Below are 272790 nucleotides of genomic sequence, written 5' to 3' on the forward strand. Positions count from 1 at the left end.
GGCGGGGTACGGAGCAGGGAGCCTGGTACCTGCACCCAAGAGCTACTCCTTGTGCAATTCAAAACCGGGCGGGTCGTTATGTACCTTTTCTTCAACGGTACGAGCCATCAGCAAGCAGCACCTTTTAAAAAAAGAAAAAAAAAAATAAGGAGAGAAAGAACAAAACCCTCCCCAAGAGAGAAGGAGACGAGGAAGGGTGACCAAAAAAAAAAAAAAAAAAGGGTCCAGCCCTCTATCCCCATGACTAAAGGGGGGGAAAGGTCACCGCCCAGGTGGTCGTCGTGCATGAAGCTTTTAGGTCTGGATCGTGATATGGAAGAAACCAAACAGGTACATTGTACGGCACACAGCAGAAATCGCCATTGTTGGTGCGTTGGTGCGGTGGCTAATGGAATAAGGTATCTGTTAGTGGTTGGCAGCTGCAACCCGCACCCCAAAATCTGCACTACCACCTGTGCATCCCACTACAAAGAAGGCATGGTCAGGACTGGGGTGTGCGCATGGAGGATTGGATTTAGCCGTACGTAGCCCAAAGGATATTGAAGCCGATGTAAATGGCGAGCGAGCGGAGAGGGGGGGAATTGCGCCGCATCAGAGATATGAAGGGAGTTGAGGGGCGATGAAGTTGTGATGAGAAAGGGGGCCGAATGGGGTTGTTTAGCAAGGTGTCCGTAGACTGGAATCCATCCCGTATCTTTTTCATACATTCATTCCTTCATATTTTCACTCACTTACTCATTCATGGGTAAGTCGCCCACAATTTGCATTTGAGGGTAACAAATCCCTTAACCAGCTGAGAGGCTCTTCCCACGAGTTCGTAGCGTAGAGAAGGAAGTAGCACCCCCCCTGAAGGGGCGGAACCAGAAAAGGGAGGACCAGAACCAGAACCGTTGGGTTGGCTCAAATTTTCAACCACCAACGGCAGAATCACCACAACACTACAACCACCGAAACCACCACCACCACCACCACCAAAAGCCGCGCTTCATCCACCACTAATAATGCCTATTCAAAAGCCCTCACAAACAGGTGATATGCCAGGGTAGTACGCCAACCCAGTCGAGTCGCCGATGAACGCAGTCACACGCCATCCTACCAGGTTCATCGCTTGAACTTCTAGCACACCATACCTTACTCGACATAATCCAACCGGGCTTATCTCCCAGTTTCCATGTGGATGACGGGATCATTACAGCCAATGGGACCATCCCGACCGCTGCTTGTTTGTTTCTTTCTCCAGCTTTTCTTCTTCGTCTTCTTGTCCTTGTTCTTTGCTCCAGACAGGAATACCCGGCGGGCTCGTGTTTGACGGTCTCTCACACTTGTTGTTACAATCATTGCCAACCGGCGGTTGATGAGCAGTGGCTGTCGCAGTTCCCGCCGCCGCCGCCGTCACAGTCGCACCTCGTCGGCCGCTTTTCCGGCGCCATGTCGTGGGGAATGGGCTGGCGGCCACCAATACTAGTTCCAGCCAGTGGGACCACCGTCCCCTCAGTCTTTGCGCTAGTGCTGGAGCATGTCTGACGGAAACATGGGAGCCAGTCGAATTGTCCAGATCATTCATCACCACACCCTCTGTCACGTCCGCAAAACTGGGATCCAGGAACACGACCGATCTCGTCCACCCACCAGCCCACACGGAGCAAAGGCTGTGCTAAATCGAGACGAGTCGTTGAGGACTGGGTGGAGCCCCTGCCGACCCCCTCCATTCTCCCTGTGTCCTAACATTACTAGACGCCAGCAGGGAGAGCGACAGCCAGGAGCTCTCTTCCGGGCTTGTTTCCCTTGACTCCCCTGTTCCGTGACAGTGGGGAATTTGCAACACCGCCGCAGACAGACACAGTACTGTGGTGTAGCCGCCAGGGGGGAGCTTCAGGTGTGGATTGAAGAGGCCAAACCATGGGACACGCAAAGATGAGAGAGAGATAGCTGCGAGCTTCAAAAGCCAAGATTCACCACGCCGCTGCTGATGCTTGGCTTTCAGGGCGACAAGGAACTTCTCGTATCGGAAGCCCATCGCTTTCCAAGGTACTGGACTGCATTGCATCTTTCTCCGGTGAGGTTGAGCTTATTGTAAGCGCATTAGCCTTCTAGCCTCACCTTCCCTATGAGCAGGCTGGGATTGATACTAGGGGGTGGTGGGCTCATGAACCGTCGACCATCATTAAAGATGGAATTACCATCCCTGAGAAATCTGCTCACCCAGTGCGTCCTGGGTATTTGGTAGGTTTAGTGGTCTGCTAACCGCCGCCCAGTGGCCTAGATCGGCCCAGGCCTTGTGGTGCTGGCGACCAGTCCAACACTTGCACTTGCACTTGCACCAGCACCAGCACCAGCACCAGCACCAACACTATTGCCTTTACTACTTACGCAGTAACAAAACTGCCACCTGCCACGGCCACGAGTCGCACCGTCAGAGTAGTAGAGAGGTCAAGTGGTTCCACTTGCGCCCGTGAGGTTGGTTCATCTAGATACATCAACTGCAGCAGGTCAACAGATGCGCAAGCGACTGCCGGACAAGCTGCCCTTTCCTCTGTCGTCTTGGCACTGGTTTCGCTGTATTCGAGCCGGTCTCGCACGCCTGTCTCGCCTCACTTGGCCTCTACTGATGACTTATTCAAGGTAGCCGCCACCAGTCAACACACCGTTTCCAATAGCACATCCTCAAACTCGTACCCAATGGCCAAAGTTAGTTTCCGCCCTAGGCTACTTGACACATGCTGGACGGCTGTCGAAATCCGGGGTTGTCCCCGTTTGCTCGACCACCTGCCATTCAATAGCCATGTCCTTCCGTCTGTTCTACTTCTGTTAGATCTGGCCAGTTGCTGCGGGTGGCTGGAAATCAGCACCAGTTCAACCAGTTCATTTTGATGGCAACGCGGCACATGCCCGAAAAGTGTCACGGTCCGATATCAGGTGCTTTGGTCACAGCAGCCACCCCCGAATGCTTTGAACTCGCTCGTTCATATACTTGTATCCTCACTAATTTTATCCTCCGCTAGTGCCAACGTTGCGACTACCGCGGCCTGCTTCAAGGATCAAGACAGCCATCGCATTCGCGGCTATCCTTACTCCCTGTTTCTTGTGAACCTGATCGCCATAAACAACTGGGAAACGTTCAAACGCCTTTCGGGTCTTGGTGAGTGTACTATGCTATGCGCCGTTTAGCGGCCACCAAATCAGTTTCCAGGTCCTGCGCAACAGCAGCCAGCCAACTCATCGACACTGAAGCACAGATTCGTCCTACACTCGTCGTGCACACCTCATTCGTCGCACGGAGATGCTCCATAGGTAAAAGCTTCCCGCGGCTGCGCCTCGCTCGCTCACCAAATTTGGCCCACATTGCCAGGATCAAGCCGGTCACTTGGCAGCAACTTCAACCCTTTCTCATGCTTTGCCTTTTCTGCCGTTTGAAAGCAGCATAAACACCTCCCTTTCAGAGGTCCATGCAATGCTCTAACCGCGTATCGCCGCACTTTCATTAACCAGCCACTGCCACCGAAACTCTGTACGAGGAAATCGTACCTTTGTACCCGCCTGGCCACGACTGACCACCCACCACTCGGTCGCCTTTGGGGGGTGTCTTAGCCCAGTTTGATGACGACATCGTCCCGTACTCTGAATGGTATTGAAAGTCAAACAATCACAGCCCCCTGATCCCCAAACATCGACATCAACATCGCCATATCACAATTTGCGAAATGACATCACTTGGATTCCCATCCTCTTTTCTCGACCATTGGACTCATACGCTGAAGTCTCACCGAGGAGAACAGCTGGACGATTTACCCAACTACCACGTCTCAGACCCCCAGAGCCTGGTGACGACATGCAATCCCAAATCGCTCACCGTCGGTAACGGCGCATCAATTTACAAGACGGCAATTCTCCCCGGTATTCTTACGGCGCAACAGGAGGTCATCCTCGTAAGTTGCTTCTGGGCACCGTCCGACACTCTCGATGCCCTCCGAGAAACCCTTCAAACTCTCGCCGAGCAGCGACAGGACGCCATTCGTGCAGCCGAAGAAGCCGGCGAAGCCCCCATCGCCCCATTACGCGTACGCATATGCTTCTCTTCTCGCAGTTTCTTCCAAAAGATTTTCCACCCTTGGTCCAGGGATGGCTACGAGTACCCCAACAGCGCGTGGCCAAAGCTCGGGCTGCCCCCAGACGCCACCCTCCGAGCGGCCCGCATCGATCTCTCCGTCAAGAGCCTATTCTTCCTGCCCTTCAGCGTCATGCACCCAAAGTTTGTCATTGTTGATCGCAGGCGAGCCTGGATGCCTAGCTGCAACGTGAGCTGGGAGACGTGGTTTGAGGGGTGCATCGAGTTCGAGGGTCCTGCCGTTGAGCAGCTGGTGAGGTTCTACACGAACGTATGGGAGCCGAACGGCACTGCACGGGAACTTCCAGGCAGCACCGCAGAGATTGCCGGGCAGAGACTGGGGAGTAGAGATGAAGACGCTGGTCAGAATGTGCCCGGCCCACCATCAGACGATCAGACTGCGTATCGCCGACTGAGCCTCGAGAGTCTGCCAGCATGCCCGACGATAATCCTCCCTTCATCTCATCACTGGTATCCCGGCTTCCGCTACGTTCCCCTGTGGCCACGCACCACAGCGCCCGCAACCCCATTGAATGCGGCTCTACTGTCATTGTTTGCCAACGCCCGAACAGACATCGATATCGTGACGCCAAACCTGACCTGCCGGACAGTCGTCGATGCCCTCGTTGACGCTATCTGCCGCGGCGTCAATGTACGCATCAGGACCAGCAAGAATATGATGTTGATCGAGCAGCTCGTGACGGCCTGCACAACGACAGAATGGACCCTGAGGTCGCTCATAAAACAGTACACTCAGGTTTGCGCGCAGTACTCCCGCAAGCACGCCGCAGACGCCGAGTCACAGGCTCAGCGCCCCGGCCGCCTCGACATATTTTACTACCGCCCGAATCTGCAGGCTACGGCGGCGCGAGACCCAGAGGAACCAGTCGTGTCACATCTCAAGATGACTCTCGTCGACAGGGAATTCCTACTTCTCGGCTCGGGCAACCTTGACCGGGCAAGCTGGTATACGAGTCAGGAGTTGGGCGTGCTGCTTCATCTGCCCGGGTTTCAACAGAACATCTGGTCCGACTCTTTGGAGTCCAGGGTCGAGGTCCGGTTCAGTGGGGGTCCTGAAGACGGGATAGGCACGGCAGGCTAGTCATTTGTTTTTTTCGTGTTTTTGTTCTTGTTGGTTTGCGATGTACGGCGTCGCCGTGATGTTTAGATATGATACCCCCCCACCATCCATTACTTGCTTTCGCTCCCTACTACTGAATCATGACCTGAAAAGCTTCCCTTATTCACACGGGCAGTCCAGTAAATAGCCCTGAGAATCTGACCCATGAACCATTCATCCGCGTACGCCTCGTCAAAGTGGCCTAGTGCCGTGTAGAAGGATCTCCCGCCCTCAAACTCCTGGCACCACGCTAGCGGGTGGTCGTCGCCCATTACTCCGCCCGCAAAAGTAGACGGGTCGCCCCGGGCCAGGATGTGGAGGTTGCCGTTGCGTCTGGGGTGCGAGGTGAAGTTGTACCACTCGTCCATCCATGTCCTCTCCGTACAAGCGCACGCATCCGTCTCCCCAGCGGCCGTGATGTAGTGTTTCGCGTCCTCGACGACCACCGTCCCCTCCTCGGGCGCCGGGTGGAAATCAAAGTAGGCGCCAACTAGCTTGCCGTACCACTCGTCGCTCTTCATGCCCGACGAGGCGGCGTGCACCCCCACGAAGCCTCCTCCGCCTCGTATGTAGGCCTTCAGTGCCGACATCTGGTCCTTGTTGAGGAAGTCGATGCCTGTGTTGTGCAGAAACACAATCGTCTTGTACCGGGACAGAGAATCAGCGGTGATGGCTGCCTCGGCGTCCTCCGTGGCGTCGACGTCGAATGAACCCGTACGGACGCCGAGAGCGCGTACGGCTGATACGGCCGTGGGGATGCAGTCGTGGCGGTACCCGGTCGACTTGCTGAAGACCAGGACCCGGAAGGGTTGGTGGGGTGTTTGAAGGTCTGCGGTCGCCATGGTTTCGTCTTGGAGTAGTGGCAAGCTTCTGTTTAGGTGTTGAGGATCAATGAAACGGCGTTTCTATATATGTGCGCGTATATATGTATATATATATGCAAGTAAGACGGGCTGCTCGTGGCCGTGATTTATAATACTGACGACTGCATCCCGCGATTTTGCTACGGAGGAATTGGTGTGCAGGGCCGGGAGATGCTCCGGGGCGAAATGGAAATGCACGTATGACGCCCACATCTGATGCACATTATTTGAAGGAGACTGGATATTTGCAGGCCAGAGATGAGCCATAGTAAACTTGATGTGCTAGTAGAGTAGGTATTTATGACGAAAGGAAAAAAAAAAAAAAAAAAAAACAGGACAGTTGCAGACATGAAAATGAAGCTCGCGACAAAAACGCAAAAAGACAATTTACTGTGACCGTGGCAGGGCTCGAACCTGCGACCTTCTCGGGATCAAGCTCACGCATTGTGAACGAGAAATCATAACCACTAGAACACACAGCCGGTTGTTGAGAAGCAAGGTTAGAATGTGGCTTATCAAGCGTGATGGACAGGGATGGATGGAGGAATGGATGGGTTTGCTCCGCTCCCCCCCACAGCTGGCTGAGGTGAGACTCGCTGGTGATCGTTTTCATCAGTCGCCCGCTTTGGAAAGGGTCTTTCAGGGTCATTAAAGTTACGTCGTCTCATGGCTCTTCGACGGTTAAATTGAATTTCGTTCTGGGGCCATTTTTGCTTTCTTGTCGCATGGGGTTCTGAGTCGTTGTGCATTGAGTTGGTCAAGAAGTGGATCAGGATTCTTGTTATTCAAATTCGTTTGTATTCTTCATTTCACTCTTCCATAGTTTTACATCCCAGCTGACACCAGCTTAGCTCTTTTTGACAAATCAACATCTACTTTACACCTCATTTTGATCACAGTCGTTACCCCCGTTCTTCTACGCCTCATCTTCTCATTACAAACATCGCCTTTAAGCACAGGTAGAAGGCTCGCCGACGCCAATTTCAGACGCCGCAAGAATGTACTCCATGAAGCCAGAGTTCGTCTCGAGCAGGTTCCAGTGGTATTGGTCACGGTTCGGGTAGAATGGGCAGTCCGCCTCGTTGTTGCCGAATCCAAACTCGACGCAGAAACCGTGAATCTTCTTCGCCGAAGGGTCCACGAAGTGACGCGAGAAGACCCAGTCGTCGCTGGCACCCGAAGTCGGGTAGAGGTACGCGCTCTGCTGCACCTCGTGGTGACGGCCGACAGCCGCGTCCATGGCGTTCACCATTCTGGTCGCGGCGAAAACCTTGTCCGACCAGTCCTTGCTCGGCAAGTACTCGCCGTAAATGCCGCCATCGGCGGGGGTGTCCGGCATCAGACCCCTCGCGGCATTGTACGACTCGTTCATGAAGTTCATGTACGGCTTCGACAGCTGGTTCTCGTCACTGCCCCAGTTGTACAGCACCGTGCCGGTGTAGGAGTGCACGTCGAGGAACCACTGCACCTGCTTGTACTCGTCCACCACCCACTTGATGTTCTTCGTCTCGGCCTCGGAAAACGGAGCCGTGCCGTGGAAGGTCTCGGAGATCGGGTCGTCTGAAGCAACGTTGGGGCCCACGGACGGGGCAAAATCCTTCATGTAGTCCCAGAGGAAGTCAAAGTTGCGGTTGAGGTCGATGCCCACCGCATCCGGGTCGCCCTTGGCCGACGCCGGGTTGCGATTCTTGCGCCAACAGCTACCCGTCGCCTGGTCGTATGCCACACCGTCCGGGTTGCTCAGCGGCGTGAAGATGATACCCGTCGCGAGGGCGCGCTTGACGTCAGCGTTGGTGTATGTCCGACCGCCGTACGTCAGCCCCGTGTTGTGCTTGTCGGCGTACAACAGGTCGGAGATGAAGTAGATGATGTTATCGGAAGAACCGCGTTCGCGGGCGTGGATGGCGCCGTTGAGGTAGACGCGGTAGGCGTCGTTGCATTTGCCTCCAGCGCCGCCAACTTTGGCACCAAAGACGGTAGCGTTCTCGTACGTCTTGTACGGCGCCTCAAAGTACTCAATGCCATACTCGTTGACGAGGCCGCGGACAGCGCTCTGGACCTCCTTGACGTTGAGGATGGTCTTGAGGTTGGTGCCGCTGGGTTGGGTGCCGAGGCCGCGGGGAAACTTCTTGCCGCCCTCGAAACGGTCGCCTCTTCCAATAGCCAATCCCGTGTTGTTGCTCGTCGCCTGACGGCGGGTGATCTTGCGGCCGGCAGCCTCATGGGGGAGCAGGCATGCCTCGCCCAGCAGAGCGAGGGACAGGAGGGCGTAGGCACTGGTGGCTTTCATCTTGTCGCGGGAGGGATAGAGACAGAGGCGGGAAAATGGTGTGGCTTCTCGACGGTCAACCTAGGGAACGGGGGGACGGATGAGAACGGGCGAACAATCACAGACCAGCGTTATATACTACGTTCGCCAAGCTATTCTCATTTGCTCTGCTCCGCTCTCATCACACCCTAAAACATGCGCGGCTGCACGATGATGTTTCGACAGGGCGATCCCATGAGGCTTCCCTTGCCCATGCATGTCTTGGAGCTGGCTGTTTGCCTGGGCCGTCTGTCGATGTACATGGGAAGCGGTTGGCTGCAGTTCACTTTGGGAGTGGAGCTATGGAGAGACGGCCTGCCTATTGTGTTCTTCGGTGAAAGCCAGTGGACGGGTTCTCCGAGACGGTCTTTTTGTCAATGGTTGGTGCAACATGTCAGTGGGGATCGGCTGGCTGGTGCACCATGTAGTTGGAGTTGGATATGGATCAATTTTTCCCTGGATGTTTGATAGAAACTTGCGGTATGCTCAATCAGGCAGCTGGCAAGACTTTGGATATGAGTACGGAGTACACGCTTTCGCCTTTTAGTAAAACAGTTTGTCTATTCACCCAATAGCAGCGGTATAGCATGGACCACCCAGCCATGAGGCTTATTTACTACACTCTGCTTTTTTGACTAATGAGCTGATAGCTTTCCGATGCCAAGCACTTCTCGAGGTAGAACACGGGCTGGGCAACTTGTGTTGCTCCAGTGTCAATGTCACCTTGGTTCTTTGATTGCAGGGCCGCCCGCGAAGCCTCCGGCAAATGTGGGGGAATCTCTCCAAATTCGGCAGGTCAAAGTACCCCCGTAATTAGCGGCACTACAGTAACCCGTATTGTGTTTTGTTGCCGCGATTTGCTGTCGGTAGTTGCGATAAGTAAAAGACGAGCAAAGGTCCGGGGACAACATAGCATTACCTGGAGATCTTGAACCAAATGTTGCTAAACCAAGCTCTACAGATCACTTTTACCACGGTGCTGGACAGAGAGGGGAAAATCTCAGCATTGTGTAGACCCAATTTGACTCTAAAACTGGGTATCTCAGATGCACAATCCCGGCGGCTATCCCATCGGATGCGGCATGACAACAGGTGAAAACCAGCCCAATTAAAGGCTCACGTTACCCCAAACACTAAACAGCATATATGCTCGCTATTCGAGTAGAAGTTACGCTCCCCATGTTTGATTGGGTAGTACTTTGCACCCTAACTCCCTTATCACGCCTTACTCTATGGATAATTTCCCCTCGCCTCCAGGCTACCCAAACCTTCGTGACTCGTCCCGGTAGCACCTTCCTGTTCACTGGTGCTTTCTCATTTCAATATTAGGTTCATCTGGGCTGCTATAATAACGTTCTTGCGTAGACTCTGACCGCGACTGATTGGCAAAAGGAATTGGCCTGGACATCATTTCATCACCTAGGTTAGGTTACGGGTTAACGTATTCAATTTGCTAAAGCTAATCATATTCTGCTTCTGCGACGTGTCACTAGGTCTGTAGCGCAAAGCTTGTAGAATTACTTTTGATTGCTGTTATCAAATGTTCGCTACATCTATACATCGTTATCGTTTATCAACCCAAACCAACCATGGCGTTATGCCCAGGTGTTCTAGTACCAAGCTTTTTCACATGCTTGGCAGTCGGATCATGCATTGTTACGGTAGCTCTGCCTGACATTGCGCCATCTCGGTTGATCGGCTGAGTGGAATTCTAAATCCCCGGCCTGGCGGGTCCATTTCCTGATGTCGACTTTCGGATGTTGTCCTATAAAATTAGTAACTTTGAATACGATACTAGTCCAATATTTGCTTGATATTACTACGTCATGTGGCAAGTACAGACGACTGAACACACAACGGCGCCCATGAAACGGTCCGACATAAGACCGTCTATTTATTTCCATCTTCGTCGTTCGTATCAGGACGTATCTTTCGAAGATTACTGATAACCTGCATGATGCAGCGTTCCACTCGTCACGTGGCTGAGTGATGATCAGATCGACAACAACATTCAGCCTCCACCCACCCTTGGAGCGGTACATGTAGACGTGATGCCGTATGGCTTTCGACGGTGATATAATGTGTATGTAGCAGCAAGCCGTGGGATGGACCTTGGATGTTTTCACCAGCAGTAACATTAAAACATCGTTGAGTTGCCTTTGTGTTTTGTGTGATGCAAGGATTCTTTGTATTGAATTCTACTCGCCAGGAACCTTTCAAGCTATCTAAATCGTTCTCATTCTTGCACTGCATTTTGTTACGCTACTAGCGGCGCAGCCGACCACTAACTGAAATATCTACAGCCTCGACCACGCGTAAGTGACATCACCATGACAATTCCATACAATGTTGGCATACGCCCAATGGCTTGGAAGTTTGATTGCAATGAACTCCGAACGTGGCTTCTCACACATCATATACCCACACTCTGACTGCTGCTGAATCATATCGCTCTAGGGTTATTTCGATACAGCATGCTACGCGAATTCATGACATGGTGGCATGGTTTCAGTGCTGGAAGCCACATATTCAATCTTCAGATTGGATCTTTACGAATACACAACCTGCTCCTCACAGTCCCTAATAGTTCAATGTATACCATTTTCAAACAAACACTCTACTTAGTCAGGGCTTTTGTTGGTTTGGATGAAAGTGCTACTTCGTTATGTCATGTTGATTGATACGACCATGTTGGATTGGTAAGCTTCGTACTGCCGCCATCTAGCAATTCTCGATGGCCAAATGTTCCGGGAGCGGACGTGACCTTCCAAGTCGTAATTTCACGCTTCACATAAGAGCATAGTGCTTGTACTTACGGCATTATTGTAGAAAATTGATTCCGTAACACCCCAACTCGTACTGGCTTAGAGACTCGAATCTGATGCCGCGCCTTGTCAAGTCGGTCCACAACCTCCAAGTAGCGTATTAACTAAACTGCTTGTTTCCATCAGAAAATATCACCTGTCCAAGTCATAGACAGCATCCCAGTATGTTAATGCTTCATCAAACACGATAAACAACGCTGGTTGACTGAGCGTCAATGATGCCAATCATGCCCGATTACAGAATTGTCAGCCTCACACTGACTCTCAAAGCGTCGCACTACTTTTTGACCGCTGTGGGTCGTTGTTCAGAAACAAGCTTTGCAAAGAAGCCGACATACTCAACTGTTATATTTTAATAATGTGACGAGTAAAGTTACATCAGGCCGCTATGCTGAGCGTACAACGCCCAAAACGAGAAAGGTGTAATGTCGAGTCTCCTTGAGACAATTGGAACTATGAAGTGTTTCTTTGTCCAAGTTGTGAATGCATAAAGTGATCAACTTCTACACCATTTGTCCCTGTTCCGACTCGTATTTTGCAAGTACTGGAAACGAACGGTAACTGGAACCGAATAACATAACCGCGTACTGAAAATCAGATTCAAGAGACTTTTTGAAGTGGGAGAAGAGGCAGACGTTGTGTTCGAAAATGTGAGACGTTCCAGTGGATGAACACGAACATTCAAATAGTGCAACTGCAGCATTCGATGTTGATATGGAGTACCTAGGAAAAGGGTGTTTTGTCCACTCAAACTAAATTATTACAATAAATTGAAAACGCAAAATGAAACCACCCATAGAATTCCCCGGAATACATTTAATTAGCAAGTTCCACTTCAGCATGATGATTTGTTCGAACAAAAATTGTTCCTAGGTCACTGCTTGAGTTGAACTCTTTGCCTAGGTACTTTGCAATTCTGTGGCAAGAAAATCGATTTTCGAAGTCTTCCATACTCGCGGGGAACTCTTCAAACACACTGGCAAGGCCAAAAAGTGTGGTGACGAATCTTTCCTCAGAGATACTGAATAGGCCACTGAGCTTAACTCGCAAAACATGGAGAATCCTACTATATAGCTCACCACAGTCAGAAGGGTCAAGAAGACAAGTGTGAGTTTAGTTTACGCACGATATCGACAAGGAAACGACCGATCCGCCTAAAATGCCCAATATTCAGCAGCACAGCAATTCATTCAAATCATATCAGATAAGCAAGCATATCAAAAACAAAGGAGCAAACCATGCCGTTCGGAGAACCAATCAGTCAAACATAAGACGCCCCTCTGAATGGATGTTTGATCAACTATTATGTCCTCTTATATAAACTCTATATCGTATAACAGGAGTTAGTTACAGGCTCTTGCGATAATCCTAGTTCGTACGCCTTGCTTCCATTACTTTAGCCCCCAAGAAGTGGGACTAAAGCATATAGTTTGGTGCCTGCTCGTTACATAGCATTGAAATTCAACCGATAAAGTACTAGATATGGTCTAATTAATGAAATATGGCGCCCAGTTTAGTTCGTTTGGATTGAAAGCTGCATTGACGTTCGTGAAACTTTGCTTGCAAATCATTTTTGGTATTGCCATGAAATTGTTGTTGGATCAATTCCAGACAATCCACAAAAGACTAATCTAGTCTCCTACACTTACTTTGTACTTAGGTAGCACCTTCCACTTGTCTAGGAATGCTAGTACAGCGAGACTTTGAGCAGTAGAGAGGCCCCTCATCCAGCACTCTCATTAATGTGTACATACGAGGCTTTAATGTATAAGGCTTCATATCTTGTGGACACGCCCATCCCTCCATGCAAGGTTTGTTCAAGTTGACAGGGCAAAAATCAGGACCGCGGGTTGTTATTAATATCTCCATGTTGCGTTTACGACTCATGCATAACCAAGTTCGCCAACTCACAGGGCTTTGCCAGCTAAATGACGGCTCCCGGGTAAACAATCGCCCCTAGAAACTCACAAACACCATTAATTTATTATTATACGGATCGTCCATTTTCAAAGCTTAAGTTTCGCTGAAAATCCTTCCATTGCAACGTTCGATACGAGTGTTGCATAGGGCGCGTGCTCATTTGCTGTTTTTGGAAGCGAAGCACGCGGTATTCTTCGGGAAATAGAGCCGTGCTCCCACTGGTTTCCCATCGAGTTTTTGTACAAAAGCATTGGCAAGCGCAACGGACTATGTTAGTTTGACTTTCGTCTCTCAATCCTAGGAAAGCAAATCCTAATCTAACCCAATTCAATACGTTTATGACAGCGTTCACTCATTACTTCTTTTAATCGGCGTCGAAGTCAAGTAAGCTTCGTTCTTCCAGCCAACTTAAGTTAACTAGTATTAACACGTGCAGACTTTCTACCATGAGACTCATCAATGCTATTTCCAGCCTGCTATTCTTGCAGCCTCTCGGAGCTCTGGCTTGCGATGGATACCTCCATTGCCACTGCTATAACTCCGATGGCAAGCCCAACGACGTCGCGACGAAAGCTGTTTGCGATCGGTACTCGACTTCAAACGCGAACATGATCGAATCCAACCCGTGGTCTGATGGCGCAAAGGAGTGCAAATACGTGGGTCCAGAGGGAGCATGGAGGGGGGCTGGAAAGACAAGGGGCTGGCATGCGTATGCTTTCAGCAACTGTGACTGGCGTGTGATGTGTCAGAATGCTGGTGCAACTGGCTCAGATTCCAGTTGCAGAGATAAGCCGCCCCTGGGAGGCAAATCTTCCCCCAAGGGAACGCTTGATGTCCCACACAACTGATGGACGACTTGTTGTGGCATGTTTGTATGTAAAAGTTGATTGGGGCAGCTTTTGTTCTACCTTTCTAGCCAAAATTTGTTCAAAAAGTTCAAAAATTGCTTCCAAATGTGTTCAAATGTCCATCCATAAGGCCATTTGACCAAGCTGGCATCTATATCAAGGCTGCTCCTCATGAAAATCTGCTGCATTGGACCATCCGCTCTCACTTATCAAACTTCTATTACAAACACTGATACTTGTAACCTGTGGCCTGGAATGAAAGAAGTCCGTGGCGGAAAGCCTCAGACGAACGATGATTTCGGAGTCAGTTTGTAGCTGTCAATTTCAAATCTGAGGCAAAAAAGCCATAAGTCAACTTTGAAATTAGGAAAATATGAGAAAAGTTTTATTCTACTGCCATTTGGTAAGTGGCAGCTTTGAGTATAGATACCGATTGGCTTGATGAAGGTAATCACAACCTAAAGGTTGTTGATGGCATTCTTGAACCGCACACAATATAAAAGTGCTGTATGACTCAACGCAAATATTTCCGAAACTAATATTTACAACTAAAAAATAACTCGACTATTTCAAAAGACGATGAAATGAATCAATGTAGTAACAAAAAGAGTTACCGCGATGTAACTCATTGGAAAGCCTCTAATTTGTCCCTGTCCGCTAGTACCAACAACTGTGCCAGTTCTAATCGACGAAGGCCCGATGGTAGGTGACCTGGGCAAAGATGATTGTGACGAAGGCAGTTGGCCAGAATTCATATTTACTCCGTCTGCACCAGGGGTTGCCGCTATATTCGCAGGCTGTCTGAGGATATCCGAGGCTGCGTTAGACCCTGCTGGAAGAACCGATGCAGATAGCGGTTGTGGTCCAAACACCGCCGTTGGTTTAGCATCTGAAGAAGCGGTGAGACCGTTCCCTTGCTGACCTGGGTTACCAGCGAAATCGTTAGAATTGACGTAGTCTGCAGCAGTGAAGACGCCATCGGTGCCCGCTGGAATTGTAAGTGTGACAGTGTCTGCGCCGCCATAACCGCATCTATCACAGTCGACCTGGGTAGTAACGAAGTTGATCTTTGGAATAACCTGGGTAGGGCAGCCGCAGTCTACATAGTGTAGCGTCGTACATAGCTGAGTGGGAATAAGAACAGTTGGGTTTGCAGGATTGATAGTCGTGTACGAGATAGTAGTCACAACTGAGTTGAGGGTGATAGTGCTGCCTGCGACAATGGTTGTGACCGCAGATCCCGCAGAAACTCTAGGTGTTGTAGGGGGGTCGTTGTTTGTAAGTGGCCTACTACCAGCACCAGCCCCTGGTGAACCTATCACACCTCCTGAAGGAATACCAGGTAGGTTGCTCCCAGGAACCGACGAAGTAGTCCCATTGGCTCCAGTTGATGTGGTTCCTGGACCTCCAATGACAAATTCATAAAGTGTCAACAGCTGATTTGTAGGAAACGCTCTCTTAGAGAGGGGCTGGCTGCCTCTACATCTGTTGACCAGCTGGGGCGTGTTCTCATTGAGATTTCCCCCGCACAACTGTAAATTATCGCCAGGGCAGCGGGTTGAGCAGCCAGCAAGAGCGATAAAAAATGTTGATTCAAGAGAGTCTGATGCGTAGCAGGTGCTGAACGAAATATCAGGGTAAATTACAACGTAAAAATGAAGATGAAGTTTGTACTTACTCAAAGTAAACTCCTATGAACCGTCGCCCTGGTGCCATGGCGGTGCATCTCTGAGGAGTCATCAATGAATTTTTGCCTACCTCACTAAAGCCTGGATATCCAGATAAAGAGCCTAAACATCTCGAAAAGACAAATGCTCCAATCCTAGGTAGACTAGATGGACTGAGCTGTGTTGATGAAGCTAATATGCTGGTAAGGGGTGAGGAGCTTGTCGTAGGCCTGTTTCCAGGCGTTCAAACTGAGATGGAGGAAGGCGTTGTAAGAGATGATTGAACTGCTTGGGAAGTGACGGATGATATGGACTGCGTGCTAGTAGGTATGAAAGATGTAGGTGTTGTTTGTGTGTTGGAACTGGAAGGTGTGGTGGGTGATGATGCTTCGGACAAGGCTGTTGACCCTAGTGTTGACGATATTATGGAAGTTACGTAAGATGCTGAAGATGATGAAGAAGATGATGAAGTTGTTGTTGAAGTTAATGATGTTATTGTTGATGTTTCTGTACTTGATATTGTTGTCGTGGTTGATGATGGTGACGACGACGATGATGTTGTTGTCGTTGATGAAGGAAGGTCAACTACGTTAAAAAGGACTGCTGAGTCCAAAAGTCCATCAACTTGATCGCACACCGAAAAGGTCAACTCGTGATTGCCTGTAGCGACAAAATCAAATGTCAAGATTTCAGTCGATCGAGCGTATGATAGACCAAAGTCTGCCCCAGTCTTGGATAATAATGCGGTACCAGCGGCAGTCACTCAACCGTTGAGGCCTCTGGAATCAAACCTAAATTCTGCTCCATCTTCATATTGATGGCTGACCATTGCCGTTACGGTTAATCCTAGTTTGATGTCAATATCTCCTAACATTTAGAGTGTTTGTGCTAATGATTTGCTTACTGCTCTTGAGTTGCGTAGAGATAATTGACTCTGATACCTTTCATCTCGGCTGGGATAGTGAACTCTATGTCCAACGGGCTGAATTCTTTAGAAAAGCCAGCAGGATAAGGAAAGTTAACCTGACCATATCCCCAATCGGCACTTGGGGTTGCGCCGCCAACAGGAGCATCAATAAGCCGACCAGTTGTCAAAATTACTCCAGTTTCTAGCCCAGGAGGCCCGTTCGTAAATGATCCTACTGCCTGCGCATTTGGGTAGAAGAAAGCAGGACTCGATATCGAACCAGTAGTTATGCGGTTGTCTTGGAGCATAATACGACCCAACTGTAATGCATCCGAATTTGGAAAAATGCTAATGCCATTAACGAAGCTGACAAGAGCCGCTGATATCAAGGCAAAAGCTTCCCACGAGTCTATCTTCATTATGGGCGATCGTAAAAAGGTCCAATGGTGTGTGTGCCCGCTGATAACTAATAGTTTCTATGTGGGCACTAAGTCACAATGATGTTGGGGAAAAAAAGAAAAAAGGGAAAGAAAAGGGAGAGAAAAGGGTGTCTGCGGGTGGAAGGTTCTCCGTAAGTGATTAAATGAGCATTCCACGGCTTTGGCATCAGCATTGTTTGGAAGATCTTGAGCTTGCATTGTAAGTTGGCTGCTGTGGTGCGAAGAAATGAGGTTGAGTCGCAACCTCCTGGAACATTCCTACAATGTAATGAAGATAAAATTTTGCCCCTAAATTGAGAAATATGGGTACAAGGTCCAGAATGCACATTCCGGGTGGCATTAATCATTCGGATATTGCATATCTTGAATGAGACATCCAGTCTTCATGCGTGTCTCATCTCTGAGAACGATTGAAGGGGTCGTAGGAGATCCCCTATCTGCGAGACTAGCGTTTGAGCATAAAGCAGAAGGGGGGTCTACAGAGTCTCGTGTAGTAGATATCCCCGAGCTTTGGGGTCAGGCTAAGATGTACCATGTTAAATCAGATTGTATGACTATCATAGGACATAGGTATGCTCGGTCGTGTGTTTCCTGTGCCATGTCTATGTGGATGTCCTCAAGACACTGTTTTTCACTCATGGTAGGAGTCTTGGCAGAGTCCGCAGTAGCATTCAAAGTGCTAGCCCAAAATTCCTGACCCCATTACATCTTTGGTCTTTTTCTTTCTTCAGCAACAGGGTGGATATGCAGGGGGAAGTATCGATCAAATTACGCAGAAATAATGCCCATGTAACGCTTGTAGTTGGCTACTTTGACGAGAACGTGTCGTAATCTTTCAGCAAGCTTCAATTGATGTTGCAATGATGTCGCGACAACCTGAATTGCGGAAGAATAAATGCGCAATGAGTGTAAATCAGGGATTTTATGAATGCCGGGTTAGCCCTAGGGATTGCTGTGGCTGAGTCCAGATTATGCCGAATGCTCTGTTCAGTCAAGAGTCGCATCGATTACTAACCCTCCTGATCTTAATGGTTTAAGATACAGTCCGTAATTAGCATACATTTTATCTGACAAACGTGCCAATGCACTGCCTTGTTTGTCGGAATCGTTACGGTAACTCGTAAATCGGTTGATTTTCCTCGGTCAGATGTTTACAAGTATCTCAAGTTTTGAAGAGGGAATGTATCCAACCCAGCTACCACATCATAGGTTGACGAGCTCTCCTTGAAGTTCCGATGCCTTCATGACAAAAGAAGCTGCCATATCACAAACTCCACACCATTTGTTGAATATATTTTGGCTTGGCGGGCAACGACTTTTGTGGAAGCGTTCGAGTAGTAGCGGACGTCATGGCTATGAACCACCGTTCTGTCACACCAATGTCGATATGCTTCTCAGCAGCGGCGTCATACGAATCAGCCAGCGATTTGTTTCGTCGTGTCGTATGGGAGGCGGGAAACACAAGAGAAGCGATGGTCCGGCACGAAGAAGGCGGATGCATTTATATGTCCCCTGGATTGCGCCCGCAAACACGTGAATGAGAGAAGCGCGCACAGATGATGAGAAGCACGCATCGAATGTTTGTACTAGACCGACGGCCAAGACATGGATGGATGACAGAACGCCCGCAAGGACACGGGCCGGTGGAAAGTTACCAGGTTAATGGATCGGCAGAAACAGAAGAAGGTGTGATATAAGAACTATAAACTTCCACCTGCAGCCGTTTTGTGGCTCGGAGTTTATGTTCTTGAGATGCCTATTTCTAGTTTACTCTATTAATGATGTTCAATTGGGGCTTGATAACAACTTCGACAACGAGTCTCATGTCAGCAACGTGTTGTTGCGCTTCTGGGAAGTTTGAAGAAGGAAACAACATCGAATGTGACGGAGGGGGGGCGAGCTTGACCCTGAGAAATTCTGGCAGCCATGGCACTGCTAACTGAATGATAGTGTGCCAAAGGGCGACCAGTAGGACACCAGGCGCATCATGAGAATCAGTGGTTACTTATTTGCGGTATCAGGGATATCGTTTCCGTATCTGTATCAGTAGAATGATTTCCGCTATCCGGCTTGTTCGAGCCGACGGTGCCGAGGCTGGGCGGAGCTAACTGCGCATGTGGACGCGAAGGGGGGCCTGAACATGAGACGATAAGACTTCAATGGTAACCGCAAGATGATGGAGTTGTTGACTTCATAGCAGTGCTCCAATGATAACATTCGCAACGACACGGACGTATGCTTCTAGTTATGAAAGCAATAAATCTCAAATTCACGATGGGATGTGTTGTTCTCTTGATACCCCTTTCTAGAGAAAACCTCGAACATTTCTCGTCGCATTAGTAGACTGCCATCCAAACATCGTAATCTACGGTTGTGTGCAGGTTGCTGGCCACCAACACAGGCTCATTCAAGCCGGGGGGCAGATGCATGGAGACGGGGGGGACCCTTGCATGCTGGTCAGGGATGGGGTTGGTCCCAGGAGTCCCTGCTTCGCCTTATCAGTGCCAAGATGACGCTAAAGAGCTGGCCTCCCTTTTGCTAAAAGATAAGAAGCTTGGGCCAATGGAGAAACACCTTGGCTACAGCTTCTTTTGAGGGATTCGTGGGGTGGAGTCATTCTACTCACCTCTGTCACTTTGAATCCTGCATCGATGTCCACAAGAAGGGGACAATAACGAGCAATGGCCTACCTCCAATTAGCGTTCCTATTCTTTGGGCACAGGCTTCTGTAGAGCCGTTTCCCCGTCTGGATTAACCTCCGATGCCATGCTCCAGTTCACTCTCGGGGCGGCAAATGAGGCCGAGGCCTAAGCGGTAGGCTCTTGTAGTCTAGAAGGTCGGCATTCAGATCGTTTTGAACGGTCAACCGGCGATAATAATTCCTATAAGTTTAAGCCTGTTGAAAAGATGTCAATGCGAGCTCGGCATGGGTTTCCGTGGGTTGGAACATGAGCGTTGGTTGCCCGGAGATCTACCCCTCCGTTATTGTCCCTCCGCACCTCCATAACCCCAACTGACATTGAATCCACCTTAGCCCACAAGATGCAGACAACAAATGACGGGATGGTCCCGCGCCTTGGCTCACCTGTCCGTTGCCCCCTTTAAGGTGACCATGACGACATGTCAAGCTATCCTAAGGTGTAGCAAAGCAATCTACCTACAAAGCCGGGCGCATGATGCACATTCATTCCGTGCCCCCCCTCACGTACCCGGAACTATGAACGCCTAAGACGCCACAGTTACGGAGGTGTCCATCTGTTTGATAAGAGATAACGACTAGGAGCTTAGCATTTGTGCCACGATTTTCAGCTCCCCAGCCCTTGATAAGGCGGTGATAAAGGCAAATGTAAATAGAGATAATCAATTCACTGAAGCAGCTCTCACTGACTGAAGTGACTAGTAGTAATTTGTAGATGGTTGCTTGCGTAAATGGTTGTCGAGATACATGGCTCCCAATCTTGTTCTAGAATGTAATTGGACATTGAACCACCTTGCACAAGGGTCACTTTTACATCCTTTATCTCTTCCAAAATGTTTTCCCTGCCTATTGGTGCATATTGAGGGCTATGGGCATATTCGCCTGCTGCATACTAGCAGGAACAGACCAACAACCACAACTTCTTCTGGCCCTTCGTGAGCCAATGCGGCCCGCAGAACAAACCCCGGCCATGCTCGTCTAAGCATGCCTCGCACATCCTACTTCTTCTGGTGTGCACGGGATAACCCTATATAGCTTGCTCCGATGCTAGCTCAGATTTGCGACCTGGATAAGCCCCTTTAGATTGAAAACACATCTAGAACATGAGAAGAGTCAGTTTGCTCTTTCACATTGATTTGCTTCTCTTAGATACTTGTATAGGCCTAGCATTCCAAGCGGTGTGAGGTCAGTCGACTCAAACGGTAACAACTGGCTAGTAAGGGCTGCAGGCCGCTTCGTAGAGCTGAAATATGTGGTTACGTCAACAAGACGTGAGATTGTGGCGTTTTCAGTCCTGCAAACCATCTCAGCCCTACCCGGAGTCACTTGAAGGTTTAATCATGCAGACTTTTTCAAATCTATAAAAGGGCGCCATGCGAGTGATGATATCGATCAAGTAACTACCGAGCCTACTCCAGGCGAACTCTCGCACACCTTGAATCTAAAGTCTTCCACATCGCCACAACATGCAACCTTGAGTATGTCTCAAGGTCTGCAATATCCTTTTGCTTCATGAGTCTCCTCCCAGTATACAATCCTCGGTCGACCGTGATGCTTCTATCCGAGACTCATTACGCAAGTCAGTGTCGAAGACACTCTTCCGCATCGTATGATAACCTGAATAGCAGGCACTTGACTGTGGGAAGGCAGAGAATAGCAGTAATAATGGACTTGGGCACATGGAAAACCAAGATATGAGACGCCTACCACTGGTTTAGCTTCTCCAGCATCAAGATGCTAACCCCCCCCCCCAAGAGAGTGCCTTCTCATTTCTCTCCTCCGTTTCAATGTCACCTAAGGTACTGGCATAGTAATACCACAGTGCAGCCTCTGCTATGACTGTTCTGATAATTACCTGCGATTTCTAAATTACGCTGCAATGCGGGCGCAAGATGAAAACCTTGACGAGTTCATCTGTGCTAACGGGCGCTAAACCCCGAGGGGCTACCTTGCGCTGCGGTTCAAGGGGCCGAAAGCTTCACCCCTGTACATTTCTACGTATCCATCTGGTAAAATTCAACATGACAGATGATGTAGTATAGGAACCCACGTGTGAGCATAGAGATGTGGTGATTTCTTCTACAGAACATGGGGGGACCAACGGTGCACAAACCGCTCCTGAAACAAGTCTCCCGTCATGTTCAAGGTGTTTAAGCCAGGTCGTTTATGGAGTTAGGAGGTGGTGTGTCTGTCTGTATCCAGGTCAGATAACATCCAATAGCAAATCTCCGAGTGAAGGTTCCGTCGAAGGCCACAACTTACATAGCGCCTCCATTCGAATCCTTTAACCGCACCTTAGACCAACGCCGGCGAACCCCAACCTGTCTCCAAATCCCTTATCAGTACCCACATATTTGACGGCCCACACCCAGACCGTGGTGGAAGCAGGGGGAGAAGCCCATGAGCATGGGTGGACAGGCATGGGATATCGGTACGTATCCGAGGACGTGGGTTGGAGTCTTGGAGCTCTCACAACTAGACATTTCTTGTACCATTACCACGCAGCCACATGGGCAGAGGAACATGCTTGACTTGTCACACGGAGATAAAGAATGATATGGGAAGCTCGTCCCAAAATACCCTTCTCCTCCGCCTGCATGTCGAATGCAGCTTTATGCTTTCGTCTCCACCCCTTGGCTCTACACCACCGGTGTGTTGGTGCTCTCGGCACAGGCCTGTAAGCAATCAGCTTCCTCATTATCCCAGCACTTGACTCCTCCAATCCCCTCCATCACTTTCAACGCACCAGTTCCTTGGGCTGTCTATCCCTATCCTGTTCGGGTTGGCTCCGTATCAAAAGTTACCGTCTTGGCCAGCTTCCCACATGGACCCGAAGTGATCCCCCAACGGGCGTATATTTTCCTCTAGACAAATTAGCCTGTGAAGTCCCCGGCGAAGCTTCATAACTGCGGTCTCCCCCCTTCTTGCTGCTTAATTTCTTCCCTGAAGCTCTCCGTTTCCATTCCTTCGTCTTTTAATTTTTTCTTGTGTTTGACCTTTACTCGCCGCCCACGAGGACAACCGTCCTGGCGAAGTTTGAGACGCTCTAAAGGTTCTACCTAACTCACCCCATCCGAATTTTATCACGTTCTTGCGGGAACAAACCTTGGAGATGTCTCTTTACGCTCTTCCCTACAATGGCACCACAGGAGAGGCTGATGCCGGCTACTCCGCCGATGTCAAGGACCTCAATGTTTTCTACGAGGTTAATATTGTCCTTGATATACCCTAGCCACAAACAACATTGTATCTAACTTTGACTATTTTGCAGTCCGGAGACATTGCTTGGATCATGGTCTGCTCAGCACTTGTGTTGCTCATGATTCCCGGTGTCGGCTTCTTTTACTCGGGTCTTGCTCGCCGCAAGTCGGCCTTGTCGCTCATCCTAATATCCATGATATGCGTCGGAGTGGTGGCCTTCCAATGGTTTTTCTGGGGCTACACGTTGACCTTCTCTCACACCGGGTCCGTCTTCCTTGGAGACATGTCCAACTTTGGCCTCAAGGATGTCGTAGCTCAACCTTCCGTTGGCTCTACTAAGCTTCCGGATATTTTGTTCTGCCTGTACCAAGGCATGTTCGCTGCTATTACGTGAGTCCATCACGCCCCTTTCTCATCTCATCATTGGGCAACTGCGGTGAGAAATTTTTGGTCCGCGCCGCAGGAACGCAGATTTGCGCCCGCTGCGTGATGCGGAGCTGCAGCTACTTTGATTACTTTCATATCTTTGGAGAGTTTAACTGACACCGAAACAGCCCTGCCCTTGCTCTTGGTGCCATCGCCGACCGTGGCCGTATCCTTCCGGCCATGGTATTCGCCTTTATCTGGGCCACCATCGTCTATGACCCCATTGCGTACTGGACTTGGAACGGCAACGGCTGGCTGTTCACCCTTGGTTCGCTCGATTTCGCCGGTGGAACTCCTGTTCACATCTCATCCGGTGCCGCCGCCCTCGCTTACTCCTTGATGCTTGGCAAGCGCACCGGCTACACCAAGCTACATGGCCTCCCGTACCGTCCCCACAACGTCACCCATGTTGTTCTGGGAACCGTTTTCCTCTGGGTCGGTTGGTTCGGCTTCAACGGCGGTTCTGCCCTTGCCTCCAACATCCGAGCTGTCATGGCCTGCTTCAACACCAACCTTGCTGCTGGTGTCGCTGGCGTGACTTGGATGCTCCTCGACTACCGCCTCGAGAAGAAGTGGTCCACCATCGGCTTCTGTTCCGGTGCCATTTCTGGACTTGTTGCCATCACTCCCGGTGCCGGTTTCGTCACCCCTTGGGCTTCGGTCATCTTCGGAATCGTTGGCGCCATCTGCTGCAACTTCGCCACCAAGCTCAAGTTCCTCATCGGTGTCGACGACGGCCTGGACGTTTTCGCTGTCCACGGTGTTGGCGGAATCGTGGGCAACCTTTTGACGGGCATCTTTGCTGCGTAAGTCTGATAACTCCTCCACAGAGGCGCCCCGCTAACAATGAGATACAGCTCGTACATTGCTGCCCTCGACGGTGCCCTCGAAATTGACGGTGGCTGGATTGAACAGAACTACGTCCAGCTCGGATACCAGCTTGCCGGTTCCGTCGCCGGATTCGTCTGGTCCTTCTGCCTGACGTGCCTCATCCTTTTCATTCTGAACTTTATCCCCGGCCTTAGCCTCCGTGTCAACGTAGACGATGAAGATCTCGGCCTTGACGACTGCCAGCTTGGAGAGTTTGCCTACGACTATGTCGAGGTAACCCGCCACGTTTCTGACATTGTCCCCAGCAGCAGTAGCCACGACAATGTTGCCGGCAGCTCCGCTCACGGCTCCCTCCCTGAGAAGACCGTCTAAGAAGGTTAATCAAGGACAATGTGCCCTAACAATAGAAGAGTGGTTTATGTCAATTTTTTGACTACCACTAGTAATCCACAATAAGGAGGCTAAATATCATCTCTAATGCTTTTTTTTATAGTTTTGCTTAGATACCACTTTGGCACTCACTTGCTAAATTTACTTTTGGTCTTCTGCAAATCTTCCCTGATACATTATACCCATGCCTGAAGCGTGGCAGTTGTCCTACTCAGCTGCTTTTGTGAGTGCCTAAACGCAGATGCCACTCTAACGTCGGCGCCCATTTCTGGGCGCCCCCTGTATTTGAGCACCCTATTTATACTAAAAACGCCGTTTTTCAAAATTCCATATGAAACTAACTACTATACTGTGACGATAGTGTCAACGCTCACCGAACATACCGAGGGAGGTGTGTCTACGTAAGCTTAATGAAACGCACACCGCAGACGTGTAAGTATATGCTTTCTCACGCATATGCCCTCTTTCTAAATTAAGTCACTCTTTTATACATTTTCTAGCCTGACTGCTATGTGCCTATTTATCTAACCTATCTTTCTATAATCCACTTATTATCTCTCAGGGTAGTTTAAGAGGGGAGACTTGAAGTGGCCCCGGCACTAAGGTATGTGTCCCGGAAAGGCTTCATAAGACTTGTGTACAGAAGTCCCACCGGTTAAGTCTGATTCACCGTCTACGTTTTCGCCGTCACAAAATAGTTACATAATCAATACACTCTAAGTTATTTATCCATGTGTATATATCTAACCCAGCCTCGACCATATGATACAATTCGCCTGAGACGCGTACCTTGAGGGAGGCCTCTATGAAATGGAAGACCGCGCGGTTGAGCAAGGCCTCTGATCCCGATCCGCCCTCTCGCCTCGTTTGGCAGCGACGACTGCTGCTGCTACCGGCCGGCCTTCCGTGCTTATTATCATCGCTGTTACTGTCGTCGTCTTCGCTCTCGCTCCAGAACCCGCTGTGGTGGGTGTTAGGGCCACCGCTCGGGGTGCCGAGTTCCCAGTTGACTTCCCCGAGGATGCTCTATTGTTTGTCTGTGAACCGGGCTTCTAAGCGCTCTATAGCGTTGTCCCGGTCCGCCCGAAACGCCCGGAGGCAGAAACCTAGGAACCGTTGCCCGACCGACTTGTACTTGCCCATAGACGTCTCCCTGCGGCCTAACACGCGGCTGCTCTGGTCATTAGGCGAGATGCATGCAGCCGCTGGAGCGTCTCGACTGGACGGCCTTCCAGGCGTAAGCAACACCGTAGCGTTGATCCACTCGACCGCCTCGTGGACGGCCGAGAGGTCCCTGGCCCCGAAGTGTCTCGACCACCCCAGCCGGCTGTCAATGTTGTTACGACGCAACTAGCTGAGGTTCTGGCTAGCGTAGCTATATAGTGCAGAACAGGGGGTAATGATACATCTGCGTCATCACCGAAGCTTTTGCTTTGTGGTGCAGCTTGTTAGCCTGAACTGCTAGTAAGATGATGGGTCTTCTTTTGGAAAGTGACGACTCTTTATTACAACTTGGTGCCACGTAGAATGTAGGGGTGCGTGGAATGCAGGTTGTTTGAGTTGTGAGTCACACTTCTGCCAATGGCTAGTTTGTCATGCAAATGAACCTCATATCTTTGGCCCGGGGCAATGCGAAGACTCAGAGCTTCAATCACGCCGGCGCCGGTCAGCCAGTGCACAGCTCGTTTCCACCAATCACCGACTCAAGCTGATGCGAGCTTCCCGTATCTCACAGCTTGTAGTGCCCGAGGATGCATGCTTACGGTCCCGACGGTGCCCACATGATAACGGCGTCGGAACCGAAGGAGGGGCGCGCATGTTGTTCAGCACACAGTCAAGACAATGTTTCTGCTTTTAGCTTCCTGATAGTTAGTAGACTTATAAAACGGACAGGAGTACCCTCAGATTTCCTGCGGGTGAAATCTACTGTGTCAACTGGATAACATTGAACAGTGAGTTCTATAACTTCGTAGCCAGAATGTCGGCGCCATTCGCCTCACTTCCCGCAAATGCTTCTTCTACCATTCAACCATTCACCATCTCCATACCAGAATCCGATCTCAAAGCAATGCTTGACTTAATCTCTCTGTCCAAAATCGGGTCGTCTACTTGGGAGAACTCACAATCATCATTTGGGACAACCCACAGGTGGCTAACAGACGCCAAAACTGCATGGCTTAATCCATCCACCTTCTCGTGGCGTAAGGATGAAGAACGCATCAATTCTTTCCCAAACTTCACCTTGAATATCCCACTTTCGGAGTTGAGCTCAAAGTGGAAATACAGCGGCACTACTTATGACGTACATTTTGTAGCCCTCTTCTCCCAGCATAAAGATGCAACTCCTGTTGTCCTTCTTCATGGCTTCCCGGGCAGTTTTCTGGAGTACCTCCCTATTCTGGATCTTCTGAGGGACAGATTTACGCCCGAAACTCTCCCGTACCATATCGTTGTTCCTTCATTGCCAGGATACGGCTTCTCTAAGTTTTCGCCTGAGCATGGTGAGGAAGATTCGCATACAGAATTCACTCTCAACGACGGAGCGAAGATAATAAATGAACTCATGGTCCTCCTTGGCTTCGGCCATGGATATATTGCCCATGGCGGTGATGTAGGGACGCTCTTAGCCAGATTACTAGCTCAGGACTTCCACGGCTGCAAAGCCTTTCATTGTAAGTGAAGCTAGATCTCCATTAGACCTTCAAAAACTTCCAAAATGGGATTCGAACATTAACAAGTTTCACAGTGAACGGGCTGTTTGCTACAAAAGAGTCTGTGCCGCCCCATATGGACGATTATACTGAAGAGGATAGGCGACGACTAGCGGAGGCGCAGGGCTTCTTCGCAACAGGCTTCGGGTATTCTCTTATGCATCAAACGAAGCCCGGGACCATCGGCCTCGCTATCGCGTCTAATCCTTTAAGCCTGCTAGCTTGGTAAGTCACGGCAAAAGCCTCTAGAACATACCTTCCCTCGCCAGGCTCGCAGGTTTCTAGGCTCTATAATCATTATAAAGAAGCAAAGTTTCAAGGTCCCTAACAAGTGTCTTGGTAGGATAGGCGAAAAACTTCGCGACTGGACTGATGTTCCGCTTCCCCTCTCAACGATTCTCACAAACGTTACGCTCTATTGGCTTACAGACACCTACCCAAGATGCATCTATTCCAATCGCTTTCCTCCAAGTGTGCCCTTACCACAGACCAAGCCCTTCGGCGTATCCAACTTCCCCCTTGAGCTCGTTCCAGCACCAAAAGCGTGGGTCGAGAAAACATTTCCCAGCTTGGTCTTCTACAAAGACTATGAGAGGGTAAGTCACGATAAAAGCCAGGGACACTTGTGATGCTTTTTAGTGTAAGAGCAGGCAGAAGGCTTACGAAAAGGTATAGGGCGGACACTTCCCGGCGTGGGAGGAACCAAAGGCCATGCTAGGCGGGCTTGAAGAGTTCATAGCAAAAGTCAAGCCGGCATTGTGTAACGAGCCCGTCGAAAACGAGTCATGAGCAATCCTGTCGCGAGAAATGCGGCACTCCACATGTTAAACAATCACAATTCGCCTGATTGCGTTAACTACCTAGATAACCACCTTCAGGTTACGGTGTCCTGTGTTCAATGGACCGAATTTAGCAAAGGATTCTTTCAAGGATAAAAAGCAACGTGTAAGCCTTGCAGATAGTTTCCAGATGTGTTTGGATCACCTTGTAGGGGGCATTGCCAACGAAATGTTCTCTGTCGTTCCCGAGATGTACATTCCATGCTCTTTAGTAATATGTAAGACATATTTATCATCGAGTTATTCATATAAGCTCTCTGCCAAGGATGTTAGATAGCTGTTAGAGCTATAAACCTGACTAACCTAGTAGACGTAGGAGCTGTGTTCTCAGTTCGTACCCGGACCGTTGTAAACAGGACAAGGACCTGTTGATCAGAAACGCTCCCAGCTCGTCCCTGGGCCATCCTTGGGTGTGGTTAGCTGTTATAAAACTCTAAACTATTAGCTAGGATAGCTACTGGGTTCAAAAAGATTGCGCCGAGGGGGAATCGAACCCCCGGCTCCCCGACGCTGCTGGATGGCAACGGAGAATTTTACCACTAAACCATCGGCGCAATTTATGATGATGAAGACCCTAGGTGACTAGGTGGATGTCATGGGAGCCGATTCGAGGGACTTTGTTCCAGTTTGTGGGCCGAAGTGGAGTTGTGCGGGAGCATCTATCACGATCAACTTACAGAAGCAAATTGGGGTCGAAACTATTAAATGCTAACTGTATTCGTTGGAGGGATCTAAAAATGCATTCAGGAGCATACGGTATTAGGTGATGTCGATCTATATGTATTTTCTTTACAAATATGATGCCTCAACCAAAAAAGCCACCGTGAAAACCGAGTGGCGGTGAATAGCGTCCCACTGAATCGTGTCATAAGTCTGTTGATGATGTTAAGAAACCAAAAGTGCGGTGTAGATTGGTAGGAGGCAAACTCACATCTCTTGAACTGTGAATATACGGACTAGATGTTTTAATGACCTCATCGCAAACATAAGCCGCAGCTGTGAGCACCAGTCAGTCATAAGATTTCTTGTCGTCAGAACTGCACTTACGAAATCCTTGGTCATATGCGCTCCATTGATCAGAGCAAGCATAGCCGCAGGTGTCTTCCGTGGTCTCTCCAGTATACTCTTCTGCAATAAGTCGGCAGTATGCAGTCAATCCTGAGTCAACGTAGTCGGTGAAGATTGAAATCTTGCCGCTGGGCGAGTAGCCTGCCATATCTTGGTTCACCATCGCCAGAACCGTCTTGTTCTTTGCTTTGTAATCTTTAAAGATATCCCGGGAGCCGAGCAGACCACCTTCTTCCCCAGCGTAAAAATGGAATTCAATGGTGTTCTCGGGCTTATACCTGGCTTGGGCGAAGATTCGGAGGGCTTCCAGAATAACAACTACTCCAGAGCCATTATCATCGGCTCCTGGGCCCCGAGCAGTTGGACTTCCTCCCGTGGAGTCAAAATGTGCGCTAACGATGACTGAAAAGCTGTAAGTGCATGTACATGAACCGCCCTCTGGTTATCGGCATACCGAGATCTGAACTATTACCAGGGATCTTGGCAATGACTGACGGCTGGTCAAAGGCACTGTGCGGGAACTGAGAAACCTCGATAAGGGGATTGGGGCTGCCGATGTCCTTGACCAAGTCAAACACCCACGTCGCCGCAAGCGTGCCGTTGACAGACCGGTAGTGTCGATTCCAGAATCTGACTGTTATTGTCATCACTCATCTTTGGTGGGTGGTCGATTCTAGACTCACTCGGTCATGTTCTTGAGCCAAACCTTGGGACCATCTGTATTCACCCTTGGAAGTAGACATTGTGTTCTGGCCTGATGCGACAGGTGAGTTGGGTAAGTGACTGTCTGTCTCGCAAGTACTGATCTCAGCTCCAGAGAATTGGATACGTCCGAGATATCATCTATTTTCTGCCCAATGTGTCAGTGTTGTTCCCCGGAAGCGTGATTACTACACACGTCAATGTCGGTGATATCGTAAAAGCTGATACCATTAAGCCTCATTCTATCCTTGTCATCCTCTGTGACCCAGGATCCAGGATCAGCCTCGGATGTCTTGACAAGGCGGAGGCCGGACTCGATCGGAGATGGTCTGTCAGCAACCGGAGCAGACGCTGACAGGGTCGCCGATGCAATGAGCGCCACGAGATAAATAACAAAGCGCATGATGAACTCAAGGTAGTGAACATCTATTTGGGCAAAACCTTGGTGTTGGTGATGCAGGAGAGAGGTTGCACTGTTTACGGGGAAATACGTTGCTATTTTTTGACGAACTCGTACCCCCTGGTGACCCTCCCTAGGACATTACGAATTGTGGCCTTAATTGGCGGCCCTTTGCTGCGAGGTGCTGGTAAAAAGCAATATTTGGATCCACGATGTGTTGGTGGCTTGCATAAACCTGCACAGCAGTGTCTTGGACTGGTCTTCCCTTGATGAGGCCTGTTCATGGCCCACAACCCCGCCGATCCCCTGGTCGTGCTTTCTGGACTTCCGAAGTGGGCTAGGTTGTCAACACCGCGAGTTATAACACCAAGCATAGCAACGCGGCTCAAGTATGTTTTCTATAAGGCTGGGCTTACTATTGTAAATAAAAAATACTGCAAGTAGTTCATAGCGTCTCAAGTAACTTGCTAATTTGTGATGCAGCTTAAAAAGAGGAGCAATACTCAGTCACCGCCAGTCTAGCCACCTCTGCTGATTTTCACAGCCACGTTCCTTGACACATGAACGAGTCAAAATGTAATGTGTGAATATGTACAATTTGAGGTTTTGGAAAGTATGTTAACAACGCAAGTACATTGCCTGTGGGATACTGGTACGCTTGAGCTATTTAGGAACAAGACCAGCAAAGGATCCAAGCTGTGTGAGGTACCTGTTGGTAGATGATCAACAAATCTGGTAATTGGTTACCGAGCCCAGGGATGAACAATCAGAAATATCAAAGATTTACAACGGCTTTTATTGTACGAAGCATATGCCAGACACAATATTGAGTATAATAGGATAGCATGAGAAAATGACTATAGATCTTCTGCCTATTTTTTTACAGACTGTGCCCTACCTTACATACCTTACTCCGATACGCCAGGCAGCCATACAGCCCATTTGTTCTGCGGAAGTATCATCTTCCTAGACGCGAACGATTGCAGCTGATATCAATGGTCAGATTCGTTTGATACTGAAGTTGCCCACAATGCTTACTTTGACCAAGTTCCGAAGGCCACTAGCCGAGGGGAACCTCCGTTCATAGGCTGGTGGTGATGCATGTCTGACTAAAGGAGAAGCAGTCCAAACCCCTGCCTCTATTCCAGCCGATTGGTCAATGGTACTTCGAGGTTTCTGAGCTTCCTTTCCTGGACACACCGTAAGTGCTTTTTGTGTACGGTACGAACGGCAGATCACTTAAAAACCCAAACTGTCACTGAAGTACAAATCTTACTTCTTACATTTTCATCCAATTCTGGACCCCGCTTCCCTATTTCCTCAGATCAAAAGATATTTCGAAAATGACGAGGCGCCTAGTAGAAAGACCAGCCCAAATCTTTTCGACAAGCCTCGGCGGGACAATTCGCCCCAAGTACCCCTTTACCAACCTCCAAAATGGGACCCCTGGGCCCGAGAAGAAGATCACCATAACAGTCATCAAGGCAGGCCTCCTAATTCCTGGGGACGGCACCCCGATTCGAGATGCCGCCCTTGTCATAACCGACAAGCTCATTTCCTGGATCGGCCCGCAATCAGATATCCCTTCGCAGTATACCTCGCCCGCTCACAGGTCTTATACTGTGCCATACCTTATGCCGGGTCTGTGGGACTGCCACGCGCATTTCATGATGGGTAGCCCCGACGACGCGGGCAACAATGACCCGTATCTCGGCTTCGTCACCGAACATCCCGCTGCCGCCGGTGCGCGACTCACGCGCGCGTGTTGGTTGGCTTTGCAACGAGGCTACACCTCCATGCGGGATGTGGCGGGCCTGGGGTGTGAGATCAGTCGGGTAATCAACGAAGGGACTATCGTGGGACCGAACGTGTACAGCTCGGGAGCGTGTCTAAGCCAGACGGCGGGACATGGCGACGTGTTCTCGCTGCCCGCCGGTGACGTGCTGCTCAACCTAGGCGTATCGCAGGTCACAGCGGGCCACTTTGGCACAGGCCCGAGTATGCTCGTGGACGGCGTAGATGAGTGCCGGCGGGCGGTGCGACTCCAGATCCGACGTGGGGCTAAATGCATCAAGATCCTCGCATCTGGGGGCGTAATGTCCCGAGACGACAACCCGATGTACGCACAGTTCAGTCCTGAAGAGCTGCAGTGTATCGTCGAAGAGGCAACACGCCAGGGCCGCGCCGTTGCGGCTCATGTGCATGGCAAGCCTGGCATCCTGGCGGCCGTCAAGGCGGGGGTTACCACCGTAGAACACGTGTCGTTTGCGGACCAGGAGTGCATCGACCTGATCCAAGAAAAAGGCACCATTTACGTTGCCACCCGTATGATTATGGATCTTCTCCTTGATAGCGGTGGCGAGGGGATTCCGAAACACGTGTGGGAGAAGGCCAAGCTATGCGCTGAGAACCACCTGGTGGCCTATCAGATGGCCATCAAAGCAGGGATCCCGATTGCGCTAGGCACAGACACTGGGCCAGGATTCAACATGGCAATGGAGCTTGAGGCGGCCGTCAAGGCAGGCATGAGCAACCTAGAGGCCATCAAAGCAGCGACAGCAAACGGGCCGTTGAGCGTGGGTATCCAGGCGCCCAAGACGGGGCAGCTGAAGGTTGGGTACGAGGCGGACGTCATTGGCGTTCTTGAGAATCCGGTGGAAGATGTGAAGGTGCTCCAAAAGATTGACAACATTGGCTGGGTATGGAAGGGTGGCAAGATTTACAAAGGACCAGGAGTTGGGCCCTGGGGTGAGAGTGAGTGGTCAGGAGAGTAAGCTTCTGGAAGGACTGTTTGTTTGTGTGCAGTTCAAATTCGGGCTTCCCATGCATGTTCCCGCGCCAAGGTGGGGGGCATTGCAGAAAGAAATGCTTGACCAATACTGACAAAGAAGCCAAAGTCAGTGATATGCAGGAGATTGGTTCTGGGCCCTGGCTGAATCCAAGCCCCAGCTGATGTCTTCTTGATTCCCTGCCAACACTCCAAATGGCATTGTAACCTGGCAGTCATAGAAAGAGAACGGTTCATCTTATGAATGGATATCTTTGCAAAGAATAAGTCAACAGGTCACGCTGTCTCGTCTCACGTCTCTCAAAGAAATCCCGCCTACATGTACCTGAAGAAAGGCAAGTTGTCTTGGGTTTCATCTCATCTCTTTGACAGACAACTATGATACCTTCGTAGTTCTTCAGGAATGTCTTGGTTGTAGGCAGCGACCACGTCCCCTTTGTATCTATCACCGGCACCTGGGAAGCCTCAGACGCGATGAGAAGGATAGCTTCCGGGCAATTAGCATCATTTCAACGTTTAAAATCCTCATCAATCTCCAGTTCTCTGCCCACCCGCTCATCATCCACAAACCGACACATTCTCACACAATCAACTCATCGGATCACCAAGCAACATTGAGAATGTCCAAAACCAACCACCAAACCCCTGGTCCTATCCCTGAGGATCGTTTGATCCTCAGCCATGGACACGCCTTCACCAACGAATCTCAGAACCTTGTCGATGCCCTCCCCGATAAAGGCTACTATGCCCACGGGGTCCTCGTAGATATTTGTCAAATCTTCCGCAACGAGATCACCAAGCACGCCGGTATTCATTCCCAAGAACGCGAACAGGCAGGATATCTCGTCGGCTGGCACGACGCCTTCCATTCTCTTCGCCACCTCATGTGCGCCCACGAGGACTTCCTCAGGTCAGCGCCGATCAGCGGTATCCCCTGCCAGCCCGCTTTTCCAAACTGGCTTTCTCTACATGAAGCCACAAACCAGGTCATTGAGCGCGGCAACCTCTTCATGATGAAGGGGAAGGACGGCGGTCCGTCCCACGACACACCAGGTCTGTCTTCGCAGCTGCGCGGCGGAAGCGTGGCTGCCAAAGAGCCCATCGCGGGCACGAGCAGCGTCCTGGATATGACCAACGGCGCAACCAAAACACCCATGAACACCCCGTCTACGCTCAACCACAACTCCCCCACCAACGTCCCTTTCAACGACGGCCATCCCCTTCTAAGGGACACCGCCGAGGGCAATCTCTTGAACGCCTTCCCTGTTCTCCGCGAAATGGACACTTCCCAAATCCTCATGCTCTACGAGCGCGAAGCCCGTCTCTCCGAGCACAAGATGGCCGCCGAGCTAGCCAAAACGAACCTCCTGCGCCAGATCATCTTCGAGGACCGCTTCTCCGAGGACGTCCCCTCGTTTTTCAACTCTCCCGGCGTCTCGAAGGGCAAGAACACGAAATTCTACGACTTTGGCACCGAAATCAACCATTCTTTTTTCGGCGAGCAGCAGCAGAACCGCGCCATTCGGGCGGTCAGACGCATTCTCCGGAACTGGCGCCTAAGCGATGTGCCTCTTGAACCCGTCGTCCCAGAGGAGCAACAGGCTCCCGTGGAGGTGTCCGAGCTGGATGCGGGACCACCCCTGGCGAGGCAGATGCCTGGCTGCCGTGAAAAGCCCATGGGTCTTCCGATGCGCGAAGAGACGCTGTATCGAAGCACGCCGACCTTTGGCCCCGTCACGCGCGAGAATGCGCTTCAAGTGCCATCTACCTTGCCCACGGAATCTTCATCCGGCAGTCGGAAAAACGCCATTGATGCTACGTTGGCATTCTCAAAGCTTCAGCGTCTGAGTGAGTACTCGCTCGTTGGTGATCCGGCCTGCGAATCAACTCTTCTCGCAATGCAGGAGGAGCCTGACGACATCTTCATGGCTGGTGGTCGATCATGCTCTGAAACCAGCGACAACGAACCCGGGAGCCCATGTGCCTGGCCCACCAGTGTATCCGTCGTGACGAAGCCTCGCGCTGGCGATGGAAAGTGGACACGATCCAGCAACAATGCTGCATCGGCCTCGATGTCCTCGACGCCGTCCGTCATGTACAAACGCGCCAGCCACCCGGGCTCGAAGCTCGGTCAGGTTTCAGACCATCCCAAGGAGGCCGACCCGTGGAACGAACAAGGGAGAAGTGGCTGGGGCCGAGTTCGCCGGTGCATATCCATAGATGATTTGCTGACGTCCGACGACAAATCGATTTGGTGTGTCGCAGTTGGGGAGAAATCATCTAGCCAGGAAGCGCATCGCCGGGAGAGAACGGCGGAACCGAAGATCCACGAGCCGGGTTATGCCTCACCTCGACAAGCGTCGTCGGACACCCTTTCCGGCGTAAACCGATTCGTAGATGCCAGCAAGTCGCTTCCAAGCGAACCACAGCCGGCAGAGCTGGGCACACTCAGTAGCCAACCCGGCTCTGATGCTGAATTAGCGGAGAGAAAGGATTACCTCCGTCGCTGGGTAAATGGTCCAGCTTCGCCAAAGGCATCGGTGCCGGCTTCGCACAGATCCAACCAGATGCCGAGCAACACGGACTCGGATTCGCGCAATCGCCATTTCAGCCTTCTGCCAGAGTCGTCAGCCAACTGCGAGACCTCCTCTCGAGTTCCACGCGGGGACGATCTGGAGTACACCGCCGTACCTCCACCGAGCCCCCGGCCCGCGTATGCTGCGTCGTCGCACTACTGGGGCCAGCCCTCGACGGCTTCCACCATTCGTATCCCGCCCGTGAGTCGCGTTAACTCGTCTTCGACAAAGTTCTCCTTCGATGACGACGACGGCGGCGGTCAGGCCGTACCTCCTCCAGCTGCGGCGTACCAACCCGGCGACCAAGCACCTCGAGTGTCCATGAACCATCGTCGGACCCAGGTATCGATGGACTCTTACGGACACAACCCTTATCACAACCATGCCGAAGCGGCACCCGCCCTTTCCGGCCCGAATGGCCTCGCTCGAGTAACGCCAAGCTACACCGTTCCCGCACGTAAGCCTCTGCAGAAGCGGCAGTCCGACGCAGACAAACGGTCCTCAGCAGGCGATGCGTACGACTTTCGAGGACACAAATCTTCGGACAGCGACTGGTAAATCAAGGCATATCAAGCGTGTGACATCAAATGGTCTTGGTAATTGGGGGGTATCAATTTCGTTTGTATTTGGGCTTGGGTTCATACGCGCATTGCAGTTCTAGACTTGGGCAGGTTAGCATGATAGATCATCCTTGGAGAGAGAAAAAGGAACAGATAAAAAAAAAAAAGTATACTTACGAAGCATGGCCATATCTGCTCCCCGTGAATCCAATTCCATAAATTTGCCCTCTCGAGTCTTAACCAGTAACCATTCCCTCGCGCCCAAAAAAACACGGCAAATTTACTCAATCTTCTCCACCTCCATATCCTCATCAGCAGCCTTGTCTTCTTCCTCGTCGGCTTCCTCAGCGGCATCTACAAAAAAACTGGTTAGCCCTTTAACCCGTCCTCTCCCAAAGACGTATGAAGGTGGGGAGGGAGGGGAAAAGTGTACCCTCCATTACGATCTCGCCCTCGGCCTCCATCTTCCTCCTGATGGCATGCGCAATCTTCTTCTCGAGCTTCTTGGCCTTCTTCTTGCTCAGAGGCGCATTGGGTCCGCTGGTGGGCAACAGGCCGGGGCGCGCGCCGCGCATGGTGTCGACCTTTGCAATCTTGTGCTTGTTCTCCTCCGACTTCTTCTGGCGCACCTTCTTGGCCTTGCTGGCCTGTGCCGCCAGGCGGTTCTTGCAACGGTGGTTGGGGGTCTTGACGGACGGCATGGTGGCGGTGATCGATCGGGCGACGGAGGTTGAAATGAATGCGTGTCGAGGTGGAAGAAGAGAAGGGGATCGATCGTAGGAAAAGGAATAGGATGGCAAAATCGGCTCTAAATCTCAGAGCGACATTCTGGGATTTTTTTTTAGTGGAGCACCAGGTGGGATGCGCCGCCCGGGGGTCCAGATCTGCCCCGCACCGCAGGTCGGCCCCACATTCAAAGCTCTCACACACCGACCAATATGTGTGTTTCCCCTACACCGAGGCGAGGCATGGGCAGCTCGACTAAGAGACGGGACACGACAGGGAATCACAGGGGAATCACCACGAGTCAATTTTAGATTCTGAATTTCATCCCTTGTGCCTAGTTTGAACTTTCCTATTATTGCTACTTCTACCCAACATGAAAATTTGGCTGTCCGATAGAGTTCGTGTCGTAGTAAGCAGATAAGATCTCAGCAAAACAAGGCTTCACTCCATAGCCCCAAAAAACCAGGAAGATTCTTGTCCGTTTAGACGCTTTCCAATCCATTAAAAAGTATGCGGCAACCGGATCCAAACGCCAACCCCGAATGCATAATGCCGACCCTGTCTATCTATCTCACTGCCGCCGAGCTTCGTTTTTTATGCTCTCTCTCACCGCGCCACCCGATCGCTGTTCTTTCCAACCGTACTGGGGCTGCCCAAAGCTTGCTCGTCATCAGTGTCGTCCCGCAGGGGCTTGCGCGTGTCGTCCTCGTCATCACTCATCAGACCCTCCAGCTCAAACTCTTCGGCATCCCGCACCTGCACGCGGCCATTTGCCACCGGTGCCCCGTTGGACAGATTAACTTTGCCGTCGACATTGGTGTTGCGGTCGAAGAGGTGGATAAGCATGTTGGTGAAGAGGAACACGAGAAAGGCGAAGGAGTAGAGAATGAGAATGTACGAGACGTGATCGAGACCAGAGTTGGCAACAAGGTGCATCTGCTCTTCGGTGGCACCCATAAAGAGGAACCCAGAGGCGTAAAGAAGCTAAAAAGGATTAGAGTCGGAAACATGATTAAAAGTTGGCTAAAACTTACGAAGACGGGAATGTACTGGAAGCTGTTGGTCTTGCGTCCATCCTCAGACATACCGGGGGCGTCCTTAACCACAAATGCAACCTCAATAATTCTCGTCAGACCGGCAGCCATCAGGGTCTTGCCGAACATGGCGTGGGTCATGGCACTGATGGGCAGGTCCTGGGGATGCGCAGACATGGCCCAACCGGTGATGAAGATGACAAAACCGGGGATGAAGTTGCGCTGGGGGTTTCCGTCACGGTCGCGGCTGAGCCAGACTCCAGCCAGACCAGCGCACCACCAAATGATGCCCATAGTAGTGTGTTGCCAGTCGTTCCTGACCCATTCGCTGCCCCAGCGGTGCTCGGTAAAGGTGTTAACGCAACCCCACGCCGCAATGACGATGCTGTCGAAGAACTCCTGGGATCGACCAGAGCGTCGGAGCCACACCTGGCCAACGAGGAGCAGCAGAGTCAGAATGATGCCGTACGCAATGAAGGCGCTACCCATAATGAAATGGGCCAGGCACTGGCCAAGGTGGTCAGCCTGGCAGAAACCCAGCGAGGTGATGCCACCGAAGAGGAACTGAGTCCAACCCAAGACGGGAAAAGCCTTGCCGAGGACGCCGTGGATAGGCTTGATGACTCTGCGGATCTTGCCATTGATGCCCTTCTCGAGGTGCAATTTCAAATAGATGCCAACAACGACCTGGATAATGAGGAGGAACATCAACCAGCCCGCGAAGCCAGAGTGAACATTATTGTGGACGAACTGTCGGCCGCTGTGCATGTGGCCTAGGAAGTAGCCGAGAATGGCGAGGGCGGTACCCAGGACTTGGGTAGGAACATGCCAGCGGTTCTTGGTGATCTACAAACCAACAAAAAAAAAGAGGCATCTTGTTAGCAGATGTTCGAGGCATTATCGAGAACCGTACTGAATTGGAAAGGGTTCGCCACTCACTCCGAGAACCATGCCAACGGGGAAGATGACCCCAAAGGCCAGCATCATGATGAAGATGTGTATCCATAGTATAGTATCCTGTTCGAAGCGCAGTCAGCTTTCCGTATCCATAGGCAAGACTGCCATCGCGGTCGGCTGGCATGACAAGAGGTTGTCAAGAAGAACGGCATCGCTTACAATGGGCTCCTGGGAGACCGTCTCGCCCTCCTGGATGTGGCTGACGCCGTGTTCGTGACCGAGAGCCATGGGGAGAGATGTGAGGATGAATGAGGCTGCGAGAAGAGAAGATGGGATTTTGGACGGCGACAAGGCCGTAGAAAACGTGTCTCGCGCCATGACGGGCTGTTTCGAAAAGTACGACGCTCCCCTGTGCACTTGGAGACTGCTGGAGCCAGACGTGTCACAGACTTGAGCCTGGGGGGCGGGGCGACGTCACGGCGTCGCAACGCAATTGGCGAGGTTCGGACGAGGACTGACGAGAAGGGGTGGTGTCTAGGCGGTCGTCTCGACTCTGCGATCAGGCCAGGTCTGGTCTTGGTATGGTACGGCGGGTGAGATACGGTTACAGTACCGTGGTTTGGGTACGTAACGTAAAGGCGAGAAAAGAAGAAGCGCTTGGGAGGCGAGTAGAGCAAGCGAATGCCTACGTGGGGACCCTCGGTCGCGACGGCAAGGGGGGGTCTGAGGGTTGGCTTGGGTTCGGTCCGCAATCTTTGGACGGGGGGTGGGTAACGGGGGGGCTGCCTCTCGGGTCGGACAAGATGGATATCGATATGCGACGGAGGAGTGAAGAAGAGATGGGGAGGGAGGAAGAAAAAAAACAATAAGAAAATGACAGAAATCGAGAGTGAGGCTCAAAGGAGACGGGGAGGAAAGGAGAAAGAGTAAAAACCTATAATACGCCGGCCGGCCAGAAAACGAACGTGGCCTCGCTGGCGACTCCCCCGGAGACTTCGGTAGCAGCCATATTGCTAGTGGGACATCTTGAGGTATCTCCCATAGGAGTTTGGGTGACGAGATACATTACCGTTGGAAAGTGCCCGCAAATGACCGTCGTGATGTGGAAAGAACGGGATCGCTGGGAAGGGGGGCACTGACTCTGCTGGAGTGCATTACTACGTAGCACGAAAGAGCGGAGGTATCGTTCCCTCCAGATTTAGCAGGGGCGGTACGAGATTGACGAATTGTCCTTACTAACTTTTGGGAGTAGCAGCACCTGCATTGCATTGCACCTTCCACTGTTTCTATCTGCACAGGTACCTGCACCTGCATGCTTATCCTGCTTGCTTACTTTGTCTTAATAAATGTGTGCTAATTGCTTCCTGCCTTCCCTGCTTGCTTCTGGTGCTTCCTTTCCACCTTCCCTCCCATTCCCTCCCAGGCCTCCTTCCCACTAGGCCACCTTCCAATCAAAACCCCACTGTCGCCCCCCCAATTCGGCAACTCCCCCCAGAGAAAGTCCATGCAAACCGGCAGGCTCGGTACGTATCCTTGCTCAAGTTGCCTTCCCATCATGGCAAAACTGCATTGAGTCTATTTTCATTGGCTGGAGGCCGTAAATTCCGTTACCGTTAAAGTGGGTTGCTCAGTAATGCCACGATTTGCCCAGTTGGCGCCCAGCGGAAAACGCAGTTATTTACCCGTTTCTCTAATTAAGCCCAATTCGACCCTCGCGTCAGGAGTCTCGTCCAAGAAATAAATAAAAACACCGCCTCAATGCCAACAATTCCCTTCGACCCCTGCCAAGAGCTCTCATTATACTTTTTATATATGGCTTTCATTTTGCAAACTTAAATCAGACAAGTCTTGGTGCTAAGGTACTGCCAGCTCTGCCTCCCTTTCGAAGTCTGCCAATACTCTTAATAATTCCGACCCGTCCTTGGTGGCAACCCAAGCAGCCCAGAGCTCAATAAAAGACTCGCGTCTTGCCTCAAGCAAGCCGAGTTTGGCTTGCACCGCTTGCTATGACTTGGAAGCAAGGGCAACAGCCGCTCGGTGAGAGACGCGCTTCAATGGTGGTGATACCTGAGTGTTTGCATAAAACCACAGAGCTTGCGCCTACTAACCGCATTACGACTGACGGATATCTTGGTCAACCCCCTTAAAACTTTGATGCGCATTCTGCTTTCACGCCATCAAGGTGGCTGTCTAGGGTCTAGGGTGGTACTGAGCATCGGGAACCGCCAGGAAAATGATGAACCACTCGTGGCATATTCAAAGCATACTCATCTGAAGTTGATGCACGATCTTCGAGCGGGCATGGCAGTTGAGTTGAAACGCCATGAACTACCGAGATACTCACTTACCCATGATCGTTCGTGAACGGTCGTACGTGCTATCAATGCCGCCTCAGATATGAAAACTCTACAATGAAAGAGCCTACCCGGATCACGAGCGGTTCCCACTGTGAGAAACCCTAATTCACTTGATGTTGGCCAAGCAGACATGGCAATGAACTGTTGGCCCTGCGCCGTCGACTCAGTTCATTTCATGAGTTTGGTGTTGGGCCAGAGAAGTTCATTCGTTGCCCGGTATGGCTTTAATGGTACGAAGGTCACGGGCTTCGTGGCTTCGATCCAGGAAACGATAGAGTTCCATCATGTCGGTCAGAGCTGCTGTGAAGCCACATCGCGACCATTGCACTGTCGACTTCATCATGAGTGATTAATTCCCTGCGTCATCGCCCGCCTCTGCCACCGCCTGCCTTCACCAGAAGAATGCTGAAGCGCATTGTTATATGAAAACAAAGTCAGTCGGAGCACATGAGTAAACATCCAGGCCTGCCGCTCCCACCAAGTGTCGGACCCAGATCATCAAACCACTAAACGTGACTGAGAAAGCGCATGTGACAGTCGGTTACCATCAAGCCTCAGGGCGCAAGGGCGCACACTTACGTAGTGTCTCTTATGAACTGCTCGCCTCAACCTCCTAGCCTCCGAATTGGCGTAAACGGCGGAGCGCCCCGGTGTCGAGTGACGAGACCTCGCCAGCCGGCCACGGAGTCATCCATCCAACCAACATGGCCGAACTCGCCGAAACCGCCTAGCGCGGGGGGTTGCCAGACGAGTCTTGCAGCTGCCGCCATGCGCCTCTCGTCTACCCGCGTCCGTCGCATGCCTCGGCATAAAGAACTCGATCACTAAACGGTTCACACACGCTACTCCCACGATGGCCGATCTCATTAAAAATCACGAGGGATGGCACACCGCACATCTTTTTTATGTGTTTCAGCTTCTCTCATTACTCATTTGTCTCACTACGGGTATGTTAAATCAGTCGTTGCCCCCTCAGAACTCTTTCAAAAAAATCCTCAACGTGCTCCCGGTTCCCTCTCATTATTGATATTCATAACATCCTCCTCCCCCCTGTCATTCCCCTAGTAGGTGTACCGGAAACCGGGCTGGGCACCCTCCTGATTATTTCAGTCAGTATTTGCTTCGGATATCATATCGGGACTTCATAACGGGGAAAAACTTACATCTGACGCCTCAAGCTCCTTCTCACCTCTATCCGCCTTGCCGTTCTGACGGCGGAAGTCGAGGCTCAACAGACCGACGAGAATGACGGTCAAGATGCTGCAGGCAATACAAGCGTACATGCCCGGGCGGTAGTGCGGCTTATCCTGCTCGCGGAAGAGCAAGCTGCCCGCAATACCACCGATACCGCCGAACGAGACGAGGGTCGCACTGCAGAACGCGCGCTTCCACTGTCCACGGATGTTGTTGGCCTGGTACGCCATGACGGCAGGAATGTTCGAGTTGGCGCCGGCGGTCGTGAGGAAGACGCCAAAGTAGCGGGCGCCGGTGCTGTTGGCGAAGCCCATAATTGGCAGGCCAACGATGCAGAAGACCATGTTGATAAGAATGACGGGGCCGCGGAACTTGTACTTGTCGCCGAGCCAGGCGGTTCCGAACATGATGATACCGGCGAATGCGTACGGGGGAGCGACTGTGTGAGGCTTGTTAGCTTCCTTCCTCACCAAACCAAACAATTTGGTTTTGGTAATATGAGACTTACCAAGGCATTGAGCGGCACCGACGTCGAAACCCATGTTGACCTGGAGGATGATGGGGAGGAAGTAGGCCAGGGCGTACGAGACGGTGGTGGTGTTGAAGAAAATCATGGCGTACGCCCAAATCTTCCAGTCAAGACCAGCGCTGAGGAACCTCCTGAGGTTGAAGGCGGGCATGTGAGCATCGCCACGGTCACGGTTTACGCGGGCAACAACCCAAGCACGCTCGCGCTCGCCAAGGAAGCTCCATGACTTGCGGCTGGAGTCGGGGAAGTCGACAAGGAGCCAGTATCCTGCAATACCGAGGGCGCAGGTCAGGACTCCCTCAATGATGAAGATCCAGCGCCAGCCGGTGAGACCCTCGCGGCCGTTGAGCTGCATGAGACCGTAGGCGAGAATACCAGCGAATGCAGAAGCAACGCAGCCGAGGAGGTAGAAGACGGAGTATCGCTTTCCGACCTCATCTGATTTTTTTTTTGGTCAGCTCAGCAACACGACATTTAAGGGGGAGGATTTTTTTTCAGGGACGACTCACATCTGGTGTACCACGTGCTAAGAAGGTAGACACAGCTGGGGAAGAAACCGGCCTCGAGGACACCGAGCAGAATTCTGCACGCATACAGGTGGGTGTAGTTTCGTGCGAAGCCCATACCAATCATAACAGCACCCCAAAGCGTAGTTAGACCGCCGAGATGAATACGGGGACCAATCTTACGGACGATGATGGTCGAGGGCGGCTGGAAGATGATGTACGGAATGAAGAAGAGGAGCGAGGCAATGTTCTGTTTCAGTCAACCCGTCAGCAACTTCCACGCCAATCAGCTCATCCCCCCTCCCGACTCACAACGTTGACTTACATATCTGTTGTTGAGGAAAAGTTGCAACTCCTTGGTCATGCCCGCAATGGCCGCGGCAGACAAGTTCGTTCGGTCCATCAGCGAGACACAGTACATGGCGCCAACGGTGACGACGAGACGACGATCGACACGACGGATGATGGCGCGCTGCTCCTCCTTTGTGAAGCCTCCGTCAATGTCGACATCTTGCGAGCCGGTGATGGAGTTGGACCTGACTGTGTCGTCGGCGTGCTCGAAGCCCGCCTTTTCGGGATCCGAAGCGTGATGGCTCATCTTGACAGCTGATTGTCGTATGTTTTCTCACTCAAAAGTCCGACTGGCTGAGTTGAGAGTTGCGGGTGCTTGCAAGGGAGAGAAAAAGGCCTGGGAATCGCAGTCTCAAATACTGTCGAACGAACAAAGAATCGCAGGAAGATAGCTGCAACTACGTGCGTCACCTTTTTTTCCTGGGCGGTCAAGGGGGGTGTGATCGCTCAGAATAAAAGGGCTAGACCTGGGTGATGCGGGTCGCGTAACACGAGACCTGAACCCAGCTGGGCTGTCTGTTTGGTTTTGTATTGGAGCTGTGGGAAGGGGATATCCGTGTTTCGAAGACGGAAGCCAGGGAAAAAAAAAAGGTTTATCAAACCCTAAAAAAGAAGCCGAAGTCTTGGGAAACTGATACGAAGACAACAGAGAGAGGGAGGTAGTATCGGACGACACGACGTTTGTTAAAGATATATACTCCTCTTTTTGTAGGCCCCTCATCCCGTTTACCCCAGTTTCCCCCCAGGTCAAAGTCACACCCCCGACCTCCCTTCCGAAGCTAACGAGAGTCGCACGAAACCATCCAAATCGTTGGCGTCCCTTGTTTTCCTCCTTTCCCCAGAAAAAAACCAAAAAAGAGGACACACACCCGATGCCAGGCGCGAGGGACAAGACATGGACACAAGACCGTCGCCGCCCCAAAATCCTCCCCGCCTTCGTCCGGGGGGGTCTACACTAGAAGGGAGGGGGGAACCACCTTGAATGCTGCCTCTAGGGCATGTCATTGCTGCGGGGGGACCAATCAAACCCAAAACACGACGAGAAGATACCGAGGGTGGCGGTCACATCCAAGATGGGAGCCTGTCACGATGTACGGCGAGGCGTGGGCGCATTAGAGATGATGTGGAAAGGGAAGAAGGATGGCATGCGGCTGCATACAGCTGCCCAGAGACATTCAGGGCCCAGAGAGACAGCAAGACACGCGCAGGATTTCACTCAGCAAAAAAGACACCGCCGCCCACGTTCCCCGGACTTTTCAATTGGCAATCTCCCACCCCTTCCCATGGGCCCATGTTCAGCTCCATCTCGTGCGGTTGGCAGTTGGCAGCCCCATGTTCCCGGACCACCCAGAAACGAACACAGACCAGCGTCAAATCCGGGGTACGAAAGAAAGTGGGTTCGTCCCGACCACTCACTGCGGGGTAGAAGACAATTCGGGATGGGGATAGGGTGTGTGTGTGTGTGTGTGTGTGGTGGAGATGGGATAGCTTGCAGCCGCCGCTCTCCCCTATTTTTTTCCCCCGCCCGCTGACAACCGCAGCTTTCTCCGTATCAAGTGTGTTTGGCGAAAGAGGAATCTCAAAGGAAAAGGTGGGCGGATCAGAGAACAGACAATCGAAAAGCCGGGGTAACGGGACCTACTAACAGCCAAAAGGGGTTCGACTGATCCGAGTGAAATGTCTTGGTTCGGCCGGTCGCCTCGGTACTTTACGCCGGAACGGCTTGGCGAGTTGCGATTGGCCGGCCGGCCGGTTCATTGCCCATTTCGGTATTAGACGCGAAGCTGAGACTAAGGCATGCAAGTCCACGCGATGAAGGCCTGAGAAACGTACCGTACTACGTACTACGGCACCTAACATTCTTCTGTCTTTGCCTGCTTCTACAGCATTGAGGGGGGGGCAGGGCAGAGGGGCAAGCAAGAATGATCGACAAAGCGGGCGGCAGGGCAGGGCACTTGAATGAGAGGGCCACCCAGGGATGGAAGCGCAACACATAATACTCACGCACACACCAGGTAATGATTCACCTACGCCCTCCATGTGATGACAAAACGTGTGAACATCTCTTTGCAGTGGTGACATAACATGTGGAGAGCGAGATGCGTAAGAATGGATCTCTAATCCGAACTGCAAGCTTGGGTAATGCCCCATCAGTCATTCTCTTGACTACCACCTTTTTGTTCTTTTACCTGTCCCTTTTTCTACATGATAGATCGGCAGCGTCTAGGCTGGAATGCTGAAGAAGAACAGTACACCAAAACAATGGGACGGAGTCATGACTGGTGTGTGCGCACTACAACTGGATTCCGCTTCGATCCCCGAGACTAGCCTGTCCGTCAACACTCTCTTCGGGTCTTCAACACTGTTTTGATTCAAGCCCCAAAAACCAACCCGGATAGCTAGTAACAAGACCTCATTAAACCAGTGTCATCCATCAAGAACCCTCGCCTGTCACCGGCGCCAAGATAGCTCCATTGATCTTGGCGTACCCAAGTGTAACCCTCTTTCCGCGCAGGCCGGTCGCCAACAAATCGTCGAATGCATCAAAATGACATGTCGCCGGGGGAGAAGTAATGGCCCATTCCCGACGCAGCGGTCATCGCTTGTGATGTCTCATCCCCCTGATGTAGTAGTCCCTTACCGCCAATCATCACGGAGGAGGCGAAAAAAAATAGAGTCAGAAAATAAAAGAAACACACCAAAAAAAAAAAAAAAAAAAAAAAAAAAGACATCTACATTTCCACTACCATGCCCTTGGCTCAGACATCGCGGTCCAGCCTCCCTTGCGTTGGCACGTTGACAGATTCAGGCCTAGACACAACTTTCTCGCTGCCAGTCTCTTTTTGCGCCTCACATACCACGGCGTATGCAACCATCAATCAAACCGCCGTCATGATTGGCAACGCTCCGCCGCGCATTTCAGATCATGCACCCTTTTTTCTTCCCTCCCTCCCTCCAGGTTTACGAGGATGCATACACACCACCCTCCATCACCAAACAGCCGCCGTCCATCCATTAAAGATCCGACCCAGAGTTGGTGCACGTACATGTGTGATGATCAAAGTCATTCATACCACCAACCAGCCATCCTTACTCCCCTCCCCCCCTCGTCGAACCTCGGTAACGTCGACCATTCTGCGGTATACGATTGGACGATGATCCCATTCTCTGTGTCCGATTGAACGCTGCTTGAAGCTAATTTCAACGACACGAACTCCAATAACTAGAGATGCTCTCGCCCGCCGTGCCGCGCCGTCGGGTCTTGGTAGTGTGTTTTGCTTCCCACCATCTCCTGGCCACGACTACGTGAGCACTCGCAAACCACGCCCAAAACGTACAGCTCGCGTCCAGCCCCCCCGTTGTGATCCTTCGACTTCTTTTCAGGAGAGCCTCTCTGTCGCTGACTGCGTACTCACCGCACGCTGGCGCTTCAGGCCAGGTCCCCAAAAGATAGGGCTGCATGCTTGCGCCGCGCGATGGCCCTGAGAAAAAAAAGCAGGGGGGGAATGACTGAGGCAGCCGAGGAAGGATCATTATATTAAGTGTACGTACCTATTGTATTCAAACCGACGAACCAGAGGTCAAGAAGTGACCGAGCATCCTCGGTTACTCGGAATGGCTTCATTTTGAGGGTTTCGAAGAGCGCCGTTGGTCGTTTGGAGTCCATTGCTTCGTAGTTTCGATTTCTCAGGAAAAAGTCGACTATCGTAAACTATCCCAGACGCTAAAGTGTTGCGGGAAAAAAGCTTTCGAATCTGTTTATTGCAGCAAAAGCTAACGCCTGTAGGCGAGGACATGACCTTGCTTCTGGACACGTTCCCGAAATGACAACTATAAGCTTTGCTAGCACCTTGGAGACTATCCCACGCCACCGAAACTATCGTCTTTCTTTATCAACGTTACGAATAAACGGCTAGTCAAAGTGGCTAAGGTTACCGGTGGGTCACAAGGTTGAGTTTAATAGAGTGAGTTAAACAATATCAAATACTCTGGTGGCTAACCTTGGATCATGGGTACGATAGGGCGCTTGCACCGGACAGAAATCTCGAATTCGCCCATCACAGACATGGTACTTGTGTTATCGATTCATTGCTCGCCTGAAAGTTGCAACCCTTTTCATCTATCGAGTTCACTTTGAGCCATCTACAATATGTGCTCCGCGTGCCGAACCTGGCTCTCAGATCTCCTGAAATAACCTGTCCAGATCAGGCCTCTAGCTACATTACAGGTGCCTAATTTGGCCTTTCAGTCTTAGCCGACTCCTACTATTTTAACCATCATATAACGAAAAGCTCAAACGCCGAGCTACTTATCTTCATACTCAACGAACGATGGTGTGCCAAACAACTCGGCAGATATCTACAACAACCCACATTCTACCAAGCCTGAACGAGACACTCTTGAATAATAATGTACAACAAAGATCCAACTCCTTCACCTTGCGCAGCAGGTCTTTTGGGCATCTGATATTGCAATACAGGGAGCACATGTTTTCCTCCTCTTCTTGAAATGGGTGACTGCCTGGAAGTTTGAGACTGTCTTCGAATGTAACAGTTCTCAGCGATCGGGAGTTGCTACAAACATTCTTTACGTTCGGCACATTTCACTGGCTCCCTCAGTGCCGTAGCAGCTCGGCGTTCTCCCCCATATCTTTTTACTAGTCAAAGTCTTGGGACCATCAGCCACAAGTCTGCCTGACAACCGTTGTGGCGGCGCAAGACTCAGGAAGCTAATTGTACAAGTGTCTACGTTGAAGAGATACTAAAAGCTCCCCTCAAGATCCGGGCGGCATCCACAAGGCGTCGCCCTTCTCTATTGCATAATTTGACATCGTCCCGTAAACACTCTCTGAAAGTCGGAGCGAGTTGCTTGGCAAGAGTGTCTTTAACTGCTGTGTGCTCCAGCAGGTGAACCAGATTTCAGCGATGCGAGATGGTGATTGATGCAGTTTCGATGTACTTGTTTGGTATAATACTGGACAATGCACAGGTCTGAAGCCTGGCGGTATTGCCTTCACTGTGACACGTTTGACTACCTATGTCGTCTTCTTTCGACTCCCCTAATTACTCTCTTCAGTTGCTCTACTCTTAACTTTCGCAGATCTGATATTCATTTTTAGGCTGGTACCCCTTACAAGACTGCGGCTATTTAGCCTCCGGTTGACCATTCGACTCCACAGCACGGGGTTCATCGCTCCCAAGTTCCACCCAAGGCTGATTAGCTTCAAGCTCAGAATGAGCCCCTCCACCACCCAACTCAGCTCTGGGTGCTTCTTCAATATGAGTTTGGCTCTTCTCCTCCTTGAACGTCACATCAACACCCTCTTGACCCATCGGCTGCCCGCCATCCAACTCCGCTATATGGTCCGGGTTGCTTTCAGATACAACAACCGTCTTCTTCTCAGCCACCACACCTTGCCCATCCAACTCTGGCTTCAGGTACTGCCCACCACCTTCGCCATCTGTAACGGTAGCAGCATCTAGTTTCTTCTGCTTCCGTCTTCTCCACCAAACAAAACACAATAATCCGACGAGTCCTAGAAAAACGACGACCCCTACGACAGCAAGCCCGGCTTTGACGGCTGGAGAAATACCACCAGAGTCGGCACCAGACGATGCCGCAGATGTTTCTGAAGGTACGCCGCCTGTTATTGAAACTCCCGGCATTGTTGCAACCGTTACCGTGGCACCTGCACCAGTGGCGCAACAAGCCGTCTTTGCCGTCCCTGACTCTGTAGGGTTGACGGATGGCATTACCGTGAAAGTGTTGCTCTTGCCCGTGGAAGCACTGTTGCCGTTTGTTGCCTCCCGAATCGCAACCACGACGAACTGCTGAGCGTTGTCCGCGGCGGTAATATCTCTGGGGACATTCCCATAACAGGCGATGAGCGTGTTATTGCAAACATCCTCCCGGCTCCTCCACAACCAGTCAGCGCCGTGACCTCCATAGGTGAAGTTCTTCGCTAAAAACGAATTGACGTGTCAGTCGGGCCCAGGAACGCCATCTTCCGGCAGAAAATGACAGACTAACAGCAAACGTTACTTCTGTAGGCTTTTGTGCCCTGTTTGGTCTTTTCCTCGTACTGGGCGTCTTGAAGCCAAATATTCCACAATGCTGTGGTTGAATTGGTGTAATTGTCCGACTTTCCTGCGTACAAGCTAACGGGTAACTGATCTCCCAGGTAGTATTTGTCGTCCTTTTCCGGCCAAAAGACCTCGCCGCTTAGATCTATTCCTTTACAATCGTCCAGCAAGCGGCGAAACAGGGCCTGGAAAAACCACATCGTCAAGCAGTCAAATCAGTCAGTAGATGCTGGCAATCGTGAGGTGATTTGACGTCCAGGAATAAATAGGTATTCAGGTTTGTTTCAGAGAGTATTTAATATTGGGGCGGCAGAGACTTGGCTTTTCTTATGTATACAAAGGCAGACTAGGTGTAGAAAGGTGAAAGCCATCTTACCTTCAGCCGCACATTAGCCTGAGTCTAGATCTTCAGCCATTTCCAGCGGTACACATGCCACATTTCATTTGCCACAGCGGAGCTTCAAGGAAGGTTTATTGTGATGTGTTTAAGTAAATCAAATACTATCTCTCCCAAATCGCTATATGACCTTGGTATTGCTGTAATGTATGGTTTGACGTGCTACCCGTTTCTGATCCCTCTCTCACGAAATACTACGCAGTATTATACCAGGCTTGTTTTACATTACCCCAAATAACTCCACGTAAGTCCGAAACAAGCTCATCCCTTTGGTTAGCATTCCCCGAATTAGCCAGTCATTTTAGCAGTTCCAATCTTCAAAAGGAGTAGCCACAAGCCTCTTCCCACCCGTTTTCCATTTTCGCGCGACCTATAAACTAAAAGAGGCTAGTCTGAAAGCAAATGGTGTTTCTGAGTCAAAAGAGCTTTCTAGCCACAGGTCTCAAGGCTGAGTGGCAGTGGCAGACTGTTTGCGGACATGGCCTTGTGAAACTCCAGTTTCTTTGTTATCGTTAGAAAATAATATCTCTGATAATACCATATGTAAGATCAAATCCATGCTTTAGAGCTGCGTCTTTCAGTCGACAGAGATACTATTGCATGATTACGTGCCTGGGCTGCGACTTACATGCTTGTTACGTTGCTTGAATATTGAAAAAGCTTTCAAGTTCTTCATGTAAGCATATGAGGTTCAATTAGACCGATTTGTCACATATCAAACTGGCAACTCTCTAACGGTACCTTGCCATCTGTATCTTCTGTCGGCGTCACCTTCTACCTCAGAGCGGAGCTATTTCACCGTGCCCCTTGACCCTTTCGCTCTAGTTGTAATACAATGAGAAGAAGAGCAGTGATCAGCACTTTAGATGACTCCAAGTAATCCAATATTGTGTAACGCGTACTGTTGACAATGAAAAATCTCCTGAAAACAGTTTCAGTCTTATCAACTTGGTCGATTTATCATCTTGAACCCTTTCGTGACAAGCTGAGGTAGCCAAAACGTTGACATATTGCCAAAGAAACCCCTTCATAACCCAATAGTAGCCTTTGAGGGCATTTCAGATTTTTTATTACTCTCACATACGAACTTATCATAATAGTCGAGTAGGAATTTTTGACTGGTTGTTCAGCAGTCCGGTATCGTCGAAATACAACGCCGATCTTCTTTTCTATCAGATTGTGCGATTTATAACCTTAACCTTTGTACTCAACCTCCGCATGTTGACTCAAATCGTTTCGAGAAAATAGGTCGAAGCCACGACTTTGACTTCCTATACCAGACAACTATTCACCTCGTCAAATGCACCAAGGTGGGCCTGGTAATTGCTGCCTGCTGTGATAATTGGCTGAGTCAGCGCGACTAACACCTGTTGAGCGTTTATTCGATTTTTGTCTCCCATTGAAATCATCCGGAGAGCAGTACTCACTTACCTTGTGCCCAACGGCAACAAGTTCAAGCAGAGCGGAGTATTAGCACAAGCTTAACTAACCACCGCCATGGAACCACAGACACCCCAGTCGCCTCTCCAGAGACTTCCTTTGCACCTCGTTGCCAATATCCTTGTTCAGCTAGACACGATACAACAACTTGGCCTCTTGGTACTACACCATCGTGTGTTCTACGACGCGCTCACGGACAGCACCCAGACCGTTGCCGGCAGCATCATCACAAGACAGGCCCCGCAGAACGCACTCCCTTTTGCCATCGCATTAGTCGAGTCGACACGAATTGACCCTAGTGACCACGATGCTGTTCGAGAACTCTTGGCACGTCTCGAGGCTGATATTCTCAAGTATCACTCGACAGGTGTTATTTTGTCTGCCAGCCACTATACCATTTCCGAGTTCGCCTATCTAAGCCGCAACCTCTCAGCTTTGGGGATTCTGAGAAATGACATGATCGCCGAAGCACTTCCAATCTTCAACCGCAGGTTCGACGTAGAGCACTCATCAAGCACCACAGAGCAAGAGGATTTCCGGATCAACAGAGCTTTCCTCCGTTATCAGCTCATGTGCAACCTGTTTTGCCTCCCGAGTACAGTTGGCGGGCCGCTAGCAAAAGCGGAGCGGACGCAATTCTTCTTCTCAAAGTATTCCCCTTGGGTCAACACGCAAATGCTCTGCGTATACGCCTACATTGAACGGAAAGTGAGCGAGGGTAAGTAATTTCCCACTTTCTGGCGATATCCTGGACACCATGCTCAAGCCGTACTCAGCATTTGACGACGTTGCCGCTCACAACGTGGAACACGGCGCAATGCGCATACCATGGCAGCGCCACGCGGCCGTCAATCGTCAAATCCAGTGGCATGTAAAGGGATTCCCACTGAACTAGAATCGAGGACGTTGTCAAGCCGCTGACGATAAAATAGGCCTCCCGCGGGCTTCCCTTCTTGGCGTCCATTCTCAGTGCCAAGACGTACGAAGAAAGACTCGAAATCATGCCTATATTCCCGAAAAAGAATCGATTCAGAAAGCTCGACCCCGTCAACCAGCTGATGCTCATGGTGCCGGAGGATGGCCTCAGCAAACCTCTCAGTGTGACTGACCCGTGGCTCGAGTTGGGGTCCTGCTCAGCGGCGATGCTTCACAAATTGGCCGGGCCGCTGGACGGCGAGCAAGACGCGCCCGGCTCAACACCCTACAACTTATGGGTCGACGGGCATAGCCACATCTGGGTTGCCAGACACGCTCTGTTTCCGCAAGAGCGGCACAACATGGACTCAGCGTACGTCATGTGGGACTTGGACGCGCCGGCGTCTGACCTCGAGGGGAAATGCCATGAGGCGTATGGAAGGGTGGCCTCCTACAAACGTGCCAGTACGAAGTGGACAGAGTCCGAATTGACTCGCTCCGAGAAGCAGAGGTCCTACATTTACGACTGCGGAGGAAGAGGGTATTGGCCGCGACGGCAGTCGCAAGAAGAAGAGTTTGACTTTGGCAGGATTTATGGGCTTTCAGACCAGCAGAAGGAGGACCTCGTTGCGAAATTCCGAATGGAAATTGAGATGGGTATTGATGACAGATGGTATTAAGGACGCGATGGCTCATTGTTGCCCGAGACTTGACAGCTCCACTCTGCGGACAAGAGACGCTTTTCATTGTTAGGTATACAGTTGTAAGACGCCTCTACGCGGCCCTTTTCATTATGCTTCCTTCTTTGGTACTGCAACATCCTATTAGTATTATTCTAGTGAATCTGTTAGATCATTCGTCGTATACATGCTTCAGCAGGACTAACCAGTTTTCTACATAATGCTAGAGGGATCTTCGAGGTGGCGTACCAATGCTCACCGTTAGTTATGCATGCCACACGCAGCACACGGGACAACAACGTAAACCTCGTCCGCTGTACGACGCTTGTGTGATTGTGGTGATATCATAATGTTTCTAGTCATCTTGGCCTGTGGAGGTCGACTCGAGACTAGGAAGCTCAGACCAAAAGATTCCCAAGGGCACAACAGATCACGCCGAGGAACTAGCAATTAACTTTCCAGTGGCAGTGCGCCTGTCGCGTCTTGGAATATGAGGGACTTGGGCAAGGGGCGACATGAAAAGAAAAAAAGTGTCAATGGAAACCCAAAGCGGCCCAGACGCGCCAAGCATTCACCGTATACGCCAAGTATCTTGTCAGAATGCCCTGAGCCTAGGCAAGTAAGTATCGCCCAAACCATAACCAGTCGAGGCAGTGTCAACTACACAAGGGAAAGTCGCCTAGATGCCAAGCTGGATACCGAGATGAAGGTGAAGCACTACCACCGCCAAGACATCACACACACATTCACCGCCTATAGACAATGTTGCAACAGCTAGGTTGAACAAAGAAAAAAACTTCTATTCATCGGAACCAAAAAGACACCTAGAAACAATACAACCTCTTTTCGCGAGGTCAAAGTCATGAAGCAGAATATAGCTGCTGCCAGCGAGGACCCAACGCCATTTGATGACAAACACAAAAGAGCCTCTCATGCCATAAAAAAAAGTAGAATCCTGTCGAGCCGTGACTATATTAAACGAGGTACAACTGATGTACCTGATTGGATATCCTACACGCTCGCAAAAAAATGCTAATCGCCCTCTCCTTGGGCGGCCCCAGTCTCATCCTCCTCCTATCATGTAGTTGGCGTCGTTTACAAAGCGACCATGGCGGCACCGACGGCACCAGCGGCGACAAGGTAGGCGCCGATAGCGAAGCTACCGAAGGTGAAGAGGGGCTGGAACTGAGCACCAGCAGCGGCGTTGCCAGAAGCGCTGGAGCTGGGCTTGGAGGTGGAGTCGGGGGCAGAGGTGGCAGTGGCAGCAACGGAGTTCTGGGCGTCGGCGGAGGCGAGAGCAGACTTGCAAGAGCTGTCGGCGCTGGAGGGAGTACCAACCTGGGCCTGACCGTCAAAGTCGCAAGCAGTGCTGGCCTGCTTCTGGTTCTTGTAGTAGGCGTCGAGGACGAAGGCAAGCTTCTGCTCGTCATCGCACATGCTGTAGGCACCGTAGACACCGGTGGTGGTGTTGGCGCTGATGCCAGAGCAGGCGGCGGGGTCGGCACCGCAGATGAAGCCGAACATCTCACCAATGGCGGTAGCCTTCAGGCCAGACTTGGGAGTGCAAGAAAGGCTCTTGACCATGCACTCGCAGAGAGACTTGTTGGGGGTGGGGGGAAGGGACTTGCCGCTGACCTCCCAGCTGTCAGAGGTACCAGGGCACTCAGCAGGCTTGTTGGTGGGGTTGTACGAGTCCATCTGAACAGCGGTGGGGGTGGCGGCCAGGACGCGGGAAGCGAGGACGTCGTAGTTCTTCATGGTGGTGGCCTTGCCGTTGCTGATCTTGACCAGACCGTAGTCGTTGGCCTCCTGGTGGAACATGTAGACGATACCGCCGGAGAAGACGTCAGTCATGTCCTTGGAGTACAGAGCAGTGGTGTCCTGGAAGAGACGGCCCTCGGCACCGTCGGGGATGTTGCAGCCGTACTCAGCAAGGAAGACGGGGACGGAGTAGTTGGCGAAGAAGTCGACCTGGGTCTGGTAGCCGGAGCCCTTCATGTCGTTCTTACCGCACCAGGAGTAGATGTTGTAGCCCCAGAAGTCAATGGCAGTGTCCTGCTCACCGCAGTTGAAGTAGTGGGCGGAGTTGATGCGGATGTCAGCATCATCGTTGGCGGCGTAGCCAACACCCATCCAGCGGTAGCCCTTGTCCTTGATGTGCTTCTTGGAGTCACGGACGGCGGCCTTGACGAAAGCGGAGGCCTCGGTGTTGGTCTTGTTGTTGGAGACCTCGTTACCGGCGAAGAAACCGATGACGTTGTCGAACTTGGCGAGCTCGTCAATGACAGCGGTGTAACGGTCGAAGAGAGCGGTGTTCCACTGCGGGTTGTCACGGTTGATGGAGGTCTTGGGCTCGCCCAAGTCGGAGACGACGTAGATGCCGGCATCGCTCAAGAGCTTCATGCAGGCAGTGTGGTCCTGCTTGGGGTCAATGGCGTAGGTACGGATGGCGTTGGTACCAGCCTTGGCCAGGATGGGGACATCGCGCTTGCAAGCGGTCTCGTCGGCGAGGGGGTCCTTGAACTCTCCAGTCTTGGACTCACCACCAGCAGCGGCGGTGTCCTGCTGGTAGGCAATGCCCTTGATGTAGAACTGGGTACCGTTCTCGTAGAAGAACTTGGAGCCCTGTGAGAGTGGTTAGCAGGTGGGGAGAAAAGTCGACGAGAGGCAACATTGAAAATAGGCTGTACTGTACCTTCATGACGATGGGGTCAAGGGCAGCGGCGTTGCTGGCGAGCAGCAGAGCCGCCGAGACAGCAGTAGCGAGCTTGCCCATTGTGAAGTTTGGTTGATGCTTTGTTTTTTTGTTAAAACGGGTGAAAAGGGTAAAAAAGGGTTTGGCGGATCGAAGTGCGATTGCGATCGAGAGAAAAAGGTCGGAAGAAGCGGCGGGTGGATGACGTTCTGAGACCTATATGGTGTTCTTGACTTGGAATTCGGCGAATATGGCAGACAATTCCTTCTCTTTGCTTTTTTGATCCAAACGGGGGGTTGATGAGAAAATTGGTAGTAGTAGAAATAACGAGTTCTGGTAAAGAGTGTGTGAAGTCGATTGAGTTGGTTTAGATTAAAAGAATAGGGTTTAGAGACAACGACACATTCGGGACGAATATTCTCTTTCTCTCCTGTTCCCCTAAAAAAAGAAAAACGATTGTTGAGTGAGTGACGGTTTAGAGGAAACACACGGGGGGAGAAAAAAGGAGGAAGCAGTAGAACTAGGATAGGAATAGTGACGGGAGGGAGCGACGGTAGAAAAGCAGAAACGGGCCCTGGAATGAGTGGACTTGGCAAAATGTGGATCTCTGGCCACCGTTTGACAGGGGAGAGAGAGAGCGAAGGAGAGCGACGATGCGGTGCAAGTGCCAAATGGGATCGACTGGTGAGGCAGGCTAGACCATCAAGGACGTGGAATTAACAGCGGGTAGCAAGGTGAAGCTGCAGGGTGGCGGCAAGGAAGGAGCCAGGGACATGGACAGGGGCAGGGGCTGGCATGGAGCAGGGGGTGGGGTCAGGGGGCGCCTTCTCGCCTTCTCTCTCTCAGCTGTCATCCATCCAGTACTGGTATTCGTATGGAGAAGCATAGTATGTACGCAGCAAGTACGGTTCTCTTTCCTTCCGCTCCTTTTACTACTACTACTACTACTACTACTACTGCTCACAAGGTAGTCCCCCCTAAGGCAGGCTTAAGGAGAGGTTCCTTCCTGGCACTTCCGCGCTTTCCAGGCGCCTGCTTTCCTTTTACCCGCCCCCATCACACGACTGACCCCATTCCACATCGTGCTTGCCTTCGTTCCCGTATTCACTTTCACTAGGGAGACCAAATCGGTAGCAGCAACCTCGCATGGGGAGGCGCAGCAACAGCCCTAGCTGCCATTTTTTGATTTATTTAGTTGGCAGGAGTTGAGGCGAATGAGACGGTACTTGAAGCCACTGCGCGACACCACTAAACCCACGAGTACCTGCACATCGAGGGCCGTATTTTTACATGGTACATGATTTTATCAAATAACCATCTACCACGGTAGCGAGTGGTAATAGGCTGCTCTGCTTCTCGCCCCCCCGGGGAGCCGCCCAGGCCAGGTTCATCTCGTTTCAAGCCTGTGAGAGACTTTGCACAGTGTGGAAATAACCACTCTCAACGCCGCAATTAGGCAGTTATCTGACCTGCATATACTCCACCACCAGGCAATGTTAGCCGTTCATCTCGACTCTCTACCCTTCGCATCGTCCTCGTTCCTCCCCCGTACCTACACTGTCGGGTCCTGGATCCACCTCCTTACCAAGGCGGTTAGTGAAATGGCGAGAAATAGGGGCAATCTCCACACAGGTGAGCCTTCGGCCTGGAGTAGCGGCTGATTTTCCCAGACCGGGACTTACGGTCGCCGGCTCCCCTTCCCTCCTCTGCTACCCTCCCCCCCCCTCCTCCCCCTCCTCCCCCTACTCCCCATGTCCCCCCTACCCTTCCACCCATTTTCTCGGTCATTTTTGCAGCTATACACACACTACGTAACGCCTATTACGGTCCAATGGAGACCATCATCAATAGGCACACAAACCACCGACTGGTTGCCAAGCACAGATCCCCCATCGCCAGATCAAAAACGAACTGGCCGCCAAGAGATCAAATACCTCAGAGCATTGGCGTTTCTTGTCATCCAGGCCTCTGCGCCTCAAAAACCCTCAACTCCCGCTGTCAAGACTCTTATTCAGATCCAACTACTCACGCACCAAGCAACCTAATGTCAAATTCAATTTCGTATCTCTCTCCGCCCAGCTGCCCAGGCGCCTTGCCCCTCTCCCCCTTCACGCTTCAGGTCTTTTTTATTTTCAGGTCTGCCCGCCCACCACCGCCTCGCCTAGCACCAACCAAGCATCCAAGTCGTGTCCAAGATCTTGGACGAATAACACTGCCCGGCGGGATGTCTTCGGCCCAAAACAAACAGTCGTCGAATGAGAATCGGCTCTAGTGGTGTAGCAAGCCCTCCTTGCAACCATTATTACAATCAACATACGGCGATCGAACATTGCTCCACTATCCTGTTTCCCCCCCTAACTCCCCTTCGGCCTCTCATCTACGAGAACCACCTGCAATGGCAGCATAAGCGCAAAACCAGGAAACCGACTCGTCCAACCCAGACATTGGCTGACCAAAGCAGTAACAGAATGAGCAGTCCAGATCCCCCCCCATCTCAGACTCTCACAGCCACTCCTCCCCATCCACATAGTGTATTAGAGCGGGCCACCCACTAGTGCTAGTGCCGATGTCCACTGTCCATCCATCTCCAAGCATCCAATACTGCCAGCTGCCAGTCGCCAAAACTGCCATCGGCCGGCTAATAACTGGTCCGACCAGAGCGCATTCCAATGAATCCCGTCGTGTCAAGACTCTGATGACGACGCCTTTGCCCGTGCCAAGTTGGCCTAGCTTGCCGAACTTTCGAGTCTCTTGTCTCTTTCGTATTGTGGTGTTGCTAGAAGCTGCAACTTTCGGCCTCATTCTCATTCTTCCAATCAAGCACAGATAAGAGAAGTAGGCCTCGGTCAGAATGACGGTCTCATCGACGCAGCAACGCGTCAGAAATTCTTCTTCAGACAGAGAATACGAGGCATTCTCAAACCACCATCCTGCCTGACTCAACAATGACTACCGTAGTACGTATTTCCTATTTGCCCGATACAGTGTCCCGAATGACGATATTCGTACCGGATACCGGACCGCCCCAGAAAATGCCAAACCAAAAATAAAATAAGAGAGAAAGAAAAGAAAAAACGACAACCAGCAAAAAATAGGACAACAACGGGAATCAATTAACTCTCTTTCTTACGGTCGACCTTAAGTTAATTACTCGCTCTAACCCAAACAAGCGGCCCAGCGGAGTCACATATTGGCCCAGTCGACCCGATTCGACAGCGTGTTCCGGCTCCATTGGCACCATCTGGAATTTGATGTTCATGCTGCTGGACACCGGTGACCAAGGACGTAAGCGGGCCGAATAGATAAAGGAAAAGTGCCAGAATCTCTCTCACTCTCACTCTCACTCTCACTCTCACTCTCTCAATATCCGTAATTGTGGTCGTTTAGTGGGACCAAAGACACTTGTTCATCTGCCGTGTAGCAACAATCGGCGAACAATCTTGCTTCATTCGATGGATTTGCCATGATCCGCTTTGCATAGATAGTAACACTTTGCTTTGCTTGTTTTTTTTTTGGCTTCTACGTAGTATCGTAATAGGGTCCTAAACCCACCGCCCATCTCCATCTCCCTATCAAACCTTGTTGACGCATCATCTTGTCTGTTCATCTCGGGGGATTGAGGTATTGTAGACGACCAAAGGGCACACCGTTGGTGTGTGTCTCTCTGACCTTTGTTTGTTCCCAGGTCCAACACAATCCCCGTCGACCTCGTTATTATTGGCAAATTCGCGTTTCGCCCTCCATCATGGCGTTTCAATCAATCTCAAAAAAATCCCACCGCCATCCGTAATCCATACCCTGAACCTGAAAACATGCCCATAGCCCACCGGCTCGAACAAGCTCCCTCCCCCCCGTATCGCGGCCTCCCGCGGCCTCCCCGGTCGCGAGTGTCCGTTCGCCTCACGTAAACTGCCCCTCCCCGACCGGCACCCCCTGTCTCCATCTGCACCGTAGTCCCCTCAAGTCCGTGTCAAGTTGATGGGGAACAACGCCCATTCCCTCCAGCCGTGAGCTGATCGAGATTTTTCTTGTATCTTGTATTTTTTCGCACGCCCAGCCTCGACGTCATGGGTGGGCAGTGTTCGAGGTCGATGCCAATCTCGTCCGTCAGCCCAAAGCGACCTCGAGGGGTTCCCTGGTTGGGTCCTCGTGGAGCGCGTGAAGCTTTCTCGACATGTTGATCGTCCAGAGGAAGGGAGGGGGGGGGGTTTCGAAATGCTTGATTTCTTTCTTGGTGTAGGACCCTTTCCCCTTACTGTTTATATTTTTACTGTTGTTGCCCTTTTTTGCTCAGCCTCTTCGGCGGATTATTATCTGTCGGCGAATTTTCTGTTTTGGCGGCCGAGATTGATCGTCGTAGGGAGGACCCCGTCGCCGTCGGTCCTATTTCTGGGCTCTCTCTCTGTTCTCACCATTTGCCGGTGATCTTGAAGTAGGCCTTGCCCACGCCGTAGCAGACGCCGTCCCAGACCTCGTACGTCTCGCGCCAGACTGTTTTGATCGGGTTGCGACCCGACGGCCGGCCTTGTCGTCCGTGTCGAAACGTCTGGTTTACGGTTGTCATTTTTTTTTTTTTAACTCTTTTGATGTGTTTTGTAGATTGGCTGGTGTTTTTGTGGTTTTGATGATGGGTGATGGAATTGCTCTCTGTTGAATCTTCTTTTAGAGTTTTGTACCAACGAATATACTTTCCTGACATCCCATCTCACGTATGAGGCCGTTCTTATTTATACATAACCCTTGGGCATGCATTCGATTCCAACAAAATCCCATCTGCAAGTCGCATGTCTGCCTGCCCTCTTGGCGTTAACTCATCCCCGTCTCGCCGCCCGGCGGTGCACACGGCAGTCACGAGCCACCCGCCCGCCTCCCCTCCCCCGTACCGGTCCGCTGCAGCAGCTGCCACCACCGCCGGTGTGTCAATCCGCCTGACAGCGGTTTCCACTATAGCGCACCGCAACCACCACAACACCCGACCGTAGCACACCACCTCTTGTCAGCGGACCGCCTCTGTGCCCGCTGATCAAGTTCCCTTTTCGCTCCCGCAAGCTGACCACCCCCTCTCGTCATTTACACTCATTCATACTGGCTTATGTAGTCTACTAGCACTAGTTATTAGTTCCCCGAGACTTGGCACCGCCTTGTATGTTTCCCGTTCATGTGTGTCGTATCGTGGCAACCCCAAATGCGCTTAATCAGGGTAGGATGGGCGGGTTCCTGGCGACGTGCTCGTTATGCATCCAATTACCGCCGGTCGCTGGTGCTCAGGATTGGACGTTGATGGATGAGCCTTGCTGGTCTATTGAACGACTGCGGTTAGCTGCCTTATGGTCGTTTTTGGTGCCGTTCTTCCACGTGACGGTGTATCCTGCCTGTGATCTTCATCTCGATCTTCCCCGGTCGGGTATTTTCGTATGGTGGTGAATGATTACTTGCCTGGCAAAGCCACGAGGCTCAGATTGTAAATTGTCTCGAATGTCGAAACCCCGTCGGCGGCGGCGATTTGCGTGACTGGATATGTGAGTCTCCTTTTCGTCTGCCTACGATGCTATGACTACGTCTAGAGTAAGCAACGTACGTAAGTGAGGACCTAAACGACACATGTCTCATCACTTATCACGAGACGGTAACTCACCAAGAGGTACGGATGCAGTTTTCGCCACCTTGCTTTGATATCACGTGGATTTGTTCGGACTGAAGCTATGAGGACAACTGAGATCAGGGATTCCGCGACTGTGTGCATGATATTTGTTACTTATTGCCACTGTTTCCTACGCAGTGAAATACATCGTTGTCTTTCTGAAATGCTCTGGTGAGGTCTGCAGCTCACAAATCCGTCACGCAACCCTTCATCGTCCAGTCAACCACGTGAGGTTGTAAAGTAGCTCAGTATCATCCTTGTAGCATGTTTCTCATGGAAGTCTTCTCAAAATATCTTCGTCATGCGCTATGACATCAAGCCAAGTATCAAGCAAATAGTCCCTTGGTCTGTTGGTGAAAAGTCAGCATTTCCGCTGCTGCCTGGCAGGCTGGGACTTACCAGAGCCGTTGAGCAATTCTGTATCTTTCGGTCATATGACCTCGCATCATAGTTTAGGTGCCAGGCAACATGTCTTGTGTGGCTACTCCATTCGCAGTCGCTTTAAGCCTAGTCATGTCAGTGCCAGTCCAGCGCCAGCGGGGACATATTGCCAACTCACTTCGCTCCTCGCCGTTGGCGATCTGAATGACGACTTTGGTATCGCCAGACATGACAGAGATTTCAACGGGCTTGTGGGTGCTCTCCTGCTGGTAAGCCACGGAGTGTGCCTCGTCCTGGGCCGGCTCAAAGTCAAAGACTGTGGTGATAGGCGACAAGCACATGCGACGACGGGGCTTTCGGATCTGCTTGACGGGTGTAGCCGGCGGGCTCGGCAGCCTGCCAAAAACCTCGCTGACCATCACTTTTGCTTGGAAGACTTGCTCGTAGTCCTTGAATGTCTTGCTAGCAACGTAAATGCAGGTGGGGGAGCCCTGCCGGTGTTGTTCGAACGGGTCGTCCTTGGATTCCCATTTCCAAGCCTGCATCTTGCACCAATCACAGCTCACGCTGTCGCAGTTGAGCTTTCCATTTCCCGCGAAACGAAAGCCTGCGCCGGCCATGTCCTCGGGCTGGAGATTCGCGACTGGCCATCTTCCAGGCTCGCCGTTGACGTTGTTGTCGTAGAAAGAGAGAAGACGGTTGCAAAATCCATCCATATTGTCAAAGTTTCAGACAAAAGAGCGAATGGTTTATGGAAAAGAATGAGAGATTCTGGCGACGAAAGAGTGTTTGTGAAGTAATGATGGTACTGCGAGGTTTTGTTTGAGAGAAAGCTGCTGAGAAACGAAGGTTCTGGCGGAAAGAGAGAAGATTAAAAAACCCTTTGCTGAATCAAACACCCAAGGAAAGAGCTCTGAAGGCCTGTTCCTTCTTTCTTTAAAAGAGCTCACGAATCATAAGATGAGTCGGTATTTCCATATCAGCAAGCTAGATGTTGTCGTGACCACCTCTGCGTCAAAACACCAAGGCACCTTTTACGACCTTGCTTTTTAAGTGCTTGTACAGAGACTTGCTAAGAGCTTTAATGGCTCCAGTTGGAAAAGCAAACTTAGACCAAACCGAAAGTGCACTTCACAACCCTTTCATAAAGTATCTTGACTTCTTCACTTGGACACATTTGTCAAAAAGGAACAAAAAATGAAACACAAGATGAAATGAAGGTACTGGAAATCTTTTGTGGTCTCGACTGCCAAGTAGTTAGCTAACCTTCGTAGGCCCAGGCAACACACACCATACAACCTGCCTAAGCCCCAAAGATTGCTTCCAAAAGATCGAGTGTATCTGTTCTCCTAGTCCAGTAATGAATAGACGCCAACCCCGTGACAACCACCATATCAATGTCGATACTCTGCGGAGGCACATACACCTCAAACGTCGGCCCGGTCTCCGATGAGCTGAACCTGCCGTCGGGGTGTTTCTTCCACGTGACCAGCAGCGTCCCTCTCGAATCCTTGAGATGAAGTGTGCTAGTTGACCTTGTGATCACCGACTTCGTCCAGCTGTAGCTCATGCCTCTGTATTCGAACTTGTGTCCCGAGCTCGCCATGTTCCCTTTCATCTTTAGTGGCACACCGCGGAACACAACATCGATTTTGGATGAGAAGCTATGCCGTTTCGCCGTTCCGAAGGCTTGATTTGGAGAAACCTGTGAGCTAGGATTGGCGTAAAGGACGGCAATAGTTTTGTCGTCAGTGTGGAGGACATAGATCGGTGTCGCGTAGCCGGTACGGGGGTCAATGCGGTCAACTGTCGTTTGCGCCCCAGCGAATTGTTTGTTTATACGGAGGATCTCGATGGGGACCTCATTTGCTCCGTGAATTGCGCTGGAGGACATGATGAATATGTGTGAGAGTGTTGACGATGAGGAGAATCACCGATCGAGTCCAACAATATTCAAGTTTGTAGTCACAAGAGGCAGAGCATCTTCAAACATGATGCAAACTTATCATCACGTCCTACGACTTGATAACCTGGCATCTATAGGAAAGAATGCCACTTTATGTTGGACATCAAAATCGGCCATTTTCACATCCTTCCGCGTCACATAGGTACCATACGTCCAGGCGGAACAAGCTTGGCTTTGGTTGCCGTCAAATTTGTCGAGGCACTACTGAATCCGCTTAGACTCTCATGATCATGCTTAACCGAAATGGCCCATCAAGAGATACGCGCAAGCGTTGAACCATCGCAGGGCAGACATGTGCAACGACTTATACTGTTTCTGGATTTCTTGGCCCCCATAGATGACTAAACTGTCTGCTGTCTGCCTTGCAGTTTGCGGTCGCAGACTTGGCATTGGTCAACATTTCTCTAACGGGCCATCTCTGCTGACATGGACGGTGCCTGAATGGTGTATGGCGTACATAAGCAAAGTACTGGTCGGGCGGAGTTTACATACTCAGCTTAGCGCTCGGGGGCTATGCTGGTACTGTGTTGCGCCCGAGAGAGCTGTCTCGCTCAGGGGGGGCAGTACACAAGCTTGCTGTGCCTGGCTGTATTTAGTTAGCAGCCAGCCACTTACGGCCCAGCGGTCTTCTCAATAGGGAAGTTAAACGGCAGTTTCTATACACTGATATGATAGTACGGTCCAAACCGGAGCTAATTCTATGTAATATAATGGTTTTTGATAGCCTAACGAACTTCCTAATTGGAAAATTGTAGAGACTCGTGACCTTCATCTTCCAGGCTCCGAGTGTACTCAAGACTTTGCGCAATTCTGTGTGGGATCATGATAAAACACCACTATTACATACTTATTATTATTCGCAAGGCCGGCATCTATTGCCTTAGTTTATCTGCATCCTATTAGGAGCTGGTCTGCGACTCCGCCGACACACGTTGGTCCATCGCAAGGGTACTGAGGGACTGGACCGAATCTTGTCGGCCAATGTAGCTCATCACACCGACCAATGGTGAGCTGTGCACTGACATTGTAGACACTAATAGAGGATTAGAAAATGGAAATGGTATGAGCAAATCAGAAATCTCAAAAGTTATGTTCTTGTCCCAATTGGGGGTATTATACTCCTCAGTCTGGTCGAACTATGCGATCTCGGCTCGACCTTCCAGCCTTGAATCGCTTCGACATTCCTCCCTGAGCTAGTGAACAACAGCATGCTCATGACAACAATTCAAAGGGGTCATAAGATAAAGTATAAAATAATTGAAAAAGTGCAGTTTTGATCATGTTTTTCTTCCGTTACGTGCACCTCTATTCATCCTTTTCATAAATACTAGTAAGTCGTGTTCTCTTACCTCTAAATCGACGCGACTGCAAGCATCGTTAACTGAACCAAGCCAGCATGTTCTCTGCTAAAAGCCATCATGACAACGCAACAGACCATCAACATCACAGAGGCAACAATCAGCCAACTACAACATGCTCTGTCTACAACAAAGTTTTCAAGCGTCGAGCTTGTGGCACGGTTCCTCCACCGCATTGGGAAATTCGACTATCGCGGTCCTACACTGAACTCCATCTGCATCCTCAACCCTAATGTCTTCGAAGAAGCTCAAGCATCAGACGACTACCGAGCCTCTGGGAACCCTCCACGGCCTTTGGAAGGTATCCCATTTACGGTCAAGGACAGTTTTCAAGCAAAAGGTCTCACAGTCGCCGCGGCCTCCCCGGCATTTGAACACTTGGTAGCGTCATCAGATGCCGCCGTCGTCGAGCTCCTTCGTGGTGCAGGTGCTATACTTTTAGGAAAGACCAACATGCCTCCCATGGCTGACGGCGGAAGCCAGCGAGGTATTTACGGGAGGTCGCTGAGCCCCTACAACCCAGAGTTTCTTTGCACAAGCTTCGCATCCGGCTCTTCATACGGTTCGGGTGTCGCCACCACGGCATCTTTTGCTCCAATCGGACTTGGAAGCGAAACTGTTTCGTCGGGCCGAGCACCAGCTTCTCACAACGCACTCGTTGGTTATTCGCCATCCAGAGGTGTATTTTCTCCCCGCGGACTTTGGCCGTTGTATCCAACCTGCGATGTCGTGGTGCCTCATACCAAGTCGGTTACCGACATGCTATCCTTGCTCAACGTTCTCGTCGCCGATCACCCCCAGCCAGAGGGTGACTTCTGGCACGAGCAAGTGGTAGTGCCTATTCCTCTCGCATCAGAGATACGCCCGCAAGACTACCGAAGCCTGGTGGATGCCAAATCATTGGCAGGCAAAAGAATCGCAGTTCCCAAGTGCTACATTGGAAAACAGACGTCATCTGGGTACTCTGTTGTCTGTACCGAAGCCACTCGTCAGCTTTGGGAGCAAGCGAGAGCGGATTTGGAGGCGCTTGGTGCTGTTATAATCGAGACAGACTTCCCCTTGGTCGAGAACTATTCCAAAAAGAACTTTTCTGGTCAAGCAGCGAGCGTTGTCGGCATGCCAAGCACGTGGATGGACACTGAGCGGTGTCAGATGATCGCCATGGCCTGGGACGACTTTCTGAAGTACAACAACGATCCAAACTATCCTGGCCTGGAAGACGTAGACGGCCGCAAAATCAATCCCGGTTTTGCTCCGATGGACGTCCCGGAAGAGTTCACCGAACAGCAAAACCATGTCCGGTACGGGGAAATGATCAATTTCATCCGCCAAAGACCCGAGAGGCTGCAAGACTTGCCCGGGTACGTTGAAGCACTGGTTGCCCTCGAAGACGCTCGAAAGCGGGACCTCGAAGAGTGGATGTGTGAGAACAACTTTGACGTTGTTGTCTTTCCGACAAATGGAGATATCGGCAGAGCTGATGCAGAAGAGAAGCGAGAGTCCATGGTCCACACGTTGCAGGATGGCGTGAAGTACTCCAACGGCAACCGAGTGATGAAGCATCTAGGCGTACCGGCAATCACAGTTCCAATGGGAACTTTGTCGGATAAGAAAATGCCTGTGGGTCTCACGTTCGCTGGCAAGGCGTGGAGCGACCCCGACCTTTTACGGTATGCATTTGCGTACGAGACTGCAACGAGACGCAGGGAAGACCCTCCTCAAGCACCAAGCCTGATCACTGACACAGTGAGTCTAGTGGAGGGCTCACTGCAAGGTAGCACCAGGCCTGGGCTATTTATCGAAGACATTCATGTGGAAAAAATATCGGAGGGGGGATCTGAGGTTCGCCGTGTCTCAATACAAGGTTCAGTGCAGTTGAACGACTCATCTGTACGTGTCGAGAACATTCAGATTTTTACAAACGGAGATCTCGCAAGCCCGGTCACTTTGAACGGGAGCCACTGGCATTGGGATGCTGAAATAATGCGAGAGCGCCTGGCAGAGAAGTATCCGACCCCAGCAAAAACGCATCGGGAGCAGTTCATGATTGTGGTCGTTGCCAAAGCATCAAACGGTAGATCATCAGCGCAGTTACTTATAGTTGGTTAAGTAAAATGTTACGTGCTTACATATCACTGAGAAGCCTTGTGTTTGGCTCGTTCGCGGTTCGCATCTGGGTTATCGGAGTAGCAAGCCACCACAATGGATAAGTTTCACTCACTAATTATGTTACTCTGCCTTTATTATAAGCATAGTAACTAGTAACCTCAACTGCCTATTCTGGCACTTTGATCAAAGGTTTTGTTTATGTACAAGTAGTCGCATCTGTCTTAAAAAAAGAAAAAAGAATCCAAATTATATCCTTCCCCAGGGTCCCTGATCAGAAACCGTATAGGGATGCTAATCCTTGTTCAGTACTAGCAAGCCATAACTAATTTCATCCTACTGGCTGGTGATCATACCTAGAACTCGAAATATCCCACTCTGCCTGATCTTCACCTCTACCGCGTACCATGTAAGTGCGTTACATCTATGACTCGCCCATAAGTACGTGTTAGTATCTAGACAGAGTGCGGATTCTGTCAGGCGACTAAAGGAGGCGGGGGTGTGAGCATGGATTCCTCTGTTACAAGGAGCTTAAAGTCCTCTTTACCGCTGTCATCCCACCGGCTTCAACTATTACACTAGCCACTAGCATAGAGAAGTAGAGTAGTGAGACACCCGAAATGACTAATGCAGTCATCATATTGATAAGCAAGTCATTGAATTTTAAATTTGTGCCGACGGGATGCTTCGATGTACGAACTTTATCTTCTTTCGTTGGTTTGATTAGTTTAGGCCAAGTTTTACCGACTACCAGGCAACCCCATTTTCGTCAAAGGGCCAAGGGTGGAGGAAAGCCAATCAGGGTTCTCTGCCTGTTGGTATCGCTAGGACATATATTGAGATCTGTAGTACATTTGTTCTCAAAAACTTCTTTTAGGTGGGCCAGATTTACCAGCGGTATCTAACGATATAGAACAATACGGTGCTGATAAAAACACATGGCTGTAAACCTAGATCAGTACAGCGTTGGTGTGGGTGGGACCCTTCTGTGCAAGACATAGCGATAAAAGTTTGGACCGATACCTTAGTATAGCTTGTGTACTGACGATGGTATAAAGCAAAGGTTGGTCTTCAGTGGAAGTTTTCGCCTTGGGATGATATAGTTAGGTATTGAGCAGTCGATGGGATAACAACACTGCGAAGGTTCAAAACCCAAGACGTTATTTTTAGTTACTAGGTTTGTGCTCCATTTAAGCTTCCTCAGTAGTGAAAACCTCATCATTTTACACCCAAGGTGGAGCCGTCGAATGGTGTAAAGATCTAGTGAAATGTAGAACACGCTTTCTCGTAATAATTTGTTTTAACCATAAAGCGTCGTAATTAGGTTAGAGAGGACATATTGCAACCCAGCCGTATTTGGGTCTGGCTCACATAGCCATATAGTATAGAACACGGGATCACAATACAGGCGCATTGTTGCCGAAGCTTTTGCTTTGTGGCTCAATCAGTTGCTCTGACTTACCCGTAACAGCTGCCTATCACGTTCCAGCTACTGTGTGTAAAGAACACTCTAATAAAAACTCGACTAATGCAAAGCATGACTCAAGAGACTTTAGTAATGCTTGTATGAATTACGCTGATCTCATAAAACCTTATTCCCATACGGGCGGATATATAAACTAGCTGAGAGGTAGCGAATTTTAAGACGTGAAAGATTGCTGTGTTGCTTCAAGTGATCTTTTTATTACTTCCAGGTTCTCACATTTGTTACCTTAGTTCCTCACGCTTCCCCCCCCGTTTTATACTCTGGAAAGCACCCATCATGCGTTTCGCAATCATCGCACTCGCTCTTTTCGGAATCGCATCTGCCGCTCCCCAGGATTCCAATGCACCCTCAAAGGTGAAAGCTGCAGTCGCCGATGGAGTTCTATCAGCCAGGCAGGCCTGCTGCTCCTTTTACCCTGACACACGCGAATGTGTAAGTCTTCTTGCAAACCTTAAGATTGGATTGCGAACTGACGCCGGAAAATAGTTTTGCTGGCCCAATGTTTGTTTCTACCGATTATATTGGCGTTCCGCTTGGTATATACTAATGAGATCTTAGCAATCCTGTTGTCTTCAGACAGGTGGTCGTGGGTAATAGTCTCGGGATATCATTACGACCCGTCACGCATGCTTGACAGGGGACGCCAGTCCCACCTGGGTCAGCAGCTACGCCGTGAGACATAGGCAAGGCACATGGAAAAAAAAGGTTACGGAAGATTTAGGGATACGATACTGAGTCACGTAACGATAAGACAAGACTACTAAAACAACTAGGTGCTAGATGGCATATGCGGGCGGCGAGTTGCCAGTTTAGAACCACAGTCCTAGAAACAAAGAAAAAGAGTCTTTTAGTAGCTATTGGTGTTCGCAAGCCTAAACGAAAGAAGAAGCTTATAAGCTAACCAATTCTTTTCCAAGATGAGTATATTAAGTAGTAATCATCTCTACTATCTGTATTATAACTATCTGCTCGTTGTTTATAGACTCCATCCTCACATCTGCATCGCAATCTGTCTCCCGTAATGTTGGCGGAAACCTGGATAGATTGTCTGATTTCGAAACCTCCCGATGTCGGTATGTAGGTAAGAGGATCATCCCCTCGATATCCCACCGGACGTTGCATCATGATATTCTCAAAAAGGAAACCTTCTGTCAGCCTTTCTGCAAAGACCGTGTGGTGTCCAATCGCGGCTTTTAAGCTTTTGGTGTGGACGGGTAAACCCGCGAAGACTAAGCCATCAAAGGCTGCATATACTTCATCTGATGAGATTAGATGAAGAAGATCAGCGGTACTGTTCCATTAGCAGGAAGCTTGGACTTTGAAAAGACGTAAAAGATAAGCGGCTTCAGTACCGGTGGGATTCAATATTATCTATAAATGATGATGTTTTGGAAGTCGTTATCGTTCATACTCACAAGGTTCTACTGCAGCCCAAACCGTCAGATTCGTTCACGCTACACAGACAACCACTCAAAATGCAGTTCTTCGCCTTCACTACGCTCCTGGCTGTCTTAGCCACCGCTTCCTCGGCGATTGCTGCCCCCGCGGTTGAGTCTTTGGAGCAACGTGCCTGCATTGCTGGTGGTAGTAAGTCGTCACGATCACAAAAAGGTTGCATGCATCAGCTGACGATACGTTACACCAGAACCCTGTGTTAACTCTGCTGGGCAATTCGACCCGTCGGTATGCTGCTCTGGGTGCTGTCAAACTACGATTGCTGCCGTCTACTGCGCCAATTGAGCAGTATCAGACCATGTATTACGGCCAAGAAGCAAGTTTGAGGGGTTCAGTGCCATCTATTGGACCAGGAGTTTCAGAATATGGCAGACAGATCGCCCATGGCTGGAATAAAGTTGACGAAGCGAGCAACACCTACCTTCTGATAAAGATAATCAACATTGCGGTGAGCTGGTTCACCAACATGGACATTGGGAATATCTAAACATTTCCATGAATGCGACTACACCGACTTGGGTTTCCCATACGTTGAGCTTCTGAAGATGCCATCTCTTTTCGTTGAAGCCGAGCACCTCGAATTGAGTACCGATCAACACCACGTGAAGCTGCAGCTATTCCGTAACGGCCCGCCAGGCGACTATCGTACCACGAATGCATTTGGTGAAATGCACATTCCGTCCTGAGACATTAGCAACAGCTTCTAAGACAATCAAGTTGGGCAAATCGTCTTGCCCGTCACATTCCATTTGCCATGCCATCCTTACATCCTAACTTTGCTGCCGACGAAAGCTCCTGCATGTGCTGGACTGTTTCTCCCTCATGCGGGGAAGTGAGCTGATCATTCACGAATGCCTCTCAACGCTGCTGCGGCCACAGAGTTTGTTGATGGTGGGAGGGCTTCGAGTACCAACTCATGCTCACCAAGTTGATGACATAATGCCTGTGGGTTCTATCACATGCTTCTGACGGGAGAACTGTGGGCGAAACCAGCACAGAACGCTCAGAATGGGAAAAGTGGTGTTGTTGGTTGGAAGAACTAACTAACTGGCTAGAGGGCTGTGGAGGCTGGCTAAGACCAGTGGTGGCGGCCGTCAGCCCACGTGACGGGCCGGCGAGGCCTGCCACCCACACCCCCTCTCAGACTCCTCAGCGAAAAAGCAGTAGAATAATAGGAAATACAGGAAAAGTCCCAAATCCTCCAAATCCGAGGAGTTCTCAACTATTAGAAAACTCGGTCAATTACCGGTTAAACCTGGCCAATAGGAGGCCGTGAAATCCTCCGAATCCCGAAGTCTCAATATCAATAGTCCCACAGTCTCAAAATCCCCCTCTCAATCCAATCCCTCCGCCATGCCCAACAAACGAACGAATTCCTTGTGTTTGACCGCAACCAGTGGCTTCGTGAGTCCATCGGCGGCCATATCAGCGCCCTTGATGAGTCGGAGTTCGATGCTTTTCGCAGTGTGAACCTCCTGTATGATCCATTTGTATCGGACGTCGATGTGGCGGGTTCGTGCCTCGTTGAGTGGGTTCATGACGTTGTCGTAGCCGTTGGCACTGTCAGTGAACATGATAGTAGGCGTGGTGATGGGTTTGCCGAGCAGTTGGGAGAGGCAACGTCTGATCCACTTCACAGCAATTGCCGTAGGTGTGAGATTGATGAATTCAGCCTCCGTGGTGCTCAAAGTCACGAAAGTCTGTTTCTTTGACTTCCAAGCAATCGGCGCACCAGCGAGGAAGACGACGTAACCACCTGTCGAGACTCGTGATGGCTTGTTGTCAGCGAAAGAGGCATCTGCAGCAGCGTAGAGCCCCAACTCGTTGATCGTGGGGATGCCTCCAAGTACAATACCGAGATAAACGGTGCCCTTGAGGTATCGGAATAAGTGCTTAATAGCACGAAGATGGGCCTTAGAAGGCCCTGAATTCGCCTGTGACAATTTACTGACGGTGTAGGCCATGTCAACGCGAGTTCCAGCCACCAGGAAGTTAAGGCAGCCGGTTTGTTCGATGTAAAGTTGTTGTTCGTCAAGCGAGCACTCGTTCTTGTCCCAGGTGACGGGCAGATCGTCAGTGGTCGCCATAGGCGTCTTGACAGCACTCAAACCATCAAAGTCGAATCGTTGAAGCACTGCTTTTGCGTACTTGGCTTGGGAAACGAAAATCTTACCGGCAGCTCTGTCGCGTTCAATCTGGAAACCGAGAAAATCGGTAGCCTCGCCGAGGTCTTTAAGAGAACAGACCTTCTCGAGGAGACGACGAACTTCCATCATGACTTGCTTGTTGGGAGCGGCGATGGCGTTGTCGTCGACGTACATAAGAACGTACGCTTTAATCTTGTGAGTCTTGCCATCTCAGCAAATCCACTGAACGGATTAGTCGAGACCACCCACTTCCACTTACGAGTATTGGCGATGAAATTCACCTTGATCTCGTTGGTGTTCTTCCCCTATCAACAAAAGGGAACCGTCAGGTTCTACACCTCATGGATAAGTATAGTGGTTACCACTGGGTTGTTTTTCTGCCCAACCACAAGTTTGCCACCATCCTGGCAGCTATCAAGAAATGGGATACTGAATTCTACAGTCTCACCGGCCTCAAGCCCAAGGTTTGGGTTTCTGACAATGCTCCCGAGCTAATCAAGGTTTTCAACGACCCCTACTTCGAGGGTACTCGCCACAACACGACTATTGCCTACACGCCTTCCATGAACGGTACTATTGAGCGTGCTGGTCGTACCATCGTCGAAGGCGCCCGGACACAGCTGATTGACATGTCCCTTCCAGAGGAACTGTGGGATTACAGCATCGATTCGGTGGAGGGCTCAAGTTACCCTTGGAGGGTGTGGGCAAGAGGTTGAGAATCTGAGTCACCGAATCGATGCTGTAATCCCACAGTTCCTCTGGAAGGGACATGTCAATCAGCTGTGTCCGGGCGCCTTCGACGATGGTACGACCAGCACGCTCAATAGTACCGTTCATGGAAGGCGTGTAGGCAATAGTCGTGTTGTGGCGAGTACCCTCGAAGTAGGGGTCGTTGAAAACCTTGATTAGCTCGGGAGCATTGTCAGAAACCCAAACCTTGGGCTTGAGGCCGGTGAGACTGTAGAATTCAGTATCCCATTTCTTGATAGCTGCCAGGATGGTGGCAAACTTGTGGTTGGGCAGAAAAACAACCCAGTGGTAACCACTATACTTATCCATGAGGTGTAGAACCTGACGGTTCCCTTTTGTTGATAGGGGAAGAACACCAACGAGATCAAGGTGAATTTCATCGCCAATACTCGTAAGTGGAAGTGGGTGGTCTCGACTAATCCGTTCAGTGGATTTGCTGAGATGGCAAGACTCACAGAAGAAAGCGTCAATTTCTGACGTTGTGAACCGAATGCCAACACGGCGGCAAGCCTCCACAACACGTGATGGGTGGGCGTGAACCAGCCGGCGGTGCATCAGTTCAAGAGACGGTCGCTGGGTAGCCCGGAAGGCGGCGAGGCTGACAGCAATATCTCGAGGCACGTGATTTCCAGTATCATGAGTCTCAACGACGCAGACGTCAGAAACCCAATGAACTTTGGCAAGGGAAGTGCGCTGTGTCACGTGTATGAGGCTTGAGGTCTGCCAATCATATTCCACGTGATCACGACGAAGTTTTCCAGGGCTCAGTAAGTTGGCTGGGCTGGAAGGGTTGTACTCAACGTTGTGAAGTGTCCAATCGTGAATAACGTCAGGGTTGGTGGGGTCTTGGGTCTGGAAGAAGACGGTGCCCACGCCAAGTGACCGGACTGGGGCGCCGGAGGCAGAAGTGGAAGGTGTCAAATCGCTCTTTTCAGCGTACTTGACGAAATATCGCAAGTTGTTGAAGGTTGAAGTAGTACAACCAGAATCGAGAACGATATCGTCTCGGGTGATGAGGTCATCGCGGGCAGCAGTGAAAACTGCTGGGCTGGCGATGGAGGCAAGGGCAGACTGACCCAAGATGGCAGGTGACGCTCTGACAACAGTCTGGCGGGTGCCATCAACAGAAGTAGGCTGATCCCAGCGGCAGCGATCGCCACACACGTGCTTTCTCGCTTTTTCAATCAACTTATCCCGGTTGACGTAGTGTAGAGGGATGAGATTGGGGTGGGCGACATAGCACTTTGTGGTCTCGTGATCACAGTTGCAGTGGTCGCACTTCTTCTTTTCCTTGGAGGCAGTGACAGTGGAGGTGACGGTGGTGGTGACGGCTGGAGAGGCAGGACCCCCACTGCCAGCAGACTTGCCTCCAGGTGTGTTGCGAATAGTGGCATAACTGCGCTTTTGATCCTCGTCTTGGGCAAGCGTGTAAATCGTATCAGCCACCTCATTCCACGTGGGATGGGTGGCGCCCTTCGATGTGAAATGCTTGTACGTATCGGGAAGTCGGTCCTTAAAGAAGTTAAGGAGGAAAACAGCGAGGAAGGAGTCTGGCAGACGACCGTGAATGGTCTCAATACGCTTTCTGAGGTGGTGACAGCGATTGAGGGCATCGTGAAGAGTCTTGTGATCGTTGGCGGTGGTCTTGGCAAACTCGTCAACAAGGGCAGCTGTGGCGTCTTGTGAGATTCTCGGAATGTGCTTCTCGAGCGCCTGCCACAATTCGTAAGGGTTTCCATCGTCAACCCAACCCGCTGTGCAGAGTCTGTCAAGAACCGATTCGCTGGCGTTCATGAGGAGACCATTCGTGACGTTACGGTTCTTTCTCCATTCCTCTGCAGCGATAGGGTCAGCAGGGCGAGGGACGTCAGTCTCGAGGAATATCTCGAAGTCGTATCCTCGCAGGGTCGCTGTAACAAGCATGCGCCATGTGTTCCAGTTGGATTCACCTTTCAGGCGAGGAAGAGGCGTGAAGACGGTCTTGAAGTCGTTTTGAGACATCTTGAAGTGAAAGTGAGGGTATCACAACAGTGCGGGACAGACTTATAGTCGCACCTCGATCACAGGCGTTTCTCCGAGGCCGCAGCTTTGGAGGCGTGTCTGTACGTTAGATGGCTTACTTTCGCTGCCACCTACGCGTGCTGTTGGATTGTGTAGGAGGGAGAATCTTGCGTAAGAACACGAGAAATGGGTGGAATTGTGAGATCCGACCGTAGAAATACGGTGAATCGAAGGGAAGAATGAATACTCGTAGAAGATACGAGAAACTGATGGGCTGGTTCGAAAAACCGAAGCTGAAATAGTTGAATTCTCGTGAAAAACGAGGAATCGAAGTAAAAGTTGTAGTTGTGACTGAAAAGTCTGTTGTTGACCGTGGTGTTCGTGAAAACCAGTGGGTTGTGGTGGTCGGTCGCGTGCCACGTGATATTCGTGCGCGCCAGGCAGCCAATGTCGCGTCAGAAAGTGAAATTCGTCAGCGAAGAGGAAGGAAAGAAAGCGAGAAAATCGCACAGAAGGGTAAATAAAGCGAATAAAATCGCAAAAATTCGTGAATCAATAGAAAATTGACAGACGAGTAGAATAATGGGTAAAACGACGTTATTCCGAAAGAATAACGCTGGGCTCATAACCTGTGGGCGAAACCAGCACAGAACGCTCAGAATGGGAAAAGTGGTGTTGTTGGTTGGAAGAACTAACTAACTGGCTAGAGGGCTGTGGAGGCTGGCTAAGACCAGTGGTGGCGGCCGTCAGCCCACGTGACGGGCCGGCGAGGCCTGCCACCCACAAGAACAATCTCCCCGACTCAAGCCCTTAACAATTATGACTAAGGTACGGCAGTCCGCAGGGCGCACTGGGTCAAAATTCAAACATTGCTTAATTAGGATGTATAAACGAGATAAGCATATACTACCCGTATAGATAGTTAAGCTTCTTATCTTTACTATATAATTATTATAAATTTAAGTAAATTTGTTAGAAGTATAAGTATATTATACTTCTATTTTACTTATTTATCCTATTTAGTCTTATCTAAGACTTAGTAGGACTTACAAAAGTAACTAGCTAAGAATGGCTGCTTGCTAGTTTAAACATATGACATTCAGATCCCTATGGAATACTCTCTTTAACCTTATCTAAAAGTCTATTTAGTTAAAGAAGATTCTAGTCTGATTTATAAGCTGCTTTATAAGCTAGTTGACGTATATACTTACGTATACTAAACCTAGCTTATAGCTTCCTATATTAGCTATTATAGGCGACGTTATACTACTATATAACTAGCCTAATTCTCTCCCTTAGCTAGCTATTAGTTCCTCAACCAACTCAGCTTCAATATAAGCCTATACATTCTTTACTATTAAAGCCCTACTTCATAAGTACAAGTTCCCTTACTCTAATACCCTGTTATAAGGATATCGTACTATCTACGAGATTCCTACCTACCGTTCCAACAAAATTCTATATTTCGTATACGTATATATATAGAGTTTTACGGGACTATATAGGAGTATATTCTTAATTCTTAATAATAATATTTACTATATTTTATATAAATATGTCTTTAAAGTGCCTTAAGTAAGCTAACCTAGACTACTTCTTAGTAAAACTGCTATAGAAGTAGAAGACGTATGTATTTTGTTTAATCGATTTATCCTAAGTATAAGAACTAGACGAAATCGACCTTATAAATACTAACGACTTCGAAACTCTAACAGCTACGATTTTATTACGTATACGACTTTCTAATACTATAACTAACCTGATCGAATAAGTACTTTATATACTAAATATATAGCTAGATAATAGTCTCCTTACTATTTTTATTAAAGGCTTAAAGGAGCGTATAGCTAGTATCTAGCAAACCTAGAAGAAACTAGTTCTAAACCTAACTATAGATATTATTATTTACTTATAGCTTATATCTTTCTATATTATAAATATAAATAAAATCTCTATTTAAATATATACTTAGGTTTAGTTTATTAAAAAGTTTATTAAGAAGTTATAATTCTTATTAACTTCTAAGTTTACTTTATATATAGATATAATAAGTAAAGTCTTAGTAAAGTTTATGTTTAAGAAGTAATTCCTTAACCGAAACTAGAAGGTAATGCTTATTATTTTAAAAAATCCTATAGATATATATAAGTTTCGTAAGGTAGCGTATAAAGCTAAAGACCTTTTTACTTTTCTTTATAAAGCCTTAATTACCTTTAATAAAGACGTTTATACTATTATACTTATTTTTAAAAGTTAAATAGATTTACTTATTACTAAACTATAAGTATTAAAAAAGTTATAACTAAAATAATATATACTTAATATAATAATAACTAGTATAATACCTTTACTTATTATTAATATATTTATAAAAACGCTTACGCTTAAACTTTTAACTCGAATTTAAACTTAAACTAAACGAAAGCCTTTTCTTAAAGTATAAGAAGTAATAAAGTAGGAAAGAGAAGGAATAAAGTTATATAAGTATACGTATTTATAAGTTAAGTAGTAAGGCTATATAGACGTTATTTAAGAAGATATAACTTTTAAAAGGGGTAGCTAGGAAGATAAGGAAAAGGATAAAATAGTAGTATAATAAGAGGAAATAATCGTTTAGGTATACTTTATATACTTAAGTTTTATCTATTTCTAAACTATTATTATTTCCTAATAATAATATATAAAGTTTATTTATACTAATCCTATAGCTATAAAACTATTCTTTTATTTATTTAATACTTTTATTTTATTTTAATAGTAAGTAAAGTTTTAGTTAAATCCTAGCCTTAATATATTTTTTAAGACGTTACTATAGGAAGTTATATACTTTAATACGTAGATATTATATACCGTAGAAGTTTATAATTAGTAGAAAGGTTTATATAGGCTTTATAATACTTTTATAAATTTAAAAGACTTTATATAGAAGGAATTAATCTAAATTAAGTTCTTTACTTCTAAGTAAGTTTTAAAGTTTTTAAATCTTTATATAATCAATTAGCTAAGCAAAGTCTTATATAGTTTAATAATCTAGATAATAATAAAGTTTCTATAGTTAACTAGAAATAATATATAGGCGACTTTTTTATAAGCAAATACGATAGTTATTCTAAAGTTAAATAAAAGAGGTAAAGTCTTTATAAATAAGTAGTATAAAGATAAATAATAAGGCAATATAGTTAGAAAGCGATTAGTTATAAAATAAACCTAACGCTTATAATCGATAGAAATATACTTAATATTATTAGTAAATAAATAGATATAAAGGTAAATAATATATACTTTCTAAGTTATAAACTATGCTTAACAAAGTTAGTTTTACTAGCTTTTAATCTTAATATTATAAATACTTTTACTAAAGATCTAATAGTTACGGAACTAAATAGGAACGTCTTAGCCTAGCTATAAAAAGGCTTTCTTTATACGGTTTTATAATAGATATTAATAACTATTAATAGTTAAGATAGTTTCTATACTACGGTCTAAACAAATAGTTTATAATATAATACCTCGTAATAGAAGTATAGATAGATATTAAGCTAATATAGAATAAGCTATATATATAGAAAACCTAACGTAAAACTATATAATATAACGGGAGTATATATTAATACTAGTGTTGGAATAACGATAATCACATGACCGTACGACAAGGCTGTCACAGGCAAAGGGGTGTATAGGTGGCATGACTAGCACCTGTAACACCTAAATGTCTGAGGAAGGGATCATGGTTTATTACCTGTCATGCACGACTCGTGTCTAGGTATGGACAGAGATATATCTGTTCGTACGGAAGGCAACATCTAGTTAGGAAAGGTAATCACGGAAAATAGAATCTTTGGTTCACCCTACATTTATGACAGTACGATCGTACAGAGAGCCCATTCAACACTGATCAGTGATTGCTTGGCAGTCACGAGTGATTGCATCGTGCGATCACAGATTAGCAAGAGTGAAGAGACAAGATCGAGGTTTTACGGCCGGGCTACCGGGTAGTCTCGTACGCAAGTACGAGGCGAGAAATTCGAAAGAATACCTAAGGGGTCACGCTAGGAAATCTCTTGTGCTAAGAGCCTTAGCCTAGTTGTTGTCGCTGCGGTGAGTCGTAACCGGACAACTAGCCTGAGAAGACGGTTTGTTATAATATCGTACGAGACAGATTCTTGTTGTCGCTGCGGTGAGTCGTAACCGGACAAGAATCCTATCGTGCAATACTTTAGCAAATAGTGTGCGCAACGGCACATTTCAACAACCATCCAACTAGATACCGTACGATACGAAACGGTTGCCAACATGACGACATCAGGAGAACCTGATATCGTACAGCAAGACCTCCTCCAGGAGGAGGAAAATGACTATGAGGTCACGTACGAAGACATGAGTGCAAAGAGTACTATTCCTATTAGTATATGGAAGAAGTCTACAGATCCGAAATACTGGGGAGACTTAGTCGATATCGAAACAGGACCTTCGGAGAAACAATTAACAACATACGTCGGCTACGTAATGATGGAAATCATACACCTAGACCCTCCACAGGAAGTACTTACTACGAAATTGTACGAGGACTTCCATCAATGGTCGCCATACCAATGGGACTTAGTTAACCGGACGTACAAAACCGAGTTCGCACGACTACTTAAACTAAAAGGCTTTCAACTACCTAAATCAAGGACGGTTTCAGAACAATTAGTCGATATAGTCTCAGACATAGCAAAAGGATTCGATTCTACGGACGACCGGGATAATTCCCAGACAAGAACATCAAGCCGTACGAACATTATTACACGCACACCGGTCCGAACCCCAGAGACAACTACACGTCAGACTTTAGCTGAACCAGCGATAGAGTCAATCGAACCTTCGTACGATACCGAACGAGCAAGCAGGAAGTCAAATACTCGAGATCAATCAAGCACACAGAATCTACCCCCAGGGGCAAGATATACCCAGGAGATCGAGAGCTTCCCACAGATACAGGATCGTACAACAAGTATCTATACAGCAAACAGTATTTACGATCTTCCACCACGACGCATAGTCCAGAATGGACCGTGCGAACCAAGCACGATTGCGGTCTTTCAGAAGGGATGGAAGAAAGAGAGGAACTATACTGGCAAACCGTACGATATCCTGTATGACAAGGCCAAGATTTTCATCAGCTTCTGCAGACGATTGCGAATAACAGAGGACCAATACCATGCCGTGTTTCCAGACATCTTAGCCGATCGTGCGGAGGAATTCTACCTCCACCATATCGGGCCAACAAAGAGGTGGGACGAGATTTACAAGATGCTAGATGCACATTTCAATACAGACATCAACCACAATCTCTACTATACAGATTGGACAACATTATCTTTCGTACGAGTTAAACGTGAGGAACCAGACAAGAAACCGATCGAGGTCCTCGAAGCATTATTTGATAAGTTATCTCTCGTACAACGAGCACTAGGTACAGGATTCCAAGGAGAAATTATGCTTCGCACGCAAGTTATCCAGGCATGCCGAGGCGTACCAGAGCTAGAGAACGCCCTCAGTAATCACAAGTCTGACCAGACATGTGAGGAGCTATTCTCTAACTTACGAGCCTCGCTACAAGTTGCAATCGATAGGAAGACAATATCGTACGACATTAACTTTGTCGATAGGCGGTATAATTCCAACCAGAGAAGCAGACATAAGCAACAACCCTACCGAAGACCTCAAGGACAGACGTACGAAAGACAAGACCAAGGGAACATATCCCAAGGAAAACCTACCCGTACGAACACAAGCAAAAGATGCTTCATCTGTAAGAAGACAGGCTGTTGGTCGACAAACCATTCTGATGAGGAACGCAAATATGCAAGAGACCAATACCTACAAGCATGTTATACACTCCACCAGGAGCCGTACGATGATTTTACAGCATATCTACAAGAAGTAGAGGGAGATAACCCTGTTGAAAATATTTCTGATGGTGACGATGATGATACTGGAGACGAGGAGGTTTCAATTTTCCTTACTTCAGCAGCATTCTTCCACCGTACGACAGGGGAAGACATTTTCTCAGCTCCAAAGACAGTAGAAGCAACTCAATTCGTACTACAAGACCCATATACATCAGTTTACCAAGGGGAACTTTGGGACACAGGTGCAGCGAAAGTTTCTACAGTCGGCAAGTCACAGGTCATAGCATACCTCAGGGAAAACCCACAAGCAAAAGTATCCTGGAAACCAGGGTCGGTCTACGTACGATTCGGAGACGGACGCTTAAACACATCAATCGGGACTATCATCACGGAGAATCCAATCGGACGAGTGAAGTACCATATCTTCGAGTCAGCTACGCCATTCTTATTCTCTTTAAAAGATGCAGATAGACTAAAGGCATACTTCAACAACATTGCGAATGTTATCGTACGACGAGATGGGAAACATATTCCAGTCGTACGCAAATGGGGCCATGCTTTTTTCAATCTCAGCAAAAGAGAGTCAAGTATTTTCTTTACGGAGGTACAACTAAGGCGTTTACATAGACGATTTGGACATCCTCGTACGGAACGACTATACCAACTTCTGAAAAACGCTGGACACGACGATATTAGCTAGTCGATTTTAGAAAAGGTCCAGAAGTTCTGTCACAACTGCCAGTCGCACGATCCAGCTCCAAGGAGATTTAAGTTCTCCCTTAAGGACGAGAGCTATTTCAATTACGAAATCGTGGTAGATGTCGTACGACTGAAGGACAAAAATGCCTTACATGTGATCGATACGGAAACAAGCTTTCAAGGAGCAACATTCCTAAAATCCCTTTCCGCACGAGACACATGGAATGCGTTAACCAAATGTTGGATTAACACCTATGTCGGTCCACCAGACCATATCGTACACGATCCGGGGACAAACTTCGCATCTACTGAATTCCGCAAACATGCCGAAATTATGGGTATTACGTGCGATGAGATGCCAGTAGAAGCACACTGGGCAGTCGGCAAAGTCGAGAGAGCTCACGCTCCCTTAAGGCGAGCGTACGATATCCTTCATACCGAACTCAGTCATAATACAGACGATGAGACAATCCTACAGATGGCTATCAAAGCGTTAAACGATACAGCTGGACCGTACGGAATCGTACCAACACTTCTGGTATTCGGTACTTATCCACGTATTAACAAGGATTCACCACCATCACCAGAAATCGTACAACGGGCAGAAGCCGCCCAGAAGGCAAGGAAGTTACTTCAAGGCATCCGCGCAGAGGTTGAGATCAACCGTGCGATCAATACAAGGAACGGTCCTAATATTCAACAAGTCTTATCCCTCCCTATCCAGAGCGAAGTCATGGTATGGAGAGAAAACAAGGGATGGACCGGACCGTACGAAGTACAGGGGATTGAGGGACATAATGTAACTGTGAACATGATAAACGGACCTACACAGTTTCGGGCGACACACGTCAAACCATACTATAGGGACGATACACAACCCCAGGAAGAGTCTGAACCAGACGTCGCACGGAAAATCCCTCAACCACAACCAAGGAAAAGAGGACGGCCAAAGAAGGGTCAAAGAAGGGCCGTACGACAATCCCCAAGACATTTTCTCACTCAGAAAGAGAAAGACAACTACGAGTTAGCAGTAAAACTCCGACTTGACAACATAATCACAACACCAGGATTACCGTACGAAGAGTCGGATAGGATTGAGATCGACGCGTTAATCAACCAGGGAGTCTTTACCTTTATTCGGTACGACCCAGACAAACACTCCAACATACGGATCTTTCGTACACGAATGGTTAGAGAAATCAAAAACAAAACCACGAAGCCGTACGAAAAGTCAAGACTAGTAATCCAAGGATATGGTGACCAGGAAAAGGAGGAAATCCTTACACAGGCACCAACGATCCAGAGGATGAGTCAGAGACTACTCCTCGCCCTTGGACCTACCCTCGTACGAGACTTCAAGTGTCAAGGAGAACTCAGGGATATTACGCAGGCATATACCCAATCGGACGATCCATTAAAAAGAACAATTATCGCACGACTTCCCAGGGAACTCGAGGGTAAATACCCAGAAAGAACACTCCTACATATCGTGAAGCCGCTCTACGGATTAGCAGAATCAGGTCTTTACTGGTATAAGACGTACGCTATACACTACAAGGAGGACCTTGGAATGATAGAGTCAACGTACGACCTATGCCTCCTTTATACTACGACAGGAGCAGACGACTTTGGTATCACGGCAATGCAAACAGACGATACAATGAGTTTCGCAACAGCAAGTTTCTCCGTACGGGAAGAGGAACAATTGGAGAAGAAGGGCCTTCGTGCGAAGCCGAAAACAATCCTATCACATAACCAAGAAGTAGATTTCAATGGCGGCAGGATTCAGTCGTACGAAGACTACTTTACTTTCTTACAGAAAGGACAAGTTAAGCAGCTCAATACTATAGAGATAGATGCACTTGATGCACGACAACAGTACGTTTCGCAGCGGGCAAGGGGCGCATACCTTGCTTCAATATGCCAGCCAGAGGCATCGTACGATTTAGCAGTCGCAGCTCAGATCAAAGAACCAAGTAAAGAGGACATTGAAGCTCTGAACGTACGACTTCAATGGCAAATAGACAACCCTGATCGAGGTCTTAAATATATTCCACTCGACTTCGTACAAACAAAGATGTATATCTTTACAGACGGATTATTTGCAAATAATACAGACCTTTCATCACAGCTTGGATTTGTTATCGTACTTGCAGAGGAAACAGCTCGTACGACGACAGACTTTGAGATCAATGGAAATATTATCCACTAGAGCTCAACGAAATGCAAACGAGTGACTCGAAGCGTACTAGCTAGCGAACTATACGGAATGACTACAGGCTTTGATAGTAGCATATCGTTAAGCAGTACCTTGAACCGGATTCTTCGTACGCTCAACCTCCCAGGAATTCCAGTCGTGATTTGTACAGACTCAAGATCTCTGTATGAATGCCTCGTACGACTAGGAACTACTGATGAGAAAAGACTTATGATCGATATCATGAGCCTGAGGGAGTCGTACGAGAAGAAAGAAATCTCAGAAGTGAGATGGATCGATGGCAAAGACAATCCAGCAGATGCTTTCACAAAGAAGTCACCAAATTCAGCGCTCGAGCAGTTAATTACGACAAGCAAGCTCAGGATAAGAATCGAAGCGTACGTGGATAGACTTGGGGGAAAAGACGAATGACAATCAACTCGTGCGATTTTACTATCGTACGAAAACCCCAATACCAAGATCCACTACCAGATGTTAGTCTATGAGAGCCGGACCCTTGAGATCATAGATAACCACCGTACGAATGAACCAATCCCCCAATTACTCCTTCTCAATCAGCTGCGGGTTGTGAGAAGAGCCAAGGAAGCTGCCAGAGGTGCCGACACCACGACCAAGCTTGCGACCAGGCGTACGGTCGGGCTGGCGAGCGCCACGGGCGTACGGCTTCCGATAGTTAGAGCGACGGGGAGACTCATCATCATCATCGTTGTCGGAATGGTTGCTACCACCAGACGAATCGGACGAACCATCCTCCTGACCACGGTGAGAGCAACGAGCGCCGTGCGACTGCTAGACGCATTCCGCACACGAGCCATCAGAGAGGGTCCTGAGACGAACACACTCCCGGAATCGAGGAGAGCCAGAGGTCGCACACTTGCTGGCGCAAGCAGGCATCGTACGACCTCGAGACTGAATGATGATCGCGATGAAGTAACTAGAGCGTCGTATGATAGAGGCGACGAACTCTTGAACGCTCATGTTGCTAGTCATACGCACTTCAATGTCGTGCGACGGCAGGGCAAGAGCATTACGTTCATCGTTCTAGACCATGGTTAGAAAACATAAAAGGGAAAAAAAAAAAAAAAAGCGTTGAATGAGAATGATTGTTCAACGTACGAAGAGAAGAGAGAAGAAGTGGTGTACGAAGAGGAGAAAAGGTAAGTAAGAGGAAAAGAAGAAAAGACGCGTTTTTATCATTTCAATACGGAAAGCTCTGCCTAAGTAGGCAGAAAAAAAAAAAAAAAAAAACAAGAAAAAGTGAGGTGAAGCAATAGAGGAAGGCACGTAGGACACGCGACTTACTCAACCGACAAGAGAGGAAGGCGTACGAGACGACTTCCTACATTCACCCTTACGACACATATTAATCAAGTAAAGCTATTACGAACTGGAATAGCGCAACCTAATTGGACAAAGGATAGGCACGTACGGTCATAAAAAGAAAAGTTGTGAGTGTTGGAATAACGATAATCACATGACCGTACGACAAGGCTGTCACAGGCAAAGGGGTGTATAGGTGGCATGACTAGCACCTGTAACACCTAAATGTCTGAGGAAGGGATCATGGTTTATTACCTGTCATGCACGACTCGTGTCTAGGTATGGACAGAGATATATCTGTTCGTACGGAAGGCAACATCTAGTTAGGAAAGGTAATCACGGAAAATAGAATCTTTGGTTCACCCTACATTTATGACAGTACGATCGTACAGAGAGCCCATTCAACAACTAGCATATATCTTAAACCTAAATAGAAGTAGTTTATTATATATATCGAGTAACTATATAAAGTTTAGACTTAGTATAGTCTAACTTTTCCATTAGTATTAGATCTCTTTTAGTTAGTTTATAACTTCCTCGAGAAAAACTATATAATATATTTATATAAGACTAAGTAGCTAATAATATAGCTATGTTAGTATATATATATAAAGAGGAATTCTTAGCTAAAGTCTTATATAACGCATGCTTTATTACTTATTATAAAGGCAAGGAAGTTTATAGCTTAGTAAAATACTGCTTAAAGCTGCTCGGGGGTTTGATAGCGCTATAGTTTATAGCATTTTCGAATATCTTCTAAGCTATGTTGTAAGACTATAAAGCCTTCCGTCTATAAGTATAAAAGAATATCTAAATCAGATAGCTTATAATTAAAGAAAAGCTAGAAGATACGTTATAGTAAGGCGTTAGAAAATTCTATACGGACTTTATAGCAGAGGTTTAAGCTTTATAAGAAACGTTTAAATATTAACGGAAAAACCTAAATTTAGAATAATTTAGAAAGATATATAATTATATTAGAATAAGTCTAGCTATTTTAAAACTTTTAATAATAATAAATTAAAAAAGAGTAAGGTCGATACGTAGCCGGCTAGCTATAGTAAGATATTATAATAGTCTATATAGAGATTTACGAAGGAGAACGGGAAAATATAGATATTAGCAAAGAAATATAAATTAAGTATCTTAAAAAAAACCTAAAAACGCAAAGGTATAGATAGTCTTATACTTCTATATAAGGGTATTAAACCCTATATAAAAGTACCTAACTTATAAACTAAAGTTACTAATCGTAAACGCTTATATCTATCTTCTTATTCTTATAAATATACCTATCGTTTCTATATGCTAGATTCCCGATTTTATACGCCTTAGTAAGTATCTATATGTTACGGCCAGCTATCTGACAGTAGGGTTCTGCTAACAGAAGGTGCAGTAAGAGACTAACACTGGTTCGTAGAGGTCGTTCTGGTAGATCGTAGGGTTAGGGTAAGGTGATCAGTCTTACACTATGGTAACGAGGTTCTTAGTATTCACAATACTGAGAGGTAAGCTGAAAGTCATTCGAGGATGAATCACAAGTTGATTGCTGAAGAACTATCTAGAGGGCTTGAGCAGGTACTCAAGTCCTGGTCTATATAGGAGTCTATCTACACGTATTGTCTGTAGTCGTTGGAGATCATATTGATCGAACATGATCCGTTGGCCCCCAACTCTTCTTGGATCATTCTGACCTAGAATGATTCATCACGTGACTTGTTCCGTTCTATAGTTCTTCCGTTCCGAGAGGTTACCTTTTGTTCCCGTGGCCCTGCATACAAAGTCCTGTCATAACCGCCCAACCGAGTGGGTCCTGTTAGGTGTATCTAACGGGTCGTAACACTATAGTATTATATAAATATATATTTACGTTATTTCTAATTATTATACGGTCGTATAGGATTTTATAAAGTCTTGCTTAGTCGTAATAAAGCTTAATCTCAATATTTTCGTTCTTATCTATATATAACTATAGTTAGTAAAAATATATAGACAATACTAGATATATATAATAATATACTATACTTAATATTAATAAGCTTATCTATAATAGAAACTAACGTATTTCTAATAAGTCGTATATGCTTAAGCTTAACGTTATAGACTATATTAAGAAAGTTATACTCTATATAGGAGATATATAACTTCTTACTATTTAAGGTAGAAGTATAAATCTCTATAGTAAGTTGCTTCGAAGGGGACGAGGCTATATAGAATAGATTAGATTTATATTTAGTTATATATAGGTTAGGACGAAACTTACCGAAGCTATAGTTAGAAGCGCTAGAATTATTTATATAGTTAGTATAGCTAGCATAGCCGTCTAGAATAATATAGGTATTATATAGACTATTGCTTTTAATATAGTTTTTATACTAGTCTTTACCTTTATACGTATTTCCGTATATATATATAAAGAAAGAGTTAGTATTCTATATATACTTATACTTAAGCGTTTTTTTCTATCGTCTTCCGTTCTTAACTATAAAGCAAATATCGATTAAGTTATAAGCTTATATAATATATAAGTAAAAAAGTAAGGTATATATAGGGGTATAAGGAGACTATACCTCTACTTCCTTATTATCTAGAATATTATTAATAAGAGTATTACTAGTATAAGGAATACTATTTATAATAAGTTAGTATAATATTATAAGGGAATTATAAAAGTATATATATAGGTAAGGTAGTAGCTAGTTCCGAAAGCATAAGTATATATAGAGGGTAGCTTAGTAGGCAACTTTATAAGAATCTTTATATCTCCGATCTTATCTAGCATAAGCTTAGCAGCTAGCTTTATATCTTAAGCTATAATATACGGTAGTATAAAGTAATATCGAGTATCGTTCGGGATTATAAGGATGTTATAAGATATTATAAGATATTATAAGATATTATAAGATGTTATAAAGCTTTACTAGAAAACTATATATAATATAACGAAGGCGACGCCTAGCGCCTAGGGATATACGAATCTATATAAAAGCTAATAGTTAGTAAATAATTATATAGAAATATATAAAAGCTTAAAAAATCGGAAAAAAAAATCAAAAATAAAGAAGATAAAAGAAAATAGAAGTATAATAAAAGATAAAAACTAAATCTTTATAAAACAGTATAGAAAGCGTTATAAATTTCTATATAATAAGGGTTATATATCTAAACTCTGCTTAGCATAGGGAAAAGGAAGAAGTTCTAAGCCTTACTAAATTCCTATTTATTTATCGATTTACGCGCATAGACTATATACCTAATCAACCGGAACCGGAAGATTTAACCTCCGACGGATTATTATAAAGCCTCGTAGGGGGCTATAGTTCTATATAGTAAACCCTTATTTCCTAAAAAGGCAAATACCTACTTAGAAATATATAAAAACAAAAATCGTTTTACGCGAGATTACATATATTTACGCTTATAGGGTGTTCCTATCACTACCTTGAATTTTGACCCAGTGCGCCCTGCGGACTGCCGTACTAAGGCTCTCATTGTCAGGCACCTGTGAATACCGAAGTCATTTTGAATCATACTGAGCGAACAAATACGCGGAGGCTTCTCCGCGCATGCATGGTGATGCGAGAAAACGGCCTAGAACACATCGGCGAACGGCAAGGTGCGGGCACAAAATCGCTCAGATTGAAGATCCTTTTCGGACCTTTTGGACCAGGCTACGATTAGTGATGACTGACAAGGCAATTGTCGAGGAGGATTCTTAAGGACCGGCCTTTTACCCGCTGCACAGAGGTCACCATTGTCGAGGAGCGCCACAACAAGGCAATTTTCGTCAACCGAAAGTAGCTGCTACCATTTTGTGGTATTTCAACTTACATTCAAGCCCTCTTCATTGGCGGGCGTCCTCGTCTCTGCTGGATGGGTACTACTGCAAGCACTTTTGGCCAGAACCCCCTCAGCCCCATCAACATTTGCCAACATGACGCCAAAGCGCCGTCAGGTCCCCATCAGTTTTTTCTCCCGCCCACGTCTGACGGCGTGTGAAACTGGGCAGAGGCGGGCAGGACCAACAATGCACTTATGCCGTGTGCCATGACCATAGTGACTTGACTCTGGACCAGAGTGACTTGGTTACTTGGTGACTTGAGAGTGGGAAAAAGCAAGAACATGGCAACATTCAGCCCGGGGCTAAAAGCCTTGTGGGAACCCAGGCAACCAGTAGAAACCAGTTGATGTGAAAAACTAGCATGGATGTACCGTAGTGGAAATCCGCCCTGTCGATCACTCCTCACGCTACGCTGTCATGGCTTGCCTCTAGGTACGAATCCTCCCTTTCCGACTGGCCGGCAGAAACTGTTGGCCCTGCGGATGACCCGCTTACGGTCCCGCGCCGAGTCATCCAGCTGCGTGGCGTTTGGTTCCTTCGTCGTTTTGTCTGCGGGCTTTTCTTCCCTTTTCTTCTGCGTTGTTCCCGTCTGGCGGTACGCTGTACCTGCATCTGCCGTCAGCCCAAGGTGAGGGCCACAATGGCACATCACCCGCCAGCAGATAACTCCCGTGCCGTCCGACCACGAGCCGTAGCCCCCGCTTTGCCGCCCCCTTGGGATCCCCTCGGCCCCTTGGCCGCCCTTTCACAAGAGTCGAAAGTACGTTTGGTTCCTGGCGGTTCCTGTTACTAAGCTATATTCGGCCAGGTTCAGGGACCCATGAGCGATTTTCGATCCCTGACAGCGCGCATCCTCTTTGCCTCGTTGGGCCTTGGCCATGCTTTTTTCATGGTTCCTTTGCCCGAAATGTTCAATTCTGGCCCCCCCCCAAGGTACATTTTTCTGGCATGTACTCCTGGCTTAGTCTGACGGTTTTCCACCCCCTCCTTTAGGGCTCCGGAAACTTTGTTTGGTCACCTTGTTTCTTGATGGATTAACCTCAGTATCGGGGATGTTTCTAATGGTTCCATTGGTTCCACAACCGACTTGTCAGATTCCTGGCAGCCTTTGATTGACCAGCGAGCCCGACTCACGTATGCGGGTCCCACAGCCTCGACCCTCTGACTCTCTCAATCTCACATCCCGAAAGGGGCCCAGAAGCCCTTGTTCCAGCACGGTCACACCGCGGAGAGTGCCTCGTCTGTGGGTTCGTTGAAGCCTGCTACGTGGGCCTTCACAGATGGCTTGGGCGAGCTGGTTCGTTGCGTGTGGGTGACATCTCATCTCCGGAGGGTACAACGCTGCTGCTCCACGTTGCCATCCGTTCTTGTGTAAGATAGGATTTTGTATAAAGCTCCCCCAGTTTCATCTCATCCAGGATGGTCTTGAACGGATCACCAACCAACTCTCTCTTTCCATTCTCCAGTCATTCCCTCGGCCGGACCCGACAGCTCGCAGATCAGGCATCGCTCCTTTGATACGCGCAACCAATACAGTAGCAGCTTCACTCCTTTGCAAGCCTACCTCATCCAATCTTTCTGAGAAAGAATCACCAAGCCTCCAATCTTAGAGAGCTACTCAAACACCGGCAATCCTTCGTTTCGGAAAAAGAGACTCAGTCCTTACAAACACACTTCAACCAACAAAATGTTCGCTTCCACTTTGACCACCTTCCTTGCTGCTTCGGCCAGCTTGGTCTCGGCCGCTTCCATCCCTATCCGGTCCGCCGGCCAGTCCGGCACCGCAAGCGTTACTCCCCATGACGTCTACTCGTCCTCCATTGGTGTCCTCGGTTGCAAGATCGACATCAACCGCGTCGCCTACTGGCCCAACCCCGTCAGCTGCAAGGACATTTGCGTTAAGGTCTCTTACGGGGGACGCAGCCTCAAGCTTCTCCGCATCGACCAGTCCGGCGGCGCTTATGACATTTCTTACGACGCCTGGAACTACCTCAGCACCGGCCAGAGTGCTACCGAGAACCCCACCCAGGGCGGTGGTATCCAGATGGAGTGGGAGGCTCTCGACGCTGAGGAGTGCAAGCCTCTCCTCAAGGATGGCAGGCTGCCCCTCTCTGCTGCCAACAGCATGAACTACCTGTCTTCTTGCCTTGCCGATCCCGATAGCTTCGTTGCCAAGAACCACGCCCTGTACAACATCCAGAACTCCGCCTGCACCTGGGGCGTCGATGAGGAGTGCAACCTTGACTTGACCGTCAGCAACCAGGCCTCTTGCCCCAGCGGTCTCGGCTCTGTCAAGGCCTTGAAGGATCTTCCTGTTGACAACATTGCCTACGGAACCGGAGTTTCCACCACTGCCCTCCAGTAAGCGAGCGCACTTGCACGGGATGCAACACCAGGATACCACCAAATGATGCATACGATATTATGATATTTGTACATAGTTTTATAGAAGAGACCCAAAAGCAGTCCAATCCTTTTGAAAATCTAGCTCCCTTCCTGATCAGAATATTGTGACGACTATGATTCAGTAGAAATCGATGGCCACGAATGAGATCCTCGGCGATCCGCATGGTGGTTTTCGGCATCAGATTGACCTTATAATCGTCCTAATGAAACATGAAATTGTGTGCGAGACAAGCTTGATGACTTTATCGAAGATCTGAGCCTGTTGGTTGGGTCTGAATGTTGAAAGCTTGGCACAAGGTCTTAGTAACAAAGACTGCACCGCGGATTAAAGCGGGATAATACTTTTGTCTCAGTGCTGAATAATGACCTTCGCACATGCTGTTGGCTTTTGATGGCCCCAGTCGCGGGTCTTTTAGTGACAGCCCCCATGTCTCAGTGTTGCATAACCGCCCGATGCCCCCAACCATTCAATTTTGACCTTATGGTTTCTGTGAATAGCAAGAATGTAGATTGTACTTCGCTTTGAGCTTATGGGAGTTTGTGAGCTCGTTATCTGAAGTACACATTAGACTCCAACTTTAGTATCAGTACGACATGGAATTCCTGCGTCAGGGTCTCAAACAACAGTTTCTCTGGCGGTTAAGTAATCTCCACTTTCTCACATCTGTGATGAGGCTCTAGAGAAGAAATGAAAACTTTCTTTTTGAACCTTGCTTATCAAGGCGCGCTGGTGCGGTTCAAGACATGTACGTCACCTCCAGCAGAGCTCGTTCAGGGAACACTCAGCCACGACCCTAATGACATGGCTTGCCTACTGAGAACTTCAAACATTTTATTTGCCAGAGACTTTTATGGCGCCCAACTAGGCCGGCGGTGATTTAATCGTGCTAGCCGCGCCATAATGTTGGTGTATCTCACAGTTGCTCAGTCATACTGACAACTTTATCACAAAAGCCTTATTACATACTCGTGATACTTGCTTACACTGGGGTCGGTACGCTTTAAGAACAAGTGGCTGACTTGTTATCGCTTCAGCATTCCTCCAGTCATGGAAAAAAGCAAAGCAAGCCTTTGGCGTTACAATGACAGTACCAAGATTGCCGTACGAAAAGCAAGTTACTTACTTATCCGTTTCTCTTGGGCATTGAGTAGAGACATCAACAACCAGAACGTTTGTTAGTCCTTTCCCGGAGATTTGATGTTCAAAAAAATGTAAATGTTTGTCCTCCAAGTGTAATGAAACGTTGAATGAGACTCTGTCTATCCAATATTGCGCGGCCATCATACAATTCCCTGGACCAGTCGAATGCTCAGTATTTGGGAACTAACTAGCCATATTCAATTTGCCAGCTGTCGTGGTCGAGGAGCTTTTGTTGCTTTCCAGTCTTATTTTCCATCAAAATGATAACGCTACGATTGGACCCAAACTCGCAACATATTTTTGATTAAGTTGCTGTTTATCCTTCAGTTATCTTTCTTCACAATGCTTCTCTTCGCTTGTGTTCAGTAGTGGCGGAGATGCCTTCCCATTATGTCAATGGAGATGTTGGTCTAACATTCAGCCAGGGCAAACAAGATGCTCGTCCTGAAAATGAATTCCCAACTGTATTCATATCAGGAAGTGATGATTGTCACCATAGCCCCATGTGGTCAGGTTTCATCGTCAGATTCAAAGTGATCCGTCAGTCGAATGATCACGTTAATAGTGACTGCGAGGGATACGACCCCGGTTGCTATGAGATCGTAAACTGTCTGTCTTGTCGGGGACAAGAATTTAGGCTAGATTTTCACATCCAAGCATAAACTTAAACTCAAATGGCTGTACCAGGTCAATCGTCCCAACTTCACCTAGATGTATATTGGCATACGTTGTCGTTTACTACACATCTATGGGATAGCTGCAGATACATTAAGAGCAGCTTATGGACATCAAGGTTCTAAAGAGCAGCAAGAAAAGGTTTGTTAGAATGCATATCTCATGCCGTTTGGTTAGGGTCGGCTATCCTGTATGTTCTGTGCAAGTGGCAAACTGCACACCCTGGCTTTTATGAAGTTGCTCGCTTGTGCTAGCTACCAGTAACCTATGGATGGCCTCCGAAGATAAAGGCTCGTATTCAACCTACTTAAGCCAATGAATTTCAAAATCATGCACGGAGATTACAGCTTGCATGATTGTTTGTGTCTATTTGCAAGTGATACGGTGAAGCAACGGTACAACATCGTCTCCGCAAACAACTCCATTTCGACTGATAGACGCGCCTTTGAAAGAGATTTCAGGAGCTGTACGATAAATTGAAGCTTACTGAAACAAATATAATGGGCAAATGAGTTACTCAAATTTGTTTAACCTCAAGACAGAGCGTCAACCAAGGAGTTCACGGCAGGAGTGCTGAGAGTGATGACAGAGTCATCCCTTAGTGAGTAGTTGAACACTTCTCCCGTGTATTGAATTGTATGCACGTCTTTTCGGTAAACTTAAACCGAGTAATTATCGAGATTTAAGCGTGAGAATTAGAATTTCACAGAGTGAAAATACCAACCGGTTGTGGTCTTCGATGGAGCCTTGGCCAACACGTTTGAAACGGATTTTATTAAGAGTCAGCGCATATTCCGAAGCAAAAACTCACCAAGGAAATTCAAACTAGCACAAAAGAAGGAATGCTTATTTACGATGAAGCCAAGGGTCGGCGCTGGGTCTCGAGAATATAGCGCTGAAGTGAGGCTTAACGAGCGCAGTCAAGCTACGAATAGCACGCACTTGGACAGAAGTTGTCACAGCAACAGAGAACTGGCAGGTCAATTTGGAAACTTGCTTTCTGTTGTCCTATTGCTTTTCTTGGCTGCCTGAGTTCTGGTTTGAGACGGATCACGGATTGGTTTGGTAACTCGAAAGTAGACCACAATCACAGCAGCAAACCTTTCTAAACTGCAACTCTTCAGGAATTAGTAACTGGCTAGAAGCGAAAACCTGTGCTTATTTCGGACCAAAACTATGTTGAGGCTCTTTCATTCTACAGCGTTCCTATGCCGTCCAGGATTGACATCGCCAGCCAGGGAGTTGCGCCTTTTAAAGTAGCCAAAAGTTAAACAAATTCGAGAAGCTACCCTCCGACAAGGTTACACGTTGTCCCCTGGCTAAACTTTCCAGTCACTCACTTCACAGACTGACCTCGATGTCAACCAATACCCGGGTTCATTGCGTAGCTCGTGTTCCGCAGGAAAATTCAATGTCACCTTGTCCATTTTTTAGGTAATTCGACCGCTTAAAAATCGCGTCAATCCCACCATAACTTGCCCCTCCCCAACATCTCATTGGCGCAATTCGACGATCACTGGTGGGGGATGATCAGATAAGATTATCGCATCCATCTCCCTGCATAAGGTATCCCGAGTTATAACAAGCTTTCGGCGCCCGTCCAGCAGCGTTCATCCCATTGAATTCCGAGTCGGGGAGGCAAATGGGGCATGGCTCCCCGCAACGCCGAACAGGGAACGGGTGTGGGTTGAACCAATACGCTATCTGACGCTATCGGTCTCTCTTATGTATGGAAAGGCTCGTCCCGCCATTCTTCAGCGCTTCTTTCCGCCCCCCTTGCACATCCAAATTCCAAAAGATCACCCAGAAAAACATGGATGGCACTCGTCTTCCCGAACTGCCGGTCTTGGCTCTTCAAGAAGGAGTCGACCGGACACAGATCGACGCCGGAAAGATTTCCGCCGACTGGCTCGCAACGCTAGAGCGCCGCTTCACCGAAAAGTCATTCGGTGATCTTTCAGATCTGTTCATTGACAACTGCTGGTGGAGAGACATCGTCGGTCTGTCATGGGATTTCACCTGCAAACAGGGGCAAGAATCAATCAGCAAGTACCTTAATTCAGCAGAGCATGGGCTCTCAGATATTCAAACCAGCAAATTCGGTGGGCTGCAACCGTTGTTGATTGACTTTGGCGGACAGATTTGGATCCAGACGGGCTTCACATTCAAAACTCCGCATGGAGAGGGCAAAGGTCTATTGAAGTTGGTGAATGTTGGGTTGACAGAATGGAAGGCATGGACGATATTCACCCAGCTAGAGAAGCTCGATTTTCAAAAGGAGCTAGAGGCAGAGAGAGACGCTCAATTGCCGGGAACAGAAGCGCCCGCTACTAGTGGTGTTAATGGCCATCAGACTTCTGAGGTAGAAGATGTGCAAGTCTTAATCGTAGGCGCTGGTCAGTTGTCCCAACTCTCGTCTATGTTTATTACTAACGCATCTCGTAGCCCAAGCTGGGCTTATGCTCGGAGCGCGGCTCAAGCATATGGGAATCAAGACACTCCTTGTGGAGAGAAACGCCAGGCTTGGCGACTCATGGCGGCAGCGATACCAGAGCGTCACGCTCCACACGCCAACTTACACGGATCATTGGGCATTCCTCAAGTTCCCGGAGACCTGGCCTAAGTTTCTGGTAGGAGACAAAGTCGCCGAATGGATGGAGCACTACGGACAACTCATGGGCCTCGATATCCTGTACAATACCGAGGTCACAAAGGTCACATACGACGGAGCTGCCAAGAAGTATACCGTTCAAACTCAAACACCGGAGGGGTTACAGACTATCTCAGCACGCCATGTAGTCTTAGCCACTGGTGTCTTCGGAGACCAACCAATTGTCCCTAGTTTCCCTGGTCAGGACTCTTTCAAGGGCCAGATATACCACTCCAAACAACACAAGTCTGCCGCCGAGATCCCAGACGTGGGCAAAAAAAAGGTGGTGGTTATCGGAGCCGCGACCAGTGGCCACGACATCTCTGCGGATTTCGTCACGCACGGGGCCAAGGAGGTGACCATGGTCCAGCGAAACGCGATCTTCTCCATTTCTAGAGAGTCTTGGGAGACCTTCATTCTCTCGTTGTGGAAGATTGACGGACTCAGCACCGAGGAGGCGGACATCGTGGGCAACGCCATTCCTTTGGCGGTCATCAGGACCATGAGCATCGGTCTCACGAAGATGATGGCCGAGCGTGACAAAGAAGTGCACGACGGGCTGAAGAAGGCTGGTCTAGAAATCAAGGAGGGCGAGGACGGTTACGGCCTAGCGGACTTCCAGCTTATCAAAGGAGGGCAGTACTACATTGACCAAGGCGCGAACAAGATGATCATTGACGGCCGAATCAAAATCAGACGATGCGAACAGGGCGTGAAGGAGTTTCAGGAAGATGGGCTCGTTCTCGCTGACGGGAGAAAGATTGAGGCGGATGTTGTGGTTTTCGCGACTGGGTTTCAGAAGGAGACAACCACCATTGAGAAGTTGATGGGCCCGGAAGTTACAAAGAGACTGCGGAAGTTTGGACAGCTGGACGAGGAGCAAGAGAGATCTGGGGTAAGTTGATAAACCTAGTTTTTGTTGGAGAGTACTGACAAGAATCCAGTGGTGGCGATCGACTGGAGTGCCAGGGTTCTGGTACATGACTGGCAGCTTCATGTACTGTCGACAGTTCTCCTTGCCATTGGCTCTGCAGATTGCGGCAGTTGAGAAGGGCCTCAACAAGTCTCATTACGACGAAGTCTGAAGCCAGAAAAGGAGGAATATCTGAACAGGCGCATGGCCAACTAAGCAATGCTGTGCTGTCTTGTTTAGATTTTTAATTTTTCCTATTCCGGTTGTTCATGCTGGCCTACGCGGTTTAGACTTGCCTAATTACAGGCCACAACAACTACCACCATTTTGGAGGTGAATAGCAAGTAAGGAAGCCTGAATTTAGCACGTTGGACCCATTTAGAAGTAGGTTTGTAGTATAAGCCTAGTACCTTAGGTGTAGATTACAGCCACGCTTACTCCTTACAACCAAGGGAGTTTACGTACCTAAGTTTGCAATGTGGATTGGCTTCAGGCAATCCTGACAATCTCACAATTTGCCGCCAAGTATTGATAAATCGTCACAAAGATCCTGAGTAAAGGTGAGTTTGCAACTTAGACAGCAATCGTGCAAGACAGGGTAGCTCCAGATGTCACTCGTCCCGGAGTGTTGAAGAAATCAGCTCTGGAATGTTGTTTGTGCACCCCATATGATGGCTGTAATCAGAAAAAAATACCGAGCATACCGGTAGGTATTCATTCATCGAATGCACTTCGTGGAACAGGTGCAAGACATGTCAAAGTGAGACGTAGGGTAGTGATCACTACCAACGTGGCCAACGATGACAAGAGAGACATCTGCTGGCGATCTTGAAGCAGAGTGAGCAGCGGCATCCCAAACAAGAACCACATGGAAAAGTACAAAAACACCAACGAGGAATGTGAGTCTCTACGGTTTACCCGAAGCCTCGTGGTCATTGGAACGCGAGGTCTCAGTCAGTCATTATCAAAAAGTATCTCAGAGAAGTAAAGCTGTGGAACCCACAACCACGCTATCAGCACGTGACTTCACATGCGCCCAGGCCCGATAAGCATTAACGTTCAGAGAAGTGTCCTCTACCCATGTCCCAAATGGGGGTCCGACTCGGGACGGACCAGCTGGCAACAACCTCACAACCACCAAACCACGATCCCACGTCCTGACGACTCTGCGGTCCGACTTCACCACCTCACGACAAAAAGATACCCGAAGACGACCACACACATACACACACACACACACACCCTACCCTTCTTTTCAAAAGAAAGATCCATAATCCGCAACAAGTAACGCCAAAGGGAAAAATAAAATCAAAGACATCGCCAAAATGTCTGAACTCACTCACTTCGACCTTCTCCCCCTCCAAATAGATCCCCAGTCCAAGGCGATCACGGCTCCGTCATCCTCCTCCCGCGCCTTGGCCAACGAGCTCGCTCAACTAAACGCCCTCCACCGCTCCCTCGTCACCTCCGACACCACAACCCAGCACGGCGTGCCGCCGCCGCCGATGCCCGTCAACCCCAAACGCTCCGCCAACGTCTCCAAGCTCCGCGACAGCGGCAACGCCGAGTTCCACAAGAAGAAGTACGCCGAGGCCGTCAAGTTCTACACCCTGGGTCTCCAGATGGCCCTCACCAGGCCCCTGTGGGAGCCCTCCCAGCTCGTCCGCGAGGAGGTCGCGAGCCTGTACGCCAACCGCGCGCAGGCGCACATGGCGCTGCAGCAGTGGGCGGAGGGCTCCGTGGATGCCGAGGCGAGCGTCGAGGCGCGCAAGGTCGGAAATGCCAAGGCCTGGTGGCGCAGAGGACGCTGCCTCATGGAGATGGGCCGGCTCGAGGAGGCGCGGGAGTGGGTTGGCAAGGCGCTCGAGTACGAGGGCGAGGAGGGTGAGCTTGTTGCGCAGCTCAAGGAGATCGAGGCCAAGATTGAGCAGAAGGAGAACGCTTGAGTTGACAAGACACATGCGAGGCTACGAGAAGACTATCACGGTGAAAAGGATATTAGCAGGTGTCGTCGGCGTCACAACAGCAAAACATGCCTCCGAAGCCAGATACTGAGCACGGTTGACACGGTTGAATATAGAGGAGATAGCGGACAGCGGAGGATTAGCCGTACAGGGAGTGGGAGTACTCGGCTGGCGGAGTCAGCACCATGGATCGGAGGTGGATAGACGAGAGCCATTTGCATGGCAGGGCTCACAGGAGAGCCTGCCATTTTTCTCTGGTAAAAACTCCCAGTCTCACTTCACGGGCGGCGAACCAAGTCTACAGCATACGCGGAATCGGGTCATTCAGCATTTCTAGTATACCACATGTACCAATACCTATGACTATGAACCCCAATTCGTGAGAGGACGTGTACCATGACTCAAGTCGTATCTTGAAAGTAGTGCCTTCAAAGAAAAAGGGAAAAGGTATGTAACACGGCCCGAGCATCGTAGTAAACCATTTAAACACTATGCATGGGATGCCATCATTGCGTACTCGCTCCAACATCCTCTGGATATCCCAACAGACCAAATAGAAAGAAAGCCCATGCGTGAGGGTGCTTGTCTTCGCAGCCGCCCATTTCCATTATCCTCCCATCTCACCGTTTGCAAGCACGTAGACTGTTGATACTCAGATCGGTACCGTTTCGCATGGCCGAACTAGCTGTTGTTCGGAGCGCCCAAGTCAATCATCCAGTGCTCTGGGCCATAAATTCGTCGCTTGCTCTCCATTCAGTTCATCTGCGTCGCTAGTCGGCGGTGTGTAATTCTTTCCCGCCCATCGACAAGTTCGTGTCGTGATTGAGTCTGGCCTCAAGCGGCCATTGTTTGCGTGAAGTGGCGATTAAGAAGGCGGTCCTTAGGCAGCGGTGGTCTTCTCGGTCAAAGTCTTGCCGCGCGGGCGCATGACGGCGTCCTGACTGCTCATTCTGCGATCCAACGCACGCTCCAGCTTGGCACCGAGGGCCAACTTGCTCATGTTTGCAGTCTTCTCCTCGCTCAATGTGACTCTCTGGGAGCTAAGGGCCTTGTTCTCCATGCGGTCGAGTCCGGTCGCGATATCGACAATTTCTGCGTGAGCAGAGTCGGTGGTCTGGACGGTATTGGCGAATGAGGGTGCCATGCTGAATGTACTGTATCGCACAGAGGCTCGCACCTGTGAAGGGGGGGTTTCAGTCAGAACGGTGCTCATACTTGGGTAGTTAGGCGTGTGGGAGTATGTTAAGGAGACAAGAGGATAACGAGAAAGAGGGAAATCGCACGGGAGGAGTAGGTATTAAGGCACAAACAAGATGCAGGGAGCAAGGTAGTGCGTGTCGTGAGGGGCGTTGGGTGGGAGGTGAGTTGTCGAGAGTTGCGGCGTCAAAGAGGCAAAAGGGTTCGAAAAATGAGGCGTGGCACGAGGAGACGGAACCAAACACCAGGTAAAGGAAGCACGGAAAGGCTAGAGCAAAAAAGCCAATATCAGGAGACAAGACAACGTACTGAGGGAGCCATGATGGGACGAGAGGAGTCGAGTGAGGTGGGCATGGTGATTTTTGGGTTTGGCGAGATCCCTGCGGGAAAAAAAGGTTTTGCAGAAAGTGGCCGTCCAGTGTCTTGTCGAGAATGGTTCGAGTTTCCACAGCCCGGGGCTTGCTTCACGACTGTCGGACCAAGCACAAGAGGTACAGGGCAGCTGGGACGACAGGCGAGGATCTAGCAGCTCCTGTAGAGGTACTGTTTTTTCCCTTGCGGCGAACGGCGTGGGTACAGGCGGCAGCGGCAACGGCAGCGATTGACAAGTAACGGTAGCGGCTCCCGGGGGGGCACGCGAGAGCAAGGCAGAGAAGCGGATTGATTTCGTTTATTCGTTTCCTCGTTCTGGGGTGAGGTCACAGGGGACTTTCGATGAGGGTAGGTTGCAGGACCGTTGACGGGGGAGTTGGAAGTGGATTGTTGTAAAGTGGAATGAGATGGATGAGGACACAGGCGAGATTGAGGTTCGGGGAGGGGACGATCGATGGGTCCGAACTGGGGATTGGGTCGTATCGCGCAAAAAGTTCGAAGTGGGCGAGTCCAAGAAAAGGAGGTTCGAGGGCGGAAGAGGGATTGAAATGGAAATAGAGGGAGAGGGAGAGAGAGAGAGAGAGGAGACAAGACGGAGGAGAACTGGAGACTGGAGACAGATGGAGATGGACAGACCAGGGTTCAGGTTCAGGTACAAGAGTGGGTTTCTGGATTTCTCGGGCGGAAGCGAGGCGAGGGAAGAGAGCGAGAAAAAGAGAGAGAGCGGAAAGAGCAATTATCAATTAATCAGGCACCGGTAAGTACGGGTACCTGACGTGGTTGCAAAGGCAGGAACGGAACGGGTGGGTGACAGCTGGCGCAGGCACAGGTACAGGCACTGGTACAGGCACTGGTACAGGTAGGCACAACACAAAGATAAGCAGGAGTATGCAGAGGAAGGAATTACCCAGGTGGGAACACAAGGCAGTGAGGCAGTCAGTCAGACAGTCAGGTGGTAAGGCTAGCGCATCGCGCCTACGTCTGTTCCTTCCTAAATTACCCCCGTAAATGGCGAGTCCCATGTCCCATTTGGAGGCAAGCGTGGCAGGCACAGGTCGGAACGGCATACGGGTTAGAAACAGAGCTATCTCGCAGGAAGGAAAGGGAGTGAGTGCCTGTCTAGGGAAGGCGGCCTTAATCTCAAACAGATCAGGAGAAGGAGTACCTGAGTGGATGAGGATGGGCAGAGCGGGGCCAGGAGAGAGAACCTATCCTGCGTAACGAACGGGCTTGGGAAGGTGCCAAGTGTATTGTGTGGAAAGAGCGACCTGCACCGGCCATCCACTGCCACTGGGCTAAACGGAAAGCAGGTCGCAGGCAAGAGCCATGTGCAGAGCAGGGATGCTGGCGGTAGGGGCTAGACCGGCAGCTCAGGGTCGACCCATGTCGGCCGTTTTTTTCCCTTCCAGCTCCTCTTCACCCACTTTCAAGCCACCACGGAAGTTTGCAAATGCACTGTACTAGAAGCGTAGGGTGCCGTGGATACATGCCTCGTACCAACCATAGTGCGTGAGAGATGGTGACTTGCATGAGCTGGTCTGTCTCACTGAGCTCTATTAGCGCCGTGCCAGCAGCCCAACTACTAGATTAGATTTCCCCGCTAAGACATTACCAGCCTGATTGACTGACCAACTAATAAGCTGACTGCTTGCTTTCCAGCCTATTTCTTTTCTCCTGAGAATGGTAAAATAGGAGGATAAAAAGTCTATCATTGACTCGGGAGTAAAAAACAGCTAGAATTATCTGTAACGATGGCCTGGAATTACTAAATACCTCGTCCCAGCGACCAGTGCTCCAGACTCGGCATCTAGGGGTTCCCCCCCTCCATCCACTGTAGTCGTTCTGCCTTGCCTGCCCTTGCCTGCCTCCTTGTTCGGACATTTCCAGTGGGTGGCATGCGTGTGAGGGTGGTAGGTCCGTTCCTCCCACAGAAAACTTGAAAGGCAGGGCAACTACCTGGACGGCAGCAGTGTACATATGTAGGTAGGTACAGTGCAGTGCAGTGCAGTGCAGTGCAGTGCAGTAAGGCCTCCTTCCCCTACTTCCGCAGTAGTCAGATCCAAACCATGGCAAGAACCGCATTATAAAAACATCAGCAGCGATGGCGGCGGCGGCGGCGGTGTTAGGAGAGAACCGACCCGGAAGGCCAAGCCCAGCCTCCCGGCACCTTCCCTACCATGACACGAAGTCACCAACCTAAATTCTCCCTTCTGGCATGCCCGAACCGGATGCTACCTGCCTTTACAGAGTAGCAACACTCTTTCCAAATTCACAATTGCTTCTTTTCGGCTCGCTCCTTGTGAAAAGCTCCCACATTGTCTCCCTCTCCCGGGTTTCACGCCCAGTTCCCAGTACCGTGGATGTCATGTTTCTCAAATACCCCGGCCGCATGTTCCATGTTTCTTCTACTACAACAATAATACCTAATCCTTTGTTTTTTGCTGCCCCCTCCCCTTCCCCCCGTCCCATGTCGCATGTCCGCGATCGTCGGGGTCCCATTGAAATGCCCCGACCCCATCCTCAGCCCGCCTGCATCTGGATACCCTCGTCATTGTTACTGCTCCGTCCTCGGCCGGATGCGTCAGCTTGCTAGCAAAGCCAACTAGACACCAAAGAGACTTAGAGACACATGGCGAAAGGTTATGAATGCCCTTTCAACTGCCGAATCGCAATCTTCGCCCGTCGACGTTTTCTCACACCCCTCGCTTATTCACTTATTCTTTGCCTTCCACCGGTAGATCCGTTCTATTCCATCATCTTCGACAACCCTGTCGGCCTCTCCCTCGTCCTGAATCCTCATATCCATGACATGATATGACATGACCATGGCAGCAGCGGCAGCAGCAGCAGCAGGTTACGGCAAATACGATGCACTACCCACAAGGGGCTACCGCTCAGACGCAAAGATCATCTGTGGGAAAGGGGGCACAAGGACCACCATTTCGAAAGAGGAATCAAACGAAGGAATGCCCGCCCACATGGGCCGATCATCTATCCAGCCAGCCATTCATTCATCCATCCATCCACTACCAGTCCATCTCAGCCGTGTTTACCATATCAACTCCAACAGTTTTCGACGCATCCAAGAGGTCCGGGAGCCACTCCAGTAAATCACAACAGCACAACGGAGCAGCTTGCGAAGGCCACTCACACCTCCTCATAAACTCCTTTTCGGGAACACATCTCCGAATCCACGTGTCGCGTGCTTCAATTGAGTTCGGGCCCCTCCCCTCCCTACTCTGGCTTATTCTGCTCTCTCCCTAATTCGGTCAGAACCATTTGTTACCCTCAACTTGGTTCCCAATGAGTGGCTTTTCCTTCCGCCCACCGATCGGATCTACACAGCCAAGGCCGCCGGATCCTGCGCAATGAACCAGATTGTCAGACCTCCTCAATGTCCGTACGGAAACAAGCCGATTGACACTGACACCGCTGAACGCGCCTGGTAGTTGTAGTCAGACAGGGTCTCGGCCACTGTCAAACATCCGGTGGCTGTCATTCTGGCCTGAACCTCGTCCGCAATGTGTTTTAGCCCATTGTCGATCATTTTGGCCAAGCAAGCCCCAGAGACCCTGACACTCAGGCCGTAACGGACCCAAGTTCCACCACATTCCTTCTTCGTCGGGTGAGTCTCGTCTATCGCGGCAAACAAGACTTTGAGTACGTCCGAAGGGCCGTTAACGTCAACCCACCTGTCGCTCAGTGAAAGCCACTATGGGCAGTGTCCGTCTGGCTTAACTCTATCGGCCAGAATGACGCCCCTGAAATAAGAGTCCAGCTTCGCCGCTTTGAAAACGGCCCAGTAATGACGACTACCCATCGTAGACGATGAGCTTGTCGATCAGCATATGACGAGACCAGCCACCTACCGGCAATTGTCGAGTCTGTCGAGCACCTCCACCACTTTATCTCGCTAAGGATAGCACGTATTGTATTCCAAGCTATCTGTACACATGGCCCGTCTCAGATCATCGGCGTCTGTCTTTGTGTCTTCCGCTCACACCATCGAGACCACCAGTTGGCCCTCCTCAGACCACTTTCGATGTTACTCTGGCCTGACAGGTACGCCAATGGTTGCTTCCCCTCACTTGCGTCTAGTCCTTTCTAAGCAGTGCGTTCATTGCTGCATGCTTCGCACGTGGCAAACGCACCCATTCCCCAGCCGCTAGGCACTGCTCTGTACTACAAAGTACATGGCCTCGTGGAACCACATAGGGTTTTCAGCGGATGGCACATTCTTATCCTTGGCAGAGACCATCATTATTAGCATTGCCTTTCTGTCGTTGTGCCTGCCGCTTGGTCAAGCTTTGCTATATCTGAACCTCAAACTTAGCATGACGTTGGCTTCCTTTTGAACGAATCGCTGAAGTTGGCTAATTACTATCTCATGATTCACGCTTTAACCTGCTGGAAGGGATGTTCAGCTCAACAGGCAAAACCAATCAATCCCCATCCCGCATCTGCTTTCGTCGCCCCAAAAAGCTGCGGGTACTACCATTCGGCCGCATGTTGCCACCCTGTTGCGCACGAAACTAGTTCTTCAGGTTTCATTGCGGATGTTGACCTGAATAGCCCCGTGTCTCCAGACCTGTACATGTGCAAATGCCTCGGCTTTCATTTGACTTCTTCCGCAATTGTTACGTTGGTATTTCAAAGGCAAGGGACGCTATATTCCGCGACAGCACAAGATTACCACCCTCGAGTCATGCCCCAGTTCGGCTCGGACACGTCCCAGAGCTCATTGGGACAAACGGTTACCCACTCACTCTGGCGCGGCCCAAGTTCAACAGGTCCCACCTCTTCCACGTGGTTTCCCGCATTCTCAAGAAACAGATTCCTGGGAGCCCCATGAGAAATCAACGCTCAGGTCGAGCGAAGTGTTCCAAAAGAACAGCTTGATTCGCTGCAGAGCAACGTATTTTGTAACTGTGCGGTTCTGGCTATTACTGGCACCGTAAATTGCAGATAGCTAGATGCTTCGGACGCGATTTGTGTTTGCCAAGAATCCGCCCCATCCCCAAATCCGGTTGACTGTTCTTCAATGACTTGCTGACCTGAATAGCCAAGCCGTCCCGACTACATGCCCTCGGCATTCGCCTGCAACCCTAGGTTATCATCCTGTGGGCCATGTATACAGTTCAAAACCAATACCACCTGCCGCCGTTGCTCAACTTTGGCCTCATCCAATGTGCTGTCAATCATACATTGACTGCGGCGGTGAATGTTACTATTGCGGACCCAGTACCCCTCGCTTTGATAGATCTTCCATACACGATGGTTAGCAAGAGAACTTGTGCGCTGCCTACGAATCTTGGCAATATGGACGACTGCGTCAGTATATCTCTCCTGATTCAACAACCATGCTGTCAAGCGTCCGAGTTATCCGAGCTTTGGAGGTCTTAGGGTAAACCGCCTCGTGGCCCGCCATCAAGGCCCGCTTGGGCTGGTCACTTGCTGTGGGCTGACGCCAACTGCGCTGTGCAAGTTGTCAAGCTTTGTCAAAACGTCGAACACGTGCACTACCGCGGAGAAACGAAGCAAGGTCGACGCAAATGTAGCCAAGGCTTTTTCGAGGGAGCGGTAAGACCGGAAGTCAAGACAGGCTGCTGCTTCTGATAAGTTTGCCTTCTCCTGATGTGTTCCTTGATGGTGGGGAATGCAGGCAGCTTCTGGACCTCTTCCAGGGTCGTGCTCAAGACAACTAACGAAACAATTTACCTTGACAGCTGCATTGAGACGGCAGTGGCTTTGGGCAGTTAAGCCCAGCAAGTATCAATAGTTTTCAAGTTTGACAAATAACCGTTCGTATTTGGTTGTCTGGGTTGAATTAATGGTACGGGGCTGGGGCTGGCTTCCAAAAGGTTGAGAATACAGCTCACTTGGTGAGAAGATAAATCAACAAATCATAAACAACTCTAATTAAGAGCAGCAGGATGTTTTTTGTTTGTCTGATGCATCCCACAACTATAGACCTTTGAGAACCGCGAGGGTTATTCCCGCATCTATCAATATTCCTGTCCCATTGACATAATTGGACGCAGGACTGCACAAGAAGACCACCACGTCGCCTACCTCGTCCGCCTCAGCCGGACGTCCTTCCGGCGAAACGGCCTGGACAAACTCACGCATTCCGGGTGCACGCGAGGTTTCGTCCTCGTACATGGCCGTGTTGACCCACCCCGGTGCGACCGCGTTGACCCGGATGTGCTTCTCTCTCACATCCTTTGCTGCAAACCTGTCAGATTCATCCCCCTCATCGCCAATGGTACGGCAACGACAGAATTGGCTTACCTGTAGCCCTTGTTATTCCCAACGATGCGTGTTTTGAGGCAGAGTACGCGACCTTGTGCTGCACGGATCCATACGCCAACGCAGAGAGCACGTTGACAATAGACCCCCGCGACAGCTCTCTTTCCGCGCCCAGAACCGTCTTGTACCTGGTTCTCTCCTGCTTCTCCATGATCTTCACAGCAGCCCTCGTGACGACCAACAGTCCTCGAGTATTCACGTTCCAGGTCTCGTCAAAGATGGCCATGTCATTATCCGGCACCTTGGGGTCTCCCAGCCCGCCGACACCGGCGCTGTTGACGAGGTAATCCAGTCTTTCAAAATCTTCGGCGACCTTTTGCAATAAGGTTGTGACGGCCGCCTCGTCCCTGACGTCGAGCTTGTATCCCCGCGCTTGGTAGTCGGGGTTGGTGGCGTACTCTTTGCTCTTGGCAGCAGCGGCTACGGCGCTGTCCTCGTCGATGTCGGCGAAGATGACGGCGCGGGCGCCCGATGCAGCGAAAGTGAAACCCGTCGCGCGGCCGACACCGCTGCCGGCCTTGTTATGTCAGACGAGATTTGACCTGGGCGCTGAAAGCGGAACTTACTCCGGTGATGAAGGCTACGCCTTCGGTCTTGTAAGAGGCTGCCATATTGTGAGGGAGTTTCTGTCGAGGTTCCTTGGGGTCTTGATGGATGCAGGACGCGAGGTGTGAGTGCTTCTTATGTGTCCCTCCCTTTCCTCCCCCCCAATCCCTCTTTCTCTCTCCGGACTGCGTCGGATGTAGAACTGTCCCAATGCTCAGTGACATGCCGATGTAACCAGAAGAGCGATCCATCCAAGCATGCCATCGGCCGCCAGGCATGTGCGTTGACGTGATTCGCCGAACAGTAGTTGCTGACGGCGCAGCATGTAGCATGCAATCTACGCCTCTCGGGTAGCACAGCAGGAAGCTGGTGGAAGAGGGAAATATACCCGATCTGGAATCTTGGCGAGAGTGATTGGCGAGAGCTCACATTTCACGCCGACGGCGATGTGGAGAAAGATTGCTTGCTTTTAGCGTAGGATAGTCGTAGTCCTGCAGATAAGAAAATAGTTGCCTAATTTTGGACGCGCGGGGTTGTCGGCGTGGTTATACGAAGATACAGGGTGATTTGGCAACTTGGGAAAATGGGGAATAGAGGATTACAGGACATATTTCGGATTTTCTTGAATGAGCGCGGATTGAAAGTAGATATCTGGCCGTGGCCCAGACTATCTGAATTTGGGTCTCAACTGTCATCCGAGTTGTACGAAAGATACGTCGTGTCGGTCATGATGATATATAAATGTGCGATGTTACTTGCATAATTTGCTAGATATTTACTCTTCGCAGACCCCGTCGTTTGGATCGGCTCTATGAGGTACGTAGATTAGCATGTTAACCTCACACCCAAAGGAAGCATCCACATGGAGGATCTAAAGGAGCAATCCAGAGGAAACATTCAAAGGAAGATAGCAGCTTACGTGTATTCCCAATTCCAATACGCCGTTCTCCCCCCATACTCGCATGAAATTTCCCTCTGCATACCACACCAGCATTCGAGAGGATGCATGTGACGACTCTGGTGAAAACGGAGTAACTGCACAAAAAAAAAGAATTACTTCCAGACTGGGAAGAAAAGACGTAAGGCGGGGAAGATGGTTGCACTAACCCTGACTTCAAAATCCCATCTTTTGCCCTCGTCGTCGAGAATACAGCGGCGTCTGCTCTCGCGCGGAGCGTAGCCGCCCGAGAAGAAATCTCTACAGAGCGCCGATGCGTGGTTTGCGACGCTTTGGAAAGAACTTTTTCTTCCGGTGGTGTAACAATCTGCTAGACCACCCGAGACGTAGATGAGGGCGGTGACGAGGAGGCTTGAGAGGTGCATTTTGGGGGGTTCTGAATGGATTCTTTCGGGCTGGTTGATTAGTGATTAACATCAATCATAGACATAAACAACAACGAGAGGACTTTGAGCATATGTACTCTGCGGTCTTTCCATTTGAATCAACACCATTCGAAAGCCTGGATTCCAAAACGAAAAGTTTGCGTATCGACTGACACCCTCGTCACTTCGTTATTACGCCGAGGTTTGCTGCTGGATATTTAAAGAAACAAACTGAAAGTCGAGATTGCGTGGTGGGGAGCCTGGGCGAGAGAAATTGTGTGACCAATCCTCAAGTTCCAAGTGAGAAAGCATAGATACTGTGTCTGAATCACCCAAGACCAAGACCTGCTATAATTTTGTTTATGCCGGTAAATCGAAGTGTACCACAGCTAAACTGGTCACAGCAGGGAAACATCCAGGTCTTTTCAAGCAAACAGCCTCTCGGCTGAAATCGTGCTCATACCTGCCACACGGCGGAAGGGTACAAACTTGTGATGATAGACGGGCATCTTTGCGTTAAGTTGCCGTGTTCGTTTAAGCGGTGTTTGCCTACAAACGCGGTATATGATCAAAGCTTCTGTTAGAGCGCCATCTTCTACTTGCTGAGGAAGCAATGTACACATAAGGGAGCCAAAAAAAAAAAAAAAAAGCTGGCTTAGAATGCAAATTCGCTTGAAAACAAGTAAAGACAACGACCTGACGTCGATATCTACGCCCTAAAGAGTTACAATGCCTTTCTCTATGCAAGTGAGTCAATCATATATTCATGCGTTGTTTTGATGACTGATTACCAGAAGTCTAATTGCTATCGCAGTATTTGATCCAAAGAAAAGGCTCTGTCTACAATTTATATAACTTCAATGTTACAAGTCTCAATATACATCGCGTCACAATGTTCTTCAAGGCTACATCATTTGAAGAGGTCCAAACAGCTTATTTCATATCACTTGGTACAATTCGTTCATGGCGAATTTGGAACAGGCATGTCAAGGTTGGGTGTTCACTCGCTTCACGCTCGGCCTAGGTATGTTGCTACACTCATGATACTGGGATAAAGATATATTCTTCTCGGCTGTATGTACAGTTTGCCAAGATAACGTCAACTATATACATGAAGAAATGACGACGGCATCTATATTTGTTTCAGTCGACGCAGAGCCAATATTGGACCAAGAATACCTCCACTTAGAAAGCAGGGTTGGCGTTCTTGAGCAGCTGCTCAAAGTAGGCCTGGAACCAAGTTCCGGCCTCAGGAGCGGGCTTGAGGGCGTCGTTCTTTCCGCAGTTGTGGTCGTAGCGGGCCGCGGTGGTGTCCGAGGTACCGTCACTCTCACCGCCGGGCTTGACCCAGACGAAGGCGTCGACGAGCGAGGAGCCCGTGTTGGTGGAGGGGCGGAGACCGAAACCGGTGCCGATGGCGTTGCACCAGTCACCCCACTGCTCCTGGCCGGTGGGCTGCTTGCCGGAGCGGCCCTGGTCAACGATGAACTGGGCGTCCCAGCCCTGGGCTCTGAGAGCAGGTCCGAGGGCCTCGATGTAGTGCTTCTCATCGTAGTTGGGGTTGCCTTTACGAATGTTAGATGTCATGTAACAGATGTGGGCGGCTAAAAAGAAGACTTACTCTGAGTGTAGGGGGCAGGAGAGCTGGCGCTCCAGGCGTTGTACTTGGTGATGTCAGTCTTGTGGAGTGAGAGTTGTTGGGGGAGAAGATACATACGTTTGCCACGTTGGTCACAAGACCGCGGAGAGCCTTGGGGCTTCCGGCGTCCTTGAACACCTTGGCGTACATCTGAGCAGCGGGAGGGAGGTTGGCGGGCCAGCCGAGCCAGCCAGCGTGGCCACCGTCGAGGTACATGGCGACGTGGGGAAGGTTGAGCTGTCTGATGGCGTAGTCGGTGCACTCGAGGTAAGCCGCTTGGGCGCCAGCGCACTTGGGGACGTTCAAGTTGGTGACGAGGTTGGCAAGGGAGTCGGGCTCTGAAAGTGCGAGTTAGAGGGAAGTGATCACAAAGGAATTTGCGGAAGGGGGGGACACCGACCAATAACGAGCAGGGTGCGGATGTCAGAGTACTTGAGAAGCATGGTGCGGATGGCGTCGATGTACTCCTTGTACTTGGCAACACCACCGTTGGCGATGGCGAACTCTCCGTTGGAGGCAGCGGCAGCACAGTCACGGTCGGGAAGATCATAGACGACAAACTGTCCAGCGTAGTTGCCGCCAGCTTGGTTGGCGCGGCGGATGTCGGCCAGAGTGGACTCAACCAAGGGGACCTTGGCACGAGTGTCCCTAGAGAGGAGGTTTAAGTAACTCAAGGCTCAACACCGTTCGAAAAGGCTAGTTAGACTTACATCCACATGAAGGTGGGAACCTTGGCAACCTTGGCGGCAGCGGTAGCCAGGGCGGGGCTCAGAGACGGAATGGCGAGGGTCGAAATCTCGGAGGCGTAGTAGGAGTTGGCCCAGAGGTCAACACCAGCGAAGGGGTTGCCGGTGTAGGTAGCGCCGCCAGTAGGGCCGGGGGTGGTGCCGGAGCTGGCGCGGCTAGTGGTGGTGACGACGCCGGCGGTGGAAGAGGTCCGGGAAGGGGTGACGACCGCCGCGGACGAGCTGCTGCGAGCAGTCGTGGTAGCAGCAGTGGAAGTGCCAGCAGGAGGGGCAGCGCCGGGAATGCACTGGCTGTACCATTCATTGTTGACGACACAGCTGCTGCCGGAGACACAGCACGTAGGGCCGCTCCAGTTGTTGCCACCGCATTGAGTCCTAAGGGGTACGTTAGTCCATGAACGTAATGCTCATCGCGCGTTCAGTCTTACCAAGCGGCTCCGCAAGACTGTCTCTCCTCGATGGGGACAGCAAAGACAGCGGTACCCAAAAGGGCAGCGGCGAGAAGCGATCGTGAAGCCATTGTTGATGGTTTGATTCCGAGTTTGGTCGGCTTCTTGTCTACTGAAGTTGTCCGTGAGTTGTAGGCCCAAAACCTCAGAGGAACAGCTCGGGCATGAGCCCTTTTATCATGCCCTGAGCCATCAGCAATGGCCAGCTTCCCGCGGTTTCTGGTCTACCCTTTCGGATCGACGGGATGGGTTATTTCTGGGCTTTGGCTAGTGACGAAGGTTTTCGCCCCACGATCTCGGAGCTACATTTCGGCATTCTTAGCTCTTTTACTCCATTTAGAAAAGCGTAGAGGAGACGGACGAAGCCGCTCGGGGTATCCTACTATATTACCCATGGGTTATGGAAAGGACATCCGGAGCTGGGGGTAATTTCTCATAGGACAGCCTAGAGAAAATGGGCATGTCGAGACTGGGAGGACTCTGGGCATTGAGATGGGCTCAGTTGGCGGCACAGTATGCTAAGAAGCATGATATTTGACAACCTTAGTGGGAAAAGACCGCCAACCAAAGTGTGGCCGAGAGCCAGGGTGGATGTAACGCAATCGAAGTCATCTCGGAGGTCACGCTCCATAATAGCCTTGAACGGAAGAGCGTCGTGGTCATGGGGGCGCGTTGGATGTGGGGAACCGCGAGAAGGGTACCAAGAAGGGTCGGAAAGGACATCAACTCATTCCGGTCGAGTCACATTTTGGAGCAAACTTTGGTCGTGAAAACCGGCTGACTCGCCCGACATAAGTTGGAATTCGGGTGGCGTGCTGGGCATGTTTAATCAATAATCGGAGGTTCGCTCCATGAAGGCGTCGCGAGTACGTTGGGCGGAGAATCAGGGCCAGTCAAAGAGGTGGCACGATCGGGTTGGAGAAGCAAAAGCCGTAGCGAAAGCGGTATGGCTCCAGGTACCATCAGAGAGGAGAGAGAGACATAATGCTCTGGTTCCTGTATCGACCTTTTTTTGATGCTGAGCCGCACGCAAGGGACGGGAGGGGGGGAGGACAAGCGAGTTGGAGAAATTTGGGGTTGATGGTGGTAAAGAACCAGGTTTTGGTGGTGCATTTGCACATCGGCCCTGTCTGGAATTGATGAAAACCAGAAAACAAGTAATCAATGCTAATTGCTTGTATAATAAGCATTGATCAACAATCTAGGCACCCAGGTTTGTGGGAGAAACCGATATTGATGTCGCCGCCGACTTTAAGCTTAACGACTTCATGTCATTGTTGCGATATCATGGCTGACAATGGAATGGACAACCTTGCGCAACACATCGATTATAAGAAATTATTTTGCATTCCGAAGCTCTCGTAGGCTGTAGGATTCTAAACAATGACAGCTGTGAGGAGAAAAAGGTGTGTCAGGTAGCATGAGAACTGGATCCATGGGGCGAGGGTCAGATGTGAAGGGTTGGATGTCCGCAAAAGTTATGTACCACGGACTTGTGAGATTGGACGTACAACTTGAAAGAACAATACAATTGTGAATGAGATGGTCGCAAATTTGATCGTTTAAAAGTGCATCCTCATAACAATGTTGCTTGGGTAAAGAGGAGAGACGCTGCCATATACATTGAAAGATCAAGAGATGCTAACACCCACTCTCTGGTAAAGGTAGAGTAAGCTTATGTAATATCGAAGCCGGACGTCGCTAGAAGGTTATTCCGTGGCCTCACCCTGCAGCACGGACCACATAGACTTATTATGTAACCGAGAGACCCACATTGACGCTTAGAGCAACCCCAGCTCCTGTCATGCTTCACCGCCCGAACCCTCGTCCCGGCAGAATTCCCACTAGGCCCGAGCCCGAAACTCTCCCACGATCGTCGAGGCGAAGCTCCCGCTCCCCTGACGGTTGACCGAGATCCCGTCGCGACCGAATCCACCCCGCCCACCCCCCGACGTCCTCCGCCGTGTGACGACCTGTTCAAGGCTCCTCCTGACATCGTGGAGTAGCTTCAACTCCCGCTCAGCGCTTCAATCTCTATCCGCTTCCCCCTCGAGTCGCAGGCCGCCGTCCGTGGGCGCCGACACCCCCGAAATGTTGTCCGGCATCCTTATTTTCAACCAGAAAGGCGAGAACCTCATCTTCCGTGCCTTTCGTAACGACTGCAGACCCCGCCTTGCCGACGTCTTCCGGATTCAAGTGATCTCGAATGCGCAGGTCCGGTCTCCCATCTTGACTCTGGGAAGCACCACCTTCAGCCATGTCAAGCACGAGAATATCTACCTGGTCGCCATTACCAAGAGCAACGCCAATGCAGCTCTAGTATTTGAATTCCTGTACCGTCTGATCGGTCTGGGTAGAGGCTACTTTGGCAAATTTGATGAGGAAGCTGTTAAGAACAACTTCGTCCTTGTCTATGAGCTACTTGACGGTATGCTAGATTCCCTCCCACTGCTTACAAACTGCCCCTGACCCTCTGCTCTCATTAGAAATTATCGACTTCGGCTACCCTCAAAACACCGAGACCGACACTCTTAAAATGTACATCACTACCGAAGGTGTCAAGTCAGAACGTGCTGCCGAGGACTCGGCCAAGATCACAATGCAGGCGACTGGAGCTCTCTCATGGCGCAAGGCCGATGTTAAGTACAGGAAGAACGAGGCGTTTGTCGACGTCATTGAAGATGTCAACCTCCTCATGTCCGCCACCGGAGCCGTCCTGCGCGCCGACGTAACGGGCCAGATTATTATGCGTGCATACCTCTCCGGTACCCCCGAGTGCAAGTTTGGCCTCAACGACCGGCTCCTCCTTGACAACGATGGACTCCTAAGCCTGCCTAGTGGGAACAGGATGGGCACCAAGGCGACCAAGGCGGCGGCGGGCAGCGTCACACTCGAGGACTGCCAGTTCCACCAGTGCGTCAAGCTCGGCAAGTTCGACAGCGACCGCATCATCTCGTTCGTGCCCCCCGACGGTGAGTTCGAGCTCATGCGCTACCGTGCCACTGAGAACGTCAACTTGCCCTTCAAGGTACACGCCATTGTCAACGAGGTTGGCCGGACCAAGGTCGAGTACAGCATTGGCATCAAGGCCAACTTTGGATCCAAGCTTTTCGCCACCAATGTTGTTGTCCGCATCCCGACACCGCTCAACACTGCTAAGATCACGGAGCGTTGCACCCAGGGCAAGGCCAAGTACGAGCCCAGTGAAAACAACATCGTGTGGAAGATTGGCCGCTTCACCGGCCAGAGCGAGTTTGTGCTTAGTGCCGAGGCACTTCTCACCAGCATGACAAACCAACGTGCCTGGTCGCGGCCGCCACTCAGCCTTAACTTCAGCTTGTTGATGTTCACGAGTTCGGGACTGCTGGTGAGGTATCTGAAGGTGTTTGAGAAGAGCAACTATTCGAGCGTCAAGTGGGTGCGGTACATGACGAGGGCGGGTTCCTATGAGATACGGTAAGATTCCTAGTCTTTGCGAACATTTACGAACGACGCTAACATTTGCTTAGATTCTAGCGGGGGTAATTCTATGTGGTTTCAGCTTGTGTGGTATATGCATAGTATGGCGTCAAAAGGTATTCCCAGTCCATAACTGAAGGGCTTCAGCACGTTTTGTCGTTTATTACGGTGGCCACATTGTTATCCGCCTCTTTTTGAGGCTATCTTTAATACAAGGTGTCCCAGACATTCCCAAACCAATGCCTGCGCTTCCTACTGAATGAACTTTGCCAACTCACGTCAGCACAAAAGGTCACGAGAGTGTTGTAAGCTTACACGCTCCCTCTTTCTCTCTCTCTCCCTTTCCAGGACCACCAGCTGCTCACCCCTGCCCGCCCTAGCTCGACCATCGCAAGCTCATCTCCCATACCCTGTCCCTATTTGAGATGTTTTCTGGATTGCAGTCCATCAACGTGGTCGTGTCTAATCCATCCACGTTCTCGTCTTCCACGACCAAGACCCTCACACCCTGGAAAACTTCCGCCTTTGCATCGGCCTGCTGGCTTCTGATCGTCTCTTCCATGGCCCTAGCGAAAACATAACTGGGATGGGCGTCAGACCAGCCGAGACCCTCAAAGTCGAACACCTCGCGATAGGTCTTGCCCACCCCCCATATCACATCCGGTTCTCTCGTCATTGCCTCCTCGGCGGCTGTACTGTGTAGTCGTCGGTACAGATCCCCACGGGACTGAAGCTGCGCCGTTCTTTTATCCTGCCGGTTACAACGCGTACAACGACCGGGACAATGGTCGACCAAGTACAACACCCGCAAATCATGCTGCAGACAGCATCCTAAATATGCCACTTCTTCAAGCATCACAGCTCCAACAGTAGCGGTGGTCCAAGTCTCGGCAACATCAAGCGCAATGTGTTTTGCACCGTGTAATGTCGAAGCCATCTCGGCGCACCAAGGGCCTTCGAGTATCTGACTGAGATTGCTCGGCCCGACGGTATCATATTCCCCAAAGAGTACACCTTGGGTCAACTCTGATAACGCGCCCCCATCCCTAAACCTCAAAAACAACACGTCCTTGTCATTGTCGTATACCACCTTCTCGTCCCGGCCAGGCAGGTAGACGGTATTGGTATTCGGCTGCCGCCGTCTCGCGGGCCCCGCCACAGCTGCCGCCGCCTCTACAGACGTCGAACGCTGCGCCTGACGGAGCCTATATACGCTTGGATCGTGTGCATGCCTGGCGACCTGCGTGCTGCGCGCCAGCTCTGTAGCCCCCGCCTCAAGAGTGTCAAGGAAAGCGCATTGATCGTACTTTTTCCACCGGCTCTGCTTAGGTTCTGGAATGTTGCCATTGGAGTCTTGAAACGCGCGCTTGCTTCGATCACTGCCGCGCCAGGAGTAGAAACAAACGTCAAAGACATGCATCGAGGGACCCGCTAACGCCTCGTTCCAGATCTTTAATCGGAGCTCGGCGGGGAGGTCGGCGAACCTTTCGAAAGTTGGAGGTGCCATGGTCGTTGAGGTTTGAGCGGCGTCTCTACTGGCAGTGTGAAAGTCGAAACTTGACAGGAGTCGTTGAAGACGCCATGGTGTGATTGAGAGTAATATACTTCTTGGAAAGTCATGTTTACTCGACGACTGGACGAGCCATTCGTAATAGTTAGCTGCTATATCGCACAGCTCATCCATATGTGCCTATTTGCGCGCCTAGGAGGGGGGGGGGGCACTTTTTCACTTGCTCAAACCGGAACAGGAAATCAATCGACAAGAAAATCCTCTGGAAATCACCACATCCTTGTATAATCCGAGAGTGCGGCTCAGCACTAATACAAAACGTCATCTCACTTACAGGCCTGCATGCACAGAGAGACAACCACCCACCCCCCTGGGACATTTCCCAGAAGAGCTACGCGTAGTGGTCCAGCGGCTGACGGGCGACCGCCAAGGCTTACGCCCCGGTGGGCGGTCTGGCCATCAGATTGGTCTTTGATAAGCCCCATCCCAAATTGGTGTTGATCCAGCAGCCACGTTCAGCTTACTGTGTCATGAGTTCATTGGTTACAAAAGGAGGTGAAGGAAGCAGTCGGATAATGCGGGTTTGACAGCCCGGCCTGGCCGCAGCTGAGCTGAGGAGCATTGTATGTGGGAAATTAGGCTGGTCGCTTCATTTCAGCCGTATGTTCTAACCGCCACCGTTAAAACTCCGGACTGAACTCCGGCTGCCCCGCCCCGTTTGCGGAACGGCAAGGACAGTGATTGACCGGAGGTACGGAGGTCATTGCTGTCAAAAAAAAGTGGTAGTCACCTGTACCAGGAGAGGGATGGAGGTCAGGTGACTAGATTCTCTGCCAGCCCAACACAACTGTACTCGTTATGAGAACCAGATCAGAGCAGTAAAATGGCTATTCGTGATGCGATATATCACTTTCATTCTCGTTTGGGCCACCATCGTCATCTTCTTACTTACCTTGGACGCTTTGGCTGCACACTCATTTCATCCACTCCACTGTAGTTCCAGTAGTTGAACCCGTCAGGCTGTCCAATCCCGTGATTATCCTACTCTTCTTGGCAGTTGTATCGCGAGATTAAAAGCGTCACGATTCAATGGGGGTCATGAACCGTTCGTTTGTGGTGCTAGATATTTCGCAAAGAATCATTGTTTCTATTAACCCTCGTATGAACCGGACTCATCTAATTTCCTTTGCAGGTGATGTACATAACCCCGCTGTGGTAATACTACATTATTGTCTTCAATTGTTCGTCTCGCCATGCCAATAACGAGGTTTTGCGCTTTTCCAACTTCGAAACCTATAGGTAAAGGAGGTGTAGCTTTTGATGTGCGTTTTGGTTGAGGACCTACAGACACCCAGACTAGTCTAACGATAGCATCGATCTCAGCCCATGAATGGAGTCAGTCTCCTGGTAACTGATCTATTCCATGGCTGTATATGAGCTGGTTGGTGCTGTCGTCGATGTTACCAAAGTATCCGTCGACTACGCGACCCTAATAAACGTTAGACCAAGACGGGATCATGGGATTTGCGAAACGGCAGCCATGGCATGGCTATGAACCATACGATACGTACCGGAGCTGGATTTTACAGGAGCTGACGGCTCACTCGACAGAACTCCGAGTGTGGAGGAAGGCATTTGTTCCTTGAGTGTGGAAGTACCCTTGGAGTCTGTTTCGGGCGTAAACTTGCTCCCATCGCAAGTGATCTTTAACACTTTCTCGGGGTTTATAGGTGGACTTTGAATTTTCATGAATCATAGGTTAGCTGACATCATTATCATACCTAGCTTGTGATGCCAGTAGGAATGACTAACCCAACACAGATCAAATCTGATCGTAAGCTTCCCATGTCATTGCACCTGATGAGAATCATATGATTCCATTCCATCAGTTCCTGTTTTGTTATGTCGTACTTAATGTTGAGCGAATCACATGAGTCTCCAGAGCTGACCATGTGAGTTTTGCATCGTCGAGGTATGCATAAATCTTGGCCAACCTGCAAGCCACGACAGTCACGGCCAAGATCCTCATTTGCCTCGGTGAGGCCGATTGTCGAAACATTTTGAGCAATCGTAATACTCTCACACGTGTCTCCTTCTTTGACGTGATATGTATAATCACAATGCGAGGACATTCGTTGGGCGGACCAATCACGAACAGCGACGGTAGCTTCTAATGTTGGGGCAGATGCCGAGCTGCAAGCAGAAGGTCGAGGGTATGTGTAGTCCGGCTTGCCACAGCTCGAAACAAGTGACTGAAATTCGATAGTCCGGTTTTCGGTGTGCCCGATATTCGAGTTTACCTCGATTTCCATAGGTCCGAGTACGCAATCATCGCATTCATGAGCATCGCCGTTGGACTGGTTTCTCCACCCGCTCAGAACCTCGTCGCAAAACTCCCCAGTCTCCCTATGGCGTGTTAGAGCGTCTATCTTTTGACAAGAGGTAGGGAGCCAAACCTGTTCTTATAACAAGAAATGTTGTAGGTATAGATAAAGTGGTCAAGGATGTATGTGGCTGTCTTGGATTAGAATAACATTTCAAATCATCAGACCTTTTCAAAGAAATTTCAAACCAGGATGTAGCTCCAGATTATGATCCACAAGATCCTTTTCCGCGTCACAGCTCTGGATGATTTTAGATCGGAGTTTGTTCATCGATTCTTTACAATTGTCATTGCAAACAACTGGAATCAGGTCCGGTCGGAGAACGTTAACTTCCGGCGGCCTAAGCCAAGGTCAACATAACTGTAACAGAAACTTTAGGGGCCCAGAATACGGACTGAAATGTCGTAAGCCTTGCCAGTACCGCCGAACAGTCCAACATCGTATTGATAGCCTGAAGACATGGCGAACTTATGTTGAGAGACTCGTAGTCAAATAGAGCGCCTGGAAATTGTTGTGCTGAAGTGTTATGCAACAAAAGGGCGAAGCCGAATGTGCTGAAAACGTTGAAAATTCTTGCCATTATGAAAGTAAACAATGGCGATTGAATGGTCAACTTCCAGACCGAGGCTCAATGAGAAAGCAAAGAGGCTCATACAACCAACCACCTTGAGACTAGGAACCTTCTAAGATATTCACTGCCGTTGTAAATCAAAAGAGAAGTTGGATGGATCCATTCACGGTGAACACGGAAAACCCATACTGTTGCTGGTTGGTGCGGATTTATGGTTTTCTTGCTGTGCCGCCCACTAGCTAGGAAACCTCGTATAACCGGAGAAGACAGGGGTTTTGATTGCAATTTGTTTAATTGTGTTGGAACTAGGGTCTGTTGGAAGTTGTAGAAACAAAATGCTGGCCTAGCTACGGGGTCCATGCTAGCCAAATTGATCTATGGGAACCATGGGCCGTGCCTTTTTTTTTTTTTCTTCTTCTCTTTTTTCCAATGGCACTGCTTAAGGACACAACTGCTTCAGGCTTAGTGCCTCCGCAGACTACCATGCAACTCTTAAGTATTTGGATGTGCTTGGCATGAAATCGTACCATTTGTCGTTGGTGAAATATTTGACTCGTCTGTGGAGGGGCGTATTGTGCAAGACCCACCTGTAATGCTCGACAATTATAATTCAGAAAGAAGAAAGAAAATGAAAATTTGGAGTGGAGGGACAGCTCAACTAGTGCCTCACTTAGTAAATGCGCTCCATCGAAACGGAACTGTCAGCCTTATAGGAGAACATTACAGACTCTGAAATCAAGGTACAACTGTCTGTAAACTACATCCTGGTGGTCGCTTGCCCGAGACATAAGCCTGAATTCACTTGGGCTCCTGACCCTTTGGAGCCACCACCTCGCAACATCATAATTTTGACAAACATGTCTTTTTTCGTTTTGTTTGCGTATGTCGTCCGAACTGGATAACGGTCGTTAAATCAGGTGCAACTCAAACCCCGGAATCATTCTGCAAATTAACTGCATCCTCGCAGGCTGGATAATGCATCTCAACCTCGCGGTCCTTCTTCTTCCCATGCTTCTTTACCTTTTGCTTTTTGGGTACTTGGCCAGGCCAGTAATTCCTACAGTCATACGCCCAGCTATTCCAGTTCGCGCACACTCTATGTGCCTCAGCAAGCGCTTTGGAGTCACCAGCAGGCCATATTTGATTGGCGGCCTGCTGCCGCTCCATGATTTGCAGTGACAGCCCACCTGCAGCATGCGCAGCGATATGGCAGTGCATCAGCCATACCCCGGGATTGTCGGTCTTGAATCCGATAACAACGTAACCGGCCTTAGGAAGTAGCACAACATCACGGCGTGCTGGGTTGTTAAGGTTGTTCTTGCTGGCATTGTAGATCTCCGGGCTCCACTGCTGGTTGTCTACCTCCTGAAGAATTGCGAAATCGTGCCCATGGAGATGAATCTGTATCGCATTAGGTCTCTTGTCTAGTATTTCTTGCAGACAAGAACTTCGACTTACCGGATGAGGTCCTCCGGTGTTGTTGGTTGCACCGAAGAGAACCAGATGGACCTGTTTGGATACATTGGTTAGATAGATTTCCACCTAATGAATGCCATTCCAAAAAGTCCTAGCTGGTTAGGATATACTCACCCAATCATTCTCCGTGTAGTTCTCAGGGACAACTACCCACCCTACCGGCCATTTGTCGCCAACATTTTCGAGGTTCAAGAACGTCGGGTTCCCATAGTTGGTTTGAAAAGGATCTTGAGACTTGCTGCCGGCACGATCGAGGGAAATGAATGCCGTGCCATACTGGCCTTCGCCTTGAAGAAATGACACGTTGAAGTCTTCGCCAGTCTTACCATTGGCAGGCTTACCCACCGTCCATGGGACGATAGGCTGGAGCTTCGAGTTAATCTCTGTGTCAGAACAGGTCATATTGACATTCCACGGCTTGCTGCGAGGCTTCTTCTTGCTGTCCTTGTTATAGCGTAAGATTCCCATCTCCGTGTATTTTGGAGTGGTGCCGGGAACACCACAAGACTCTGGAACAAAAGTGCGAATCCAAAAATTGCCATCCTTGGGAATAGGATTTTGGCGAGAGTCAGAGCAGTTGCGGACCGGGTTAGCCTCCACAATGATGTGATACCGCTGCCCAATCGCAACCAAAACAGAGGTAGTATTAATAGGTGTGACTGGCACAAAGTCGGCTTCGACTATCGTGAGAATGTGGTTGTCAATGGAGAAAATGAAACTTGTGTCGAACGATGTGCTAATGACACGCAGAAGGTACCGTTTGGCCTTGGTAAGAGTATTGGCAGCAATGGGTTCGAAGTGTATCTCATAAGGTTTAGGTATCGGTAGTTCAGCTTGCAAAGCGTGATTGAAGCGGTGAATGTCCCCAACTACATGTCCGGGACCGCCCAAAAGGATATCTCTTTTGTAAGCTGGGGTTACTCCTGTATAAAGTGCTTCGAAGGAACTATTGTGTACTTTTCAAATTCGTTAATTCAAATTCAGCTCCATTATACATCAAAGAGAGAACGGAAATGGGCAAGCAAAGAATTTCCAGAAAATGAAGACACTCACGCCAGTCTGTGATAATGATGGGATCTACCGCCTCATCATATGGGTCTGATGTAGGTCCATGAATAGTCTGGAAGCAAGTTAATGTCTGGTGTAGCGTCTAAAGCCAATGAAAGATTTGTTTCTGGTGACTATTCTACTTACGATGGGTGCCTGCAATCCGTCGGCATATTGCACAGAGTAGTGGCTGTGGTACCATGAGCTACCATACTGTGTGGCATTCCATTTGTATTCAAAGTAGTCTTCCGGGGCAACAGGGCACTGAGTAAGACCGTTGACGCCATCCATGTGCATGGTATCCTTTTGTCTGATACCATGCCAATGGATGCTGGTCCCATTGTGGTTCAAGTAGTTTTCAACTTTGATGTGAACTCTGTCTCCCCAACAAGCTTCGATCAAAGGCCCGGGAAATTGATTGTTAAAAAGTTTCGCCTCAGTGAAGTTCAAGCCATCTGCGTTGATCCAGCCGTCCGTAACGTTGAGGGTATAGTATCGATCAACGCCGATAGGCATCACATCTTCATAGTTGGTGTGGATGTTGAACTCATCTCCGGTCTCAGGGTTGCGTAGCCAGCATGATTGGTTTTCAGAATCACCGCAGTAGTGCCAGCCTTTCAAACTGGGGTACTGGCATTTGAACTTGTGGATGTTGCTGCCAGCAGGAACAAAGTCAGGGTATCCAGGGTAGTCATCGCCAACAGTTATCTCCGTGACTGTGTGGGATGAATCGAATTTGATGGGAATTTGGGACCCTGCTTCAAAGATGGGCGACCCAAATAAGGAGTGAGAAATATCGGTAAAAATAATCCAAATGTGTCTCAATGACAGCATGTTGTCTGCAGCTTAGCAAGAGTGGCGGTTTGTGATTGTTTTCATAAGAAACATAAGATGAGAGTATGCACGATTTTCGCACAAAGATGCGCGGTGGCCGGGAATATGAGTTTTAAAACGTCTCGACGAGTGAAGGAAGTACGACGTACGATTCATCATGAGGGGTTACAAACCTGAACACAAATGGAGACCTGATGAAGTGAGGGCTGTTTATGGCTTTACAAGGGCAAACTCAAAATCGCAATGCTCTAACATGGAACGAAGTGGCGTTGTCTCTCATATTTGCAACCATCATGATCTTGGAGCACTCCACGGAGACTTTAATCTGCCACTCACGCATTGCTCACTGAAGAATGGCAAGGAGACATTGAACTGTTTAAGGTGGACCCAATGAATTAGTATCTTCCAGTTGCAGGCTATACTTTTTTTTTTCTCGAACAAGGCTTCTGTATGGACTAGTTTAGTTGTACATTGACGAGTTGAATAACCTAGTCACTTGGGGGGGTAAACGTGCCAACCGTGCTCCAGGCCGCTTCTAGAGCCTAAGCAGAAAGCTAGAAACTTGAGAAACGGCCCGTTGATTACCCCCTCAATCCCGAGGCACCGGAACGAAAACTCCTGTGGAGCTTTCGTGATGGCTGGTTGCAGAACTGGGACTCGGAGAGGCTGTATTTTGTATGGATATCGAAGGGGATGAAATTCGTTACCGTTGAACAGTAGCTGAGGAGCTGTTTCAGCCAGTTCACCCCAAAATAGGTTGTGCAAGAAATGATGAATGCATAGTATTGGCCTAGGCGACTGCACCCTGAGCTGAAAAATGCAAACGTCTCACTCTGTGTAACTCATTTGTTGCAATTCCATCCCTGTCTTTCCCCTCAAGCTTCTTTCTGCGATTGTCCAATCAATAATCTCGGTTCAAGACGGATGCATACATAAGTGAGACCGGCCTTACCCACCCAGCCTACGCAGCTGTCTGATTTCCTGGCATGGGGACGGCATACACTTAAGCGGATCTTTCTGAGACATAATCCTTGGCAAGGGCATCAGCTCACAATTCTCTGGTTCATCAAGTTCACTAGCTCAAAAATTAAGCTCTGAGGAGTTCAAGTGAACATGAAGCATGTCAATCGTTGGTCTTGGACGAGTGGGTTCAGTATAGAAGCTACCAAGTAGCGTGCATAGCTTTCCGATGGCAAATCCCGAAACATCCTCTGGCCAGTCTTCTTCTCATAGCCGTCGGTCTTATGACTGTCTAAGACCTTCTGTTCCCATTGATGTGAGTTCACCGGCCATGGCATGTAAGCTAGTTCGTAAACACAGATAAATCTGATATCTTTCCACAAAGAATGGCTCTGCATTGGCCATCCTTAGTTTAATAGAGTCAATGAAGCTGGATATCGTCATGAGAGTCTATTATGGGCGTTGCGAATACAGTCAACCTAGGATATGTAGTGCACCACATGTGGCATTTGTAAGCATAAATCAGCCAGTCTTGAGTTTGGCGTGTTCAGATAGCTGCGGCTGCAACCTGCAGGCTTCCAGATGAGTAATTGCCTGAACTGTTGAGCGACCCTTGCAACCTAAACACTTACTATCAAACACGAGGATCACACACAATATGCACATGTCCAGACTCTTTCGGCTTCGATCTCTAGGTGAGATGTAGCAGGTCCACATCACTCAGTTAAAAGGGCGGGTTTGGTATGCAAACGTTAACCGAAATGCTGGTCGCCTTTAACAAGCAAAACATGATGGGCATTTTTCTGCAACAACCCTCAGACTCAATATCAGCGCACCTCTCTAATTTGAATTGAAAGTATAGCCTATAAACGCGGTGCAGCCCTGTACATTTCACGGATAACTACAGCTGCACGGCGGTCCTTGTAAACTGGAGTACATTTGTGTTGTATTTACGGCAAGTATTACCCTTTTGGGTTGACAGTCAGATTTGGCGTATAATAGTTCGCAACGCTAGGAAGACCTATTTGCTCAGGTGGCTGATTAATGTCAACAAAGATTGCCCAAGTCTTTAACTTCATGAGGCTGGAAGATCAGAAACCTACAGAAGAGACAAGAGTATATTGGGGGAATCTTTGCGGGAATACTTCTTTATATTCTGTGTACCAGTCTGGCTGTCCCAGCTTAGCGCACAAAGAAAATCTTGTCTGTTGCGCCTGAAAAGGTTACCGACTTGTTTGGCCGTCATGTTCACTCTTTCCCTTGCACAGATTCCAAAGCAAGGCTTTAAGTTACCGGATTTTTCCTTTTCCGCCGTGCGACGTCTTACAGACAGGCGTCCAGACATGTGAGTTCCTTAACCACTTTTGCCCCCTTTTAGTGGAACAAACAAGGAATATTTGTCAGAAATAAGGGGAGTGCGTTGGCATCTTTGGTGCTTCGTTCGAGGTTAAAGACGGCTGGGCCGGAAGTCAAGTCCACACAGAGTGACAGCTACCAGGCTCCATGCTGCCGACTGAGGATACTCCCAGTTTTGTCCGAATGGGAATCTTCGGATTGCAAAAGCTTTTATGGCTGCCAATAATTCAGCCGAGCCCTTGCACAGTATGTGTTTCTGAATGCCCAGGTGCTCAGTTGTATCCCCAAAATCACCACAATAGTAGAATTAGCGAGGTGTTGCAGATGTGGCGGAGGCTTTTCTGTCCCACTTCCTTCAAAATGTGAGACAACGCCATGAATGGTCACGTTAGACATTCATAACATAACCGACAGATGAAATATTGGCTGAGATTCTCTCTCTTCCTATCAAAAGTACCGGGTATGAGATAAGGATGTGCAAATGTGCATTATTAGTAGGATGAGCTTGAGTGCGGGTGTGTGAGGCAGAGCACTTAATCCCTACAAACTCCAACTCCATATTTTACTGAAAATGTTACTAATAAGTTCACCCAATATTTTAATGATCTACGGAAGGCTATCTCTTTACATAAATCGCTGAAAAGTATACATTTCTGTACGGTGACTGTAAAATAAAGCAGTCTGACGTCAGTTTATCTAGATGAATTTGAAACCAAAATCCTTGTTTTTCAATATACCGAAGCTACTGAAATTCTATGAAGCATGGTATAATGCGGCAAAGCCTGCCCCAGATCGTGTACGCTAGAACTAAAAACAATAGGTTACGTGCTCATGATAATGGGGGGAACACACATTTATGGATGAGCCACCACACTGGGGCTTCTGGCCTCTCACAAGGCCTAAAGCATATGGCGCTTCATGACTATAATGGTAGCTTACCTCAAGTTAAATGGCGCATTGTTACATTTACGTGCAATCATGTCTTACTATTTCCTACCTAAACTCATGTGTGTTTTGAGAATGTCAGCATTACCGAGGCCGGTAAGCACGCGAACGCCACGTGGTCTGCCACGTTTGATGGGACCAAATTAACATACGATCCATGTGCCATGTGTTTGACAATGGCGGCCAATTATTGGAGTTTGATTGTGAGGAAATGCCGTCTCACGCCTAAATTGAAGCGAAAGCTGGCGACTTGTGGCGATGGACATCTGGGAAAGGCGTTGTGAGTGGCTGCAGGTTGATATTAAGATGTATGTTCTCAAATCGGAGGCAGTCGGCCGTACTTGATACTAACTAAGGTTTGAAGACTTTAGCTACGTAGATTCATATAAAGCCAACACCACAGCATTATACCTGAGAACGTTTGCAGAACTTCATTGAATAATCATAGGCTTACATCTTGCAATGAAGCTTTACGTTTTGGCTTCCCCCCATCTGCTCAATCCCAACTAAGGTACGCTATGGAATTTTTGATTGGGCAAGATCTTTGATGTCTAGGTGACTGATGCCACTTGGTGTATCCAGTTGGACTTTCTACTTATTGCCCGAGTCTGCCACTATCTGGTTCGTAACGTCGTCAGATGGTTCTTCAAAAACGAAGAGACAAGAGTCAATGTACAGCACTGCGGTCAAAGCCTTACAGTTTGTGTCACCTCACAGTGCAACCACAACGTGGCCTGGTTTCTTATCGCCCAATACTGCCTATTTCAGTGGTCTTCCGATTTTCCGACCACGGACAATCAAGCTCAAGACCTTTCCCTTCTAGTTCTGAAGTATTGACGACGTTTAACACGACCCATCGCGGCACTATTCGGAGCATACAGCTATGTGCACGTATTCCTATCTTCATCATCATCATGTCTTACCATGCGCTCGTCCAATAGACTATGTTGTACACTACGAGTTCTGCACAGACAGTGGATCGAGTGCTGATGGGAGGACTCAATTCCCGTGCCAGAGGACTTTCTATGATCCTGTTCATTCTATCGACTTCGACAATCCTTGTGCTACAGGAGGCTGCCTCATCTCACCCGACTGCAGTTCAGGAAATTGTCGACTCTGGGAGCTTAATGGGCACTGGATCTGTTGCATATGCAGCAGGGGTAACAATTCACTCCGGTGGTGTCGGCATAAGATGAAAAAAAGTCCAGACACCTTCTGCTACCACCGAGTTTGCGAGACTTGTACTGAGGACACAGACACCTGATAACAACACACAACTGTACTCATGATATATGGCCAAAAATTTTGAGCATAACTTCAAATACGAAGGAACAACAGCGTTGAGGAAACATTAGTAAGACCACTTGTGGGGCGGGTAAACTTGGGAGTTCTCAGGACAGAACCAAGCGGTCACGTACAGCGTTTGGGACTCAAGGAGCACCAATTGCTTAAAGTGCTCCTACGTCTGGGCTGACTGACCGCTGATTGATAGCCGAAGCTGGGTGTTACCAAGCTCGGAATGAGGCCACGGCTGACACAGAGGCATCGGGGCTTGAATAGAGTTGATATGCAATGTCGCTCTCAAGACCAGTTCAATCCTCGTATATTCGTGGGGTTTCATATCCCGCAGAAAGCCGAACATGAAAACAGGGTGACATAGAGCCTGAGCATCAGCTAAAGCAGTTTAACGAGTCGACAATACCTGATCAGAACCGCATGTCTCACACTTATGGCCACCACATTTCAGAAGCCCGAACCGCCTTGCAAATTTTAGGTCTAGTATGTTTGGGAACGAACGAGCCACGGACTTTAAGCCTTTCGAGCGAAAAGCACACAGTGACTACCAATATCAGTAACCTGGCTGCCACGTTTTTTCTTCAATAGTTATCCAAACTATTTACTCTTTTCGATGAATCTTGCGAGCAGGTTTTCTTTTCATTGGGGTGAGAAGGAGGTGGAGGTCTGGGATAGCATCTCAAATTGATAGATGGTTGCCGAAGGAGGAGGAACGTCGAGCTTGCAGCCACCTCCACATCACCCAATATTCTGATTCGATGGGACATTGTGACGAATTCTGTTCTTGTCAGTTTTTTACATCTCAGTTATAAGTATAAATGAATATATTACTTCCTAGGAGCACTTGAGCAATATGAAAGCAGTCAGTACTCAGAACTTTTTCAAGAACTTCAGTTACCCCTAATACCTTGGGCAAAACTCGAGTTGGTTCACATAAGCTCATTTCAATCGTCATATGACCGCAACTTCTTTTTCAATAACATCTTTGCTTCAAATCTTGTGAAAACCCCACAAGAGAACATGTGCAACATAATCGCCTACAAGCTGCGGTGCGAACACATTTTCACTCAAGTCAACTACTGCTCTAGAGCCTCACCTGCATCCAAAAATGACTCCTCCAGTCGAAAGACCTGCAGAGACGTCACTCAGCAAGATACCACTCATTCTCCTCCTCCGGAACATGATCACCAGCCGCGACTGAAGTGCCCGCTCGTCAACTGTCCTTTCGAGGTTCGAAACCGCTGCTGGAATTGTTGCTGGTGTGGGAAAGGCTGGAATAATGGCGGCCGCTGCAGCTGCATCATGATAATCGATGGGAATGAATACCACTGCGAGCATATCTGTTGCAGTACATGTACTGCAGCTAGTGAGTTTTGATGAAGTCGCTGAAGACTCTGTCTTAGGATTAGACGTGGATTTGCTTCTTAGGATGAAATCAAAGAGGAAATCTAGGGTTACTGTGCCGTAAAGATCCTTGATCTATCATTTCGAACACGTATCTAATCATTGAAAAGATTCAAGGTATGAGCAAGTTGTTGATGAGCTAAAAAACTTGGAAGATCGAGGTAATCACTCTTCAAGCTGCACGTAATTACTTCGTCTCTAAATCTCAAGTGGACTTGAAGGTTGCAAAAAGTCCTCGAATGACCTAAACGTTTGACTCTTTTCTATGAAAGTATGTTTTTAAACTCATAATGTTCAACCAAATTTCTTGTGTTTTACCCCAACTTCTTAGGTACTGGGACTTGATCCAGTGATTTGTTCGGCAGGGCGGGCCTCTGGTCCGTAAATTACATTACTACTTGGTTTTCGCGGCCAGGTCTTGTTGTATCCACCATAGACTGATGCGGCTCCCACAACTTACGAAAATCAATTAATTAGTGAGGATGAAAGATCGGGTACTACTCAGATCGCCGCTTACAGCAGCCATTAATGGGGCTTCAGATCCTGCCATTATCCATACCGATCCAGCCACTCGCCTACATCCACCACAGAATAAGATCGGTGCTATGTTAAGTGTTCCAATAATAGTTGAAAGGCCATGGTTCCAGAAAAGCCCTCAGTTTGAATGTCTTGGAGTTATCGGGGATCCCTTCCGGTTTGAAAATGTGAGTCAATTGTTTACAAATCCTGAGCATGAATACCAGGGCCTAGGCACCGGGACACGGATTCGACACTCCTCGTCCAAAACTATTCGTTCGTTAAATTCCAGCCAAGGAAGCATGCATGATTGTACGATGCATCATAATGAGCTGAGGTCACAATCATACAATAGCACTTTGATTAGTGCAACACTATCTGCAATTACCCGTTTGTAACGCCGCATAAAAACCGTAGTCTCTGCTCTTGGGTCTTTTTAACTACATTTGTGGTTGCTTGATTGGCTTTCTATGAGATTCGGGTAACTATCTAGCCATGGCAGTCGTACAATGCCGGGCTCAAAACACCCATCCATCGATATAGACTCCCGAGACATAGGGTTTCGGTGGAGAAGGGTTTGGCCACTTCGATCGAATGATTTTACAACCATCTCTATCGATAAGGCAGCGATGATAGCAGAGACTACCGATGACTTGATTACGCCAAAGTTGTGGCAGTGATCTATGGATTTGCATCAGTGTCGATGAGATAATCGACCAAATGCGGCGTTAATCATCATACGAAGTGGTGATATGCTCGTCTTAGTGACTTTGTCTCGATTATAAGTCATCTTTATAAAGTCTCATAAGGTACTTCAGAGTATATAATATGCGGGGTATAGCCCACGGACAAGTTCATTTTACTTTCCCATAGTTCGGCCTGAATGTCGTTTATCCACTCTTAGTGTTCGGTCTTTTCAAGAGTTTACCCTCTTTCTGCACCCTAAATCACCAAAATGTGTCACGGTCACCCAAGATGGCACCCTTGTTCTCATACTTCTATTAACTGGCACTACTGTCCAGCTGCCCTAATCGACCTTGAGACTGGTGTGGAGACGCCCTGTACTCACCTTAGTTATGCAGCTGCACAGTCTAGCAATTCCGATTGCCCACTTCTCAATTGTCAGTTCAAGGCTATGGGCGGGAACTGGACATGCTGCCAATGCGGCCAAGGGCCGAACACGCAAGGCTGGTGTACCATGCCAAAGCAACCACAAGACATTAATGGGATGTTCACGGAAGAAGTCAAAACGTGCGACCATGGCTGCTGTTCAGAATGTGAACGATATTGTATGATTGCCTGACTTCCACAACTCTCAGTTGCCCAACAAAGCTGACGTATAACATCAATCGCAGCGTGTGTGGAAACCTCTGATATGACTTTCGGCGAACTCCGTAAGGGGACAGCAAGTCGCAAGTTTGGGTACAGTTCAGCGATTCGTTCACACAGGCGAGGTTCGGCCTTGTCCAACATTAGTGGGTTACTCGCCATGGACGAGGAGGCTGAGGCATCATCACCATTGACCTCAGACTCTTCTCCTCAGAGTAGCGTGTCCTACAAATCATCTGCCACTAGCACTACCTCGTACAATTCGACAGTATCATCAACTAGGGATTCGTTGTACAAAACCGGTTTCGAACATAACCCAAAGAGACTCAAGTTGTCCTCTGAGAAGCTCAGGAAACATAAGTCTGCGCTTAGGGCACAATAGTTGTTTTTCGAAGAAAACGAAACTAAACGGCTAGGGAATAGCTTGTCCCAAGCTGAAATGCGTATCTCAATTTCATTTTTTACATTTTAGGGTTCATCGGGGTAATCTTATGTGCACGTGTTGACGGAAAGTATATCTTCAAAGCCATATATATTTCAACTATTTCTGTTTAATTGAGTGTTTGAAGCGATTGTCTGGAGAGAGTCCTCCATACCGAAATGCGAAGAGATAAATCAAAGCCTCATGCCAGGCCACAAATTGGATTGCGAGTAATTCAGTTAAACAAAGCGTCCCTAAGGCAAATGTTGAATCCGCCTGCCGGCGCACCACCTCAAGCGCCCCTGTGACAAGTGATACGCCCTCTCCTGGACGAATTCTCAGCCACATATCATCTGGATATGCCAAATTGTCGGCCTATCACACTTTGCTCCAGCGCAACAGCACTGCAGCTGCAATAACTGGCAAGACACTAGCGAGCTCTCCGAGACCAGCAAATTCGGGCGGGATGCGGGCGTTGACGAATGCGCCTGCTCCAAGAAGGATGGCGAACAAGTTGTAGACGAAGCTCCAGCCAAAATTGAAAGCAATTCGGTGAATTGCCTTCTGGCTTATGGCTATAGTAACAAGGATTCCAGCCAAACTGGGGCGCATCAAGACCACGTCTGCTGCGGATTTGGCGACGTCAGTGCCCTCATTCATGTGGACACCGATTGTAGCTTGAGCCAGTGCAACGGAGTCGTTCGTCCCGTCGCCGCAAAAGATTACGACAGGCTTTTTAGGCTTTTTGTGGGAATGAACAAAAGGGGCGGATAGAAGATTTTGAATGTACGCCTGTTTATCACCAGGATTGCAACGTGATCGTATGTTAGCCTCGGGGATATCCAATTGGGTGGCGATTTTCCGGACGGCTCCATCGTCATCTCCGGAAAGAATGTGGATTTCGATTCCAGAGGCTCGAAGCTTAGAAATGGTTGTCAGAGCATCAGGCCGCACTGAGTCTTCTAGACCAAACACTGCAGCCATTGTACCGTCCACGGTAAAGCAGAACGCAGTGCATCCCTGTGACAGAATGAATTCGACCTTGGGGTCTGATGAGAGACCTAACCACCTTGAGTTGCCAGCACGAAGTATACTTCCACGAACCGTCGCCTCAATTCCTTTTCCAGTCAAGGCTTTGGCGTCAGGGACTTCCGTTTCGGAAATACCTCTCGTCTTGAGATGAGTAGCAACGGCCGCGGATACCGGATGCTTGCTACTGCCAATTAGGCCAAGAAGCAGTGCCTGTGTGCCGTTCTGGTCATTGTTGAGGTAGTATTCATGGACAATGCTCAGCTTTCCTTGAGTAAGGGTTCCAGTCTTGTCGAACACAACGTGCGTGGTTTTGTAGGCCACCTCAATGCTCTCGGCGGATTTGAATATGACACCACGTTCAGCGGCCACACCAGTCGCGATTACAATGACCATCGGAACAGCGAGACCTATGGCGCAGGGACACGAAACGATGAGAACGGTAATCGCATATGTAACAGCCTGAATGGTTGCTTCGGAGCCAGACTGCTTGCGTACGGCGATGCCGATTGCTATCCAGATGGCAAAAGTTATAATTGTCAAGGCAACCACGACAGGGACAAAGTATGATGCGACGCGGTCAGCGATGTCTTGTATCTTGGGCTTGGAAAGCTTGGCTTCATCGACCATGCCGGCGATAGTACTAATGGTATTGTCGCCTGGCAACCGTGTCAAACGGACATCAAGCGACCCAGAGCCATTAATCGAGCCTGCGATGACTGCCGAGCCCGGGTATTTGTCGACGACTTTAGATTCTCCAGTAATCATTGACTCGTCAACCTCAGATGAGCCTGAGATGACGGTGCCGTCGGTGGGAATGCGAGAGTCCGCGACGACCTTGAAGATATCCCCGTATTGAAGTAGACGTGAGTCAATCTCTTTCTGTCCTTGAGAGGGATCAAGTAGAATGGCGTTTGATGTTTGTAGAGACCGGATTGAGATGGATTCCACAGCTTTTTGGCGGGCAAGAGCGCTCACGTATCGGCCCACCATGATCAGGGTAACGAGCAAAGTACTCGTCTCGAAGAACTCCCCCGTCGAAAGCGGCTTGTGTGAGACGAGATAGCCGAACGAAATAACAGAGAAAATGTATGCTGCACTTGTGCTGAGCACGATAAGCAAATCCATCTCGATCATTCTCGAGAAAATCAAGCTCTTCAAGGCCTTTGGATAGAATGGCCCGGCAATCACAACCTGAACAATGGTTGCTAGTGCTAATGAGGCGGAACCATAAGCAATCTCGTTCTTCGGCAAGGGGGCCCAAGCCATTACGAGAACCGGAACAGTGAGAACAATGGAGAGCAAAGTCATCAGTCCAACGTTGCGGACATGTTTTCCACCAGCCTGAAGGGTCGGGTCGGCACGAGGAGGTGCGAGTTCCATGGGAGTTGCCCAGCCCTTCTCGACTAGATCCCGAGCACCAATGATTTCTGCGTCAAATTCGACGTGGAGAAACTTCTTTTCAATTATGCGGATGTCTGTGACGCCTTTTGGCCATGGCTGGTTGATGAAATCCTCAGGCTGGCCAGGACAGAGTAGGTCGAGACTAGCCCCCTCGCTGCTAATCTTTTCGCACTTGAACTCAGTCGTTCGTTCCAGGTGTTTAATAATATCTTCTGGAGAAGCAGCACTCAAGTCCATGTCGAATTCGGCGCGGGCAAGCACCAAGCTGGTTTTAAGATTCTTCACGGCGGAGAGAGTCGCAAGGGTACGTTTGAGCTTAGTCTCACACCCTGTGCATGTCATGCCAGACACGCTGAGAATGACATGCTCTCTTCCATGTAGGCCTTTTTCTAGGTCGGTTTCACGGAGTGATTCTTGAACGACGTGTTTGTTTATCCCAATGGGGACAGGCGATATGTCGTCGTCGCCGCACGCATCGGCACAGGCTCCAGCGTTGTTCAGAGCCTTCGGCTTAGCACAACAGCCATCGGCACATCCGCCTCCCTCTTTCTTTGGGCTAACGGGACGACAGCCTTTCTTTGGTCCTGGCCGTTTCTTCGTTTGAGTTGCTTGTCCGCTTGTTCCAGGCGCGCAGCACGAGTCGACAGATGAGCGAGGACGAGATGGTTTGGACAAGAATTGCTTCCGCTTGAAGGATGAGCGTTCATTGGGCGCGCAGCAAGACTCTTGTCCAAGAGCCAAGAGGGCACGACAAATGCAACCCAAAGCCTCCAGCTTGGCTTGGTAAATTTCACGGACGCTCCGCGCATGACGGCGACATGGCTTTCCATCTCGGCCTCCAGTACAACTGCCCTCTCTAGTCGAACCTGCCAGTATTGTTCAACTAATGGTGAAAGAATGATGAATACGTAGATTGACTTACCTTTCCCTAGGGTGCGGGTAGCTACAGAGCTTTCCTTCGTACACTCCCGTAAAGCAAGACGATCGATACAGCTTGAGTTGCAGCAAGGCGACGTCTTGCCTTCGCAACAACTGGGCGCCTTTTCGACTGTCGGCTTCACAGCAGAGGTAGACGAGCAACCACGTTTTCTAATCTCTCCGCCCGACTCAGAGTGCGGGAAACAGCAATTGTTGTCTGCCGCACGACGATTGACAGCGTCTGTTTCGACTGGCTTGGTCTTTGGGGTAGAACCACAACATCCTTTGTTGCAGTCACCGTCTTCCTCGGCAGCTGCCTCGCTGGCTCTTATTTCTTTGACCGTATCGTCAGTGTTTCCACAGCAGTTCTTCTTGCAATGATCTTCAGTAGCCACAGTCTTGGGGCCACAACAATTGTCGACCTTTTCGCCCGTCTTGTCGCCACAACACCCATCTTCGCACGTCTTCTCAGTCTCAATCTCCGGAACACAAGAAGAATCAACGGTTTCAGTAGGTTTGAGATCGCAGCACCCTTTCTTACTGCTGTCATCCGTCCTGGGCTTCGCTTCGCAGCTGGAGCCTTCGCAACTGTCCTTGTTGCTGGATGGATCAGTCGTATTAGGCGGGCTGGTTGCACCACAACATCCCTTGCCGCAATTGCCCTCAGCTTTGGCAGAATGTTCGTTTTTTTTGACTTCCTCGACTCCTTTGTTGATTTTGATTGGAGTGTCGCACGTATTCTGGCAGCCATTATCGATATCGCTGTAATTCATACGCGCCCTTTCAACAGCTATCAGCGTTGCATCGCTGGGGCCACAGCAGCCATCGGAACAAGTCGCATTGTCCATGTCGCTAGAACTGCAGCTTTCAACAATTTCATCGTTCTCTTTAAGTGGATTAATCGCGTTATCGCTGCAATTGACGCGGTTTGGCACCGTGGGTGAGCCGTCACCTCCAAGGGAGGGCGCCGGGTCCTTGGGCGGGCCACAGCATCCCGATTCACAAGCCATGGCGACAATCCAATGGTTGCAAACCCACCTTGATAACACCAGATTGTCAACTCAATGCAGGATGCGTGTCTGATTGTTGATAGCAAAGTTAGGATGAGGTAAAGAGGTGGTACTGGCGAAGAGGACAGAGCTCTCCCTCCCTCCGTCTTTGTCGCCGGAATAGCGGGGCTGCTCGGAAAGACACGTGAAACCTTGAAGAGCGGGCCAGCTGACTTGATTGGCGAATGCACTAAAATTTGGACGGAAAGGCCCGACAGACTTTGCCCCGTTTATTCAACAATTCCTCGGAATCGGGGTTGTCTCCACCGGTGCCCGACTAGATCCCGGCAGTAATTTTCCCGGAAACCCGCCGGCTGGCCCACGGAGAAACCTCTATCCTATTGTGTGGCAGTGGTTTCGAGCAACGATAGCATGTTGTTTGCTATGAGAGATCCGCGATATTTCGCATGTTTCTAGCCTGTGGATGTAGCAAAATGATCGCCAATTTCGCGAAGCACTGCGACAGGAAGGAGACGTGTTTGGTCTTCATGAATGGAAGCTATGCTGCTCATGAGAAGGACTTCCGTCACAAGGAAAGGTAAGAAAGATACACTTTTTAATTGAGATATTTGTTTTACTACAAGTACATACCAGTATTACCATTGTAAGCACGCTTGTTGAGCAATCTTCATAACAGCTAGCTCGCTGTCATCTTGTCCGGAGTTCCTCTAACACACGATGATGAAAGACAAATGTGCTATAAATGAGTATAATATTCCTAGCAAGTAATCGATTTCTCTCTTGTTGCTAAAAGTTCAACATTACATTTATATTATTTAGATCATTTTGGTCAGGACACTAAGTCTGCGAGACTGTTGGGGATTTCGAGGAGCTTTGGAACAGATATTGTCTCTGCACTTGTAATGCATGTGTTAGGTCTAAACCTGAGTCACGTGATGGAACGGCACGGCAGTGGTAAGTCTGTGAGACATAGACCGTTTGTCTCTTGATGAACTCACGCGGGTACAGCTTCATCACGAGACTTTGATGAGAGAATCTTGTTTGTCTGCACAGCTTCCTATCCAATGCCCCCGCAAACCCCCTCACCCCCACATTTGAAAAGCGTGGGAACCAGCATCCGTCAGCTAACACCGCTCTGAGTCTCAAGCACTCGTTGGACCCCAAAAGGGGTTTCCCATTTCTACCATTCAGGGCGATCATTCTGTATCTTCAACTCATCTATCAGGACATCTATCAATGAAATGGCAGCTCGACAGGACTCTGACAACCTTGCATGGGACCGGAGCGATGACCTCTGGGAGGAGGCGGTGAGGCAGGTTCGGCTGTCATCCCAATGCCAGAAAATCGAATCCTTTGCCAAGAGCATATTAGGAGAGCCCGCAAAGTTCACAACACCATTGGTAATCGGCGGCTTCAATGTCCTATATCCTATTCGACTTGAAGGCATTTCGCCTAGCGTACTTGTTCGCCTGCCTTGCCCCAATCAGGCCATTTTTCCAGAAGAAAAAACAATCTCCGAAGCCGCAACAGCAAGATATATCGCCAAGCATACTCAACTGCTAGTTCCAAAAGTGTTCCACTATGGTAACTACCCAGGTATCGGTCCATTTATGATTATTCAAGATCTGGGGTCCCGAAAAACCATGAGTCAAGCTCTGGACACTTCGCCTAATGATCCTGACGAGACAGCCGTCTTGAATCCGGATATCTCTGACAGCAGACTTACGGACCTCTATATGAAAATGGCACGATGTGTGCTACAACTTGCACAACCTACCTTTCCTCGTATTGGAGCTCTTGTGGAGATAAGGCCCGAATCCCAATGCGTGACGGGACGACCCCTAACTCTGAATATGAATAACATGGCTCGACTCTCCAATATACCTAAATCAGTCTTTCCATCTGAAGGCACTACATACCAGACTGCTGATGAATGGTATGTAGTATTAGCCGAGATGCAAATAGCAACACTCCTCTTTCAGCATAACGACATCATATCCTCAGAAGATGACTGCCGGAATAAATACGTCGCGCGCCAACTATTTCGCAGGTTAGCTAAACAAGGCCAATTATCAAAGTTTGGCTTTGCTGAAGATGATTGGTCTGCTCGCTCCAAGCATGCTGGTACGGCCTTACCGATGCCTCATAGCTCGAGCTCTTTTCGCCTATGGTGTGATGACTTCAGGCCCGGTAATGTTCTTGTTGATGAGAACGATAATGTTCTTGGGGCTGTCGATTGGGAATTCGCGTATGCTGGGCCTGCGCAGTTCCTTTTGGACTCACCCTGGTGGTTGCTACTTGATGTGCCTGAGATGTGGGTCGATGGCATTGAGGATTGGGCTTGCGTCTACGAAAGGCGCCTCCGAATATGGCTTATGGCTTTGGGAGAGGCGGAGAAGGAGATGAGTTCTGAGTCTCTTCTTCTCTCGGCGTATATGCGGGAGAGCTGGGAAACCGGACGTTTCTGGCTGAACTATGCTGCGAGGAAGAGCTGGGCATTCGATACTATTTACTGGAAGTATTTAGACAAATTGTTTTTTGGCGAACGTGGAGAGAATATCCCTATAGACGAGTTATGGAAAACGAGAGTGCATCTCCTCAGTCAGGAGGAGCAAGCTGCAATGGAGATGGTGGTGCAAATCAAAATGGAAGAATCGAAGGAACGGGTTTTGATTGAATGGGACGCTATAGAGGCAAGACAGCGCCTATCCTCCATTTTGTTCGACTAGTTATTTCAGATAGAAACCAGATGAGAAATTTCCACAGATAGATAGCCTTGCGAAATGACAGACGTAGAAAGACATGAAGGCTACTAGTCTTATCAATACTGACAACACCATACCGATGAAAGGGGTAAGGGGAGCGAGCAGACAACTAGCTTCTACGAGAACTTGCCTAATTATGAGTTTGGAATGACTCATGTATGATTCTCTTTTTGCATGTTCAATGAAATAGGTTGTAAGAAACTACCAGGTATTGATCAGCTAGCCAGTCTGCTGCCTCAGATTTACGCGAGGATTCCGAGAAGAGTATAAACTTCAGATACGGCTCTTCAGCCTCGGCTAGCACCATACTTGGAAGTAGTCAGAAGCAGACCATGTTGGAAAAGCGACGGGGACGGCATTGGAGGAAAATGCTGTCGAATCTTAAGACTTCATCCCTGAGTCTCTGGGTAACTTGACTGGCTACTAGAACTCACGTAACTAGGAGCTTTTCGGCCCCATTAGAGATATTTCTTATGTGACGACGATGAATGTCCTAAATAGCCTATTTCATTTTCAAGTAGTATAGTAACAACCATCATAATACTGATATTTTATATCTTCTTTTCCTACTTCATACTCTCTATTATAACAAGATAGTCCCAAAGCTACATGGCTCGCGTATATTTTTTGCCGCAAAACATGCAAGGGCTCATCGTAGAAGGACCCTGAACCCAAGAGTATCCCTGAGCCGTTTTACCTGTCCTGCTTTGCTATGTGAATACATTCCGAGGCGACGCATTCTACTTGACGGGATCTCGCAAATATCGAAGCATTGAAACGAGCGGGAAGTATTAAGCCACACAAGAAACCAAGTTTCTCTTCAGTTATTCGTGGCTTCGATGGTGGCTCTACTTGCGTTGTACTGTCTACAGAGTCGTTACTATTGCGACGTAGCAGAGTGAGGACAACATCAACGCTTGATTATTATTCAATATGTCTTTACCCCAGAAGCTTGTGTCGATGTCAGGCATCTTCGAGATGATTGCAAAGTTCCAAGTACCAAAAAAATTCTACTGATTCCTTTCTTTCGTCTGCCTCTCATGCACAGCCAACGATGAGTGCAAGCCAAGCCAGTCATCAGATCACAATCGTTTACAGTAAAGTACCACACGAGTCATCGCATGTACCTGGGTGATCGAAGTACATACCGCGTAGCTTGGAAGTTTTGCCCAGTCTTATTAAGTGGAAACTGAATGTCTTATTCACTGACAAAGAGGCACATGGATCATAACCTTAGCCGGTCCGTCAGCGACTTGCTCATACTAATGACGTGGAATTCAACCTGAAGGCCCACTTGCGGGTTGGATTTTCCATCGTCACCACAGCCGCCGCCGGAATGCATGCTTTCCTCCGTTAGGTAATAGATATAAACCAGCTCGACGGTGCTGGCCCGGGGTACAACGAAAACACACCGGATGGGATGGCGTGAGAGTTTGGGAGAGAAATTTCGACATCCACATGAGCGACGCCAAGGCCGGTAGCCTATCCGCATGCAAGCTGAAAGTGTCCTGTCCTACTAACCTTAATGATATACTCGCGCATAGAGACCGGCAGTGAGGCTCCTAGACATTGGGTGGAAGTGCCTTGCATGATAACAGCAAGCTCACAAGCAACCGTGTCAAAAGGTTGGTCAGTCGGGACGGGAGGCTGACTTGGGGCTTTCTCAGCCTCCCTTACAATGCCACGAAAAGCAAGGCTGATTCCATTGGAAATTGCACTTTTCGCCGGAAAATAGCCCAGCTACTGCAGCAGACGTGAACGCGTCGCCCCAGGCAGACTGAATGAAGTATGTCTCAATTCACTTTCACATAAGCTGAGGCGGACTTCGACCCGTCTGTTTTTCTCCGCAACATCCGCCCACAACAAAGATCTTGGCTTTCCCCTCTTCCCCTTCCCCTCCCCCGTACCCCATACCCCAGATTGCTTCTACTCGTCTTGCAATGGATTCATTTTTTCGGGTTTTCACGTAATAAATTTCCTCTCAGGCCAGATGGCCCAAATTGTGCTGGGCATTTAATGGCCCGAGCGCCATGTTACAACGTGATGGCGTCAGGATAGTTCGGGTTGGAATTGAACCTGTTACGAGATATTTACCCCATCGATTCCTATGTTACCCCATCGACCGTCCCAATGTACCCCATTTCCCCCAACTGTGCGCTCTTTTTTACCGGGTCAAACGGACGCCACTGGAGATCAGAGGGAAACCGGGTGCAGTAATAGTGTATTATCCAGTCACATTGCACTGCCCGGCCTGGGGTTAAGCTTGGGGGCGGTGACAACTTCAGTAGAGAGAGACAGAGAGGGGGAAAAAGCTGGGCACTGGGGTAAAGGGGCCCACTAGGACAGAACAGTCTGAGAGGGGGGACAGCGCGGGGATACTTTTTGACATTTGACATTCAACTATGTATGGTACCGGCTGCAATATGAGGCGATGGCGGCAACGGGAACGCTAGAAAATGCATGGAAAGACGCTATGCTAGTGGCGGACGGGGTTGAATCGGAAGAAAGCCCTGAGGCGTACGCAGTATGTAGGAGTGAAAAAAAATCTGCAAAGAGACATGACCTGCACCGGGGGTAGCCGAATATGTCCAGGTAAGGGACGAGACAGTGACAGGGGGAGTCCATTCAGCCAAAGATAACTCTGTCAATTTCAAAGATATTAAAAAGAGAAAAAAACGCGGAAACCTTAGATTGCAAATCAAGCTTTTGGTGGAGAATTTCCGCGGTGAAAGGAAGTATTTCAGCGTCCAGGACGTCTAATCTTGACTTGGGGCGCGTGTAGGCGAGTCGAGAAAACAAGTGGGATCATCATCACAATGAGACATACATGCAGGAAACGAGTAAGATGGCAGCAAAGTTAGTGCAGGGCAAGGTCATCTAGTTTGACCAACCTGTCAACCCCCCCCTCTTCTCCGTCTAGCTGAGCCAAGACGGACATGAAATACCTATCCAACTGGTCGTGAACCCGAGTCCGAAGGATATGGGGAAAAAAAAAAAGGAAAAAAGGATTGGCAGTAATACTTTCTATTGCCATCAAAAAAAAAATACCTCATCTCCGACCGTAGGGTGTCTTGGCGACGTTGGCCTGGGTCACGGCGGTGCAACTCCAACAAGTTCAAGAAAGCGCCGGAGCGGAGGTCGTTTATCATTCGGGGGCCCAAGGACGTGGAGCGCGCGTGTTTTTTAGCCTCTGGCCTCCCGTGAACCACCACATTGCGCCCGCGGTTTGGTTGGACAGCATCTCAATTGTTAGTTGCGGTGACTGAATGGAATTCGTCATAAACAGAGTCAAGACCTCAGCAAGGTGGTCCCCAAAGGGTCATCATCCTTGCTCACTGGGGTGGCCCCAAAACAACTCCTGACCCGCTCAAGATCCCAGATCTCTCTCGTACGGTAGTAGCTGGAACCACCTGGCAGACGTCGGGCATTAAAGTCTGGGTCCGTTAAGATGACGAACCGGCGCGCATTGAGTCGACAGTCGGCAAAGGCAGACGTCTGGGACTGGCCCTTGCGCGTTGAATACTGGAGACGGCTGGTGTTGCCCAGAGTCGTGTTGTCTAGTGGGATGGAGTTGGACATCCGGCTCTAAGAGACGCACTGATCGCCAAGCATCACAGGCTACGAACCGTCTGTCTGGCAGGAGGGCTGTGCGCTTGGCAAGCTTCCGAAAGGTCCATTGCGTATTGTTTGGGCAATTGAAGGTGTCTACTACGTACTATATGTGCGGTGAGATGGACTCCCTCGGCCTGCGAACCGACCCTGCTAGCGGGAGGTTATGATCTCTTTTGAGTGAGTGCATATTCGATGGGTCTAGCCACTGTTACATCCCATTCTCACCTCTCCTATTTAGAAAGCAAGAAGGCTGATGCAGGAGTAGCTGGGTTGGAATGATTACCTTTTGGTTAGAGCTATTGGGACAGGGCCAGCGCCCGAGTTCCTGGACAAGCACAAATTGTGCGATGGAACACTCATTTAGAACGGTTCCCGCACGTCAAAAGAGGCTAACTGATTCGTTAGGTGTGTGTGTGTGTGTGTGTGTGTGTGTGTGAAGGGAACAGGGGACTCTCAAATGCGGTGATGTGCCCGGTCGGTGTCTGCACCAGCAAAGCTACCGTCAGTAACCGACCGGATTGTGGCCAATTGATAGTAGCCGTCGAAACATTCCAGCCATTAGTTCTGACAGGGGGGTCACAATCTCTTCTCAAGCCAGCACAAGCCATTCGAAGTGGTCCTTCGGCAGTCTAATCCAAGAGTGGTCAAAGGCAAGGATAAGCTCGGTCAAATGCATGCTGCCAAGTACCCATTAAAAAAGCGACCAGGGGCATGTGGAGGAGATAAGGACCTGCTTATTTAGGTCAAAGATAAACTTCTTGGCGGGGAGATGGGGAATGATTATGAATGGTTGACTCGAGGCTAGGAAATTGGTTCGGGAGGAGGGGGGCAGGGAAGATGATGTTGGGCGCATAGCATCTGCGTGTGGTGGTGGGAGCTGCATAGCGTTTCTAGAACGACAAATAGAACTCGCACAGGAGCTGCCATGGCCAACTTGCCTTAATGTTAATGGATCAGGCTTCGTGATAACTGTCCACCCCCCCACCCCCCCTGGGCCTCCTGGACACCTAACAGATTCATATAATCAGTACGTACGAGGAGATCCTTAGCTGCACCATGTTTGTGTTGTGGGTATACCGCGACTCGCAAGCTGACAAGGCTCATCTCACTGTCTGGGCTGCGATGCGAATGAGCTGAGCTGAGGTTCCTGCGCATTCTTTCGGTGAGACAGCCGGGAGAGGCTGGGAGGGGCGTCTTCTGTGTACTTTGTGGTGTCAGGCGTCTTCACGTCCTGGCTGGCTAAGCAATGCCTAGCGACGGGAGGTTGAGACCACAAGAAAAAACAAGAGATGGACAAGCCTCTTCGGAAAGCCAGTGGCGCCAGGGCATTCTTTGCCCCAAATGCTAGCTAGCTTCTAGTCTAATGCCATCAGCTCAGTGGCACTTTGACAGATAGCCTCAGCCTAGACCCCGAACGGGTTGGCGGCCTTAGCTGGTTGTGTGTCAGTTTACCTTCTGGATTAATGTCACTGGATGAACGGGCACGCCGATGTCTACCGTGTCTCGTGCGCTTCTTAGGGGACACCTCGTAGCTAGGCTCTCCCAGCCATGAGCCCAAGGGGATCGACTCAAGTGGTACGTGAATCAGCGTCAACAGCCTATCCGGGCCAGAACCTCTGGGCATGATTGGCGAGATGGCCTGAATCGTGGCTGAAATTGTCCCCGCAGATTGCCCGAAGGAATCACTCATCGCGTGAGCTCTCTATCTCTTGGCTCCCTTTGAGTCGTTATGTGTATTGGTGTCATCGTGGTTGTCATGGTGGTGGTGGTGGTGGTGGTGGTGGTGTGGCCCTGGTAGAAGCACCCTGAACCGAGTAGGAGGTGCGCCTTATCCGGGGGGCACCCGCATCTTCGGACGGAGACGAGACCTTAATTCTGCCTGCATGGTTTCTGTAAATGTTTACCGTTTCTCTATTCCAGTCTCTTCCAGTGTCTTTCTTGTTCGTCACAGCCTACGCCAGGCTGACGAGATGTCCCGTGTCTGACGGGCAGATTTAACATGGTCGAGTGCGGAAGACCGTCTTGAATGGCGCAATACGACCGGGGTATTTTTCGCTCACAACCACCAAACTCTGCGATAAAGAATGCAATGTAAAGAAAACTTTCACTTTCGACTCTCTGATAAGCATCGTATGTCAATCAAGAGACCCGAGCACCCGATTTCTTCCTCAAAGAGCTTTGGATCAACCTCATCATCCTTATTTTCCAAGTGGAGGGGGGAGCCACTTGGGCTGGATGGCAATCCATCCTGCGGGCGCTCTTCAACAGGGCACCAGAAGATGACAGGGCAGCCTCTGGGCGCAGCAAAGCGTGCAACCAAGAGGGAGCCTTTCGCATTTTGGACATTGTCTTGGTGTTTCTGGGCACACCGATCCAGCCCACCCTAGCACAGGGGGGGGGTCTCGCTTCGCCCAGGTACTTCGGGGCTTGTCCATCTTGCTTGTCCCGTCTAAGCTTTTGCCAACTATCCATACCATCGCTCAGTTGACCCTCGATCAAGACTGGGCAATCTCTGGGCAAAACCAGGCACAAAGACAGCAACGACAACACCATCTTCACACCATGCCCTTGGCGGTTGACGATACTTGGCGTTAGCGAGTGACTTTCGTGTCATGTACCCCATCACTCTGGCCGCCCTCGCTCTCTACTGTCCTCGATAACCATCCATCCCTAAAGTGACCGAATACTCATCATCCCCGCACGAGCGGGATTCTATTCTCTTCCAATCTACCGTTACTTATGCCCGCCAAGGCTGAACGCGTTGGATGAGCATCCCAATGAGGTCTGGGTAGACAAGGCGACACACACATCCACGACCACCTAACCGTTATACCTCTTCTCTCCTTGGTCGCTGTGAAGGCCAACCCCAAATCAAGCCCCCAAAAAACCTTCCTCATCCTTGCCACTATCTCCTCTGTTGCCATCCCTGTTCTGGCACGCCTCTTTTCTCACATACATTTGGGGCTTAGTCTACTACATAGTAGAGTTGAGTACCCCTTCTCTCCACCCCAATGCCAGTGCCATTTCCCCTCATTGCCCTCACTGGTCCACCTCCAACCATCTCCTGGCCATTGCTGACCCTGTTGTGGGCCACAGAGGGATGGAGGAGTTGGAATGAGACACGGACGTACGCACCGGCGGCATTCTGTTCGCTGTGCCTCCAGCCTGCCGCTGCTAATCCCCACACACTTGAGAGAACCACGAGTGTGGTGGGGGGACTTTGAACTCCATAATGGGGAAAACGTATACGACCACTAACCCACATTAGATACCGGACAAGATAGCAGCCACATCACGCTAATTATACGATGGTAATACATCAACGTCAAGACCGTTCGGCATCTCTCCGCCCACCCAGTCAATCCCAACACATCCTAGCCAGCTTCTGCAGGGATTACTCGACGGGTCCATTTTAGCGTACGACGCCAGTCTTTCTTCCTCTCCCCACCCCAGTCAGTCAACTGTCCGGGTTCCATAATCCCCAAGTAAGCTAAGCCAGGTCCAGCCAACGAACCCGTGAGGCAAACATGGAGGCGGGCTGTTACGTGCGGGACGAATGTGCAAGACTGGTGTACGCCTGTCCTATGCCAGTTGACGGGATGTAGCTGTTACGTTCCGTTTTGACTTCTATACGCCCATCTTCTGCTGCTTCCGTCTCACATGCGGCATCCGCTATCGTGCTCGCAAACACACACACACACCCCTACCCCCCAGTCTTCCGTCTATTGGGGTCGGTACACCCAGAAAGAAATTAAAAAGAACCTCCAATCCCCCTCCCTTCAGATCGTGAGCTCTCTTTTTTTCCCTCCCATCCCTCTCTCGCTCCTAGAGCTCTCGTCTGCCAATCCCCCTCTTCTCCTCATCGTGTCTTTGTACACCCCAGACCGAGAGTCTCTTCACGTGTTCAAGGTGTAAATAAGGCAACACTTGTTCACGCAAAAGCAAGCCCGCAATCATGAGTGACGGCCTCGTCAAGCGGACGTCCTCTTCGGAGGGCGCCCACGATGTCGAGAAGTCGGGTTACCAAACCCAGACCTACGACAACCAAGATCTTCACATCCGTGGTTTCGAGACCAGCGCCGAAACATCGTTGCACCGTGGCCTCAAGGCTCGTCACATCACCATGATTGCCATTGGTGGTGCCATCGGTACCGGTCTCATTATCGGAACCGGCAAGGCCCTCGCGCAGGCCGGCCCGGGCTCCGTCTTCATCTCGTACACTCTCGTCGGTTTCATCGTCTTCCTCGTCATGGCTGGTCTTGGTGAGATGGCTGCTTGGTTGCCCATCTCTGCTGGTTTCACTGGTTACGCCTCAAGATTCTGCGACCCCTCTCTCGGTTTTGCGCTCGGCTGGACGTGAGTTTTTCCCCAAATTTCTGATCCCGGCAATTTCTTTTTCATTGTTAGCTAACCGCGTCGCATCACAGTTACTGGTTCAAATACATCATCGTTACTCCCAACCAACTTACTGCCGCTGCCCTCGTCATTCAGTACTGGGTCCCTCGCGAGCGCGTAAACCCCGGTGTCTTCATTGCCATCTTCCTGGTCGTCATCGTCTGCATCAACTACTTCGGTATCAAGTTCTTTGGAGAGTTCGAGTTCTGGCTGTCCAGTTTCAAGGTCATCACCATTGTCGGCATTATCCTGTTCTCCCTCATCCTGGTTTGCGGTGGTGGCCCTAACCGCGATGCCACTGGCTTCCGCTACTGGAAGAACCCTGGGTATGTCTTTTCCTGGTCATAATTCATCTCTTGTCATTTGAGGCTAACAAATATTCCCAGTGCTTTCAAGGAATACATTGACACGGGCGACGCTGGCCGCTTCTTCGGATTCTGGTCTTGCATGGTCAACGCCACCTTTGCTTACCTGGGTACTGAGCTTGTCGGTGTCACCGTCGCCGAGGCCCAGAACCCCCGCAAGACCATTCCTCGCGCCATCAAGCTGACCTTCTACCGCATCCTGTTCTTCTACTGCCTCAGCGTCCTCCTCATCGGCATGCTCGTTCCCTACGACTCCAAGGAGCTCGCTTTCGCCACCAAGGCCCAGGCCGGTGCCTCCGCCTCCCCATTCGTCGTTGCTGCTTCGATCGCTGGTGTCAAGGTCATTCCTCACATCATCAACGCCTGCATCTGCGTCTTCGTCTTCTCCGCCTCCAACTCCGACTTGTACATCGCCAGCAGAACCCTTTACGGCCTGGCCTCTGACGGCTCTGCTCCCGCCATCTTCAAGCGCACCGACAAGCGCGGTGTCCCCATCTACGCCCTCGGTTTCTCCGCCCTCTTCGCCCTTCTCGCCTTCATGAACGTCTCCAGCGACTCGACCAAGGTCTTTGGCTACTTCGTCAACCTGACCACCATCTTCGGTCTCCTGACCTGGATTTCCATCCTCGTCACTCACATCTGGTGGTGCAAGGCCCGCAAGGCCCAGAACATTTCCAACGAGATCCTCCCCTACGCCGCTCCCCTCGGCATCTGGGGCTCCTACGGAGCTCTCTTCCTCTGCTGCATCGTCGCCCTTACCAAGAACTACGACGTCTTCACCGGCGGCGACTTTGGAAAGGAGAAGTACAAGACCTTCATCACCGGTTACCTCGGTATCCCCCTGTACCTCATCCTCATCTTCGGCCACAAGTTCTTCTACAAGACTCGCGGCGTCAAGCCCCACGAGGCCGACTTCTACACCGGCAAGGACATCATCGACCGCGAGGAGGAGGAGTTCCTGGCCCGCCAGGCTGCCGAGAAGGAGGCTCGCGGTGGCAAGGAGAGCCGCGGTGGGTGGTTCTACAGGACCTTCATCTCATGGCTTCTGTAAATGGAAGTGTTGGGAGAGGGAGTGTGTTTTCAAACCCCGTCATTGTTCTACGAATCTCATGTCATTTGCGAATATACCACGGCGCAATTGGTCCGCCTAATCACTACATAGATATCCCAATCTTGACCAAGCATCATTGCTTTTCGCGCAATTTCTCGTCCACTTTTTAAGCGATTCTATGTGATGTTACCAACATTAGCGTGTGTGATACCTACTTTTCGGAAATCATCGGCTTTGACGCCGCAACTTTGCCTCCGTTGGTGGGGCTGCCTTAGTGTGGTGTGAATTAGGCCTACCCACCCACGATGACTCACACGACTGGAGCCTCATTATGTTAAATTGCATGACACCAAGACATCTGCCCATCAGCAATCCTAAGCACGGTAGCTCAGGGGTAGAGCGCTGGGCTCATAACCCAGAGGTCCCTGGATCGAAACCAGGTCGTGCTATCTTTATACTTTTGCTTTTTCATATCACACGTTTTGGTTACAAGAGTAGCGCAACGTCACAGTTTTTCAAAGAGGCCGAAGCTGACAAAATATGGCTGATAATGCTTTGTAGACCTCGAAGCCTCTTGTTCTAACAAATGTTCTTGTTGCTGAGCACACCCAGGGTGAGAGGTCCCTTGCTCTCATCTGGAACTTGTTCAGATTGTCATCGGCCATAAAAATGATGACCTGATCCCCAGTTTGTCAGGCTTTCTAGGCGACAATTGAGCTGCAGGTGGGACTGGGACTGATAAGCCGCAGATGGCGGTGATCCATGTATATACTGACTGCTAGGCTATCTCATCTATGCTCGGAGATAAAAAAGCTTGCAATTATAGGCAGCAACAGTAGTCTAGAGGACGCTTGAAAACCTTAGTCTACTGAAGAGTTGGGTAGAAGCCGAGACGCTGACGTTACGGACATGCCGTATCAGAATAGGCTATCGTATGCGGCGACTCGACAGGTAAAGGGTAACCACCATGGCCGCGAAGCTACATATTTCCCCTTCGGTGAAAGCATAGCCTATCAATACCCGGCGTAATCTCCTATCTCAATGTTGGGCGTGATGTATGGTTGGACCTTGCCCCTGTTCAGCGTCCTTTGCTCATAGGCATAAGCCAACCCAATGAGCTTAGCTTCTTGGAACTTCGCACCAAGGAAGCTGATACCGAAACTGGAAACCGTCAGCAAAGGCGTTCGTCAAAAAGCCCAAGAGCAACTTACGGCACATGCGGTCCGGTGTCCACCAAGTTCCCCCTCCTGTTCTTGACCACTGTCGCATTCGCGGGGTAGAACCCAAGGGGAACCGTCACAACCGGCGCTCCAATGATTGCAGCCCATGTGCTTGAAAAGCTAGTGGGCAAGATGACAGCATCCAGATTGTGCCTCTCTAGCGTCCCGAGCAGCCCTCCCTCTCCGCCGAGATACTCGCTCTCCTGCAGCGCATCCCAGAACCGAGGATCAGTGTTGTTAAAGCCTTGCTCACCCAGAGCGTCGTCCCATATAGCCGTGTTACGGTCCGGGTAGTCTTCCAGGTCAAAAGTCTGCGTAAACTCCCGTACATCGGCAAGAGACGTTAGGTTGTTGGGGTTGAATGTTAGCTCGGCAAGATAAGCCGCTAGATTAGTGATGAAGTCTGCGTTCAGGACGATGGTTTCCGAATTCGACTGTGCTAGTTGCTCCGCAGCGGTGAAATTCGCGTTATCGACAATGATTGCCCCCGCTGATTTGAAAACCTCGAGGGCTTCCTCAAAGGCATCGGTCTCGATACCGGTCGTGTTGTCGGAAAATAGCTCGATGGCGTTACGTGGGATGCCAATACGAGCGCCACGGAGGGCGTACATGTCGCATGCTGCTGGGTAATTCGGGATCTCGCCGTCGTTTGGGATTGCAGAAGTGTAATTGTCATTGGGGTCCGTTCCAGCGATGGCATGGAGGATGTATGCCGCGTCTTTAACCGTTCGAGCCATAGGTCCAATTGTGTCTTGGTGCTCGCTGATTGGGATTACAAGGTGTCTTGATGTAAGACCAACGGTTGGCTTGATCCCGACCAGATTGCTACGTTGAGCGGGTGACAAGATGGAGCCATCGGTCTGATGTTTGTCAGTCTAAACCGAAGAAGCCCAGTATCGTTAGTCAACCTACCTCGGTTCCTAACGATGCAAGGGCAAGTCCCAAATCCGATGCTACTCCACTACCACTCGAGCTCCCGCTGGGGTCCTGTTGAGGATAGTAAGCGGCATAAACCTGGCCACCATAAGCAGACCAGCCGTTGCTGGTGTTGTTACTTCTGTAATTTGCCCATTGGCTCAAGTTCGTCTTGCCCAGGATAATGGCGCCAGCCTCGCGGAGCTTCTTCGCCATGAAGCTATCATTTGGTACTTTGGCCCCCAGAAGTGCCCATGAGCCAGCAGTATTGTTCATCTGATCAGCGGTCGCGATGTTGTTCTTAATAAGGATGGGAACCCCGTGAAGAGGGCCTTTCAATGTGCCATTGGATCTCTGGGCGTCCAGATCGGCTGCGATGGAGAGCGCATCGGGGTTCACCTCCGTCACCACATTCAGTGTGCTGTTGACTTGAGAAATACGACCCAGGTAGGCGTTGACAAGATCGACGCTGGTGAAAAGACCATTTTCCAGACCTTCCGTCAGTTCATCAATCGTGACATCTATGAGACTGGGAAAGGGGATGTTTTTAACTAATTTCAATGTTATTACACATGCAGATGGTAACGGTCGGACGAAGCCAGACCAAGTCATACTTACCAGTCAAACAACTGGCGATGCTAGCAATCCTGAGCCAAATGAGAGCCAGAAACCAGAAGGAGGCTTGAACAGCCATAGCGGACGCTGTGGATTGAGAGCAGACTATTCACGGCCCAGTTTCGACTTGCTCGCCTTTATTTCGGGTGATTCCTACTACCATCGTAACACATCTTCAAAAGCACGGCGAATTGAAGCATGGTCTCATATATGTATGTCTTGACACACCCAGCAAGGTAATTCTAGCCTGCATGCTAAGCACCGTTACCGTTGCATCACGTAGCGCAGTCGCTCACCGCACGGCTCCGAGCACGGCAAAAATGATAACGAGTGCCTGAAATGGCGTATCTTTAGACTAGTAGATTAATGTTGTCTTAAACCCAGACAGGCAGCTCATTCTGACATAAACCCCGTCGATAAGAGTCATGACGTAAGGAAACAGGAACTGGTCTGGTTCTACGCGTCGAAGGCGGAGCAAAGTGACATCCTGTTATGTCTTAACGTTCATTCTACTGGACAGGAAAACCTCGCAGATGCAAGTAGGAGGGCACGGTAAGCGATGTTTGGTCGGACAGAAGGGGGCTGGGACTGGGGATAGTGAAGGATCACGCGGGGACAAAATGCCGATGCGCCGGGGGCAGCGGGGAAGTCCCGTTGGTGGAGGCCGACAAGAGACTCCGAGTGGCAAACCAAAAGCCAAGTCGGCTTACCTCATCATCAGAAAACTCAAGTTTGCCTTGCGGAAAGGGAAAATATTTGACCGCTTGTATTGCCCGCTCCTGGTGCTTTAATGTTAATGCGAGACTCGTCATGCCATGCGCCGGGTGTATGTGAGTGTCAGCGCTCGGATCTACAAGGCCAACTCTTCAGAACCGTACTTCATCGTGGCTTAATTGTATGGCCAGGAAAAGAGCTTATCTATAAGTTGAGGCGAAGAATATGCTCTCTCTATGGCTGTCTTCTTCATGCGACCTCGCTGTCCACTCACCTCTGTCATGCGCAGGTCAGAGCAACTACCTATGGCACACAGCAAATGCTTCAATAATGACGAATCCGCCGTCATACCCCTCTTTGTTCCGCATTGCACAGCTACGTCGGCCAGCACTCAAACTAGTTGCGTCGTAGCAATCTCTCAGGCACGAGGCCTTGAATTATGTCCGGATCCGATTGGCAGATGATAAGCTGAGTCGAGTGGACGGATTGTGTAAAGAAGGCAGCAGCACATACTAGGATGTATCTTGAAGTTGGTACTCTCGTGAAATAACCCATTTTCAGTTACTGAGGCCCAAGCTCACTGCTTGTAACACGGCATTAGTATGGGGTTCCATTATTGCGCGGAGATATCATCGCATGCTGACCACGGCATTGGTGGTCTTAGATGAGAAATGAAAGACTTTCTCTACGGGAGCCGTGATTCCGACTAGAATTCGATGTCACAAGCAGACGACAATGATAAAAGGCAACGGCGTCGGTTACTGAGCAGTCATGAACCTGCATGTCCCCCCAAGAGCGTCCAATCTCCTGATACGCTTGTTCTTTACGCATAAGGCAAGCCTCTTCATCTCAACCAATGACCCTGCGAAAGCCCGCCCCTTACCCAGTCCATGCAAGCTATGCTCGTCCAGACTTTGCCAGGACCTCATTCGAACAGCGGGCGCCTGAAACGATTTTCGCTTGAGCGTCGATCCCCATTAGCCGCCACCAGCGTTTTGGAGATCACTGGACAGAACTACTCTTCAGCCAATGCCTGCATCCACACCTTTCTATTGGCCCTGAGTGGTTATGCCATGTTTTGCTCGTCTCCGCGGACCATCTGTGACCAGAGCTGCTGCTTTGCCATCCAAACTGTCAATTGACCTGCCAGCAACATCAGCATGAGGGCATGAATGACCGCTCGGCCTTGTCATCTGACTGTCTTCTGTCATTTTCAATGCGGTTCGCTACGAGATGCTCCTGTCTTCCTGACACCGTCTGAAAGCCTTTGCCTGCTGCTCAAGACAGCTGTCATAGTTATTGGAATCTTTGACGTTCAAGGAAGGACTGGGAATATTCGTAGGTGTGGGCTTTCGCTTGAGTGTGCTCTGAGAAGACGTCGTTTTTGCCTTGTTAGTGATGCAAGATTGAGTTCTGAGGTCATCGACAAAACTTTGGAGCAGAGCCGCAGGCTGGTCCACCTATGTAAGCCCTGAAATTTCATTTTCCTCACGCGAAAAACGTGGAAACTTGGACGAAATTGCTGTGGTCACATACAATCTTCTTTTGTATGGGATTTGAAGTTTAGTTTCTCGGCTGGTGATGAATAACTTCTCTACCTGCAGGTAGCCAACTATGACACACGCAGCTCGCTCTCAGATTTCCAAAACGAATTCGAAGTGGAGCTAAGACAAACCTACTCGAACTATCGCAAGAATCAAGGCAAGATTAGGACAGCAAGGTTTTGGAAGCCTTCAGCCTGCATCGGGTGAAGTCGAACCGCGAGATAGTGCTGACCAACATTGACAGCCATCCCCTGCTTGAACCACATTGGTGTTTGCATCACCACACCCTAAGTAAGCTTAAGATCAATTCTCCGCTTGGTGGGTTAACAAGATCGCTTCCAATGAGAGGGAGTCTGAAACCATCCAAGATCGGACGATTTCTATGTTCTTCGCGTCTTCCTGCAGGAGTTTGCCCTTGGCCGATATCAGACGAGGGGAGCTCCACCCACGAAACGCTTAATCGAAACACCAACTCGCCTGAATAAGTTGAATTGCTTTGCGGTACAGGGAATGGCCACCTTCAAGATGATCCATGGAAAAATCCAATACAAGGTGCAATCCCTGCCTTCGTAGATCCGGCATCGTGCAGAGGAATGGCCCACGCGGGGTCGGGCACTTCGAGCCGGTGAACTTTGGCATCTGTCGCCTTGTGGTTGTGATCTCAGGTTTCAGAGAGGCCCTAACTGTCCTCCCGGTGAATTCTAACTCAGAATCGCAGACCAGTCACTCAGCCATTTCAATGGCCTGCACGTTGAGAACGGGCAAACGGCCTTGCCTAAGGTTTGGATGAGATTGGACATCCTTGACGGGGCGAAGAGTCGAGGTCATTCAGAGAAAGTACAAAAGGACACAGGACCGTCTCCCATCTGCCAGTCTTGTAGGAAGGGACAGGCAGGTTCCTCAGTTCACGCCCACAACTAGGCATTACAGATACGAGTACAAACCTCCCAGCAAGTCAAAAGCTTGGCTGGTCATATATTCCACCTTTCTTTCACAATTTCGTAACCAACATCTAGCATTCACTACAATGAGGTTCTCCACCCCTCTTCTGTTACTTGCTTCAGTACTCCTTGTTGGCATCAATGGTGCTCCGGCAGGGCCAGGTACCGATGTCCGCACGGGATATGTCAAGTACGTCCTAGTAGTCGCCCAAATTCAAGGGCAAGTAACTAACATGTCTCAGTGAGATTGGCCCCCTAGGCGATGTCCCCCAAGTAGGCGACATTGACGTGGCGGCTGTTGAGCAGCAATATGCCGCATTGGTTGCCAGAGGTGACCGACCAGAGCATGAGAAGCGGCTTCTAGGCTTATTAGGACTGCTCAAGAACAAGAACAAGAACAAGAATAAGAACAAAAACAAGAACAAGGCTAAGACAGCCAACCCCGCCAAAGCGAAGGCTAAAGCCAAGGCCAAGACCACCACGCCTCCAGCGAAGGCTAGCGCGCCTCCTCGCCCTGCTGTTCCACCTGCCAATCCGCCTGCGAATCCGCCTGCGAATCCTCAGAATCCTCAAACTCCTCAGAACCCCCAGAACCCCCAGAACCCACAAAATCCACAAAATCCTCAGAATCCTCAGAATCCTCAGAATCCCCAAACTCCTCAAACTCCCCAGACTCCTCAAAATCCACCTGCTCCTGTGGCGCCCGCGACGCCATCCAAATCTTCAGGCGCTCCAAAGAAAGCGGCTGGAGCTGGTGCTTCTAATGCAGGGGCTATAGCAGCTGGCGCTTCCAAAGGTAAACCGAACAACCAACAACCCGCTCCTGTCCCTGCCGGCGCTCTCGCGGCTGGGGCTCTGGGCGGCGGTGCTGCTGGTGCTGCTGCCGGAGCTAAACCCATGCCGGGTAATGCGCCAGGTACAAATCAGCCATCGTCGTCCGGAGGCTCTCCCAAGGGCCCAGATCCTAATAGCCTCGCCCCGGTTCCCGCTGGAGCCATTGAGGCCGGCGCTCTCATCGGAGGCGCTCAGGGTTCAAAACCCGGAACACCTCCGAAGCCGGCCGGGGCTGCCAATCTCCCCCTTGCCGTTCCCGCAAGAAAAATCGAGTAAACTCTTTGTTGACGAGCAATTTTGTGCAGGGAATTGAGACAGTATACCTTCGGAGAAAGCGATAACACAGGGAAGGGTATTTTGGAGCTAAATCGAACACGGCCATTTCACTTGCCCGACGGTAATCAACCAATATTCTTAACCGAGTAACTCGAACGTGCCGATACATTGCAAGTATGATGGTTGGGGCCTACGGCGCCTCCGATTGGGATTACTATGGCCTGACAGAGCCAATGATGTTGTGTGTACATAGGCTTAGGCTTTAAAATGCTTAAATTCATGATTTATGACTTGCGATCTGTGTTTCATACCACCAGTGCCTCAAAGTGCATGGTTAATCCTTTTCGGTTGATTCCGGTTCCTGGCGTTCCTGGCGTTCCTGGCTAGCGGACTACTCACGAAAGGTTGTTACCGTTAAGCAAAGTTCCTAAGAAATAGCTACGCAAAAAGCCTCAGCTTTGGGGAATAGCGGGAAACTCTGTTTCCAACGCACTTTTGCTTTGGTGTGGGTGTACCCTGGATGGTGATCGGGACCCGCGGCCAAGGGCGTCACTGGTTCTTTACTCTTGGGAGACTAGCTTTTTAATATCGTTTTATGAGGGTTACGTATCATCACGGTAACGAAGGACTCGCTGGGGTTGTGTTCTTGTTTCCGGATATAACATGACCTTCGGGAGGTACAGTGCTCGCCGATTTGCCACTGACACATGGTTTACTCATACAAGGTCCTAAGTTTAATCTCATCACTTGGCCTTCAGTTTTAGATCATTATTGAAAATACTGGGAGTATGAATCTAATCGAGTAGACTCGTTCTTATGTGAAACCCTTGCAAGATGAAGAAAGTGACGCGTAAGTCGATGCAAACTGACGCAGATCGACGGCAAGGCCCATTCCCGACAATTTAGATCACCTCCTTCATGAAGCCAAACCCCTTCTGTAGTCAATTAAAAGAGGCCACAAAAAGGAACACATTCAAATATTTAATGGGGTTGTTTACGTGACGATGTTTCAAAATACTTTGCCTACGACGACATGTAAAGTCCAAGGTCAATCTGATTGAGTACACCTGAGCTTATAGGATAAGCTAGATCCAAAAATTCAGATCATCTGTTTGATTCAACTCTGCTAATGGACTTTCTATGGCGGCTTGGCTTTACCTCTTATCCAGTAGGTGAAGATGCTGAATAACATCCCCTTCTACTTTGAGGAATGTGCTCCAAGAAACATCGGATCAATGTGTTTCAATTTTTGAATGGTATGTGCTACCATGTTGGTGGCTTTGAATTAGTGTAATTGAATCAGTCTCTATTCATTGTGAGTTTTCCTGCTGGCGTAAGACATACACAACAGGCGCACTAGCAATGACAATCCATTGGAGTGAGTGTGAAATGCTTCGAAGTCGTACAAGATTAGCCGAGGATAAGGACCATTCTGAATCAATTTCCTTTTCATCCATCGCCACGCCCTGCAATATTGTGTCACATAAATGATGAAATTCTCTTTGATTCTCTTGCCAATAACGGACATCGTAATTCTACATCCATAGTCCCCTGCGGGCAGTGTGGCTAACATGGACAAAATGTATCATTGCTTTGAGGCACTTGACAGTAAAAAAATGCAGAGTTGGCCTCTGGGGTTGACAGCCACTGGCCTAAAATATAAAAGACTTTGAAGAACCGCTTTTGAGGCTTTACACAGGGAAGAGCAGAGTCGACAATACTGAATTATTCAACTCATTTGATTAGGCCTTGCCAACACCAGTAACTTGGTCTAAGATGGTCAACATCGCAGCTGGAGCTCGAATTTTGGGTTTCCTGTTCGACAAAGACAAATCAATCTTCCCTTTCAGATGGTCTTTCGATGAGGGTATTCCTGAAAAACACATACCCGAAACCTGGGTCACACTTGTGAGCGGTGACGGTGGCAGCATGGGACATGCGAGCGCAATAGAGCCCTATATTACGCTCTGGGACGACGAAGGGAAACGCGTTGGTCAACACTGGGCGGAGAGGACGAGGTTTCTGTGGCAAGGCGGCGACCTCAGCAAATATGTCTACAAAATTCCAAATGTTCATAACAGAGATCCGATGGTCACTGCGAAATATGTTATGATATCGCAGTTCGCGTACGACTCTCTCATTTGCCTGGCAGCAGTTCAGGTTTCCAATGGAAATCTGAGCACCACCTGGTATGGCGACCTTGCGGCCTACTGCGGCGCAAGGTGGTATCTTAGCGAGCGCAGAGTCGGCAGCGCTTATCCAAAGTGTGTATGGCTGAGTGCCGAAGACGAAGCAGAAAATGGAGCAAGAGCTATAAGCTTTCATGCCAACGATATGCTTGGCACCCCTTCCAAGATTCTCCACTACCGCATGGATCAAGAAAAATATCTTTGCAGGAGTACACCACGATTCAACTATTGGAACAATCTTCAACCGGACGGCACTGTGCCATTCTACTTGCCACCGCTTCAATATGAGATTGACCAAGAAACTGGATTGGAGGGAAGGGACAAGGACCCCGAACGCGCGGTTGACCGGTATAAGTGGGACAAGCACGTCTACATAAAGCCATCTGTTAAGGGCTTGCGCTCGTTAGCTCCTCGCGTTGGTAACTCAACTAGAACGAACCCTCAAAGACAGCAAGGATTCAACCGTGATACTAGCCATCTGTTGGTAACGGAATCAGAGGGACATGAAGCATCCCTAGTTTGCAACAGCACGACTTCCTACGGCTGGGATATAGCCTCTCTTAAGGAAAAGAAATATTGCGACATGACTATTAGGAAACTGTACGATCTCTGCAGTTCCGTCTACACCAAAAACTGTTTTGATTTGGAAAGGAAGATCCTTATTGGACACGGTGGTATCAACTCTCGGGGAGAAGTGTCTTCAATTGGAGTTGCGGAAAAAGCCTATAAGAAGACTTCTCACTGGAAATAATGAACTCTACCACAAGTAAGAGTTGGAAGTTTAGGCTTCGGATGCTGGTGGAAGGCCTTTCAATTATCATAATGTCAAACAATTGTTCAATGCTGTTGATTATGTCCCGGTTGGGTTGTCCAACTATATTTACCCCCGACAACAGGTCTTTGAAATACCAAGCCATGTGACAAGGAAGGAAAATTGGCGATACCACTACCGCTAGTACTATTTAGATAGTCGAATGAAGCAGCAAGAGCTAGGCATGTTGAGGAGTTGAGGAAGATTTCATAGTTTAGAAACCATGGTGTATTACTCTGTGCCTTCCTTCTCTCTTATCCAGTGATGTCACACCTAAAGAGTGGCATTTCGTTGCTATTCTGACCGAGAGTGCCATAGCCATCGAAACACGCGTGAACTTCTTAGGTAAAGGCCGGTTTCTGGATGGCTATTAGCTGGAAGTAATGTTGAATTCCCTGTCTCCTTGGCTATCTTCTTTTTCATCTTTTCGACTTAAACTGAGTGTTCTATACCGATCAAGAACTGTCAAGCTTGAACGGGGAAAGGTTACATGACTTCAGAAAATTTGGACTGAAACAATGGCATGAGATTCATTCTTGCCACTAGTTTGAGCTGATGATTTTCTATTGTACTAACAAGTACGAAACTACTGACACCTACAACTGACACCATGTCAGGACGGCATGGCATGTTGCATGCGGTTGCATATCATGTTGAGACTTGGTTACGTCAACGTCTTGCATCCATCCGAAGCTGTCGCGCGTAGCCTTTAACTCCGCATGCTCGTGTGGCTGTGGCTATCAGAAGAAAATGGGTGATGTGCCTCGGCCCGCCACGCAAAAAAGCGAAGGATTATTAAATCAACTACGTATGTTATATTTCCTGTGTCCATGGTTCCAAAACTGGTCGGCGGTCTATGTATGATACTTAGATGGGACTTTCCACTAGGCTAGCAATCGAAACAATTGACGAAAGCTAAGGTAGGAATAATTGGATGGCTGCCTACCGGCAATCGCTCCGGGTTGCAAAAATGACTTTCTTTTCAGACGCATTCCTAGTTCTCCATACAACAGACCAGAATCAAGGAGGGCGGAGCGTGAGGAAATTCTTGATGTAATAAGTCAAGAGTCTGAATTATCTTATGATTATTCTTTTGCGTATAAAAAGCTTTCTTTGGGTAAGAAGGCGTATGGATGAAATATTACCTACGACCAAGCGGCCATGCTTTTTGCACCCCAATTGACCAGAAAGCAAGGCGTCCAGGGGTGCGCAAGGATCTCCCTCGTTAATTAGCTTGGACCCTTCGTGTGTGAACGGGTGATCAACATTGTAGGTTCAAGTAGACTTTCGAAAAAAGAGAGAAAAAAAGAGCCTGTTCGATTTGTGAGAAGTAAGTCCAAACGTTATTTCAGGCAACGAACGGTTTACCCAAACAAAATATTATAGCGAACACGATCTGACTGGAGATAGTTTAACTACTAGATTGAGATCAAAAGTGATGATTGTATCTCACAGCGGTTCGAGCACTTCGAAGCCTTCAGCACTGGCCCTAGCACAATCTGAGGACTGGCTCACTTGGTAATCCTTCCTACTATGACATGAACTGCCGACGCCATCAAATATGACAATGCCAATGAGCCGAGCTGCCATGTGAATGCAGCGTTCGGCGCAATGCACACGCCGCCATCAATGACCGTATGAGGAAAACTATGCGGCGTGCCGACTACCGAAAACGGCCTAGGCCTGTCGGACTGGGATCATGAAGACTCTAAACCCAGCATCTGGGTTTCAGGCTAACACCAGATGACCTGCAACAGACCAGATCGCCCTAGTGTAACCCTAAATCTCTCAAGTGAAGAGAAGAATGATCAGAGAATTTGATTTTCTGAGCGGCATTCCAGATGAATGGCTTTCAGAACCACATACTTGAAAAGCCATGAAGAGTCATAGGGTTTGAACATCACTCATCGGCACTGTTCCAGACCCTGACACTATTAGATGAGGGGAAGCATGGCTATCATCAAAACAAAAATCGTGACATGTCTCCTATACAACCCTTATTTTCACTGACATGAGAAGATTATCTTTGATGACATCTGAATAGGCTAGTTTGTCAAGAAGCTATACTGTTTTCGCTTTTAACAAAAAGCAAGTTCTGTCGTTTGAGGATCATGCTGTTTCACGGCGCCTTTCTAAATCTGATGCGATGCTGAATGAGACCTTTTCAGGCGGATACAATACGCCTAATACGCTATACCAGATATGATTCGCTTGATGCGCTATGTAGAAGAATGGTCCGGTTCGTGTTTTGTTCAGTCAAAAAATCTCTTCAAGCCTTTTGCCGATCTTCTTCGGTCGTGGATGCCTTCAGCCCTCTCTTCTTTAGCCTTTCTGCCCGCCACTTGGGCCCCCAGTATTGGTTGATGACCTGAATGGGCGAAATTGCTATTACTACCATGGCCAAGACCAAAAATGCGGTTCCCGGGCCCACGGCGTTAATCATCTGCTCGGCAAACGCCACGCCGAGGGCAGCGAGGCCGCAGCGCACCAGATTATTGACAGCTGTCGCACTTGCGCCCTGACCGGGGCAGATATCCGAGATGATGGTTTGGTTGAGCGCAAAGATGGCATTAGCCGAGGCAGCAATCAGAAACTGCAGAACGAGTGGAAGGGCAATCCATCCTGGTCTGGAGGTGGCGGTGGGATACGCCAAAGAAAATCCGTAGCCGGTTACAGATGCAGTGAATAGTGCTACTATCCAAGGCAAACGCTGCAATCGAACTTTTTCAAGAGGGAAATCCGGAGGGATGTCTTTGGCAGACAACTCATCGTCCTTTTTCATGTTATGCGTCGCTTTGTAGTTGGTGGCAATGACTTTGTAGTCTCGAGTCAGGAGCTTTCCGGCCAAGACGGAGCCTACAATGGTCCCGAAGCCTGTCCACATGATATGTCAGTCCAGACTGCACACGTGCATCCCTCGGCAGATGTCGCTTGTTCCTGATGTATCACAGGTAATGGAAGAAGAAGAAGACTCCACTTACCATTCGGCAGAAACGCAACTCCCAGGAGAAGCTCGTTCAGGAAGGGGAACCGTGCTTTGAAGACCGGCGTGGTGCTGGTTGTAACCATGTTCCAGATTGCATAAATAAACCCGCCCCATATGAGATTGATGAGAAGGTCTTTTTCCTTGAAGAGCTTGAAGGGGGTCAGAAACGTCCATACAGTGATCTTTTTGCGGTTCAAGGGACCATCTGGGTCTTGCATGTAGCTGGGCTCTTTCGTGACGTATCGAATCAGTGGTTTGTAAGTTGGACCGGTGAGTCTGAGGGACCCATTTCCAGCAATACTCCTCATTGTTTCTGGAAGAAAGGCCACAATTGCAATTAGAATCAGTGATGAGACAATGAGTAAGAAAACAAAGACGGATCGAAAGCCGAGCGAGTTAGCTAAAGCACCGCCAAGTACAGGTCCAATAGCGGTACTAAAGTTCCGTACTACACTTTGTTAGGTCATGGCCAAAGACGAAGCAATGTCTGTGGATTTTTGGCTTACTTGCTTGATAGAAACTAATAAAAGCACCTCTTTCGGAAGTCGGGGAGATATCCTGGATGACTCCATTACCTAGAGAATGTTTTTAGTTGCCATTTATGGCAATTGAAGGGAGATTTGGAGACTCACCAATACTGACAGTCGAGGCACTCCCTGCCGCTTGAATACCTCTGAAAATGAGTAGGACAGCGTAGTTTGGGGAGAAGCTGAGCGCGACGTTGGCAGCGATGTAGACCAAAAACGATGCAATGTAGGTAGGGCGACGACCTAATGTGTCTGACATGGGACCCCAAAGTAGAGGAGACACAGCTTGCATAACTAGATAAGACGTGATTGTGAGAGAAACTTGTGAGGAGTTTACTTTCAGATCCTGCAAGTAACAATCAGCTTCAGAACGATGCATGTGTTCACACACAATGTGGTGTTGTTCATGGGGTTGGGTCTCACCCTCGCAATAGCATCAAGAGACGGGTTGTAAATATTGGACGACAATCCGCTGAAGAGGCCAGCCGTACCGATGATTACAATCACAGCCCACTTGTGCCGCTTCGGAAAGACATGGTATGGCTCTTCGTTGCCGGTTTCATTTGGCTGGTCCTCTACCTCATTTGCATCGTCAAAAGGGTTTCGACCACTTTGTTCTTGGTCGTCAATCTGGTTGCCGTACTGTGATTCCACAAAAGGTTTGTTACGCGCCTCCCCGTTCACATCTCTTTGCCATGTCCTCTTCCGAACAGGCGGCGGTCTGAGTGGGTAGTTGTTGGGGCCGCGAGCTTGGCCAAGTCTGATATCGGATCCCACTCGAGACAGCCGTGTGGGAAAGAATTTGTCGTCATGGTACCGGTCCGGTACATATTCAAAGTCGTGGGCAAGAAAGTTGTAGGTGGCTGCAGATGCTACAGACAAACCCCCCAGGACTCCCTTCTTCAGGCCAGGCCTCTGCTGCTGGGGTGGTTTGCTGGAGTTCATAGCCTCCAGTTACGTCTAAAAACTTGAGCTCTTGTTGGTCTTTCGGTTACCGTTTCTCTCTTGTTCTGCTTGTCTTCGGTTGCCGGTGTCGAACAGAATATGCAAAGGCCAATCTTAGCGGCGGCATTCTGAATTACGCTCGGTTGTTCCGAAGCATATAAGTGTACCGGTGGCGATGGTCAACCGGTATTTTTGGAGCTTCCAAGCATTGTTTCTGCCGTCACTGCAAAATGGTGGGGGAACAGGTTTATCCCCGTTCAGACCTCGATGGTGGCTCGCAACTCGCCGCACGGCCGAGCCGCCCAGTCCCCCACCCCCTCCAAATGTATGGGAAGGCTCGCGGGTTACAGAAAATTGTTTCGAGTAGGACAAAAACTCATTTGGCATCCCATCTTCTTGACCAGTTCTTGGCCTCTCCATGAAACACCGAGGCTGCATCGATGCAGCGTCACAGCCGTTCCAAGCATCGAGGGTGTGGTCGCCTTTCCCATCTCTGGCCCGTCTACACAAATCAGAGGGGCCGAAGCTTGAACTTTGAGTGGAAGATGAGAACGAGGAGATCGAGGGGCGCACGTTCTTCTTACCAGTGCCCCAAATCACACACCCTGTTCTCCTCCAGCGTCCGGGGACATTTGAACTTGACACCCAAACGCCAGCATTTTCACCCAGAAACCTGTCACCCACTTGCTGTTTTAGGAAATGCCACAGCCATTTGACCTGTCTGGAAACCCGAGCGGCGCCTCGGTGCCTTGAGTTTGACACGAGCTGGAAGTTTAATACTCTAACAGACAGAAAATGTCCAAGTGAAGGCCTGGATAAGAAGTGCATGGGTGCCACTTTGCCTACACGCCATGCTTGTTACCCGTTCTTGGCTCTTGTGTTGAAAAGACCATTATTGGAATTTATTGTTTACCGGCAAATCTGTCTCGCGCGGGGCAAACAATCTGTGATATGTTTGCGCGGGTGTGACTTTTCATCCCTTCGTCTACCTAATAAGATACTGGGCGTTCGTCGACAATCGCGCGAAGAATTTGCCTACAAGAAACTTAATATCGTCAGGGTTGGAGGAGACCGAAGTCCAGGATCACAGAAAATGAAGGACATCGTCGACCGCCAAGCGCAAAATGCGCAACCAGATCCCGAAATCGTCAAGGCCGCCGCCGCAGCAGCGGCAGCAAATAGCCCGCCCGATGCTAACCAGCTGCCCATCGATCCGAATCAGCTTTTATCCGTCCTCGGCCTCATTAGACCTCAACCTCAAGCAACGGGGAACCCAGGAGGAGCCCCTGCCAATGGCCTACCGCCGAACAACAACGCCAATGTCCCAACAGTCACCATCTTCGTAACCGTGACGCCTCCTGCTGCGACACAGACGGTAATGATCATGGTTCCGACTACAGTCACGGTAACCGCAACACTGGCGCCACCGCCGCCGTCTGCACCTCCAGGTAATGCACCAGTACCGGTGCCTGCGCCGCCTCCGCCTCCAGTCAATACACCGCCGCCGCCGCCGCCACCGCCGCCGCCTGTGAATAGCCCACCGCCACCTCTACCTCCTATGAGCTCTTCAATAGGACTTCCAATGCCGATACCACCGCCGGCTCCGGGTGCGACTCCTCCTCCAACGGGAGCGAATCCTTTGCCGCCCCCAGCGGCAGCTATCCCACCCGCATCATCAGCGTCAACGTCAGCAGCACCAAAAGGCGCTGGAGGAACTCCCACTGCTGTCGTCTTGCTGGGTGTCTTTGGAGGTGTTGGTAAGTCGTTGATCACACTACCATTTATTAGAACTGCAGCTTACTTCGACTAGCCGGTGTTTCTTTATTGGCGATGGGGTTGTTCATCTTTGGCTTAATGAAGCGTAGGAAAGCTAAGGCCAAATCGGATGTAAGAAATTATATATAACGAGTGGTCATGGGCCAATGACTAACAGTTTTCAGACTGCCAGCGTTAGTAGTTTGCAAATTGGAAGGCCCATGCCTAACTAAAATATTATTCAGGAAACGGAGGAGGTAACGGAGGTTCGTGAGATTATCGAGCGATAGAACCAGATATCAAACATCAATGAGGTCCCAAAACAATCCTCAGTTACCACGACAGCAAGCATAAATATGTGTAAACATAAAATGAGAAAAGCCCCACCAGTTGGCGGCTTTCATGACGGAGTTGGGATCGGGAGAGAAGCTGCAATTTACACCAACCCTTTCTTCGTTGTGTGTGGTACATATAAGCAGCGTTCGAAGTAATAAAATTATTGTCTATTATCTAGTTCTACAAATGCCTTTGTAATCATCTATGGAAGATTTAGGAAGTCTCCTGAGCCAGGTCTTCCCAGAGCTCCTTGAGCCACCCCGCCACTTTATCAGCAACTAGTTCACTGTTCTTCTCGGTGGTACAGAACGCGTGAGGGAGCCCTCTCTCATCAATCTCAACTCGCGCCCACCCATTCTCAATATGCTTCTCACGTGCCCGGATGAAGTGATCCCGGAAGTGGTCCGCAACCCAATGATCCTTCTTGCCGAAGTAGAAAAAGAATCTCGGAGTGGTCCTCTTCCCGCCGCGACCGCCAATGTCACTCTCCTCGACCTCCCACAGTTCCTGGTCCCATTTCTCCTCTGTGATGACTTTCATCTCATCCTTCCCCATGTGGATTGCCTGCCACACGCTATCACGGCTCTTCAAGAATTTGGTGGTAACATCCGCAGCCTTGGCCCCAAAACCGAGCACGTTGCCCACGAACCACCTCAGAGCCCACGCAGGCCACAAGTCGAGAAACCTCTGCGCGACGACATGAGCAGAGTTATTGAGCAGAGGCGTCGTGCGAATAAGCTCTAGCCTTTTCCCACTTGGGGACTGAGCCATGTGCGTGACCGTCGGGAATAGCAAGATGCCCGCATGCAACTTTAGATGCGGTGCACGCGAAGGGTCCTTCATGTGTCTATGAAAGATTTCTAGAGCGATATAGCTTCCAACCGAGTGACCCGCCAGAATGACGAAGTCATAGGGCTCGCCTTTCTTCCCTGGTGCATTCCTTGACGAGTCTGTCCGCCTTAGGCCTGCCAAATGGTCAAACACAGCTTCGACCTGGCGCTCTACGTCGTAAGGAGGGTTATCATTGTTGAACGGCTCATGGCTCTCATCGCGGAACCCAAAGAGATCACGGCAGTGAACGTGGATGTGGCCGTCTGCCCATCCGATGCGGGTCTTCAGCGAGTCAAAGAAGTCGGTGTAGTAATCGGCCAGCCCTGGATTGCCCGGAATGAAGAATAGAAGACCGTGACCTGGCATGTTTTTTTCTTCTTCTTCTTCTTCTTCTGCCTGCACGCTATGAAGAAAAGCGAGTCGCGATACACAGCACGGTCCGCACAGATGGTTTCGGCTCTGTGCCGAAGACTGATGTCGTCTGAAGTTGGAGAAAGGAGTCAAGTTGGTTGAAGGGAGGCTGACGTGGGGTCCACTGTGGAATCGAAATTGTTTTTGTTTTAGCGTCATGACAAACCGCTAGACGAATTGACGGTGCGGAGATATCAGCATTTATCGGCGTTTAGCGGGTAAAGTGGGGCCTACAGTACCACTATGTGGATGGGGATCGTTACAATGAGAAGATTCGAATTTGCCTTTAGATATGTGGAATGAAAAAGAATGAGATATTTTATTTATCGATATTAGACGGCTAAATATGGTCTAATGGAAAAGTTAATGATACAGCCAAGGGCAGATAAAATGCTTCTCAGGGCTTAAGATCTGCGAATGATACATGTATTTTGGTAGCAAATGACTCCAGGCCAGCGGAGAGATTCATCCAATTCTGTAGATTACATTTGATAGAAATTTCCAAGTTATTTTCTTTTCTAACAAAACCAAAACACATCATCAAGGCTTCAGATTTCGTTTTCAAAAGGCACAATTTAGTATACCGTGGCTAGATCTTGAATCGAAAACTCGGATGCATCCAACCAAGTCTGAACTCATGTTCATCTTTCGTCAGTCCATGTCAAGAATCCTCGCTTGGTTTGTAGTTCCGTTCACCTCTCTCATGCTCCCAATTCTCCCAACTCATATACAGAGGAAGGTTAAGGCTGACGATAAAAAGACCGACCAAACACCCAAAGTTGATTGAATGACCTTTCAGGTACCTTTATAGAGTTGTTACATCTGATAATTCAACCACGGGTAATTACTTACACAGGCTCTTTGGTTTTAACAAAGGTAAAAGAAGCAAGGAAAGCCGCGGTGTTCCCTATTGACAAGACGAAACCTAGGGCTATGGCGCGGACGTAATGTGGGGATGCATTGATGCTTAGCCAGGTGAAAGCCAAAAGGGGGGGGGTTGCATTGACGGACATTGCGACAAGAAACGGGCCGACATATTGGACTTTGGTGTTCATGAATACCGGTGGTGGACCAACCTTTGTCCCAACTATGAGAAGCGTGCATCCCAAGACCCTGAATTCGAAGGATGAGCTGGCCGGGAGTGTAGAAGAAAACAAGATCAAACAGCACTCTCCCGAGGAAGGAGCTCTCAGTTAAACCAAGGAAATCATTATAGAACTCCATAGAATAAAACATACTTTCCATCTGTAACCTATAATACTACCGATGAAGCATCTCTTTGAATTATAACCTCAACGACGTATTACTATGTAAAACTCTACGGTCTACTACTAAAACTTCTCTAACAGATTTCTCTCGAACTTTTTCCTATAGCTATTATCAAGTAGCCTTTTGTTTCTTCGCTTATAGTGGCTTCTGTCTGCGAGTGACTTATTGAGGTCGTATATAAACAGACATGGCGGGAATCGGGTGCCCGCATCTAACAACTATGAACTAGGACCGATAAAAACAAGGAAACAACTCATTCTTTATCATCGTACTCTGTCTTCGGCCTGCAGTTCAGCAACAGCCCTGGACTGCTGATATGGGTGACAAAGACATCCTTCTTCTTCCCGAGCTTCGCACCTGGGGGCAAGCTTAGGTCCCATCTGCGGAACAGCACAGCCAACGTCATTCTAACCTCGGCAGTAGCCAAGCTGTGGCACAAGGGGTTAGTGGTGCCATGCTCAGACAAGGGAGTTGATACTTTCCTTTTGCCCTATGCACGCCCTTGAGCCTTTGGAAAATGGAGCAAGCCACTGGTCGAGCCTCTCTTCGTTTTGGTTGAGCCAGCGTTCGGGGTTGAAGTCCAGTACATCAGAACCCCATAGCTTTTCGTCGAAATGCAGGTTGTATATAGACATTCCTACGATGGACTACGACCAGGTTAGCACTAAAGTCATTCATTTTATGTGTTTCAAGGGAAACTATACACCAGGAGGGATTATCGTATCATCGACAACCAGTGGCTTGCCGTCAGGCACGACCCGCGGCAGTCTTCCCGGAACCGGACATGCCAGCCGAAGGGACTCGTTTACGCAGCCGGTCTATTGTCGCTGTTCGTCAGCAGTTCTATTCCAAGGTCCGCCAGAGGATCTTACGAGATAAGGAATCTTTTCCAGCTGGAGCAAAGTCGGGGCTGTGTCGATGGAAGGGAGGGCCTCCTCAAGCTCACGAGTGAGCCTATCCCTAATCTTTGGGTTGGACAATATGTGATAGATTCCGTACGTGACCGTAAGAGCACTTGTGTCGGAGCCAGCCACGAGAAACTCGGTTGCTAGAGACCTCTTGCCCTCGTCTCCTATATCTTCAAGGCTGTCGAAGAAGACCAGGTGCTCATCTCCCAGCTGCTTTTCTTTCAACTTGGCCTTATGCCTGTCCAGACATTCTTTCGCCCACTAAGGCCAAAGTTCAGCTGACCGCCAACGACAGGATTTTGGCGGGCATAATAGGGTTGCTCACCTCGTCTAACTGTACTAATTTCCCCATCCCCTTGTCGACTTTCAGCAGCAGAGGTTTTGGCAAAAGAAACTTAAGGCGGGACAACGTTGGGTGGAAGAGCAAGTCCACGAAATTGCTTAGTGTGAGATTAAGGATATCCAAAAACTCGGCTTCAAATGTGTCTGAGGCTTCGATTAAGTTCGAGTCACTGCCAAATGCGTAATCCGAGATAGCGTCGACTGTCATGCAACTAGTAGAACAGATTGTCAGCTGGATATAAAGTGTCCAGGGTCCGCTTCTGGCAGGGCCGCACGGGTCCTTACTGGATGGCTTTGTGCACGTCAAAGGTCTTATCCATACGACGTAGCTGATTTTCGAGCCTAGTGATCTTGTCCAGGACCAGCGGGCTCAAGTTTTCGACTGCTCGTTTAGAGAAATACTGGTTGAGAGTGCGGCGACGACCGCGGTGGGCTTGTGGGTCGATCTCGGTCGTCAGGCTGTGCGGCATGTGAAAAGACTGGTAGAAAGACCACGGCTTTTTGTAGGGCGTGCCCTGGCTGTAGATGACTTTGTACAGCTCGGGTTCGATGATGTGGACTTCATTGGGAGCGATGCGAATGACCTTGCTTCCTGCAGGCTTTAGTTAAAGAACTGAAACTTTGAGTCCGTTTCTAATTTCTCAATCTGACGCGGGGGGAGATACTCACTGTACTTGCGATGTAGGCTCTCCAGGTACGGCTCGACAAATTTGCCCTTGGATGCTCTGTACAGCCAATCTTCCGACACCGCTGCCAACTTCGGGCCTGGAATTGATGCCAGAGGATGAAACCACAAACGATAGATGGCAACCGAGGCGAGAGTGACGAGACCAAAGACGGCGATTCCGGCGAGGAGGTGAATATTATCGCCGACTGCCATCTGCAGCGTCTCCAGTGATAGATCGAAAGAGGTCATACTGTACATCCGCAGGTCGCTTTCCAATGCCTCAGCTTGAATGCTAACACTTCCTTTAGAGAAGTGTACAAGCTGTGGTATTTATACCCACAACTCGGCGTCTAAAATTCTTTCATTGGTGTACAGACCAGGAATTTCAGTTCGTATTGCCAACCCGTTAACCGATTAACTAAGCGGCGTGTAAACTGTTGCTACCGTTGTCACGTTACTGGACAACTGGGTCTCATACGCATACATAGTAAGGTAGTATAAGCGTGTGGTATTGGCCCCGCTACGGGTTCCGATCAAGCGTCTTTATGCATGCCAGTAGACACAACCAGAGCCCTCCGAGTGAGAGGAGTTTTCATCATTTCATCCTAAGCAGTTTAGCGCATGGCCACCTCATTGTAACTGACTCACGAAACAGAGTTCAATAGAATGATGATATGGAACTAACTGTCATGGAATACAGTTTTGGATAGCGAATCAAAGGCGATTTTATTAGGGTTACCCTGGCTCTTGACGTAGATGTACTGTTCTACACGACAATGTATAAGTGCCAAGATACGGCCCGAGCTAGCTCACCCGATTTAGCCGCCTAGAGGATTCGCAACGGTTCGCTGTCCGCTAAAGTGACCGAATCATTGTCATCTCTTGCTAAATCAAGGTAAATGTTTAGATTATCAGGGTTCCAGGTGGATAGCTAGGGGGCTCCCGTGCGGGATCGACCGGTAGTCGGCACAAGGCTTGATTCCTCGCTGAAGCATTTAGACGGAGTCCGCCGGACATTTCTTGAATAAGCGGCATATGGAATGCCTCTACCGACCGAACGCCGCTTACGTAAGAATTCACTTGGATGTTGTGGCCTCCGGTGAGCACACTGCATGCTGCTCGAAAGAGCCGTAGGACGATGTAACAGACCTTCTCGTGGTGTCCGGTGTTAGTAGGAACAGCGGGTACAGCGCGGTGCGTTGCGCGCAGTCGATAAGTCGCGGTTGTGCGGTGGTGTAAAAGGGGTAGGGTCAGAATGCCAAAACATGCATTACAGGAACTAGGTGGGAATTAAACTTCTAAAGGAGTAAATTATAAAGCTTTCCTATAGTAATTATGTTTTCTTAAAAGTAGTTAGAATTATACTTCATTCACTAGGGGGGTAGCTAATTTCAACACTCTGATTCTAACGTAAGCTACCTAGTAGGGATTGAGACAGGACTACAGGATGTGGTTACTGAAGGGCTTGAAAGCGCAGATCACATGGGCTGCCTCACTACTCAAGTTGCGTCTTACTTCTTCAATACCAAAATGTTGAATTTTTCCTCATGCAGTTAGCCTAGGTAAATCAGGTAGACATTTCTGCCACCACCATGAGCTCCTTACTCTTAGCCTACATCAGGAAGCCAGTAAATGCTGCCAGATAGGAATCATGAATAGTTTCAGAAACGTTCCACAGCATTCCCACACATCACTCGGAGAGCGTTTGCCAATTTTAAGGTCGACACAGAATTCGGTAGTAGAGGACTCGGTACCACAGTGCCGAATTGATATTGCATCTAACTGATTGTAGTACAGTGTGGTACTGTCCATAAAAATCTTCACTTTGATGTCTTGGGAGTAGTAAATGGTAAAGGGACCATTTTGGGTAGCTTACCGAAGCAGAAAAAGTGAAAATGGATGGTTATTGGTCGAGCGCTTACTCGGATTGAAAGTCAAACCCATGTTGGCGGCGATGATATTCAGGAGACCGTAAGATCTCTCAAACACATAGAGAATGCTTCAAAGTGTTGTTTCAAACTCGATTATCAGGATTTTCTGCTCTCTCACAGCATTGCTCTTGTATGCAGATACCGAATTGGTACGCCAGGCAATTTGGTGGATGTCCCGAACTTCGCGATGAAGCATCAAAAATTCAATTCTACACGCAGTATCGTGCTTTTTGATATTTCGAAGCCTTCACAAAGGTTCAAGTCACACTATTCATCGTTCTAAGGTTCACAAAGTTGTTCCAGCACCCGGGCCAAATGGCTTTACTCTTACCAATTCTTCAAAGTGCTACGAGCATCTTTATAAAGCACAGCTATGGAAACAAATTGAGCAGCGTCTAGTCAGCAAATACATAAATTAGGTTTTGGAGTGGGGTCAGTATGCCTTCGGTCAATTGTAGCTAACGTCTGTCAAACCTATCTCCAAGTGATTTAAGTTTCTCTACTAAATCAACTGGCCCTTTGAACTCATCTGCAGAATATTCTTTTTATTCAACCTTTGAATAGCCAATCAACTATAGAAAGAAGTTAGACGCCGGCTGTGGCACAGAGCCTATCAAGACTAACGAGTAGTTACGTCAGTTAGGAACGAGCAGCGCTTCTCCCGATCTTCAGGGCAAGTGGCAATGCCTTTGTTTAGTGGCTTAGGAGTTCTTGAGCTAAGGTAAATTCCCACTTGAGGAACGCAACTAGCGTTCAAATGATTAGTAGCACCTTCGCGGTCGACTGGATGACAAAAACAGCTCGGTACTATGCAGCAAAAGCATTCTTTGGTATTTTACTTCTTAACCCGTGTATGTATGTACGTGACTCTTCGCATTCTGACGAGATTTTTTGCCTGTTCCCATCTGATGTCTCTAGTTATTGGTCGATTGGTGTTTCTTGGCATTGATCTGCTTCTGGGGTTGAACCGAGCAAACGAGCGAATAAGCAACCATGAAAGCCGCCTGCTGGAAGTATTGCCGAATAAGTCATAGCTCAACTCCGAAAGACACTCCGCCAGTTTGCCCGCATAGTGTACGACAGCCCGGGTAATTATCGGGGCAAGCACGCCGGCTTCCCCGCCCCGCTACTGATGACGGGGGACGGCGGAGCGAGTCAAACCATCATATATTTTCAGTGTCTGCCGCACCGTCTATCCTTCGGCGACTTTATCATTCGAACTTCGAGTAGCTCCGTCGACACGTTGATCTAAACATAAGGATCGCGTCGAGATATAGCCGAAAGGAGACAATCGCCATCATGTCGCAGACCATTACCGAGACGCACCATACGCCGTTTGGTGTGGAGGCGTACAATCTCAGTCGCTTGAGCTCCAGCCATGGCCGCCCCCTTGGTGACGAGTCAGCTAAAAAGGACGGCCAGGAGGAGCATCAGAGCATCGACTCCAGAGGCGGCGACATCACCCCACCCGCAGATGCCCACAGCGAGCTCGAGAGATGGAACTCGCCCAAGGCCAATATGGGCAGACTTGGTTTCGCCTTTGTGTCTTTTATCATCGCTGGCATGAACGATGCAGCAGTTGGTGTATGCTTTCCCCAGTCTCAAGGTCACAATAGGATAGATGCTAATAGCTAAACAGGCTTTGATTCCATACGTAAGTGGCTTTTCGTTTATTACTTGATAACATGGCCTTTTTCTTACCAACAAACAGCTTGAAAAATACTACGACCTCAGCTACACCGTCGTCTCCCTCATCTTCTTGACCCCATTTGCCGGCTACTCTGTCGCTGCCTTCACCAATGCCCGTATCCACCAGAAGTTCGGCCAACGTGGCGTCGCCATCATGGCACCGTTATGCCACATCATTACCTACGTCGTCCTGGCCATTCATCCACCTTACCCAGCACTTGTGGTGGTCAACATCATCAGTGGATTTGGTAATGGATTGACTGACGCGTGCTTTTGTGCCTGGATCGGCGGCATGGACAAAGCCAACACAATCCAGGGTTTCCTGCATTCGTTTTACTCTGTCGGCGCTCTCATCGCGCCTCTGATTGCCACGTCCATGGTTGTCACCGCTAATTTGCCTTGGTACAACTACTACTATTTCATGGTAAGCTTGACTTCATATCGAGAAACCCACTCCCGCGGTCAAAACTAACTGATTATCAGGTCGGCATGTCTGTCTTAGAACTGGTTGGCCTCACTGTCTTCTTCTGGCAGAAGACAGGCGCCGTTTACCGGGCCGAGCACGCACATGAAGATCAAGAAGGTGGTGCAGGCACCAGGGTTGCTCTTAAATCAAAGGTGACATGGCTGTGCTCACTCTTTTTCTTCGCCTACATGGGTGTTGAAGGTATGTTCTTGATCTTGTCATGGTTGTATTTAGGGTCGAGCTAAAGTCGTCTACAGTTGGTCTCGGTGGCTGGATCGTCACCTTCATGCTACGCGTCCGCAATGCATCAGCCTATGCCTCCGGTATCTCTGCCACTGGATTCTGGGCGGGTCAAGCTCTCGGTCGAGCGGGTTTGGGCTTCATAACCGAACGCTTCGGCGAGAGACTGTGCATCACCGTCTATTTGGGTCTTTGCGTCGGACTACAGCTGTTGTTTTGGCTGGTCCCGCAGTTTATCGTTTCTGCTGTCGCTGTTGCTTTCTTGGGTGTCTTCCTGGGGCCACTGTTCCCTGGTGCTGTGATGCTCACGGCCAAGCTTCTCCCCAAGCATATCCACGTGAGTGCTATTGGGTTCGCCATGGCCATCGGTGGCACTGGTGGAACGGTTTTCCCCTTTATTATTGGTGCCATCGCAACTAGCAAGGGTGTTGGCGTCCTGCAACCCATCATCCTGGCACTTATTGTTGTCGTCGCCCTTGTATGGCTTTCCTTCCCGCGCATACAGAAGAAGGACTGAGGTGCTGTAATTATTAAATTGTAACTGTAGGCTTGTCGGACGTGCTGGTAGATTGTCATGATAGCACTTCTTGGGCCTCAAATGACATACATTGGACAATGAAATCTCTAATCTCTTAGCTCAGGCGTTTGTCATTCACAGTAACAATTTCTAAGGAACCGCTTTTGTGGAGAAAATCTTGTTAAGTCTACATAGTAGACGGCAGCTTTATTTACAATGTCTCCAAGAATCCAGCTCTGGCGAAAACACTCTGACCCCATATGTACACATTAGGGATATATATATACTAACAAGCCTTCGCCGTCACTGATGCACCCGAATCAAGAAGTATGTACAGAAGAAAAATGAGTCCAACCCGTCGCGCTCATAAGATGCTCAAAATATCGCTTAAAGCTTCTGGCCAGCGGTGCCAGGGATGGTACCGGCGACCTTGGAGGAGCCGAGAGCAGCAATCTTGTAGGGGAGCGAGGAGGAGGTAAGGGTTCCCTTGGGAGCAGAGTTCTCAGATCCGCCGAGGGCGACGTCCTCGGCAACGGCGTAGCCAGTCTCCTTGGAGTCGGCGAAGAAGATAGCCCGGGCGGGGCACTCGTTGAAGGCGGTGCTCTGGACAAGGACTTGGGCACCCATGCGGGTGTTGACACCGGTGAGGAGGAGCTTGTTGTAGTAGTTGTTGACGACGTGGACGGTACCGAAGCGGACAAGAGGGGCGCGGGAGTTGACGTTGTACCAGTAGTTGTTGGCGTAGGTGACGTGGAGCTTGCCCTTGTCCTCCTTGGCGTTGCTGTCGGAGTGACCGACCAGAGATCCCTTCCACTGTTTTTTTTCTTTGTTAGCAAGCGATTTACATGATGGCTATGGTTATATGGCATGAATGCTTACGTGGTCGTGGAAGTAGACGTTGGAGACGGTGATCCAGTCAGCACCGTGGGAGACGTCGAGGAGACCGTCAAGGTCATCCTTGCCTCCGGAGAGGTCACCGGAGAGGTCGCAGTGGTCAACCCAGACGTTGAGGGCCTCGTCGATGCCGATGGCATCACCGTTGGAGGCCTTGACGCCGCCAATCTTCATGTTGCGGACGATAACGTTGTTGACGCGGCGGATGTACAGACCGACACCAGTCAGGGCTACGATCCATGTCAGTATTAGAACAGGTGTCACCCAAGGGAGTAACCGTTTACTTACAGCTGCCCTTCTCTCCGATGATGGTCTTGTCGGCGGAAACGCGAACCTTGGCGCTGCCGGAAATCTTGCCGGACACAATAATGGTCAAAGGCTCCTCGCGCTTGGCGGCAGCAACAAGCTCATCAACGGTCTTGACGGTGACGGTAGAACCGCCAGCACCACCCTTGGTACCGCCGTTCTGTGTGCAGTAACCAATGTTGCAAGCCTCGGCAGCCTGGCGACGGGCAAGCTCGTTGCGGGCGTTAATGGTGTTGGTGGGAGAAGCCACGGCCAGAGCGGCCATAAGGGTGACAGCGGAGAACTTCATTTTGATTTCGTACGGAGTTGTTTGTTATAGATGGTTCTAAGAAAAGTCTGTGAAGTGGGAATCAAGTGACTAGCACTGGATAATGTTTTGAGAATGGGATGAACTGAAAGGAAGAATAGAAGAATGTGAAAGTGATGTGGATGGAGAATGAGAGGAACTGTTGGCACCGACTCAGGCGATACTGGCCGTCTTATATGCAATCCTTAAAGCTCCAGGTTCTTGGCTTCTGGGTTCAATGGGGTTACTCGTGATGCTTGGAAGCAGTAGGCGAGGCCACCCCATCCCAATTACTACGCATCGTCGTGTACGGCCGGCGCTATGTTGCATAGTATGGGCTCCCAGTCTCCATCTACGTCCTTGATTATTTCCCCATCTGCAAGGCCGGGAAAGCCTTTCGGACATTCCAGGATGTTGGGCATCTTGGGGGACATGTCCGTCGACAGACCCCTGGTTGTCATCCCTCGGATTAAGGGATGATTGGCCATGGGTAGGACTTTTCAGTGAAACAATCACATCTTGGTCCAACAGGCTGGCTAGGGTGACAGAACCGGAGTGCTGGGGGTGGCCTCACTTCCCAAAATGTGTAAAAGGAAAATAGAACAGAGATGGGGGGGCCTGCAGGAGCAAGCTTGTTAGGCGGAGTCAACAACCGGCACACGGATAATACAGGTTGGAACTCTTTCGAAGACCACACGAGGTTACAAGGGTTGGAATAGGCTCATTCGGATGACTAGTATGTTACCCACACAACAACATCAAGAACAGCAAGTAACATGCAAGCCCCCCCACCACATGGGCAGTAGCGCTGCCCAGCATCTGCTCGTGCGACCATGCGCATGTTTGTGTGTTTCGGTAGTCTAGAAATGTAGCAGAGCGCGCGCGGCACTCTAGAGATAGATGAACGCCAAGAAAAGGTGCAAATGAAGAGGATCGGTCGTTGGAGGAATAACTAGACAAAGAGCGTTACTGTGCAGGTACAACGGGAGCCGTCGCCTATCTTAGCAGATGCGTCGCTGATCAGATGGGGGGATGACATGGGTTGTTGGCGTGTTACTATGTTTCTAGCGGGGACTATCCCTGAATGCCGGAGCTCAAGATGAGCCAGCTGTGGAATACTTACATACAAAAATGATAATTGGCAGCTGTCAGCAACCGAAACGAGATGTCCGTATGTAGTAACTTGACTCCAAGACGTTAAGCTTTGATCTCAATAACTTAGAAACTCATGAAAGTCTAACTGCAAAAGTGTTACCAACAATGTTACCAGCACGGTGAGAAACAAAGTAGATGAGTAAAAGAGAGGCTACCCAACGACTCTACTCGCAACCTTGGCATGTTGCACTATGAAAAGGGGGATTGCCCGCCAAGACTGCGAATATTGGCATCCTGCATTGGCAATTTTCTCTACCAATCATTGATGAGGTTTGCCCCTTCAACTCCGTTTTGTTACCAGCACAAAATTTTTGCACGTATCCGTATTGTTGAGTCTTGCCCACCTCAGCTACATTACAGTTATCCAGCCAAGACCATTACGCCAAGAGCTTTAATCGACTTGATCTTGGCGTCCTCTCGTAGCCACAACCAAGGAGATTGTAACCTGAAACCACAAAAACATCTCATATTTACATGACATGACCTAAAAGAATAGAAACTCCACAAAAGACGGAGATCACTCTTACTCGAGGAAAAGTCGCGGGCTGAAAAACCGCGCGAATGAAGAGTCCTCTGGGTTGCGCAACGGCCTATGAGTGCGATTCAAGTCAAATCCTTAGATGCACCTGCACCTAACGTCCCACACCCACTTCTGGGCACCCCCCACATTTGGGCACCCCATTTACACCAAAAACGCCGTTTTTCGAAATTCTATATTAAACTAACTACTATACTTACTAAGAAAAGAAAATATATATAAACTATGTTAAGTATAATTATAGCCATCTAATTTTTTATAAAGGTTTAAATATAATAATAGTTATAATATAGAAGTTTAAAACTAAAAGCTTTAAAATGTTAGTAGATACTAGTAACTTACTAGTATTCCTTAACATTAGAAAAATATATTTTCGCTCATATATACTTATTTAAAAAATCTAGGAAATTAATATTTATACTTATTAAAAGTATATAATTATATCTAAAAGAGATTTAAAAGTATTACTTTAGTAAATATAGTATAATTAAGGGTTAAAATTCTATAATAGAAACTTTTCTTAAGGGAAATTTTAAAATATTATTCTAAGCTTAAAGAATTTTTTACTAAGTATAAGAATATATAAATCTACTATATCTTACTTAAAAATTCTAATCATATTAGTTAAATATCTCTACCTATTTTATATATTAAGATATAGGCTAGGTAAATTAGTATTATAAATGTTAAACCTTGAATTTATAATACTTATTATCAATAATACTAGTATATAGCTACTTAAGTATTATAATTAAGTCTTAATCTATTTAATATATATTTATTCTCTTTAATAAGTAAAGTATTTAGTTTAATATAGAATTTCGAAAAACGGCGTTTTTGGTGTAAATGGGGTGCCCAAATGTGGGGGGTGCCCAGAAGTGGGTGTGGGACGTTATATGACAACTTGCAGCACATCATGACGCCCCCCGCAGCTGAAGAGACGCACCCCAACTTCCCCAGCGTTTCCTCCTGCAGGTCTACCAACTCTGCATACGCGGTATCTGCAATGCTTCAATACCGAGCCGGCGCAGGAGGGTGAAATTGCCGTCCAATCCATAAGGTCTTGTGACACTCTGAACATTCAAAGAGTTGCCTAATTCCAGGTTTTGCTGGCATACTTCAACCGAACTCACCTCGCCCACCAATCCCACATGGCCCGGCTCAGGCCGTGATCGTCATCCGCATATTTTCGCACGAATGGGACGAATTGCGCTCTCGCCGAACAATCCATTCGGAAAAGCCACCGAACAGCCCCAAAGAAGCAGGGGCCTAGCCCTTGATCTTCGACACATCATCGAAAATCCAGCCTGGCCTTAAGCGATACCCGTGTGCGGCATTAGCTGCCGCATGCCAGCGAGCAGACCTTCCTTAAAGAACGCAGCTCAGGTCCCGCTTACGTGTTGATCGAGCTTGAACTGGCGACTGGCACGGAGGGCCACCAATGATGATGGCCTCATCGTTCCCCAGATCCCCAACCCGCGGCCGCCGAGATACATCATATGACAGTTGTATGCAGGAAATCAAAAGCTTGGCTCCACTGCCGTGTCGTTCGAGTCAGTTGTCATTTTGGAATTGACAAAGGAGCCTCGTTTTCGGCATCAGCTGTTCTGGAAAATAACAATTTCTCCGTTGAAATAAGTGTGTAACAAGTCTGTCGATACGAATCACGTCACATCGCCTTTGGCAAATTTTACGAAGGGCAGTATTTTATCCGGTACCATCAGAGATTGGAGGAAATTTACACATCATGTCACGTCAAGTTGTGCCTTGATTGCCACTAGCCGCATAATCTCAAATACCTTACTAGAGTTAGAAAGTCTAGGAGTAGGCAGGATGACTAAAGCATGAGAAGGTAAGGTATCTTATTATGATACTATTCATTAGTCCTATGGGATTAACTCAGTAAGCAGGAGCAAGTAAATTATTATTACCCACTTATATAATAGCAGGTTCTACCAATAGAAGCTAAGGTGTGACGATAGTTTCAACGCTCACCGAACACACCGAGCGATACTTGCTTACGCAAGTTATATTTATGAGTAAGGTATGTGCTTTGCCACCCGTCTGCCATCTGGAAGGATCGAGCGAGTGTGACAGTTTCGAACAAGCAGAAGAGGGAGCTTGGTTTGAATGACTAATTGTCGATCGCATGTCGAAGCTGTGAACCCTTTGAAGCGTAGAGGTGCTCTATGATCCCCATCGTGGGTACAGTAGCCCTGGTTCTAAGCCAATTTTTGACTCACTTTCTTAGATTTGTTCAGTGTGCACCTGTCCCAGGTTACATTCGGTGCTAAATAACCATCCGCTGATCGTCTCGCTCTTCAAAACTGGATCGGCCTCGCTTTCATCCCACCATTTGAACGTGCTATCATGCACCGGGTCTTAGACAGGAGTTGTGAGAATATTTGTATACTGGTGAGGGTGCGCCAGCTTACCCTAAGAAAGATTGTTTTTTAATGAATCACCACCGAAACCGGGGACATTGGTCAAAAATTTAAACAACAGTTTGACTACGCAGGCATTGCTGGGGGTATTGTCCAAGCCCACCAGTACTTGGGGACACTCCGCCGAACGGGAAATGCCCCCCTTAGAACGCGGCCAGGCTTTAATAACCATAGAGTGATTAATCAAATATTTGCTGTCATCATCAACAAGTGTGCTTACGACAAGATGCAAGAATTGAGCATTTAGTGCGGTATGGGTGATGGATAGCACAAAATCGAACTCGGCTGGCGCTGGGGTGACGTCTGGCGAAACTGACATTGTGTGAATCGTTCGAGATAATGTATTTGGAAGAGATACTGATTGCTTGAATGGGAACTGGAAAACTTCTTATGATTGTGTTTCTATAGCTTCAGCGTGAGGCGTCTTGTTCTAAGTTTCGAGAGCAATGTAAGCTAATTATCGGCTTGCGGTCAGTGCTGATCAGCATACTAGTGCCTTTCTTCACAGAAACAGATGCTTAGGTTATTTCAAAACGTACTTATTTCCACCGAAAATATAGGTCAAGAGCAACACCCTTGGGATACCCCGTAGTAAAGACAAGTATTTTGTTGTAGTTGTTGAACCGAGGCAATCGCAGTGCATGTGGTAAGAACCAGCTTCCTCGGCATGGGGCCTCAGTGTCATGATAAATCCGATATATTTCTACGATTCTCTTCAATTAAATCTCTCACATTCAAAACAATCACATTGGCTAGAAGAAGGAAGAGAACAATATGAAAACCGGTATAGTTTTGTTATGGAATGATGATCTGGTTGCAGTAGTCACTTTAATTACCCTGCTTACCTTAGCGACCTTCGGGCGGCGGGTGGTTTAAAAATAGTTGACTAACATAATGGTCTTTTCGGGGTTCCTAATACACCAGCGCGTGCAAACCCTTTATGAAGGCTGATTTCAAGACTGTTTGACAATGCAGTTCGGTAAGGGTCATGTTATAGACTAACCTCAACGGCCCGTCTGCTGAAGCGAATGGCCTCTTCGAGATTGGTTAAGACAATTGTCTCAAAAAGTTGTAAATATGTTATCTAAGGCCGTTCCGGCCTACAGCCCGACTTGCTTGGGGATTTGGTTCTGGCTGAATGGCTGAACTCATAACATCCGCCGCCTCTTCTACCAAATCGGGTGTCTCGTTCCTCTTTTGTGTTGCAGGCTCTAAGGCGATACTCACTTTGTAGCCGAACCAAGCAAGGGCTAGCTTGAAATTTAGAGTATTGATTCTCGTGCTTGGCCTTTGAATACCCTCGAAATTTCATCTTTCATGGTGAGTGAGTTCATCCAGTCTGAATCAGTAGCAACCGGAAACGCGCCAGTTGCCAGGCCTTCGGTTTGTGCCAAGTATCATGCGTAAACCTCATCATCGCAGTCATCACTTGGCCGTCATGTTCGTGTTTTACTGATTGATGTGACACCGCAAAGTATTGGAGCCTCGCTTATTTTGCTGGAATTGGTGTAAATTGCCTGCTCATCTCGTGTGTTTAGGTGCGATCTTCAACGAAATCAAGTGAGAACATATGGGCATTGGTACCAGAGTCTCATGTTTTTTGATGGTCGGCGCACAAAGTCTGTTTTATAAAATACATCTCTCTACTACAGCTCTTGGTGGCTAAGGCTTTAGCAAAGGAATATTGCATAGGCTCCTGTTATCAATATGCTGCATTGAAAGACAACAAAATCTGATACATAGCGGTATCTCGTTTGCTTAACCCCAAGGTTTATCGCAAATGTGTTCTAATACCCGTTGTACAGTAGTTGCAGTACACTACTAGCTTCTACCTTTCTGCCCTTGAGGTCATCTCAGGCCAAACTTTCTCCAATCAGGCGGCCAATCATATGAGTTGGCGCGCTGTGCCGCCTGATCACGTATTCATGCGAGCAATCTTCGAGATTTAGCCCCCAAGCCATCGACAGCCTGTTTTGTGGCCGGACCTGCTTTGAACCCGAGCATTCTCGACTGATTATAGCCTCGAATGGGCCACAGTTTTCGCTTGGCCCAAGACCAAGCGACCTATCGAAACTCCTTCAGACCCAATGGAGCGGCGGCTTGGTCAAAAAAAAGGCTCACTTATTGCGCAGGTCTCATACCTTAGGGTAAGCATGAAAGAAAATGGACGCTAACCCTGGTAAAGTAGACCCCAAAGACCCTGAGTTTCCTTCCGCTAACATTAACAATACTGTATGCAGCACCTGCGGGCTGCTTATCGACACGGAAATATCGCATCACTACCCAATGATGACAGGGAGTTAAGAGAGTCTCCACTCCAACATCGTTGGCAAATATCGTACAGCAAGCCAATTGGGCAAACTGTGCGGGGCTTAGGCCACCTAGACATGGGGTCAATTGGTAGTGTATTTCAGGCTACCTAGGGGAATCTTGCAGGACCCCCGGACATGATGTGGGCGGTGGGCAGTTGTTCTACTTGAGCACTTGTCTTCGCTGATGGAATTATCTAGCCCTGACGAGCGTTACACAACTCCCAGCTTACGTCTCGCCATGGGAAATAGATATGTTCTGCTTGTTGGTATTGATACCTATCTCCAAAATGACCATGAGAAGCCAGGCACAGGCCAGGCAGTGTCTCTGAACAACCTTCAAGGCTGCGTCAACGACATCGGTCTGCTCAAAAATCTATTGCAGACGGCCTTCCATGTTCACAAACTCACAATTCTCACATCTTCCGAAGCCTCAGAAACCCCGGGGACTCCCCAAGAAGCTAGCGACAAGTTACCCACGTTTGACAATATCAAACGGGAGTTCGACAACGTGTACAACTCCGCCCAATCCGGCGACTTGTTCTTCTTCCACTACTCGGGCCATGGAGGGCGACTACCAAAGCTTTCAACTTCACCCGAAGACCGCTCCGCAGACCCGTCACTTTTGACCGTCGACTACTGCCGAGGAAAGCCTGCGATCCGCGGGTGGCAATTGAACCAGTGGCTCAAAAGATTGAGTGAAAAGAGAATTCAGGTCATTGTCAGCCTCGACAGCTGCTACTCGGCAGGCTCATGGCGAAACGAAGGAAGTTTGCGAACGCCACCGGACTGGACCCCGCGGCCGAACGGACCAGAAGATGAAGCTGCCGGCGAACACAGACACAATAACCGTGATTGCGAGATGGATGTATCCTGGGATATCAATCCGGACTGTTTTACTTTGATGGCTGCTTGTGAATCAACGGAATATGCACAGGAGAAGCGAGTAGATGGTGTGTCATATGGCATGTTCACCTACACTTTGGCTGACTATTTGACTCAAAATCGACAACAAGAGGTATTATCCACATACCGGAAGATCCGCGATCACATTTCAGAGAAAATCCAACCCCAGAGCCCGCGGGTCTACGGTCAGGATCGATTAGCCTTCTTCCAGAACAAGGAGATATTCTCAGCAACGCCCATTCCTGTCGATACCGATGGAAAGTCAGCTTCACTTCCTATCGGAAAGGTACACGGTGTTAAAAAAGGAGCTGAATTTGCGACCTTCCCACCTCTACCTGAAGCGACCTTTCGCATAATTGAAGTTGAAGAATATGAGAGCAGGGCAGAGTCAGTAAGAGAGGTTGCTCAAGTTCTGCCGAGGTTCTCCGAAGTACTTCCATCCAGATGGAGCATGGAGGGGAAACCACTTAACATCCTCGTTGGACAGAATTTTGCTGCTGGGTTTCTCAAAGCCCTGCAGGCGAGTTTGATGGACAGAGTGGTCGGTAATGTCGAGGTTGCCGAGTCCCCCCAAGAAGCCGTAAGCCATGACCCAGAAGATGCAGACTTCTGGGTAAAGAAAGGCGTCGACGGCGCCATCGACATTTTCGGACCTGAACCGCTCATCGTCCGTGCTGAGCCTGTTCAGGGTCTGCAAATCACAGGCGCAAGCGATAATGACAAGATTCCGCAAGTAGCCGCTGCCATAGCGCACTTGGTACGGTTTAAGCAGATTCTCAACCTGAAAGATGAAGCATCCGAGGAGCCCCTTCCATTCAGGGCCATATTGGAACCAGATCGGAGTGCTAGTGGGAGCAATTTCAAGGAGAGAGATATTGTCAAGCTCTCAATCGAGAACCTCGGTCCCGACGAGTTACATTTTACAGTCATTAACTTGGGTCCTGGATTCCATGTCGCTCAGCTATTCCCTCAGGCGGACTCTCCGCAGACCTTACCTATCAACGGCAAGCCATATGCATTTAAATTCCGCTTGACATTACCCAGCGAGCTCAGACGGCAGAGCAAAGACGGACAAAGGTACCGTGACATCATTCGCATCATTGTCACTAAAGGTAGAAAACTCTCTGTTAAAAGCCTGGAGCTTCCTAGTATTTGGGATAATATTCGTTTTAAGCCTAGTAGTGGTGGGAGAGATGGGGTTCTAATTGAAGGCCCTGATTTCGATTGGTGGATTGAGGACAAAATTATATGGATGAACACAGGCACTGCGTAGTGAACTACCGCATCCGACCATCTGTGCCGTGGGGGTTATGACTGTTGATTAAATGAATATTCAACGATTTTCTCAACTAAATGACGAAGTAGTAGAATTGTTAAACCCCACAGTCCAACTAAGTTGCCGAGGCAGCCAAAACCGGTGGAGGGTTTTCGCCTGAAACAAAAACAGTGAGAACAGTAGCGAATCTGCATGGTTAGTTGAAGCCATTCTATACTGGAGAAGGGGTACCCACGTGGCTCCTGCAAGGACGAGTTCCATCATCCTCGCGTTGGTTAACTGGGACAAGACGGACAAGAACGAAACTGTAGAGAGTATAATTACGAGCACTCGAGCCACCGCGCTGTCGACGGCTAGACAGATTATCACCGGTATCAGAATAAGGCCAGTGGCGAGGCATAGCATCAGGGCTCGCGCGCTCCCTTTTACCAGAGAGCCAGAGTAGATGTACACGTTCGCGTCGTTTGACACGTTGTGCAGAGGACTCTTTTTCTCTCGTGAGCTAGGTAGATCGTAACGTTTTGGAAAGCATTGCCTACCTTGCGGAATCCTCGATAGTAGTGGATGAGTTTGCCCTCAACCCAATCTTCAAGTTTCTCCACCGCACTGTCCTTAGAGCATGCCATAGGAGCTAGATCAGCTTCCTCTTCTAGATACGCTGTTTCATCTCTGCTCAAGCAGCTACTGTTTTCGACCCAATTTTGCAAGCTAAGAACATCCTTGGATGGTGCGGTACCCAAACTTAGCGCTCGGCGGGTCTGGTCAGAGAAGGAATCTGGACAGGTATCAGAATAGGACTGTAGAGGAACGAGCGAATAACAACTGCTACAAACCGTAGCTCGAAAGGCACGATTCAATCTCAAGAAGAAGAGATTTGCGCGCTTCGTTTCTATCGCAACGGCTTTTTCCGAGAAACAGGGGCGATTCCTCCTTTTCATCAAGCAGGTCTAGTTTCTCTTCAAGCACAGATAGATGATCCTGCTTCAGCAGGAGAACTCTGGCGCGGAGTCGCAGGAAACGTCTGAAGACAAAGAAAGAATCATTAGCTGCGATGAGAGCAGCAAATCTGGGGTATCCAGCCCTGTGGTCCTCGACTAGGAACTATAAGTAAAGCACATCATCAGTTTTTGGGAGGGAGTGATCCAACTCTTTTTTCTTCCTTGTTGTGGTTCGGTTATCTGATGGCCCGTTTCCAAATCAATCGAGTCATTCCCAGAGGACCGCGTTTTCCAGCTTAAGCCGAAATATCGGAGGCGTTGCATTCTGTATTATCGTGCCCGAGTTTTGTCTATTTTCCCTTAATGGGAGTCAAGAGCGTACATTGCCGATATTATCCTAGTAACTATTTAGAAAAGGCTAGGGGCAAAACATCGAGATATGCACAAAGTACGTACCGCCCCGGCCATGCAGCTTGCCAATGGTGAACATTGCCAAGGTAAGGCGCGAATGCTTCCTCAAGGCAGCAATACAGCGAGGTTGTATACTTTGCCTTTGCTTGAAAGCGTACGATTCAGATGACAAGTCAGAATGTGGCCCGCTATAAAAATACAAGACTAAAGGGCAGCCGACAGTGGTCAAAGTTTATACCCGACCACAGACAATAGCTTCCGCCATACCAGCTGTAGTGTGAGTTTTTCAAGGATCGAATATGAGTTTTTTCACCAGGTTCGCATCAGCTGTACCATACTGCAAGCGCAATACTCATATTTCTTTGCGGCCAGGAGCGATAGCCCGAGTTTCTCGATATGCGACGACGACGATGGTCGTGCGCGGGTGATATCGGCCAAGACGGCAGGTCATTGCCCCCTCCTGTCACGGAACCCCAGCTGAGTATCGTGGATAGAAAAACAAGTTTAGGGTGGGCGATTCCGTATATCTATGTGCAGGGGGTGGTAAAGAAGGTCCCTTTCTCGTCGAGTCTGTCCCCTCTGAGGGGCAATACACTCTTTGCACTACAAGTGGTCAGACTGTCAGCAAGGGTGAGAAGTTCCAGGAAAAAGACCTGGAACAGGCGTAGAGTGCACGCCACCTGCAAAGGCGGATATGGCTAGTTTAACTTGCACAACATAATGAGCGGGCTTGACCATTTACCTCATGAGGCATGTATTCCAGACTGCCTGTCACATTTCTAATGCATGCCACTATTCCATTATTAAAGGAATAATTTAAAATGTATTCAGCCCCAAGTACTGTAGGAAAAAGGTCATGCTTTGATCAGGTTGCCGGCGAGATGAGGGCCCAAGTAATACAGCATAACATTGGTCAAATACTCTCAGCCCACCTAGATGCGTGTCATGGCTACCGCGGCGAACAGTGAAAAGTACCTAGTAAAGCTTACGAGGCGAGAAGCGATGACTAATGAATCAACTCAGGTGGGATGGCTCGACTGGTGTCTTCCCACCATCCACACAGCAGGGCCATTTTGAGGCTGTCTACCTACTGCTACAACCAAGCACAACAAGAGATTTGGATACAGAGCTGTAATATCTGAATACTGCCTGTTGCGCAATTAGTCGCTGGACTTTGTGGATCTCATCCCACACACACTTTCTCGGCCAACTGATCTATCACCTTGTCTGCTCTGCACCGCTTCTGTTGCAGGCGAACAGCTACGCCAAAGTATGGACGAAAGTCGAGATGCAGTGAAATATTTTGCTGTCTTGATTGGCATTGACTTTTACAAGGATGCTCCTCTCAAAGGCTGCGTACGAGATGCTAAAGATATGGCAGATTATCTGAAGTATGCGCAACCCGCGGCTCAGTTATGTACCTTCACTGCGAGTCCACCTGACGATGCAGAGTCAAGCCTGCCAGCCGAACATCCAAGAGCGTGGCCAACGATTGACAATGTCGTCGCGAAAATTCGGGAGATCGCCTCGGTAGCGAGATCCGGCGACTACGTTCACATCCATTATTCCGGCCACGGAACTAGGATGGAGCCCACAGGAGAACTTGCTCTGGACCTCTTGGGGGACATGAATGATACCGGTGTCAGGTACCTCCGTGGAAACGAGTTCGCACTCCTCCTCCGCGACCTTGTCTTTAAGCATCTCGAAGTCTCGGTTGTTCTTGATTGTTGCTTCTCCGGTGGTGTTTCACGCGATGACTCTTCCGTCCGGTACCTCGATTACAACCCCAAAGCCGACGCCGAATATCCTATGGCGGTGCATGGTCTTATACCTGAAGATGAAAATGCTTCCGAATCACACCGGAATGCCTCCATGAAACCTAACTGGTTAATGGATCCGGATGGATACACCATCATTACCGCATGTGGTCCTCTAGAAAAAGCGCGAGAGATCCGGCTTCCGGACGGAAAGAGACACGGCGCGCTATCATACTTTCTTCTCAGAACCTTGATCGGTTTCGGGGGCTTCGCAAAGAAACAGAATCACATATACCACCAACTATGCGCTAGGTTCAAGGAGTATTGGCCGCAACAAAACCCAATGTTTTACGGCAACCGGGATAAATGTTTCTTCAGTCGCAGCATCTCAGAGGCTGGGACCATTATAGTCCAAGCGGTCAGAAAGAAGAATGGAACCTTTCAGTTGCAGGCTGGTCAAGCACAAGGCATTTGCAACGGTGACCAGGTTGCTATATATCCCAATGACTCTATGGAACGACGCTCAGCGGCATATCAAAGCCGGATCGTTGCTTTTGTCACCCACACCGCAGCCTTTCAGTCAACACTTGTAGTGTCAGAACTTGGTTACATGGGTACTCAGACGTGGTGGACTGCTGTCGTGCTCACCGAAAATTACCTCAACAAATACCCTATATGCATTCCAAGAGATATGCCGTTCCGGGAGGAATGGGTCACTGCTTTGGGAGAACGATCATTACGCAGTGTTGCTAAAGGCGAAGACCCCTTCGCATTTTCCATCGCATTCAAGGATAAGAACTATGAGATTTTCGACAAGTCAGCTAATGAGATGATCCACATCTCCGCCATGGCAAAAGTACGAGAAACACCAGACCAAGTTTGTGATATTGTCCACCATTTGACAAAGTTTGAAATGGTAAAGGACTTGGCCCACAACTTCTCAAAGAGCTCGTTCAAGAAGCTGTGTAAAGTTGAACTCGCCACTTCTTCAGGAGCTACATTCTCCTCTGGCCACTCGGTGCGAGTGAATCACCGGGCAATGGTGACCTTGATCGCGGAGAATATGGGGCACGATGATCTTTATCTCTATATATACGACATGGGCCCTGAGAAGCAAGTTGAGAACATCTTGCAAGGAAATCATCATGTTCTTCCTTCACGATATAACGACCAAGCGCCGAATGGAACGGCAAGAAAGACGTGGAAACTCAGGATGGAGGTCCCCAAGGGACTGAGAGAGAAAGGGCAGGCCCTTTGCAAGGATAGAATTATTGTATTTGTGACTTCTCAACTGACGTCGTTTGATCTGCTGGAGCTTCCAAAACTCAGTCAGCTGGCGAAGAAAAGGAGACCCGGCAAGGCCTGTCGAGGAGGCGAAGCACTTTCAGGGGGAGATTGGGCATGTTTTACCTTCTCAGTCGCCACCCACATACATGACTGAGTGAAACAACGGAAGATGGAGTCGTTCGCATCAGAAAGCACAATAGAAGGACAGTTGCTTCAAGAGTTTAAATTACGCTCTGAATCTTTAGCAACGGATAGACAACTAGATTTGATGCCCGAACCGTTGCTATCGAAGTCCCCTAATGAATCATGGCAGCGTTGGCGATGCGGCTCGACTGCGCCCTGGTTTTTCGGAAGTCGGCAGCTGTCTCGGACCATTAGAAGGTCTAACGAAATGCCTTCGTACTCTGGGAAATCCTGTTGGCTAGAACATGCAGAAAAGGCTCTCAGGGTGACATTCCGAGTAGCCTGTGGTCCAATCCGAAGAGAAGAAGCTACACCAGTTGCGTTGCTTAATTGCCCAAATGGACAGTTTCTTCAATGTATTACATTGGGCAACAGCGTGGGGGCACTTTGAGGCAATTAACGAGGCAATAAACCCCTGCAAAACCTGTGAGACTACGGCGGGTCTTCATGAAATAGTCAGTTGGGAGACCATCACTTGGAACATCTGCAGAAGATTGAGGAGAAGCTCCCTGCCACGTCGGGGAAACTTACGAACGCACTGCATGAGACTGTGACTCACTTACGGTCCCGAAGGAAACTTCTGAATGGGATTGGCTGCCTGATCCTTAGCCAAGAGTGATGCAGGGTAGAGAGAGGTTGTTGAGTGGAAGCTGGGTGGGGTAAAATGACCAAAAGTATTGATTGCACGCCCTCAATAGAAAAACACAGCACTCCGTTAGGGACTTTAGTAGCAGGCACAGCTGTTGCATTGCATGAAACTAGTGAACATCGTACGGGGAGTCTCTAAGGAGCTCTTTTGACGGGATTGGCTGCCTGGTTGCTAGAACAGGGCATGTCAGGCAGACGCTATTTCGAACAACTTGGAAATGGAGGGGTAGTCAGGCCATGCCGAACCACAGGCGGGGATGAAATATGCGAATGCCATACAGTGTTTGCATTCAAGCAGAGCAAAGCTTCCCAGCCTATGGTGACCATCAGTCATCAGTTCCACTATCAAAGTGCACAGAAACACATCCACACCGAGCTGGACGCCCAAACAGTATTCGCTGTCGACTTGCAGATACTCACGCACCGAAGCTATGGAGGACATAGACGAGTCTATCAATTTTGCAAGAGAAGCCCTGGAAGACACACCAGAAGACGATCCCGAGCGAGTGGTGTGGCTAAGCAACCTCGAATTCCAACTTGGCAGCAAGTACTTGCTCACTGGAGACGTAACAGACTTGGAAGAGTCTATTACTTTTGCAAGACAAGTTATTCAAATGATAACAGATGACGATCCAGACCGAAATTTATGTCTCAGCAATCTTGGACTTCGACTGGGTGATAGATACTTGTGCACAGGAAATGTTGAAGACCTAGAAGAGGCAATTGTGATTGCCAGAGAATCTGTAGAAATAACACCAAAAGATCATCCAGGCCGACCCAGGTGCCTAACAAACCTCGGAAATCGAATTGGCGACAGATATTCACGTACTGGAGATATATCGGACCTAGAAGAAGCTACAGCTATCGCTCAGGATGTTGTCAATTCTACACCAGCAGATGATCCACAAAGATCTAAACGACTAAACAATCTTGGAATTCGATTTGGCGACCAGTATTTACGTACCGGAGCCATCCAAGACCTAGAAAAGGCTATCAAAATCACTCAAGAGGCTATCAAAGCTACGCCAGAAGATCATCCAAGTCGAGTTTTGTACCTTAATAATCTCAGCGTTCGACTAGGCGACAGATACTTACGTACTGGAGCGATAGTGGACCTAGAAGAGGCTCTTTCTATTACTCAAGAGGTTGTTAAAGTTACGCCAGAAGACCACCCAGACCGAGTTACATACCTTAGCAATCTTGGGACTCATTTTGGCGATAGGTACCTACGTACTGGAGCTATGGCGGATCTCGAAGAGTCAATCACTATTGCTCGAGAGGTTGTGAAAACCAGACCTGAGGGTCATCCAAATCACGCTGTAAGCTTATATAATCTTGGACTCCGACTTGGACTCAGATCATTGCGAACTGGGGCATTAGTAGACTTCAATGAGGCCGTAGCTGTCGCTAGGGATGCTGTGAAAGCTACACCAGAAGACCACCCAGAGAGATGTCGTAGGTTACACGAAGTCGGAAACCTACTAAACGAGAGATATCTACGGACTGGAGCCGTCAAAGATCTAGAAGAGGCCATCGATATCACTCGAGAGGCTGTGAAAGCCACACCAGAAGATCATCCTGACCGACCTAACAGGTTAACCAGTCTTGGGAACCAACTTAGCGACAGATACTTACGCAACGGAGCAACAAAAGATCTGGAAGAAACCATTACTATCGCTAGAGAGGCTATCAAGGCTACACCAAAAGGTCATCCAGACATGGGTGGACGGCTAAACTGTCTTGGAGTTCGGCTTAGCAACAGATTTTCCCGCACTGGAGCCATAGAAGACCTTGATGAGGCAGTTACTGTGGCTAGAGAGGCTGTTCGAGCCACGCCAGGAGACCATCCAGACCGATCTAAGCCATTATCAAATCTCGGAATTTGGCTTAATCATAGATACCTCCGCACTGGAGCAATATTGGATCTGGAGGAGGCTATCAATATGGCCCGGGAGGCCATAAAAGCTACGCCAGAAGACCATCCAAAACAAGCCACATGGCTAAATAACCTTGGTCTTCATCTCAGCGACAAATACTCGCGTAATCGAGACTTATTAGACTTGGAAGAGGCGATAACTACTATTCGAAACGCTGTTAGAGTCATAGCATACAACCATCCAGACCGAGCGATGTGGCTAGGCAACCTTGGAACTCTTCTTGGCGACAGATACTTGCATACCGGAACGGTAGAAAACCTGGAAGAGGCTATCTCTATCGCCCAAGAAGCTCTCGAAGCCACGCCCGAAGACCATTCAGATCGAGTATTGTGCCTTACTAATCTTGCAGCTCGACTATACGACAGATATCTATACACCAGAGCGATAGCAGACCTAGATGAGGCCATTTCAATCACTCGAGAGGCGATTGAAACCACACCAGAAAATCACCCAGGCCGAGCAGCTCGACTAAACAACCTTGGAGTTCAACTCGGCCAGAGATATGTATGCATGGGGGTCATGGCCGACAGAGAGGAATCTAACGTTCGGTTTAACGAGGCATTGCAATGTAAAGAAGCTGCAACCAGCGAAAGATTGCGAGGCGGTCGTAGCTTTTTGGCATCACCAGACATTCTCCAAGACGCCCATGGTGCATACACCGTTGCGGAGACGTCGGTCAACCTGATTCCCCTCCTATCATCTTTCTCTCTACAATCTGCCGACAAACAGCATCAGCTTCGGTGGGCTGTTGGATTGGCATCAGACGCCGCTGCTATTGCTCTACATTCCGGCCGCGAACCCCTGGCTGCCCTTCAACTGTTAGAGACTGGCCGCGGCATTCTTGCCAGCTCCTTACAGAATATGCGCACCGATCTTTCCGCTCTCCAACAGGTACATCCTGATCTGGCGCGAAATTTCGCTCATCTTCGGAACCAGCTTGATACACCGTCACAGGGAGCTAGTGTCAACTCGACACTGTTACCGTTGGAGAGACCCGCTCCCATCGACCTGGACCGCCGACACAAAGCTAGTGCCGATCTACTCAGCCTCTTGGACGATATTAGAAGACATGCTGGCTTCGAGCGATTTCTCGCGTCTGCCACAGAAGACGAACTACGGGAAGCGGCTTCTTACGGTCCCATCGTTGTCGTCAACGTTAGCTCACACCGCTGCGACGCGCTACTCGTTGAACGTTGTGGCGTTCGTGTCTTGTGTTTGCCACAACTCACTCTGAGTAGTCTGAAACAGCATGCAAGTAGTGGCATAGGCTCAGTCGAAACTCTGTCCTGGTTATGGGATGTTGCTGTTGGGCCCATACTAGATACTTTAGGTTTTACCGAACCTCCGGTCAGCGACACTTGGCCGCACATGTGGTGGGTGCCGACCGGGCCCCTTACCCAGTTTCCACTCCATGCAGCCGGGCACCATACCAAGAGCGGCGCGCAAACAGCACTAGATAGGGTCGTCTCGTCGTATAGCCCCTCTATCAAGTCTATTCTGCACACGCGGCAACAGCAACGTCTAGGCGCAACAGCTGTCTCGGACCCGAGTATTGTCCTTGTGGATATGCAAGATACTCCAGACCGGAGTCGTCTTTGGCATGCAACGAGAGAGACAGACGCAGTGCGAGAAGTCTGCGAGTCCATGAGATTCATATGCAACCAGCCTCCGGCGAAGAAGCAAGACGTTTTAACGGCTCTGGGAACTTGTAGTATCCTACACTTTGCCGGCCATGGAGGGGCTCGCCCAGACCCTTTACATAGTCTCCTTCTTTTAAAAGATTGGCAAAACGACCCTCTGACGGTGGAAGGCATTCTCGAAACGAACAGCTCTGCCAGCACGCCGTTTCTCGCCTACCTCTCCGCTTGCGGTGCGGGCCAGATTCAAGACGAAGATTCGACTGATGAGAGCATTCATCTGGCTAGTGCGTTCCAGTTGGCTGGGTTCCGCCATGTCATTGGCACGCTGTGGGAAGTTGATGACGGGCTGTGTGTGGACATGGCTAGGTTGACTTATGAGTATCTTGTAGCGAACGAGCTAAGTGATGAATTTGTAAGCAGAGCACTTCACTTTGCTACCAAGACACTTCGAGATGGATGGGTTGTGCGGCAGGCGGAAGCAGAAGCTACAGGGAACGGCCAGGCGGGGAACAGAAATGCAGAGTTGTGGGAGGATGAAAAGCAGGACCGGCCATTGTGGGTTCCCTATGTTCATTTTGGCGTCTGAGGCTGTCGGCATTTTGGATTTAAACGGAAATGCAAATTGATAAAGTTGAGGCTATAGTTACTGTATTTGCTTTGGCTGGTTGGGATCTTTGATTATGATAAGTGGGAAATAGTGAGAAAGACAATTTTGGTTTCTATTGTGAAGGGTATCACCATTGTATTGTGGGGGTCCCGTTATTCCATCAACATCGATACTGCCGTTAATTCTTCGCTACAGAACGGTAGTCCACGTAATAAGATACTCATATTTCTGGAAGATGAGAGCCAGTCGGTTCCCTATCCTGAAGCCTATTTTGATATTCAAAAAAACTTATATATTGGTTACTTTCTGGGGTGTTCTTGAACAAGATGCTTGCTTAGCATGTGTAATGCTGCATTTCCATTGAAGTTTTATTAATAAAGACATCTCGTTTGTTTTGGCAGCTTTCTTATAATAAGAAAGCCTAAGCTATTATACTTTTTTCCTCATTATACAGCTAACAAAAGGTCTGGTTACACTATGGCGAAAGGAATGGATTACAGTCTCAGCTGAGAAGGAAACCAAGTACTCTTTGTAGATGTTGCAATGACAGGCCAAATTTCAACTCTCTTCAACTATATTCTGCATAGTAGCGACACTATGTTGGCCACTTTGGTTTAATTTGTTATCTTCTGTTGTGACAGAGACTCGAGAATTATGGCCTTGACTGTTTACGTTACTACTGGTGTCCAGCTAGACACAATCATATCGAACTTCTCATGGTAGAGTGTCACCTAAATTAAGATATGTTGCCTTGAATGGCTACTGAGGCCGAAATTGAAATGGAGAGCCAAACTTTTGCCAGTGGTTGAGCCTTTGGTAAGAAACCATGTGGGCATATTTTCTAGTATTGGGTTTGCCACCTCAACTAATCATGTAAAGGTATACTTCTGGATTGAACCAGATGCCTCTTCCCCAAGTGCACATATCATACTTGTATCGAAACATAGCAGTCGTCTGCCCCGCTAACCTTCATGGCCAAAATCATGCGCCATTCTCACTTTATTGGTCGTTCCATCCCATCACTCCCCACGCTATGATGATAACAGCTTAAGAAGAGCAAGCGAACGCATATTCAAGCCCGGTCCAGGTGTTGCAGGTTGCTGTTTCCCCGCCCTCGACGACAGCCGGGACACAAGTCTGAACAACCTTGTTGCTAGCCACATCTACAACGGCAGTAACCGTTGGGTTTTGCTCAATCGGAATGTTGTCATCGGTGCAGGCTAGCTCGAGATTGTAGTATGTCTCGCCGGTTTCATCATTGGTGACATTGAAAGGGTTGCGGCAAATAGGTCCCAAAACATAGCCGCTGTGTCGTTCCCGAATGGTGGACCATGTTGCAGTTCCCTGAACAGCACCACGGGCCAGACAGGTGTCTACAACCTCCTGAGTCTTGGTCGGTGTAAACGGAGACCAAGCAACGAAAAAGTTTCCGCGGGGGAAATAGTAATAGCCAAGGTTGATAGGTGCGTAGGAGGTATTCTGAGCGGAAGCAACAGCCAAGAATGAGGCGCCGATGAGAGTAGAGAGCTGCATTTTCGTTGTCGGTGGATGAAGGTTGGCGTTGATCAGATATAATCCTGAGATCTAGATTTGATGGGCAATGGCGCGTTGTATTGCATTCGAGAAGAAACCTCGATTCTTTAAATACTTGAACACTCAGCGACTGACAGCTGCTCTGCATCTCATGGCCCGGACCTAGCGTGTCGGTCGCGAATGGCGGAGACTCTTAGTGCTGACCATGACAAGGGTTCCTGCAGGTTGTGCACCATCAAGCTATTGGGTAGATCGGACAACCTGGTTCTAGACTCAAATGCGGAGTCATTTATGACGCTGGTTTGATAGTTAGCTATAATCTGTTAGCAACTTGGCTAAACTCCTCGCATGGCTTCAGCATCCAGCTGTCCTATGGAAAGTTGAATTTGTCGAGAAAGAAGTTTCTTGACAAATGATTATGGCCCGATCTTTGAAAATTATGATGGCAAGGGAAACAAAGGATTCGTGTGAATGCGGCATAGCGCGATAATTGCTCCACCTACCTCGGACTCGATGCTCAAATACGAGCATGGCTAACCGCCAAGTTACTAGCCATAGTGAATAATGTGGGGTCGTGTTTATATTCTTCTCGTGTTGAGGTTCCAGCGAACAGGGCCAGCCAGTCATACACCCAATTGGTTGATTTCAGGAGAACCCAGATGCATGTTTTATAAAGCCCCGTGGCGTCATGCGCATGCACCTATGTATTTGCCTGCTAGGACTCTCGTCACGGTTTGCATACAACTTTGTGAGGAGCCTAGTAAGCTCATGATTTCATCGTGAAGCAAAGAACGTTGCTGGGGGCCAGACAGTAGTATCGATTAGCTACAATACTTAGTGCATACGGTGAAACGCCGCCTTCAATTATTACTCTTAGTAACCGGGAGGATGTAGCCCAGCAGCGACGGCTTTATATCATAACACGGCGGATTGGAGACAGAGGAGAGAATGCGCGCTTCGGTCAATGTTGTACCAGCTTGGTATCTATGAATCCCACTATCTTTCCAAATGACCTTATAAGCTAAGGCAACCTCTTTTTTCATCAGCATCCCTGCCAGATAAAAATGATAAGTGGCATTGGGAAGGCCTCTAGGTCCCGGTACTTCCGCGACTTTACCAGTGCCACTCTACGTAAGGTAAGGTAAGGCATCCAAAGGGATCCTGTAACCTTTCGCAAAGATGGTTTTCCTTGTCACGAATCTGCAATACTGTTGGAAAAGATAATCGATAGAGAAATTATGAAAACTAATTGTATTCTGGTACGTATTATACCTTGAAGTATATACTAATCATATTGTACAAGTGAAAAATATTCTTTGCCAAGATACCTTTGCACGCGAAGGTCGCGCCAAATTTGAAGATAAAGCCGTAGATGCAAAATTCGCCAGTCGAGTCCCGTTTAGTAAACCCTCCGAATGCCCGTTTAGACACAGACTATGAAACCAGACCCAAGATGAGAGTGGCGTCAATCTGTGCACATTCTGGGGGGTTCGGACGCCTCAAAATTACTCAAGGTCCTCGAAGTCAGAGTTGACACCTTCCTCGCGGCGGTAGTGACCCTTCTTGTTACCCTTCTTATCGTCCTTGTTGTAGCCCTTGTTGTAGCCCTTGTTGCCTCCCTTCTTGTCATCATCGGAGTCGGAGCAGTCGCCCTTGCTGTTGCGCTTGCACTGCTTCTTCTTCTTGTTCTTCTTGTCGTCGTCAGAGTCGGAGCAGTAGCCCTTGCTGTTGCGCTTGCACTGCTTCTTCTTCTTGTTCTTCTTGTCGTCGTCAGAGTCGGAGCAGTAGCCCTTGCTGTTGCGCTTGCACTGCTTCTTCTTCTTCTTGTCGTCGTCAGAGTCGGAGCAGTATCCCTTGTTGTTGGTGCGCTTGCACTTCTTCTTGCTGTTGCGATCCTCGAGAACGCTGCGGGCGACAACGTCAGCGCCGGCAATGGCCTGTTGACAGCTGTTAGTTCTAATGCTCATTCTTGGGAGTTCTCTGGAATTATGTAAACATACAGCAAAACCTTCACTACGGGCCTAGTAAATAAAATCATTAGTCCACAAGGTTAACTAGAAAGGAACACGACTCTCAAGTATCAACTCACAGCAATGTCGGCAGAACGCTGTAAAGGGGTTAGTATATCTGGAAACCATTCCGAAAGGCAGCTAATAACTTACCTCGGCCAGATCGGCCTCGAGAGGTTCAGCGATGGGCACTGCCAGAGCAGTGGCGGCGAAAAATGCCATGCCAAGGGTAGCGACCTGACCGAAAGTAGGGATATGCATTTTGAAAGTTGTTAAGATGAGAAGTCTTGTAAAGAAGAAGTGGTATTATAACGAGACTAAGTCGCGATAGTGGGAGTTTGTAATGGTGAAGCGAGAGCTGAAGTGTTTGTGTGATGAGGAGGAAAGTAAGTCCCAGAAGACGCAAAGAATCTGGGTTTATATAACCAGAAATCTTTGATGATAGATCTTCTTTCATTGTGCAAGTTGTTGTTGTGATGAACATCTTGATTGGGAATGGCGCAAGCGTTCCAATAAGGTTTTCTTGGGCCCTCGGGACGGCACCATACCTCAGCCACCTGGAAAAGAGGCGCCGGGAGGTTCAACCATGGGGATGGAAATTTAGTGTCGGCGTCGCAACTAGTATTGTTGTCCAGGACGTTCTTCTACTTGGCGATCTCGGCAAAGCGTTTATCAGACATTGAGTTTAACTGAGACACCCTGATTTGGTAGATTTGTAGGATAGGTCAAGAGAGGAAAGTCATATTCAATCCAATAGATTTTGAGTGTATAATCGTCAATAAAGTTGGTCTTTCTCACATTTTCTACCGTTACTCGTAGTCACAGGCTCTCAAATCATTATCCTCTGCGTTAAACACCCATAACTTCACCATCATTGATGATGGGCAACATCTTACTACAATAGACTGTGGACAGGCTAGTGGGTTGAGCACCGTTTTCCCATCTTCTGGGACTAAGCGCCGTTCAGCTGAACGTTGTTGGGCCCAAACAACCCTAACGGTGAGCCAAGCCGCCTGTTTTGCCAATGCGTGAGGTAGAGATGGCGGTAATGGTTTTTCGGAATCAAATAGCCACATACTAGCTGAAGTGGCGTCGATTTAAGTCCAACGCCCGCGGCTATCTTAGCAGACTCCCAGCGGAACCATCTCCGGGCCCGTGTGTTGCGCCATTGGTGGGCCTTTAGGTTGTTTCACCACTAGCCGCGAGACCCAGGAGCCCGCTTCCATCTGGAGATAGCTTGGACGTACAAACATAGAAAAAGTATTAAAGACAGCATACCAGACCGTGCCCAGTTAACCTTAAACTATCAGCGGATGTTGGTGTTTTTGCGCAAGTCTGGCTGGGCACACGTCAACGATACTGCAGCCCAATTGCAGTCGAGGTACAAAGCTCTGGCCACTATGATTGTTTTCATCACATGGGCGTTTGTTATTGGAATAGACACATCTTCCCTATTAAAGTCATACTCATCTTCTACCGAAAGACTGCATCTATCAAGCATAGAACTCATACTGGGTAAAAACTGGAATGTAGCAGCAAGAATGGATGAAGACCTTAGATACCTCCAATTTGCGTATCATAACCAGCGGCGGGCGCTGAAAGACAGCATGATGCGCGTTGATGAACACAAAACAAATGGCTCTGCTAATACAGTAATACTTTACTCCATTGTAGACACTATTTTTGACGCCGAAAATATTCTCACGCCCGAACTTTAGCATAGAAAGGGCCCACTGTCTCCAGAGTCCCAACAACGAAGAAGCTTGTCTCGCATGTATGAGCGGGTGGGTGAAATCAAAGAAAACAACATGGGCTTATTCTGAACGCAATGCATATATGATATGACTAGCTTGGCTTGCTGTACTGTGGCTGCAAAAGATGTGAGACTACTTTAGTGCCTAAAAATGGAAGCGACAGCAACATAATGACTTGGATATATGATAACAGGGTACAAACGCTTAAGAGAGAAAGGTTTTGACTTCCATAAACTGCTATTGTCGTCTATCAAGACTACCAGTAATGGGTGCGTCTACAGCAGCGTAGTCTTAATTATTTCCTGGCTTAATTTGGTATGTTGAAGCCAGCCCCACACTTTTGCCTATTACAGGCATCGACATGCTTTGATGATTACCAAGCTGAGAATTATTCCTTTGGTGTTCAATACATATTGCCAATTCGAGATACATGATATTCCTAATTGGTCAATCCGCCATACTACCTTTTCGGGTTTGAGTAAACAGTCACGTCCGCCCGTATAAAAAGAGATTATAGCAACCAGATCATGTGGTTAGTTATTTCTTAGAAACCGATTGAACCACAACATAATTGCCGTACGAGGTCGGTAAATATTGCGAGGAACTTGAGGTACTTGTCTCCAAGCACGGTCAAAGTCATCTAGTAGGTATCTATCGATCGATTCAGTCTTGCGTTTTCGTCAATGGTACTGTCAAGATACTTGCTAACAGTGCAGTAGCCATGGCCATAAGTGCCAAAACTCAGAACAGTATCCGTGCCGCATACTATCGCGGAGGGGCGGCACGCGCTGTTATGCTGAGGACACAGGACCTGCCGAGTGATAAGGGTCGATGGCCGGACATATTTCGCGGCATTCTCGGGTCTCCCGACCCCTGGGGCCGCCAACTTGACGGGCTTGGCACCGGTCTCTCCAGTCTCTCCAAGGTGTGCGTCGTGGGCCCATCTACCAACCCCTCCGCAGATGTCGATTGCACTGTTGCCGCCATTGGTGTAGACGATCCTAGTGTTGACTTCTCAGCCAACTGCGGGAACATGTCCTTTGCCGTCGGCCCGTTTGCTATTGAATCTGGCTTGACCACGCCGAATTCTGACAAAAATGGATTGACCACTGTTCGGATATTCAACACAAACACTGGCAAGATTATGCACTCGGTGTTCCCGACCCAAGGACAAGAGGCAGTAGTTCGTGGAGACTTCTCCATTGACGGTGTAAATGGTACGGGCGCTCAGATCAGCCTACGGTTCATTGAGCCGGGTGGCTCCAAGACGGGCAGATTGCTACCCACTGGCAACACCATCGATGTGTTCGAGTCGATTCGAACAACCTGCATTGATGCTAGTAACCCATCTTGTTTCGTCCTGGCTTCAGAGCTAGGAATTGTAGGATCGTCTTCGCCCGAAAAACTGGACGAAATGGACGACTTGAGAGTCAAGCTTGAAGCCATTCGACGACAAGCCGGCGTAAAAATGGGTCTAGCCAAGACAGAAGATGAGGTGTCTATAGGTGTTCCCAAGATATCTATCGTGTCCCAACCTTCTGCCTCCTCTTCCGAGGATCTAGTGGTTAGGGCCATATCAATGGGACAGGCACACAATGGAATGCCTATTACGATTGCCTTAGCTACTGCTGTTGCCGCCAATATCCCTGGGACAGTCGTGTACGAATCCCGGGCTCAAAAGGAGAGCAGCAGCTCAGTACTTATTGCGCATCCCACAGGACAGCTGGCGGTCGACGCTGACATTAGCAATGATGGGAGTGTAAAGTCAGCGACTGTGTACAGCACAGCCAGACGTTTGATGGAGGGTACAGCGTATTGGAAGTGAAGCTGCTTGCTCAGTCGAAAGTATTTTTTGTCATAGTTGTATTCAACGCCATGGCGACAATGGGACAGCCGCCTTTGCGACGGACTTATAAAAGGGTTAAAACCATCGAGGGCGGTAGGTCAACACTAGCTACTTTGCAGTATAGCCCTTCCGTCTCAGCATTCAACTCTCTGGCCTTACAGCCGCTCTGCATTCTAGCCAATCTCAGCTCTCACTAATGTCCAAATTTTATGAGTGCTTATTCCATCCCTAGTCCTAAATTCAATTTTATCCCCACTTTTGACGATGTACCATCTTGTGATTTTGTATTACTTCATGGCCGAGCAATGATGGAGCCATTTGTCACGAGGACTGCCTTACCGCCCAGATGCAGGGTCTCCAGCTTTCTCGATCCGTTCGAGTCCTTGCCAACCTCTACGTCGAGAAATATGTTGCTCTTGCGCCCCATCTCAACGCCTTGTGTAATTTCGAAAGTGATGGACTGGTCCTCCAGCTCATGCAGGCTCAGGTAGCTGGCCAAGGCGCACGCCGCACTCCCTGTTGCCGCGTCCTCAGTCGTAAGCTTCACCATCCTCGTCCTAACCTTCTGAACCGTTCTGGAACCAATCTTCTCACTGCCCGTACGGACGAAGTAATACCGCCTCGTGACCCAGCCGTCGCGCCAGCCTTCATCCAGAAGACTAGCGGGCAGCTCATGAGCCCCAACTTGTACGCCAGCGAGTAACTCGAGTGATGGAAGCTCGATGAGTGCAAACGTCATGCCCTTGACGATACTAAACAGTGGCGATCCAGCCTCCGCTGCTGCGAGCTCAACTGTCAATCGTGGATCAGATCCGGGCTCCAGGCTAGGCACACGCTTCTCGTGTAGCCGCACGTCATGTGGGATGATGGCCCGGACCGAACCATTGGTTGCCGGCTCAATGTTGATGGGGCCTGCTTTCGCAACCAAGGTTGTCACGCCGTGCGGTTGGAGGAACACAGCCGTGCCGATCGTCGGGTGGCCGGCAAATGGTAACTCGTCCTTGGGCGTGAAGATATTGATGTGCCGCTCTTTTGTCGCGCCAGGATCATCAACATCATAGACGAAGACGGTCTCGGACAGGTTGAACTCTTTGGCAATAGCTTGCTTCTGAGCCTGCGTCAAATCCACGCCCGGCGGGATCGTCACCACGGCGAGGGGGTTGCCCTCGAAGGGGGTGTCGGTGAAAACATCAAGAGTACTGAAGGGAAGGGCCATTCTCGTTGTTCTGATTAAATGAGGCCAGTAATTTTCAATTGCCAACAATCATGGCTAATTCGAGTCAAAGAGCGTTTTTGTAGCTTCTAGCCACACTACGGGGGACACGTCACGTTATGATTGATAATGTTAAGAGTGGGGTCAGCTGCTGTAATCGGAGGGCGTGTCGGCAACAAAAGCAATTCGCCGAGTAGTCTTGTGCTAATCGGAGGACGTCAGCTCATGAGATCCGCGGACAGATTTGGACCGAACTTATTGATGGCATGTTAATTATGTTGAGGCATCAATGAGTCACTTTTTACCACATTGTTAGGCCTTGGCACTGAGCGCTGTAAGCCCCAACATCTAGGGCTATTACCCCTCATCGTCGGCTCTTAATATCTAGGCTCTGGGACTATAGCTTACAGGGCTAACAAGCCTGATATAATATTGGCAAATGACTAAGAAAAGTCTATCCTATCTAGGTCATATTCTAAGTTGTAAACATGAGATAGTTTCTAGGTTTACGTTGTCCAGCTCCTGGAGCAAGTGCTGTACATCCCGCCTCATGAATAGGTTCTCCCCTTTCGCCATTCGATCAACATCCTCCCCTCGGACGCTTATTTCCTCTGCAGATCTTCTCTCTGCAGTTGTCAAATTTCTTCCTTCAAGCTTGGAACGGCTATTATTCTAAAAAGTGTAAAAGAAAAGATCTTAATGAATAAAGCTATAGCTAGCTATAGCTGAACAAAAGATTGAATTGCTGGAGGTAGACGTTAAGCCCAGTGAGGTCGAGAATCAGAAGGTTAGAATAACCCTAAATTTAAAGTTAAATAAACTTATCTCTATCCGTGGGGCTTGAACTGAGGCAGACGAAATTAAGGTTAGTATAGATCTTGTATGTTTCTCTCAGCTACGAAATCGAGGTCACGATGAATTAGGCGATCCACTTAGCCATTATCTTTCTGAAGACCTGCGACACTTGGAGGACGTCTTGTAGAACGGCTTAATCCAGATTGATGGAACGTCATTCTCAGAAATATCAGGCAGGGAAGGGTCACCTAAGGTCAATGGCTGTCTTTCAGAATTTGCCTGTATCAAAACTTATATGATATTTTGGATCAACTGCTGCTCGTTCGCCATATACTGTGAGTTGTACAATGGCGAATTCCCGTTGATAGTGTTAACTTGTTAAATCAAATCTTTATCAAGTGAGGTTAGCTAACCCATCATATCATATGTAAAAACTGCAACACCGTACGATAATAGCATTGAATAATTTCAGTAATGAGCCTTGTGAATCCTGGATATGAACCATCAGATAGAAAATAGGATTCCAATGTCTATGGCTCATTAGCATTGGCTCTTGTTCTGGGTAATGAAAGCTGTCTATCCAAACCCGCTTATGCGTTACCCAATTACAAAGGTGACTATATGTAATGCGTTTTCCTAACATTAAGAATGCCCTTGCGTTTGTTGGTTAGGCCTAGAACACAGGTAACCACATCACGCTCCTATTGAACTTTCGGCACCGCTACTGGTCGGGACACTTCACGTCGGAAGTATGAAGTGCGGATGGCTATCCAGTCGAAGAGATTCATGTAGATACTCTTGGCATTGCTGAGAGCCCCAGTAATTCATCGCTCGCGACATGGCCATAGCCGGTTGATCAGGTTGTCAATGAGGCTAACAGGATGCAGAGGTGGAACAATGGCAAGCGGGTAAGGAAGGCTACGAACGACCTTCATATTGTAATCACTGCAGGAAGAACTATGAAATACAGATAAAAGGGGAAGTAGTGTTAGAATTCCATCACCATCACAACTTTCCTACGCTCAATCTTGGTGTTTCGAACCAATTCTGCATGGTCACGTGTAGTGATTTGCCTGTCAACAACCTCAGCTCGGTTAAAGAGAAAGCTCCAATCAAATCCCGGTATGGCTTCATGCAGCTTACACCAAATGTGGCGGTGCAAGGCAGATTTCGCGCTTCAGTGGGCGCCTTTTGGATGCGCCTCATGCGGGGTCAATCAGACCGTTTCTCCTTTCAATTTCAAGACACCGCCTGGGTCAAAAATCTGAGCATCTGGGCAAAGACTGTGAAGATCTCTTCCGCCGGCTCGAAATGGAGCTCGCGCTTACTTTCGGAGCAGTCGGTGATTTTATTGCTGTTATCAAATTGATTAAAAACATCATTTCTGCTTTAGATGACTCCCGTGGCTCTGCGAAGCACTACGGCGATGTCGTAAGAAGCCTCGAGCTACTAAAAAATACGGTCCAGCAAGCGCGTCAGATCTATGAGGATGAAAACTTACCAGACGGTTTGAGTGAACTGAGCGCGATTGCTTTACAGACCGCAGACGAGATTCGACAATGCCTTGAGGGATTTTGCCAGAAAGTTCAAAAGTATGGGCCTAGCTTGGGAGGGGCTGGGACGAACAATGTCTTCCTAGACGTAGCGAGAAAGATTCAATGGAAGTTGGAGGAGAAGGAGGTGGACAAATTTCGAGCTGAAGTCATGGCACACGAGATGGCGCTGAAAATGCTGCTCACTGTAACAACTGTGTAGGTGTGTTTTTCGCTAACTCTTTGGACATTTCGTTAATCTCTCAAATGCAATAGCCGAGTTGTTCAGTCTAACCATGAAGTATCTATAAAAAAAGTGGCCGATATAGAGGGACGTACGCTGGCTACGATCCGCAACTCCAGTAAGACATTAAAACGATACTTCGGTACGATTAGACAACAAATACTCTTGAAACTTAACCACATTTCCTGGTTGGGTGTAGAAATCAAGAGCTCCACGTCCCAGCTCATATCCATGATGATGTCGTTATCGGGAGAGCTGGGTAGTATCAGAACAATCCTTATGCGATTAGAAAGACCCCTTGGTGAAGAGCATACACACTTTGTGCTGGAAGATGCTACTGGAAGAGCTTTCCCTGTTTATCTGAAGACCATCACCTCATGGGACGCGTTTGAGTACCTCATTACCGACCGTTTCAAAGGCAAGAAAGGCGCTCATCGAGTTCAACGGAAACGCTACGCGCTTCAAAACCGGGGCACTCAAAAAGAGGTCGATCGATCAATCCATTGGGATAACGCATTTCTACCACATCAGAGAGTCGACATGAGCTTGATATGCAGGGAAGCTCAAGCCCTGGCGCAGACTACATTGGCGCCCAGTTGCCCATTCTGCGGGTCGATATCCCCAGGTGAGGCAGACATTGAAGTACAATGGTGAGTGTGAGAGAAATCATCCATGAGTGAAACGAAGCTCTAATTCAGTCCAGTTCAAAGTGCAACATGTTCTTCACAAGGGTAGTGGAAGTTGATGACGAGGAATTACCGACCCTTCCAAGCCCTCCTCAAGGTCGCAATGTTCGTTTTGGCGAATCAGCTTTCACTGCCACCACCAAACGTCCAAGGGATGATGAAGACTGGGAGAACAGCGATGGATGTTCATGTTCGAAACCAAAACGACACAAAAGGCAACAAGACCTGAAGAGAAAGTCGCGCCGAGATGAATCGGAATCCGACTCCGACGAAGAGGACGTTCGTGGCTTCATGAGGGTCAAGCTGATCTCAAAGCGAATACGTGTGCAAGAGTCGCACGCACCATTCCATGCTCTTACTACAGAATCAATTGATTCTATGGTTCAGAAGGTACTGGGACAACAAACAGGCGTTTCTGCTGCAACCTTGGAGGTTGAAGGAAATGGAACAATTCCATTCAGTTACGGAACAGGTAGCAGCTTCGAGGATGTTCCTCAGGGCAACGGCCCGATCTCAGTATTCCGTGCAACTGGAATCGACTCGGACAGCGACAGAACCAGTAACAACCCAAACAGCGTTGTTTTCAGGGATGTTACCGCCAATTCAACAATTCAATCTGCTTCAACTCCTCACGAGGAGTCCAAATACGACTCATCCAAGGACACTCCCCAGCGACCCGCGACTAATACACACTTCGGTACCCTCAGCTCCGACCTCAGCAAAGATAAACTTTATTCCGGAATGGCTTCACCGCGGTACACGAGTGACGGCTATTATGCAACCGCGTCTTTGAGTGCTGCTCCGTCGCATCCAAATGACAATCGCAAAAGTAGCTATATCTATTTTCAAGCTTCTGAGTCTGACGAGGAAGAAATTATCGAAGTTGACGGGGAAAAATACGTGATTCCAGTGAAATCAAAAAGACAAACTACTACTAGCCCCCTAAGTCCCCAGCAGGAGAAGAAACCAGCCCCTGTCCGTCTGGCCACTGAAACTGATGCAAAAAAGTTCAACATTCCTCCAGGATACTCCCTTAAGAATTGGGACCCTACTGAGGTGCCAATTCTTCTTTTTGGCAGTGTCTTTGATACCAACTCCCTCGGCAAGTGGATCTATGACTGGACAGTCTACTACCATGGGCCTGCTACTCCTATCCCCGAAATGGCTGGTGAGCTCTGGCTCCTTTTGATCCAGCTGGCAGGAAACACTAAGCGTGCGGATGCGGCCGTTGAGTTGGTTCGCAACTCCGAGAGCAAGGAGATTGTGTTGGACTTCGTCGATGCGGGTGAGCGCCTGATTGATAAGCTCCGCAAGCTTCTCAAAGCATGTGAGGCACCTATGCTTAAAACTAAAAAGAAGGGTGCTCCGCTTGGCAAGGAAGCCGGCATTGAGTTTGTCAAAACTCTTTTCGACCGTGATCGAGAACTGGAAAGGACTGAGCGTTTTATGACAGCCCTTCGTCTTTTCAATCTGAGATTTGATTCTAATTGCGGTGAAATCATTCGCAACCCTACGCGTTAAGTAGACTTGCAAGGGGATACTGTATAATTAGAAGTTTTGTAGAACATTAGAGGATGCTAGTAAAGATTAGCCTACATGATCCAGCAACAGATATAACAGCGGCGCCGACATGCTGCCAATAATAGCATTAGATACAGCAGAACCAGTAAGAGTACTTTCTGTCGCGCTACATAAACTTGCATTTTGTGGGCGTTGGCAAGCTTGCGATTGACGTTTTTCAACATAACCTTTGTCACCCGCGGCAATGACGGCTGTGGTACCCGCGTCACTAGCTACCCACTCTTTAGGATCGTAGGTCTACAATTTAGGTACTAAGAGGCCTGCCTAGGGAGACTAAGTATATCAAGAATGATGTATTGATCGAGTATCTTAGCATACTAAGTTGAAAGGTTGAATGTGAGCACTCCTAATTACATCTCCCCTGCCTGTCCACTTGTGCATATTAACAAGTCTTACAGTTGCAGATAACTGTAGCAGTTCCCACAGAGTTTGGCAATTTAGTGCAAGGAGCTCCATCGTATGGGCACTAGATATAATGTCATTAGGACCAAATGGTTCCCAGGGCGAAGGCTTTCTTTCTCTGATATTACCTTGTCAACAACACACTTCTGGATAGCCCCAGAATTAAAGAGGCAGGTGTTGCTATAGTAGCTACAAACCTTTGAAAATCGTTAGTTTGGAATAATCATGTAGAATATTATGTTCAAAAAGGGCTTACCCCGGAATCCCACCCAAGGACTGGTACAGTGCTACCGACGATTGCTAAGATTATAGTGCAGCCGGTATGCATTATGCTTGTTTTTCTTGTTGTTTTCGATTATGCCTGTTTTACTAGAAGCAGAAGTAACGGAGATGAGTTGTGAAAACAAAGAAACAGTTATAAACTTCCACATTTTCCCAGAAGCAGCACATGATTGTGTCACAAGATGGTCTTAGTTAGGTATCCCGAAGCTGAAAAAAACAGCTGCATTATCACAGAGCTTGCAGAATCTAGAGCGCTCTATAAGCCTTCATCACCCTACCTACATTTCATGTTCCCTATTTGATGCTACCAATTTTCGAATAGCCTATTGACCATTGGGCGGGGTTTCTCAAGTCTTCAGGGCTTGGATATTCGTCATCAGCCAATCGCAAGATATCGCTTGCCATCGCTTCCCAGTTAATCTGACATTCGTTGAGGACATCAAGTTCGACGAATGGAGACTGTAGATGCACTGCAACGCTATAACAAACTGGACTTACTCAGCAACTTGCATTTTCATTCCTCTGTAACCTTCTTTGTAAGCTTAGCAAGCAGTTTCTATTCCTGTCATGAAGCAAAGTATTAGCTTTCAGGTAGCCCATATGAGCGCTTAGTTCAATAGTACTCTGCAGCCTTCTACTTCTGGCTTTTTACTGCAGCATACTCGCAAAAGAAAAGCAACACGTCAGAAACTACAACCCCCAACACGCGGCGCAGATTGCCAAAATGATTCTCATCTTGCCATCTTCTACGGAAAGGTGGTATATGACAAGGATAAGAAATAAATGGCGATTGGTTGTTTGAGCTCAGCTTGATTCCCGCTGGAAAAGATGAAGTTCGGGGATGGTGCATGCCGATTCGTTGTTGACCAGGTGTACCCCGGAGAAAGTCTAACTTCACAGAAGACAATTTTCTCACTTTACTTTTTAAGAAATACTTATGCTTACAACTCAGTCCATAGTGGATAAAACTAGAATATATATACTGCGCAAACTCCCGAAGCAACATGTGATGTACCTTGTCTCTTCAGGCCTGTCCTCTTAAAGACACAAACCCGCCGTATTGGTTATCTTCATTTCGCTCTGTGATACACACAGTCTAGCAATTCTTTTCATCTTCATAATGGCAGCAACAGCATGGGGTTGGGCCGACGCTGGGCTCACAATCTACTCGCTTCTCTCTAGCTGGTTCCCGGGTAGTGCTGGCGGAGCAGCGTCCACTGTGCGCATCTACGCTGGAATCAATGACGCTGGCACCTCACAAGGCAAGGATGGCGTGATAAAGAATATTCAGTTGTACGACATCAATCAATCGCTGATTGGGAATGGCGGTGCAAATCAAGGTTGGATCGGTAGTGGGCTTTACAAAGATTACCGCATCTCTCAGGTCGACAACCGACAAGCGACTTTCGCTCAAATATTCGCCACCAATGATGCCATATGTATTCCAGTCGCAACTATTACCTGGCCTGATGGAACACCTAGTGCATGGATAGGCGACTTCGGGTGGCACTGTGGCCTGGAGTGGCACTATGGCAAAGTGGTGAGTATCAATTATGATTTCTAGCATGTGGTATATAGATACTGACGAGGTAAACTTTGAATTAGTGGATCAGTGGGAAGTAAGTATCATCAGGCTGTCATCTCTCTGGTTTTCTCATTTAGCTAACTCAATGTGCCTTGGGTGCAGAACTCCAAGGTGCACCTGGATTGACGCTGATCACACAAACAATATTCGCGCCACGATGCTTATGATTGGGTGGCCATATAATGACCCTGAAAAGTCCGGCAGCCCATCATGTGGTTATCCTGCCTTCCGCGCTTACAACGGCGGCAGTGGCATCGTCAAAAGAGAGGGCCCGGTCGTCGGCCCTCGCAAGAAGGACCCTCGCTTGATTATCAGCTCTATTCCTTCCCACAATGCCACCGAGCTCTGCCTGAGTGAGACTTCGCGTGGTCCTGACCTGGTCTCGCTGGAAGAAGGCGTTTACTGCAACATGGAAACACGTGAACTGCTTCCATTGTGTGGTGGTGATATCATCACGGACTGCTACGACGTAACTGATAAAGTGAGCGTGCAGGGCAATCGAGAAACATTGCGCAAGTCCTATGAGGATGTACTGATTTGGGGTTGATTCCTTTTGAAGAAACTGAATTGATTTCTACTTTGTCTGTAGTAAATAATCTTTTTTCTCTCTCTGCTAGGCTGAGCCGACAATTTTGATGTCAGCTTAGCCACAAGGGCTAGGGAAGCTAAGAGGCCTATCCCAGATGAGCTTTCATGCACGTTGGGTTTTGAGCTATTGCCGGATGGTGGGTTTCCCTCGTGTCCGATGACGCTCTGGATCTCCGTCGCTTGAATTTGGATTTTAATTCCCGGACAGAAATCAAATCTGGGAACAGGAGAGGAATACAAGGCATCATCATATTTCATCCATCAGTCATTTCCCCTCAGTCTTCATCGGATCAAGCTTCTTATCCTATTCCCCCTTTCAAAATACTACTTAGGTTTTGCCTTATGCTTCAATTCATAAATTTGCCACTGCAACATCGCTCTTAGCCAAAGTAAAGCTTCCTCACAACTATGTACCTAATCTCTAGAACTCTTCATACACTGGATTCTCTATAGAAACTGAGTAACCCTAAGACGATGGGGGCACGAAAAACACAAAACCTCCCTCGATATAACAGCAGTCGGCAGGGTCTTGCCATACTTATGCACCCTGAGAGGCTATAGACTACTCACGTGAAGTGTGTAATATGGACTTCGAATAAAGTTCTCTACTCATCACACATCTATTTTGATTTCTAGAAACAAAAGGCTAAAGTCTGGGAGAAATTGAAAAAGGGTCTAAGACAGAATATTTCCTCAGATAAAAAGGAAAGTTTCTGTTGTTGAGAACAATTATGCTGGATGGATAAAAACACAAGACACTAACATCATACCTCAGAAAGGTAGTAATAAACAGTACTATTCAATATATCTTCTAGTCACAAATGATGTTGTCTGGAAAGACAAAGTTGTAGCGGCGTTTTAAACTTCAGAGAGCAGGCTCTGCAAGTCGAAAGCAATGAATTGGAATTTTTTGAGCGGTATCAACTAGTAACACTACTAAGAAGCTCTTGAAATCGGCATACAGTAGGCATTAAGTTAATTGTATCACAATTTTTAAGCGTTTGCTATGGCTAGTTAAGGTGAGAGTGCAATGTAAATTAAATCAAGCTCGTTGAGTCGCATTGAGTAGCCTGCCAAATCTTCCCCGAGCTGCACATTCTTGTTCTTTGTGACACTTAAGGGTAGGGCCTGTCACAGATAAGATGAACCCTGAACCACTCTCCACTAGTAACCAAGTTGTAGTTGTACAAAGGTGACTTGTCTCCAATCGATGGGCAGTAGGTGCGGCATCTGCGCGAATTGAAAGCCGCCACCTCATAACCCTGGCATTCCTTGCCAATGTTTCCAGGCTGGAAGCACCAAACTTCAGCACCAAAGAGTTTGGAGCCGCAAATATCGTCGGAGCTGCGGCCAGCACCCGAGTGTTTGGTTTCCACCTCCGCGCCGGTGTTCATGTTCTTTGCAGCTATGGAGTACTTGTGAGTTGTACCGCCAGTGCGCGAAGACTTCCAGTCATCATGAACACCGACGACGAACCAGTCGGCGGCGGTGACGGTCTGAATGCTGAGAGCCGCCAGAGCAATTGTAGAGGCAAAGGACTTGATGTAAACCATGTTGGCTACTGGAAGAAAAAGAAATGAATTATATGTTGATGAGGCCTTTAAATACCTGGTGAATTTAGGGAGTAGGTGAGCCAAGACTGTTTGAGCCTTGAGGAATGAGTTGAGAACAAAGCATTTCATCTTCAGGATTATATGCGCTTTATATGCATTTAGGGTCAGTTGAACACCTCGTGTTGCAGTGATACTTGCATGCACTTGTTCGTGGTAACCTAGGTCGCCTAGCAATTCTAGACGCGGCCAAGTCTCTGCAGTCGGTCGAGTTGTTTCTTGGCTTTCGACAACTCATTTAGCCTTAAGACATTTTATCTCAGTCTTGTAGGTGTTTCTGCAGGGACATCAGTAAGCGTAAGTGTTCCATTTGACTCGCTTCCATCGCCGAACAAAATTATAGCTTGATTTGGTCCACAAAAGGGTCGGAACTCCGCACAGTCAGCCCATTACACCCAATGTTGAGGCCGGTCTCTACATGATATACGATCAACTAGTAACAAACTTCTATAGAATCACGAATTTTCCTGTGACTAATAGAAACTCTCAACAAAACTACTAGCCAACCTATACGGTTTAGAAATAACTCCTGATCTGATACAACGCGGGCAACGCGCTACGCATGCTTCATCAAGCACACAAGACACTATGCTTCGGAAAGTTGCCATCGCATCGCATCGGAATTGAATGTGAAAAAACGATAAGATATAGCTCCATTTCCATGTGATTGTATATTATGGCCACGTGTGGGGACTCCAGATTTTCCTTCTGTCCGGAAAATCGCGCTTCGATGGCCTTGGCTTTTGAAATGGCCTACTAATTAGTCTGCCAGCTGCATCAATACCAAAAAAGGCAGCTGATTTCGGCATCATGCAAGAGTCACTTTCAGGCCGAAGAGCACAGGCCGAAGAGCACAGACCACCTGAGCTCAGGGTAGGGAGGTGAGCAAGCGGTCTTAACTGGCTAGATTTACCAGCCCTCAAAGTTACGAAAAGCTTCACCCGCACTTTTGGGTGCTTGGGCAATTCCTCCCGAGTCTTTTATCTTTTCAATGATAAGTGGTCAAGTTGATAACAAACAGCAATAAGAAAGATAAAGAACACAAATATTCTTCATTGATTCGCGGAAAAAAGTAAATGTATGCCTATCCAGTTTCAGAGCCACTTTGCTATAGATGACAGCGCCTGCACTGCACACGCAAAGCTTCTTTCCTTTATGGGCAAGTAAAAGTCTGAGTACAGCTGTCATTATTCTTCTTTCCTTTGCAGGCAGCCTCGTTAGCGCTATTAGCCTCTGCATTGAAGGTAGCAGCTTTGCCATTCCGACATGCTGGAGTCTGACTGTTGGTGCAGAAGGCGTTTTGACCTATGTTGCAGAAACCGGGAGCTTTCTCGTTGGCAGCTGAAGCCAAGGTAGTAATACCAGCAAGAAGGGCAATGAGGTAGAAACGCATAACTGCAGAGTAGAACAGGTTGTAATTGGAGAATGAATCGGTTTTGATTTCTGACTGGGCCGGTATTTCTTGTTATGGTAAGGGCGAGATGTTAAATGGAAGTCGGAGAAATTGCATGCCCATCTCTGGATGCAATTCCAGTGCATTTTATACATGCTTTTGATATTCGAAGCCCCTAACCTTCGGCATCTAGATTAATTCACAGGTCCACTAATAGCATCATGACTCGGTGTCACAGGTTGCCCTGTTTCAGACGATGTCCCAACGGGGAGGTGATGTTGCCGAAAATCCTCCAAACTAAAAAGACATCACGATACACTTTTGTCTTATTGAAACGCTCCATTTAATACATGAAAACCATTTCTTTCTTCCCATTTGTTACCAAGTATTCAGGGGTGACAATGGTTTGCGCCGATTGAAGATAGTGAGCAGTCAAGCCATCTTGGCCCCTCCATAATGATTTGCTTATAGCCTAAGTTTATCTCTTCTTAACTATCCACAAAGCCGTTTTGGATTCAAGGTGACTATGCTTTGTTTGACTTTGAAGCCATTACTTCGCAGGATATACGAGTCACTGAACTTTATCGAGCTCAAAAAAACTGTTTGAAATTTGAGCCGTACTGTTGTAGAAAATGTGAGTATTTATTTACTCTACTTAGCTGTGTACCGAGCCATGTTCCAAGGACCCATTAGTTTATTCAGACACAGGCTGTCTGTAGGAGTCGGATTCTGCAACTTCATTGTTGTTCAACGCAGACATCGAGACTTAAAGTAGACCGACAACGTGATATTCTCGCATCCTCGCTGATCTGTTTACCTTACCATTCGAAAGCTTAAAGATTGTGTATTAGATTTAATGCCGCGAAATATTGCTAAAGACTTTTTAATGAGCTGTACTTATGGGTAGAAGAGAGTAGTATACATCGTAATAAGGTATTTTTCGGTCCCTCTGCTGCAGAAATTAGGGCTAGGTGTACCATGCTTGTTGTGTAATAGCCTTAGTCTTCAAATAGCTGCATTGGTCTATCCAAATGGCCGAGTGAGCTTACCCTCGTGGTGTGCTGGATTAAGGCTGTAATACTTACATCTAAAGCAACGCATTAGAAGCCGTTTCGCGCAACCCTATGTCGAAGTGATCTCACACATGGGGTCTTACGGTACTCTAACCAAAGGACTTCTCAAGAGAGCAGCTAGAAATTAGTGATTATAGACCATCTATTTCAGATAAATCAGGTCTATCTGCGAAACATGCCACCTCGATGCCCTCTTACAATGGTGCAAAGACAACAAACACCTCTCCAGACCGCCCAAACGGATTGATGGCGCAATATTAGGCTAGGCATTTGAAGTGGGGCCGCTTGTTCCTGTTTAGGACTACCGACCGATATCCGACTCCAAGACCCGGAGGCGTGGTGGGCTGAGTGGGTTCCGATCCGGCCTTACTTACCGAGCTTTGGAGCAATTCTGCCATGAGACTTAGGCTCCGAAGATAGTGCTTCGATGTGGGCCAAAAAAGAATGACGTGCTTTAATTATTTTATCATTATAGATATAAGGATTGCAATGTTCATGTTCGAATGGAATTCTCGCCTTCACTGCTAATCACCAGTTGCCAACCCCTCGTGATATTTGGCCAACATGGTCAAGCTAGCGGCAGCCCTCTTCAACTTGGCGATAGGCCAGATGGCTGGTCTCGCACATGCGGCAGCTCAACTCAACGGAACCGTTCACCCGAGTTCCTCGCGCTCGCCTAAAGATAGAGCCAACGACCTTCTGCAGCTTTTGACCTGGGAAGAGAAAGTTGGTCAGCTGGGTGGCATTCGACGACTTGCTGAAAGGGTCAATGGCCAGCTATCATACAACGAAACATCTTTTGAAGAGATCCGCCAGACACAGAACGGACAGATCGGTATGTGATTTCCTATCTTGACTCGACTGACTCAAACTGACATGCCTGTAGGCTTCGGTGCTCCTCAGAACTATGCACATGAGTTGTTGCCAATTGCCAATAAGGTTCGAGCGGAGCAGATCAATAACACGCAGCACGGTATTCCATACATTACCATCGCCGACTCTGTCAATGGCTTGATGATCTCAGGTGGCACCCTATTCCCGGGCGCGATCTCCCTGGGCTCAACGTGGAACATCCCGCTTTATGAGCAAGCGATTGCTGCCATTCGTGACGAAAATATGGCAGTTGGCATCCATTGGATTCTTTCGCCTGAGGTGGACCTTGCAAGGGACCCAAGAAATGGCCGCAATGGCGAGATGTAAGAATGGTATCCTTGGTTCCCTCAACTTAAGCTAACTGCCAGCTCAGGTTCGGCGAAGACCCTTATCTCGTTGGAGAATTTGCCACTCATTATATCAACACAATGCAAGAGAAGGATGAGAATGGCTTTGTCAAGGTCGCTACAACGATCAAGCACTGGGTCTATGGCTCCAGTAGCGGTGGCGTCAATGCAGCCAGCATGCAAGGTGGCATAAACCACATCCTCAATGGTCTCGGTGCCCCGTACGTTAAGGCTATTAAAGAGGCTAACCCCCTTTCTCTCATGGTTTCGTACGCAAGTGTGGACCAGATTCCGATGTCCAGAAACAAATACCTCAACAAGGAGGTGCTTCGGGGCTTGTTGGGTTTTAAAGGTTTGATCATGTCAGATGCAGGCTCTATTCGGAACATGTACACGCAGTCCAAGGTGGCCAAATCTTTTGCTGACGCCGGATTAAAAGCCCTCCGAGGGGGGCTAGAACATGAGCTTTCACCTCGCCCTCCATCTGTCTTTCCCACTCTCATTGATTTTGTCAACAATACAGAGATTGCAGGGCTTATCAACGAAGCAGTGCAAGCAATCTTGGAAATCAAATTCGCAACTGGCACATTCGATCTTCCTCTTCCGTCAGTTGAGAGCCTCAATGCAACTCTCCGAAGTGAGAAGCACCTTGAGGTCAATCGAAACATTTCACGCGAAGCAATTGTTCTTCTTCAGAACAACGGCGTACTGCCGCTCCAGAGACGTAATGTGTCTCGCATTGCACTTCTTGGCCCATACGCGGACATCCTTAATACTGGACAATACGCTGCCAATAACGCCTCTGACCCCTCTTATGGCAAAACCATTCGCCGTAGTCTGGAACAAGAACTTGGAGCTGAGAACGTCAAGTTTGTCGCAGGCGTTGACATCCTGGGCACCAACAATAGTTCTGGTATCGATGAGGCTGTTGCCGCTGCCAAGGAAGTGGGACTTGCCATCGTTGTTCTTGGGTCGGGCTGGGGTTCTTTCGATAACTCCTACGAGTCTCTGCACCGAACTGATGGTGAAGGTTTCAGCCATCCCGACCTCGGATTCCCTGGTCTGCAACAAGAACTCTTGGATGCAGTTCTTGATGCCGGCGTTCCAACTGTTCTAGTGCTCAGCGGTGGCCAGACATTTCTGCTCAATGAATCTAGCAAGCGGTCGAAAGCTATCCTCCACACATGGCTTGCAGGAGAGTTTACTGGTGACGCTCTTGTAGAAATTCTTTATGGGATTGTCAATCCTAGTGGCAAACTCACCATTACCTTGCCTGAAGCCGAGGGCGCCTTTCCCGTTGCATATGACTACTTCCCTTCAGATGACGAAGGTGGTTTTGGCACTGCGACCGAATATGACTGGCATTTCCCCGAATTGACTCGGTATGCCCCTATCAGATTCGGCTTTGGACTGAGCTACACGACTTTCAACATCGCTTCGCCTTCTTTGACATGTCAAGGTATTGGCAGCAACAACAACAGTTCAGGACCGTGCGACAAGGGTAGTAAGCTGACCGTTACTGTCGTTGTAAGCAACACCGGCGACGTTGCTGGGAAAGAAGTTGTGCAGCTATATTACCGTCCTGAGTACACCCAAATCGAATTTCCCGTCATGAAGCTCATACGGTTTAAGAAGGTTGACGTCGCGCCTGGCGAGTCGAAGCAAGTCAGCTTGATTGTGCCGTATGAGGAACTTGGTTACTTTGTCGATGGAGAGTGGGTAATTGAGACCGGACTCTATAACTTCTGGGTGGGAAGTAGTTCAAGAACAGAAGACTTGCAGAGTTTGAATGCGACTTTGGTCTGACTCGTTGAGAGGATCTCAATTCCATCGTTGTCTAGGTCAAACCCCACTGATGGACAGTGTAGACTAACAGTCAATGCGACTACAACATAACCTCAGAAATATCTCATAAAAATGAACTTCTTTAACTTGGCAATGGTCAACCTGAGTGTGAAAGTTCGCTGCAGCCAGGTAATAATAGCGTGCTGCGCTTCGCATCAACAGGACCTCGAGGATTCCATTCGACCCCACGCGCAAAGAGCAAAAGGCCAGTATCACCATCATAGGAATGAAAGACAAATAAAGCGTAGAGGAATGTTTGGATCGTTATTGCATTGCAACTATTCTCTTCCAGGCATCCCAATTTTGTTGACCAAAGCTCAAGTCACGGGCTCGCAATGAGCATGAACTTAGCAATTCGTATTCCTTAGCAATCTCCTTCACATCAGCTGCATTTGTTGTTAGGGGTATCGGGTTGTGTTCCTTGGGTTCGAATTAGTACGTAATCCATTTTGCGGGTTAGACCGCTTACCAACAACATCATGGCTGGGGAACTCAGGTGGCAACTAGCTTATTTCTTGCAGCAGCCATCAAGCTCGCACTCGACGTTGTTGTTAGGCTTGCCGGGGCAGAAATTGAGGCGTGCACAAGCTCCGCAGTCTACTCCCCGGCGGCCCGGCTGGCTGAGTTGAGGTGCAACTTCGGTGTCAAGTGCAACGGCGGCCACGGAGGCGACGAAGATGAATACGGCGGAGAACTTCATTTTGAAAGATTTGGATGCTTTAACCAGAAAGCCTTGAAATATTTATTAACAGGTTTGAGATGTAACAAGAATGAATTGCAACTTGAACTGAACTGATGGCGTGCTAAGTATTCACCAAGGAGATTTATATACTCCTGTTAGACGACATCCTTCTCTTCATTTTACCATTATGGCAGTGACATTGAGTCAGGTTGGTAAGGGTACTGAGACAGTTAATAACAAGCTTTCGCGGCCCCAGTGTACCAGAGTACCGGAGAGGCCGTGGAGCAACGCCTTGAAACGCAGAACAGTCACATGCGTGAGGGGCCCGTATGACGAGGCAAAAGACAAGTACGATGCCTTCGTGAGGTACAAAAAAAAGTTTATTTTATGGACTAAGCTGTTGTATGGGGCTTTACGACTCTTTGCTCAAATGGAAGGGCAATTGGCGATCCGACCCCTCTACAACCAGCCGTACACGCAAGTCAAGTCACCTTAATGCCAACAAAATGGGGTTCCTCCAAAGCACCCACAGCTCCCTGTTGGCTATCTCATGTTGCTCGTGGTTTTATCTTTGCGAAATGCAGATCTCTAAAGTGTCTTTTCAGACTTTTTGAAGATCAAAAATCTTGATTCAAGTTGCAGTCGAACTGGACTTCTGGGATTGGATCTGAAACATGCCCACATCCCATGTAGCCGCTTTTATTTACAGAGACAGTCTTTACCTGTGAAACCGGGAAGCTTCTTAGACTTCTCTACAGCATCTTTAAGGCTTAAACCAATTAGTTTGTCGTTAAGACTGGGTTCATGGGGTCCACCTAGTCATAACGGGGGACAGGCCTGCGGTTGACAACGAAGAAGAATGTTCTTCTTCATCTTCATCAGTAAAATCCGCTTGCCTCAATAGGCTATGTATAGCCAATCTTTGCCTGGCCTTAGCAGCCGCCGATAGTTGTTGTTCCAAGTTTCTCCTGCCTTCCTGAAACTCTGGCGACGAAAGCCCACCAATTCCGGTCTCTTGTGGCGCATGCCCTTGGGTCAGCCGCTCCATGTCTTCAATTATTGGCTTAACCAAAGCAGAAGAAGGGAAGAATCGCTTCAAAGCAGCTAGACAAAGAGCCGCGCGACTCATTGCAAACTCTGGGGACAGGCTGTTCTGGGTTCTTCCAGACCGGGAGCTGAATAGAAGAAGCCTTGTTGCATGGTATGCGCAAATAGCAGTGTCAAACTCGAGAAGCAGATGATTAGGGCTGTGTTGATTCAGGTTTGTTAGAATCTGAACGATTTCCGTCGCATGCTTTAAACAGTTTTTCTCTGCTGATGTTATACACCCATCGTCGACAGCTTCTAAAACCACTCGGGGTGCTGCTTCGGGGTATCCAGAGAGCAAGATGCGATATAGATCGCAGTGAGCTTGATGGAAGGAGACGTGCATGAAAAGCCGTCTCCGCAACCAACGGTCCCCAAAATGTGCCTGGATCTGAGATAGGGGGAACTCTGTCCCGCTAGGCATTTGAGACCCAATCTCGGCCAAGTCTCTTTCAAAATCGCTGATAAGTTTCATCATGGGCATAAAAGGCTGGTCGCAGAGCGCCACGCCTCTGGTCAACTTCATAATGTCTCTTCTAATGATCTCCAACCTCACATAGAGCCTGTAGCAACTTCCATCACCTTGTTCAAAGCCCGGACAAAATTCTTCCTCGGCTGAAGGGAATTGCAAGTAAATTGTCTCAATTTGACATGCCTCGAACTCCGGCAGTCCGACCGAAAAGTATCGCTCAGTGATCTTTAAGGACCACATAATTCGGCGACGAACCTCTTGGGAGACAAAATCTAGATCGGGACGTTCGTGGTTCAGACGCATAGCAGCGGCAAATCTTGCTGCTGTAGCTGTAAGCATAAAGGCCCTTTGAAACCGTCCTGTCTCCATCTGATAGTGGATAATCAGTAGAAGGGCCTGCAAACGGGGTATGGTAGGGCATTCAAGATGATGCCATATTCTCTGTTCAGCAGTCTGAACCCAGGGCGTGGCTCTTTCTCGGGTTTGTAGATCTGATCCCGAGTGTAGGGTTGCCAAGGCGCAGATGGCATAGGCCAACGCTGCATCAATCTTTCCCTTTCGACAACGGTCCCTCGTCGTCTCAGGATGCAGAAACGCATGAGATGGAAGCGGGTAGACCTTTTCGAAGAAGCTTTCTAGACATGCGGGGAGATGCTGGTTGATTTCGGCCGCGTACGTCAAGCTGTCGCCCTCTGTGGATGTGCTTTGCGGAGACGGCGCTCGGGTTGTTCGTGCTGGGGTCGGATAGATACAGTCTCGCCCATGTCTCTTACAATTAGTACACTGCGGTGAGGTTCCGGAGCAGCGTATCTTTTTGTCTCGACAGGTTCGGCATGCTCTGGTGCCTCTCAGTCGACGTGGCTTTGCCGGTGACATTTGCCGTTGGCTGAAAATAGGAGTCCCTTCAGTTTCCTTAACGACTGAAAAAGAACAGTCGAGCCCGAGACGGGAGCAGTTTCCGCACAGATGCTCAGAAGCACCATCACATCGGACCTGGGCTAAGTTAGCATGTAGGCTCGGATGGAAAACAGGACGACAGATTCAGCTGTTCAAACCGTCATGCTCACTTACTTTTCGATATCTGCATTGCGAGCATGTTTGTCGTGTCGTGGAGGGCCCCGCCTGGAAGGAGCCGATGAAAGAATCCATCATGTTGCTGTTCCAACAATGGCATCCTGGCACATCATGTTCGTTCTCGTCTCATGTTGCAGCATCTGCCGCAACTCAACCAGACTTTTGGGCTCGCGTATTGATTGACAACGGCGAAAGATTGATGAAAGTTGGAAACACGCGTCTGAGAAGGCGTCTGATTGCGCCAGTGGGTAGATGTTGGTCAGGGACTTGCTTGCGTCTTTCCACATGACGTCCCTGTGTCTCGGTACCGACGACCCTGCGTAACAGCGCAAGGGTTTGTCACCCGTTCTGGTGCGGAGGACTCGCGCTTTGCCCTCTTGAGTAAGGTCTGCATGACGTGAGGAGTGGGTAGGGTAACGACATCCAGGATGGAGCTTGAGGGGCCAATGGTGGAAGTGTGCAGGCATTGGTATCCTTGTGAATATCGAAACAGCTCTGTCAAATCCTGGAGAAAGCTAGAAGCTAACATGTTTAATCTGATTTGCCAATTTCACAATTCGTTGGATTGAGGACTTTTCGGCAATAATTACAAACTCACAAAAGCTTTGCGTTGAATGAACATCAAGTAGCCATTATTCGTAAACTTATCGATTTCTCTCTCTTTCAATTGCGTCGATTCATACCAATGCCGCCTTCCAAATGCCCTCTACAGAATCGTCTCACAACTTACTCGCTACCCCAACCAAGCCACCGGTCGCACCAAGCTTTGGATGAACGGGTTCATCGCCAATTTGCACCATTTTCAACTCCAACAAGTTAGTCATGTGCTTAACAACCTCAGCATATTCCGCCTTGTGGTACACGTTGAACAGTTCCAAGGGATCTTTTTCGCAGTCAAATAACTCCCATTCTTTATCCTTTTCACCACCTGGTCTTGCACCCGCTACATCCAAAGGCTCATTGTACCAGTATATCAGCTTATATCTCTGGTCACGAACGCCGTAGTGGGCATAAGCGTGATGAATAATGTCGTTGTGCATCCAGTATCGATGGTAGGCAATCTGCTGCCAGTCTTCTGGTGTCTCGCCACTGAGCAACTTCCGGAAAGACTCTCCTTGCATGTAGCTTGGTATTGGGAGGTTTGCAAAGTCGAGGAATGTCGGCGCAAAGTCGACGTTGCAGATGATGTCGTTGCATACCGAGCCTTTATCGATGGCCGCTGGGTACCGGACCAAGAAGGGCATCTGGAAAGACTCCTCGTACATGAAACGTTTGTCGAACCATCCGTGTTCGCCGAGGAAGAATCCTTGGTCCGATGTGTAGATAACAACTGTATTTTCTGCCAGGCCATTGTCTTCGAGATAGTCCAATATGCGGCCAACGTTGTCATCTACGGACTGAATAACCCGCAGGTAACGCTGCATATATCTTTGGAACTTGAAATGCGCCAGATCGTCGCTGCTCTTGAAGGTGAAAACCGTTCCGTCTTCTTTGTCAATGAGTCTTTTCGCATCAGTCGGGATCTTACGTTGCGCGGAGCCTGACTCCTGCACCACACGTTCGCCAACCTTGCTTCCACCGTCAGGCTGGACAAGCCCCAGGTCCTGGTATGTCATGTCTTCCGCAACGCGCATCTTGGCCAATTTTGCTGCTTTTGCGCGGTTCTTGTAATCATCGTCGTATGTTTCGGGGACACGAATGGTATCAGTGTAGAGGTGCTTGTGTTTCTCGTCGTATTCCCACGAGCGGTGCGGGGCTTTGTGATGGCACATTAGGAAAAATGGCTTCTGTGTGTCCTTGGTCTCAGTGATCCAATTCAGGCACTTATCGGTAATGATGTCCGTGACGTAGCCCTCCTCGAATCTCTCACCAGAAGGCTCGATGAACTCTGGGTCCCAGTAATCGCCTTGTCCCGGAAGAACAGACCAGTAGTCAAAACCAGTAGGCTCATGTGCCCTGCCCTCGCCAAGATGCCATTTCCCGACCATCGCCGTGCGGTAGCCGCCGGTGCGAAGATGTTTTGCCACATTGGGGAGGTGCTTATTGATGCTGTCGTTCAATGTCATGACACCATTCACATGGTTGTGAGTACCGGTAAGGATAGCTGCTCGCGAGGGGGTGCAAATCGAGTTGGTGACATAACAGTGATTGAACTTCATGCCCTCCGTAGCCAGACGGTCGATGTTGGGTGTGTTGTTGATCCCAGCTCCATAGGCGCTAATCGCTTTGGAGGCATGGTCATCAGCCATGATGAAGATGATGTTTGGCCTCTGAGTGGTCATTTTGGAAGTGTTGGTTGACAAGCGCGTTGTGAGAGAGGTTCGGTGCTGAACGCAGCTTGAAGAACACGTAAATCTCTCAGCGGACGCGTCAAGCTCATATATGGGCGCTAGGGCAAGTAAGATCCAGATCAAATGTCAGGATAGCTCCATTTCTCAATGATGCCCCTCCAAAGCTGAACCCTGTCGTCCCATCGATACCCATCATCTTTCATATGTGGTCCACAAGATGTCTTAAAAGGGATGGTTTCGCGACAACCGGCATCAGTTTCTCCTGTGTAAGGGTGTAAAGAAGTCGATGGCTCGCGATGGGTGTTTGCTTTGGCTGTTGACGGAGATGAGTTATGTTGCGCACCGAGGATTTCGGTAGTCGGTCCGTTGATCGAAAATGGAAGATGGAGATACATCGAGAGAGGCCACTAAGCCATTTGGGGCCTACCGACCGATATCCGGCAGCTTCTCTCCAGTCGAGCGAAAACTATGGGGCAAGCGGACCAGAATTGATCGCAATCCCCGGCTTTAAGAAACAGGGTTCATATTGCGTGCTTGAAATGCTTCGGCAATGGCCCGAGGAGTTGCAGTTCTCAGTTTGCATCATTGGTTCCTCAAAGATTAGTCGTTGAATATTGTGGTATGGCGTGCTGGAAGATTAGAAACTGCCTGACAAGCGCCTCTATCTCAAAAAGAATATTTCAAGTATGGGTTCCGCCTTCACTGTGTAGTTTGGATGGCATTCTGAAACCCAAACTCTCGACAATCTCTTCATCATGTCGAAAGCTCTAGGAACATTCCGTGCCGTATACCTTGTAGCTCTTTGCTGCGTTGGGTCTTTTCTATTTGCCTACGATACCGGTAAGCAGTAGTGTTAATCAGGAGTACTAGAAACATGCTGACAGAAGACCAAAAACCACAGGTATTATTGGTGGCATTCTTACATTCGAGGGCTTCCAAAATGACTTCCGATATGGTCCATCTCAGAAGGCGACTGTTGGCTCAAACTCTACCAGTTTGTTGCAGGCAGGCGGTATGTTACGCGCACCTTTCGCGAAATGAAATTGGTAATAGGCTAACTCAGGTTTTCTGTAGCTTTCTTCTCCTGCTTCTTCGTCTGGCCCTTTACCGCAAAGTTCGGCCGCAGATGGTCAATCATTCTCGCTTCAGCTATATTCTGCATCGGCGCCATCGTCCAAACCATTAACACACATTCGCTTGCCGCTTTCTATGTAGCTCGTGTCGTTAGTGGTGTCGGTGTTGGCATGGCCACCGTCGTGATTCCCATGTACTCCGCTGAAATGGCACCCAAGAACATTCGTGGCATGCTCGGCAGCATGTTCCAATTCTTCTTCACAATGGGAGTCATGACATCGTACTGGATAGACTACGGCGTTAGCAAGCACATCAAACCTTCAACTGTCCAATGGCAGATTCCTGTAGGCTTACAGCTTGTCCCAGGAGCGATTTTGGGATTGGGAATGTTGCTTTGCAAGGAGAGTGTGCGGTGGTTGGCCAAGACCGGGCGCCGGGAAGAGGCGCTAGAGTCACTAATATGGGTTCGTGGCGGTGAGAATACGACTGAAGTCCAAGAAGAGTGCGTTGGCCCTTACGGTTTTCTGGGGATTTGAGGATTGACTTTATTACCAGATTTGCCGAGATCATTCTTAGCATTGATGAGGAGCAAGCTCAGAAAGAAGGCCTTACATGGAGAGAACTGGCTCAACCCTCCAACCGATACCGCATTATCCTCATCATTGCTCTCCAGATTGGTATGCTAGATCTTCTCACTCAACTGGTAGCGCTCTGTCTAAGCTAAACTCTTTCATAGGTGTTCAACTGACTGGTAACACATCATTGGCGTACTGTAAGGACAATACCCTGGCCCTCTTTTCAACTCTCAAGACCCATCGTTAACATGAATCTCAGATGCACCTCAGGTATTTGCAGCAGTTGGCGCCGGTCAGAACAACCTCCTCATCACAGGTTTCTTTGGTCTCGTCAAGGTCGTATCTTGTCTCTTCTACCTTCTTTTCCTTGTCGAACGCATTGGCCGCCGTGGCTCCCTTCTCGCTGGAGCGTTCCTCATGGGCACTTACATGCTCATAATTGCTTGCTTGACCGCAACACACCCACCGAAATCTGTCGATCAGGGCTTGACTTCTACAGCTATTGCTTCTATGACAATGATTTATCTGGAGGCCATGTCCTACAACATTTCATGGGGCCCAGCACCTTGGGTAAGTTCCTTGTCTATTGGTTTCTGAGCTATGGCTTACGAGGCAAAGGTCTACATGGGCGAAATCTTCCCATCCCGCATCCGTGAAGCTGGAATCGCGATCGGAACCTCGACACAGTGGCTCTTCAACTTTGTCTTCTCTCAGGTCACCCCTCATGCAGTGCAGAACCTTGGCTGGAGAACATTTCTCATGTTCTGTATCTTCAACTGGGCTCTCGTGGTCTTTGTCTGGTTTTTTATCAAAGAGACGAAGGGAAAGTCCCTCGAAGAGATGGAAGAACGTTAGTAGCTCTGTTGGGTCTTCATTATCATGCTTTACGCTGACATTCTTTACTAGTGTTTTCTGGGAGAATCTTTGGCAACGATAGCGAGACGGCATCCGAAAAGCGAACTGAGGAGCCAAAGTCAACTGAAATTTCCCAAGATGCTAAGCATAAAAGTTGAGCTGCCTAACAACGCTCCTCTAACAGATGCTACTCTAAAGAACGTTGGCTTCCCTTACATTACTTAGTTTCTGCGAACCGAAGGTGACAAGGGCATATACAATGTAAGGGACGAAAACCCCCCGCTCTAGTTTACGTTGTGATCTTAATATAATACTGTATAAAATGAGAAGGTAAAAGACCGCTGCTCCAAAGTGGCTCATTGTTGCTGGTCTTAATAGTGTACCACCGAACCCATTCAAAGTCAATCTTTCTCTTATTCGGGAAACCCCATTCCTTCCGCACCTCGGCGTTCCTATATCCTTCAAGATCCCCCTGGGTACCAGGATACAATACGATGATTGATGCTCACTACCAATGAACCTGTGAAAACCCGCTTTTAGGATTTGCTTCGTATTCCTCCATTGTCAGAGACGCCCTTAGCTGACTTTTCCCATGAAGTACTCTCCGAGTGCCTTTAAACAATCCTTGTCTAGCTGTATGCGCTCTCCTCTGTTCATCAAGTTCAACCTTCCGCCCTTGGGCGATTATTTCAATTTTTGCGGTTTGAAACAGCTCTCGGCCGAGAAATCGGGCTCCTGACTGAACCTCGGATTCAGTTTCAGAGTATTTCAGCTTTCTGAGGTTTTCCTTTGCCAGCTGGGATAGCTCTCTTCTAGCTTTTATACTTCGTAGTCTTTCGCCGGATATAGCTCTCGCTGTCTGTTCAGAGAGTCCATACAGGTACCTGTCGATGTCTTTTAACACAAGCCATGCCCAATAAATGTATCCTGCATTGATCTCCGTGTCTTCTGGGGGTAGTCTACGAGTGGTTCGGTACCACCGCACGACATCGATACACTGGTTTGTGAGTTCATCCCGAAGCTCTTCCATAGGGTCGGCAGCAGATGAGGAACATTGGTCTTCGTCCGAAGAATTTTTGGCGTATTCAACGTGTTCCACATGATGGGAGCTTCCAAACTCCTCCTGGATTCCAGAGGGCATCTGAGACTCCACATTTTCTACGTGCTCAACAGTTCCCACGTCTTCGATCTGCATCATGATGGCCTTGGTATCTCCTTGAATGTCTTGAATATTTTCAAGAATAGTGGAACTTGGTGTATGTTCGAATGAAGCAGCCGGCAAACGAGCCAAATTGTCCGTGTCCAGCAATCTGACATTGTACTTAACATCGTGACTAGGGTTGGGCCCCGAATCCACGCTGTCTGCGGCATCATATTGTACACCGGAGTTCGTCAACAGTGGCGAGCTTCCTCCCATCAGCGTTGCTTGCCTTCCAGTCTCAGTCGGCCGTACCTGCGGGTTGTTAAAGAAATGCCCCCATGCTCTCATTAGCTCCTCTAGTGTGTTGGTATCGGATCGATTGTCATGAATGTCCAGGTTAGTCAAGGATCCGGAATCCCCCAACGCCTTGTCCAAGTTTGACTGAGCTTCAGAGTGGGGGTACTGGCAGGAGGTAGCCTCTTCTTGAGGGTATTCCCAATCGGTACCTCCCATGTCGGTGTCCTCCAAATATTCTTCTTCAGAGTCGCCCGTGTAATCGTCTTGGTAAAGCGCACCGATGTCAGAGCCAGAAGTTTCCGAGTCAGTCTCCAAGTCCCAGTCTCTTTCGTCATCTGATAGCTTCAACATGGCGGCAAATCTGGTTAGTTCATCGACTGAGGCGTTGTTCAAGGCGTCCGTCAGGCGTGAACTAGCGGTCTCCCAGTGTTGGCGAATAGGATCGCTACGGAGCTTACGGAGGCTTTCAGTCCAGTCCGACATTTTGAATGAATAAAAGGCTCGTCTTTTTCCAATCAAAGAGATACTTTCAGTGTCAGAGGCGAAGTTCTGCAGACAAGGGTGACAAAATCAAATTCAACCCCAAAATGAAGGCACTGATAGACGTAAAAAGGTATTTGATGAAAATAAGGATGTCTGTCGTCGGATATCAGTGGCGATCAATTTACATCAAGTCATATTTGGGGCTTATGATTGCGAGGAGCTGCTTCCCAAGGTAAAATGGGTTGATGAGGGGAAAGGGAAGTGAGCTTACCTTCTTCATCAACATGAATAAGCTAGAGTTGCTCCGTTCTTCCTCTGGTTAATGCTGTTTCCCTCTTCATTCATTCATTTTCCAAGGCAAGGGCGTTCAAAACTCGATGCTTGAAGAAAGAAGAAGAACATCTATGGACTCCTGGCATGAGGTACACGTTATAGCCGCTACGCCGTTCTCTCGATATGTCGCTAGTGAGACGCCACCAGCGGCCAATCCACAACCTTGAGAGATTCTTTACACAATGAATCACGTGGGAATACCAGAAGGCGCAGCTTGTGAGACCGTTAAGGAAGTATAATAGAATTCATCGGGTAAATTATAAGTCATTAAAAGGATAATTAGTTAAGCTAGCGCTCAGAAGATGGCCTAATTTTTAGATGTTCACACCACATGTCTGATACTGCCAGCCTCGCTTGAGAGAACATGAAGAATAATCTTCTAGAACAATCAACAGGCTTCAAACCGTGGCTATAAATGATGGCGGACTCTCCATATCTTTCAAACGGTTCAGCAGGCTTAGCAATAGTAACTTACATTTGGGTAGTGGGCTCATCAGTATCCAAAGTAATACTCACAACAGCAGATATTCGAACACAAGATGTGCTTAGGAGACCTGGAACGTATTCTTTTTGGTGAATCTTGCTCCTTGAGGGGTACACAACTCTTTTTATATTTTCTCAGTCTACATCTAACCTTTCATCCCATGAGCAGAATTTATCTCCATGTGTCATGCCTGTGAGTCCATCACCTGGGTTTGCCATACTGACTGCGACACCTGTACCTGGCACAGTCTCACGGCCATTTATAAAAAGACCTCGTGGTCGGTCTCAATTTTACGATAGGATAGAGTCGCCTTTCCCGGTAGGAATTTAAGGAATGAGAATCTCCACCTCCATCCCATGTGGCCCTGCTCCATTCAGTAGACCTTGCCAACAGCCTGTTCAGCATTCAGCTTGTAATTGAAACTACCTTAACATACGCGACTTCAAGACCTGTTCATGGCCCTGTAAACAGTCCGAACGGTTCTGTAGCGTTCAAATGCTTCGTCGATGACAACCGCGCAATCGAGGTAAAAGCCCAAGACCTTGATGGTCTGAAAAGCCTAAATGCACAAAACAACTACGCTGAAGATGGATTCTGGAGTATACACGATGAGGAAAAGTATGATTAAATTCTGAAGAGATATGATGCTAAACAGCTTTCCAGTCTCTGGGACAAGGTGAAGAACGAAGACAAGGACTGCGCTGCAAGACAGCCGCTTGAAGGGCTGTCATCCTAACCGTTCTCGGCTGCAATCATCTTTCAACTGGTCTAGGTAACAGTAAAAGGGCGACCTCTGATACTCATACTTAAAAACAAAAAAAGTAAGAAATCCTCCAGTCTCGACCAGTGGCCAGAACCAAAATACCCCCCTGGTCCGCAATCCACATCAAAAAGCGGTTTGCTCCGCCTGTGACTACCGAAATCCCCAGTTAATTCCTCTCGGGATCGAGCGTCCCCGAACATCAGACGATGCAGGTGTCTGTCCTTCGCGGGATTTGAATGGCACGTAACACCAGACCCCGGCGCCCCACCACCGTACCATGTTCCGGAGGTGCAGATCAAATCGTGGCCGCCGGGAAGACGGGAGCTAAATTAAGCCATCCACAGATCTGGTCTGATCGGTCCGGAGAAACACGGTAGTTGTTGGGACTGTTTACGTCACGCCAGTCGTGCCACAACAGGTCACGGCTTTTGCTCAGCCTATCGCATGATTCCGGTCCAAGTTCGTTAATTCTCGGAGTTACGTCTTCTCTAGAGAGTGACTCGAAAGTCAATCCTCAGCCTAGTCGCTTGCATAGCTGAGCTCCACAAAAGCGATTGGGGTTTTGTTTGCAGTGTCTTTTTCCCTAGACGAGTCTAGACAATATCGGATACCGATCAAGCCATATGGTTCACGGCCGGGCTATGGAGCTCGGACATGAGAAACTTGCTCATACTAAACCCGAATCTCGGTTATGCAACACAGCAAGCTATCTATGTGACGGTGTTTGTCAGTTTTGTTGATTATGCCTAACAATTTTGATTTTGCTTGGCACAGAAACACAGCAATCAGTGTACTGGCATTACTCAAAGCCCGGCAACAATAATGAGGCCACTTAATGGAGAAGAAGGTTTCCATCTGGAAACGAAAAAGCATATAAGAAGATCTGATTCTGAAGGATTCATATCTCTTTTTCCCAGAACACCTCACTCAATCACAACAATCAAGACTCTTCACTAAAACAAACTTTCCACTCGACCTAGTTCGATACTCAACCATCAACATGCCTATCACCAAGTACAAGGCTGCCGCTGTCACCTCCGAGCCTGCGGTGAGATCAATCTTCAGACAGACTGTATATACAGCGCTAACTATAGTAGTGGTTCGACCTCGAGGGCAGCGTCCAGAAGACGATTGATTTCATCAATGAGGCAGGTCAAGCCGGCTGCAAGCTGGTCGCCTTCCCCGAAGTCTGTAAGTTATTGACCTTTATCAATCATAACAACCAATATACTTATCTCATTCAGGGCTTCCTGGATACCCCTACTGGATGTGGAAGGTCACTTACCTCCAGAGTCTCCCGATGCTCAAGAAGTACCGCGAGAACTCTCTCCGCGTTGACTCTGAGGAGATGCGCCGCATTCGCCGCGCCGCTCGTGACAACCAGATCTTCGTCTCCCTGGGTTTCTCTGAGCTTGACCACGCCACTCTTTACCTTGCTCAGGTCCTCATCGATCCCACCGGAACCGTTATCAACCACCGCCGCAAGATCAAGCCCACCCACGTTGAGAAGCTCGTCTATGGCGACGGCTCCGGCGACACCTTCATGTCCGTAACCGAGACCGACATCGGCCGCGTCGGCCAGCTTAACTGCTGGGAGAACATGAACCCCTTCCTCAAGTCCCTCAACGTCTCCATGGGTGAGCAAGTTCACGTCGCTGGCTGGCCCGTCTACCCTGGCAAGGAACGCCAGGTCGCCCCTGACCCGGCCACCAACTACGCCGACCCCGCTTCTGACCTCGTCACCCCGTCCTACGCCATCGAGACCGGTACATGGGTCCTCGCCCCCTTCCAGCGTCTTTCCGTCGAGGGCCTGAAGAAGAACACTCCCGAGGGTGTCGAGCCTGAGACGGATCCCTCCGTCTACAATGGTCACGCCCGTATCTACAGGCCCGACGGCAGCCTGGTCACCAAGCCCGAGAAGGACTTTGATGGTTTGATGTTCGTTGATATCGACCTCAACGAGACTCACCTGACCAAGGTTCTCGCTGACTTTGCCGGTCATTACATGCGCCCTGACCTTATCCGTCTTCTGGTTGACACCCGCCGCAAGGAGCTTGTCACCGAGGCTGATCCTGAGGGCGGCATCGCCTCGTACAGCACCTACCACCGCCTTGGCCTGGACCGCCCTCTGGATTCCAAGCCCGAGCTGCACGATCAGGAGCCTGTCCACAAGCGTGTCAGCAAAGAGCCTACTGCCAAGCCTGCCAAGAAGCTCTAGATGCGAGCATTGGCATAACGACAATGAAAAGGGCTCTAAGTTAGAGTTCCATCTTGTATTGTACAAATTATAGAACTAGTCTCATATTGTAAAAAGAAAATCTTCTCCTCATATTTGACTTTGTTTCCCTGAAATCGTGTCCTGCAATTGATTTTTCGACGGAAGTCGTCATGTTGTAAGCCGACAGGGTAGTTTTAGCAACAACAGGTATCCAATAACATGCTCTCATCTTTCAAATTATTTTATCTCAAAATCTCCTGGTAGGTGTTTGTCGCTGAAACAACTCGTCAATTTCTGCGGTCGACTTGTTTCTGAATTCCGGAACTTCAAACCAAACCCAAACCAGGCTTATAATACTGAGGCCCAACCACACAAAAGCGGCCTTGGCTCCAAGGTTTGCTGTCATGCCCGGTCAGTATTACTGCAATGTTCGGGTATGTGATTCTCGATCAGTCGCACAAAAGGCGTACTTACCACTGTCAGTATTGATGAGGTATGGAGTCATAAATCCCATCGCCCAGCTGATGAAGGCGTTATTAAGCATCGCTATTCCCTGGGTACGGGCGCGCAGCCTCTGAGAGCTTGCCTCAGTACAGATAACCCATGTAGTTGCGCCAACAGTGGGTGCATAGACTATCTGAGCAAAGCTCAACAGATATGCGACAAGGTAAAGAGCAACAGACGATTTGAAGCAACCCGCTATTCCAACGATTGCGAGAAGGGTTCCGTTGAGAATGGTGCCAGTCAAAAGCAATGGCCGTCGACCTACAATATGAGTAAGTCTAAATTCCATCACAAGACATCAATCAACTGGAGAAATAAACACTTACCAACATAAGACATGATGAACCACGACGCGATGTTACCAAAAATTGCCGCACCAAACCCGCCAAGAGCAAGCTTGAATGTCAAGTCGATTGGCAGCCCAGTTATTCCCAAGAAATAAAGCGACTGAGCGTAGAAGGCAATTCCGGTGAACTGCTGCACGAAAAACATCCCGCAGGCGATCCTTGTTCTACGGAAGTCGACACCCTGGAAACACTCTTTATAGTTCGTGCCCTCCTGTAGACGTTGAAGTTCATCCTCCTGGGCAATAGTTCTCTCAATGGCTTCCCGAGCCACAATCACATCTTGCTCCTTACCAGGGTAAAGACTGCGAAAAGCCTTCTCAGCGGCATCCACTCTTTTTTGTCTGAGAAGAAACATTGGGCTCTCGGGCATGAGAAGAGCGAAAATAACAAGAAAGCATGGAAAGGCCCACTGCGCCGCAAACACAACTTTGTAAGACGACGGTGTGAGGATCGAAAAGCGGGTGTTGCCGATGCCAATTGCCATCATCTGACCAACACTGATGAATAGATTTACAGTAGCTGTCAACGTAGGTCTCAAGGACTGTGGCGCAATCTCGGAGATGTAGGTTGGAGTCAAAGTCAGGAAGAACCCCAACGCGATGCCATTGACCTGTTTGGAAACAAGTCAGAAGCTGGCAGAGTATATAGCATGAGCATAACTACTAACCATTTTACCCGCAAGAAGTAAACCAGGCTCGCTGGCAGCGTACTGTAGCCCAATACCAAGGATGGAAATGCAGGAAGCAATAAGGAATGCCACACGGCGACCAAATCGATCGGAAAGCCACCCAGAAAGTATTCCGCCTGCGTGCATGGGCAGATCAGTCAACTGCATGATAGTCTTATTTGTCACGACTGATCATACCTCCTGACATGCCTAGATACGTCATGGCAGTCCATACAGCGTTCCAGGTCGCAGAAATGAGAAGCTGGCCTTGGTATTCATAACCAAACACCATTTTAAAACTTGGTAAGGCTATGGTGATGGTACTGACACCTGTTTGGATAATTCACTTGTTAGTGCTGGATAGACTGCGCTAGTTTGTGTGTTGACTAACCGATGTCAAACCCCCATAAGAGTGAACCGACCCCGGCGGCAAGACTGTAGGCAACGATGACAGGATTTGCTTTGGCAGCTGCCAATGGTGATATTGGGTGCTCATCTCGCTGGTCGATCATTTTGAGCGACGCTACGTCGCTTGACTTGACGGCCGCCATCTTTAGATAGGTATCCTGACCGGATGAAGAATTCAGGACTTCAAGAGCAAGGGATGGGCATGGTTAGAAACTTAGAGACCCAGACCTTTAAATAAATGTCAATGAAATTGCATCGACTACACATCAGCCTACAGCGGGGATTCTACGTTCCAGTTTCTGGGGTTTGGGGTAGGATGTCTGGGGTAGTGTGTCTGGGGTCGGAGATGCCGGACGGTATCAGCTTCATCAGCAGGTCGAAAATGTTATCCCGGAAAAGCACATTCCTCTTTCATCGACTTTTAATAGGTATTTCTTTGTATTTCTAATGTAGAACAACTAACAATTAATACTCCGGAGCAACAAGCAAGGTCCTGAGGCCCTGTAAGTGCAATTCGGGAAGTCCGAAGACGTAGTAGTCAAGTAGGCAGTCGATCTACCTACGTGTAAATCTAGAAGACAACAATTGGCTACTCACACCTAAATATACGCCTAGGTGGAGTATCAGGATTTGTTGCAAGGTTTTTACGGACAGTAGCATTCCTGGGATTTCCGGAGTAGTGCCACATCGTTGTCGAGAATGGTTGCTGAACAGGAGCCTTCCGGGTTGTGGGTCTGTAGGAGAAAGGAGGGGAGTGCGGAATTCCCGATAGTGAGTAGAGTCTAGTCAATGATCATATCAGCACTAAATAAAGAAGGCTGTAATTGCGGCGATGCGAACTTCTAAAGGTCTTGATCTTGTCCCAGATCGTTGTGCGATTTCTCTTTTCACCAAAGCGAACCCTACAGAACCAATGCTATCCGCCGTTACCGAAGCCGAGGGGTTCACGAACCCCATCATCCCAGGATTCAACCCAGACCCTTCGATATGCAGGGTAAAAGACGATTACTTCCTTGTCACTTCAACATTTGAGTACTTCCCAGGCATTCCAATTTATCATAGCCGAGATTTGGTGAATTGGAAAGTCATCGGGCATGTCCTCACACGGCGCTCACAGTTGGATATGCGGACGGTGGAGCCATCAGGAGGAATATGGGCACCAACTCTACGACACTGGCAAGGCCGCTTCTACGTTTCTGTTGGATGTAACTTGCGTTTGCGCCCTAAAGATTGGGTGAGTTATCTCTCATGCCTCCAAGTTGATGCCGTCACGCGAAAAAAGATCGAAAAGGTATATGTGTCTGTCATCATTTCATGAAGCTAACCTTTTTTCAGGACATTACTATACCTCGGGGTTTCTACGTTACAACAGACAATATCTGGGAAAATGGATCATGGACTGATCCTATCTATTTTGACGTTCCCGGAATAGATCAGGATGTGAGTTGCCGATACCCAGTGAAGAATAATGGTGGGTGTAATCTGAGAGGAAACTAACAAGAGATGAATGTTAGCTTTTCTTTGACGACGACGGAAAGGTGTATTTCTCAGCTGTCAACCAGATCAGTGACCCTAGCATTAACCGGCATGGCTTGGGGTTGGCGAGTTTTACCGTCGAGGTTGACATTGAAACAGGAGACTGCATTGGTCCAGTCCGTTGGAATCGGATATCAGACTTTGGTATTGGTATTGCCGAAGGACCTCATATATTCAAAAAGGATGGGTTCTACTATCTCAGCACAGCTGAAGGTGGAACTGACGAAGGTCATCAACAATGGATTCATCGCTCGACGCAGGGCCCTTTTGGTCCCTGGGAAAAGGGACCTGAGGGGACTATTAATCCTTTAATCTTTAACGACATGCACGGTGAGGTACGTAATACTGGGCATATGGATATGGTTGAAAGCCCAGACGGGAGTTGGTGGGCAGTCTTCCTTGGTGTCCGCCCACAAGGGCACGAGAAAGAAAAATCAACTCTTGGGCGCGAAACCTTTTTGGCACCCATGGTCTGGGAAGATGGATGGCCGATCATCAACAACCGAAAAAAGATCACAATTGAAATGAAGGCCAAGGTTCCGGGTCATCAACAGATAGAAACCAAGTGGTTCGATAATTTCGACAGCCTGGATCTTGATCTCGGCTGGTATCACCTCCGAACTCCGTTGAAAAAGACACACAGCTTTGATCCTCCCAACCGCGGCCTGATACTTCATGGCAACGCGTATCGTATTGACGAGTTCGAGCATCCCTCCATGCTTTTACGGAAACAGCTGCATCACTCCATGGATTGGCAGGTTGAACTAGAGTTCAGTCCAGAAGTTCCCGGAGATGAAGCTGGTACTGCTATATGGTGGTCTCAATGGGCTTATGCTTCGATTGCGTTGCGCGGGGGGGCTAAAGGCATCGTTGAGATTGTTTATAAGGCAGTTGATGAGCAAGGCGAATTCAAGGCAAGCCCTTTCCACCTAAGAAATCTGTTCGGCCAAGCGCTAATCATCATCACTCATAGGAAATTGCATCACCTCTCAATAGCCATTCCTCAGTTGTTTTGGTCATCCGAGCAATGCCACTACATTATGAGCTCTGTTACGCCGCCAGAGAATCTGGTGTGGATGGAGTTCTTGGGCCCATCGTTACGTTAGGCTCAGTATCTAGCAAAGCTTTGACTCATAGGATACCAGGACGCGAGTCACAGAACACTGGTTCACACTTTGCGATTTACGCACAAGGCATTTTAAAAAGACCTCTTTTGACACCGGCAATCTTTAAATCAGCTAGATGGGAAGTTGTGTCTTAGAAAATAAAACGCGAGAGTGTTGTAAACTCGGTATTTAGAAGTATCTAGACATTGAAAGTGATCTCTACTTGCAATCCGCAGAGCTCAGTGTTCGAAAACCCCACAAGGCTTTCGCATCTGTTTTAGCTGTTCAGTTTGCAGGTCCGAAATGTATAGAGCTGTTTCTGATTTAAACTTCTACTTAACTTAACATCGTAATACCGCGAAAAGCAGTCCATATGGACGTGAGCAGCTGCATCAGATACGTCATGATTACACAGGCCAAGGTCAACACAGTGTTACTAAAGTTCGTAGAAGACTAACATGAGTCAGCTGGCCATGACAGTAAGAATGCAGACTCTGTTTGTGCTGTGTGGATAAAATGAGATAAACCGTGAGAGCATAGTCTTCACATCAGAGCATGTCTCGACATACACGATGCTTACGGCGACTATGAATTCTCATGTTGTGGGGCTCACATCCCATCAAGGGCAACTAATGCTAAAGTATCATCGTCACGAGTTATATTAGAGTAGAACCGCATGCTCTTTTGGACTTGGCAGCTTTGGTTGAGTTGGCAACGTCACGGGTTGGCGATGGCTACACCTGGATGATGCAAGCTTATACACTTAGTCTTAGACCCTTGCAAAGTGAGATGTGAGACTTCCAACTAGTAGCATAACTTTTCGCCAAATATAGGAATCACTGGATTTATTGAAAAGAAAAACGTTGTGCGTATTTGTTCGCCATTAAAGAATCGAATGATGCCGTTGTTAACGTTAACCCAGGCTAAAAGCAGTGCCTTCCCTGGAGACGAAACCTCAATTAAGTACTTTTTGTCATTAGTTTTGGTATAATTCCGCGTTGCCCCCGACTTTTCATACACATCCATCTTTTTACGCCTTCGAACCCTCCTCGTCATAAGTCATGTGAAACGCAGTCGTCTTCCGTATCGCTCTTCGGTCTTCAATATCCTCGCTCGGGTTGCGCGCATTTTGTCCAGTCTCGTTTGCTGGAGACAAAATGTACTCCTCACTTGTGTCGTCCCCAATCTTGGACTTGTTGGCTTGGACACTAGTCAAATGGATCGTCGTCTTCTCCTCGCGGCCCTGATATGGGTGCCAATCGTTGCGGCTCGTGCCTGCGTGGACAAAGTTTGAGTTGTTCGTACGCGGCGCTGAACTGAAGCCGGTGCTGCCGATGGTCGATCCTTTCTTTGACGCAAAGAAGTTGGGGAAGAGGTATGTTAACGGGAGACGACACATAGGGAGGCAGGCGCAGACAATCGCGAGGTTGTCCTCGATAACAGTCCAGAGGGTCGATGCAATGTCATCTAAGCATTGTCGATTAGCACATGTCCACAAATGTCTACATACGAAAAAGATATCTTACAAGTAGTGTCAGGGCTGGTGGTGGAGAAATCTAGCGTGGTCATGCGCAGGATACTTGTGACGGTGACGACCAAGCCCAAGGCAAAGACAGCCATCAAGGCTTTCTTCTGGTTGCTCGGCAGCTTCGATTTCCACAACACGTGCTGAGGTAGGGCTATGATAAGAAGGTCGGTAGCAATGGAGAAGCCCGCGTTCGCATACCAGTTCATTGTGAGACTGATACAGGTACCGGGGATGGATTTGTCCCAGGCGCGAGCGATGGGGCTGCATTGCCAGATGGAGGATGCCGATGTTGCTACCATGTACGCCAGGATGATGCCGAGTAGAACGTAGCACATGATGCGAAAGTATCGCTGGACAAAAATTCGCAGATACAAGAGGATGATGGAAGCTTTCGTGAGGTTGATGGTAAGCTTATAGAATATCTGGGCGACGTAGAAGAGCTAGTGCCGATTAGAATAATGGTCGTGATGGGTTGGAAGACTTTGGATATATTTGACTCTCGGACTTCGTACCTTTAGTGTCATGAGCCGGTTTGGCTTGGACAAGTTTTTGATGTGCTGGCCAAATCCATATTCACAGGATATCATCATCAAAATCGAAACGAGTAGACAGCAGATCTTGGAGTTTGTTAGCCAGAGCTGGGTGTCAACAGCAACATGAACCTACAAATGATAGCAAGATAGTCCAGTCATCCCAACCCAAATCGGACCTCATCTTGGTTCGCGACCAGAAGCGGATAGCCACGAAGGTGGGTGTCAAGACGAAGAAGACAATGGCTGGGGCGCGGACCATGAGCGCATTGCTCTCGCCGGGGATATTTCCTCCGTCCATGTCGAATATCTCGTCTCGGTTGAAGAAACAAACAACGATGTCTTCGTCGACGACTTGTTAGGCATGTGGACCGCAAAGGGCCAGATTTGCGTGGGCAAACCACCTAGATTCGACAAAATAAGGAATATGCGACGTAAGGAGATCCAGACGGCCGGGTCAGGAGGGACGGGGCGGCTCCGAACAGGCGCAATTATATGTTTATGACCATGCTTCCAACAAACATCCCACTTGTGGTACACCTCTTAATTTACTTTGCAAGGGAAGAGACCGTTTGGGGGCGAACCCTCGGGAGCCTTTGTAGCGCCAGGGACGGGTGGATATCCCATTGGGTGAATGCCACAGGGAGGGGCCTCTCTTCCGCCGCTTGTCAGGAACGCATGCTTGTAATATTTTTATGTTCATCCCTCCCTCCCTATCTCTGCATAGAAATCGTGGTGATGGTGGTGGCATGCAACGGCGTGGCAATCTGCAGACTACTGTAGTGACATGAGGGGCCGCAGCATCGGCGCCGAGGAACAGGACTTGGAAGATACCGGCCACCCTTGTACGCCAGCCATTAATGGTCTTGGGATTGGCCAGATGGGGTGAAAGGCTATGCATGAAGTAACTACCTGCCTACGAAAACTGGTCCCCGATCGCGAGAAGACTAAAAAAAAAACAATGACTGGCGAGCGAGGCCAAGATCTCCGGGTGCTACGGATAATGAGCGCGGAAAACACCGACAGGAACACCGCCCTCCCATCCTCCCATACCGTTCGGACCAGATTCTGGGCCGTTCTGAAGCTCGTCCTCCCTTAAACAAATAATGCTTCAGGTGCAGCAGCATCAAAGTTTATACATTCACAATGGATAAAAACGGGTTAGCCAAACCCCTTTTGTGGCCCTTCCTGACACCAGCTAGTCTGAAAGCAGGGAGTTCATAGAATCAAAGATTACGATAATGGGTCGAGGCTTACGTTTGCAAACTGGCGAGGCAGAAGTTTGAACGGACAGACCAGTGATGAGTCTCTATAATAACACACAACGGCACGGGATCACGGCATGTATGCCACTGCGAGGGAGGACGGGCACTCAAAGAAGACGCGCGATGAATCTGATCCTAGCAAGTGCTATTATGTCTTTTTTTTTTTTTTTTTTCCTTCTCGCTTCTCGCATCTCAGATCCTGTACGGCGTAGCACGGCGTCTGGTTGTCGGGTTGAGGTACGATAGAGGTTAGCCATCTTTCTTGCAGGATGGCAAGCCATACCTTACTCGGTCGTCGGTCGAGTTTTGACAAGGGTTCTGTTAGCAACACAGTAGCCCGCGCTATCGATTTCAAACAGGCAGGGGTTGGTTTTGATGAAATCTCTTCTCTGTCAGCTTTTTTCTCAGTCCTGTTGGAATTCCCCCACCTTCGGACTCCTCATCCTCCAGGGCTGACGACTCAGAGTGTGTCTGAGCCAAGAAACTCATCTGATGGGGGGTGGAGATGATGGGGTTCTTCAGCGGAGTTGCTCGTTTGCATGGTCCAACGTTTTTACACTAGGCAATGGGGATTTCCCCTGCCATTGAGAATCATACCACTTTTGACATTGTTGCGAAGATTTCCTCCGAGAGCTCCATGGGAGAGAGACCTTGCCGCAGCAATAGCCACGTTGATGAGCGTTCAAAGACGATCGAATACGTCGGCATTTGAGACATGGATTTCAGCATTATGTTGCCATCCGGTTCCTGTCGGGGAAAGCAGTTCATCTCGCATGATGAATCTTGGAGGTCGTCTGCGGATGGCAAGATACTGTTCTCGGTTCGTTTAAAGTTCCCGAAGTATCCGTACGATATGGAGGGCCCGTCTGTGCGCCTGGAGACGTTAACATTAAGCCCTAAAATAATGCTCGGTTAGCGGGCTGCCTTACGAGAATGGAGGCATTGAGGGCCGGTGGCGCCCACATCCGGCCGATTCTAGCTCTAGCTCCCGCTCCCCTTGAACTCTGTTTGGCGGATAGAGAGCCCGTCCGTTCCCATTACAACCTTGAGAGCGCCCTAAAACCTGCCATCTGGAAGATAATTTAATACATAGCGGTAACAAAGAATGGATGGGCATGATGATATATAGGTAGGGATAGTACGGCTAGTTGTAGTAGCGGTAATACTACCTTCTCCAAATAGATATTTCGCCAGTCTGGCCCCGTGTATAGTGTGTTGTTGAGGTTCGCCGACCATACGACCTCCAGCTTGGCTGCGTAAACACGTTCATGGCGAGCACTCAATGAGACCTCGGTCAGTAACGCAGCGCGGAGTGTCTCTTCCAGTCCCGGCAGAGATATTCACAAGGTGGTGTGGTGCGTGGTGGGGGCAATAACACTTCGCCCTGTCGCTTCAGGGGTAACGCAGTCGACATGCGCATTCCACTCATCTCCTTTCTCTCTTCTCTCACTGCTGCAGACTTCAGGGCAGTGAATCCTTCTCGTTGGTCCTTCCCGATCCGACGATGCGTGCTGCTGCAAGTGATGAAAGGATGATGAACCTCGACGTCTGTCTGTCACTGCTGGCACTGCCCTCACAGTATCCTACCCACGATCTGGTGGCCGTACTAATTTTCCTAATGATACCCAAGTTTGTGCGCAATGCCGCTGTTCCTGGCAGATAATAGACAATTATCGGACACACTCACCAATTTGAGTGATTTTTTCTATCCCGCCTTTGGCGACCGGCCGCGGGTCTTCGGAACGGTGCGCTAACGATGCGACAACCCTTGTCCTCGGCGAACGGCTTAAAATGAGCTTCTGCAGTCTAGAACCAAAGAGGTGATTATTCTTCACCTGAGGATGCGGCCGGGCATGGAGAGCTCTGCAATGGGCCCTGAGACCGATTCTGGAAGCGATACGAGGAGAGGCCCAAATAGCCACTCGGTTCTCCTTGGACGATGTCCATGATGCGGTGCCAAGCTAGGAGCAACAATTTTCGACCCCTATCGATGAGGTACACATTATGAAGCCCAAGACTCTCACATTTTGGCTAAATCGGATGTGTGGAAGTGCAGGCATCATCGCCAGCTTTGAAGACGCCGCTCGTCACAGCTTCTGAGAAAGAAGACATTGCCATGGCTGACTTGATCATTTCATACTTTTCGCAAACGGCAGGTCAATAAGAGGAGCCTATTCCCACACGTCAATGGAAGATTGCCCCTCCATGGGCCATGAACACATGGAATCCACATGCGATAGCCCATCCAATGTCTCACGGTCTGTGACCGACCAGTGGCACTCGCGCCTTTCTACGAGATCTGCCTGTCACATTCCTTGCGTCTTGTTATTCCCGGCGCAAAGACACTGTTCCAGCATGCTTCCCCACACCAGGTAGGGCCAGGGCATGGGGCCTGATCTCCAATATTGTTGCCTCACATATCAAGTATCATGATGAAGCACCAACGGAAGCGCAGTTCCTCTTGTCGCCGTCGTCGTCATCGCTGCGTTTTCGCGGGTTGTCGTCATTGACATCCCGCCCTCATCACCAGTAGTGGCTATAGTAGTACTCACGGCTCACATCTTCTTCAGGGCGTCGGCACAGCTCATACCTAGGTAATGAGAAGCCGATTGAAACCGCCCCCAACGTCCAACAATAGGACCAAGGATGAACGGCACCAACCCGACATCCGGGGTTGCTCGCCAGTGTAGCCGAGAGCTGTCTGACCCACTGAAAAGCGGAAATTAGGGCGATGCTGAGCCACTGAAGCTGAAGCTATCGATGCAATCTTGTCTTGCTGCAGCAAGTGGCACAGCGTAATGACATGCTCGATCCCTCCCTCTCCTTGTCAAAATGGGCCCCCCCCCCCCCCCCCCCCCCTCCCTCGCACAGGATGCATACGTTGGCACCAACACACGTGTTGGCGTTGGTTTGTAGCAATAGACCCGCGTCACTCGGGAGGAGCTCTGGCAGCAGTAATATAAACAGACTTCGCCCTTGGCCAAAAGTCTAATGAAATGATCTCCCTCGCACGCACCAACTGCTCACGTCAACGGTCGGGGTTCCTTAGCTTAAGTCTAGGTTGAGTTGTCATCGCAACAAGGTAAGGAAAGTTTCCTTTCGTCGCCACTCTCAATTTTAAGCCGGCTCCGAGCTGAACATCGGCTCCGTGACATTGTTTTGCTTTGCGGCTCTCTCCCTCATCCCAATCTTGAAGACATTCATGATGGGGGTCAATATAAAAGCTGGCCAATTGGCGCCAATTTGGGGATGAATCTCACGCAGAATTGCTTTCTTCAGTCTCTGGTACGAAACTAACATCATAATCAGGGTCGTCAACATGAAAGTCTTCTCCATCCTCGCCACCATCGCGGCTGCGGGCGCCGCTCTCGTCTCTGCCCAGGGCATCATTGACGAGAACTCCGAATCCTTCCCTGAAGACCTCAATGGCTCCAACTTCACCTACCCCTGGCCCGTGAAGCTTTACAAGTTCACCTCCCAGCTTCAGCAGCTCGAGATGGCCTTCATGGATGTTAAGCCCAAGTGTGCGCCGAACGGCAAGACTGCCCTTCTCTTCCACGGAAAGAACTTTTGCGGCCCGACCTGGGAGACCACCATCCGCGTCCTGGCCCAGAAGGGCTACCGCGTCATCGCACCGGACCAGGTCGGCTTCTGCAAGTCTACAAAGCCCGAGCGCTACCAGTTCTCTCTGCAGCAGTTCGCTACAAACACCCACGGCCTGCTTGAGGCCCTCGGCATCGAGAGCGCCACCGTCATTGGCCACTCCATGGGTGCTATGCTCACCACCCGCTACGGTCTCATGTACCCCGACGAGGTCGACGAGATGGTCCTCGTCAACCCCGTCGGTCTTGAGGACTACAAGGCTCTCGGTGTTCCCTACCTCCCCATCGACGACAACTACAAGACCGAGCTCGCCAGCTCCTACCAGTCCATCAAGGGTTACGAGCAGGCCACCTATTACGTCGGCGAGTGGAAGGAGGAGTACGACGTCTGGGTCAGAATGCTTGTCAATGTCTACAAGGGCTCCAAGGCCGAGACCTACGCTCTCAACCAGGCTCAGATCGTCGACCTCGTCCTCACCCAGCCCGTCAGCTGGGAGTTCCCCCTCGTCAAGCCCCGCACCCTCCTCATCATTGGCGAGAAGGACACGACCGCCATCGGCAAGCAGTGGTCTCCTCCCGACGTTGCGGCCAAGCTTGGTCGCTTCGACCTTCTTGGACCTGCTGTGGCTTCTCAGATCCCCAACGCTACCCTGCACACCTTCCCTGAGCTCGGCCACGCGCCCCAGATTTCCCACCCCCAGGAGTTCCACGATGTGTTGGTTGACTGGCTGTCCATCTAGGCGACAGATATAACACGACTGTAGTAGGCATGGTCCAAAGTAGGACACATTGTAAAGATATTGTAATATGTATATATACATTTTCTACGTCGCATACGTTAGATAGGAAAAAAATACACTATCAACTGGTTGATCAATCATTTGTGGGCAATCTGTTCGTCTGGGGTCTTCTTGGGACCTCCTCACGGGCTGTGGCTCGGACATGGCATGTACGAGGTCGAGATTTAAAACTATAATTCTGATGTATCTCATTTCAGCATGGGTTAGCGAATGAAGCGGATCTCCAAGTCGAATAAAGCACCAATACTCCATGTTGTTCATGGCCTCGACTAGGCCCATGGATTACAGGCGGGCTGTGGAAAGGTTTGATGAAACGAAAGCATCACCACAAACAACATATGTGCGCAAGCTCTCCCACTCAGGGTTTTATTAAACCAGGCTGCGATGGAAATTCCTGACTTCATAATTGAGTGAGCATATAAGAGGTGCATTTCGACTGCAACTCTCGTGCGAAGTGGATGGGCATCGGTGGGTGAGAAAGGCAAAGATTCGAAGCCACCAAATGCCAGCTGTATCTGCAGGAGTATAGAATTCCAAAAGACGCTCTCATGAACCTGGACGCTCTGCATAATTGGCGTTGATTATATAAAGTCGTGGGGGTGCATGTTTTCCTTTCGTGGCGTGGGAAGACTGGAAAACTCCACAGCAAAAAAAAGAGAATAAAAATAAGACAAAAGAAAATCAACACAAGTGCAACTACACAACTATGCCTTAAATGAATGCAAATAAAAGAAACTTGACACATGAAATAAACTTCCAGCACATTTTGAGGCACAGGGGAAAAAAAAAAAAAAGAGACGTAATAAATCGGTCGATATCATTTCTAACAAAGCTGTATCCCCAATGATGAGCCTCAATCCTTGGGACCAACACCAAACTCCCTCGTGGCATACAGACTGCCCACCGTAACACCTCTATTCTCAGCAACTATACCCATCAACTGCTGTCCCACGTCCTTGATTTTGTTGTACTCTCTTAGCAACTTGACGTGTCTCGCCACCACGGCTGACGCCTCTTCAAATTCTCTATATCCGTTACAGTCAGCTTAACTGCGTCCATACCACAGCCAAAATAAACCAAGTCCGATAACATGGTAGATACACAAAAGAACTACCAACTTACTTGTCTCTTTCCGAAGCAGCATCGTCGTTATCTCGCTCGTGAGAAGAACCATCTTCACCGGGCTGGCGCTTGGCTTCTTCGCCGTTTCCGACGTCTGTCTGTGGATTTTTGGAGTCTGGGGACTCTTTAGAGTGACTGGTTTGTACTTCTTCGCTCATACGAGGAAACTTCTCTTTCGTAGGCGAAGCCATGCCGTTGTGTCAACGAGGCTGAGCTGGGCTGTTGTTGTATCGAGGTTGACGCACGGTCCAGCTAACAGAGAGAGAGAGAGGCGCGGCACAAGGCAGGCGCGGGAGCACTCTCTGTAAAGGTACCCCGACGTCAGTTGCTCAATTCTCTGTTCTCGTACCAATTTTGCCTCTCGTCGTTTTCTTGTTTTATCTTATTTTTATCCTTCCAAATCTTCCCGCTTCTTTTCTCGAAGTATTGTGAGTGATATTCTACTGCGGATGTTTGTACTGCTGGCGTATCATGGCAGGATTAAAAGCTAATAAACAGCAGGCACGGTAGCAGGCAATATAACGACCGCAAAAAGTAGCATCTTCTACTTCACGATTCAAGACAGAAACACCGAGGAACGGTATGTATTATTCACAAAACGAAAAGGAAGACAATCGCCTTAACGAGAAAAGGCAAAAACGTTGGACGAACAGGGAATCGAACCCTGGACCACTCACATGCTAAGCGAGTATTATACCACTAAACCATTCGCCCGTTGTTGAAATCGTACGTAAAATCAAGCTCTAAGTAGGTCACAACGCAGGGCACAATGGCAGCGGGGCAGACTCCGTGACCCTCTCCTGTAACCCACGCCCGGTGACATATCCTCCCCGCCGGAAAATGTCATATCGCAGCGAATAACTAAGCGGCGACGTCAATAGAGGCCTATTCGCAATGATCCTCATCCTGCGCTGGTCAAAGTGCGAGTGGTCATCCCGCATTAGTCACTACATTTTCGCATTTTTAAACGCTGAGGCACAAGCAGTCTCCAGGCCCGGGCCCAGGAAACCGGAATCATCCCGGCACAAAATCGCAGTCTCGGTCTTAGGGCGCGAGGTCATTTGGGTCTAGGGCACACGAACACGAAACGCGTGGATTCGCGATGCTGCTGTTGTTGCCGTCGAAGTGAGAGCGAGTCAGGCTAAACACTGGGGCCAGACGTCATTGCCTACGTTTACGAACAAGTCAAGATGCACACGCACACTTCAAAGACCTTAGTCCAGGTTTACTACAGTGAGGTCCAAGTTATGTGGAAGAGTTCAGACTCATGAAAGACATCACGTTATACTCATCAGGCGTGGTTGTAATGCAATTGCTTCTCTACCGCACTACAAAATGCAAGCACAAGACGCCTCGCCAAGGTTCCCCCCCAAATCCGTGGTATACTATTCGTCTTTTGATGATGTCTTAATCGTTTCTTCTCCGTCCGTCTTCATACGCCTCATCTGGACTATCGGTTGTTCTGAGGGAAAACAATGTTTGAAGAGGGATTTTAGGGGGAGCTGGGTGTGTTCCGCGCGAGAGGGAAAAAGGAAGGATGTTGAAGTTGAAAGTGTCCATTGACCGTTTGACCATCGTTCTTTTTGTTTGTACCATAAAATCAGATGCCCAGAACCCATTTTCAAAAGTAAAAACCACCACCATTACCAAGCAAAAAAACTCCACACGTTGGACATGAATCATCTTGATTGATTTCTCTGTGTTTGTGTGACTTATTGCGAGAAAGGGGGAAGGTTTTTGTTATGAACCGGACGGGGGGAAAAGACGATCAAGATGAACACGAATAATCCAGCAAGTCCCTCCCTACCACGGAAGAGACTCACCAAACTGATTTTTCCCCCCATGTGTTATTTTTCCCCCCTCCAATGACCAGCCCATTGTGCCATCAGCAAATGAAGAATTTCCCTTGTGAACCGCCACGCCAATCTAATGAGGAAACGCGAGGAAGAGGACAGAAATGCGCGAGGAAAGCCCGAGTCGTCAATGATCGTAACCGCCGCCAGAAGCCCGATAGGTCGGAGTGGAACGAGGACAACCACTCTTCCCTAGGCCTCATGAGCAGCGGTTGAATCTCATCAGACCAGGATTTCGAAGCGGCCACGTTTAGTAGCCGAAGGCCTCGAGGGCCTGCGCCGTCTTCTGGTCGACCTTGGCGTTCTTCTTCGCGTCGGAGATCTGGCGCTGAGCGACCTTCTTGCGCTCGTAGTAGGCGGCACCCTTGGCCTTGCGGCGCTCCTCCAGTCTGGGGAATTGTCAGAATATGCAAGATGTTAGGAACAGAAACAGGATAAACCCACCTGGAGACAACGTCCTGGTACTTCCAGCCGACCTCGTGGCTGAGACGGCCGACGGTGCAGAACTTGCGGCCGGGCTGCAATCTGAGGACACGGAGGGCCTGGGGAACGACCATCTTCTTCTGGGTGTCGTAGGGAGGGGGGACACCCTCGAAGACCTTAAGGCGCTCAAGGGCGGCGGCACCGCGGGCAGTCTTGTGGGGGATCATGCCACGGACGGTCTTGTAGAAGATTCTCGACGGGGCGCGGAAGTGGAAGGGACCTAAACGGGTCAGATTCTGTGCGTCGACAAGTCATCGGAGGGTCGAAGCTTACCACCGCGGGTCGGGTTGTAACGGGTCATCTTGCGAAGGTAGGCGTGGTACTTGACTGTTAGGTCATTGTCAGTATCCGATTCCGATTCGAAAGTCGACTCGACGTCCACCTCAGTCCTGTCATCCGTCCATGACGGTCCATGAGACTCATCGTGATTCCTCCTCTTGCTGACTGGGTACGACGTGGGGTTTGGGATTCGACATACGCTTGGCACGGAAGAACTCGCCGGAGATGTTGAGGGCCTCGCAGCGTACAACGACGATCTTCTGGCCGTTAAGAAGCTGCTTGGCGACGATAGAGGCGAGACGACCAAGGAGATGGCCCTTGCCGTCAATGACGACCTATAGTTGCGAGAGTCAGCAGTCTGTAACTCAATATCAAAACGTCGGCGACTAGAAGGTTCTCTCGATGCTTGAACAGCGTCGACGTCGAGACAGCGGAAGCAGCAGCAGCAGCGGCAGCAACACTGTCGAGTGACCCCTCCATCCATCATAGTGCGTCGCCTTTGCCCTCCTCTTTTGCCTGCCCACAAACATCTCGAGAACCCTCAAATCGCCCCAGAATCCCACGATTCCCAATCTCGAATCGGAACACACAAGAACGGAGACTCACCACCGGCTCGAAAGAGGACATCGTTCCTGTTCCTTAAAAACACCGATCGAGGTGTTTCTGCTGAAATGAAGGGAAAGGGACGAGAGAACTGCAAACCTCTGGGCGGGTAGAGATTTGTCGCTGGCTGGGTGCTGCCGTTGGGGTTAGTAGGATGTCGGATGGTAAGTTTTGGAAGAAGCCGTCGCGACAATCTTGAATTCGGGGCTGGCGGAGAAATTTAGCACACACGCACACACAAATTGCCAAAGAAGCCCCCGTACCGCCTGCTATGAGTGCGCCGGAGGGAACTGCCCTAACCTGATTGGGCAAGGCGCTTTCCCACACAAGCGAGGGTTGGTACTGCGGCCTGAGGCAGGTTAGGGCTGGGAGACCTACCAGACGCAGTTTTCGCCCGCGGAAGGTGTGTGGCTTGTGCCCCGACTACCCGCCCCACCCCTCACCTTGAGCCCCCCGAGACTGGCTCACCTCGGTGTGGGAGGGGCGGGGACCCTTTTCCCGCCTTGGGTTTCTTCTGACATGCTGATACGCGAGATAAGGGAATCAATGGTCAGTCATCACATCTTTGCTGATTAAGCAGACGACGTCAAGCTCGCTCTCAGGCCCCTCCACACCAGGATGTTCCCTTGACTTGGCCTCGGTGTTCACGTCACGCTGCAGCCCTGCAGGTGTAGACCAGAACATGGTTGACCATTGGTTAGCTACATCATGTGCGCAATTCGTAGAGTGAAGATCCCAGAAACTTGGGCCGTTTTGCCATTACTGTGGACGGGTGGAAAAGCACACCTCGTCATAGTGACTACCGATACTAACTATCGCCAACTTCCATATCGTACCATCACACGCAGCCTCTCGCTGTGTAACTCACTAGTCTCAACAAACTAGTAATCTACGCGGTGTCTCTAGATGCAATTCTCGCTGTGAAAGATGCAATCAAACTGAAGAAACCTCCCGATGCCCGTCTTGTAAATCCTCCAATGCTTCCTAGTAGTACTCATCTCGGTGAAGGAAGAACCCCCTGGCGCGTCTGGGTGCCGGATATCTCTCGTGAACGTATGTTTAATTTACTTTAGCATCTAGGCGCTTCAGCACCTCCTGAACGTGGTGAACCAGGGCTTTCCTCTTTGCTCTGGCGTCTTGGTCGCCTTCCGTCTCCACTTCGTCAAGTTTCAACAGGATGTGCTGCATTGTTGTCTCTGACAGTTTCCGGTGCTCTTCAACGCGCTTCTTGGGGTCAGATGGCGGAGCTGCGATAAAGTTCTCGCAAAGAGGGAGCAGCTCGGTGTCAAAGTGGGTAGCAATGGCGTCGAGCTTGGCATGAGGACCAGTGGCCTGCTTGCTAGGCGAAGGCGACCTTCCACCATTCGGCGCCGGTACATTGAGATTTGATGCGCTGTCGCGGGGGCTGGTGTTGTTGCTGCTCCGGCCCTTCTTCGACTTGCGGCCTTTCTTGGACTTCCGGCCCTTCTTCTTGCCGTCATCGGTGCCGGCGGTGCTTCCGACAGTACTGGCACCGTCGCCGCCCACGATTACCATTTCTTCCTCCGATTCGTCGCTGCTTTCAGCCTCGACATCGCTCTCGGGCAGCACCACCATGACCTCACTGTTGTTCTTAACTCCGTAGTCACGGACAGGAGCAGCCGGCTCCTTCAACTGGCGGCCCTTGTAGAGGAGCTTCACGCGGCGGAGGCGACGATCTGACAGGTCCAGCAAGACTCCGACACGGTCTCGTACATCGCGCACTCGAAGCTTGCCGTCGCCGATGGCGTAGGCGGGGAAGTGGGCAGGGTAGGTGACGCCCTTGTTCTTGATGAGCAGGACATCGTCTTCGGGGACTGGGGCGTTGGTCCGTCGGGGGTTGTGGGCGTATGATCTCGTAGGAACGGAGGTGCCCATAGGGGAGGATTGGAGGTCCTCGGTGGTGATGTAGCTAAAGTCCTCATCCGTGACGTCGGGAACGCCACTAAGGGTGGACGAGTAGGGGGATATTTGCTCCCGATTTGTCGACCAACCGTATCGAGACATGGCTAGAGGAACTGCGAGCAGTATACAGCCGATAGTGGTGTAGAGGATTATGTTCGGGTCGACACCGGTTTTATCGGAGAGGTATTCGGATGAGCCTGCAATAGCTGTGGCAAGGCTGGCGATGGATTTGTCAAGATAGAGCTGGACTGTAGTGGGCAGCAATGCTGTGATGTTGGAAAGGGCACCAGAAGATGCCAGAAGAGGCTGACTGGAAGCCACCTTGGCGGGAGTAGGCGGTCCTTAAAGCTAAGGACGCAGTCTCGGGTAGAAAGAGGAAAGTGGAGGTAAGGTGGAGGAGGGGAAGTGAGGCAAGGTCGACTGCGGACGCAACAATACGATTCCAAGAGTGCTTGGGGGTGCGTAACGGCGGATGGCCCAGAGGAAAAAAGGGGATGATCGTGGCGTCGTGGGGATGGCCTCGTCTGCTGGGATTTTTCGGCTCGCGGGGAAGGGCTGATCAGGCCGTTCTGCAGCAACGCACAACAGGTCGTTTGGGGAGGGGGATTAGACGCAGAACGCTGAGCAGTGGGGTGGGCTGTCGGAGGACTGGCGTGGTGACGATCACCGGCCTGGGTCAAGGATCCAGCAGGAGAGTTTGGTGAGGCTGTTGGAGAGGACTGGAAGCAAAGTGGTGCGGTGTCAGCTTTGGTGAGCGTGAGCAGCGAGTAGTAAGGCAAGGGGGACTTGGAAGGTGGGCAGAGCTGGAGGCGGTCCTATGGGATGACGGCAGACGACAAGAGTTGGAAGCATGTATGTATGTGTACGTGTATGTATGAGTGTGTGAGTGGGCTGCGGAGGAGGTTCTGGAAACTGGGAAGCCAGCGAATGACGGGGATGCGGAGAGAGAAGCCGTGATCATTGGCCGGGCCGATCGCGACGGCGTCTTCAGTGGACATCCGGTGTGGCCTGAAATGGGGACGATGCGGTTGGAGAAACGTACCTGAACGGCGCGATGCTAGTATCACGGGGGAGGAAGCCGGAGGACTAGTAGTGAGAGATTTGGTGTCAACTTTGTGAAAAATGTTTTCTTTGTTCGTGATCAAATTTGCCGACGGCGTCTAAGGCGGTTGAAAAAGAGTTTCCCAGAGTTTGGCAATGTTGGATTCTGGATTTTCAGATGAAGATGAAAGGCTTTGAAAGGCGAGGTGGCAGGTTAGTGGCAAATGAGAAAGCTGGCAGCAAGCTCCTCCCCGGGAAGACCAGTGCGTTGGGGCCCCTGTAACTGCCCAGCTGCCCTACGTATTAGGATAAGATTAGGATAAGGATTAGGCGAACAACCGAAGCGGCTGAGACTCGGAGAGCCTGGCACCTCTGCTTTTGGGACAGGGGTTAATAATGGCCGCCCCGAACAACAGCCTTGGGATCGCCAACATCCTGACATGGACTCTGTATGGAGGCCCAAGAACAGATCGGGCGCTAGACGCGGGTATCTCTACTCGATAAGATCTATCCGTCTCTACTTTTCATACATATGTATGTGAGTGTTTTTTTTTTTTTTTTAAACACTGCAACGTTGTCGTGGCAGCCTCAGGTATAATGGTTGGTCCCTGAATCCCTGGCACTGGAGAGGCAGAGTCCCTTGGACTCGGGCCAGCCAGAATGACGAAGGCGCACTGCCTCGCTGATAACGATAATCAGGGTCTTTGGCATTCTTATCTTAGCTTCATTCTTCCTTCTAAGTCCGTTCCGCGTTTCAACCGACTGCTGATAAACTTTCCCGATAAGACAAGACGGGCTATCAACGTAGTTGCAATGACCTCATGAGGGAATTGAATTGCTGACAGATCACGATGGGCAAAGTTGACTTTTAAGTGCTTACTGTTGCTAAATTCAACAAACTTTCATACATTTCATTGGACGGCGACTTTGTCCTATTTGGAAACTTGCAAACTGCGTAATTGGCGATTAGAAATTCCTCATGATGGAATCATTCCATTTGTCTGATGTGTTTCTGATTTCAAAGCTCCCCCGGGCGGCAAAACAAAACATTGAACTCAGTCAGCAACCAGTGAATGGGCAACTGTTGGTGAGTGCTGTTTAGTGGTTGCTGGAGAAAGTCAGGCCCCTGTGACACCAACCACACCACCCCCGACCGCCCAGCAATCGGGTTCCCGGCAATGCGCAATTCTGCCACCCAGGGGCCCTCCAACCTTCCACAACGGGGGATAGAAAAATTGGCCGGCTCTTTTAGTGGGCATGGGAACAAGCGGGCTTTTTTTTTTTTTTCTGCCACCCGGGTGGCTTCTAGAAACCGACTATTTCCAATACCCATTCCCGATTGCATCATCCACATTGTCCCCCAGCTCGCAACGCATTGGAGTACGTCGCTTCTCCTACATCCCGCTGTCCCAGTTACCAACAAATTACCTCACCACCCTCTCACACTATAGCCGCTGTCAAAGTACAGAGTAAGTACTCTCTCCCTCACTCCCTCTGTCTCTCTCTTGTCTCTGTACGGCGTACTGCAGAACAGGCCCTGACAAATACCCACTTCCCTTTCCCCCTCCTCCCCAGCTCCTCTAAACATGTAATAGCCCTCCGTATTTATATCATCACCGCCCCTCCCCCTCTTCCGGTCCAGAGCCGCTCGAAATCAACCGTCAATGTCCTTCATCTTCCGTCGTCTATTCTCAGCCGCCTCAAACCCAGCAAACATGGCCGTCACCAAGCAGCAAGTCCAGTCCATCATCGACGAGAACAAGGTCGTCGTCTTCTCCAAGTCGTACTGCCCGTACTGCCGCCAGACCAAGTCCACCTTGGACGAGCTCAACGCCGACTACAAGGTCATCGAGCTTGACCAGCTCCGTACGTGTCTACCCTCGCCTGTCTCACTCTTCTTCTCCTTTTGGGACAGACATGCTAACAAACTTTATGTCACAGCCGACGGAGGCGAGATCCAGGACGTTCTCGAGCAGATCTCGGGCCAGCGCACCGTTCCCAACAGCTACATTGCCCAGAAGCACATCGGTGGCAACTCCGACATTCAGGGTCTTCTCAAGGGCAACAAGCTCGAGAACCTCCTCAAGGAGGCCGGCGCGCTCAAGGCGTAAGGCAGCACTTTTTCCTGTCCTTCAATGTGCGATAGAGAGAAATGGCATGAAAAAAAAAAAACAGGCAGCAAGCTGACGGGGTCCCCGGCTGTGAAATAAAGGTCGCCCAAGCTCTAGCTGGATTGCCTTGAGATGTCGAGTGTCTGATAAGTGTGTGTGGGAAGCGAATGGTTACCGAGATACCACCATGCAATGAATGGGAATGAGGATAGAGGTTAGCCAGTGTTTCTAGACCTCGTAGAGAAATCATCTAAACTACAAATGTACATGCATCTTCTTTTGCTCCATCTTCGTGTGAACTATACAATGCTACGAGGTAATATTTTTTCGGGAACCTCTGATTAGAGTTGAGACTCTTCTGATCTTTTTTTTTTTCTTTTTTTACGGGTGTTATACATCGTACGCCCTCTTATACAACCTGCGCGGCGACGGTGCCGACTGGTCTCTCGACGAATTCCATGACGCCATCGATGATGCTCGACCGCGCCGGCTCGGAGGCGACCTTGCTACCGGCCAGCCAGTTGAGCCACAACAGCAGCGACACGCGCTCGTCCTGCACCTTGCCGCAGCTCTGGCGCCCGAAGCTCCTGCCGTCATCGAAGATGACCTCGAGCGTGCCCTTCTCGTCGCGGGTGAGCAACAGCTCCTTAGACTTGGGCACCTTGCCGCGGCTGAACAATCGCTTGAACTCCTTCATCGCCTCGCCGAACGCCTCGTCGCCGTAGGCCTCCTTGTTGACAGACGACCTGTGGGTGATGGCTCTCACGAAGCCATCGCGCAAGTGAGGAAAGTCGGTGTCGCGGACGGGCACGATGCGGAACGCACTGCGGCAGCCGACCTCTTGAAGAAGCGCCGTCCATGTCTGCTCGCCCTCGACGGGGTCTAGCAGCTGCTGCTTCAGAGTATCGCGCTCAGAAGGCACCAGCGTCGTGGCGATCGGGTTGATCTTCTTGGTCAGGTAGTGCTGCAGCTTCGCGATGTCCTGGGTGGCCACGTAGTATCCCACCATGTATACCTGGATGCTCAGGAAGCTGACGGTCCGGATGCCGAGGCCGACGAGAGTGTACTCCACGCCGTCATTGTCCTGGATGGAGGCGGCGATCGGGGCCTGGGCGGCGGCTTCCGGGTCACGGGAGGAGGCGGAGTGCTTGGAAGAAAGTTCGATAGTGCGGGGGAAACTGGGGACCGTCTTGTTGCCCGTGGGCACGAGCTCCCTTCCTTCGTCGTCGTGGATGACGACCTTGCGCTTGCTGCCAGCCTCGGTCGTGAAGGTCTCCTTCGGCACCGACGAGTCGAGCTGGATGCCGGCGCGGTTGTCTACGCTCGGAGAGGTTTCGTCATCGCCCGCCTCGACGGCCTTGCGCTTCTTCTCGGCGGCTAGCGCCTTTCGCAGCTTGTTCGCCGTGTAGATGAAAGAGATGATTCCGGCAATGGCACCAGCGGTGAGGAAATAGGTGCGGTCGCGATCATAGTTGGAGCGAGCTTCGCTGAGCTGGTTGATGTTGAAGCGCTCGACTGGTTTGGTGGATCGCTCGCGGGTGAAGAAAGTGCGCCGGGGTGTTCGGACGAGCTGCAGACGACCCTTGGGCAGTGCCCGGAGAGTGCGCGGGCGGAACATTGGGGGCAGAAAGGGGGCTTTCGTTTTCGTCGATGAGGAAGAGGAGTGTCGTAGGGGCAAACAAATGGGGTGTGGTCTGATTGCCGGTTCGAATCGCGAGTGTCTTCGGATGGAGCTTTCTGACGGGGATGTTCGGGCGGGAGGACGGGTACAATTAACTCGATTTCGGTGCCGACAGGGCAGAACGACTCATGGCGCAGTCATGCGGGATCGTTGAGAGTTGTTCTTTCTTTCTAATGCGCGGCACAGACTGACGAGGCTGTCGCAGTATTGAGAGGAGGAGTCTGATCCTGAAGCTTGTAACCGGCAAAAAGAGTGGTGCTAATTATTATGCATGCAAATGTCAATTGGACCTCCGAAAAAGCACCTGTCAGTGACCTGGGTTCAGTGGATGGTGGGCCGATGCATGGAACACGGGGTGTAGTGCCATGACGTCTTGAGCGTCACGTGGCACGGAGATCTCCGTTATGTGGGGGAAGTGGTGGTCAGTGCAGCACGCTCACTGAGATCCCTGGAGTACACATGAGTGAGCAAAAGCAATCTATTGAAAAGAGAGCCGCACAATATGCCACCTGTCAATGGTCAATGATGGTTCCCGGTTTCTGCTATAGTTGCTTGAACTCGTCAGGTCTGAGCTCTCGATCATGGCACGTGCTGGCGGCACGATACGGGAGGAAATACCCGATGTCGAATTCTAAGGGTTCAACGACTCGCCGCGTTTGATGTATTGCATTTGAGGCTGCTGACCACGAGGTTCTGGACCTCCAGGCTTGGCGGTTAGGAACCTCTACCCCGTGTTTTGTCATTGTTGGCATAACGTTGTGGCTGAGTGGAGGAGAGCTAATTTGTATGTTGTGTTGGTAAAGCACAGGAGACCTCTCGCGTGTCTTTGATATGTGAGTTGGAGAGCAAGATGAATGCCCCCAAACCAGAGTATGATGCTGACTGGTTGGCAATCCGTGACCGTCTAACCGCCCCCATGCGATGGCGTCCAAGATGTGCAATGCCAGCCTGCTGAGCCACGGGGCCATGCCCATACATTTGACCGAACTTGTCTGACTACATGTGCTTCTCAACGGTCCTCTTGCATGTAAACACTGCACTGCCCTCCTTCACTTTAATGATCCTGCAGATAGCTAACCCTGCAGTGCGGTACTTGCGCAATCAACATACGATTACAGAGCCATGGCGACGGTGGCTTCCTCGTAGTACACCAACCAGATCCAGGGGCTTGCTTCGTTACGAATGCCAACACCAACGTCAATGACGAACGGGGTGAGACCAGTGCAGGTGATGATCGCCTCGTCTCACCCTCACTCATCCCGATCTGCATGCTCCCCGCACTTTTACATATGGCTAATTTAGCTATTCTTAACACATGAGCACAAAAATAAGGAATGAAACTTTTGGCTTTGGGTTTTCCAACTCAATCGGGCCCGTCTGTATCATGTTTTGGTGTCTCCAAGTTGGAGGCGAACCTCGGAAGCCCGGAAACACTTTCGCGAACGAAACCATCTACGAAAAGCAAGGCGGCAGCTTGTCCGCTTAACTGACAAGAACAGGAAGGGCTGAATTAGAATTTGAACCCTCGTTGGAGTCAACTCTATGTCCAGCAAGCTCGCGTGCGTCTGTGTAAGCCGGCTTGGCATTGTGCCAAGAGATCAGCGACCATGAGGGAGGAGAGGCTGCGATTTGGAAAACACGCCGAAGACGCGAATCGCGGCTCATAACCTCCGACCTCCGACATTTACATCTGGCAGACGGGTTATTCCGAAGAATTTCATGAACTACGGACGGTAATGATTCAATAAGTGGCGCTGGCGCCTTCATGCTGCTGCTGCTTGCTCGAAATTCCATTGGCGACAAGGGGAGGATTCAGTCAAACATGGTAGCCCGGACAGCAGATGGCAGGCGGAGCCAGGATGGTTGGGAATGGAAACGGTATCAGGTGCAGGGCAGAGCCGTCAACCGCAACTCGAGCATCCCTGGCATGATACTGGAGGAAAGCATGGAAGCAGTCGAGACGCCAGCCACGAAACAAAGCTCCTCGGGGGTTGGGGAAGCAGGCTTAACGGTCCTTTTGCAGTGAGTGAGTGCATTACATCCCAGCATCCGAGGCCCTGACATCCCGTCTCGACAGTCTCGGAAGGTAGAGGAGACCTTCATGAGACCGTCACCAGTCATGCCTCCAGAGGCAAACGAAAGCGTCTGTGCTCTTTTGTGATTTAAAATTGAGGGAGACTGTAGGAGAGTGGCCTGAAGCAGTTGAGGGAGATGGAAGATGGGGTTCGAGGCGTCCAAGCGGCGGAAAGACGGGTATCTAGCGCACATCTCGTCACCGAGAAGGAGAGAAGGACCCATTAGTCTTTTTAAACTCTGGCTAACATCATTTAATCGAATCATTAGACGGCTCGTCCATAGCAATAGCAAGGTTAAATTGGGCTGTACTATGACTGCGTAGATAGAATTCCTTCAAGGGCAGTGCGCAGTTTCTCGGATAGACCCTGTTCGCCGAATATGACTCTGCAGCAGCTTCTGAGGTCATTACATTCCCGTTTACTTACATCATTTACCATGTCCTGCGTCTTGAAATGGCCAACGTAGATCTCTCTGGTAGTAGTATCGGCAACCAAGTAATAGACGGTCTTGCATGAGATTCGACACTTGCAAGCCGGACTAATAGCCGAGGAACGCAGTAATTCAAGCACGTAGCTCTGGTAACAATAGATCAGCTTCAATGAAAAATTGGGGGGAAATTTAAGAACAAGAAAAGAGAAAAAAAAAAAAAAAAATGCAACGGCTTGGTGGTGCGTGCCTCTCATCGTTCATTGATCAGAGGTAGCGTCAGGTACAGCAACGCCTCCTTCCTCTGTGCAGCGAGACATCAGTACGTGCCGACCAAGAAGTGACGTTTACACACCCGCTGTCTCCACCTCGTTCCCCGGCAGCTGGGGGGGCACAGCAGTCACAATGGCCAAAGTATCTTTTTGGTGTCTCAGTGATCTAAAGTACATCGTGACACTCTGTACTCCGTAGGTTTCGCTTTTTAGCGGCTGCGAACGGGACCCCGCTGAACAAGGTGGTCAGCGGGCATTGGTACCCAATGGCAGTCACTCTCACCTACTAGTAGACGGGTAGAAAGTCACATAGTGTACTTGGTATTGTTTGGCTGCATAGTGCAGCCACATAGGATATGGTAAAAAAGGCCTGACCTTTCCACCACAACACAGCGCATAAACATCTCAGCAAGGCTGCGAAAAATGCCCCACGTTCTGTGTCGGGGAAGTCGTCTCGTCTCCTATGATCTGGTTTCGACGTTGTTGGTCTGCCCAGTCAGGATGTTTTTCTGCTTCTTCCCCCTTGGTTCTTATTTCAACTTAAAGAAGGAATGGTGACAATGCACTTGTAGATTTTAGTGTATTTCAGCGGAAGGTGTGGGGTTGCTTCTGGGCCCCTGCTTTCCTCTTACATCGTCCCGTCTCTATAGGAAAGCAAGTACTCGTATTTAGGGTAGGTACCTCTTGCTCTCTCTTTCTCTCCCTTCCGGCAAGTACCTCATTGGTAGGCTCCACTGATAGCAAGTATCTCACACCTGCATTAATGCCGTAAGATACATTCAGCTACGCCTTCCTTGCCTGCATGTTCCCACGGTCCTTTGTCACTTCCTTTCCCTCTCTCCCTCCCTTGTCTCTCTCATCCTGCTTCCCGCGCCTCATCATCTGCTTCTGCCAGTGATGCTTTGCTGCTTTGTCCCTCCTCCTGTTGCCGGGTACTTTTCTTCGCCTGTATCCATATACACAGATATTTGACATCCTCAGCGTTACGCCTACTGTGCATCTGTTTTGCCTTTCTATTTCCTCCCTCAACTGTGGCTCTATCCCGTCTCGTTTGCTCGGACTCCCGCCCACAGTCTGAAGATTCAACAAACATCACTCTACACCACCAAAAGAAACCCCATAGCTGCAAGGTGGTGGTCACGCGACGACTTCGCCTACTTGTTGTACGGACGCCTTGCTTTAAGTCACAGTTGCCTCCTCATGACGCCCAGAGGTACCTAACTGACTTTTGGTTTTTGCTTTGTTGTTGTTCCAGCGCCTCCAACTCAACCAGGTGCCCTCTGTCCTGGTTCTGACTTCTCCGCTACCTCCCCCACCACCAAAACGAGTCACGACCCCAAGTCTCCAACTCGCAGAGAGAGAAAGAGAGAGAGAGAGAGAGCGCCTAGGACTTCAAAGACCCTCAAGGACCTCAGGCGCAGCCCAGTCAAGGCCCCGTCGAGTTCCAGTTCAAGCCCAGGCGTGTCAGGGTGTCACCTCCTCCACCTCGCTCTCTCCACCACACCACGCCAGGCCTTAACTGCCTTAGCTTCACCCCATCACCATTCGCCAGGGGACTGACTGTTTTTGTTGGATACGGATACTGCTGCAGCCGCTGTTGCTTCTCCTGCCGCCGCCTCCGCTGGCTCCTGGCTGCTGTTTCTGCTGCGGGAGAGAGACACCGCTGCAAACCTGAATCACCACAAACAACATCTTCATCCACCTCCCCGGCCTCGACTCCGTTCTGTCTAGCCCGCGCGACGCGAACTCTCTCCCTCCATCATTGAGTTTAGAGACTCCCCATTCACAGCCTCCACATCCACATTGAGAGACCAGATTACGCACATTTTCCTCTCCTCGGGAAGCCCACTTTGGCTCTCCCTGACGTCGACTACAAACCCCCTCGTCCTGGTTCTTGGTCACCTTGGCGGCTCCCCTTCGTCATACAACAAATCCCGCCCGCCTGTCTTGTTGCCCTGCCCAGCCCTGCTCGGCACAGCGCGCGCGCTGCAAAGCACCAACACAGGTACACACACACACACACACAAACCCCGTCATCCTCTTCTTGCTGCTAGTCATCCACTACCAACGAAAAGGTACCTAGCCGAACGGTGGCCCAGCATCCTTTTTCTCAGGTCTTCCCCGTCCTGAACCCTCCACTTTCGGAGCCTCTCCATTACCATTTTCCGTGGGTCACCCGTCAGCGTCAGCGTCCACCACCGGCCTCGTGGGACTGGTCCGCCATCACTCAAGGAGTCAACCCTCGTTCTGGTGACAAATCCCCGCCATTTGCCTTGTCGACCTTGACCGATCCGCGACAAATCGACGACAAACAACAATAATTTCGACCTGTCATTGCTACCCTTTGCTTCGCTCATACACTCCCATCGGGGACTCGACTCCCCTCCAATCCCCCTAAACCGAGAGGGAGTAAATAAAAAAAAAATTACCCGCACGACTTCCTCGATCTGCCGACCGATCTTTTGCTCACTCGTCCGTATCCGTCGCTTGTCGCCCATGATGAGGCCCGCAGTCCCCTCAATAGCAATCATGGCTGCACAGTCAGTCACACCCGACTCCCGCTCTTCCTCGTCCACAAACTCTCCCGCTCCTGCCGACAACGAGGAGTCGGATTTCTTCATCGCCGGCAACGACTCGCAATCTTCCCTGGGCGTCCCAAATATCGAGGACATGCAAGTCAACGACGACCCGTGCCAGCCCGCCGTCAACCGGCTGCCCAGCGAGATCCTCATTTCCATCTTCGCCAAGCTCAACAGTTCTTCTGATCTCTTTCACTGCATGCTTACATGCAAGAGATGGGCGAAGAACTCGGTCGACTTGCTCTGGCATCGCCCAGCATGCACCAACTGGAAGAACCACTCATCCATCTGCCAGACGCTGCAGCTCGAAAACCCCTTCTTCGCCTATCGCGACTTCATCAAGCGCCTTAACCTAGCCGCGACCCCGCTCGCCGACAGGATCAACGATGGCAGCGTCATTCCCTTGGCGGTATGCACCCGTGTCGAGCGACTTACCCTGACCAACTGCCGGAACCTCACCGATCAAGGCTTGACTGCGTTGGTGGAAAATAGCTCTTCGCTGCTCGCCCTTGACATCTCTGGCGACGAGCACATCTCAGACGTCTCCATCAGGACCATCGCCGAGCACTGCAAGCGGCTGCAGGGCTTGAACATCTCTGGCTGCAGGCTAATCACCAACGACAGCATGATCATGCTTGCAGAGAACTGTCGATTCATCAAGAGGGTGCGTTTTGCTGTTTATTACTCATTCCCTAGCCTGATATCGCGGACATTCGCCTAATATTGGATTTGCACTGACTTGTCATGTTTTTTAGCTCAAACTCAACGAGTGTGCCCAACTGCAGGATAACGCGATTCTGTCTTTTGCCGATAACTGCCCAAACATTCTCGAGATTGATCTCCACCAATGCTCCCAGATTGGGAACGAGCCCATCACTGCCCTCATCGCCAAGGGCCAGTCCCTTCGCGAACTCCGTCTCGCCGGCTGCGAACTTATCGACGACAGCGCCTTTCTGTCTCTGCCTCCCAACAAGACATACGATCACCTGCGCATTCTGGACCTTACCTCCTGCGCGAGGCTTACGGATCAGGCTGTGCAGAAGATTATCGAGGCGGCTCCGCGTCTGCGCAACTTGGTACTCGCCAAGTGCCGCAACATCACTGATGTTGCCGTAAACGCCATTTCGAAACTCGGAAAGAACCTGCATTACTTGCATCTGGGTCACTGTGGTCACATCACGGACGAAGCAGTGAAGCGACTGGTGCAAGCATGCAATCGCATAAGGTATATTGATCTCGGATGCTGCACGCTTCTGACCGACGATTCCGTGATGCGTTTGGCCCAGCTGCCAAAGCTCAAGAGAATCGGACTCGTCAAGTGCAGTAACATTACCGATGAGTCCGTGTTCGCCCTCGCTCGCGCCAACCATCGTCCGCGGGCACGCCGAGATGCCAACGGTAACATTGACGAATACTACGCCTCCAGCCTAGAGCGTGTCCACCTGAGTTACTGCACGAACCTCACATTAAAGGCAAGTTATGCCTCTCCCTTATGGTGCTGTCATTGGCTAACCGGGAAACAGAGCATCATCAAATTGCTCAACTACTGCCCACGTCTCACGCATCTCAGTTTGACAGGGGTCACTGCCTTTCTCAGAGAAGAGTTCGCCGAGTTCTGCAGACCCCCTCCTCCCGGTGAGTCTCTTCCATTTGTAATCACTCAAAGCATGCCCAACTGACAAGCCCAGAATTCACGGATCACCAGCGCGGCGTATTTTGCGTCTTCTCTGGCGCTGGCGTTTCAAAGCTCCGCGAATACCTCAATAACTCTCCCGAATACGAAGGCCTTCGAGATTCACCTGCCCCGCGATACTCGGGTGCGGGCATCTTGTCTCGCCGAAACATTGATCCCCGTTCTGCAACCCCCGGAAATGCCGGCCCAGCCAACGGCGATGCGGAAGGCGATGATGCGGAGGCGCCAGAGGAAGATGAATTCGATGGACTAGACGGCAGCGAAATGGCAGTGGACGGACAGCCACTTTTGGCGCAGAACCTCGTCAACGGAAACGCAACGCAGAATGGCATGGCTCCACCGCCACCACCTAATCACGTACCTCTGAACGGCGCAGTGCCCATGTTTGCGCAACCACTTGGTCAGGCCCCATTACTCTTTAGCCCTACCAGCCCCAGCTTCCCCCAGTCGGCCCGCTCGCCGACGGCAGCGGGCCCGTCAAACCACCCACTGCCTTTGGTCATCTCTAGCCATTACACTCCTAACTCCCCAACAGCAGGACACAACGCTTCGACCGCAACTGCCATCTCGCCGCAAGGTACAAACCTCGGCTTCCCGGCGTACACAAACAGGCGACCGACCTCTATAGGTGCCAGCACCGCGTCAATGGAGGCCTCGATGTTGAGCCCCGCAATCCATCGCGATAGGCCCGCAAGCGTCATCTCAATGGAGGCGTCTATGTTGGGGCCATCCGACCCAAATATTCCAGAGTCTGCCGCATCGAACGCCCCACAGCATTCCTAAGGGGCATCTGGTGAATATGGATTTCGATGAAGACTGGCCCAGATTCAGAAAGGAGAAGAAAATGATACGTACGGCATGAGATACGCAACGGCAAATATACCCTGGAGCGCTTGGGAAACACGGTACACAGTAGACTGGCATAAGGAACGTGTTGATAACCTTATGACCTTGGTTGGGCTTTTTTTTGGTCCTCATAGCCATTTTGGCATTGCTTGGGAGAAAGTTTAGGGGCTACATCTCTCATCCCGAGGCGTTGACTGGGTTCTTCCATTACGGTAAACCTGTTTGGTTCTTTCGGTTCTTTTTTTTACACAAATTTCATCACTTGGCTCTATTTCCCTTTCCGAATAGTGTTTCTCGGCAGTAGACTATGGGTTTTCTTTCCCGTTATTTTTCATCTTGTTTTCTTCTTTTTCTTTTTTTAAAGCTTCTGGCATTTTCCCAGCCTTCAGTTCGGTAGCGGTAGGGTACACAAGCGGGGTGGACGTGGCCAAGCCCAGTCAAAGGGGGGAGCGGCAATCAGACATTGATGGAGATCAAGGCATGCCTTATTTGAGGCCGGTATTTTAACGGTGCGAAAGGTATAGGCAGTGACGGTATGACCATAGAAGACCGCTCTGGCGAGGGTCGGACGAATTTAATGCCCTTGTAAGCCTTTTAATCAGGGTTGCTCTCCATCTGCTTTGAAGATGAAATCTTAGGTGCTCATGTGCTCATGATAAGACTTCCCGGCTACTGACGGGTGATGATCGACACTCCTATGCAGAGATTCAAAAACTCTCAAACTAATACACATTAAGATGATCTCACCAGAAACCCGGTATCGCCTGGACCTTGTCCTGGTTATAAGCCTCCAGCTCTTCGCATTTCTGCGTCACATACCAGTGAACCAAGTCCCTAGAAGCCAAGGCGTCCTCCAGGCTGTCATGGCCCATCTTACCGGCTTGTATAACGCGGCCCAGAAGATCGCGTGCGAGGGACTTGAGAGAAAGGCCGCCGCCCTTGTTGTGCCTGTTCGGCTCCTGCTTCTCCTTCTCTTCCGAATTGCCTGTCTCTGAGGTTTCTTGGCCGTCAAAGATGATGAGGTCATCATCATCAATACCGGTCTCCTGTAACTTCAACACAACCTTCTTCCGCTCCTCTTCCTCTTCCGCCATCTTCTCTTGCTCGGCCTTGGCTGCCGTGGCGAGGATCAACGAGTCGACGACCAGAGGGTGGATCCAGCGCAGGGAAGCGAGGTCGTTCTGCACCGCGTGTCCGATGACAATGGTTTCGGGGCCCACCCACCTCCACACCTCCTCCCGGGCCGCGGCCAGTCCTCCGATGAGACACTTTCCCTTGTCGCGGGCTTCATTCATGTCCTGGCGGGAAACACCCGAGTATCTGGTGTTGTAATGCTGCATTCGCACCGTTGGATAAACGAGACTATCGAGAAGAATTTCCGAGGTGAAGTAGTCGATGAGCGTGAGGCGGATGAGCTCAGATTCGCCATCAAACGCGACGCCCATTTCGCAGTCCAGGGCTACCGCGGGGCGGGGATGACGGGGCAGACCGGAGGGTGTGTAGGAAGTGGGGTCCGTCTGGCCGGAGATGGGAACAAGGGGCCGCCGGTTGAGGTCGAGAAGAGGAGATGAGGGTGTCCTATGGAATTGATGGCGAGCGAGGAGGTCGCCTGGAGCATAAGTTCTGGTAAGGTGGTCTGGAGCGAAGGTGCAGCCTGGGGCAGAGACATGAGTTCGGCAGCAATTCCATTGCTGATGATGTTAGTCTGGGAGGAAGGACGAGAGAGATCGTGGGGGGACAATACCATGCGAATTACGCGGCCGGTATGATACTGGCATTTGAGGACTGGCCTGGTGGACTTCTCTTCATTCTCTTTCACCATGCCATTGTCGACGGAGGCATCGGCACTAGCGACGGGTACGATCTTGGCTTTGGGCTGGGGTGTGGATGGTTTTTGCGGGGGCCTCTTATGCCCCTTCTGGTTATCCTGAGCATCCGGTCTGTACCTGTTCCTCTTGCTTGAGCCTGTAGGTGTGTTAGTATTTGGAACCGTGAGATAATAGAAGTATGAGAAGCCTTACAGCGAGCATTACATCTCTTACAGCGCTTCTTGTCATCAATGTCCGCCTGGGAAAGTGGGGTGACGACAAAGCCGTTCTTGATCAAGAGGTTATGACGGTGTGTCATGGAGCGGAGCTGCTGGAGGTAAATCTGTGTCGGCTCAATCGTAGCCGAAGGAGAACCGTATGGGTTCGTAGACGCTTCCTGAGATGGAATCTGAGGTTGGAAGAAGGCCATCGCAGGAAATGAAAATGGCGGTGATGGTTTTGGGTTGTGCTTTTCTCCAAGCTAGGATCTGGAAGTAAATGGCGTGGTAAGGTTTGCAGTAGTCGGGAACCTTGATATCCGCGATTCAAAGTGATGGACGATCACCTTCTTCCGGGGCAAACTGCGTTGCTTTATGAGGACTCGTGAAGTTGATGGGCGTGTGGTTGTTTTGATGATGATGTTGGCGGCCTGCTGCAGACGCTTGTCTCGGATTGACGGCCTGACTGATTGTTTGCACCTTCCACCTTCCCTTTAGGTTCTGCGCTTACCTCGCCCCTTCTCCTTTCTTGATTCTTCCTCTCTTTCCTTCCTATTCGATTTCAATGTGCAGCGCTTGTTGGCAGGTGCGAGGCAGATTCCGGAAATCGAAAAAATGGACCCACTTTCGTTGGTGACGACGGCGGCGGCGTAAGTTGGGTCTCTCCGGGCCTCTGTTGGTCTCCGGAACGGCTCAGCCATGGAGAAGCCGACCACTTCTCGCGACCCGGCAGGGATGTAATGTATTTGAGTTCGTTCTTAATGGTCATGGCGGCTGCGTAGTGTAATTAATGGCCGGCCTGGCCTAGCCAACCCCGCTTGTTCAGCTTTCAGACACCTGACGCTGATGGTAACAACGCGACTAGTCAGCCTCGGAAGTGTTTTCCTTGTCGGATAGTTGTAAATGAAGAAATAGTAAGTTCTGCTTGTAACTTGGTCTGACGTTTTATATACATGTTTGTGGTTTGCCTTTGCCTTGGATTAATAATCCTGATGTTGGCATGTGATAATTAAAGGTTGAAAATAAAAGCCAAAAAAAATTAATCATAGGTGTGATTGTAAGATCTGAGTCTATATATTACCGAAAAACAGTTTCTGAGGTACTTAAGAGTAATAACAAGTTCTAAACATATCAGAATTGATTAGATGCAATGTGAACAACCCTCAGCTGCCAGAAACCCTTTCTCCGGTATGGTGTGTGCTCAGTATCACATTGCTTTCTATATCCTGGAGGCATCTTCTACACAAAGAGCATGATAGAAATGAATTTTATGAGCTTAAAGTGATGATATCATGTGCTGTTAAGAGTTCTTGAATCCGTATGATGTCGAATGGTCTGGCATTACCTAGGAGGAGGGTCTCCGCTGACTTTAAGAAGAGATCGCCATACGCTGGCGATAAGAAGCGTTTACTAGTACATAGAACTATAAAAATTTTAGTCCAGAGGTCTTGATTCGTCTTTAAAATGTACACAAGTCCTGTTCAGCCGCCACAGTAGGGCCAAGGCAACAAGGCAGGGTACATCGCGATATACGTGGTGAACGAGCCACTCACCGAAGCCCGCTCACCGAGGTGACAGTAGCCCCACCAAACCCTGCCACGTGACTTTACCCATAAGGATCAGAGGCGTGGGGTTTCACTAGAGGCTTCCCACACCGCACTCAATACGCGTCAAACAATGTCGCGTAACCCAGATTATGGAGTCAATATCGCTTTTGCTCTTAATGTGAAAAGAAAAAGGGTAACATGAATTCTCGATAATGACAGAAAGCTAACAAACAAGAAAACAAATCAAGCCTGAAAACCACCATCTCTTGCAAGCCAACGAATTAGATGGCTGTTACGTGCAGTATCTCATGTGGAGGACATGATCAACAAGTATCATAAAACATGTGATAGCTGTTCGTGTATCAATACTCACAGCGGCCGCAGTATGAACACTCTTGCGAGCAGGCAGTGAAGTCGTCTGATTCGTCTTCGCCATCACTCCAAGCCAGCCCACTCCCTCCCACATCAGAATCATATTCGCCCTCGTCCTCGCTACTAGCCACCGTACTTCCTAACCATGCCCCCCATTTTGCCATCACGTCTACCGAACACACCCCCGACAATCCGGGAGTTTGCTCTCGGAATTCTAGTTTCTCAGGACTTTGCCGACTAATCTCCAGCTTCCCGCCGTGGATACGGACAAGATTGACGATATGATGAAGGAGTGCTGCCAGCCGGGAGAGCTCTTCATTCTTCTCCTTCTCCCACTCCTTGATCTTGGTGGACACGTCCATGATTTGGATGTCGTTGAAGGTTCCGCGGTCATGATATGCCAGTACGAAGTTGGGAATCTGCGCTACCCACATACGTGGAAGTTCCTCTCCTAGAAAATCGTGACCTTTGCGCCGGCTGGACCGCGTCTTAAGATCGAACATTGCCGATTGAGGAACCTTGAACCCTCCCGATTGCATCTGCAACTGGGATGAAGAGCCAGGACTTGTTTGGCTCACCTTGTTGCCGCCCAGGCTGGCAATGAGCTCCTCAACAGTGCCTTCTCCGGTGCCAACTTCACGCTCTGCGTAGCCTGACGACGACATCAATTTGTTCTTGAGGTAGCCGTCGCCTTCATAGCGGACGAGACAGCTGAGACCACCAAAGTCATACCGGAGGACCCGCTGATGAGATGCCGAGCCACGAACATCAACATCCCAGCTTGTATAAGTCTCTGGAAATGTGTGGCCGTAGCCTCTGACGTCGTCGATTGTTTCCGTGGGCGAGTTCTCCCTGCGGATCAAGTGGACTGTGCTCCCAACCACCTCCACGAGCATTCGAAATGGCCGTTCCTTGCCTTGTACAAAGCGGAGAAGGTTGCCAAGTGTGCTTCCACAGGCGACAAGGTTGACCTTTCTAGTGAGAGAGTCTGGATGCATTGACAGAACAGCTTGGATAGCCGGTTCCATTGGATGTGTGGGGTATCGAGAGGCATTCTTGTCACGATAGTAGACACCGTTGTCCTCCCGCAGTGCGGTAGTTTCTGCAGGCGGCGTCCATTTGGCTGGTGCACCTATTCTGGTTAGCAAGATCAAGCCAGCGGAGCAATGATGCATCACTTACCTGGGATCAGGATTGAAGGCTTCGCTCTATCAAGCCAGTTGTATGAGGCGATGAGCTCGCATTCGGTCACCTGGGCGGACGACACGAACGCCAATGCTGGTTTTGAGAGGTCGGCAATGTTAATGGACTCTAGTAGAGATCCAAATGCCGGACCTGGCGACGGCTTCTCCGGCCCCGGCCGGCGATGCCAATGACGATTGCGCTGATACATGTTGTGCTGATACATATTATGCTTCTTTTGGTCGTGGGTCCAGAAAAAAATTGTGTGAAAGGAAGAGTGATCCAGCAAGCTCAAGGAGGTATCGGGGCATATCAGGCTCCCTTTTGAAGCATTGCTCATGTACCATTTTGCCTTGCAGACGATGAGCCACTCACAGCCTCTTTTGATGCAGGAGGCCGGCCACAACTCCAACGGGGCGACCAACAGCGACCCAGATTGACCTTCGATGGCATTCTGCCAGACGTTTTTTATACTTTGATTGCATTGACTCCCAACAAAACTGTTGGAGCCGATGCCTGACTTTGCCAGCCTGCTTCTACCGCAATAAGTGATAAGGGCTGGCTGTTCCCCTCGCCAAAGTACTCAAACGCTCCTCGTTGTCATTACATTCCTATTCTCTGCTCTTTGATCGAGCAGTGCTTCTGGATTTCTTCAATTTGCGAGTAGTTGCCATTTGGCATTTCTCTTTACATTTGCCGTTTCGCCCACGCGGTTGCAGCCTGTGCCTAACACCCCCATCCTTTCCAACATCATGACTATTACACCGTCTGACCCACGTCGCGCTTCTCGTCTTGAGAAGAAATTCAAGGATGTTACAATTGGTAATCGGCAAATCACAACGGCCATCGACGCTCGTCTCTTCCTTGAAGCTGTTTGGACCAAACCCACACCAGCTGCGTGTTTGGAGCTTGTTACCAACAGCAGTGCCGGATTGGATGCCCTTCGCCATAGTCTACGAATCGACTTGTCAGTCTCTTTCATGAAGTCTCATGTTCTTCCATTCATTGCCTACCTGAACGACCCAGGAGTGAAGATGAGGTACAATGGCCAACTCCTCCACAATATCCTTCTGCTTATCATCGACCCCCCTGTTCTTTGGAACAACCTCGTCAGTGTGTACAAGGCGGCTCAACTCAACGAAGAAGAGCTTTACGTGTTTGCCTGGATGTGCCTTGAGCTGTCAGGCCTTCCAGGAAACGACCATGACAGCATCATCAGCGACATCTCGTCTGTCCTGCAGCAGCCGCCGTTCCAGGAAACCCAGGACCATAGAACGCGAGATCTCATGTATAGAATCAAAAACACACTGGATCTCAGATGCACCAACTCTACCGAGAAAACCCTCGAAGCTGCTGGTGGCCGCCACGACAACGATTTCGCCAACTTTCGCAAAATTGCCATTTTCCCTACCAGCGACGAGTTCTACTCGAGCACCTCACCTTTTTATCGGCAGGCTTGTGAAGTTGCGGCGGTTGAATCAGCCATACGACCAAAGATTCACCTTGATAACCAGTTTCGCCTTTTGCGAGAAGATATGCTCGGTGAACTCCGCGACGACCTGAAAATAGCGACCGGAAGAAAGAGGTATAAGAAGAGCCCTCAAATACTTGCCGGGCTGACTTCAGCTGGAATAAATACTGGCAACGAGGAAAGAGGACGATTCTGTGCCCTCTACGTCAGCTGTTTATACGGCTTGGAATTTATGAAACAGCTAAACACTCAACAACGCAGCAAATTCCTGGATGACAACAAGAGATTCCTTTGCCATAATTCCTTTGGTGCTCTCTGCGGCGAAAACCACATCGTAGCATTTGCTTTCCTAGTCCGGGACGTCGACCAGTTGGTGAAGTGGCCTCCTATTGTCGGCTTGCAGTTCACCAGTAGCGATGCCCTTGCCAGAGCCTTACAAGCTTTGAAACCACGAAACAATCTTCGGTTCATACTGGTTGATACCCCGGTCTTCGCATACCAGCCTGTACTCGAACGCCTGCAAGAAATCAGCGAGATGCCTCTCGCAGGTGGTCTTCTCCGCCTCGATACCGACGAGGAGGAGTTTTCGACGCCTTCCTTGAACCTATCTACGTCTATGCAGAACCATGTCAGAAATCTCGAAGGGCTACTGGCTGGTGATTGCCAAAAAGTCATGATGAATGGCTTCAACCTCGATCAGTCTCAGGCACGAGCTGTACGGCATGCGTTACAAAGCTCTGTGGCCCTCATCCAAGGCCCCCCTGGTAAGTTACTTTCTGTAACCATTAAACCATCGTGGAGGTTTCGTGGGTTTCACTGCTTTCTACAACCTACTGTACCACGCATAATTCTCGATCATATTGATCTTGAGGTTGTATATTGGAGATTAACTCTTCTTCTAGGTACTGGCAAATCATTCGTGGGCGCTCTGGCAGCCAAAATCCTATTGGAAGACCCTCAAAAACGTATTTTGGTTCTTAGCTACACTAACCACGCTCTTGATCAATTTCTCGAAGATTTGATGCGAATCGGCATCCCTTCTGACATTATGGTTCGCCTTGGCTCCAAGTCTACCGAGGCTACGAAGATGCTGTCTTTAGAAAAGGCAGTCCGTAAGACTTACTTCAAGTGGTCAAGAGGAACGAAAGAAAAGATGGACAGGCTGAAGTCTGATTCATTTGGATTGAGGGACCAGATAGAATACGCATGTAATGATCTGTTGCAGCCTAAAGTCAGGTGGTCAGACCTCTTGGAATTTCTCGAATTCCCCGAGGACACGCACGACTTCTACGAAGCATTTGCATTGCCCGAGCAGAATGATGGATTTCAGTTTGCAGGACAAGCTGGGAAAAAGATGTCACCTGAGTATTTGCTCGAGCGCTGGGCACATGGAAAAGGCGTCGGTAATTTTCGCCAACTCAGATCAGCGGTCAGCCAAGGTATATGGAGGCTACCAATCGCTCAGCGACGTCAACATATAGAAGACTGGACAAAACGTCTCCGAGACGAGCAAATAGAGACGGTCCAGAATTTGGCACGGCAGTTCGATGAGGGCCAGAGTCAGTTAGACACCCTCTACGGAGAATCTAAATGCGCCTATATACAAACCAAGAGGGTCATAGGATGCACTACAACCGCGGCTGCCAAGTACAAATCCCTCATCAAGGCAGCCAAGCCGGACGTTGTTCTCGTTGAAGAGGCTGGCGAGATACTGGAGGCGCATGTGTTGACTGCTTTGCATTCAGCAACAAGCCAGTTGATCCTGATTGGAGACCACAAACAACTTCGACCAAAGATCAATAATTACGCACTTAGCGTGGAGAAAGGAGACGGCTTCGATCTCAACCGTTCGCTCTTTGAGAGATTAATTCTCCAGGGGCACGAACATGTTACTCTTCAGAAACAGCATCGCATGCATCCAGAAATCTCACACTTGGTTCGGGAGATGACATATCCAAACCTTCTTGATGATGAAAAGACCCTTTCCAGAGGAGAGCCAAAGGGCTTGCAGGGAAGAGTAAGCTTCATCAACCACAGTCACCAGGAGGATTTGGTGAAAGAGATCGCTGATCGACGTGATGCTGGACTCACACCGAGCAAGAGCAATCAGTTCGAAGCCCAAATGATTCTAAAGCTTGTAAAATACCTAGCACAACAAGGTTACAAGACGGATAATATCGTGGTCCTCACTCCTTATCTTGGACAGCTTCGGCTCCTGAGAGACTTGCTGAGCAAAGAAAATGATCCTATCCTGAATGATATAGACTCGGGCGAGCTCATTCGAGCCGGGCTGATGACTGCAGCTGCTGGGAAAGTCAATCCCGGATCAGGTCGCATCAAACTATCCACCATAGGTAAGATTCTCATCCGTTGCTAGAACTACAAGTTGATCAATCGCAGACAACTATCAGGGTGAAGAAAGCGATGTCGTCATTGCATCCATGACACGAAGTAACAAGAAAGGGGACATTGGATTTATGAAAGCCCCTGAACGTCTGAACGTGATGTGCTCTCGTGCCAGGGAATGCCTTATCATGATTGGTAATATGGAGACGTTCATGAGATCTCCACAAGGTAGGCAGGTATGGGAGCCGTTCTTCAAGTTGCTCAAGGAGAAAGACTACCTGCACGATGGGGTGGCCGTTATTTGTCAGAAGCATCCTGAGAAGAATGCAATTCTGAAAAACCCCGGAGACTTCGATGTCAGATGTCCCGACGGCGGTTGCGATAAGGCTTGGTGAGATCATTTTCGTGATAGACCCAGGAACTGCAACTTTGGACTAACACCATCTACAGCAACGCTTTATTGGCCTGCGGCAAACATCATTGTCAACGGCGATGCCATCGAATCGACAACCACAGTAAAGTGACCTGTCACGAGCGCATCAAAAAGACGTGTGAGAGAGGCCACCAATACAATGTACCTTGTAGCGACCAAAACGCTGCGTGTAAGTTATGTCGAAAAGAAGATGAAGACAACCGCAGAAGAATACAGCGTGATCTCCAAATGGAAAAAGAGCGCATGCTGGCTCAGCAGCGATATGCCCAGGAGCTTCAGAGCATAGAAGACGAAACTGATCATTTCAAGCGACGGTTAAAGTACATTCAAGAGGAAGAGAATGAGAAGATGAAGCTGGAACAGGCTCATGCCAATCTCAGGAGCACTCAGGAAACTTACAATCGTGCAGAGACAATGAAGGCCACACTTGAAGCCTCGAAGAAGGCTGCTGCCGCTTCTGCTGAAAGTGACCAACCCAGAGCTTCTTCACCCTTTGCCCCTGGAAGCGCGCAAGAAGAATGGGCCAACTTGAAGAAGCTGTCAGGGGCGAGCAGCAATGCGTTGGATACTCTGATGAATATGATAGGTCTTGAGAGTGTCAAAGAAGAGTTCCTGTCCATCAAGTCCAAGGTAGACACTGCGGTGCGACAAGGCATTAAACTGTCCGACGAGAGGTTCGGCTGCACTCTTCTGGGAAATCCAGGTACCGGTAGGTTGAATGTCCATCAATGCCAAGATCAATGACTGACCTTTACAGGAAAAACAACTGTTGCTCGGATCTACAGCGAATTTTTGACATCCGTAGGTGTCATTGCTGGTAGTTCATTTAAAGAAACCTCTGGTTCAAAACTGGCCAGCGATGGCGTGAAGGGGTGTCGAGCCTTGTTGGATGATGTCCTCAACGATGGTGGCGGCGTTATTTTCATTGATGAAGCCTACCAACTCTCTTCAGGCAACTCTCCTGGTGGTCTCGCCGTTCTCGACTTTCTGCTTGCTGAAGTCGAGAACCTCGCTGGCAAGATTGTCTTTGTTCTAGCGGGATACAACAAGCAGATGGAGTCGTTCTTTGCCCACAACCCCGGCTTCCCAAGTCGGTTTCCCATCGAAATGAAGTTTGCAGACTATGACGATGACGAGCTTTTGCGCATCCTCCAGCGCCTGATTGAAATAAAATATAACCGTCAGATGAGATGGCAGGACGATCTGTACTTACGGATAGCTACTCGCAGACTTGGTCGGGGACGTGGAAAAGAGGGTTTCGGTAACGCAAGAGCGGTCGAGAACTTACTGGCAATCATTTCCAAGCGACAGGCGAACAGAATCCGCAAGGAAAGGCAGTCTAGCAAGAACTCGGATGACTTCTTATTCACCAAGGAGGACCTGATCGGCCCAGAGCCCTCGAGTGCGCTAAAGCAGTGTAAGGCCTGGTGCAAGTTGCAAACCCTCATTGGTCTTTCGTCGGTCAAAGAATCAGTCAAGGCATTGGTCGACAGCATACAAACAAATTACCGCCGCGAGCTCGCGGAGGAACCGGTCATAGACTATTCGCTCAACAAGGTCTTTCTGGGATCTCCTGGAACAGGAAAGACAACAGTTGCGAAATTGTATGGACAAATCCTGGTTGATTTGGGCCTCCTGTCAAACGGAGAAGGTAAGCATAGCGTCTTATTTTAATATTTGTAATACTAACAATTAATAGTGGTTGTTAAGAATCCAGCCGATTTCGTGGGTGCCGTTTTGGGTGGCTCAGAAGCTCAAACCAAAGGTATACTTGCATCAACTGTCGGCAAAGTTCTGGTAATCGACGAAGCCTACGGTTTATATGGTGGTGGTGGCTCTTCCGGAGGAAGTTCGTCAAATTCGTTCAAGACGGCTGTCGTCGACACGATCGTCGCTGAAGTTCAAAGCGTCCCTGGGGAAGATCGCTGTGTACTCCTGCTCGGTTACAAGGACCAGATGGAAGAAATGTTCCAGAACGTCAACCCGGGCCTCAGTCGACGGTTCCCTCTGTCATCTGCGTTTGGCTTTGAAGACTTCAGTAGCTCCGAACTGCGGGCGATTCTGG

At 49.3% G+C, this 272790-nt stretch overlaps 80 protein-coding genes across 80 annotated transcripts in view, besides 2 other annotated features; 38 read left to right on the top strand and 42 right to left on the bottom strand.

Moving 5' to 3' along the window:
• Nucleotides 1-3701: 3701 nt before the first annotated feature.
• Nucleotides 3702-5207, top strand: CTRU02_211521 (uncharacterized protein; the record flags this gene model as incomplete). The annotated part of the gene is made up of 1 exon (XM_036732090.1): nt 3702-5207. The coding sequence occupies one exon, from the start codon at nt 3702-3704 to the stop codon at nt 5205-5207; it is 1506 nt and encodes a 501-aa protein (XP_036576170.1).
• An 89-nt stretch (nt 5208-5296) lies between these two features.
• CTRU02_211522 (glycosyl hydrolase) lies at nt 5297-6067 on the bottom strand (the record flags this gene model as incomplete). The annotated part of the gene is made up of 1 exon (XM_036732091.1): nt 5297-6067. One exon carries the CDS (start codon nt 6065-6067, stop codon nt 5297-5299), a length of 771 nt encoding a protein of 256 aa, XP_036576169.1.
• A 970-nt stretch (nt 6068-7037) lies between these two features.
• On the bottom strand, nt 7038-8378 carry CTRU02_211523 (peptidase m14; the record flags this gene model as incomplete). The annotated part of the gene is made up of 1 exon (XM_036732089.1): nt 7038-8378. The coding sequence occupies one exon, from the start codon at nt 8376-8378 to the stop codon at nt 7038-7040; it is 1341 nt and encodes a 446-aa protein (XP_036576168.1).
• Nucleotides 8379-13587: 5209 nt separating this feature from the next.
• Nucleotides 13588-13989, top strand: CTRU02_211524 (uncharacterized protein; the record flags this gene model as incomplete). The annotated part of the gene is made up of 1 exon (XM_036732088.1): nt 13588-13989. One exon carries the CDS (start codon nt 13588-13590, stop codon nt 13987-13989), a length of 402 nt encoding a protein of 133 aa, XP_036576167.1.
• An 8824-nt stretch (nt 13990-22813) lies between these two features.
• Nucleotides 22814-24531, top strand: CTRU02_211525 (Ammonium transporter 1-like protein 3; the record flags this gene model as incomplete). The annotated part of the gene is made up of 4 exons (XM_070205650.1): nt 22814-22906; nt 22973-23292; nt 23457-24134; nt 24174-24531. 4 exons carry the CDS (start codon nt 22814-22816, stop codon nt 24529-24531), a joined length of 1449 nt encoding a protein of 482 aa, XP_070060463.1.
• A 1996-nt stretch (nt 24532-26527) lies between these two features.
• CTRU02_211526 (epoxide hydrolase) lies at nt 26528-28049 on the top strand (the record flags this gene model as incomplete). Its single annotated transcript, XM_036732084.1, has 4 exons — nt 26528-27221; nt 27296-27485; nt 27604-27856; nt 27936-28049. 4 exons carry the CDS (start codon nt 26528-26530, stop codon nt 28047-28049), a joined length of 1251 nt encoding a protein of 416 aa, XP_036576163.1.
• Nucleotides 28050-28616: 567 nt separating this feature from the next.
• Nucleotides 28617-28685: a sequence feature (Short protein (CTRU02_211527, KAL0932564.1) was converted to a misc_feature.).
• A 203-nt stretch (nt 28686-28888) lies between these two features.
• Nucleotides 28889-30272, bottom strand: CTRU02_211528 (peptidase family M28; the record flags this gene model as incomplete). Its single annotated transcript, XM_036732083.1, has 6 exons — nt 28889-28972; nt 29031-29095; nt 29147-29569; nt 29622-29797; nt 29851-30021; nt 30064-30272. 6 exons carry the CDS (start codon nt 30270-30272, stop codon nt 28889-28891), a joined length of 1128 nt encoding a protein of 375 aa, XP_036576162.1.
• A 1340-nt stretch (nt 30273-31612) lies between these two features.
• CTRU02_211529 (amidohydrolase) lies at nt 31613-33043 on the top strand (the record flags this gene model as incomplete). Its single annotated transcript, XM_036732082.1, has 1 exon — nt 31613-33043. One exon carries the CDS (start codon nt 31613-31615, stop codon nt 33041-33043), a length of 1431 nt encoding a protein of 476 aa, XP_036576161.1.
• Nucleotides 33044-33677: 634 nt separating this feature from the next.
• On the top strand, nt 33678-36191 carry CTRU02_211531 (uncharacterized protein; the record flags this gene model as incomplete). Its single annotated transcript, XM_036732081.1, has 1 exon — nt 33678-36191. One exon carries the CDS (start codon nt 33678-33680, stop codon nt 36189-36191), a length of 2514 nt encoding a protein of 837 aa, XP_036576160.1.
• Nucleotides 36192-36473: 282 nt separating this feature from the next.
• CTRU02_211530 (uncharacterized protein) lies at nt 36474-36894 on the bottom strand (the record flags this gene model as incomplete). The annotated part of the gene is made up of 2 exons (XM_036732080.1): nt 36474-36547; nt 36627-36894. 2 exons carry the CDS (start codon nt 36892-36894, stop codon nt 36474-36476), a joined length of 342 nt encoding a protein of 113 aa, XP_036576159.1.
• A 631-nt stretch (nt 36895-37525) lies between these two features.
• Nucleotides 37526-39228, bottom strand: CTRU02_211532 (uncharacterized protein; the record flags this gene model as incomplete). Its single annotated transcript, XM_036732079.1, has 4 exons — nt 37526-37903; nt 37954-38799; nt 38893-38970; nt 39070-39228. 4 exons carry the CDS (start codon nt 39226-39228, stop codon nt 37526-37528), a joined length of 1461 nt encoding a protein of 486 aa, XP_036576158.1.
• Nucleotides 39229-42268: 3040 nt separating this feature from the next.
• Nucleotides 42269-44034, bottom strand: CTRU02_211533 (phthalate transporter; the record flags this gene model as incomplete). Its single annotated transcript, XM_036732078.1, has 5 exons — nt 42269-42304; nt 42371-42840; nt 42910-43368; nt 43440-43686; nt 43762-44034. 5 exons carry the CDS (start codon nt 44032-44034, stop codon nt 42269-42271), a joined length of 1485 nt encoding a protein of 494 aa, XP_036576157.1.
• A 4897-nt stretch (nt 44035-48931) lies between these two features.
• On the bottom strand, nt 48932-50070 carry CTRU02_211534 (uncharacterized protein; the record flags this gene model as incomplete). Its single annotated transcript, XM_070205651.1, has 2 exons — nt 48932-49749; nt 49818-50070. The coding sequence occupies 2 exons, from the start codon at nt 50068-50070 to the stop codon at nt 48932-48934; spliced, it is 1071 nt and encodes a 356-aa protein (XP_070060464.1).
• A 1694-nt stretch (nt 50071-51764) lies between these two features.
• CTRU02_211535 (uncharacterized protein) lies at nt 51765-53302 on the top strand (the record flags this gene model as incomplete). Its single annotated transcript, XM_036732076.1, has 3 exons — nt 51765-52425; nt 52484-52578; nt 52640-53302. The coding sequence occupies 3 exons, from the start codon at nt 51765-51767 to the stop codon at nt 53300-53302; spliced, it is 1419 nt and encodes a 472-aa protein (XP_036576155.1).
• Nucleotides 53303-54397: 1095 nt separating this feature from the next.
• CTRU02_211536 (beta-glucanosyltransferase) lies at nt 54398-56078 on the bottom strand (the record flags this gene model as incomplete). The annotated part of the gene is made up of 2 exons (XM_036732075.1): nt 54398-55927; nt 55998-56078. The coding sequence occupies 2 exons, from the start codon at nt 56076-56078 to the stop codon at nt 54398-54400; spliced, it is 1611 nt and encodes a 536-aa protein (XP_036576154.1).
• A 4327-nt stretch (nt 56079-60405) lies between these two features.
• CTRU02_211537 (uncharacterized protein) lies at nt 60406-60561 on the bottom strand (the record flags this gene model as incomplete). Its single annotated transcript, XM_036732074.1, has 1 exon — nt 60406-60561. One exon carries the CDS (start codon nt 60559-60561, stop codon nt 60406-60408), a length of 156 nt encoding a protein of 51 aa, XP_036576153.1.
• A 1529-nt stretch (nt 60562-62090) lies between these two features.
• CTRU02_211538 (uncharacterized protein) lies at nt 62091-62735 on the bottom strand (the record flags this gene model as incomplete). Its single annotated transcript, XM_070205652.1, has 1 exon — nt 62091-62735. The coding sequence occupies one exon, from the start codon at nt 62733-62735 to the stop codon at nt 62091-62093; it is 645 nt and encodes a 214-aa protein (XP_070060465.1).
• Nucleotides 62736-63322: 587 nt separating this feature from the next.
• On the bottom strand, nt 63323-63913 carry CTRU02_211539 (uncharacterized protein; the record flags this gene model as incomplete). Its single annotated transcript, XM_036732072.1, has 1 exon — nt 63323-63913. One exon carries the CDS (start codon nt 63911-63913, stop codon nt 63323-63325), a length of 591 nt encoding a protein of 196 aa, XP_036576151.1.
• Nucleotides 63914-65403: 1490 nt separating this feature from the next.
• Nucleotides 65404-67452, top strand: CTRU02_211540 (amidase family protein; the record flags this gene model as incomplete). Its single annotated transcript, XM_036732071.1, has 1 exon — nt 65404-67452. The coding sequence occupies one exon, from the start codon at nt 65404-65406 to the stop codon at nt 67450-67452; it is 2049 nt and encodes a 682-aa protein (XP_036576150.1).
• Nucleotides 67453-73110: 5658 nt separating this feature from the next.
• Nucleotides 73111-75288, bottom strand: CTRU02_211541 (KilA-N domain-containing protein; the record flags this gene model as incomplete). Its single annotated transcript, XM_036732070.1, has 1 exon — nt 73111-75288. The coding sequence occupies one exon, from the start codon at nt 75286-75288 to the stop codon at nt 73111-73113; it is 2178 nt and encodes a 725-aa protein (XP_036576149.1).
• A 455-nt stretch (nt 75289-75743) lies between these two features.
• Nucleotides 75744-75914, bottom strand: CTRU02_211542 (uncharacterized protein; the record flags this gene model as incomplete). Its single annotated transcript, XM_036732069.1, has 1 exon — nt 75744-75914. The coding sequence occupies one exon, from the start codon at nt 75912-75914 to the stop codon at nt 75744-75746; it is 171 nt and encodes a 56-aa protein (XP_036576148.1).
• Nucleotides 75915-80766: 4852 nt separating this feature from the next.
• CTRU02_211543 (uncharacterized protein) lies at nt 80767-81882 on the top strand (the record flags this gene model as incomplete). Its single annotated transcript, XM_070205653.1, has 1 exon — nt 80767-81882. The coding sequence occupies one exon, from the start codon at nt 80767-80769 to the stop codon at nt 81880-81882; it is 1116 nt and encodes a 371-aa protein (XP_070060466.1).
• A 477-nt stretch (nt 81883-82359) lies between these two features.
• On the top strand, nt 82360-84093 carry CTRU02_211544 (reverse transcriptase-like protein; the record flags this gene model as incomplete). Its single annotated transcript, XM_070205654.1, has 1 exon — nt 82360-84093. The coding sequence occupies one exon, from the start codon at nt 82360-82362 to the stop codon at nt 84091-84093; it is 1734 nt and encodes a 577-aa protein (XP_070060467.1).
• A 57-nt stretch (nt 84094-84150) lies between these two features.
• On the top strand, nt 84151-84510 carry CTRU02_211545 (RNase H-like protein; the record flags this gene model as incomplete). The annotated part of the gene is made up of 1 exon (XM_070205655.1): nt 84151-84510. The coding sequence occupies one exon, from the start codon at nt 84151-84153 to the stop codon at nt 84508-84510; it is 360 nt and encodes a 119-aa protein (XP_070060468.1).
• A 129-nt stretch (nt 84511-84639) lies between these two features.
• On the bottom strand, nt 84640-85534 carry CTRU02_211546 (uncharacterized protein; the record flags this gene model as incomplete). The annotated part of the gene is made up of 3 exons (XM_070205656.1): nt 84640-84888; nt 85096-85140; nt 85529-85534. 3 exons carry the CDS (start codon nt 85532-85534, stop codon nt 84640-84642), a joined length of 300 nt encoding a protein of 99 aa, XP_070060469.1.
• Nucleotides 85535-90947: 5413 nt separating this feature from the next.
• Nucleotides 90948-91625, top strand: CTRU02_211547 (uncharacterized protein; the record flags this gene model as incomplete). Its single annotated transcript, XM_036732285.1, has 1 exon — nt 90948-91625. The coding sequence occupies one exon, from the start codon at nt 90948-90950 to the stop codon at nt 91623-91625; it is 678 nt and encodes a 225-aa protein (XP_036575914.1).
• Nucleotides 91626-95295: 3670 nt separating this feature from the next.
• CTRU02_211548 (flavin-binding monooxygenase) lies at nt 95296-97217 on the top strand (the record flags this gene model as incomplete). The annotated part of the gene is made up of 3 exons (XM_036732286.1): nt 95296-95878; nt 95928-97027; nt 97077-97217. 3 exons carry the CDS (start codon nt 95296-95298, stop codon nt 97215-97217), a joined length of 1824 nt encoding a protein of 607 aa, XP_036575915.1.
• A 1153-nt stretch (nt 97218-98370) lies between these two features.
• Nucleotides 98371-98991, top strand: CTRU02_211550 (tetratricopeptide repeat domain containing protein; the record flags this gene model as incomplete). Its single annotated transcript, XM_036732288.1, has 1 exon — nt 98371-98991. The coding sequence occupies one exon, from the start codon at nt 98371-98373 to the stop codon at nt 98989-98991; it is 621 nt and encodes a 206-aa protein (XP_036575916.1).
• Nucleotides 98992-99889: 898 nt separating this feature from the next.
• On the bottom strand, nt 99890-100560 carry CTRU02_211549 (uncharacterized protein; the record flags this gene model as incomplete). The annotated part of the gene is made up of 2 exons (XM_036732287.1): nt 99890-100186; nt 100516-100560. The coding sequence occupies 2 exons, from the start codon at nt 100558-100560 to the stop codon at nt 99890-99892; spliced, it is 342 nt and encodes a 113-aa protein (XP_036575917.1).
• A 5982-nt stretch (nt 100561-106542) lies between these two features.
• On the bottom strand, nt 106543-107498 carry CTRU02_211551 (short-chain dehydrogenase reductase; the record flags this gene model as incomplete). The annotated part of the gene is made up of 3 exons (XM_036732289.2): nt 106543-106805; nt 106870-107404; nt 107454-107498. The coding sequence occupies 3 exons, from the start codon at nt 107496-107498 to the stop codon at nt 106543-106545; spliced, it is 843 nt and encodes a 280-aa protein (XP_036575918.2).
• Nucleotides 107499-109941: 2443 nt separating this feature from the next.
• Nucleotides 109942-111661, bottom strand: CTRU02_211552 (Cellobiohydrolase II; the record flags this gene model as incomplete). Its single annotated transcript, XM_070205657.1, has 6 exons — nt 109942-110321; nt 110378-110435; nt 110474-110733; nt 110796-111043; nt 111106-111516; nt 111570-111661. The coding sequence occupies 6 exons, from the start codon at nt 111659-111661 to the stop codon at nt 109942-109944; spliced, it is 1449 nt and encodes a 482-aa protein (XP_070060470.1).
• Nucleotides 111662-113681: 2020 nt separating this feature from the next.
• CTRU02_211553 (adaptor complexes medium subunit family protein) lies at nt 113682-115050 on the top strand (the record flags this gene model as incomplete). The annotated part of the gene is made up of 2 exons (XM_070205658.1): nt 113682-114023; nt 114049-115050. The coding sequence occupies 2 exons, from the start codon at nt 113682-113684 to the stop codon at nt 115048-115050; spliced, it is 1344 nt and encodes a 447-aa protein (XP_070060471.1).
• Nucleotides 115051-115425: 375 nt separating this feature from the next.
• On the bottom strand, nt 115426-116733 carry CTRU02_211554 (uncharacterized protein; the record flags this gene model as incomplete). Its single annotated transcript, XM_036732293.2, has 1 exon — nt 115426-116733. One exon carries the CDS (start codon nt 116731-116733, stop codon nt 115426-115428), a length of 1308 nt encoding a protein of 435 aa, XP_036575922.2.
• A 1607-nt stretch (nt 116734-118340) lies between these two features.
• On the bottom strand, nt 118341-119213 carry CTRU02_211555 (LysM domain-containing protein; the record flags this gene model as incomplete). Its single annotated transcript, XM_070205659.1, has 3 exons — nt 118341-118965; nt 119016-119058; nt 119132-119213. The coding sequence occupies 3 exons, from the start codon at nt 119211-119213 to the stop codon at nt 118341-118343; spliced, it is 750 nt and encodes a 249-aa protein (XP_070060472.1).
• A 1225-nt stretch (nt 119214-120438) lies between these two features.
• CTRU02_211556 (multicopper oxidase) lies at nt 120439-122871 on the bottom strand (the record flags this gene model as incomplete). The annotated part of the gene is made up of 5 exons (XM_036732295.1): nt 120439-120915; nt 120973-121023; nt 121105-121946; nt 122044-122110; nt 122185-122871. 5 exons carry the CDS (start codon nt 122869-122871, stop codon nt 120439-120441), a joined length of 2124 nt encoding a protein of 707 aa, XP_036575924.1.
• Nucleotides 122872-127015: 4144 nt separating this feature from the next.
• On the top strand, nt 127016-127396 carry CTRU02_211557 (uncharacterized protein; the record flags this gene model as incomplete). Its single annotated transcript, XM_036732296.1, has 1 exon — nt 127016-127396. The coding sequence occupies one exon, from the start codon at nt 127016-127018 to the stop codon at nt 127394-127396; it is 381 nt and encodes a 126-aa protein (XP_036575925.1).
• A 1052-nt stretch (nt 127397-128448) lies between these two features.
• CTRU02_211558 (uncharacterized protein) lies at nt 128449-128805 on the top strand (the record flags this gene model as incomplete). Its single annotated transcript, XM_036732297.1, has 1 exon — nt 128449-128805. One exon carries the CDS (start codon nt 128449-128451, stop codon nt 128803-128805), a length of 357 nt encoding a protein of 118 aa, XP_036575926.1.
• Nucleotides 128806-130303: 1498 nt separating this feature from the next.
• CTRU02_211559 (uncharacterized protein) lies at nt 130304-131059 on the top strand (the record flags this gene model as incomplete). Its single annotated transcript, XM_036732298.1, has 2 exons — nt 130304-130643; nt 130704-131059. 2 exons carry the CDS (start codon nt 130304-130306, stop codon nt 131057-131059), a joined length of 696 nt encoding a protein of 231 aa, XP_036575927.1.
• Nucleotides 131060-131476: 417 nt separating this feature from the next.
• CTRU02_211560 (copper-translocating p-type ATPase) lies at nt 131477-135459 on the bottom strand (the record flags this gene model as incomplete). Its single annotated transcript, XM_036732299.1, has 2 exons — nt 131477-134397; nt 134454-135459. The coding sequence occupies 2 exons, from the start codon at nt 135457-135459 to the stop codon at nt 131477-131479; spliced, it is 3927 nt and encodes a 1308-aa protein (XP_036575928.1).
• A 1241-nt stretch (nt 135460-136700) lies between these two features.
• Nucleotides 136701-138188, top strand: CTRU02_211561 (phosphotransferase family protein; the record flags this gene model as incomplete). The annotated part of the gene is made up of 1 exon (XM_036732300.1): nt 136701-138188. The coding sequence occupies one exon, from the start codon at nt 136701-136703 to the stop codon at nt 138186-138188; it is 1488 nt and encodes a 495-aa protein (XP_036575929.1).
• A 7603-nt stretch (nt 138189-145791) lies between these two features.
• CTRU02_211562 (Dicarboxylic amino acid permease 1) lies at nt 145792-147647 on the top strand (the record flags this gene model as incomplete). Its single annotated transcript, XM_036732302.1, has 3 exons — nt 145792-146192; nt 146264-146557; nt 146618-147647. 3 exons carry the CDS (start codon nt 145792-145794, stop codon nt 147645-147647), a joined length of 1725 nt encoding a protein of 574 aa, XP_036575931.1.
• A 1013-nt stretch (nt 147648-148660) lies between these two features.
• On the bottom strand, nt 148661-150476 carry CTRU02_211563 (amidase; the record flags this gene model as incomplete). Its single annotated transcript, XM_036732303.1, has 4 exons — nt 148661-148808; nt 148859-149727; nt 149780-150336; nt 150401-150476. 4 exons carry the CDS (start codon nt 150474-150476, stop codon nt 148661-148663), a joined length of 1650 nt encoding a protein of 549 aa, XP_036575932.1.
• Nucleotides 150477-153682: 3206 nt separating this feature from the next.
• On the top strand, nt 153683-154706 carry CTRU02_211564 (uncharacterized protein; the record flags this gene model as incomplete). The annotated part of the gene is made up of 3 exons (XM_070205660.1): nt 153683-153786; nt 153839-154136; nt 154278-154706. The coding sequence occupies 3 exons, from the start codon at nt 153683-153685 to the stop codon at nt 154704-154706; spliced, it is 831 nt and encodes a 276-aa protein (XP_070060473.1).
• Nucleotides 154707-156482: 1776 nt separating this feature from the next.
• Nucleotides 156483-157646, top strand: CTRU02_211565 (uncharacterized protein; the record flags this gene model as incomplete). The annotated part of the gene is made up of 1 exon (XM_036732305.1): nt 156483-157646. One exon carries the CDS (start codon nt 156483-156485, stop codon nt 157644-157646), a length of 1164 nt encoding a protein of 387 aa, XP_036575934.1.
• A 2329-nt stretch (nt 157647-159975) lies between these two features.
• Nucleotides 159976-162164, bottom strand: CTRU02_211566 (MFS multidrug transporter; the record flags this gene model as incomplete). Its single annotated transcript, XM_070205661.1, has 5 exons — nt 159976-160580; nt 160688-161152; nt 161199-161267; nt 161325-161565; nt 161634-162164. The coding sequence occupies 5 exons, from the start codon at nt 162162-162164 to the stop codon at nt 159976-159978; spliced, it is 1911 nt and encodes a 636-aa protein (XP_070060474.1).
• A 1093-nt stretch (nt 162165-163257) lies between these two features.
• Nucleotides 163258-164152, top strand: CTRU02_211567 (uncharacterized protein; the record flags this gene model as incomplete). Its single annotated transcript, XM_036732307.1, has 3 exons — nt 163258-163921; nt 163975-164051; nt 164105-164152. The coding sequence occupies 3 exons, from the start codon at nt 163258-163260 to the stop codon at nt 164150-164152; spliced, it is 789 nt and encodes a 262-aa protein (XP_036575936.1).
• A 316-nt stretch (nt 164153-164468) lies between these two features.
• CTRU02_211568 (Lipid droplet-associated hydrolase) lies at nt 164469-165452 on the bottom strand (the record flags this gene model as incomplete). The annotated part of the gene is made up of 1 exon (XM_036732308.1): nt 164469-165452. The coding sequence occupies one exon, from the start codon at nt 165450-165452 to the stop codon at nt 164469-164471; it is 984 nt and encodes a 327-aa protein (XP_036575937.1).
• A 1567-nt stretch (nt 165453-167019) lies between these two features.
• Nucleotides 167020-168932, bottom strand: CTRU02_211569 (cytochrome p450; the record flags this gene model as incomplete). The annotated part of the gene is made up of 7 exons (XM_036732309.2): nt 167020-167194; nt 167265-167413; nt 167471-167584; nt 167639-167935; nt 168000-168228; nt 168302-168608; nt 168686-168932. 7 exons carry the CDS (start codon nt 168930-168932, stop codon nt 167020-167022), a joined length of 1518 nt encoding a protein of 505 aa, XP_036575938.2.
• A 2981-nt stretch (nt 168933-171913) lies between these two features.
• On the top strand, nt 171914-173526 carry CTRU02_211570 (major facilitator superfamily transporter; the record flags this gene model as incomplete). Its single annotated transcript, XM_036732310.1, has 5 exons — nt 171914-172198; nt 172254-172268; nt 172326-172727; nt 172787-172970; nt 173027-173526. 5 exons carry the CDS (start codon nt 171914-171916, stop codon nt 173524-173526), a joined length of 1386 nt encoding a protein of 461 aa, XP_036575939.1.
• A 387-nt stretch (nt 173527-173913) lies between these two features.
• CTRU02_211571 (pectate lyase) lies at nt 173914-175015 on the bottom strand (the record flags this gene model as incomplete). The annotated part of the gene is made up of 3 exons (XM_036732311.1): nt 173914-174339; nt 174406-174650; nt 174709-175015. The coding sequence occupies 3 exons, from the start codon at nt 175013-175015 to the stop codon at nt 173914-173916; spliced, it is 978 nt and encodes a 325-aa protein (XP_036575940.1).
• Nucleotides 175016-181699: 6684 nt separating this feature from the next.
• On the top strand, nt 181700-183637 carry CTRU02_211572 (TPR domain-containing protein; the record flags this gene model as incomplete). The annotated part of the gene is made up of 1 exon (XM_036732312.1): nt 181700-183637. One exon carries the CDS (start codon nt 181700-181702, stop codon nt 183635-183637), a length of 1938 nt encoding a protein of 645 aa, XP_036575941.1.
• Nucleotides 183638-183755: 118 nt separating this feature from the next.
• CTRU02_211573 (uncharacterized protein) lies at nt 183756-185068 on the bottom strand (the record flags this gene model as incomplete). Its single annotated transcript, XM_070205662.1, has 5 exons — nt 183756-183828; nt 183876-184126; nt 184180-184415; nt 184474-184734; nt 185035-185068. 5 exons carry the CDS (start codon nt 185066-185068, stop codon nt 183756-183758), a joined length of 855 nt encoding a protein of 284 aa, XP_070060475.1.
• A 1193-nt stretch (nt 185069-186261) lies between these two features.
• Nucleotides 186262-188187, top strand: CTRU02_211574 (caspase domain-containing protein; the record flags this gene model as incomplete). The annotated part of the gene is made up of 1 exon (XM_036732314.1): nt 186262-188187. One exon carries the CDS (start codon nt 186262-186264, stop codon nt 188185-188187), a length of 1926 nt encoding a protein of 641 aa, XP_036575943.1.
• A 1108-nt stretch (nt 188188-189295) lies between these two features.
• Nucleotides 189296-193027, top strand: CTRU02_211575 (TPR domain-containing protein; the record flags this gene model as incomplete). The annotated part of the gene is made up of 1 exon (XM_036732315.1): nt 189296-193027. One exon carries the CDS (start codon nt 189296-189298, stop codon nt 193025-193027), a length of 3732 nt encoding a protein of 1243 aa, XP_036575944.1.
• A 1068-nt stretch (nt 193028-194095) lies between these two features.
• CTRU02_211576 (uncharacterized protein) lies at nt 194096-194581 on the bottom strand (the record flags this gene model as incomplete). The annotated part of the gene is made up of 1 exon (XM_036732316.1): nt 194096-194581. One exon carries the CDS (start codon nt 194579-194581, stop codon nt 194096-194098), a length of 486 nt encoding a protein of 161 aa, XP_036575945.1.
• Nucleotides 194582-196086: 1505 nt separating this feature from the next.
• On the bottom strand, nt 196087-196851 carry CTRU02_211577 (uncharacterized protein; the record flags this gene model as incomplete). The annotated part of the gene is made up of 4 exons (XM_070205663.1): nt 196087-196518; nt 196582-196602; nt 196671-196688; nt 196744-196851. 4 exons carry the CDS (start codon nt 196849-196851, stop codon nt 196087-196089), a joined length of 579 nt encoding a protein of 192 aa, XP_070060476.1.
• A 2214-nt stretch (nt 196852-199065) lies between these two features.
• Nucleotides 199066-200169, top strand: CTRU02_211578 (3-methylitaconate isomerase; the record flags this gene model as incomplete). The annotated part of the gene is made up of 1 exon (XM_036732318.1): nt 199066-200169. The coding sequence occupies one exon, from the start codon at nt 199066-199068 to the stop codon at nt 200167-200169; it is 1104 nt and encodes a 367-aa protein (XP_036575947.1).
• A 313-nt stretch (nt 200170-200482) lies between these two features.
• CTRU02_211579 (isomerase) lies at nt 200483-201406 on the bottom strand (the record flags this gene model as incomplete). The annotated part of the gene is made up of 1 exon (XM_036732319.1): nt 200483-201406. The coding sequence occupies one exon, from the start codon at nt 201404-201406 to the stop codon at nt 200483-200485; it is 924 nt and encodes a 307-aa protein (XP_036575948.1).
• A 2103-nt stretch (nt 201407-203509) lies between these two features.
• On the top strand, nt 203510-206181 carry CTRU02_211580 (vegetative cell wall protein gp1; the record flags this gene model as incomplete). The annotated part of the gene is made up of 3 exons (XM_036732320.2): nt 203510-203949; nt 204007-204624; nt 204678-206181. The coding sequence occupies 3 exons, from the start codon at nt 203510-203512 to the stop codon at nt 206179-206181; spliced, it is 2562 nt and encodes an 853-aa protein (XP_036575949.2).
• Nucleotides 206182-208045: 1864 nt separating this feature from the next.
• On the top strand, nt 208046-209057 carry CTRU02_211581 (uncharacterized protein; the record flags this gene model as incomplete). Its single annotated transcript, XM_036732322.2, has 3 exons — nt 208046-208465; nt 208531-208544; nt 208613-209057. The coding sequence occupies 3 exons, from the start codon at nt 208046-208048 to the stop codon at nt 209055-209057; spliced, it is 879 nt and encodes a 292-aa protein (XP_036575951.2).
• Nucleotides 209058-210213: 1156 nt separating this feature from the next.
• CTRU02_211582 (uncharacterized protein) lies at nt 210214-210651 on the bottom strand (the record flags this gene model as incomplete). Its single annotated transcript, XM_036732323.1, has 1 exon — nt 210214-210651. The coding sequence occupies one exon, from the start codon at nt 210649-210651 to the stop codon at nt 210214-210216; it is 438 nt and encodes a 145-aa protein (XP_036575952.1).
• Nucleotides 210652-211861: 1210 nt separating this feature from the next.
• On the bottom strand, nt 211862-212101 carry CTRU02_211583 (uncharacterized protein; the record flags this gene model as incomplete). The annotated part of the gene is made up of 1 exon (XM_036732324.1): nt 211862-212101. One exon carries the CDS (start codon nt 212099-212101, stop codon nt 211862-211864), a length of 240 nt encoding a protein of 79 aa, XP_036575953.1.
• A 1637-nt stretch (nt 212102-213738) lies between these two features.
• Nucleotides 213739-216200, top strand: CTRU02_211584 (periplasmic beta-glucosidase; the record flags this gene model as incomplete). The annotated part of the gene is made up of 3 exons (XM_036732325.1): nt 213739-214009; nt 214061-214370; nt 214421-216200. The coding sequence occupies 3 exons, from the start codon at nt 213739-213741 to the stop codon at nt 216198-216200; spliced, it is 2361 nt and encodes a 786-aa protein (XP_036575954.1).
• Nucleotides 216201-216747: 547 nt separating this feature from the next.
• CTRU02_211585 (uncharacterized protein) lies at nt 216748-216939 on the bottom strand (the record flags this gene model as incomplete). The annotated part of the gene is made up of 1 exon (XM_036732326.1): nt 216748-216939. One exon carries the CDS (start codon nt 216937-216939, stop codon nt 216748-216750), a length of 192 nt encoding a protein of 63 aa, XP_036575955.1.
• A 784-nt stretch (nt 216940-217723) lies between these two features.
• On the bottom strand, nt 217724-221835 carry CTRU02_211586 (mucin-desulfating sulfatase (n-acetylglucosamine-6-sulfatase); the record flags this gene model as incomplete). Its single annotated transcript, XM_070205664.1, has 2 exons — nt 217724-219171; nt 220284-221835. The coding sequence occupies 2 exons, from the start codon at nt 221833-221835 to the stop codon at nt 217724-217726; spliced, it is 3000 nt and encodes a 999-aa protein (XP_070060477.1).
• A 764-nt stretch (nt 221836-222599) lies between these two features.
• Nucleotides 222600-224506, top strand: CTRU02_211587 (uncharacterized protein; the record flags this gene model as incomplete). Its single annotated transcript, XM_036732328.1, has 8 exons — nt 222600-222684; nt 222746-222856; nt 222919-223420; nt 223474-223595; nt 223655-223690; nt 223753-224063; nt 224112-224343; nt 224400-224506. The coding sequence occupies 8 exons, from the start codon at nt 222600-222602 to the stop codon at nt 224504-224506; spliced, it is 1506 nt and encodes a 501-aa protein (XP_036575957.1).
• Nucleotides 224507-225032: 526 nt separating this feature from the next.
• On the bottom strand, nt 225033-226269 carry CTRU02_211588 (uncharacterized protein; the record flags this gene model as incomplete). Its single annotated transcript, XM_036732329.1, has 2 exons — nt 225033-225087; nt 225233-226269. 2 exons carry the CDS (start codon nt 226267-226269, stop codon nt 225033-225035), a joined length of 1092 nt encoding a protein of 363 aa, XP_036575958.1.
• A 2580-nt stretch (nt 226270-228849) lies between these two features.
• Nucleotides 228850-230067, top strand: CTRU02_211589 (cyanide hydratase; the record flags this gene model as incomplete). Its single annotated transcript, XM_036732330.1, has 3 exons — nt 228850-228897; nt 228947-229040; nt 229094-230067. The coding sequence occupies 3 exons, from the start codon at nt 228850-228852 to the stop codon at nt 230065-230067; spliced, it is 1116 nt and encodes a 371-aa protein (XP_036575959.1).
• Nucleotides 230068-230314: 247 nt separating this feature from the next.
• Nucleotides 230315-232136, bottom strand: CTRU02_211590 (maltose permease; the record flags this gene model as incomplete). The annotated part of the gene is made up of 6 exons (XM_036732331.1): nt 230315-230466; nt 230542-230832; nt 230898-231528; nt 231586-231722; nt 231784-231915; nt 231977-232136. 6 exons carry the CDS (start codon nt 232134-232136, stop codon nt 230315-230317), a joined length of 1503 nt encoding a protein of 500 aa, XP_036575960.1.
• Nucleotides 232137-232906: 770 nt separating this feature from the next.
• On the top strand, nt 232907-234790 carry CTRU02_211591 (xylan -beta-xylosidase; the record flags this gene model as incomplete). Its single annotated transcript, XM_036732332.1, has 4 exons — nt 232907-233227; nt 233329-233433; nt 233508-234443; nt 234503-234790. 4 exons carry the CDS (start codon nt 232907-232909, stop codon nt 234788-234790), a joined length of 1650 nt encoding a protein of 549 aa, XP_036575961.1.
• Nucleotides 234791-235665: 875 nt separating this feature from the next.
• Nucleotides 235666-236994, bottom strand: CTRU02_211592 (uncharacterized protein; the record flags this gene model as incomplete). The annotated part of the gene is made up of 4 exons (XM_036732333.1): nt 235666-236102; nt 236162-236603; nt 236676-236780; nt 236830-236994. The coding sequence occupies 4 exons, from the start codon at nt 236992-236994 to the stop codon at nt 235666-235668; spliced, it is 1149 nt and encodes a 382-aa protein (XP_036575962.1).
• A 4283-nt stretch (nt 236995-241277) lies between these two features.
• CTRU02_211593 (alpha beta hydrolase fold protein) lies at nt 241278-242300 on the top strand (the record flags this gene model as incomplete). Its single annotated transcript, XM_036732335.1, has 1 exon — nt 241278-242300. The coding sequence occupies one exon, from the start codon at nt 241278-241280 to the stop codon at nt 242298-242300; it is 1023 nt and encodes a 340-aa protein (XP_036575964.1).
• A 913-nt stretch (nt 242301-243213) lies between these two features.
• Nucleotides 243214-243297: a sequence feature (Short protein (CTRU02_211594, KAL0932631.1) was converted to a misc_feature.).
• A 2288-nt stretch (nt 243298-245585) lies between these two features.
• Nucleotides 245586-246724, bottom strand: CTRU02_211595 (60S ribosomal protein uL13; the record flags this gene model as incomplete). Its single annotated transcript, XM_036732338.1, has 5 exons — nt 245586-245724; nt 245780-246038; nt 246092-246145; nt 246297-246432; nt 246704-246724. The coding sequence occupies 5 exons, from the start codon at nt 246722-246724 to the stop codon at nt 245586-245588; spliced, it is 609 nt and encodes a 202-aa protein (XP_036575967.1).
• Nucleotides 246725-247759: 1035 nt separating this feature from the next.
• CTRU02_211596 (bag domain protein) lies at nt 247760-248725 on the bottom strand (the record flags this gene model as incomplete). Its single annotated transcript, XM_036732339.1, has 1 exon — nt 247760-248725. The coding sequence occupies one exon, from the start codon at nt 248723-248725 to the stop codon at nt 247760-247762; it is 966 nt and encodes a 321-aa protein (XP_036575968.1).
• A 2196-nt stretch (nt 248726-250921) lies between these two features.
• On the top strand, nt 250922-251851 carry CTRU02_211597 (uncharacterized protein; the record flags this gene model as incomplete). Its single annotated transcript, XM_070205665.1, has 3 exons — nt 250922-251133; nt 251260-251530; nt 251606-251851. 3 exons carry the CDS (start codon nt 250922-250924, stop codon nt 251849-251851), a joined length of 729 nt encoding a protein of 242 aa, XP_070060478.1.
• A 333-nt stretch (nt 251852-252184) lies between these two features.
• Nucleotides 252185-253393, bottom strand: CTRU02_211598 (chalcone-flavanone isomerase; the record flags this gene model as incomplete). The annotated part of the gene is made up of 1 exon (XM_036732341.1): nt 252185-253393. The coding sequence occupies one exon, from the start codon at nt 253391-253393 to the stop codon at nt 252185-252187; it is 1209 nt and encodes a 402-aa protein (XP_036575970.1).
• A 5333-nt stretch (nt 253394-258726) lies between these two features.
• On the top strand, nt 258727-261285 carry CTRU02_211599 (F-box and leucine-rich repeat protein grr1; the record flags this gene model as incomplete). Its single annotated transcript, XM_070205666.1, has 3 exons — nt 258727-259473; nt 259565-260444; nt 260498-261285. The coding sequence occupies 3 exons, from the start codon at nt 258727-258729 to the stop codon at nt 261283-261285; spliced, it is 2415 nt and encodes an 804-aa protein (XP_070060479.1).
• An 806-nt stretch (nt 261286-262091) lies between these two features.
• On the bottom strand, nt 262092-263586 carry CTRU02_211600 (3'-5' exonuclease; the record flags this gene model as incomplete). Its single annotated transcript, XM_070205667.1, has 3 exons — nt 262092-263039; nt 263093-263313; nt 263391-263586. 3 exons carry the CDS (start codon nt 263584-263586, stop codon nt 262092-262094), a joined length of 1365 nt encoding a protein of 454 aa, XP_070060480.1.
• A 1697-nt stretch (nt 263587-265283) lies between these two features.
• On the bottom strand, nt 265284-266815 carry CTRU02_211601 (geranylgeranyl pyrophosphate synthetase; the record flags this gene model as incomplete). Its single annotated transcript, XM_036732344.1, has 2 exons — nt 265284-266425; nt 266476-266815. The coding sequence occupies 2 exons, from the start codon at nt 266813-266815 to the stop codon at nt 265284-265286; spliced, it is 1482 nt and encodes a 493-aa protein (XP_036575973.1).
• A 412-nt stretch (nt 266816-267227) lies between these two features.
• CTRU02_211602 (AAA family ATPase) overlaps nt 267228-272790 on the top strand; it is a gene marked incomplete at both ends in the record, with an annotated part of 7161 nt that continues 1598 nt past the window's right edge. Inside the window, 6 exons of the mRNA XM_070205668.1 lie at nt 267228-268710; nt 268849-270300; nt 270347-270683; nt 270743-271434; nt 271483-272376; nt 272425-272790. The exon at nt 272425-272790 is cut by the window's right edge and continues 1598 nt beyond it. Coding sequence (XP_070060481.1) covers nt 267228-268710; nt 268849-270300; nt 270347-270683; nt 270743-271434; nt 271483-272376; nt 272425-272790 — 5224 coding nt within the window. The remainder of the gene's footprint in view (nt 268711-268848; nt 270301-270346; nt 270684-270742; nt 271435-271482; nt 272377-272424) is intronic.

This window comes from Colletotrichum truncatum, assembly GCF_014235925.2.
Source record: "Colletotrichum truncatum strain CMES1059 chromosome Unknown Contig_0008, whole genome shotgun sequence".
Taxonomy (NCBI): Eukaryota; Fungi; Ascomycota; class Sordariomycetes; order Glomerellales; family Glomerellaceae; genus Colletotrichum; species Colletotrichum truncatum.